General features: G+C 36.5%; 21 protein-coding genes, 1 long non-coding RNA gene and 4 other non-coding genes across 44 annotated transcripts; 11 read left to right on the top strand and 15 right to left on the bottom strand.

Annotated features, from left to right (window-relative positions):
• The first annotated feature begins 33188 nt into the window (after window positions 1-33188).
• si:dkey-181m9.8 (uncharacterized) lies at window positions 33189-45568 on the top strand. Of its 2 annotated transcripts, none has more exons than XM_052549197.1 (21): window positions 33189-33606; window positions 33993-34083; window positions 35125-35190; window positions 35322-35467; window positions 35550-35716; window positions 35845-35936; window positions 36592-36762; window positions 36864-36968; window positions 38750-38971; window positions 39071-39162; window positions 39258-39440; window positions 40027-40206; window positions 40291-40389; window positions 40496-40585; window positions 41345-41459; window positions 41550-41668; window positions 41745-41858; window positions 41957-42020; window positions 42164-42257; window positions 42354-42522; window positions 44268-45568. In XM_052549197.1, exons 1-21 carry the CDS (start codon window positions 33562-33564, stop codon window positions 44436-44438), a joined length of 2595 nt encoding a protein of 864 aa, XP_052405157.1. In that variant the 5' UTR covers window positions 33189-33561; the 3' UTR covers window positions 44439-45568. The 2 variants fall into 2 exon arrangements, with proteins under 2 accessions (XP_052405157.1, XP_052405155.1); XM_052549195.1 differs by having other exon boundaries at window positions 33190-33606; window positions 35301-35467.
• A 270-nt stretch (window positions 45569-45838) lies between these two features.
• On the bottom strand, window positions 45839-49394 carry impa1 (inositol monophosphatase 1). Its single transcript, XM_052549198.1, has 9 exons — window positions 49174-49394; window positions 48291-48379; window positions 48074-48207; window positions 47849-47953; window positions 47348-47393; window positions 47030-47138; window positions 46840-46948; window positions 46553-46704; window positions 45839-46204 (listed from the first exon to the last, which is right to left on the bottom strand). The coding sequence occupies exons 2-9, from the start codon at window positions 48351-48353 to the stop codon at window positions 46074-46076; spliced, it is 849 nt and encodes a 282-aa protein (XP_052405158.1). The 5' UTR covers window positions 48354-48379; window positions 49174-49394; the 3' UTR covers window positions 45839-46073.
• Window positions 49395-49588: 194 nt separating this feature from the next.
• On the bottom strand, window positions 49589-66412 carry LOC127950878 (probable serine/threonine-protein kinase kinX). 4 transcript variants are annotated; one of them, XM_052548239.1, is made up of 11 exons: window positions 62976-63188; window positions 61935-62090; window positions 61787-61831; window positions 60935-61003; window positions 55973-56044; window positions 54602-54670; window positions 54129-54439; window positions 53498-54089; window positions 52482-52526; window positions 52266-52310; window positions 49589-51770 (listed from the first exon to the last, which is right to left on the bottom strand). In XM_052548239.1, exons 1-11 carry the CDS (start codon window positions 63019-63021, stop codon window positions 51763-51765), a joined length of 1458 nt encoding a protein of 485 aa, XP_052404199.1. In that variant the 5' UTR covers window positions 63022-63188; the 3' UTR covers window positions 49589-51762. The 4 variants fall into 4 exon arrangements, with proteins under 4 accessions (XP_052404199.1, XP_052404198.1, XP_052404197.1 ...); XM_052548238.1 differs by lacking the exon at window positions 62976-63188 and adding an exon at window positions 66233-66412 and having other exon boundaries at window positions 53498-54439; XM_052548237.1 differs by having other exon boundaries at window positions 53498-54439; window positions 62976-63196.
• On the bottom strand, window positions 56264-58069 carry LOC127950879 (uncharacterized). Its single transcript, XM_052548241.1, has one exon. It carries the CDS (start codon window positions 57350-57352, stop codon window positions 56825-56827), a length of 528 nt encoding a protein of 175 aa, XP_052404201.1. The 5' UTR covers window positions 57353-58069; the 3' UTR covers window positions 56264-56824.
• A 2030-nt stretch (window positions 66413-68442) lies between the features above and the next one.
• On the bottom strand, window positions 68443-72543 carry ttpa (tocopherol (alpha) transfer protein). Of its 2 annotated transcripts, XM_052549680.1 has the most exons (5): window positions 72269-72540; window positions 70930-71083; window positions 70655-70848; window positions 70286-70396; window positions 68443-70200 (listed from the first exon to the last, which is right to left on the bottom strand). In XM_052549680.1, the coding sequence occupies exons 1-5, from the start codon at window positions 72461-72463 to the stop codon at window positions 69991-69993; spliced, it is 864 nt and encodes a 287-aa protein (XP_052405640.1). In that variant the 5' UTR covers window positions 72464-72540; the 3' UTR covers window positions 68443-69990. The 2 variants fall into 2 exon arrangements, with proteins under 2 accessions (XP_052405640.1, XP_052405639.1); XM_052549679.1 differs by having other exon boundaries at window positions 70655-71083; window positions 72269-72543.
• A 5603-nt stretch (window positions 72544-78146) lies between these two features.
• Window positions 78147-89109, top strand: u2surp (U2 snRNP-associated SURP domain containing). 3 transcript variants are annotated; one of them, XM_052549496.1, is made up of 26 exons: window positions 78147-78291; window positions 79132-79230; window positions 79403-79514; window positions 79962-80083; window positions 80174-80241; window positions 80327-80415; window positions 80623-80658; window positions 80779-80861; window positions 80959-81124; window positions 81544-81755; window positions 82334-82377; window positions 84037-84141; window positions 85075-85141; window positions 85228-85409; window positions 85536-85698; window positions 85789-85868; window positions 85960-86047; window positions 86131-86268; window positions 86395-86575; window positions 86738-86812; window positions 86925-86988; window positions 87233-87389; window positions 87863-87973; window positions 88069-88190; window positions 88270-88437; window positions 88596-89109. In XM_052549496.1, the coding sequence occupies exons 1-26, from the start codon at window positions 78247-78249 to the stop codon at window positions 88732-88734; spliced, it is 2916 nt and encodes a 971-aa protein (XP_052405456.1). In that variant the 5' UTR covers window positions 78147-78246; the 3' UTR covers window positions 88735-89109. The 3 variants fall into 3 exon arrangements, with proteins under 3 accessions (XP_052405456.1, XP_052405457.1, XP_052405458.1); XM_052549497.1 differs by lacking the exon at window positions 80623-80658 and having other exon boundaries at window positions 78148-78291; XM_052549498.1 differs by lacking the exons at window positions 78147-78291; window positions 79132-79230; window positions 79403-79514; ... (5 more) ...; window positions 80959-81124; window positions 82334-82377 and having other exon boundaries at window positions 81609-81755.
• Window positions 89110-89508: 399 nt separating this feature from the next.
• Window positions 89509-92400, top strand: tmem59 (transmembrane protein 59). The gene is made up of 8 exons (XM_052549505.1): window positions 89509-89745; window positions 89917-90022; window positions 90106-90200; window positions 90318-90470; window positions 90590-90662; window positions 91346-91478; window positions 91580-91697; window positions 91800-92400. The coding sequence occupies exons 1-8, from the start codon at window positions 89590-89592 to the stop codon at window positions 91953-91955; spliced, it is 990 nt and encodes a 329-aa protein (XP_052405465.1). The 5' UTR covers window positions 89509-89589; the 3' UTR covers window positions 91956-92400.
• An 825-nt stretch (window positions 92401-93225) lies between these two features.
• Window positions 93226-95701, bottom strand: lrrc42 (leucine rich repeat containing 42). The gene is made up of 7 exons (XM_052549503.1): window positions 95065-95701; window positions 94831-94962; window positions 94564-94682; window positions 94092-94177; window positions 93902-94015; window positions 93714-93792; window positions 93226-93595 (listed from the first exon to the last, which is right to left on the bottom strand). Exons 1-7 carry the CDS (start codon window positions 95496-95498, stop codon window positions 93321-93323), a joined length of 1239 nt encoding a protein of 412 aa, XP_052405463.1. The 5' UTR covers window positions 95499-95701; the 3' UTR covers window positions 93226-93320.
• Window positions 95702-95938: 237 nt separating this feature from the next.
• On the top strand, window positions 95939-100095 carry yipf1 (Yip1 domain family, member 1). 2 transcript variants are annotated; one of them, XM_052549507.1, is made up of 11 exons: window positions 95939-96047; window positions 96213-96267; window positions 96610-96659; window positions 96784-96914; window positions 97004-97084; window positions 97242-97329; window positions 97417-97533; window positions 97627-97793; window positions 97967-98149; window positions 99373-99489; window positions 99818-100095. In XM_052549507.1, exons 3-10 carry the CDS (start codon window positions 96626-96628, stop codon window positions 99457-99459), a joined length of 888 nt encoding a protein of 295 aa, XP_052405467.1. In that variant the 5' UTR covers window positions 95939-96047; window positions 96213-96267; window positions 96610-96625; the 3' UTR covers window positions 99460-99489; window positions 99818-100095. The 2 variants fall into 2 exon arrangements, with proteins under 2 accessions (XP_052405467.1, XP_052405466.1); XM_052549506.1 differs by having other exon boundaries at window positions 99373-100095.
• A 208-nt stretch (window positions 100096-100303) lies between these two features.
• zgc:113691 (uncharacterized protein LOC503529 homolog) lies at window positions 100304-102351 on the top strand. Its single transcript, XM_052549508.1, has one exon. It carries the CDS (start codon window positions 101077-101079, stop codon window positions 101824-101826), a length of 750 nt encoding a protein of 249 aa, XP_052405468.1. The 5' UTR covers window positions 100304-101076; the 3' UTR covers window positions 101827-102351.
• A 240-nt stretch (window positions 102352-102591) lies between these two features.
• On the top strand, window positions 102592-112614 carry ndc1 (NDC1 transmembrane nucleoporin). Of its 2 annotated transcripts, XM_052549499.1 has the most exons (18): window positions 102592-102758; window positions 103038-103158; window positions 104072-104173; window positions 104297-104471; window positions 106454-106583; window positions 107499-107607; window positions 107713-107764; window positions 107883-108015; window positions 108119-108211; window positions 108536-108617; window positions 108695-108859; window positions 108980-109240; window positions 109405-109523; window positions 109756-109806; window positions 111493-111556; window positions 111652-111752; window positions 111857-112017; window positions 112152-112614. In XM_052549499.1, the coding sequence occupies exons 1-18, from the start codon at window positions 102720-102722 to the stop codon at window positions 112213-112215; spliced, it is 2022 nt and encodes a 673-aa protein (XP_052405459.1). In that variant the 5' UTR covers window positions 102592-102719; the 3' UTR covers window positions 112216-112614. The 2 variants fall into 2 exon arrangements, with proteins under 2 accessions (XP_052405459.1, XP_052405460.1); XM_052549500.1 differs by lacking the exon at window positions 109756-109806.
• A 147-nt stretch (window positions 112615-112761) lies between these two features.
• Window positions 112762-141404, top strand: LOC127951553 (zinc finger protein GLIS1). 2 transcript variants are annotated; one of them, XM_052549502.1, is made up of 10 exons: window positions 112762-113313; window positions 122662-122770; window positions 122856-123902; window positions 128080-128241; window positions 131175-131285; window positions 132026-132170; window positions 134796-134910; window positions 139868-140007; window positions 140676-140783; window positions 140861-141404. In XM_052549502.1, exons 3-10 carry the CDS (start codon window positions 122961-122963, stop codon window positions 140965-140967), a joined length of 1830 nt encoding a protein of 609 aa, XP_052405462.1. In that variant the 5' UTR covers window positions 112762-113313; window positions 122662-122770; window positions 122856-122960; the 3' UTR covers window positions 140968-141404. The 2 variants fall into 2 exon arrangements, with proteins under 2 accessions (XP_052405462.1, XP_052405461.1); XM_052549501.1 differs by having other exon boundaries at window positions 122662-123902.
• An 890-nt stretch (window positions 141405-142294) lies between these two features.
• Window positions 142295-147435, top strand: si:ch211-106k21.5 (leucine-rich repeat and transmembrane domain-containing protein 2). Its single transcript, XM_052547575.1, has 2 exons — window positions 142295-142428; window positions 144923-147435. The coding sequence occupies exons 1-2, from the start codon at window positions 142416-142418 to the stop codon at window positions 146116-146118; spliced, it is 1209 nt and encodes a 402-aa protein (XP_052403535.1). The 5' UTR covers window positions 142295-142415; the 3' UTR covers window positions 146119-147435.
• A 2140-nt stretch (window positions 147436-149575) lies between these two features.
• best4 (bestrophin 4) lies at window positions 149576-153669 on the top strand. 3 transcript variants are annotated; one of them, XM_052549216.1, is made up of 10 exons: window positions 149576-149631; window positions 149723-149883; window positions 150231-150325; window positions 150417-150650; window positions 151680-151834; window positions 151918-151995; window positions 152073-152228; window positions 152310-152390; window positions 152493-152629; window positions 153248-153669. In XM_052549216.1, exons 2-10 carry the CDS (start codon window positions 149732-149734, stop codon window positions 153537-153539), a joined length of 1380 nt encoding a protein of 459 aa, XP_052405176.1. In that variant the 5' UTR covers window positions 149576-149631; window positions 149723-149731; the 3' UTR covers window positions 153540-153669. The 3 variants fall into 3 exon arrangements, with proteins under 3 accessions (XP_052405176.1, XP_052405178.1, XP_052405177.1); XM_052549217.1 differs by having other exon boundaries at window positions 149598-149631; window positions 149712-149883; XM_052549218.1 differs by lacking the exon at window positions 152073-152228.
• An 826-nt stretch (window positions 153670-154495) lies between these two features.
• On the bottom strand, window positions 154496-154596 carry LOC127951720 (small nucleolar RNA SNORA47). Its single transcript, XR_008152720.1, has one exon. It is a non-coding gene; the product is annotated as a small nucleolar RNA SNORA47 (small nucleolar RNA).
• Window positions 154597-154755: 159 nt separating this feature from the next.
• Window positions 154756-157172, bottom strand: rps8a (ribosomal protein S8a). Its single transcript, XM_052549219.1, has 6 exons — window positions 157113-157172; window positions 156108-156214; window positions 155784-155883; window positions 155429-155604; window positions 155095-155224; window positions 154756-154913 (listed from the first exon to the last, which is right to left on the bottom strand). Exons 1-6 carry the CDS (start codon window positions 157114-157116, stop codon window positions 154804-154806), a joined length of 627 nt encoding a protein of 208 aa, XP_052405179.1. The 5' UTR covers window positions 157117-157172; the 3' UTR covers window positions 154756-154803.
• On the bottom strand, window positions 155310-155379 carry LOC127951713 (small nucleolar RNA SNORD38). Its single transcript, XR_008152713.1, has one exon. It is a non-coding gene; the product is annotated as a small nucleolar RNA SNORD38 (small nucleolar RNA).
• LOC127951714 (small nucleolar RNA SNORD38) lies at window positions 155673-155743 on the bottom strand. Its single transcript, XR_008152714.1, has one exon. It is a non-coding gene; the product is annotated as a small nucleolar RNA SNORD38 (small nucleolar RNA).
• LOC127951715 (small nucleolar RNA SNORD46) lies at window positions 155954-156059 on the bottom strand. The gene has a single exon (XR_008152715.1). It is a non-coding gene; the product is annotated as a small nucleolar RNA SNORD46 (small nucleolar RNA).
• Window positions 157173-159729: 2557 nt separating the features above from the next.
• On the bottom strand, window positions 159730-171416 carry hectd3 (HECT domain containing 3). Its single transcript, XM_052549375.1, has 21 exons — window positions 169948-171416; window positions 169536-169696; window positions 168696-168788; window positions 168227-168362; window positions 168005-168123; window positions 167414-167527; window positions 165163-165245; window positions 164902-165067; window positions 164730-164811; window positions 164314-164496; window positions 163650-163702; window positions 163446-163510; window positions 163266-163369; window positions 163063-163176; window positions 162881-162970; window positions 161020-161226; window positions 160743-160872; window positions 160395-160469; window positions 160213-160294; window positions 160056-160127; window positions 159730-159956 (listed from the first exon to the last, which is right to left on the bottom strand). The coding sequence occupies exons 1-21, from the start codon at window positions 170275-170277 to the stop codon at window positions 159872-159874; spliced, it is 2544 nt and encodes an 847-aa protein (XP_052405335.1). The 5' UTR covers window positions 170278-171416; the 3' UTR covers window positions 159730-159871.
• A 1454-nt stretch (window positions 171417-172870) lies between these two features.
• On the top strand, window positions 172871-177240 carry acadm (acyl-CoA dehydrogenase medium chain). 2 transcript variants are annotated; one of them, XM_052549666.1, is made up of 13 exons: window positions 172871-172921; window positions 173221-173404; window positions 173912-174023; window positions 174112-174209; window positions 174304-174373; window positions 175315-175415; window positions 175522-175602; window positions 175709-175839; window positions 175915-176023; window positions 176140-176280; window positions 176358-176453; window positions 176550-176798; window positions 176883-177240. In XM_052549666.1, exons 2-13 carry the CDS (start codon window positions 173390-173392, stop codon window positions 176952-176954), a joined length of 1275 nt encoding a protein of 424 aa, XP_052405626.1. In that variant the 5' UTR covers window positions 172871-172921; window positions 173221-173389; the 3' UTR covers window positions 176955-177240. The 2 variants fall into 2 exon arrangements, with proteins under 2 accessions (XP_052405626.1, XP_052405624.1); XM_052549664.1 differs by lacking the exon at window positions 172871-172921 and having other exon boundaries at window positions 173000-173404.
• A 2571-nt stretch (window positions 177241-179811) lies between these two features.
• On the bottom strand, window positions 179812-181302 carry LOC127951689 (uncharacterized). The gene is made up of 6 exons (XR_008152707.1): window positions 181009-181302; window positions 180732-180908; window positions 180529-180569; window positions 180398-180458; window positions 180267-180317; window positions 179812-180195 (listed from the first exon to the last, which is right to left on the bottom strand). It is a non-coding gene; the product is annotated as an uncharacterized LOC127951689 (long non-coding RNA).
• A 36-nt stretch (window positions 181303-181338) lies between these two features.
• rabggtb (Rab geranylgeranyltransferase subunit beta) lies at window positions 181339-185417 on the top strand. Of its 3 annotated transcripts, none has more exons than XM_052549709.1 (9): window positions 181339-181536; window positions 182212-182319; window positions 182407-182604; window positions 182721-182826; window positions 182928-182980; window positions 183066-183176; window positions 183273-183398; window positions 184261-184410; window positions 184556-185417. In XM_052549709.1, exons 1-9 carry the CDS (start codon window positions 181474-181476, stop codon window positions 184694-184696), a joined length of 1056 nt encoding a protein of 351 aa, XP_052405669.1. In that variant the 5' UTR covers window positions 181339-181473; the 3' UTR covers window positions 184697-185417. The 3 variants fall into 3 exon arrangements, with proteins under 3 accessions (XP_052405669.1, XP_052405670.1, XP_052405671.1); XM_052549710.1 differs by having other exon boundaries at window positions 181472-181541; XM_052549711.1 differs by lacking the exon at window positions 181339-181536 and adding an exon at window positions 181782-181940.
• A 5689-nt stretch (window positions 185418-191106) lies between these two features.
• efna2a (ephrin-A2a) lies at window positions 191107-246991 on the bottom strand. The gene is made up of 4 exons (XM_052547653.1): window positions 246090-246991; window positions 199313-199605; window positions 193961-194026; window positions 191107-192426 (listed from the first exon to the last, which is right to left on the bottom strand). The coding sequence occupies exons 1-4, from the start codon at window positions 246197-246199 to the stop codon at window positions 192308-192310; spliced, it is 588 nt and encodes a 195-aa protein (XP_052403613.1). The 5' UTR covers window positions 246200-246991; the 3' UTR covers window positions 191107-192307.
• Window positions 246992-249990: 2999 nt separating this feature from the next.
• Window positions 249991-260083, bottom strand: ptbp1a (polypyrimidine tract binding protein 1a). Of its 2 annotated transcripts, none has more exons than XM_052548606.1 (16): window positions 260002-260083; window positions 259005-259058; window positions 257955-257985; window positions 256066-256132; window positions 255655-255827; window positions 255408-255554; window positions 255139-255294; window positions 254940-255050; window positions 254668-254848; window positions 254473-254553; window positions 254229-254389; window positions 253283-253316; window positions 252580-252672; window positions 252271-252487; window positions 252114-252191; window positions 249991-252019 (listed from the first exon to the last, which is right to left on the bottom strand). In XM_052548606.1, exons 1-16 carry the CDS (start codon window positions 260007-260009, stop codon window positions 251887-251889), a joined length of 1725 nt encoding a protein of 574 aa, XP_052404566.1. In that variant the 5' UTR covers window positions 260010-260083; the 3' UTR covers window positions 249991-251886. The 2 variants fall into 2 exon arrangements, with proteins under 2 accessions (XP_052404566.1, XP_052404567.1); XM_052548607.1 differs by having other exon boundaries at window positions 257955-257982; window positions 260002-260056.
• A 1466-nt stretch (window positions 260084-261549) lies between these two features.
• Window positions 261550-279380, bottom strand: palm1b (paralemmin 1b). Of its 3 annotated transcripts, none has more exons than XM_052549640.1 (7): window positions 278989-279380; window positions 271638-271683; window positions 269706-269786; window positions 264677-264798; window positions 264527-264584; window positions 264412-264433; window positions 261550-263205 (listed from the first exon to the last, which is right to left on the bottom strand). In XM_052549640.1, the coding sequence occupies exons 2-7, from the start codon at window positions 271680-271682 to the stop codon at window positions 262799-262801; spliced, it is 735 nt and encodes a 244-aa protein (XP_052405600.1). In that variant the 5' UTR covers window position 271683; window positions 278989-279380; the 3' UTR covers window positions 261550-262798. The 3 variants fall into 3 exon arrangements, with proteins under 3 accessions (XP_052405600.1, XP_052405602.1, XP_052405601.1); XM_052549642.1 differs by having other exon boundaries at window positions 261550-263202; window positions 278989-279374; XM_052549641.1 differs by having other exon boundaries at window positions 279008-279374.
• Between the last annotated feature and the right edge of the window lie 6790 nt (window positions 279381-286170).

Below are 286170 nucleotides of genomic sequence, written 5' to 3'. Positions count from 1 at the left end.
GACACAAACACAACAGAACCACTAGATTTAAATCAGCACAGTCAGCGAAGGATCGAAAGCAACTGTTTTGAACGAGTGCACCATTTTTTAACAACCAAAAAGTGGCTGTTTCATTGTCTGTTGAAGAAGTACAGACATTCCTCTCGTTGGTAGCAGAGGAGCGGATCCAGCGAAAGCTTGATATGGTGACGTGGAATGAAAAAGTTGTTCAAGAGTCACGGCAGTAGAGGTGCCGCAACTATAACAACATGTGAATAGCCCCGCCCACTCTAAAGCGCTACTAAACTGCAGTGGAAATGCAAGCGGAGCCATGCCATACTGTACTGAGCAATGCCGAGCCAAGTCATACCACGCAGTGGAAAATTGCCATTAATGAACCCAATGAAGAGACAGACATGAGTCTGTGCATCTCACATTGCACTTGTCTGTATAAATTAAGCTGTTAATAAATATTTTTGGTTATTTTCCAATTAATGTCTATGGAGCTCAAATGCAGCAGTTTTTGATTACCACAGACAATGAATCAAATTTGTTCTTCAGCTTGTGAAAACAAATGGCAAATATATCTACACTGCAGCAAGCATATATTTCAAAGCATGTTTTTGTTTTTTTGTGGGGTGGGGGGTTTCCTTCAGAACACATTGTAACGATACGAACTTCCTAATCATCGGGAAGGAGGCGGGAACCGGCGCACAATCAATAACACTTTAATAATTCAAAAATAAATACAAAACGGCGCACCAGCCCCTCACGGACGACTGGTGCGCATAAATAAAAAGCAAACACATAAAATAATGTCCCAGGCCTGGTCCTCTCTCGTCCTTCACGGTCGTCGCTCCAGTTTTATATCCTTCCATCTCCTACGTGGGACTCGATACTGGCGGTGGGGCGCAGGTGCAGCTCATCTTCAATCACTACACCTGGCCTCACTCCTCGTTCCCACGCCTCTCGGCCCCGCCCCACTCGCCACACACATATATTGTGTTCTGCAGAAGAAGAAAAAAGCAAATAGGTTTAGAATGACATGAGGGTGAATAAATAATGCTTTTCATTTTGAGGTGAAATATGCTTCATGCAAAACACTTCCTGGACATTTTGTCACAGAGGCTAATTAATTTGATTATTAAGAATAACTTTATCTTCATCCCCTTATCTTAAACTCAAGTGAACACATTTTTATCTGGCAAAGAATTATTGAACTATTGAGTTTAATAAAGAATATGCTCATATAACTTACTTAATTCAAGTGTAGAAAATTACAAATTCAAAAAAGTTTTTATGAAGCTTATCTACTACTACATGAATTACAATACAACACAATACAACTTTATTATCAACCATGGTTGAAATTTGTCTTTGACCACAGGAGCAATACCAGACACAAACAGAAATCACAAAACACAAATAAAAACCACCGTACAAAATCACATAACCATTGGTTTAATAAATTCAATCACACCAGGTACAAAATATATTTTGTAAATATCTCAAAAGACCCTTTGTAATCTGCTGAACGAATTATTTAGTAATTATTTTGTTTTCTAAATCCTTCTTTTGATCTATGACAAATTTTCTAGACAAGGAACAGTGAAAAGGCCTTTGTTATTTTAGTCTTGATATACATATAGCAACAATATAGAAAACTGAATGTTTATCATATCACAGTTTAACTTAATATATAGATTAGACTGGGAAATCGCCATTCTCCTGATTTCAAAGCCTGGTGTTTCAAAAGGATAGAAAACAATAATTCATATCTTCAACTGTTGGAGTATGTTTTGTGTTCTGACACTTACAGTATGTTTTAATTGCAGAGTGACTTTCATATGTGAAAGTATAAAGGACAATTTAATTCTCGTGTCATGGCCCCTTTAAAACATTTAAAAGAAAAAGATGAAAAATTAAGAAAAGCATGCAAATTGTTTCAAACACTGACATTGTGATAAAAGAAAAAAATATATATTTTGATGTAGGACTTTGTATAAGCAAATATGCCTCTTTATATTTCTAGTCTGGATATCTGAAAGCAGAATTATGAATTACTGAATTGTTTATCATTTCACAGTTCAAACTGACATTTTTTATCTACATTGCTTCTACTGTAAGTGTATTACTGTAAATGTATTTACTGTTTATTTCAGGTCAAAAAACATTTTATCTGACAAAATCGCACAGATGTCCTCAAATACTCTTTTAATGCTGCTTTTGAAACATGTTAAAGGCAGTGCGTGTAGATAATGATTTGAAGAGAGATTTCTGGTGGAGATAATGCATCATTCTCCTTGCAGCTTCTCCTCCTCTGCTTGGACCAAAAAGTTTGGTTCAGATCAAATAGGGCTTGGTCCCCAGTGTCTACCCCGTCTGCTCTTCTTCACAGAGGAAGGGAGGATCACCTGTCATCCCAGTGTGTGCACCTGCTCCCCATCTATCTCTCCATCCTCCACCTTCTTCATCAGATCCCCCGCTTCCCCTTCATCCTTTCCTTGTCTGCTTCAGTTTTTTCATGTTTTCATTCTGTCAAGCTTCCACTTGTCTTCCCGTTCTGCTTTGTGATCTAAAATGTTCAGAGGATGCATTCGTTGTTCTGAAAATTTGATCAACAAATGTTAAATACAGCATCTCAGAGCGCTGAGACAAACTGACTGTGCATCGATTTTATCTCGGACTTGCCTGGTCATGTAGAAATGTATGTTTCTGTTGCTATGCTTCTTTTGATCCTCCAGAAATGGCGTAAAGCATATGAGCCTTTCAGTTTTGCTCTTTAAATTTATGTATAAAAGGATAGGCCTTTATCAGATAGATTTTCAGAAATGTATTCAGGTCAAGCTTGTGCACTTTAACCCAATGAATTATCACTTGTTTATGAAATGAGAGAAATGGTTAATTTACAGGACATTTAACAAGACTGAAATGAAGAGCTAAAGTTAGCAATAGATCAGCAAGGAGCTCACATCTACATGGGGGGTTAACTTCAAGTTAATTATATATTTTTTTAAAATAATAATAATAAAAAATCAGTTGATATAGCCATATTAAGATCTGTAATTTCATCAGATAATATGGAACATTTTTCAGTAAGACAAACTTACACCACAACATATATATGTGTATGTGTGTGTGTGTGTGTGTGTGTGTGTGTTGCTTTACCACAAAAATCATGTAAGGAGGATGATGTCATCAAGGAACAGGCTTTTTTATCTAAAAAAAAATAAATATTAAAGATAAGACTGTAATATTGAGGACATAAAAAGAATGTGTAAAAAAAAATGTTAAAAGAAAGAATGAGCTAAAAATAATAAATAAATAAATATTTTTTTAGAAAAGGGAAAATTAAGAAACAACTGGAATATGTATGAACAAATAAAATGAAAAGTTTTATTAGAGGGAAACAGATGTGTGTGTAATTCCTATATTCCTATATATATATATATATATATATATATATATATATATATACATACATACATTGTTTTTTGTTTGAGGGGGTTTGGGGGGGGGGTAAATTATAAATACACAAAAATAAATGGTCCAATAAAAAGTTAATAAAAAAGGGGTATACTGTTGTATTTAAGTACTACTTTATCCTTTATTATATTATGGCACCCTATAACAGGGACATAAAATGCTACTGCAATACTGCATACTAGGAATGACCCAGTTACTGTATGTTTTTTCCACCTGAATGCAAGAAACGCAAGTAACTTATTCTTGCGGCTGATTTGTGACATTCACCAGGTCTGTTGCTCAGAAAGCCTGCTATTCCAGCAGCAGTTAACCGTGCTCTTATTTTTATACATCTGCTTTTTAAAAAGTTTACAATAGAATGACAGAGAGAACTGCAGAGAAAGACAAGAGAGAGAGAAACCATTCTTTGATGTTGTTTTGCACATGGCTGCACCACCCCATTATTTGAATATCACACGGCGCACAGTTTGAGCTTGGACACTTTCTTTCTCTCTCTTGATGTTTTTGTGCGAGCAATTAAAGCTTGTGCCACAAAGGGATGTGTTTGTTAATGACATCTAGCATTTAAAAAGCTGTCATTCCTTTGTCACCGCTGAGAATTTGTTTCTTGTGCTGCATATACTTTACATAAACTTAACCTAACAATGCAAATGATCTGAAGGGGAGGAGCTGTTTGTTTAGTTTGGGTTATTCTGAGCTAATCACCTCCACAATTAGGGCGATAAACAGGTCTGTGTGGGAAAAAACATATGCATATACTTTTTAGAAATTCTTTACCGAGATTTTTCATGCATCGCTAAAGTGGCTGAAATGTCTTGGCTGTATCAAATAACAGGTTCTTTGGTTGAGGGTAAAATAATGCATGCCATCCCTTTCACTGGCCACCAATTAAGCATAATCAAGCTATTTATAGCTATTCCAGCCATCCGCTTGTAATTACTGGCTGCACAATCAGTCTCAAGTTTTGAAGGGTGTAACTTTCAATAATTAGCCCCGACCCTTTCAGTGCTGAAAGTAGCCATCAGTCACATAATGGATCATTTCAGTGTAACAGTATGTTTCAGTACTCTCACTGAGTACATAAGAATTTGATGCCCACAAAATTCATCAAATTATTTATTTCTTTATTTTATTTTGTTTGTTTGTTTGTTTGTACTGTATGTGATTTTTAAGTTAAACAAACTAAATGAGAAGATTTATTTTTATAATAATATTCCTTTATATTTTATATTGCTGATACTATAGATTTTTCCTATATTTTTTATCTAATGCATAGTGATATGCACCACAGTGCATGGACAGATATTTGGAAGCCATTTTTAACTATTTAAGAAGTAACGTAATTTCCCAACCACAGTGAACCTCCAGATTGTTGTCTTTTTTAGGTGTTGTCTTTGTATCTTTTTTTTTTTTTTTTTTTGAGATATTACATAATATATTCAAATTGGTGGCAGGAAAAGAGCATGCACAACATTTTATTCTGTGACAGAAAATATATTTCTACAGTGGGCGTCATGCACCAAAAGAATAAAACTCTGCCTTTGGTCCTATATATACAGCAGGTAAAATAAGTATTGAACACGTCACCGTGTTTCTCAGTAAATGTATTTCTAAAGGTGTTGTCGACATGAAATGACATGAAATTTTCACCTGATGTCGGTTACAACCCAACGTATCCATACATTCAAAGAAAACCAAACAAATACATTCAAAAGTTAAGTTCTGTGTAATAAAATGGAATTACCCAGGGGAAAGTACTGAACACGCTTAAAATTAAATGCATTATTACTTTATTATTACCTTTGTATAAAAGCTTTTGTTATTAATGACAGCTTCAATACGTCTCCTGTGTGGAGAAACTTTCTCAGGTGTGATTTTGGCCCATTCTTCCAAACAAACAGTTTTCAGATCTTGAATGTTCTGTGGGCCTCTTCTGTGGACTCTGGCCTGTAGTTCTTTCCAGAGATTTTCTATTGGATTCAAGTTATGTGATTGGCTGGGCCATTCTAGCAGCTTTATTTTCTTTCTCTAAAACCAATTTAGAGTTTCCTTGGCTGTGATTGTAATCATTGTCAACTCTTGTTTCATCTTCATCATCCTGGTAGATGATAGCAGATTTTTATCAAGAATGTCTCTGTACATTTTTCCATTCATCCTTCATTTTGCCAGTGCCCTGATGTTTTTGGGTGAAGTGCAATGCCATTTGGCCTCTATGGTGCGAGAAGAATTTAAGAATTTAATTTTGGTCTCATCGAACCAGACTATATTCTCCCAGTATTTCACAGGCTTGTCTAAATGTGGTGCAGCAAATTTTAAACGAGCTTCAACATGCTTTTTCTTCAGCAATGGAGTCGTGCTTGGTGAGCTTGTAAACAGGCCACGACAGTAGAGTGCATTAATTATTGTTTTCTTTGAAACAGTTGTATCTGCTAATTCCAGGTCTTTCTGAAGATCTCCACAAGTGGTCCTTGCCTCTTAGAAAACTCTTCTGATAATTTTTTTTTTTTTCACAGCTCTGTCAGAAAACTTTCGAGGAGCACCTGGTCATGTCCAGTTTATGGTGAAATTATGTTCTTTCCACTTCCGGATTATGTCCTCAACAGTGCTCACTTGAACATTCAGAAGTTTAGAAATCCTTCTGTAACTAATGCCATCAGTATGTTTTGCAACAATAAGGTTTTGAAGGTCTTGAGAGAGCTCTCTGCTTTTACCCATCATGAAATGTTTCTTGTGTGACCCATTGGTAATGAGACACCTTTTTATAAGACCATCAGTTGTTACTAAACCAGCTAATATTAATTTCCACTGACTAGGGACAGGATAGCTTTCTAATTACTGATAGATTTCCGCTGGTGTCTTGGCTTTCCATGCCTTTTTGCACCTGCCTTTCTTCATGTGTTCAATACTTTTTCCCTGGGTCATTCCACTTTATTAAACAGAACTTAATTTCTGAACTTATTTGTTCTGTTTTGTTTGTGTGTATGGATAACTTGGGTTGTTACCAACATCTGGGGTATATTCCAGAAAGGATGTTAAACAAACTAAGAGTTAAAACTTGAAGTTGAGTTTTCGGTTTTAGAGCAGCTGAATTGTGTTAGTTCAATCTACTATAAGTATGTTGACTCTGAGCACGTGCTCCATGACTATGAAAAGCAATGATCAATGTAGCTCCAAAATTATGATTCACCATGGCAACAGCACCCGAATAAAAGACTTAAAGACGCAACTTTACTTCTTAATCACTGTTATAATATCAGAGGTGAAAACTGGCAGAACGGTAAATTATTGAACAAATCTTCATTTTCATGGTAGGCTATCCCACGGGCAAAAAAAGAAAGAAAGACATGGCAGCAGGAGAGAAATAAACATAAAAACTAGTGGTGGGCCGTTATCGCGTTAACGCAGCGCGTTAACGCGCTGCGTTAACGCAAGACTCTTATCGGGCGATAAAAAAAATACCGCCATTAATCTATTCTCAGAGTTGGGTTGGGAGCTGGGTCTATACTAAGCAAGCTATGATGACTTTCACCTTGACATTTTTTATAACCGACTGGTTGAGGCCAGCCTTACGGACAGCGACACTGAACCGAGCTCTCTTCTTCGAAGTTCTCCTCAAAGTCCCTCCTGCACCGGAACGAACAAATACAAATCGCAGTTTGAAACAAACAACAAGATGTGAAAGAGCCCGATTCAGTACCGCGATGTTCTGGTGTTCAGGGCTCACGCAGAGAAAGGCGTCTCGAGACGCGAAAAAAAAGTGTTTTCAAGTGTTTTGATCAAAACACTTGAACATCGAATTTGCTTATTTTTGCTCTGGTGCCGACAAATACATACGAAATATGTCAAAATATCCACCTTGGAAATTATGCTCGAAAAAAACAGTCAGTTATTTCTTAAGTGAAAGTAAACAGTTGAGGAAAAAAATGGGATGTGTATTATATTGGATGCGTTCATCGTCTCTTAAAGGGACCGCGCCTAATTTAGCTACTGGCTGCTGTAATGTTAATCCAAGAAAATGAAAATGAAAATCACTCACTGCTCTTGACTACTTTGTAGTTTTCAACAGTCAAACCAAAAATTATTCAGACACCAGGTATAATTTTTGATATATATAGCAAACTGTAATAATGTGAGAAATGTTGAAGGTGTCTGAATAAATGTAGGTTTCATTGTACATTTCATTTTTACATTGAAGACTATCCAGTGCTTTTTTACATTTAATTATTTAGTTTCTGTACCTTGACACCTACAAACTTGAAAAAACCTTAAACATTGTGTAAATTGCACAAATAAATAAAAATAAACTAACATACAAATTAGACAATTTAAAACAGGGCCCACTGGTACAACCTTCACCGGGTCCCCACTTGTGCAATGTGGAATTAGTTTACAGCTTTTTCAAGCAGTTTGTGATGCATTTTGGAAACAGGAGATATACATTTCTAATGCACCATCTAGCTTGATAAACCCCTTCTCAAAGGCTTACTGTTTGTCAGTTTTATTTGGGTAACACATATTCTGAATGCCGTCGGCAGAATTCGAATGAGCCATTTTAATCTAGATTAATCTAGATTAATTTCAAGATCACAGTGAGATTAATCTAGATTAAAAAATTAATCTATGCCCACCTCTAATAAAAACATAATTCAATCAGGTAAAGCTTCAAGTGTAAAAGGTTTGACATGACTTTTGACATATACTCACAAAATATCATCTCAATGTGCAGTGGCTTTTTCCACATAGTCTAATGCTCTTTTCAAACAAATAGGCTTAATGTTCTCTAATCCAACATACATTTCCTAATTAGTGTAATGAAATAAACATTTGACTTCTACTCAGCCAACAGCAAGGAGGCAGAGACTTGTAAAATGGAGGCAGAACCTGCATCAGCACCACAGACAGATGAAGAGAAGATGGCCACGATACCAATATTAAAAACCAACAGGAAAAGTAATAAATGTTGATTTCGTATATGCAGGAAATAAAGATGACCAAATTAATTGTGAACAATTTGTTTTAAATTAACAGCTGTGGTGGTGGTTATGGCATATAGCCTATCTCGCACTACCCATCCATCTGGCATCCTTCCATTCCATACAGTAATCAGCTTCATTTTCGGAAGGCGTGATGATAGGAATATGCATGTCATCAATGCACCTAACGGCACTGGAAGACTTACAGGAAATTCTTATTATTAGGTTACTTCCAGACAAGGCCGTTTCTAGCCAATTTGATGCTCTAGGCAAAATCCCTATTGGCACTCCTCTAGTTTATATATATATATATATATATATATATATATATATATATATATATATATATATTATTTTCAGACACTAGTTTCTTGTCACATTCAAATTGGTTGTCATAGTAACAACACTAATTTGTGGAGATTGTTAAATTATTTTACAATCCCTAGTAGCTAAGACATTGCACACAATTTGCACATAAATCACACATAAATTAATTTGATTATATATGAATTTGTATACATGTTTAGATATTATCATTGGCTACTTTTTGTATTTATCTGTTTTTTGTTCAATTGTTTTGTTGTTGTTGCTTGAAACATTGATTTAAAGTGTCAGTTATTGCATTATTATTTCAGTCAACCCTATAAAACCCTTTGTTACCCCAAACAACATATAAAAGCCTGATCAGTTGCATAAAAGTTTTCAATGCAGCTACTTAATCCTTTACTACTCACTAGTGGTTGAACTTCCTCTTTAAATAATGTGAGGCTCTGCCCTATATGTGAATGACGCTGATCCCATTAGGTACTTTTAGAAGTGATTTAATTGATTCAGCATTTTAACATCTCTGTAAGGATGCATTAAATGCAACAAAGCAGTTCAATAAAGGATGTATTGATCTTGTGAATTAGCGAATTTTACTATACCAATATTTTTTAATTGGCTGTTAAAGTTTATATGGGAATATTACATGACGCACTGATCCTTTAACAATGCATTGGCACAAAAACTTTTGGACAAATCAAATGATTTATCAACAGCCACAAATACTGCCTAAGCAAAATACTGATTTTGTGCACTATTTACTGCACCAGTGTTTTAAATTTGCCTTTGAACATAGCTTTATTGCATAGCAAAAAAATATAAAAAATTATCTAGCCCACTGATCTGATGGCGTTGATGAGTGCTCCAAATGCAAACTTTGCATGCTACAAGCAGGCAGCAATTGACAGCTTTGATCCAATGGCATACAGGCATCGTCAGTTTGACAGTACTCTAGCCCAATGATGTTGGAGGATGCAGTGAGGGCAGCAGTCATATTTCAGGGTGACCATGCCACTCTTTATCACAAATCTGCTAAAATGTAGCAATGTAGTGCCAGTATGGGCGCTCCTTCAGCTGGTGGCACCCCAGACAACCGCCTAGCTCGCCTATGCCAAAACAGCACTGCTTCCAGAGGTCACAGCAAAATGTTAATAAGTGAATGTCATTTAAAAGTGGTACCACTCAAATAAATATGCATGTGTATATGGCAAAATAAAATAAAGTAAAATAAATTCCTCTCCTGATGTGAATGTAACTCCACACAAATTAATGCTACCTCCTCATCTACAGGATCCCGTGTAAAAAGACATTCCATTTTCATCACATTTACAATGTCTGCATGAAGAAAATGAAAGTGGTGCGGTGAGAAAAATAATCTTGTTTCCATTTGCATTATGATTATCTTTCTTACCCCACTGCAGATAATTTTACTTGTTTCCCCCCAGGAAACAAGACAAAATATTGTATTGTATTTGATTTATTATAGAAAATGCATCTTGATTTAAGATTTGAGTTTTTAGATATTTGTACTTGAAATAAGGCAAACATCTAAGTAATAAAACCATTTTCCCTTTTTCTGGAGTTAACAAACTCTGAGTTTCCAACAAAACCCACTTTCAGGAACACACCCCATAAAATGTCATGTCAACAGCACCTTTAGAACTATATTTACTGAGAAAAATGGTGACGTGTTCAATACTTATTAATACCGCTGTATATTCTGCCTGATTTAGCATGTTTCATTAAAATTATTATATAATTTACCCTTGAATGGTTTTATTGATCAGAAATATTCATCAGTCTTCAGATTTTATCGTTTATTTCAGTGCTTACATCTGATATTTATTTATAATGGTCATATAAAAGTGTAAGCATGTTTACTGTGTACTGTATGAGTGCAAATATATGTGTGTATGACTGAGTTCAAGTGTGTGGTGGGGAGGGTGTGTGGGCTTTGTGTGTGTTTGTGTTAGTGCTCAAATGTGTATGACTAGCCCACAATCCCCACCTCCGATGCCCCACACACCCCTGCCCCATATAAACACATTTTTAGATTTTGTTTGTTACACGTAATGTTCTTATGTGTATCCATATCCATACCAATGGTTGTTGGTAAATGTTTTTTTTGTTTGTTTTGTTTTTTTCAGACCACTCAATGACGTCCATTGATGCATGGTGTCCACTACAGTGGACAGATATGTAACTTCCTCAAAATAAAATATGTTGGGGGGAAAATAGTTATTGGCATGATTTTTTAATTGTTTCAAAGTAAAAACAAACATTTAAAAATTACTTTGTGATAGTCATTTAATCAGTATTGGCCAATAATGGATATTTAATTGAGATTTATTACTGCACTGTAAACCCTGATAAGTTCACAGAACTCAAAACATATTTTGTAACAGATTACACAAAAACATTTAAGTGATGTTTTTAAATGTTTTAAGTTTACATAAACTTAAAAAATTTAATTCCAGTTGCCTTAAATTATCTCAGAGTTATCTTAAATAATTATATTTCTGAACTTATAATTAGGGAGTAATTCACTCATAATTGTATCTATTTTTCAACTCCTATAATGTGGGAAATACACTCAAAATTAGGCTTTTGCTGTCCATCCTCAGTCTAACCACTGGCTCTACTCTTCACCACAACGGTAACACTACAAATCCAACATAACATAAACCTTTGTAAAATCTAATATAACACAACATTTATGTATTAACTTATGTCCCTCTATGTTAATCTTGTGTAAAAACACACAAAATAACACTTAATTTCTAAATTTATTTTCCTTGTTTTCTGATGCAAAGCATGCTGGGAACTAGAAAACACAATCATTTTAAGTTCACCTCACTACAACAAATTTTTGAGTTAACAGAACTTATTTAAATTAAGTCCAATGAACTTTCGTTATTATTTGAGTGCAATTAACTAATTTCATTTGATTAATTTCACTGTTCGGTTTTACAGTGTGATGGAGTAAAATGGTAACAATTTAACAGTTAAATGTGAATACAAATCTCAAAACAATATAAATTTTTCATTCTGTACATCATCATTTTGTGATGCCAGTTTTCTGTTTTGTTTTTGATTGTATTTATGTCAAGTTGATTTAGCTTTCCCTACTGATCACAGTATTCTCGATATTCAGCTTGAGTCAGTTTAGCATTGATTCAAGTCATTTAAATAACTGTGAGTGTTCTGCCAAATTCATTTTATGAACAAATTCAATTCAACATTAAAGCAGATAACAAAAGTTTCATTGTTCAGACCCGTTTTGTGTTGGTTCTTTTTCAATTTCAATTAATGATAATGCTGAATATTATAGGGTTAGTTCACCTTGAGAACAAAAATAATGACTTTGTTCAACATCTTCTCTTTCATGTCTATCTTCGGTGTGTGTTCAGGAGAGTAACTCGATGCATGCGTGTGGTGCTACTGTTCCTGCTACGGCTCAGTCAGGTGACCAGTTCTCTTCTAGTCATTTATGTAGATTAATATCAGCCATTTATCAGATATCAGCAATTAAATGTATAAATAATTTTCTGTATTCTTGTTGGTATGATTTATGTATCAGTTCTCAGTATCTTACCATCAGGTTCGCTTTAAATCCTTTCAAATCTCTCCACCTCTGAAGAGCTAAGCCAATGTTGATTCAGGTTTTATTACAAACCTTCCTTGTTTTTTATATATATACAACAAGTGATTTGCCAGAAGTTTGGTCCATGGTCAGAATTTCTCACTTGCGAAAACAACCTTTCAACTTCACACACTTCTCACACCAAACACACCAGATTAGCCAAAGCTAACTTTCTCTATTTAAGGCCAGGACACACTAATAGCGGGCCAATGGTGAGCGACAGTCGGGCTAGTTTGTTTAGTGTGTTCCACTCGTCGGATCTCATCAGGCTCATATGTTGAATTGGCGTCAGCAATCGACTAGAGTGAGAGCTCTGATTGGATGTTCAGTTTAGCGAACAAGTCGCTGCCGAAAATTAAAGCGAAAGTGAAAAAACAAGCATCTGACTGAAGGTGGTACAGACAGAAGGCTGTTTTAAAGGTTAAGTGTTCTTTCCCAATCATTGTAATTTGCAAATGTTTTCATAACAACATGAGCCACTCAAAATGATTAAATTTATCAACCTTACTGATATTCAAAATGATAAGCAAGCGCTGCTTTGTTTATATTTCATATATCAGCATTTATCTTGTATATCTTTGTTTAATTTTCGCCTTTGAAATGATGAATATATACTATTGATAATTGCTGATATGGACATCTTGTTCCTCTCGCACATTTGCAGAATGCATATGATAGTTTGCCGTCGGCTGTAGTCTGTGCGGCGTGTTCGAGCTCAGCTTTTTGTTCTGACACTGCCGACGCAAGGCAACAACATTGTAATAAGATTAACTCCATAATCATCGGGAAGAAGGAGGCGGGAAGGAGAAAAGGAGATGGAAGGAGGAGCAACAGAGACGAGAGAGGGGAGAGAAAAAAAAATCTGGTTCCCAGACGCACTGCTGCTCGGCCCTCCACCAGCTAGGTGATCTCCTCCGCGGTGCCTGGTGGTGGCACTGGACAGCCCTCGGCGGACGGCACGACACTCCTCACTCCAGCCCACCGCCTCGAGCGTCCATGGCGGCACAGCAGCGCGTCCCTCCTTCTCCCGGGTTTCGGCACCACTGTAATAATATTAAAACCTCCATAATCATCGGGAAGAAGGAGGCGGGAACCGGCGCACAATCAAACATCATTTTAATATTCAAAATAAACACAAAACAGCGCACCAGCCCCTTTCGGCAACTGGTGCGCGCAAATAAAAACCAAAACATAAAATAAAGCCCAGGCCTGGTCCTCTCTCATCCTTCACTGTCGTCACTCCAGTTTTATATCCTTCCATCTCCTCTGTGGGACTCGAGACCGGTAGTGGGTCGCACGTGTCGTTCATTTCCCAATCACTCTACCGGCCTTGCTCGTTCCCACATCTCTCGGCCCCGCCCTCATTTGTCACAAACATCCTCTAATTTCCTCGCCGCTAGTTCTTTGAGGTCGGTTTGGTGTGTCCCTTAAAGGGTTAGTTCACCCAATAATCAAAACTTTGTTTAAAACGATTCAGTTCGATTTGGAGAACTGGTTCAAAAAGATTTGGTTACATCGAATGATTCGTTCGCGAACCGGATATCACAAACTGCTTTGTTTTGAACTCTCTCACGACAGACACGGAAGAGAAGACAATGATGAATAAAGTCATAGTTTTTGCTATTTTTGGACCAAAATGTATTTTCGATGCTTCAAAAAATTCTAAATGACCCTCTGATGTCACATGGACTACTTTGTTGATGTTTTTATTACCTTTCTGGACATGGACAGTAGACCGTACACACAGCTTCAATGGAGGGACTGAGAGCTCTCGGAATAAATCTAAAATATCTTAAACTGTGTTCCAAAGATAAACGGAGGTCTAACGGGTTTGAAACGACATAAGGGTGAGTTATTAATTACATAATTTTCATTATTGGGTGAACTAACCCTTTAAGGCTATTACCTGCATCTGCCCCGACCACAGAAGGTTTCTGGGAAATTTGGATGATGGTTTAGAAGATGGATTTTTTTTTTTTTTTTGTTCTTTTCTTTTTTTGCACACTCTCATTAATAATATATTTTTTTTGTATTGTTTTTTTAGTAGAAAGCTGCATAGTGTAGCAACTAAGTTCGTGATAAATATTTTTTTGTATATATTTTTTCATTATGTCAATCTTATCTGACATTGTAAGTTAAATCAAATAGTAATTTTAAATTCAGCATAATAACATGCAATCTCTAAACCTCCATCAAAAGTGCAGGTACAGTATGTATGGGGTGCTCTGTTGAAGGTCTAAAGTCAGGGAACAGGGCTGGAGTGCATTATCTTGGCATCTACTTGTCGCTTATGTGACTCACCCAAACAGCTAATTAGAGGCAACCAAGCTTGCTCTGTTACCAGGCAACAGCACCAGGGGGCATTGGTGAGATTAGCGAGTTGGCGAGCACCAGACTCTGGATCGGCTGGATCAGATTGTAGGTCCTCAGCACGAGTTTCTCTGAATCACACCTGCAAGGCTCTGCAGCTGAGCACTCCTGGGGTGAGCCAGGAACAAAGTCAAACACCCCCTACATCTTCTGATGGTGTTAGGGGCAAAGGAACTGTGTCTGTTTTCTATGTACAGGCTGTATATAGTAGGCTACTGCTGTATATAGAAAAAGACTAAATGTAGTCCTAAAGGTTCTTTATATGTTCTTTAATAAAAATAGATATGGGATATTAAAACATCATGCAACTGAACAAAACACTGAATGTGTTCATGTTGATGTATTTGAATAAAATAAAATAAAAACTCTAGAACCTTCTAAATAAATATTAGAACATAAAATACATCATTCTTACCATATGCTTACATTAAAGGATTGCTATAATAAAGGAACCACTTCAGCAAAGAATTTCTCTCAGTGCAGAGCATATGGTTTGGTATATTTTAACAATTGTCCATATGTAGCGATGAGGTCGGTGTAAAAATAACTTCTTTAATTTGCAACTATAAGCAAGCACATGTGTTTGCGTTGTAATTTTACATGCACGGACAGATCATTCACAATAAAACCAGTAACATGATAAGAATATGAATTGAGTCAATTTTGATTTAATGCAGACTGACGTTAATAAGACATAAAGAACATTGGACTAAATGTGCAGTCCAGAGAACTGAATACTTCTACAGTTATAGATGATTTAAAAAGTTTAGATGCTAATAAACATCAAACAAACAAACATCATTGCGCAGAGATAAAAACAATTTTCATTTCTCATAATTTCATCTATTCCTGTATATTTGTCTCTTCTGATTTGTTGTTTTCATGAGGAAGCTCAAATCGAGGTTGTTTTTAAAGCAATAAATTAGCCTCTCTCTGTGCACCTTATTCCCACAGCCAGAATATAAATTTTATTCATTAAGACAAAGAGTTTGAGAGAGAGTTTTTTTTTTCTTCATAAGAACAGTTATAATGATTAATACACCAGAATCAATGTGCTGCAATCATGCTTTTTAATCTTTTTTTATTAGCCTTAATTATATTGCCAAAAAACATTTCATAAAATTCTTTTTAAGAGAAAGTAATTATCATGCATTAATTAGGGTGAAAAAAAATATCTTCAAATAAGTGAGACATATGAACAAATAATTATAAATGAAAAACCTCACAAACTACATCTTGATATATAATTTGTGCTATTGAGTGAATTTTCCCAGTTTCACTCAACAGATCGATTTCCAACGGAATCCAGAAGGCTGTGCTTATCCTATTTAGGAAATTAGTTCCATCTCAACCTTGGATCTACTTGCTAATTGGTTTAAGATGTCGTTGGTGGGAAGGACTTTCATTCTAGACAACATCTGATTGGCCAAAAATCAGTGTAGAAAAATCAGAATATTCCAATATAACAAATCTGAGTGAATATTCCAGTATAACAAATCTAAGTGAATATTCCAATCACACAAACAATAAATGACCTCAAAGCAAAACCTAGACGTAAAGACACAAAACTCATTTTGATCACGTTTAAAGCTCTAAAGAATTACGCTGGACCTAAGGGATGAGGCCTCACCCCTGTTGCTCTCTTTCTCTCCTCTGCCCTCCTTTGCTTTTTGAGGCTAACTAAAGTGAAAAGCAGATTTATGGGTGGGCTCCCTCTTGTCACTTCATGTAGGCAGCCCCACTTGTGACATTCACCTTGAGAGATCTGTGCCTGTTAGTCACAAGTCCTCCCAGCAAATGACTCCCAACCGTTTGACAAACCACTCCAACCTGCTGCAGCGCTGTCAACCCCTGGAAGCTAAAAAAAAAAAAAAAGCCATCCCACCAGTGTGGACTTAACCCTGTCCTGCTCTTTACCCCTGACTGATCAAACGTAAACCCTCAACAAGCACCAATAGAATGCAAAGCAAAAAATAAATTAATGAGTTTATAAAGACAATAAGAAGAAAGTACAAGGAAAAGGCTAGATATGAGAAAAATGTGTTGTGAATATATTTAAGTAAATAAAATATGTCACTGTATTAGTCCTTATTTCCTTTCTTGTATGACCAGTGTTATTAATATAGCCTGCTATTATTGTGTTTTTTTCCATATAAAGGGAAGAAAAAAAAACATGGTGTAGTAAAAGTCATAATTATGACATAGAAATTGTGTTGTCTAAATTTGGAGATACTAAATTATAATTATGAGGAAGTCAACAGCATGTCATACTAAGTCATAAAAATTATGACATAAATCATGACGACATAAGTCATAACTATGACATCTCATAATTTCAACTTTTTATATCATAAGTTTGACTTGGTATGTCGAAACGTTGGCTTTTTATGTGATAATTCATGGTTTATCAAAGGAAGCTTTTTTATGCAGTGGAACTGCAAAATATATATATTACTCTTTTGAATTCACTTTTATTTTGTATTTTCAGATTTAAATTTAAATTTCAACTTAGGTTTTAGAAAAACATGTGCATTACAAGTATTTGTTTTTAAAATATCTCCATAAAGCTTTAATTTCAGCTTAATTTAAATTCACCCTAAATTCAGTTACTGAAATTCTTTTATAAAAGTTGTAGTTTTTAGTTAACAGTAACAATGGACATGACATAAGATGGATGATGAAAACTTGAAATGACCTGCCAACTAAGATAAAACCACTCAAAATATTCAGATTATATAGAATCAGGAAAAAAATAAAATGTGAGCACAGTTTTGTACTTGCGCTATTTTTCACTTCCAATCAAATAACTTTCTGCAGTGCACTTTTTTTAAAGATATTGTTAAAGCCAGTATACAGTGTCAACTGTTGACAGAGTTGAGTGCTTTCAATCCCCAAAGACAGTGGACCAACCTTCTCCTGCTCCCGAGGAACCCTGTGAGTGCAGGCGGTCTAGATGGATGAGACAATGGAGAGGTTTGACATGATGACTGACAGCCACAGGGAACAGATGTGAAATGTGTGTGTGTGTGTGTGTGTGTGTGTGTGTGTGTGTGTGTGTGTGTGTGTGTGTGTGTGTGAAATCTGTAGATGTTTGCATTTGCACATCTATCCATGTGTGTATGTGTGCGTGCACAATATGACAGCCTAGCTCCTGAAATGAGGTGACGATACGTGTGTTTGTGTGTGTGAAGGCAAATTTTTCGGCAGTATTCTTAAAGGCCTTTCCTCCCCTAAGATTCTCTTTTCACACTTTCCTGCACAACACATCTGCATCCAATGACCTGACTTAATGTCTCACTCAGGCAAACAAGATTGCAGAAGTGAAGAACAAAAGACCCATCACTCACAAAAAGGGACTCTTTTGGCTCAGAGTCATTTGACAGTATGTAACGGCATCCTCTGAGATAGTCTGGAGGTAATTGATTTTTTTTTCTCCTGTTTTTTCCCCCCATTTCACCCATTCTCCGTTGCCTACTAATAGAACTAAATCAGGCCAAACAGGGGAAGGGTCCTGTGGAGGTGTTGTCAAGGTGCAGTCATCAGCATGCATTAGCAGGCCCTGAGAGGTTTCTTTGCGCACGCCTCATCTACCGTCCTCCTTCAAGGGATTAACAGACAGACAGCAATAACCAGGGAGATTAACACAAAGGATGGTCACAATTAGCCGTCAAACTGTAAACATCTTATAACACAAAATGCGATTAGGGGCCTTTGCCGAACATGGAAGGCTTTACATGCTTCATTAATTGTGGATGTACTACTTCCGAAGTTGTTTGTGTCGTTTTCTTATTAGTTATTGTTTTTAATTTTGTGTGCTTGCTTGTTTTCGAAATCGCGCTATCACGGCTAATGCTGTAAAACATGTAGAAACTGCGAAAGTGATGCATTTATGATGAGGACGAGTAATTGATGGACGGTCCCTATGAAATTGTTTTAATAAACAAATCAGACACTAATAAATGTTCAAATAAAAGCTGAGGACTGTGACAGTTACCAGCATGACAAAACTCTGCACTGGACAAAAAGCGGTGAGCTTGTGGATTCCAACCTAAACACATCTGATTAGCCACTGATTTGTAGAAATCATCAAACATGTCTGTGATTGGCTACATTGCTCACACATCTGAATATCATTTGATGCTTTCCAAAGCAGAAAAGGCAGATAAACTGGATTGTTTGCCAAATCTATTTCATTATCCTATTATTACGAAGGAAACCAAGAGTTATGGGCAGCTTTTCCATCTAAAAGCAATCAGCTAGACTATTATACACGCTAAACTAGTCCGACTCTCCCCCTTGGTCTGAAGAGGGGGCACAGGGATGCCCGTGGGGGAAAAGAGCATGGCAAAAAGAGTCACTGAAAAATCCCCACCACTGTCACAGAACAAACTACACTGGAAAGTCGAATGACAAGCGGAATGATACAATCAGTGAAAAGTCCCAGTGTTGCTGAACTTTTCTGTAAACACTATATCATTATATAATTTTCACACATCATTTACTTGTAAAATGATTTGCATTACCTATTATTTTAATGACGTTAATGCAGCTGATACAGGTTTTGTTAAGAATTTTCATTCTAGGTTTGTTCAGAATGTTTTACCTTGTCAAACCTGGAGATGGAATGATGTCGGACATCAAAGGCTTATCCATCATTCCTCAAGTGATTAAAATAATGGGGTTTCTTGGAATCAATAACTGGGATCACTAAATCTTCTACTCATCAAATGTAAAAGATGAGAGAAAGCTGTATGATTTTTTGCTTGCCTGTTCAGAAAGATACCTCAAAGAGTTCCAGGACTCAGATTCACGTTTGAATTCATCCTTCTCATTACAGGTCCAGACATTTTCATCAATATACTTAAAAGATGTTTCACTTTTTTTTCTAATTTTGGAATGAAAGAAAATATAAGCTACAACTAAATCTGTTCGGTTCTGTTTTGAAACTAAAGGAGTACATAACATATTTAATTTTTGGCAAGAGAGAAAAGGAGAAAACTTGAGACTGACTGATTCAACATTCCGCACAGAAATGTATTGAATTATTTTAGCTAGAATCTGTTCTAATTTTAACTTATCATAATTAAGTCCAGTCTTGATTACCTGTTATTTCTGCTTTTCCATATCTTCACCTCATTTCTCCAACAATTTGTCAGCATTTATATAATACCTAATGAGAAATAAATATACTAAAATGTATTTGAGATTTTAAGTTTCCAGTTGATATAATTTCTGATGATTTCTAAAATGTGAAGTCTTTTTTTAAACATAGGTCAGAACTCCTGTTAAAATGTAGATTTTTGAGGGTGCACTCTTGTCATAAATGAATCTATTACTTTTCCTACATATTTTTTAACAAAAAACATTTGTCAAGATTAGATTAGATTTAATTGTAATATAGTGAAGTAAATGTATAGGCGTCTCATATACAGGACAGGGTGACAGTTTTAATATAAATTTTTGCAATTATACTTTTAGTATACTAAACTGGTACACTTAAAGTCTGCTTAATTGGAACAACTAAATTTTGTACTTAATGAACTTTAATTTTGTGGAAGTAGTGCTGAAGTGAAACTATTGCAAGTATACTTTAAATATCTTGCATTTGAAGACTGATATTATTCAAAGATCATACAATCCAAACAGTATATTCCAAATATAATTTGTTATATCAGTTAGTGTTGAGTGTCATTAAATATGTAAATAGAGTTGAGCTATGCTTCTGAAATAAATGTATTTTATATTTATGTAAATATATTTTTTTAGGGATATCTGCCACATCTTTTAAATCATGGCATAGAGTACATTACAGTCATTACAAATAATATGCAAACACTTTTTGAACTTATCCAACCTACTGTCTCCTGTTGGCTGCAATGCCTCAGAGTTTTTCAGTTTTTCAAAGACTGTTATTATCCAAAACCAACGCTATCTCACGGCCAATTCGTACGTATTTTACGAGGTGGCTTTTTCGCACGAATTTGTACGACCTCACTCGTACAATTTATACGATTTGTCTAAACACCAGTGACGGTTAGGTTTAGGGACGAGGTTAGGTGTAGGTCATTCGTACAAATTCATACGAATTGTGCAACTCGTAAACGATTTGACAACAAACATATGAATTTGTACGAGTGTGGTCGTACGAATTCATACGAATAAGTCACCTTGCGAAAAATGTACAAATTGCTGTGAGATCTGGTTGCCAAAACCTATAGTCTTCCTTTACATTCTCTGTTGTTGCTGTAAAAAAAAAATGCAAATAAAAAAGAGAGGGTTCACATAGCAATGTGTTCTATGCTAAGTCAGGACTATGGCTGAGGTAAGAGTTCTTTCATGGCCGTTTTTGAAAGAGGAGACAAAAGGAATCAATAAAAATCTCCTTGAATCTATCCCTCTTCACCAGAATCACATTCTTGACAGATGTGTTACCTCTTGTTATTCATCCGCTTTTTGTTTCACTCCATTCATCCCCCTTACAGAAGCAGAGCTACATGGCATGCGCCGGTTATTTTCAGACGTTAATATATGCATTTTAAAGACTTTGCCTTCATTTGAAGAATGCAACGGTTACACACACCAAGATATCAGAGAAACGTTTGAAGTGAGTGCTCTCCTGCCCGCCTTTGTGTTCTGGGCTTGTAATATGAATGAATAATGTATCAGGGATTAGAAATTCATAATGCTCTTGTTTTCACCTTCCATGAAGCTTCCCCCTCTCACATATCCCTGCGCTGGCCTGTGAGTAAAATCTCATTATGGCAGATTCCCTGAGGTGGGAAGGGCCAGGCCTCGGGAAACGGGCCGGACGGCAACGGGAGACTGTATGGATGACGGAAGAAAACTTTTAATCACCTTTCACCAAAACCACTCCACCAGGGAAGGTTGGGCTGGAAATTAAAAGCACAAAAAACAAACAAGCAGAGTTTGTTCCTCTCTTCTGATGCCTGTGGTGTTTAAAGCTTCTAGGAAGAAAAAAAATTCAATTCCGCTGAGCAAAAAAAAGGAAGATGACATCTGTGAGGCACATCACCATGAGCCGCTGTGAACATGTTTATAGAAAGTAAGAGTGCGGGTGACGGGAGCTTAACTGCACTAACAGCTTCTAGAAGGTGTTAGTGATCGGTTTACACCACGTTTTACAAACCAAGTAGAAACCCATGGGCAAGGCTTACAAAGATTTTTCACACGTAGAAATTAGGAACATGTCTCTCACAACATCTACAACACAGTTTTGCCTGGTAATGAAGAATATCCACAGGGCATTTCTTTCAGGATTGTTCATAGGATATGCTGATTAGAGGTGGGAAAGAAAGCCCTGTAGCTAATAGTCTCTGAGATCCCAATTTCACAAAATGCTAAGAAATCTGTGGCTGCATCATTCAAAGGAGATAGGTAAAATCTGTCAGTGGCAAATAGCATTAAATCTAGCAAACCGTTTTATGCTGACCACCTGCATTTTTATTTAATCATAATATTGTGAAATATCATTATAATTTAAAAATGACTGTTTTCTGTTTGAATATATTTTCAAATGGAATTTATTCTGTGATGACAAAGCTGAGTTTTCAGAAACCATTACTCCAGTCTTCACTGTCACATGAAGTCACACCTTTAGAAATTATGTCACACCTTTAGAGATTATTCCTATATGCTGATTTGCTGCTCAAGTATCACCATTTATTACTATTATTAAGACTGAAAACAGTTTAAAAAGAACCGCTTTATAAGAAATAAAAAAAATGTTCATTACATTATTAATGTCCCTTTTGATCAAATGAATGCATCCCTGCTGGATAAAAGTATTACGATCCAGAAAACACTTTGAGATGATCCAGAAAAAATCTCATTGATAGATTTTTAGATTGTCCTGGTATTCCATTAGCATCTACCTAATGGTTCTTTCCTTAATTTGCATGAATTTGAAATTGATTTTTTTCAGCACTTTATTGTGGCAATAAAATGACAATATACAAAGAAAGCTTTCTTAACCACACTTTATTCCTTTGGTCGTCTTTTGCATCTTCACTATTTCTCTACAGGAATACCTCCTCATCCTCCTCATAAACGTTTAGGTAAAGCTAAGGTTTTCGTTTGCAAGCATAAAACCCAGTAAGGAGCGATAACATACTGAGAGGAGTTCACGAGGTGGAGGAGATGAGCAAAACAGTGGGTTACAGATGTTTAGAGATTTATTATATTAATAAACTTTGCCCTCTCAGGATACAAGAGGGAAGTTATGATGTATTTATTTCATTCCTGTGGTTATTATTTTCCTAAAATACTGCTGCTATAAATGTATTAAAGGACAGAATACAGTGCCAGCTTGCCTTAGTTCAAGTAGGGCCAATGCTTGTACTTTGCAGAAGTTGCTGCCCAGTTTCTGTCATAGAGATCTGCAAGGAAGGAGGGTGGTAGGTCACCATGGAAACCCAAGATATTTCATGTCTGTAAGCCACCTAGGGATCAATGAAATATTAAACTCAAAGACCATTCAGCAAACTAAGGGTATTAATAGTACCCCAACTTCTAGCCAGTGTGGGCTACGGCTCCGATAATTTGTAGTTACACAAAAAGATAGAAAAGAGAAAGATACTTTATTGATCTCTGAGGGAAAACTGTGTAACTTGGTTATTCTGTTGATCATCCTACAAGATGGTTAGAAGACAAAATGTGAGTTTAAATCAGTGCAGTCACTCCCTTTTTAATATATCAAGACTTTGATTCTGATGTTGTATACATGTAATTTCATGCTGTGCTTTCTGTCATTTAAGAAACATAACAAAATGCCTTTCCGTTTTTCTAACAACTGCGAGGATGGAAAACTGAAGGAGAGAATATAGCTGGCTCACAGTGTACAAATACAACAAATCAGCTTAAATTAAAATAGATTACAAACAGTCAATCCATCCTTATTACCCGGACCAAAGAGAATAGATTGATTAGATCTAAATGAAGGAAGGAGGAGACGTCAACACCTATAAAATCTGGATTAACAAATACTGTGCATTTGCTGAAATCATTATCTAATGAGTTAGATTTTATTTCATCGTTGTAAAATGCATATGTAAAAATCATGTATAGCACTTTTAAAAATCATAAACACTTTAGAGTGCAAAGTGATTAAACCATGTTTTGATGCACTGTATGAAACTTCTGTTTATTTTTTATTTTTCCTCACCCACCTCAAATCATGGAACAGAATGACATTGTTTGATATCGTGTATGATAAAACTGCACTATAAATATTGATGCTTTTCTAAACAGCTGCATTCGACTTATGGGAAAGAATAGCAGTGGGTGCAAATTTTGCTGATTAAAATGTATTTTGTTTCAGTCCTGATCAGTTTCAGGGTTGCTGGACTGAAGCAAAGCATAGCAAAAAGGTACACTAGCTGATAAAGAGGTGATTTATCATTTAAATTGAGGCCATAGATAACTACTTGATCATGCTTTGAGAATGTGCATGCTGGAAAATATAAATGATAGCATTAATAACAATAATGCACAGATTTGATTTCTCAAGCATATTTCTTGTTTCTCAAAGTCAGTAGAATTCCAGCAGTGCTAATTTCTTCTCTATCTGCAGGATTAACGCACCGGGGGAGACATATGAAATTACTGACTGGATTAACATTCACATTGTCTGTTTTACCTTGGGAAAACCTTGATACTTTTGAAAATAATCTTCATAATAAATGCATTTAACAGTATTTTCATAAAAGTGTCTCCTCGCGTGCTAGCAGCTACTGTATACTCATAATAAAGATTGAGCAGAAACGTTCTCTTGCGATCCTACATGTTTTATGTTGGATGCATGTCACCCCTGCACTTACAAATAAATTGAGCCTTTCCATCACAAGATCTGAAAGATTCTGCCATTTTTATTCGTGGAACCTCCAAACTGCACTATGATTTATGATGTAGTCCAATGTAATCTCACTTATAGAGGAATGTGGACCAGCTTTAACAGCCTTTTCACGGTTTTCTACATACTAAATGTCATGAAATGACAGCTGTCTAATTTATAGCATCAGATGCATGCTTTTGCCAACTCAGCATTCATTGTGTTTGTACAGCACGAAGCTTGTTTATATTAACATTTATTTTATCATATCTTCTCAATATCTAGTAAAGTCATTTTTCTTGTTAGTTGATGCAAGTGCAATATGCAGACAATAAAAAATGGACAATAAAAATTGTTGATAAAATGTAATGAGTTTAATCAATCATTACAAAAGCAAATAAAAAATTTAATGTAGAAAGTAAAATGAATGAGATGTATCTCATTAATCACTAAAAAGAGAGGGATCTAGGTTGCCAAAGCATCTCAAGAGAAGAAGCCCAGTTACAAAATACTATATCATGCATTTGCATGGTAAATACATCATAAGCAATAGCAAAGGTGAACCTGAGAGTAACTAAGTGTTGTAACATATTAAAAATAAACATAAGACTTTGCTTACAAATGTTAAAGCATGAGTATGTACTGATACGTATATACATATGCATATGATGAAACGAAACAAACAATCAACATACAAACCTAACTAAAACACAAAGGCAATTATCAAGAAAGGCTAGTCATAGTCACACAAATTTCCTCATTCACAATCAGTAATAATAGCCTATTAAAGTTGCTGTCAGGTATGATGTTAAGCAACATTACAGCCTTGTAACATTAGCGTTTCCTTATTATCAGGGTGTTTTACAAACGTAATCAGCACAACAGACTGCATTCATAGTAAAGGCACTGGTGGAGCAGCAATTCACAATTCAGAACTCGGATTTATTTTTACTAGTGTATAATTAACCTAAATGACCTGAGGTCAAATCATGATTACAGTATTTTATCAAATGGTAGTGGTGCTGCTCGGCTTCATGTTTAAATGGTGCGTTATCTGTGTGAGAGCTTGCAGTAAAGCATGATGCAATATCATCTGTAGCCTAGTTTGGACAATATCTAGCGTATTTTATTTATTCAACTCTCAGGTGACTGTAGAAACCCACTTAGAGTCTGACTCCTCATACAAACCCTCAGACAACAAAAGAGTGGAGATATAGGCCTACCCACATGCACTGCCACATGGGATACAATAGTCCACTGCTATATTGAAAGCTTGATAACAATGTTTAGACTTGATGAGCAGCACTGGACAGCACAGTACCTTAAAGGTTTCTTGCATTGAAATGGCTTGTGATTGGCCAAAATGGTAGGCTTTATTATATGTATCCTTCTAATACTGTAGAACATGAAAGAAGTCTAGTGAGTATGAATTTTTTTTTTTTTTTTGTTCTGGCAATATTTTTCATCCTTCAGGCTAGTATGTTATGCACCAACTATATCTTTTTTATATATATTATTCCAAGGACTTTTTCAGTCAACAACTTTATAATTGGACCATATTTGCCCAACTGCATGACTATTTGAAGCAAATGCATTGACAACCATTGCAATTTGCTGTCATTCAGCGTTTGTTTCTCTACAAAAGAACAATAACAAGCACCTAAATCTCAGCACGTCCTTAGTTTTACAGTCTGTTCTATTTCTATTTTTGAGCTTTTGAAAGAAAATATGAAATCTGTCAGACTCTGTTCCATGTGTTCCCGTATGCCCATATTTGGTAGTTCCTGTTTCCTGTTTTATTAAGTTCCATTTGTCTCAGCTGTGTTCTTTTAGTTATCCTTGATTATTCCTCACCAGTTTCTGTTCTGCCTGATTGTGTTTCATGTGTTTATAAACCCTGTGTTGTGACGGTTCCATCATCTGGTTTGTGATATTGATGTTGTGTTTCATGTGAGTTGTGCACTGCCTTGTGTCACACCTTTGGATTGTTTATTAAAGACTGTTTATTTTTTAGTTTATCCTCATCTTTGTTTTGCCACAGAAGGCGATCATGACACTACCGTATGGTAGTATAATGGACACGCTCTCAAAGCACCAGTTGTAAATCTGGGAGTTCGAGGAACTTTTAAGTCTGGGTTAGGTTAATTATATACTACATAGAATTTAACAGGACAGTGTAACATTTTATGTTGTGTGTATTTTTGAGTGTATTTAAAAAAAAAAAAAAGGTTTTTAATCAGTTTATTCAACTGTTTCTTCTTACATGGAACTACTGAACATTGATATAGAAGGTAAAAATGTATATCTAAATGTGTACAGAACAAAGTTCTGTAACAAAGAAATGTGATCTGTAAATATGTGTAAGTAGAAATGTTTGGATATTGGTACGTTCCCAGTATCTTTGCTAACAAATATATGTTCCAAGACATTTTTTGCTAATGTTCCAATTTAATTATAAAAAGTTAATTCAGGACAAGACAAAAACACAGTTTGGAAAATGGATTCATTGTGTACTCGCTTATTATATACATTTTTCTACATTTTGAACACAAACAAAGTTACGGACCGCAGCTCTGATTGGTTATTTTTTACCGGGAGCGATGGAGTTTCTACAAATGGCAATAGGACCACTGGGAGGAGCCAGAGGAGCTTGATTTTTTCACAGATTATCTGTCTCATATTCTACTGTCAGGACATAATGACCGGTTTAATAAATATGTAAAAAATATTTTTTTACAAAAGTTCCCTACAGCACCTTTAATGTTCTATGAACATTCAAATCAAGTGTGTTTTTAAGTGTTTTCATTTAAAATTTTAAATATAATTTGTTTTGTGTAAAAGTTAATGGCACATTACATTTTATCATTTAGCAAACACAGGTACGTTAATTTTGAATGTTGAAATTTGAAAGTTAATTTAAAATAATTAATTCCCAAATAAAACATTTCAGGAAAAAAAAAGCTTTCCATGAATGACATAAATGATAAATATTTATATCATGATATATATGAATGATATAAATACTCTTTTTGTGCTAAGATTGAGTACATTAGTACAGGCCAGAGAGCTCTGAATGCACATTCCATTAACATTACTGGAAGAATGTTTGTTCATAACTAAGAGAAATTTGCCAGAACATTATCCAAAGTTCTAAGAATGTTCTTTGTTAGCTGAATATTTGATTCGGCATTGATTTAGTTGAATAAAACTCAGCTACTGTGTGTTGCTTGAAGATGCACAACGATATAATTCCATTTTAAATTTGCTAGAAGATATTTTCATCAATTAAACAAAAATAGACAAATCAATAGTAGCTCGTTTTTTATTGAGCTATTTACATTCAAAACAACAACCATTTATCCAAAGGTAAGACCCTGATGGAAAACTGAATAGTAGCAGTTAACAGGTGAGTTCATACATAATAGAGTACCTGTTCGTATCTAGTATAACTTACTGTTGTCCATCTGTTACGTGATGGTTTTTTTTAGGCAGTAGTCCTAATGTTACTCTGCTATCTGGTTTTCAGGCTGATTGCCATTTTTCTCTGACCTAATAACATAACTTGTGTTAAATGTGCACTTGTAAATGGTTAAAGAGTTAATGCAGGCGTGGATAGCTTTGGTGAGGTGCTGATGGTAAATGTGCTGTGGCAGGCTGAAGGGTTAACGGCCGACTGCTCTTTTCCAGTGGGGAGTTTCTCTCTTGCCATTTCCCTGTAGTAAAGCAAGCTGAGCACTGGTCAGGGATGCCCACTGGCTCTCATTAAGAGATGCCAAATCATTATGGATCCCTTCCCTTCCTGCAAAGCTCCCCTAAACCTCTGGCGGCTCACGGCTGTGAGCTATCATTAGCAGATGACAAACCCCATTAGAGTATCCCCTCTCTGGGCTGGCGTGGATCTGACAAGACCTCTTTAGCCTTCAACCAGTTCAAAAGCAAAAAAAAAAAAAAAAAGGCATAAAAATAATTTTTGGTAAATACACCCATACGGAAAGTCAACAGCACTGAGATATTTCCACACTATCATGTATGCACATAGCCTGGCTTATATAGCCACTTTATTTTAAAAAAAAGAAACATGTGTGTGGCAATTTGTACTTCTGGTCTTCTGCTTCCAGTTATTTTAGCAGTGAAAAAAAAAACCTGATATGCTGCTTGATATTGCAAACTAGTATTTCTTATCATATGGTTTTAATACATTATCATATTCAACAACACTTTATTTAAAGATGTCTTTGTTACACATGGTACATATTCTTAATACAGTATTAGCACAAAATTATGCATGCAATAACCCTAGCCAAACCCTAATCCTAAACCTAACCACAGTTAGTACATTTATAAATTAATATTACTCAGTACTATTATAATATTACTTAAATGTACAATTACACTCATATTCATAAACAGACTGGTTTGTGGTTCAAATAGTTTTACCTTTTACTGCTCTTATTATTCTAGTAGCAGAGCAACTAATGAATCAGAGGTCCTGTACATTCACAGAATACTTCCATGTTGCAAAATAATGTGGATACAGACATGCAGTACATAAGAACAAGTTGGCTTTTTTCTTTAATTCCTTATTTTTGGAACTAGCTTTCTAAGCTACTTTTCCACAGAAGCTGGTATGGCAAATGGTATAATCATTAGGTGTGTATTTTGAATTGTGAAACTGTCTTTGTACCGTATGTAAGAAATCAATGCATGGAACTCTCTCTGCCTGCTTTATTTTAAAGCTTGTAGATCGAAAACCTTGTTATGGGGAGTTTGTGGTCTTTTCCATTTGGAATGCTTTGACTTCACAGTCCCACCCTGACGGCCCTCCACCCGACACCAGGTTTTAATTAGAGCAATTTGGATGGGACCAGCAGCCTAGCTTTCTCAGTCCCCACAAAGTCTTGCACGCCTACTAATTTAAAGGGATCTTGATGCCTGCAGGACTTTTATATCCTTCCAGGCAGAAGTGTGCAACGCATGCCCACTTTCATGTGGAAAACTTCACATGTGACAAAGAGACTTAGCTGCTAGTAATGTCGCCATTATTGAACCTCAGAGAGGTTTTCAAATGGGCCTTCAGACAGCATTGGTCTGTTTGAGCCTGGCTTCAAGTGTGTGCAGCAGCTGTGTACAGTCTAACCCTGAACCAATAAAGACTGTGAAGCCTTGTGTGCACACTTTGTGGTTGTGTACGTGTATGTGATGAGAGAGGGGGACTTGCAAGCCTTAATGCACAGCTGGGGTAAATTTACTCCAGGGGCAATAGCGAAGAAGGCCTGCTGTTTCCAAAGAGCCTGTGCAATGAAGTGTGCTTCCATTGTCTGGAAGTAGGGCAGTGGCACAATGAGGCCTGGACCTGAGAGACCATCTCACCTTGGCTGGAGAAAGCTGTTATGCTACAACCAGGCGATTCGCACAAAAATAAAAAAACTGAAAAAAATAATTACCTTTTTGGCGTCCTAGAATGTTTTGCAAAAAGCAATCTTGTTAGTAGGTTCACTAGCATTTTTAATGTGCTGAAATATTCAATGGACAATGCACAGTCAGTTGATCATTGTCTCAAAATACACCATGATGCAAAGCCTGAAGGAATTTATTTGTTTTTCTTCTATTCTGCTAACAGTAGGAAATATTTGACTGCTGAAAGCTGCAACTGACCTATCAGAAAGAAGAAGGATTTTTCAGTGAGTATTGGGAACATAGAATTAACATTTTATATTGAAATTATACTGAAAATCAAAAGATAACAGCTATCAGAATGTCTATTCCCCCAGTGCATTGCCCCACTTTCAGAGGACTTGCTCATTCTCCCGGGGGTCACCTTCACACTATAGCATAATCACATATGGCAGGTAGACATTGTCATCAGTGGAAGCCAGGGTCATGCCATCACAAGTGAGTGACAACTACATTCGTTTCACTGCTTCTCTTATCTGTACCTCTCCATCATAAATCACTGTTTTTTTTCTGTGGCCTGTCTGTCCACCCACTCAGTCCTGTGTTCTGGTCACCTCATGGGTTCAGAAAAAAATTAACTTGGAGGATGGGAAATAAGTCCGAAAATTAGTCTGTGTTATCTCGGTAGGATAGCGCAAGATTGTTTTGGCCAGCTACATGGAGCTTAAATTCTAGATGCTGTCAGTCACTATAAAACCATGAGATGGCCAGTGAATAACACTTTTTCTTTCTCATAATGTTTGAACAGTTGTTTTATGAAGGAATAATTGTTTGGAAATACATTTACAAGGTTTTAGGAAGCATGATCTTTATTGATTTTGACATTGGGATGAAATGTTCTACTTTACCTGAACTTACCTGAACTTTACCTGAAGGCAAATGTACCATTTCATTACATTTTTACTTTATTTTGTCAAAATCCCATCACATTCACCCTCAAAACCCCCAAACCATATTTCATATAGATTTAAATATATGTTAAACTTTTAAATACCTGTGCATATAAATAAATATACAGGAGCATCTCAATAAATTAGAATGTTGTGGAAAACTCATTTATTTCCGTAATTCAACTCAAATTGTGAAACTTGTGTATTAAATAAATTCAAAGCAAACAGACTGAAGTATTTTAAGTCTTTGGTTCTTTTAATTATGATGATTTTGGCTCACATTTAACAAAAACCCACCTATTCACTATCTCAACAAATTAGAATCTTTCATAAGATCAATAAAAATAAAATAAACATAAAAACATTTTTAGTGAATTGTTGGCCTTTTGGAAAGTATGTTAATTGACTGTAAATGTACTCAATACTTGGTAGGGGCTCCTTTTGCTTTAATTATTGCCTCAATTCGGCGAGGCATGGAGGTAATCAGTGTGTGGCACTGCTGAGGTGGTATGGAAGCCCAGGTTTCTCTGACAATGGCCTTCAGCTCATCTAAATTTTTGGTCTCTTATTTCCCATTTTCCTCTTGACAATACCAGCTTTTTGAAGATGCTGATTTCATTTATGGGGTTCAGGTCTGGTGAGTTTGCTGGCCAGTCAACCAAACCAACACTATGGTCATTTAACCAGCTTTTGGAGCTTTTGGCAGTGTGGGCAGGTGCCAAATCCTGCTGGAAATTGAAATCAGCATCTTCAAAAAGCTGGTCAGCTGAAGGAAGCATGAAGTGCTCCAAAATTTCTTGGTAAATGGGTGCAGTGACTTTGGTTTTCAAAAAACACAATGGACCGACACCAGCAGATGACATTGCACCCCAAATCATCACAGACTGAAACTTAACTTAACTGAAACTTAAGTACTTTAAGCAACTTGGGCTATGAGCTTCTCCACCCTTCCTCCAGACTCTAGGACATTGGTTTCCAAATGAAATATAATATCTTGCTCGTCTGAAAAGAGGACTTTGGACCACTGGGAACAGTCCAGTTCTTCTTCTCCTTAGCTCAGGTAAGACACCTCTGACATTGTCAGTGGTTCAGAAGTGGCTTAACAAGAGGAATACGACAAGTGTAGCTGGTTGTGTGGTGGCTCTTGATGCCTTGACCCCAGCCTCAGTCCATTCCTTGTGAAGTTCACTCAAATTCTTGAATCGATTTTGCTTGACAATCCTCATAAGTCTGCAGTTCTCTCGGTTGGATCTTTTTCTTCCACACTTTTTCCTTCTTCTCAACTTTCTGTTAACATGCTTGGATACAGCACTCTGTGAACAGCCAGCTTCTTTGACAATTAATGTTTGTGGCTTATCCTCCTTGTGAAGAGTGTCAATGATTGTCTTCTGTCATTTTGCAACTGTCAGATCATTAGTCTTCCCCATGATTGTGTAGCCAAGTGAACCAAACTGAGAGACCATTTTGAAGGCTCAGGAAACCTTTGTCTTAAGTTGATTAGCTGATTGGTATGTCACCATATTCTAATTAGTTGAGATAGTGTTTTTTTTTTTTGTTAAATGTGAGCCAAAATCATCACAATTAAAAGAACCAAAGACTTAAACTACTTCAGTCTGTTTGCATTGAATTTATATAATACATTTACATTTACATTTAATACATATACATTTAATACATTTGAGTTGAATTACTTAAATTAACTTTTCCACAACATTCTAATTTATTGAAATGCACCTGTATTTTCAAGAAACATTAGTCATGACCTGACAGAAGCAAGTTATTAATTTAAAAATATACCTCTTTTGTGAAAACATTTTGTCAACATTTTCAGATAGGCCTTTTAAAGAAAAAAAAACAGGCTAATTTTAAATAATTCCTTATTACACAAGCTTTTGTGCTTTTCAACTTTGTAGCTTCATAATACATGTTTTGTCAGAATTGCACAATACATTGCAGTCTGCATTTTCCCCCTTCAAAACTTAATGTGGTAAAATGAATTAACAAGCAATTGGACTTTCCTTTTATTAAACGTTGACGTTGCTAAAAAGAACATTATTTTGTCTATTTGGTGTAATGTGATGTGTTTATGTGGTTTAAGGTAAAAAATTAAAGGTTCTTTCTCTGTGTCAGGAACGCCAGTGCAGTGATGGAGAGATTGTATGTGTAATACTGACATCCAGCGTTAGGCCTACTTCTACTACATCAGTCGACGTGTTTATGCCCATAGGCTCGACAATCAGGAAATATCGTTTTAATATGAGCTTGAGCTTTGCCTCCATCTCCGTGTCGTTATCTAGAACACAAATTCATTTAAGCTGAAAAACGGATTGCTTTTGAAAAACAAATACCGGAAAATAATAGACAAGAAAAATTCAAACAGCTAACTTCCTGCCACACTCAATATGGAAGACTTCTGCAACCACACTTGAACTTTCGGTATCAACGAGACGTAGTGACGTTCTTGGCAAAAGAAACCAAAACTGGCTTAATGACATATAAACTTAAGCGATGGAAGAAGCAACAGATATGATTTGCCGCTTTTATTGTAAAATTACTTGACGCTGAGTGCATGAGCGGTGCTCGTGCAGTTGGAGGATGTCGCGCGTTACAGCTGATCTGGAGTATCAAACACTTCTCGAGGTAGGTTTACTGTCAACACTAGCGAGGCATCTATGGTTTACAAGACTGTAATTGTTCATGAGATAATAAGCTAAGTACCTGTAACTACTTCAGTATTAAGGAGGACATACTGAACTAGATATTTTAATATAGTTGTCAGGTCTGAATTCATTATAAAGTCCCTTATATACAATATTGTTTCTCCTTTCAGAATCTTCTCTCATATTGTAAACATTGTTTTAGCAGTGATGATTAATACCATGTTACCACACTTTTGTTGAAAACACAATAGCTGTAGGCTAGTAACGATGGTGTAGGTCACCATGTTAAATTTGTCTTGTTGAGATAATGGTCTATCAGGATCATCTTGTTTACTGATGATGACCATCTCCATATTTCCTCAATAGTGTAATTACTGTTTCCCAAAAGAGGTGCTTGATGAAATCAAAGACGTGTCTGCAGATTTCCCACACCTGCAGCTATATGTGGACTGTTACCGTAAGTTTATCTTTGAAAGCACTCCAGAGGTCTGGCAACAGATATCTGTGAACCTGTGTAGTTTAATTAATTAGCAGTAGTTACATGGATTAGAGTGTGGCTGTCATTTCACTGTATGGGAATTAATAATTGGGGCTAGTTGTCATATTAGGAAAATTGTTACAAAGCTGTCCTAATAACTAGGTCAAATCAAATTTTTATTTAAAACTCAAACTAAATGTATAATGCTTGTGAATTCTGAACTAAAACTGAAACCTCAATACCATATCACATTTTTGCAATAGCAGTGAAGACAGCAAAACCACAAGGGCAGACGGTGCATGCAGAGAAAAGTCAAAAAACAATTTGAACAAAATTGATTTCAACTCTTTTGTTTCCCAAAACACTAGTTTCTATGTTACTTCTACATGTTTCTTTAAGAACAGCAAACATGGAACATGAAATGCCATGAATTTCTCTGTGTGTTATAATTACTGTTTATACATTATACATGGCTCTACATTGGTTTCTTTTTCTCTAAACTATGTTCAATACCATATTTGTTACCAAGTCATAATGCTTCTTTCAGAAATATTTTATGAAAAGAAAGTTTAAAGGAAGCATTTAATTAGAATCGATTATTTGATTACTTAGACAATGAATACATTTAATTATAAATGTCTCTAATGTCATTTGAGCAGTTTAATGGGTCCTTGCTGATTAAATATTTTATTTATTAATATTTCATTCAGTTGTGTGTTTAGTTATATTTTTTCTTTTATTTATCTGGCTCCAGAGTCCAAACTTTTGAATGGTAATGTAGTTATCGTTACAGTTTCGTTTCGTTGGTATGAAAGGGCCTAGTTTGTGCCTATACTGGAATAGATTTACACTGTACACTGTTAAATATTCATGGGTGTATGGACAGACAAGTCCCTGTCTCCTATATAATCCACAAATATTCTTTCAAAACAACTGTAACTGCTATGTAGACTTTTTGCTTACTGTGCACATTTTCTTGAATGTGTATTTCCTGAGTTTGTTTCTATTCTCTTTCTACAGTCTATCCCAATAAAGATAAAAAGAGGTTGGTTCATCTGGGTGGCACCGTTCCTGTAACATATGAAGGTAACTTGGATTCATTAGCTTTACTGTAACCTGTAATTAATCTCTTCCAGAGTCTGTAATTGCTTTCCACCAATTGAAACTCATTAAATATGTATAATGTTGTTACAAAGATGCTACGTACAACATTCCAGTTTGCATCTGGATCCATGAGACCCATCCCAAAAACCCACCCAGGTGTTTTGTCTGCCCTTCACCCTCCATGATCATCAATGCTAAAAGCAGCAGTGTTGATGCCAACGGTCGCGTTCTTCTCCACTGTCTTAGCAACTGGAAGATTGTAAGTGTAGTTATTGCACGTTGACTTATTTGAAGTTAATCATTTTAATATTTCACTCTGGATTTAAATGTTTGATTTCCAGGGCTGGTCAAACTTGTCGATAGTTTTGGAAGAGATGATTGCCGCCTTTCAACGTGAAACTCCTCTTTTTGCCACCTATCCAGTCCGAAACCCTCCAATACATCCTCAAGCAAAACACCTGCCAGCTGATCTTGTAGTTCAACCGAATCCTGTGTCATCCTGTGGCAGGTCAGTGCTTGTTTGAGTTTCAATTCAGTTATTCTTATCAAAAGCATTCGACACTAGTCTCTCAGTTAAGTATCTCTCAGGATACTTATGTAATCTTCAGTCTTTCTTTTTGTTTGTTTGTGCCGCAGCTGGCCTCATACAGGAAGCAGTTCAGTGCATAAAATGTCAACAGCTCAACATGGAGCATCCATCTCATCTGTGCCTCAGCATGCCAGCAACAGTAAACATTGATTTTCTGCTGAATAGTAGTCCTGCATGAATTGTTCACTAGATTTTCAGTTTTCTAAAAAAATAAATAAAAAAATTGCACTCTCTATATACCAATTTTAGTATCACTGAGATACTATTATCATTTTGAATATGTTGAATTAGTTTTTATTTTATTTTTATTAGTATTTAATTATTAGTTTTCCTTTAGGAAGTTTGTGTGTGTGTGTGTGTTTCTTTTTTTTTATGTCCATACAAATTTTGTTCAGTTATTTTAGTACATCCAGTTGAACTAAATGAAAATGAGAAATGTTGTGAAATATATATTATGTTTAAAAAAATGTTTTTTCAGTTTATATATTATATATATATATAATACAGTATTATTTTTAGATTTTATTTTACATATTAAGATTTATTTTATTTTAATTAATGAAAAATGTTATTTGCAGTAAATAGAAGGCATTTTGTGCCAAATGATCACCACAGCTGAGTGTGTCAGAGCATGTATGAATTTATGATCTTTAGTGGGTTGGTAGACCTAGCTGAAATCTCCATCTTGGAAGCAGAAAGCATGCTGATCTAATACAATGTTTACATTTATTGGTTTAAATAGTTTCAGACTTTCATTTTCTATTCCTGGCTAACCATAAGGTTTCTTTCCCTAGGCCTACCCAAGAGTACAAAGTCCCAGATGAAGCTGAATCGAGCCAGTGAAACAGAGATGAGCGGTGTAAGGAGATCATACACGCAAGAGCTGCTGGATTTCGGGATCACATTTGGTGCACAAGCTTTGGAGGCTAACCACCAAACAAACCCATTTATTTCTCCTGCCTCAGGTAATATGTTTTTTTTATTTTATTTATTATTATTCAGCTGTAATATTTTAAAACCCCCTTCTTAATTTTTTTTAATTAATTAAGGATTATCTCTGCTTCAGCTCCCACCAGCAATGCTTCTAATGTTGATGACATAGACGATCAGTTCAAAAGCCTTCAATTACAAAGAGTTGTCAACATGTACCAGTTGAGCACCAGGGAGAGAGGTAAATCACACATCATTTAGCAGTGTTTTTAAAGACTTCATGAAGTGAGTAAAAAATTGAAGTTTTGGGGAGACAAAATTAACTTCTTGCCGGTGTTTTAATTTATCTTTTTTCCATAAATGAGTAGAGGTGGGCGATATGACCAAAATCGTATATCACGATATGAGAAATTATATATCTCGATAACAATATATATCTTGATATACTTATTTTTTTCTTTTAATAAGGTTTTTTATGATATTTAATACCATAGATACAATTTTCATAATCCTTGTCACGAATTTCAATATCAATCTAATACAATAAAAAAAAAACTCAAGCTCACTGGAGATACATAAATAGTCAGTGATGAAATAAGAACAAGAAACTAATTACAAGCAACAGGACAAAAACTATGATAAATAAGAAGCACATTGGGTAAATGAATTAGTCTTCACTGTGTAAGTTATATCTATCTATCTATCTATCTATCTATCTATCTATATATATATATATATATATATATATATATATATATATATATATATATATATATAGTACAGACCAAAAGTTTGGAAACATTACTATTTTTATGTTTTTGAAAGAAGTTTCTTCCGCTCATCAAGCCTGCATTTATTTGATCAAAAATATAGAAAAAACCAGTAGTATTGTGAAATATTATTACAACTTAAAATAATAGTTTTCTATTTGAATATACTTTAAAAAAATGTATTCCTGTGATGCAAATCTGAATTTTCAAGCATCATTACTCCAGCCTTCAGTGTCACATGTAACATCCAGTCTATCACATGATCATTTAGAAATCTAATATTCTGATTTATTATGATTGTTGGAAACAGTTCTGCTGTCTAATATATTTGAAGAATAAAAGGTTAAAAAGAATTGCATTTATAAAAAAAAAAAAAAAAACTAATAATATATTTTCTTTACTATCACTTTTTATCAATTTAACACATCCTTGCTGAATAAAAGTATTGATTTTGTAAATAAAAAAAGAAAGAAAAAACAAATTACTGACCTCAAATTACTGACCAGTAGTGTATATTGTTATTACAAAATATTTATATTTTAAAAACATAGCTTTTTTATTTCATTTTTTTTTTAACTTTTTATTCATCAAAGTATCCTAAAAAAGTATCACGTGTTCTGAAAAAAATATTAAGCAGCAGAACTGTTTCCAACTTTGATAATGAATCATCATATTAGAATGATTTCTAAAGGATCATGTGATAAAGATCCTAAAAATGTAGCTTTGCATCACCAAAATAAATGATAATTTAAAGTATAATAAATGTAAAAACAATTATTTTAAATTGTTATAATATATCACAATGTTACATTTTTTTCTGTATTTTTGATCAAATAAATGCAGGCTTGATGAGCAGAAGAAACTTCTTATATATATATATATATACATACTCTTTGACAGTTTATAAGGCATAGTTAAAAATCAATGAAGAAAATAAATAGGATTTTACTTCCAGAACCCAACTGTTGCACACGAAAGCACTACAAAGTAGCAAATCAAGCAGCTTAAATATGTTCGACACACATCCTGATGTAGTCAGAAGTACATTAACACTGGAATCAGTTTCAGCGGATCTTTAAAGAAAATATAAATGAGCTTGACATCTAGTTGCTGGATGCTCTTTTCATTGTCTGAATTTAATATTTGTATTAGGCATATGTTCAGCATAATATGCAAGTGATTAAACTGTTTTTCCAGTTTGTACTGGGGCCTCTTACACTGAACTAATACAGACTTTGATCTTTTCATAAAGATGTGTGGCATGATTGGGGTGGTGGAGTTCATTCAGGGTTAGTGGATGAGCATCACAAGGTGGTGGTGAGCGGGCTTCCTGTGGGCGTCTCTCCCAGCAAGATGAAGAACAAGCTCACTATCTTCTTCCAGCGGAGGCAGAACGCGGGCGGAGAGGTTCTGGATGTCAAGTACCCTGCAGGACAGCCAGACCAGGCCTGGGTGCTCTTCAGACACAAAAGAGGTACTATGGGACATCACTAATAACCTCCACTAAAGAAAAAATTATTATTTCAATTAAATGTTTAGTGGTCTTTTTGGGTTTTTGTTTTTGTTTTTTCAGATGCAGAGCATGCTGTGAGGAATCCTGACAGGGTGATTACTATTAATGAGCAGCAATTTCCTATTCAACTGAAGAGGTTTAAAGATATAGAGGTAAGAGGGGGCAAAATCAGGATAGCCCTTCACCGTTTTTTTAACTCACTCATTTTGTACAGGATTGCACTACACAAAAAACCTCCTACTCTCAGATCCCAGGTGGAGTCCAAGGTGAGAAAGCTGAAATGTTTAGGAGCATCTTGAGTCTGGAAGGGTGCAGTTTCAGCTCCACAGATGTCCTGGAAGCAGTGCAGTCGTGCCGAGACCTCCCCTCAGCCCTTAAATATCTCTGCCATGATTGCCCTATATGCCAGGAGCAAGTGTCTTTCAACAGGGTGAGAATAAATGAATTGTGTTCTTGACCTAACAATATGGAGCCACATCTACCTCAGATTATTATGCATTATATGGTTTTATCATCATTAGATTTTTATAATTTTTATAATTTTTTTGAAATTAATACTTTTATTCAGCAATGGGTGCATTCATTTGATGAAAATGGTAACAGTAAATATTTGTAATGTCACAAAAAATATCACATTTTCCACAAAAAAATATTAAGCAGCATAACTAGTTTCAACATTGAAAATAAAGATGTTTCTTGAGCACCAAATTGGCACATTATAATGATTTCTGAAGACTGGAGTAATGGCTGCTGAAAATCTGGCTTTGCCATCACTGGAGTAAATTACATTTCAAAATATATAAAAATAGAAAGCAGATATTTTTAAGCTGTAGAAATATTTAACAGTAATAATTTCATTTTATAATGTATTTTAAATATAATATATGCAGCTTTAGTTCTCATGAGTGACTTTTAAAAATATTGTTTATTATCAAATTAAATTATTACAATATAATGAAACTATTGTGATAGTATTTAATATAAATCTCTCTCTCTCTCTCTCTCTCTTTCTTCAGATGGTTACCATGACACACTGCTCTTGCACATTCTGTGAGAGCTGTTTTAAGAAGTACTTCTCCTCTGTGATTATGGAGAAGAATATAGTTCATGCTGTGTGTCCCCTCTGTAATCTTCCTGATGTACAAAGAGGCCGCAGGGAGGAGTCTATGGAGTACTTCAGTTTACTCGACACACAGGTGTGGAGCACCAAACATGTTTTTTCGGACCATATGAAATTGAATATAGAATATTAATAACTGTAGATCATTCTGTATCTGTAGATCAGGTATTATTTGGAGCCCCAGATCCATGAGCTCTTCCAGAGGAAGCTCAGAGACCAGGCACTGCAGGAAATGCCCAACTTCCGTTGGTGTGCACATGTAAGTTCTGTTATTCGCAGATACTTTATACAGTATAATTTCAGGTCTGACCATGATAGTGATTTATGTCTGCTTATATTTTTGTAAAGTCATCCTTATTTTTTAGTGTTCCTTTGGGCTCCTTCATGAAGCAGACAGGCTGAGAATGGATTGCCCCAGCTGTAGGAAAAGCACATGCATTCAATGTAAAAAGCCGGTAGGTTTACATCATATGCCTTAGTCTTACAACATAAGTGTGTGATTTTTGTCTGTCATATAAAGTTCTGGGATGCAAGCTATTAAACTCAATATTCTGTATAAATATTAACTTAGCAATTAATGAAAACCAATATTTACACAACCGTTCAAAAGTTTGTGGCCAGTAAGATTTTATCAATAGTAAACTTTTGATTAAAAGTGATAGTAAAGACATTTATTTACTGTTTACATCTTTGATAATAATAAGAAATGCTTCTTGATTGTAATAGAATTTTACCATATTACTATTTTTGAATAAATAAATCCAGCCTTGTTATTTTAGAAATGTAAAAAAAAAATAATAATATTAATAATGTTTCCCAATATTACTGTGCTTTTGATGGCAGTGCATATATAAATGCGTTACTAAAAATAGTTTGTGGGACATTTAGACAGACATTCTAGAAATGTTATAATGTTCATGTGGCTCAGTGGTAGAGCATTGCGTTAGCAGCACAAAAGGTTGTGGGTTCGATTCCCAGGGAACACACATGCTGGTAATAAAATGTATAGCCTGAATGCACTGTAAGTCGCTTTGGATAAAAGAGTCTGCTAAATACATAAATGTAAATTAAATGTAGAATTTGGGTCTTTGAGTATGTCAGCCAGGCAAGTAAACTCCTGAACTAAACAATCCTTACTGTTGAGCCCCTGCATTGTGCTGGTGCTTGTAATCTCATATTTATGGAGGCTGTTGATCTGGATGTTTGTTGTCTAGTGGGCTCCACAGCATGAAGGAATCTCATGCGAGAAGTTCAAAGAGTGGGAGCAACTCAACAGCCCCGCATACCAAAACTCAAGGCTGGAGCAGCTTCTCAGCAGGAACAAAATAGGTCAAACAAAAAACACTCACTGAAGGTTCTTGGTTCAAAGTGTTTTTTTGGAACTTTCCCAGGTTGTAACGTTCTCCTTGCTCCTTTCAGACTGTCCAAAATGCAAATTTCGCTTCTTCCTGGCCAGAGGAGGCTGTTTGCATTTCAAATGCACTCAGTGCCAGCATGAGTTCTGTGGAGGCTGCAGTCAGCCATTTAAACAAGGCTCTGTAAGTTTAGTTCTCTCAGCAGTCGTCATTATAGTTACCACAGAGCTCTGTATCAGAGCATATGTTGTCCTTGCAGGCCTGTAATTTTTCTAACGAGTGCGGAGCTAAGGGGTTACATGCTCATCACCCTCGAAACTGCCTTTATCATCTGAGAGACTGGAGTGTCCCAAGATTACGGACCCTGCTGCAGGTGACACAAATCTTTACTGTGGTCTAGCATAAACAGGAAGCCCCCATTATACCCTGCCACAGTAAAACTGGCTAAACTACTCTTATTTATGTTTTCAGCACTATGGGGTATCACATCCCCTCATGTTCAGCCCCAAAAATACAGCGGGGAGATACTCTAAAGGTACATTTTTTGTTTTGACATGTGAATATAGTATGTTCAGATTAATTATGCACCAAAACGTTGGCCCAAACAATATTAATTTCACTGCATTTAGATATGTCACAGTACAGTTGAAATACAGTACGTTTATGTGTCTCTTGTAGGGATTTGTGGTGTAATGGAGGTCCAAGAATCAGGAGCTGTGAAGGAGGAGCCATGTGGACGCCCAGCACTCCCAGAGTACAGTGGTTACTGCACGTAAGGAATGCTCGTTCTTTATTATTCACCATACTGTGTTCTTGCATAAGTACACCAAACTCAAGAGATTTTCTCAAATGTTATGTTCACTTTTAGGGTACATTATAAAGAGTGTCTGGTGGAGCTAATAAACAACAATGCACTAGATCCTGTGGTGCTGTTAGATGGTGTAGAGTTGAGGGCAGAAATGGACCGCTGGAAAGTGCCAGTCCCAGACAAGCAGCCTTTAGAACCGGATCGACGGTACGAGGACAGACTTCGGCAGGTCAGTCTGTAAAAGTAAAGCATCATTTGCGCACTGTATTGTTAAACTGTCAAATCCTGTTATTTGAGATGATAACAGTTATTTCAATCAGAGCATAAACCATATCTTGTGTATTGCGTAAATGTAAGTTTTATAGAGCGGTCCACACAATTATTTGGGTGGTGGTGGTGGGGTGGGGGTGTTAACCACACCAAACTACTGAATGCACCATTAAAGTTGCCCCTATTATGCCATTTTTACAGTTCCTAATATTGTTTTGGGAGTCTTAAATAATAGGATTACATGCATGCAAGGTCCAAAAACACTTTATTTTTCTAAGAATATGCATTCATTATCACCTCATTTTCCAGCAATTCTCAAACAATTTGTTCAGAGCAGTTTAAAGATTCCGTCTCTCTAAACCCCTCCTTTACGTGAGCCTGCTCTGCTCTGATTGGTCAGATGGCCTAGTCTGTTGTGATTGGTCTACGGTGTACAGCTATGTCAGAAACCAGTGTTGTCATGTCTGCAGCTTCCCGCAGAATTGGGCGACTTTATCATTGTTGTAGCGTGTTGGTTTTCATCTCAGCGGGTCAAAGAGACCCTGATAACATTATATTTAATGCAAATTTTACCCTTTTACCCTGGAACGCGGTTTTTAATGGGGAGCCCCCGTCAAAATGCAATTTGGTTAGTTTTGAGCTAGTTTTGGGTAGCAATTAGGTGGGTTTTGTTGTGAACAACTTGCAACCCTTTCGGAAACAATGTGCGTATTTCAAAAGTTCTTTTGAGTAACAATAATTTAAAATAGTAATTTTCAATTCTCAATAGAAAACATAAACATCTATAAATTATCAGGTTATAAATTAACAGGATACTGATCCATCTTTTAACAGCAAGCATTTTGTGAATCCCGCATTGAACCCCCTGAGATTAGAGAAGCAGTCGGCAGTAATATTACGTGTTTGTGGGCGGGGTCAAGTTCACGGCCAGCCAACATAGAACATAGGCGCACATTATGCAAATGTGTTACCCTGTGACTTGTAGCCGTCACGGAAGTGGGATTCGAATTACTAATGACTCGTTTAGGTTATACTGAGTCCATTCTTTATTTTTCGGGAGGCAATAACTTTATTTATCGTGCATTTTTAGCCTTACAACTTTGCGGATAGTTTACATTCACATACAGCTGTATTAAACACTGCATAAAAGGCAGTGTTGGAAATGGCATAATAGGGGCACTTTAAAAAGATTACATATTAAAATATTAAATATTTTATATATTTGTAATTATTTTGAGATTTTAAATATTCTACCTAGCAATATTTGTTTAACAATCAATTCAATTCAATTAAAATCATACATACAATGCACATAGGTTAACACTGTTACATTGAAATGATGTGTATGACGATTAAGTCAGTAAAAGTGATGATGTGACTGCCATTCCCAAATAAAGTGTTTGTCCTCCCTTCTCTCCTTTAAAACCTTTTAAAATAAAAAATGTTCTTTGAATATAACTTCAGTTGTCGGTCTGTAAATTGTACCTTGTTATGGACATGTTTATCTGAATCACTTCTGTATCTCTAGCCTAACTTAGTAATATATAAGCAACCTCTATCTATTACTTGCAGCCTTAGTGTGTTTACTGTGCTTACATGTTGATGTTTATTTGGTTCTGTTCCTTAAACTTGACTTTGAAAAGTAACCTTGGGTGTTGAAAAGGTGCAATTTAAAAATGATTATTATTATCATTATCCTTTCAGATCTTAAAACAGAGGGTTAGTCTGTCCAGTGGGGCAGCTACTGGATTGACGGCAGCTGCTCCTCCCACACCGCCCCCCTCTTCTCCTCCTGCGGTTGGAGCTCCATGGTTCTCCATCTTAAACCGGGCAGTTCCTGAGGACTCCCAGCATCTACTGCTGCTGACTGATTGAAGGGTACATGGACTGAATGTGCAACCCTGCTGTCATTGTTAACACTAACATAGTGACCAAATTGTTTTTCCAATACATTATTATGAAAAAAGTAGGTCTTTCTTACCTCCACACAAATTTAATTGTAATGCCAGGGGGAAATCATGCTGAAGAATGAGCAGAGCAACCAGCAATGATGCAGGAATTTTATCAGTTTTTTACAATATGAGAATTAACGTTTCTGTATCATACTTAATAAATTTACAACACATAAGCTTGTGGCTTTCAGAACTACTCAAGTTCTCTAATTGTTGGCAGTGAGGATCTACTTGCTCTAACTGTTTGATATAGATTGTGTATTAAATCAGCTTTATACAGTATATGCATTATACTGGGCACAAGTTTGCACTTTTGGACCCTGTGAAACGGGTATTAGCATGATTCATAAGACGTGTGAGAGGTTATATTTTGCTGGTATGGTAATTTTACTGTGTGAATAACTGTGAATATAAACAACTATTTTCTCACAGTCTCAATTTTTCTGTTTACAAAAAGCCTGGCCATTAACACTTAGCCTGGCGATTGTGTGTGTATTTCCAGCCGCTTCGATTAATTGTGCTTTTGTTTTGCATTTCAATTTATTTGGTTGAGCTTTTTTCCAAGACAGTTGGCACTAGGAATGTAATTTTTTTGTAATATCTCTCAGTTTTAGTTGCTCCAGACACAAAATAGCGATTGTGTGTGTATTTCCAGCCGCTTCGAATAATTGTGCTTTTGTTTTGCATTTCAATTTATTTGGTTGAGCTTTTTTCCAAGACGGTTGGCACTAGGAATGTAATTTTTTTGTAATATCTCTCAGTTTTAGTTTAGTAGTTGCTCCAGACAGCCGTTCTTTGGCTCTTTTGTGCGGAGGAAGGTTATATTATGAGTGAGTCATTGATTCATTTACTCAGTTGATTTATTCACTGATTCGTTCAGGAACGACACTATTTTTCAGAATTTAGTGTTGCGAATATAGCAACTTTTTTTCTACAAAAATCAACTTCTTGATCTGGACAAAGCTTATCTGACACATCTGTACTGCCCTGCGAGCATGTTTTATAATCCAAGTGATCATTTCATATGTAAATATAGTCTTAATCATTCCATAAGCATGGTCTGTATCTGTTTTTTTATGGCGATTTTGTCACAGAATTATAATTTAGGATTTTAGTTCAGAGCCGATTGGAAGGAACAGCTTGTTTATTAGGAATTATGTTGTTTTTGAAAATATAGTAGCATGAGAACAAAGGAGAGAAGCAAACTAACGTTAAAAGCGGACACTATGCTGTTACGTAATGTAACGACGCCATAAATATGCAAATTATAAAACTATTCAAACTGTTTTCTTAGGCACAGAAAAAAAAAAGACAAATAATGTGTCAAGTTATTCATGATTAACTCCTTGTTTATTGAACTTGTGTATAAAATAAACAACATTACTATTAAAAGCTGTAAATACATACTAATGACAGTGAACATTGACTTACAGTAGCTCAACACGGGAAAATGTCTGTCATTTGTAATTTACCGTTTACACACAGCTTTAAACATAACTATGATGCATTTTTCAACACCAGACTTCGATAGCACAGAAGATTTTCTTCAAAACCAGGTTTATTTGGTAGGGTTTACAGGTGCATCATCTCTATCGGCTGAAAAAGCCTCAATCTCGTTAACGATTCTTTCTCCAATTGTGTTGTTATTAGCTGCCAAAACTCTTCTAGACATCAGATCCATCGGGCCACCTGAGGACAGTTTTGAAAAAGTTGATACACAAGAAATTAATACACAAGAATCATATTCAAACTCATTAAAACAACATAATTTCTTAAAGACAAAATTTTTAGAGATTATATCAGTATAAGAGTGTTATCCTTAACTAAATCTGAAATTATTAAAAAATTGTCATTTGAAATAAACCTGAAATGAAATCAAATATAAATATTAGGTGAAGAAAACCAAAAATTGACAACTAAAATAACAATAAATGAAAGGTTTTAATAAAAATTCTCAAAAATCTAAAAATAAAAGCTAACTAATAATGAAATATGATTAATAAAAATGACGTAACAACTTAAAAGAGCTGTCTTCACCTTCAACATCCATGAGAACTCCTCCTGCCTCTGAGACTATGACTGCTCCAGCCGCCACATCCCAACAGTGGATCCCAATCTCATAATAGGCCTCCACACAACCAGATGCTACCAAGCACATGTTGATGGCAGCAGATCCAGCGCCACGTATCCTTTAAAAGAAAATCAAATTAATAGGCAAGAGATATCAGTTGACGCACATTACAGTTTAATGGTAGAGTACATAGTTTTAGATAATATGACATCTGTTCCAGTGAGGCTGTGTGTGGAAGAAACCTGGCACATACCCATGAACTGGCAGGCATAAGATTTTCCTCATGCTAGAGAAAATCTTATCAACGGCATCAGGGTCTCTATTAGAGCCAAACTCTGTAGCGATGATTGACTGGTTAATCTCTGTTAATGATGGGGAAACAATCAGAGAGAATTACGATGATTGCCAACAAGCAAATGCCGAATGCTCAGAAGAACGACTACCTTTTTGGTCCGACACTTGCAGAGGCTGTCCATTGCAAAATGCACCCTTCCCTTTTCGAGCCGTGTACATCTTGTCTTCTATGCAGCTATAAACCACACCAAACTCTAACTGCAAGAGAAGAATGATGAGTCTGACAGACGCTCTACCCACTGGAGGAACTTCCAACTTTTCAAAAGCATGACAAATGAGCAAGAAAACAAAGTGGGAGCAGAGCAGCAGTTTCCGATTTCATCTCGCCACACAAACATCTATTACCAGTGCTGTCACTTTGTTATTCTAAAATAAAGAGGGTGCATTTGAAAGCAAATGATCCTTACCGTTTTGTTGACAGCAAAGCCAATGGATATAGCAACAAATGGATATCTGTACAAAAGAAAAGCATATTTATTTTTTATAGCTCATGCTAGAAAAGCAAAAAGTCTCAAAGTATGAAAATTAAACCGGTCACTTATTTAGTCATTTAACATTCCTGACATATGCCAGTGGAGTTCAAAAAATGTAAATCACATTAAATTCCAATTTAAACCAGAAAAAAGAAATATTATTATTAGTTTTACAAAATAATTACCAAAATAAAACTGTAAACATTAAAAGAGTTTTAGGGGAAAAAAGAACAAAATAAAGTTATGGGTGAAAATTAACTATAATTGTCAAGCTGTAAAATAATGTCACTAAAAATGTTTTATATTACATTATTTTTACATTATTATAGTTTTTTTATTATTGAATTTGTACTTTTTGCATTTATCTTTTACTTAATTTCATTAGTGTTTGAAGACATTTTGACTCCAGTGTATCAAATGTAAACAAAAAATTACCCATGCACAAAGTTAGTGGTCCCATCCACAGGGTCAACAATCCATGTTGGGTTTTCAGTCAAAACACAAGGTTCTCCTGCAGCCACTGACTCCTCACCAATGAAACTGAAACAAACAGGAGCAGTGCTGGTCTATTCCCTTTACTTCAGATTCAATATGCCCTATCTAGACATATAGGAAGGTTTAAAGCTCTTCTGATTCTGTGTTAGTATGAAGGACAAATACCTGTGTTCAGGAAACTTCTCCTTCACTGACGTAATAATAAGTTGCTCCACATTCTGGTCTGTTTTAGTGACCAGGTCGACAGAAGAGCTTTTGCACATGATCTTCATGTCATTCTGCAAAGCATCCCTTACAATCTGACCATAGAGATCATAAAAAGGTTTTAGTAAAAATGGCCACAAATTCAAAAAGCTATAAAAAAAAAAAGATGTTATCTCACCTTTCCTGCTTTCCTGGCCAGTGTCACAGCATGGTCCATGGCATCCTGCCAAAGGTCAGGCATTGTGCCTTTATGTGAGGACCCTTTTTCTGATCAGACATAAAAACCTATTACTGTCATCAATTTCTGACTGCAGCTACAGGAAAGCTTTAACAGGTTGCACTTGGTAAAAGCTGTGTCTAAAACCTTGTTTTTATTTGAGGGGCAGTTTATGTTTCTGATTAATTCCATATTTTTCCACTTTGCTGGCATTCCCTTAATCCCTGCACACACTCCTTATATGTCTCTGACTTCAGAGAACTCCTACCATAGCAAAAACTTACAATGGCAACTACAGTTTCAACCAAAATAGTAGTATAACCTGAATTATCTAATATCTATTTGTACCCGTATTACTAATACATATATATATATATATATATATATATATATATATATATATATATATATATATATATATATATAGGGCACTCCTAATGTTGTGCAGATCGATATAACATTATTTTATTTGATGGAAATGTACTCGAGAGTAGTGGGTTTAAATCAGCAGTCAACAGGAAACCCAGGAATATCTTGACGGTGACGTTGCTTAAGCATTTGAAGAAATGTAATAGTCCACGAATTAACTGTAACGTTAACGTCCATGTTTGACAATAGGGGTTCATCGCAAATAATAATATGACTAACGTTATGCACAATGATATGACAGATGAATTGCAGATAATCTTTATTGAAGATACCGTACAAATCGCCTTTTTTCATTACTTGACCATATAGTAACGTTAAACGTAAAATAAATGATACAAAGCATTATGATCACTGCACATATATACTGACATTTCAAAATTGAAATCTAGAAATGATAAAAACCTCAAATTCTTACCAATGCCCGGCGAAATGAAGTCACTGTCAGATTGTTGTTTCCGGGGTTTTGGAGGACCAAACGAGATTAACCCTAAACCGTCTGGTTATTTTCAGAAAACAATTAAATATTCCACTGCCCCTTTTTTAAAGTAGGTTACAAACACTATACAGGTCAATATTCTGTTTAGCACCTACAGGCTAATGTTACTTGAATAAAAATTATTTTGCGCATGCGTTGTGTGTACTTTCAGAATTCGTGGCAAAATAAAAGTTCATCAGTCGGTGTTTTTTTTGTTTTTTTTTTTGTAACAAATTAGTCTTAAAAAATAATTTTTCATTTATAAAAGAAACATGCAAGTCTTCTTGCTTCTTTTATTGTTGTATTATTTGTTGAAATGTATGTTTTCCTAAACTAAAAGAATAAGGATGAATACTTTGTTATCTCCTTGTACCCAACCTTTATTGCAGCACTCAAACAAAACATGTACAGCTGTTTACATTATCTGTGAAGTCACCCAAAACTCCCTAAAATTGCATTGCCTCAATAACTTAAAACGAGTTAGCCTATACAGCAGGATTTCATGTAAACCTCTGGATAGAAAGCCTCGAGTAAACCTGTTTATATCTGGATTTCACTAAGAAATGCTCCCTTCACACATGGTGTTATTGCTGGTTGTGAGCTATCTGTCTTTTGAAGCACAACCTGTACTAACGCTGCTATATCCAACCTTTCACATATGGCTTTTAGAAGTTAACACTTTCATTAAAAAAAAAAAAATCATTCCATTTAACTATAAAAATGTCAAATTCTAAATAAAAGAAATCCTTTAAAATCCTATAAAAGAAAAAAAAAAGTTATTTAGTTTGTAAAAATTAATACCACTTTAAAAATTCACATTGACTTCAAAAGTGTTAGGGGTCCAAAACACCCTCTAGTATTGTAGAAAAAGAAAAACAAACCCTAAAAACTACAATTCAGCCACCTGTATATGTTATGAAACCATTGTTTTAAAAGATTTCCTAAAACCTATCACAAAAACAAGATCTATTCTGGCAGGCCCCATAAAAACACAGTGTAACAACATTACAAAGAAAAGAAGAAGAAAAAAACATATTCCACAGCAAAACCATTCAGGAGCCAGGACTGGGTTTCCTTCAAAAGATCAAGCAAGGTTTTGATTTCATAACCAACTACTCCACAAAGGTGAAAGCTACATTGTGTTGTAATAAAAACCATGACAACATTAATAGTAAAAACAAACAACGTATGACTTGCTATGATAATAAAAGTTGCAAAATAACCAGTCATCTTTTTTTTTTTCTGAATGTACAACAAAGTGTATTGAATTATTACAGATGTGCCTGCAAAAACTGAAAGGCCCAGAATTAAATGCACTGTGAAGTCAATAGATGGGCAGTGCATGACAAAAATATACTTATTTGTGATGTCCCACAAAAAGCACTAGGTAAGATCATTACCCTGCTATAAAAACAAAACATTGTAGATGCCTCCATATTTATGTGGGCATCCTTCACCAGTTATTACATTAGACACCCTTTAAACATCACTGTTTGTCATAAACATACTGCACAGCAGCTGGAGTGTCTACCTGAAACAGAGCTTGTCAAATCATGAGCCTATGAAACAGGGCTTACTGTAAAAGGCAAAGGTGTAAAAAAAAAAAAAAATGGGATGGGGAGCGATTCTATGCCTCTGAGTTTAAAAATGTGAAGAAATGCAAAAAACAAGATCTCTGATCTCTAAGCATATCGGCTACAGTATTGAGGAAAATATCAAGAGAGGTACTAAAATGCTGACTGTACGCTGGAAAACACATAAGAAAACACCATGAAAACATACTAGTGAGAAAAATGGCTCAAATGATTGTTTTGCATAGTTAAACATTAATTTTCAAATAGACACACATACATGCACATGCACGCCCGTTCACTCCATACACAGTTCACATAGCAATTATCTTGGTTAACCTGCCAGCATAAACTTGTCCTTGATATGCAACATTGGAAATTTCGACTCAATACATATCGGTAGTACAAAACCTAAGGATAAAAATAGCGAAAGATCAGTGCAGCTTTGCATAGTACCTTCACATTTAAGCAAAACATCAGATTTGATGAAGAGAGAAACACTGAAGAATTCAGTGCCGAGTAGAATGTGAAGATCTCGGAGCTACAAAGCAACATGAAGGTGTTTGTACACACAGGATAAGAAACTTAAACCAAACTAGCATCCATGATCATTCACAAAATTCTAATTCACATCTATGTAAGAGAACAGGAAAAAAGCTTTGCCTGGAATTACAAAAAAAGGGATTCGCAAGGGGAAAAAGGGTCACACCACCAAACAAAAAAAAGTTGACAAAACATTCAAATAATTGTGTACTTGTACACAAAGAGACTACATTATCAATTAACAAACAGGCTTGAATATCACATAAAAAAAATAATAAAAAAAAATGAAAGGGAAATAGTAGCGTTCTCTTTTTTTTTTTTTTTTTACTCCATGGTGGGATTCGGCAGCTGAAGACTTCCAGTGGAATGCCATGTGGTGCTGGTCCTCTCCATATCTTACATACTGCCTAATGTTTTATGTTTCTGTAAAACACAAAATTATCCCCATTAAAGACACTTAACCAGGTGTATGATGTTTTGTTTTCAGATGAAGCAGATAGTGTATAAGGCAGAGACAGTCCATTCGTATATATTTGAATGCTTGCTACTCTTTTGCATTAACTGGATTATACTGATATACATTTGAGTTTAAGCACCATTTATGGTACCATATTGTTGTCAGATTTTGGTTAGGTTATGAATATGGCTACTAAGAGAACTAACAATTTTAGCATCTTTACGTACACATATGTAAAGATTTACATACAGAAAATAAAAAGACATGGCAATATAACCAAATCATTAATTAAAGATATAAGACAGTAAAGCAGTAACGCAAAAAAATATCTATAGATGCGTAGGGAGATACAATGCAAAACTAAGTAAAGAGATGAGAAGTGAACTGCATGAGGAAAAACATCCTTAATGAGAATTTCAACCATCAAACTAAATCAATATCAATGCACAATATTTGATTACCTGTGGGATCTGCTTCAATTTGTTCTTCTGTTTGGTTAATTTCCTCTGTTAAATGAATAAACAAATGTACAAGTTAATAAAAACAAAAGATAACCGACACTGAGCAAAAACAGACACTGAGTATAGAATGCACGACTCAACACAACTTTCTGTACAGATCAGAAAATCGTCCCATTCTTTATATCGTTTAAATAACCATAAAATTGAATTACCAACCTGCTTCGTCCTCCTCAGGCTGCTCTTCCTCAGCAGCTGCATCCTCTGTAACAAGACAGACACATTTCACAACAATGCAAACATAACTTCCTCTATTCTCTGTGTAGTATCTGATATTATCAGACAATATTGGCAACCACATTATTGTACTAAGTCTACTATTTTAAAAAAAGACATTTTGGGTATTATTTCTTGATGCTATATAATAACCATCTGAAGCCCCTTTCACACTGAGATTCCAGATAATACACAGGTAATGTGTGCCGGCAATTGTTCCTGGATCGTTAGATTTTGGTTCATTCATTTCCCGGAATCTGTGCATGCGTTCACACACAACCTGTAAAGGTCCCGTAATGACACATGACATCAGGATGTTACGTGTAATGTACGAGTCAAAAACGGGAAGGAGAAAAAGCAAAGCAAAAGTGTTTTCGTTGCTTTGTAAACATGGCAGCTGATCAGCTACTAGGGACTTTGTGGTTTAAGTATAAAGCCTCTTTCACACAGAAATTCTGGAAAATACATGGATAATGTGTCCCAGGATCGTTTGATTGTTGTTCATTCACACTGCCAGTGATTTTCCGGAATCTGTGTGTGCGTTCACACACGTCCCGTAAAGATCCCGTAAAGTCATGACATTATGATGCGAACGATCTTAGCTTCGGCGTGGATAGTGAGGAGCTTACTGATCTCTGCTTTATTACGGTTTATACATATTTTTCAGTTGAGAATGTCGATCTGCCTTCAAAACACCTGGTAAAAGAGTTGCACAATAATGTGCATCATTACTACGACGCACCCTTTACGGCATTGGTTCTGGCTTTTGTTCACACAGAGCTCGTTCCAGGACTGAAACTGGCAATGTTACTAGGTCCCCAACCCAGGATCGATCCCGGAATCAATCCTGGGATGTTTTTGCATTCAGACAGAATGCACTCTGGCAAATTTCCGTGACCAACGTGCAGTGTGAAAGGGACTAGAGTGAACATGTGAAAACAAAAACAAAAAAAACATACCCTCTTCTTCTTCCATATTCTCTTCCTCAAGCTCTGTTTCCTCCAATGTGGAGTCTTGTACTTCCTCATCATCCTGAACTGGCTCATCTGTGTCCTCTATAACATCTTCTTCTGTTTCAGTTTCTTCTACAGAGACTGATTCCTCAGCTGTCTCTTCGGGTGTTTCTACATCTTCCACTGGTTCTGTTGTTTCAGGTTCATCCACTTGTTCAGGTTCTTCTACTTCTTCTTCTACTGGTTCAAGCTCCTCAACTGCTTCTTCTACTGGTTCAAGCTCCTCATCTGCTTCTTCTACTTGTACAACCTCTTCCACAGCTTCTTCTGATGGTTCAAGCTCCTCAACTGCTTCTTCTACTGGTACAACCTCTTCCACAGCTTCTTCTGCTGGTTCAAGCTCCTCAACTGCTTCTTCTACCGGTATAAACTCCTCCACAGCTGCTTCTACTTGTGTAGCTTTCTCTATTATTTCTTCTACTGGTGCATTCTCTTCCTCCAACACTACCTCCGCTGCTTCTTCCACCTGTGCAGCCTCTTCAGCTACTTCTTCTACTGCCTCTTCCAGTGGTAAATCTTCAACTACTTCTTCTACTGCCTCTTCCAGTGGTAAATCTTCAACTACTTCTTCTACTGCCTCTTCCAGTGGTGAATCTTCTACTGCTGCAGCCTTTTCCTCCAACACTTCCTCAACCACTTCTTCAACAGGTATGACCTCCTCCTCTTTTGCAGGCTCTTCCACTGCTTCCTCAAAAGCCTCTTCCTCAACGGTCTCCGTAACCTCAGGCTCTTCTTCCACAATTTCTGGTTCTTCCTCAGGAACTTCTTGCTCCTCTTCAACATCTTGATCATCCTCAGCTAATTCATCTTCTACAGCGGTGGGCTCTTCGTCTACTTCCAGAGGTTCTTCTTCCAAAGGAACAGGCTCCTCTTCCACAGCCTCTGGTTCTGCAAACGAAAAAACTATTATAGTAAATATATTAAATTGACTATACTATGCCCTTATTGGTAGGTAGCAATATATGTGATGTGTAGAACTTTATGAATACACCTATTCAGCAGTTAGGTTATGTTACATTATACTGGATCTTTCTGTAGTATATACAGTACCCGGTGGTGGCTGAGCTGCTTCTTCAACTTTAGTGGCCTGGATTTCTTCCTCCACTATAGATTTAGGAGCTGATTAAGAAACAAAAGTAATAAACTTAGTTGAAAGGAAAACAGTCTGTTATTCTGGATTGAAAGCCAATTTCTAGGACAGATTATTTATTTGGCTTGTACAACGCTTGTACAAAAATGCTTTACTAAGATTTGAAGTTCAATTCAATAAGTCTTCTGTAACAGGTCAATGCGATAACTCTCATGTCATGTTATGCAAGAACTTTTGTGGTATGTGGTAAGGCAGTGATGAATGAGTATTTCAGTTATAAAAGTGTCCATCAGAATAATTTCTACATAGTACACAGGTGGTACACACACACACAGAACAACATAATTATGAACACTGCAAATATTTAATGATCCACTAGATAAAGGCCAACACCCCTGTAGGCCTGTCACGATAAATTTTTGTTGAGCGATATATTGCCCCAGAAATAACTGCGGTAATCGATATTATTGTCATTTTAAAGACCATATTATGCCACTGAACATATAATCATAATGTAACAGCATAATAATGCAAGAAGGCCTACACACTTCCAAATGACAACAAGCTTTTCATTTTTAAGAATATTCAGATCATGGAAATTAAGTATCAAAATATTAGATCAATATTACCTTAAACTTGAATAAATAGTAAAATTTTCTAGCAAAAAGTGCATATTAACAATGCACAAAGAAATGCCCAAAGAACTTGTATGAAGATTTTTCCTAGCCGCCTTTGCTCTATAAATTAATGGTGCACACTATTGCTGAAAAACACAATCCCTACTTAAGCAGTCAGATTTCCGTATGCAAAGGGGCACAGATCACTAGACAAGGCCGTCTCTGCAGATAAATCTTTTTTTTTGTAGAAGCATTTCTTAAATTTGAACTAGTACCTCATGACTACACCATATTATGTACGAGAAGCTGCAAAAGACACATGCTCAAGTGGAATGTACAAAACATGGTGACATTAACTTTTAATTAAATATAATTTTTCAAAATATATTGAGTCACCAAAAATTCTTGCAGTCATGTACTAAAATGTACTAAAAGTATAGGTTTGATAAAAAAAAAGCAAAACACACATACATATACATTTACATTTACATTTCAGGCAATTTTATCTTGTAACAATGGCAGTAACTTGTGCATTTACTTTCCTAACTTGCACATCACATTAAATGTCTGTTTGTGTTATAAAACCCTTTATCTTATTGACCTAAAAAAAATATATATATATATATATTTTTTTTTTTTTATTTCTATGCATCAACAAATTCTCACTGCGCCCTTATTTATTGCATAAAACTCCTGCATATGATTCTACTTTACCTTCTTCCACAGGTTCAGCAGGGGTTCCCTCAAATGATTCACTGGTCTCGATGGTGGATTTATCTTTCAGCCCTGAAGATTTTACATGTGGATGTGCATACATGAGGAAAGTGTAGAATACAGTCAAATGAAACAAGCCCTCTATGAAGAGCAGTACACTTTCAAAAAAGGATTTCAATAAAAACCTTATGACATTTGGTTTACTTTTGCACTAGAGCTTTTCTGTCCCTCGTTTTACATGCACAAAGGTATGTGATTGAGATTTGAAAAAGACCAATAGGAAAACAGAGGAGAAGTAAAAGGAAAAGTTTATAGATATTATTATTAGTGAACAGACATGTATTCTTGTCCAGTTTCAATACAACGGTTTGTTTTTGCTTGTATTAAATCAACACTGAAAAGAAAAACACTCAAGGCACTGATAAAACATATCAGGGGATTCATTTGGTTTATTGATAACACAAGAAAGTTCTCTCTTAGTAAAGTATAGCTACCTGTTGTGTTTATTATAAAATAAACAAAATCAGAGGAACATCCATGATGAAATTCACACTATAGCTAGTATTTTGTGAGAGTAAACCAAAATCCTACCTTCAAACAAAACAGACATTTTTAAGAGAAATAAAAGAGCTTCCACATAACAATCTTCTAGCACCTTGTTGTGGTTTTGCTTCTACTGATCTCAATGTTCTGATTAACATCACTGATTCTCTCTCATAGAGACAAAAGGTATTGGCTTCGGTCTACAAGGGGTGGTCTCTGGAGACTCACAATGGCCTGAGATCAAATTCAGCCAGATGTTAACAATTCACACAAAAGACAAAATGATCTAACAGTAGCTGATCTGCTGCCTTACGCTTTCTTTTTAGCAGCAGCCTTCTTGGATTCTTTGACTTTTCCATTTTTCTCGACCTTTTTAGCATCATCATCAACAACGGGTTTCTCATGAGATTTCTTTTCAGCCTCTGGCTTCTCCTTCACCTCATCCTTTTCCACCTTCTTAGTCTTCTTTGAGTCTTCAACTTCTGCCATTTTCTCCCTTTCCTGCTTCTCCTTTCTAATTCTTTCCATGGCCTTTTCCACATCCTCCTTCTCTATTCTCTCCCTCTCCTCTTTCAGACGAGCCTCAGCTCTCTCCCAGGCCTTGGCTTCAGACTCCTCCCTGATATGGTTCAAGGTCTTCTCTTCCTTCTCTTTGGCTAGGATGCTCCTCACTTCAGCCAGAGCCAATTTAGCTATCTTCCTAGCCTCCACTCTCTCGTGGATGATGGTGAGCTGCTGTTTCAAAGCTTCTCTTAGCTTCAACCCAACATCTTTGGCATTGGAAAGCTCTAGGGAGAGACTTTGTTTGATGATGTAATCATGGTAACTAAATCTCATCACTACACACCTCTCAAACCACAATGCAATTAGTATGTTTGTGATATCCTCCACACCGGTGGATCTCGACTGAACTCGATGGTTCCTTCCCAGTACAATACAGAATATTCGAAGGCCCACCACATAGGCTAAAATATTTCAAGTATTTCTGCTGTAATAATGGCAAAGTTGCTCATTGCTCAAATAAATAGAAAAAGAGCTGTAAAATTTTACAGAAAATGTTTTGATAAATTATTTGGCCAAAATGTATGTGATTGTTTTGTATGCTTCAACAAATCCTTGGCTTATGGAAAAAACTAAGAAGAAAAAAACTAAGCTCCCTAGGAAGTTTGCACTGGCTCCCTAAACAGCCCTGTCTCCCAGGTTGAGAATCACTACTGTACACATTATATTTGAAGATTACGTATGTAGGATGTTTATAACAAGTCCACAGCTCCCTAATATTATTTGCAAATAGCCTGGAAAATGTATACACAAACTTACATGTGCATGTGGTTCCTTGTCAAGTCATCATTGTCCATGCAGACTCATAAATGGCAAATAAAGAATGTGGTATTGTTAAACACTCCTTAGTTAAACAGAAAAATAGTATGTAGCTTAAAATATTGCATGTCAGATCAGTCATGCAAACAGAAACAAGTTAATCAAGTAAATGCCTTCCAAATGCAAACCACACTAGGAAGCTATTCTGCTGCATGCACTTAGACCAAGTGTGCAAAATACCTCCTTTTCTCCTGGAAACCTCTTTCTTTTCATCTAATTTAAATAAGACAGACAAACAAAGTCAGTGACTGCTACTTAAAACAGTTGTACAATGTAGGCCCAAGTCCTGCCTTTGAGGTCTTCTCCATACATCTCTTTGACACTAATGATATCAGAGAGTATGCAGCCCATTCACCCATGTCTGGTCTGATTCTATTGAGTCTCTAAAACACATGATGGCTGATGACTAATAATTCTGATAGAAAAAAAAAAATCTCTGTAAAAATGATTTTGGAAAAAAAGAAAAGTGTTACAAAATCACTATCTGCAAGCAGTGGCTTTTTGTACAACATTTGAGGATAAGCAATCTTATTAAAGCCAAACGAAACCAACAACTTAAACATATGGCAACAATTGCAAAATAATTAAATCAAAAGATCTGAATTGTTAACTTACCAAAATAAGCACAAACTGTACTTGAAATATTTGCAGGTATAATTGTGATAAGTGGTATCAAAGGGATAATGAATTATTCTTTTTTTTTTCCAATCTAAGCTAAATTCCTAATTTTACACTTAATTTTCACCAAATATACTTACAGACACAAAAGCAGCCATTTTGTAAATACCTCCTGCATACAGTACTTTTTGCATACAAACTATTTAACAATTCACATTCATAGCCCTCTCTCCTCCTAGTATTACAGGAGCCATGAATACTATTATTTATCAGGCACACAGTTTCTGGTGCTTTAGATTGGCAGGTAGGAACTGATTGTTGACGGTTACAGAACTCTGGGGTTCAGGAGACGTTTCCTACACACGCCACTGAACTAGTGCTTGGCTGATAACTAGGGGTGCTCCGATCACGATCGGCCGATCGTTATGCGCATCTCGTCAGTAAAGCCGGTTTTCTAATCAGCGGTTAATTCCATCAGGTGCCTGATTTCACATAGAGCAGCTGTTACTACACAGAGCCGTTGTTAACTGAGAAGAAGCACCAAAAAACGCTGAAAATGAAGTGGATTTGCGCATCTTCTCTATTAACAACGGCTCTGTGTAGTAACAGCTGCTCTATGTGAAATCAGGCACCTGATGGAATTAACCGCTGATTAGAAAACCGGCTTTACTGACGAGATGCGCATAACGATCGGCCGATCGTGATCGGAGCACCCCTACTGATAACCTGATGAAGTTCCTGAATTGACACCCATTGATTAAATGGATAGTTCACCCATTAATTACTCACCTTCATGTCGTTCCAAACCGTAAACGATCTTTATTCATCTTTATTAGCTCTCTGTCACTCTGTAGACAGCAATTATTTCGAAAATGAACGAAGGTCTTATAGTTTGGAACGACAAGTAATGAATGACAGAATTTTCATTTTTGGGTGAACTAACCCTTTAAATCAGCTACATATCCATTTAGACCATAGTACAAATTTCCACCCTGAATTTTGTTAACTGAGGTACTACTGCAAGAAGGGTGGGATATATTCATACTGTATATCTAAGCTATCATTATTCTATAAATATCTAATGGAGGAGAGCAAAGGCAAATGTCATAATGAAGAAACTAAAACAGCGTAACTGACAATGTCATATAAAACTGCCTATTCTGTATTGAGCAGTAAAAAAAAAAAAAAAAGTTTAAAAGGAAATATAAAACACAAGAAGATCCATCTCCGCTGAGTTGCAAATCATCCCAAAATGCAATTATTGTAATAATATTAAATGGCTGAAAATAAACTATTCAGATCCTTAAGACAAAGAGAAATGATAATCAGATTATAAAAAAGATGTCACATGTACAGTGTCAAATTGCAAGACTCAAATAGAAATACATACTCTTGTTCATGATATAAGGGAACTGAGGCATGCAGCAAAGGTGATATGTTCAACTTACAGCACTAAGGTCATATGCAAAAAGGTAAATAGAGTATTAGTAGCTGTTGCAAAAGAGCTGCAATGAAGCATAAACTACACAAGGTCAATATTTACAAATATATAAATGTTCATAATGACATCATCTTCAAGAGTTCACAGGTCCCAAAGTGACTGTTGGCGATCTTCCCAACAAAATGTTTCTTCAACTGTTAGGAACAGAATCAAGTCGTCAAAGGAGCAAGTCCCCCTTTAATAAAGTGCTTCTGTCACAAATGCGATAAAAACACGACTATTGATTTTGAAGGCCTAAAATAACGCACGTCTTTTGGCCCTGAACCCCTTCAGTCTGTGACGCGCCAGCAACATCCTCCGCTGCTGCCTCAGTTTCTTCATCCTCTAGCGTTTCAAAAGGACTCATAATGTCATAAAGGAAGGTGAAGAAACCTTGATACCAATCAGTGCCCTCTTCCGCTAAAATATCGAGGACTTCCTCAAGGGAGTCTGTGTTTTCTTTGCTGCCATCTTTGGTCAGCCCTACGTAAACGGGAGAATAAGGAAAAAGAGAAAGATAGGGAAAGAAAGAACAGTGGGAGAGCAAGAAAATAGAGAGAGGGTGGTGTTGGTTTGCAAGGTTTAGTAGATAAGGATTCAGTGCTATAAAAAAAAAGAGGGTAAAGTTGCTATTAAAGCGTAAGAAGTAGTAAAGGAGAAAGGGGTCATGCATGGGAAGGACTAATGGGGCTGTTTTTGATATGGCTCAGTTACTTGTGAAATCAGTTAAACTAAATGAGAAAGTAAAATCTCTTTATTTAACTTCATCACTTTTTCTCCGAAATGGTATGTCGTTTGAACAAAATGATGAAAGTACCATGCACGTGCATCTGTCTGATTTAATTCAAAACTGCACAAAAGTGAACCAAAGTCAGTCATGCAAAACATCTGGTAAAAAATAAATAAATCAATAAAAATTCATTAGAAATCACTGCACTTACCTAATAGTACTTTAGCATCTTCCACATCGAAGTCTCCATCACCGTCAGCATCATAAGACACGAGTTTACCTAGTAAAGTAAAGTGAATCTCATTTAGTCATTTGACATGGTTTGTGAATAATTCATTGAGCCATATATGAAACTAAAGGTCCTACAAGTAGCGCTGTGGAATTGCTTGTATTTGTCTTTGTTAAAATAAGATTAATGACAATACATTACAACATTGTACTATTTTATATAATTCTATAGAAAATAAACCTGCATGGTACAGATTATAACAACATTATAACAACTTTCCTTAAGAAGTGATCAACAAACATCATTAGATTACGATTTTATCAAATTTTAGAAAATTATTAGAAAATACACTACAGTCCAAAAGTTTTGGTGTCAGTGTCTCATTCACACAGAGGCTGAATTTAAAAGTTAATAAATAAGATATTAATAATAATAGCTTTCAATTGTACTGTTTTGACCATGTTAAATTACTGGTTTCCATTTCAATGTAATTTATTCCTGTAATAGCCAAGCAGAATTTTTTGCATCATTACTCTAGTCTTTAGTGTCACATGATCCTTCAGAAATCTAAAAATGTCTTTACGGTCACTTTTCAATTGAATGCATCTTTGCTGAATAAAACGAATCTCTTTCAAAACAAAATCTCACTGACCCCAAACTTTTAGAGTACATTTATATAAATGTAGTGTGTGTTTATATTAAAGTATGAAAAACTACACTAAAATAGATAGAAATAACGATCAAATTCCCTTCCCTACTTTGTAACTAAAGATGATAGGTTTGAAGAAATGAGGTTTATGGTAGTGATTCTATTGACTGGATCAGATTGCATACCTTGTAACACCTCTGAAAGATTATAGCGCAAGTCCTTTGCTTTGGCTGCATGCAAATTAAGGCCAGATATACAAAAAAATACATGTAACATTAATGTAATAAGTATTTTGAAAACTACAACACTGAATAATAGAAATCAAAGACTCACCAATTACACCTTGATAGTCAACAAGGTCAAAATACACCACAGCTACAGAGGTCCAGACGCCCAGGAGAGCCAAAACCATGAACCAGGTGAAAAACGAGGTTCCTCCTCCAACCTCTGCCTTCTTTCCATTTTTAAGTGCCTGCTGTGGCTTGGCATCTGAAGGATAAAAGAATAAGGTTATACAATATCAAAACATAAAAAGGTTTATGAATATAAAATGTTTTCAATTAACAAAATCAATCCAGCACACCAAAAGCCTCAAGTGAACGAGAATGCATGCTCAGACCTAAGACTTTGAAAATGAGATTAGTCCTTTAGTATTACGGTACACACAAATATTCACTGAGGGCCACTAGTTCAGAGACTATGTAACATTAGCATTGAAATGTAAAAAATACTGGAGACCAATCAATTCTTTCTATATTCAAATGCTGTATAAGATCCAAGAGATCTTTGGTTCTGATGAAAGATTCCCTGTAGGATGCTTAAATATTCCACATGAAATCCCATCTATAGTAATCACAAGGTGACAAAAGTCTAAAAGTGCAGTTGTTCTGAGGTCTGTTGACACTCCTCATGGAACTGTTGTATAAATACATCTGCATTCAGAGCTCTAGTAGGAAGAATGAACAGGTGTTTTGTCCGCTACGTTCTGCTAGGTCAAACCACACACTTGTTCGTGCGCACACGCAGGCTACAAACGTTAGTAACAGATATACAGAGAGCAATAACAACACTAATGTGTTACAACAAAAAAAAATTCGCTTTTTATAGTTTGCATAGGTGCATATATATAAACTGACTGCACAGTAAGACTTTATAACAATACATTTAAGACACATAAGCCATCTCTCCCATGCCCCCCCCCAAAAAAAATAGAAAAAATTTAAGTTTTTGCTGCTCATATACACAAAACTAAAAACAAAGTATTAAATAAGATTTCATATATAAATAATACATTTTCAAATGTTAAGGCTTTCTCTCACACCCCATGTCATCTCTCGTCATAAAACGCTATTCTAAATCATAAAAATACTATACCCGTTTCTTCGTTCACCACCTTGACCTCTGCATTCGGCTCCCCCATTCCTCCCAGAAACGTGGGGAAAAAGAGAGCGTCTTTCACCCTAATCCTAGCCCAAACCCCTGTACAACAGCAGGTCTCCTGCCTTTTTGTTCCTTGTGAATTGAGCCGGAACTTAATATGGAACTCGACCAGCAAATGGATTATTTTTAGAACGGTCCGCTCGAAAGCCAGAAAATCTCAAGCGCTCATACGAAAGGGTAGAGAGGCAAATCCCACTCCATCCTGCTGTTCTTGGTCCCATATGAAAACTGAAAAGGCAGGATGGTCATCCGAGTTACTATACTTAACAAAAGAGTTGCACACAGTGGAGGATACATTGCTTTACTACATAAATGTGTTTTAATGACATGCAAATCAAGCTCTGGAGGGCGTTTTCCAGCCTCCAGGCAGAGGAGCATTTAAATCCTGGCAAGTGACTCTCCTGCCACAGAGCTATTTATTTTCCATACAAGGACTGGTCTCCCGAGTTTCTTGATGTTCATATAACTCATTCATTTTAGCCATATAACTAAAACAGCAAAACCTGTATCACAAAGTAAAACTACCATGTCATGTACTTACGTAACCCTCTATCCTCATCAAGAATATCACATACTATATCATTTGTTTTACCAAAATATAGTCAAAACAGTTATATTGTGAAATTTCATTTCAGTTCAACATAACTGATGCTGTTTTAATATATTTAAAATTAAATGTATTCCTGTGATGAAAAAGCTCTGTTTTTTTACTCAGCTAAATATGCTGACTTGGTGCTCAGGAAACATTTATTTTATTTTCAATTATGAAAACAGTTGTGTTGCTTAATACTTTGACCAACATATTTGCTAAAAAAAAACATATACTTTCATATAGAAAAAAACATTAAATGCAATCCAAAACCCAAGATCTTTTACTTTTAATATTTGAAACTGCATTGATGTGGCTTTTAATCTTTTAGCTAGATCAAAGCTGCATGCAAAGTTTGGAGACAAGACACGCCCCTCTAGACAAACATACTTAACAAGTCTCTAAATCTACAGTCAAATGGCTGCCATTGTGACCTAATCATGTCTTCCCCTCCCCCATTTATACCTGCTATGAAAAACAGTGCTTTTTGTAAGTCTGGCAATGCTTTTGTTGTTGCTTCGACTATGCCTTTGTGGTACAAAATGTCCATCGTCTAGCTTGCATAACATCGTAGTGAAATGTGAGCATTGAATTACCCTCTCTTCTTCATATGTATCTACACACCCCACTGTGTAAAGCAAGCAGTTCCTATCTGGCCAGAGGAACAAACCCTGGACATTAACCCCTTATCAGCATGTACACCCTGACTGGAATCTTGAATGACCAGCAAGCTGACACTGCTTTAGAACAAGAGATCATATACTGGCTTAAAAGTACAGTTGGTTGTCTGATGCCACAACAAGAGTTCAAATGTTGTATTTATAAACATTATTGGCATTCATTAGAAAATCTGGACTAAACAGTGTTGCTTGTTAAACACACACAAATGCATTCCTTACTCTATGCACAAAACAGTACATTTGATATTGTGAGATGCACACTGCAAATATATTCTACACAACCACGTGTCAGAGAATTGCATTGGATTAAATGCCCTTGGAAAAACAAACATGCAAGATTATTTGAACAGAACAGTGGAATCAATGAAAAAATGCTCGAGAAAAAAAAAAACTAAATGCAAGCACGTCATGTCAGGCTATCATTTCTTTACCATTTCTGTGGCACTCAGCAAGTAATTCTGTGCAGCTGAAATGTTCCCTGAAAGCAATGATTTTGACAATTGATAAAAGAGGACATTGCATTACTTTTTGAAAAGCTGAGTTCACTTTACAAAGCAACGCATTATAAATGCATCAATCTAAGATTAGTGGTTTTGTAACAGTTATTTAGTAGATATTTAAATGGGCGTGGTTTTACATTATTATCATTACAGGAAAGGTTTTCCATAATGGATAAACACAATAAAATTTACCCTAATCGTTTATTGGAGAGAACTAGAACGCTTAACGCAAATAAGAAATAGTAGTTCAAGTGGCACCTCACGGACACCAACAACATAAAAATGTGATGGCATTTGATTCATGTATTCAGGTATACAGTTCATAACTGCATTTATTCAAGTCTGCTTGGTTTGCTTTACTGGCTCAAAATATAGAGTTAACCACCATAATAATTCAGGTTTTTTAAATAAGGCAGCCACAAGATGAATTAAGCTTTTCCATGAACAAAACAGTGTTCACCATGACCAGTAGCTAACAAACATAAATAGAAAGTGCACAGCGGCCTGGACAAACAGGGTAACACAAAATAAAAATATAACTGAAAACAGTTCTACAATATCACTAACTGCATGTAAATACATATTTATGATGATTTAACTCAATTTAACGGTATTTAAGGTAACATTTTACGCCGTTTTACGTTAAAATGAAACTTTTTAGAGTTTAAAGTCAGCACATAAATCTATACACCCTTGTCTAAAATCTCACTGTAAAGGTTTATATACTTTCAACAGTGCAATAGTTAATCTACCACTCTTACATAATAACTACGCAGATACTAAAGTCAATAATAATAGCTAGATAGCTAAACCCAACGTCAGGACGTTGTTAACCAGCAGTGGGCTCCTGCAGTGTGGCAGTGTTTGGGGACATGGGACCCCAGAGGCCACGTGTAACCCCTCCCACGCTCTCCCAATATTGACACGTGGGCATTTAAGAGCTCGCACTGGGGCAAACTCTGGCTCCAACGATGTGCAAACATTTATCTGAAAATGTAGGTCATTTGCTGCTGTTGGAATTAACAAACAGTAAGATAAACTAGGCCTTGTGGCGCTCGCGCAAGTAAATTACGACTAAAAGCATGCAGAAGTTCTGCAACCATTTCATCGAAATGTCCAAGGGGGGTTAATACACCCCTCTTTCGTACAGAAAAGTTCTTACTCGCTCATAATGTAGCTACGAATCAAAAACTGTTTGTTGTTACAGTGTAATGTAACTAATGTAACGTTAGTTAACATATCACGACTATAGCCGACACACTGCGTTGGTGTCGTTCGTATTATTTTACTTGTTTGTGACTTCTACACATGGCATTTACATTAGATAAACAAAAATCAATCTTGCCGCTCGATTAACGTGACTTTCAGGCCTTCACCGACATGTACGTATTTTTGACGACAACAACACGTAAACATACACACCTCTTTTGACCTGTCCCTTTGCATTTTTCTTAGCCATTGCAAATGAAAGTTCTTCGACGTTTCTTTTTCTGTAACAAATGAATCGACTGTTATTCCAGTCTCAGCTCTGGTACTGATGCCCTGCAAAAATCAAATCCCTATGCTTTCATACACCGAGGCCCATAGTAGCCCGTCCCCCTTTTGAGTGACTGAGCATTCGACCAATACTGTAGAGACAAAGCCATTTGGGCGGGGCAAATGGAAATGTCATCCAATCGCTGAGCAGTGCCTGATGACTTATTCAATCGTGTGGATACCTGTGAGTTAAAACCGCCCAGTTCTTTTACGGGTTTTTTTTTTCTAGCAGCACTGGAACGTGGCAAGATGGAAGGTTGGATTTATCGCGAGATCCATGTCCTTTCACACAGTGCTGGGAATGCAAAACAGTTCACAACGTTATCATAATTCTTATCGTTGCGTATTAACGGTCTAATGATGTGTGACCTAACATATAAGGCGATTTGCAAAATTACTGCAGTCTGGACTCTGGAAGTAAGAAACTAACCTGTAGAAAACACAATGAAGGAAACACAGTTTAATCGCACAATTACATTAGTTATTTTTTATATATATATTTTTTTTTTCTTATTCCACCGAGTTCGTAATAAAAAAATTGCTTTATACTGCGAGGGGTGAAATTAACAACGAGAACTGTACTTTTATCTTGGTACAAATTCTTCCATTGACTACACGTTGTGGCCCATCCCCTTTTCTGCTTTTTTCCACCTCATCCTAAAGTGAATGTAGTAAGTAGCGTGGAACTTTACCCTTATATGAGATTAAAAACTTGTTGTAAAACTCTAGAACAAAGCATAAGAATTTAAATTAAAAGTATTTTGTGATTACCCAGTTTAATACAAACAATCAAGTACTTTTTGTTTTACTGATGTAATTGTAATGTCTGTAAAAACACACCCAGATCCTGTTGGTCAAATAGGATAATTTCCTTAGAAAAGTGATTTTTTTTTTTAAGAATCACAATAAGTGTACTTTCATTTATTTGTAATTAAATGTTTTGTCAAAAGCATTTGTTGAAATTGAATTAGTCTAACCTCTGACAATGCTGCAATATATATGCATGTCAATCATAGTGAATGAAAAATGAGAAAGCAACATTAACTTGGACTTAATTAGATCAGTGTAACAGTAAAACCAATTTTTGTCCTTTCTAACAACCATCACCAGTTAAGTGATGAAACAGTTGAGGAATCATTTGTCCCGCATGTTAATGGCAAAAATTAAATAAAGGCAACTACAACATGAATTTACAGGCAGGGTTAAAGATTGCAGCTGTGTGCACAAAACTAACTGTTCCCTTTAGTAATGTAATTATTTAGTGCTACTCGATTATAAGCATGCCAAAATACTCTTGCTGTGTTGGCATGACACAATTCTTGGATGGGTGCTTGGATGAAAGAGGTGTATGGACCATATGGAATGAGTAAGTCGTGTCATTCATTGTAATTCACAGTGAAGTAAATCTTCAGGATACATTTGCCGATATAAATCCTAAACTCTGAAGTGGTAGTTGTCAACACATAATGTTTCACATAGCGCTTTGGATATTTTCCTGGTTAGTATGACGTTGTAAAAAAAAAAGAAAGAAACTGTGGTATTTTTACCAGCAGAGGGCGTGCAATTATTGCCTAAAACAATATTCTTAGAGTGTCTGTCTGAAAGAACTGGCGTAAAGTCGTCATTTCTTTGTATCAGTCTTCTTACCAGCTTTTTTAAAGTGTGATTTGCTAAGGTAATGTGCACAGAATGAATACAATAAAATGCATAGCAGTTGCACAGACAGTCCCCCTAGAAAAACATAGGATAATGGCTCAACAAAAGGAGAGATTGTTGTTTTAGGAAAATCTCGCTTCCCCCTGGAGACTGAACTTTCACGTTTTAAGAACAGACTACAAAACTGTGGTTTTAAATTATTTTTTAGTGACATGTTACTATTAATAATATATGCCCTTTTGTTTTAATCTTACAAATTTAATTGAATAAAAAGATAATGGGATACAAAAAGAATTTAAAAAAAATTAAAATAAAAAATAAAATAAAATAAAAATCAAGGAATGGAGTGCTCACCATAGCCAACCAATTGAATTTGGCAGATAATAATATTGATTTCAAAAATCAGTTGGGGAAAGACTTTCACGCAGTGACCTTTGCAATTGTTTTGCTGCCAAGTTTATTTAAGTTGCACATTGTGTATTAATATGTCTGTGTACTTTTTTATCATTATGATAATTTACGTAAAAAAAAAAAAACTGAATAGTCATAGTTTGATTACAAGTGAGGACAGCACAATTAAAAAATGTAAAACAGTAATTTTCTACTGTCTTTAGACACCATGTCTGACAGAAATAATGCAATAAACTGAACTAGATTATATACATGGTTTCAGAAATTCACATTTAAGGAAGTCTGTAAACATGAAGAGTTCCAGTAAGGTCATCGGCTTCTGTTTATATTTGTTTAAGAGTCAGAGCAAAAGGCATTAGACCAAAGTGCTATTTTATAGGCCCACTTGGTGCAGACTAAAATGTACATGTCTTCAGCTTTTTAAAAAGCAGCAAATGTTAATAAATTCTGCAGTTAACAATTACATTACAGATCATTTGACTTAAGAGCATCAATATAATGAAGCAGTCATGATGATTGCTATCAAACTTCCAGAAGCACAGAGACTTATGTAACATATCCTGAGCTATGTCCATTGTTAAGAAAATACAACAATAAAAGCATTGACAGTTCACAAGGAAAAGAAGAAAGGCACTTTGATATTTTGGGCATGCACAACATTGTACACTACTTGTGTTATTTAAAAGTAACCGTGGAATCATTCTTCTAAAGGCAAAAGAATATCTGAGCTATGATCCTCTATTGTATCTTCAGAGGTATATCGTGTTTGCAATGAATGTCTGTGACGTATAGAATTCAATAAAATTATTCAAAAATATTAATTTCCTATTTTTTTTATCCAGTCTGGAATGTTAGAAGAGCTGCAGACAATTTAAATTGCTGCACCATTAGTTCATGTGCAATATGAAAAAAAGATAAAGATAAAGTAAAAGTATATAAGTAAAACATACATGTTTACACTAATATGCTTTACAATTTAAAGGATTATTTCACCCAAAAAACAAAAATGAACTCACTCTCAGGCCATCCACCAAGAATTTGTTTTGTATTGTTTTGTACTTTTTTTACCTCTAAAAAGAGCTTAATCTGTGCATATTTCTCTCCTTATTCAGATTAAATTATTTTTCAATGGAGAATATTATAGTACTCTTATTTTAGCTGAAAGCAACAGTTTGACGTTTTTAGAAAAAAGATTTGATTAATTTGTTGCAAACATATAGATTTTTGCTTCCAAAGATGTTGATTGATGGAGTGGAGTCGCACGGATTACTTGTGGATTACATTGATGTTTTTAACATCTCTTTAAACTTTCATTCTTATGGCACCTATTCACTGTATTATTCACCTATTCACCTATTCACTGTATTAACTTGAAATGCTACATTTTCTCCAAATCTGTTCTAGTGGAGAATCTTGAATGGCCTGAGGGTGAATACATAAAAATACATTTTTGGTGAACTATTACTTTAAGTCAGCAAAATTATCCCGATTTTCAAAGAGAGTATGTAACCCGCCCACCAGAATGTGTTACATCATCTAGCACAAAGTGCACATGGTAGCAAATACCTTCATTTTAATCACTCATAGGCAGATGACTGAGAAGCATCCCCTCCACCTAAATCTATAGAGAGGCTATGGAGATAGTCTTCAGACTGCATGATGTACTCAGTCCAATCCTGGCACACTTCAGTTATGCTGGGTCCGGTTCCTCCATATTCAGGAGGGAGGATAGCCTTCGGAATGAAATTGCTGAGACTTCGGGCATAAGAACTCCCATGCATATGAATCTATAAATAAAAACACACTATGTATATTTAATCTTTTAAAGTGACACCTTAAAATTTCACATGTATGTACTTGAATGTTACTAACCCTTTGTTTGATTTTGTCTGGAAGAAATGGACGGATCATGGCAAAGACAGGACGGAAAAAAATAGGCTCATTTATCAAATGGATGCCACGTACTTTCAAAGGAAAGGAGTCCTTCAAAACAGATTTGATGTTTTGTTCAATGCATTAAATTAATCAATACTGTATGTACTTAATGTAATACTTAATGTACAGTTTTTTTTTTATTAAAACTAAAAGGTTGCTATAAGAAAAATATCTAAAAAAACAAAAAAAAACAAGACATTGATATGCAAGTATTTCCGGAGAAGTTAAAGTCAGATCTTCTACAGAAATCTGAATAAGTGATGTCTTTCTACATTTTTCAGGGAAAATGTTTTAATGGATACCTACTGTAAGCACAGAAGATATCTTTTTTGCCAAGGAAGGATTTATCTGCAGGGCATGTGCGAAGCACCAGTCTTGGAGATCAAAAATTGCTTTGAGTCCATTTCTTTGAGTCTCCCATTCTCTAACAATCAACTCTGAAGTAATGAGGCTCACACGGAAAACCTCATAAGCTGTGAATTCTTTGGGGTTCCACTGACCTAAAAACAACTGAATTTTGTGATATTCTCCATTATAATGAACAAAACAACAATTAAAAAATTGTTTGTGCATGTACTTGCCAATCCGATAGATAAGAATGCGACTTCCTGCATCATCCCGTGATCTCAAAACTCCATGGTAATTGTTCTGAAGAAGTCCTATGACGGATGATGGCTTCAGGTCGGCTGTTATTTCTGGACATTCTTGTCTCCATTTATGATAGTTAATCAAAAGCTTTGGATGAAAAAAAAATTCAACATCAATAATTTGCCATTGCTACGTTTTTTTAATTTAGAATATTATTTGGGACAAATCTTAAAGGGATACTCCACCCCAAAATGAAAATGTTGTCATTAATCACTTACCACCATGTCGTTTCAAACCCGTTAAAGCTTCGTTCATCTTCGGAACGCAATTTAAGATATTGTGGATGAAAACCGGGAGGCTTGTGACTGTTCCATTGACTGCCAAGGTAATTACACTGTCAAGGTCCAGAAAAGTTTGAAAGACATCGTCAGAATAGTCCATCTGCCATCAGCGGTTCAACTTAGTTATGAAGCAACGAGAATACTCTTTGTACAGGAAGAATACAAAAATAACGACTTTATTCAACAATTCCTCTCGACACAAGGATACATTTTCTATGTGTGTTCTACTACGCTTTGATTTGAATAAAACCAGTGCATCCGTGAAGCGTTCCTGGTACAGAAGAGTGTACGCTGCCTGCGTTTAGCGGATATTCTCCAAAATGGCGCTACAGTGATGCAGAGAGACACAGAGGAGACAAATTGTTGAATAAAGTCGTTATTTTTGTTTTCTCCCATACAAATAGTATTTTCATTGCTTCATAACATTACGGTTGAACCACTAATGGCAGATGGACTATTCTGACGATGTCTTTCATACTTTTCTGGACCTTGACAGTGCAATTTATTTGCCCGTTAATGTGCCAGCTCAGTGCTCTTTTATTTTCTTTTTTATTTGTAATAAACAGCTCATGACACACCCTCTATTGTTTTCTTTGTTTAATCAGCCACATAATATAACTGTAGGTGCACTTTTTTATTATTATTTTTTTATTATTTCATATAAACTGCCTCATCTGTAAATTTAAAATGAATCCCTAACTGAGATTTAAATCTGAGTTTAAAGTTATGGAGCAAAAAAGTTAATCAATCTTAATTATCAATTAAATTCAGGATTAATATGATGGTTTAAATGTAAACCTACTTATTTTTAAACAAGGTTTGAAGTTTGGTGCAACATAAATATTAGATAAACCTTGATATAATCTAGATGTAAGATTATTGATAATCTTATTGGTGTAACCCACCCTAAATGTAATTCGTCACTTTCCACCTCTGTTTACAAGTTAATATCATGTCGAGTTCGATCATCGTTTAAAGAAGTGCTACAAACCTTGAACGCCAGTACCACATCAAAGTCTCTCGCCTGCAGAAACCGTATCAAAAAAGTTTCCGTCAAATTCAAGTGTCGAATGCTAACTTCTGCTGCTGCTTTTTGTTTCAGTTCAGACAAATACGGTGCAATTCGAATAGAATCAACAGGCAAACTGTTTAATTCTTCGATGGTGTCAACTTCTTCAGACTTCATAACTGCGCGAGTCCATCGAATGTCATCGGGGTCTCTGAGCAGAGGTAGGCTATTACGTAAAAGGGGGGCAGGGAATGAGCCCGAATGAGCCCCTCACATCACAGTGACAACTATCGGCTAATGTTTTTTTCGCCTTTGTACAGGTCAAGTTTCGTCAAACATTAAACCGACAACTTAGACTGAATTGTCTCTCGACAGATTAAATGGAAGATACATTATTCAGAATCCCTAACAAAGAAACCAGAATGTAAATTGATTTAATCATCTTGTTGTCCATTTTCAACGCTATTATTTAGAAAATAATTTTAACACAATAGTGGGTCATGTTGTCACATTTTAGTCCGTTACAGTAAAACACAATATTTTTTTAATATTTTTTTCTTTTTTAGCATTTTGCACTGTGTTGCACATATGTATGGGAAATTGTACATTTAAATACAGAAATACATTGCATTTTACATATTGCATTGTCATTTTGCATATTACAGTTATGGCCAAATGTTTTGGCAGTGACATAAATGTTGTGTTTTGCTGTTTGCAGTTTCAGTATTTGTAGAATTTTTTTCCACATGTTTCTATGGTATACTGAAAAACAATGATAAGCATATCATATATTTTAAAGACTTTTATTGGCAAAAAAAAAAATTATAATGAGTCAATATTTACAATGTTGTTCTTCATAACCTCTGCAGTTTGCTCTGGCATGCTGGATATTAGCTTCTGGGCCAAATCCTGACTGATGGTGATCCATTCTTGCCTTATGAGCTCTCAGAATTGACCATCAATTTGTGGGCTTCTGCTTGTCCACTCGCCTTTTGAGGACTGACCACAGGTTCTCTATGGGATTGATATCTGGGGAGTTGCCTGGCCACAGATCCAAAATGTCAATGTAATGATCTTTGAGCCACTTCCTTATGACTTGCTTTGTGACATGGTGCTCTATCAGGCTGAAAAAATGTGTACGGATCATCACCAAATTGCTCATGGATTGTCGGAAGAAATCACTCTTGCAGGACATTTTGATACCATTCTTTATTCATGGCAGTGTTTTTGGGCAGAATTATGAGGGAGCCCACTCCCTTGGTCGAAAAGCAACCCCGCACACATGCATGGTCTCGGGATGCTTCACTGTTGGCACAAAACTCACTGTAGCATTCCCCTTTTGTTCTGCAAACAATAGATTTTCCTGATGTCCCAAACAGTCCGAAGGGAGCTTCATCAGAGAAAATCTCTGTTTATCAGTTTGCACTAGCTACCAATAACTGCTCACATAAAATTCAAGGCATTAATATTTGCCTACAAAACCACTACATGCTCTGCACCCCTTAACATAAATTGCATTACTTCAGTGTTATGTGCCCTCTAGAAGCTTGCGTTCTGCAAGTGAACGTTGCTTTAGTGTCAATGGTCCATTTGAGAGAAAGGCTACATTCAGACATTGCCGTGAATCAGAGGTAAAAACCAATATAAATACTGTTCAGTTTCGTGCACAGACCAATCATTTGTGTCTTTACACATCAATGTATTATCACAAGCCGCAGGGATGCATTTGGTTTTGTTTGTGTATGTTTTTTTGACTCTCAAAGCCGTGATTCCCGTTCACTTCCATTATATGACTGCCAGACTGCAACAGTTTGAGTTAAACAATCTTTGTTTGTGTTCTACTGAAGAAACAAAGTCACCTACATCTTGGATGCCCTGTGGGTAAGCAGATAAACATCAAATTTCCATTTTGGGGTGAACTATCCCTTTACCTGACTGGTATTCATTCACACTTTCACATGTGCTGGTGATGTGCTGGTCATTTTGTGTCAGGATAAACATTTTTAATTTTATTTATTTATTATTATTTTTTTATTTATTTTATTTTTTTGCCAGTTAAGCTTTTAGCAATTATGTAATTTGGAATTTGTATTTATTTTTTCCTTAGTAGTCTTTGTCTTTATAAATGTCATTACATATTTCTATAACTAAGTGAAGACCCTGTTGTGCACAAATAAAATAAAGAAATGGCAAAATTACTTTCAAGAATGATTTATTTACATTTTAATTATTGTTGCAACTGCCCCTGGACTTTCCCTGCACATTTTTGTATTTGTGCTAAATTCTATGACAACATTACTGTGGATGTCAAAATGTAACTATTTCAAATGTAATAACTTGTACAACCTCTAATGTCCCAACAGCTACTTTTTTTAATGAATGAAAAAAATAAGACATACTAGCTATTGGCCTACCATTATTGTCATTTAAGGGTTATAATCAAACAATCGTTTGTTGGCTAACATAGCCTATAGCTAAACTCAAGCACGCAGGGATTGAACATCTGTCTGCATGGTGACGTCACGCGTCCCTTTGCAATGTAGCACTCGGCGCAGTTTCCATATTTATATGTCGTTGGCTCGTCATTTATTTGAAAGTCCGCTTTAATATTAAGCAGCGATATGAACAGGTGTGCGTGGCTCCACGGAGGTACGTACATGAACTAAATCGTAAAATAAACGTAGATAATAAATAAGGCTCATCCACCCTTGTGGGATGATGCAGTGATGATGCAGGGTATTAACACGGATGCTGGCCGCCGACTGCAGTGGGATTTAACAAGTACTTTATGAATGTGGCACGATTTATTTAGTGGATATCGTTATCAATAATACGTTTTTCTATTAATGTTGAATATGAGGTATGTATTTGGGGATGTATTTGCGTTTGTTGTCCAATGTTCGACGTTAGTCTGTATATTGCAAGTCGAATAGGCCTGGTTGCCATCATAATTAAACTGTTATGATTTTGATGTTTTATAGGTTACAGGGATAGAAGGCTGCATTTGATGCACTGGATGTGCAGGCATTCTGAATGCACTGCCCGTGGCTGTGTGCTCTGTCCATCAGTGTGGCTCAACAGATAAGGAAACATTCAGTGTTATCTAACCAGGATGAGATTAATATCTAAATAGGCCTTGAGTAAGGCTTTTGATTTAATACACTTTTTGGCAGAATATGATTTCAATCTGGCCTGCGGTGTGTTGATTATCAAGATGATGTACATCCTCCTAAATCTATGATTCAGATTTTCATCAGGCCCAGATGAATCTCTCATGGCACTTCAGGCTCTCGCTGTACGTGTTCACAGTGGACCTTGATTTAATGTATTTCAATTAAGGCACGCGGTGAATGCCAAGAGCGAAGTCACATATCCTTCAACAAATGTAAAGCTGCCTGTTTATTACTATTCTAGTGTTGTTTTAATTTGGGTTGAAAATACATTCATGTTATACTCATATAGTACTCTATTCAATTGAATTCAAGTTTATTGGTATAGCTCTTTTCACGATTTGTTGCAAAGCAGCTTTACAGAAAATTAAGTTTGTACAATATATTTACTAGTAGCTTGTCAGTGGTGACAAATTGATGTAGATATGGCAGAAATGTACAGTAAAATTCAGTTAATGACATACAGTAACAACAATGATTACAGTATTGTTGCAGCCAAACTTTGTTAGTTTATGTTGTTTCAGGGTTGGCATCATCTGAGGTCCTCTGGCTCTGAAGGGCTTCCATCATCTCTTCTCAGGTGTTCGGTCATCTCAGGTATTTGTAAGGGCTGGATTCAGACTGAAGCTTGTGTAATTCCTAGTTATCACAGTATGTCCAGAGGAAGATGCTCTTCAGTCATCTGGTTGTTATAATAGACAGCAACTTGTCTTTTGAAAATCATATTTCCTATGTCTTTCTTTTTACAAACCAGTCTGCATAACGCTATCAAGGGGAGTAAAATTTGTGAAATTTCAAACAAAATACATAATTTGAGTTAGTTTTTAATGCTTATAGATCAATTTAAACAGATCGGTTAAAGGTCAACCTTTTAATTTTTTTGTATTTGGTTAGTGAGAGGGATGTTTTTGAGTTTTGTAATAATAAAATCAATTGAAAATATGTTGAAATTTGAATTCTACTGTTTTGTTTTTGTTTTTTTTCACATGTGCAATGTTTTTTTTGACACGTGTCTCAAGCTCCCGCAAGGTTATCATGAAGTAGTATTGTAAAAATATGTCAGCAACCTCAACTACATGATACTGTAAATCTGAAACTTCTGTTAAAATTTTTATAACAAATAAAATATTTGCATGAATATTAAAAGAGGGTACTGTTTAAATATTGAAACTGGGTAAATTAAACACAGAATATATTTTTGTTGTCTCACTGTCAGCTAATATGATCAGCTTTATTGGATTTCTTATGGGCTATAATGCTTTACTAATGTGTAATACTACATAAAGAGTGATTTGTAAGCTATTCAACCTATACTCATTCAAGGGATTGAAAGGTCCTTTTTGCTGCCTATTATCAGTTTTCTTAAACAGTTTTCCTTTCATTTGTACAACAACACCTACCTCACTGTCTACATAAATTATATATTTACATGTATTTTGTGAATTGAAATTGTTCATATTTTTTAATTACCATTTGCACAGAAGCTGCATTTGTAATTTTGTGTATATATTTCAGTGCTGTAAAATGGATTAATTTTTTTTATAATATATATATAACATATTTACATTTATAAATACACCATCATATGTATATATTTAAGAAATACATAAATATTTAGATATAAATCATACGTGATTTTAAAAGTAAGACACGTTCCTGGATCAACATCTTCTGATGATCCTGGATCAACATTGTCCCAAAATATAGAATTAATCCAATCCCTGAACCTAACCCCTACCCATAATTTATTCCTAAAATCAGTGGGAAATGATATCTGATTAACAAGGGTGTAGAAACACCTAACTCTGGTTGTAAGCCTAAAAAAGATATTTTCTGAAAAGTTATATCTCAATTCTGATTGGTTGATTGGAATGTTGTTTTAGGATCAACAAGGATGTTGATCCCGGAACATGTTGCACTTGGTGAAATCACGCTCACGGTACATACACATATATTGTGCAAACACAAACTTTTATGTTGGATGCGATTACTCATTTGACAACACTAATGTACTTTAAAAAGGTGCATAGATTGATAAATTTATGCAGGACTACTGCTGCACATATATTGTAATGAAAATAACATTTTGTATTGAAAATTATAAATATAGAAACATGAAATGAGTAAATATATGAAAACTGTACATCAATTAATGTCATGACAACTGTGAAGGCTAATGTGTAATTTCCTTTACAGAGAGGCAAATCTTCTGGTGGGTCAGATCTGCCATATTTTAGTAGTCCCTACTACGTTTATGCAGCATTACATCTTTAAACAGAATCTGAAGCTACAAGTCACTGAAAGTTCCAATAGGCCTAAGAATATTAGTATATTGAAAATGAATTTACAGTGGCAAAATAATTATTTGGACTGGCTTGAATGCCATGTCCTGTTGCAAATCAATCAGCACAGGAGGTGCGTAAATGTAAACCAGTCCCAGAGCCCGCATGCGTTGTACAAACCAATTCTTTTAAAAGGACATTCTGAAATCCAGTAGGGATATCTTGTTCATCAATAACAGTTCACATAACTATACCAGTTCACTACACAGACTGCTCAAAAGACAAGACCATCCCTGCGTCCCAATGTGCACATTCTCCACCCTATCTGACCTAAGTAACATTAACTATGACTACTATGATCACATAGAATTTGGGATGGATAGTATACACACTGGGACGCAGGCCATACAGACTGATTCAGATCAGAGCGGTCTTCAGTAATAGACTCGTTCACTGTTGGGAGTCAGAGCGTGAACGCGCCTCATGCGCTTTCACAGAGTTTGGCAAAATGGCGGACAAAACGCCAGGTGGGGCGCAGAAAGCCAACTCTAAGGTATTTTTTTTATTTTTCTACTTTATATCAGTATATTAAAACAGATCTTTCTTGTTGATGACTATAAGAGCGGAATAATATTGAGTTTTAATCGGTAGTGTGTCGCTTTGTGATATGAGAAAGGTCTATTGAGCTGGTCGGTTGTGATGCTAACTCGCTAGCAGTGCAGTTAGCTCGACAACCGGCGGCTGCACAGATTTCGTTTCTGAAATACACATGAACAGACTCAAATCTGTTGGCCGTATATGCTGCATTTGATTTCATTATATTATGTTTGATTACAACCTTTACACCACCACAGAACTTGCCTTTTTATTGTTTGCTGACATGGCTAACACGAGCGTAGTCTGCAAATATTACTGTATTACACTGATTTCTGGACGTTATGCTCCTGTAGAGAGGAGATGGATTGGTTTATTAGCGTTGTTAGTGTCTTTATTGCGCATATTTGTATGCTAACATGATCACACTCGTTACTAGACACGTGAACGTATCAACAGAAATGGAAACACAGCTGATATGTAGCCTACATGGTTGTTCTGATGGTTTATTCTCCAGTACAGCTCATCTGTCCTGATGTGCTCCGTGATACTATCCTGGAAAGTGCACTTCTTTATTCACGGCAAACAGTTACATCTTTAACTAGTAGAACCTAAACAAACCATTACCAAATATGGATGCATTCATTATTTTTTACTACATCTTGTTTTCAATTTTGTGCATTTTGGACTGTATATAAATGCATCAATATTTATTTTCTTCCAAGAAACTAAAGGTCTCTGTGATAAGAGGAAAGTTATGGATCATCTCTGATTTGCATAATTAATCATTTTCATGCAGGCTTTATTGGAAAGTAAGTTAAAGGCCTTCAGTATCGGCAAGATGGCAGTTGCAAAAAGAACACTAAGTAAGAAAGAGCAAGATGAACTCAAGAAGAAGGTAAGAATATTAGGTCTAAAGACTGGAATTCATGTGAATATAGAATGTTGGATATTTTCTTTTTTTTTTTAGAACACATTGTTTTCATTTTGTCCTGTCTACTAGCTTGACAGTACAAGTTTAATATTATTCCACTACAATAAATGTCTGCCACGATCTGTGATTTTCACAGGAGGATGAAAGGGCAGCAGCGGAGATCTATGAGGAATTCCTCGCTGCGTTTGAGGGAGGTGAAGGAAAGGTCAAGACCTTTGTACGTGGTGGGATTGCTAATGCTACTAAAGGTAGGATTATCATGTGAATGTTACAGATTGATCTTTTTATCCGAGATCAATGTTTGTTTTTTGAGTTCCAACATAAAACAATGTAAATGCATAAATATTGCATAATATTTTTTTGGAAACGTGACACTTTTTTCCCCAGGATGAATTAAAAAAAAGCAGCATTTATTTCAATTTGAACTTTTCATGTTTTCATTTTGTAACATTATACACTCTTTACAGTCACTTTTCATTAATTTAATGCATCTTTGCAGAATAAAAGTGTGATGAATGAATTTCACCAAATTAATTGATCTTACAGACTGACAATAGATTAATGTTTCTTTGACCTTTCTTTTAAATGATGCAAATATTTGTATTATATGATTTATTATATGATATTTATTATATGATATAATAATGATATGATTATTGTATGTGCTTTGATTCTTTGTTACGTGTCTGTTACAGAGGAAGCGGCAGCTGATGACAAAAAAGGAAAGCTCTACAAACCAAAATCAAGGATTATGGAGGCTAAAAGTTTTTTACCTTTGGAAACTCCACCACAGTTTTTATCATTAGATAAACGCAATGTGAGTCTTTTGTCACTTATTTTTATCTGATCTTCTTTTAAAGCATATATTTTGTCATATAACCCATTATTTTTCTATTATATTGGCTAGGCATCCAAGAAGGGAGACAAAGAAAAGAAAAAGAGCAACCTTGAACTCTTCAAAGAAGAACTTAAACAGTAGATGTTCTTTAAATTCTTAATCAACAAATGACAGCACCTTTAAAATGATGACTTCCAGTGTAACCTGCTGTTGTTTTTTTAGGATACAGGAGGAGCGTGATGAACGGCACCGGTTGAAGGGCCGAGTCAGTCGTTTTGAGCCTCTTCCCACAATGGAAGGAAAGCGATCCTGTAAGTTCTTTATTGATGGTATTTTTTTTTTGTTTTGTTGTTTTTTTTTCTTCTCACCAAAACAGTCAGCTTCCCCCTACGTTCGCTCTTGGACCCAGTGAAGTTTGTGCCCCTCCCACATGTTTTGGCCACTGCCAAAAATTCAGCAGCCTATACGCTTTTTAAATTCAGGAAACAAAATTCACACTGCTTTTCTTCTGCTTTTAGCGGATGGTTCTTCACGAAGAAACCGTCCGTCCAGTGGTAATTTTGTTTTATATACTGTGTAATGCAATGACCATTTTGCTGTTTATGTATCCCATCATGGAAGAAGAGCTGGTAAAAACGTCAGTTGTTATTCAGAGCTGTTATGTTGCTTTTCAGTTTTGGACGATTGTGCTCCTGGCTCACACGATGTTGGTGATCCGACAACTACGAATCTCTATTTGGGGAACATAAATCCTCAGGTAATTGGTGTTTTTTATTTTTTTTCTCCTGAGAATTGTTGTTGGGTAATGTCTGTAACCAGTTTCTCATGCTAAAACACACTCTCTCACGCTCCAGATGAATGAGGAGATGCTCTGTCAGGAATTCGGTCGCTATGGACCATTAGCCAGTGTGAAAATTATGTGGCCCAGGACTGATGAGGAAAGGGCCAGAGAACGGAATTGTGGTTTTGTAGCCTTCATGACGAGGAGAGATGCTGAACGTGCACTTAAACATTTAAATGGTAAATATATTTCTTGTTCATGATGATGTAATGCAATATATCAAACAATATTCAGCATTTTTTATCACAAGTTATTCATTTTTGCAGATAGGAGTCAGAAGTTTAAATTCTATGCCTATACTACACCTATATTACAATTTTTCATATTGATGATTATTAACTTCTTTATTTGTGATAAAAACAATAAGAAGATTACAGAATCAAGTTGCGATCTAAATTTAATTTAATTTTCCATTTTAATTTTAAGGGGTCTTTTTTTTTTTTTTTTAGCAAATATTAAATATAAATTGACTTGTAGAAATTATGCCTGTTTTGAAATAGTATGATATCATATAGGCCTATATGAGCTTTCTTTTGCCCATTGGCCATCCTGTTCTCACAAAACCATTGAAGAATTTGCCAAATGCTGTCCATTTCAGGCAAAATGATAATGAATTTTGAAATGAAACTGGGATGGGGCAAAGGTGTACCAATTCCTCCTCACCCCATTTACATTCCACCTTCAATGATGGAGCACACCCTCCCGCCTCCACCCTCTGGACTGCCCTTCAATGCCCAGCCAAGAGAGAGGCTGAAGAATCCCAGCGCTCCTATGCCTCCCCCTCCAAAGTGCAAAGAGGAGTTTGAGAAGGTAACTTGGCATACGTGGGACAAAACAATTTCGGTTAGCATGGTCATAAAAGTAGTTAGGAGAAATGAATTGTTTATATAAATGTATTTTGCTGGTGTGAAAGAGGTACAGACCTTTTTTTGGTTTGATCTTCTTTGTGAAAAAATATTTTGCCCATAGAATCATGAACATTTTCTTAATTAGCAATTAGCATTTTTTGTAAATAGATCAATCATATAAATTACAAGTGTACCATGCTGATTGTACCGGTAAGTCTTTTGGAGTGTAGATTATTCATTGCACAAGACATTTTATTGGTTTTGGCTGGAAGTTAGGATGAAGCTGTACACGTTTGATATTGTCTGTTTGAAGAAATGTAAAGAGATTTTTAATAATTATATATATATTACGGATGCAGATGATGTATGTATTTCACTGCATTTTTTTAAGGAATGTGTTCAGTCAAGTTTTAAAACTGACCAAGTAGAACACATTTGTTGTTGTTGGAGTATATGTTGCATTTAGTGTTATGCCTGTTTCTTTTTTAACAATACTCACATATATTCTATGTTTATTATCTGATGTGACTTCATATCCAGACTCTGTCGCAAGCCATAGTCAAAGTGGTTATCCCAACAGAAAGGTACATGTTTTTCTTTTTTTCCAAATTCTTATGAAATGTAGAGAACTTATCCCATCTCTCTAGTTTGAAAGATTGGCCATATCCATGCTACCAGAGGCTGGTTTGAGTGAGCAATAGTTGAGGCCTTGCATGAAAATAAGGAGAAGCGACTAACAATAAAAAGCACACACATGCATTGCATTTCCCTTTTAAGGTTTTGCATCATACCATTCAGACAGGTCAAGTTCATATTAGTAGAGAGAGTTCTGTGATTTTTATTTCATTTATTTTCCTTATTGTTTTTGTTGTTATGTGCTACTACCATTCAAAAGTTTGGGGTCAGTAAGATTTTTTCAAAGATATTAACACATTTATCCAGCAAGTATTCATTAAATTGCAAATATTTCTATTTTAATTAAATGTTTTTTTTTTACTGAAGACAGTATATCAGAGTTTGTACAAAAATAATCATGACAACTGTTTTCGGCATCTATAATGTTTTTTTATCACCAAATTACCATATTAGAATGATTTCTGAAACACTGAGTAATGGCTACCAAATATTTAAATTTTGCCATTATTATCAATATCAGTATTTAATAATATCAAACTGTATTAAAACAGGAAAAGAGATTTTAATTGTGGTGATATTTCACTATATAACTTTTTAAAATCAAATTTAGCTTTGGAGCATTAGAGGCTTATTTTGAAAACATCTTACCAGCCCCCAACTTCAGGCAGTAGTGCACATTATGATTGAATTCTGTCTGATGTTTGTAAGTAGGATGTTTGCTTTTCATTTGGACAGAATATAATTATCAGATATCAATGTTACAGCATGCTTGACAGGTCGTTCCACTAGTTTGGGTGTTTTTGAGAGAATTGTTCAGATTTGATCAGACTGCATCAGATGTGATTCATGACACTACTAATTTAGCAACTAAAACACTACACAACATGCATTCACCTAGTGTCAGTTTTACAAAACCATCCCTCTGGCTATTGCTCACTTCAACTGCCCCAGTAGCATGGCACAAAAGCGACACCCAATCCGCATAGTCTCAGTGACCTTTGACATTGGCCTTGGTGAGCAGCACAAGTTGAACTGTCTGCAGCAGCGAGGGACCAGAAAAGCGTCACAGGATGGATTGGGGAAAGTATACAGAATGATTACCTGACATTGGTATGATCGGCTCCAATACTTGTGATTTGTGTTTCAGTACATTTGAAAAACATCATCTGTTGATTTTATCGGCCACTTCACGAGCCAGTCAGGAAGCCAGTTGTTTTCCCTATCCCTTAACTGACTCTAGAAGTGCTTACATGATTTTGTCCCTCTCCATCCACACTTGTCTATTGTCAAAAAGCAAGAAAGATCACTATCACTCTGCCTCACATTTAGTATTTCAGTAGCACGTTTAATAAGTTACAAGGGCAGAATGCTATGGCTGAGACTCAGATGTAGATGTAGTTTATGGAATTAAATGTTTTGTTTGTTACAGCTGTCACACTGCCAGTCAGTTTTAAATCTTATAAGCTCAAACATGTTTATTGACTCATGGATAGTAAGTGCAAGGATGTTGCATTTCATCAGATCTCATATTGTAGCAATAGCAGTTGTCTAGGTGTGGCTGGTGATGGCGCTGAATCTGTTTTGCTTTAACTGTGTTTTTCTCGTAGGAATTTGCTCTCTCTCATCCATCGAATGATCGAATTTGTGGTGCGTGAAGGTCCAATGTTTGAAGCCATGATCATGAACCGGGAGATCAACAATCCACTCTACAGGTGAGTGCATTTTAAACACTTTTGTTTGACTCCAAGCCTTTATAGTCATTATGAAAATAAAATTCCCCAAATCTGCATGTTTAAAAAGAATGAATCAATCATTTAGTTATTTGCCCCATTTTGCCTGCAATTTCACATTTAGATCTGCTTCCATCCCATCAACAAACACTGGATAGAACCAAGTCCCATGTCTAATAGTCCAAAAGAAGTCCAATAAGGTGCATACATCTAAAATATGTGTTTCAAACGGCTCCGGTTGGAGAATAAAGGCCCCCTTCAGTGAATCGATGCATTTTTCTATGAAAAACATACATATTTAAGACGTTATAAAACTGTTGAACACATATTCATGAGAGAGTGCCTTTCTGGCGGATGACGTAGTATGTCGCTGTAGCATGATTAGTGACAAACTAAAATAAATTAATTCGAAGTACAAACGAGGATTTGTCGAGAAAAATGTCGGAGCATTTCGATATAAGACAAGAGGAGACTGGTTTTCCTTTACTAAAGGAAACTTTGCTTTCTTTGCTCCTGTAAACAAACTTTGGTTCTTGCAAGACTAGCATATTCTCATTGGAGCTAATGCTACACTGACGTCCTATGCCATCTGCCCAGGACGGCTTGCACAAACGACAGTTTATAACCCTTTATAACATCTTAAATATGGATATTTTTCTTACAAAAATGCATTGATTCACTAAAGGAGGCTTTTATTCACCCCTCGGAGTCATGTGAGGCCCTTTTTAGTATGGATGGATGCAGTTCATTGCACTTCTTTTAGTCTGTTGTACAGTAACACTGTCATTATGAAGCTTGGAAGAGCAAGGACATTTTTTTAATATAACTCCAATTGCATTCGTGTGATTTTTAGAGTTGACTTGTATACTGATAATGTCCTTAAATCAATCCTTGTTTTTTGTTAAAATTCAACAGGTTTTTATTTGAAAATCAAAGTCCTGCTCATGTTTATTACCGGTGGAAGTTATACACCATATTACAGGTTAGCCTTTTTTATTTTTATTCTCTTGTCAGAATCTCATTGAAATGTGTTCAGCTGTAAAATATTAAAAATATCTCCACTCCCAGGGCGATTCTCCAACAAAATGGAAAACAGAAGACTTCAGAATATTTAAGAACGGATCTTTCTGGCGACCGCCACCTCTCAACCCATATTTGCATGGCACGCCTGAAGACGAGGAGCGTGATGATGATGATGATGATGATGATGAAGATGATGAAATCAGCAAGAAGGGCGCTTTGAAAGACAAGTATGTCTATCTATCAAAATCAGGATTTTTATGGAGATTTCCAGTCCTTCTATTATGGATCTAATAGGCTTTTGGTTGTAGCCAATATTGTTGGTTATGTGTACTCAATATTCTCCTCTTCTGCAGCGAGAGGGATAAATTGGAGGAGTTACTCCGAGGTCTCACGCCAAGAAAGAGCGACATAGCTGACGCCATGTTTTTCTGCCTCACACATGCTGACGCAGCCGAAGAGATTGTGGAATGCATTGCTGAGTCTCTCTCCATACTTAAAACACCTCTGCCAAAGAAGGTCACTCTTACATAGCAGAATTACGATTAAGAAAGTATTTTGTATGGGTCTCATGACTTTTGCTTACGTGGTCATTTCTGTCCCCCTCAGATTGCAAGGTTATATTTGGTGTCAGATGTGCTGTATAACTCATCTGCAAAAGTTGCTAATGCTTCCTATTACAGAAAATTGTAAGTCTCAGAAATATTTTTGAGTGCACAATCAAATATTTATTTTTGTTTGTTGGTTTATTCATTGTGTTTTGTTCTGATTCTTTTACAGCTTTGAAACAAAACTCTGCCAGGTATTTTCTGACCTAAACGCCACATATAAGACAATACAGGGCCATTTACAATCCGAGAATTTCAAGGTGCGCCATTTTGCTCTTTTAACACACAATAGTTTTCTGTTTTAAAGATTGAAGTTGATGTTTTTACATTTTGGTCCTCACAGCAACGAGTAATGTCCTGTTTCCGTGCATGGGAAGACTGGGCAGTGTATCCCGATCCATTCCTGATTAAACTTCAGAACATCTTCCTGGGCCTCGTCAGTCTCGATCCTGAAAAGGAGACTGTAGACGTGTTACCTGAGGTTAGCTCCATAGAGATTGACTGATTGAGTGATGATTCATAGATTTGCAATGGTCAGTTTTGAGTTGAGTCACAGTTCAACTAGACATGAACTGACAGATTGGATGTTTATTTCGTTTTTACTCAGCAACCAGAAAGGTCGGAGGACGTTGATGGTGCTTCTATTGTGGAGGAGGAGCTGGATGGTGCTCCTTTGGATGATGTTGACGGCATGCCCATAGATGGAGCGCCAATTGATGGTGCACCACTTGATGACCTGGATGGAATGCCCATCAAGGGGACAGATGATGATCTAGATGGCGTTCCTTGTAAGAATGCTGACAACATTGATTCTATTTTATTTAACTTTCATACACTTGGTAAACTGGACATATAAATAAAAAATAAGTAAGAATTACAATTGCCGAATGCCATGGGAAATCTTTTAAAAGAAATGAGTTTTTCAGTGCCCTTTTTCTTTTCTTTTTCAGTGGATCAAAAACCAGGCTTTAAGGTGGCCCCGTCAAAATGGGAGGAAGTGGATGGTACTGCTTTGGAGGCTCAAGGTAAGTCTAGATGCCATTTATGACATCATCTAATGTTTAATTTTCTCTTGGGATATGCATTATAAAGTTTTGAGAATTTTGAAATCAAACCATGATTTTTCTCTGTTTTTAGCTGTAACCACATCCAAATGGGAAATCTTTGATCTACCCGATGAACCTGAGAAAGGCAAAACAAGGCAAGTTTTACTAGTTCTACTTGGTTTGTAAAACTCGTGGACTTTGAATCATGGAAAGGTCATAGGAATGCCTTGCTAATTTCATAGTCATAAATTAAAATAATTAGATCCCTAGAAATTGCTGGTATGAGTGCACTCTCTATAAAAGGATTTCAGAAATTTCTTATAGGTGGGGGAGTCCTAATTTTTGGGTTTTGTAGGATGAAATTCATGTTTTTAACCCCTTCTCACATTCTTGTTATAGTGCAACACGAGAAACTGAGAGTAAAGACTCTCTCAAGAGCTCCAGCACTGCAGACCAGCAGTCCTACAGTAATCCTGTTAGAGAAGAATACGATTTAAAGTCTGCTAAGTTTTCTGAGATGAGCGAGGAGAAACGTGCCAAACTACGAGAAATCGAGGTATACCTAAATGCTAAATGTACTAATAGGAGTGGAACGGTTCAACTTTTTCTCGGTTCGGTTTGTTTCCCGGTTTTGGTATGTGCTATGTTTATGGACAAACTATACTTAAAAAAACTAAATAAATTCTAACTACGAACAACAGCACAAATAAATACAATAGAGTAAAGATACAAATAAAATAAACAGTGATTATTATTTTTTTTTTACTTTTTTTTTTTTAATGCATTAGATTGAATAGAAATTGAATAAAGCAATCAAATGTAAAACAGAAACACATATTTGACTATATAAATTAAAGATTTAAGTTGAACCGCTGTCCCAGCGTGTTCTGAACCATGTGTGGTGAACCGAACAGTTCGTTTTTTTTTTTTTTTTCAGCGAACCTTGCCATCCCTATGTACTAAACATTATTCTTCACATTCTTGAAAGCTGTTAAGAGATCTCAAGTCATTTTTCTTTGTCTGTTGTAGCTGAAAGTCATGAAGTTTCAAGATGAGCTTGAATCTGGAAAACGCCCAAAAAAATCTGGACCGAGTATTCAAGAACAAGTAGAGCTTTACCGGGACAAGTTACTACAGCGGGTTAGTACAAACATTTTTTTTTTTTTGCTTGTATTGTTTTTAGTATTACTTTGTTACTATTTTGTTGGAAACCTCTATTTTTGAAAATTTTTCAGGAGAAGGAGAAAGAGACAGAGAAAGACAAAGAGAAAGAAAAAGAGAGAAAAGACAAAGAAAAATCTGATGTGTCCCACAAAGAGAAGGACAAAGATGACTCCACCCCGGGCAGAAAAGAAAAGTAAGATACCGCAACATTACTTCATTTTTTAATACATTGTTCTTGTGTTTGTTTTTAAACAATTTTATTTCCTTCTCAGAAAACGGAGGCATAGTCCCTCCCCTAGTCCCACCCGAAGTAGCAGCAGTAGGCGCGGCAGGTCACCCTCACCTCGATCAGAGCGCTCCGATAGATCCTATACAAAAGACAGCTCTCGGTCGTCTTATAAAGACTCTCCAAGAGAAAGTAACCGCAAGTCATCTAAAAGGTAAACTTACAGTATCCTCTCTAATATTTATTGTCGCAGCTTAAAACTCAATCCTGTGGCTTGTCTTTTCTTGTCTTTTGTCTGTCAGTACATGCATGGTTATGGATCAATAAATTATTAAATTAATAAACCATCTCATTTTTTAAAAATAATTTCAGGTCTCCTTCACCCCCAAGAACGCCTAAGAGGTCACGGAGGTCCAGATCGAGAACACCCAAAAAATCCTCAAAGAAATCCAGATCTCGGTCACGATCTCCTCACCGTTCTCACAAGAAATCCAAAAAAAGCAAACACTGAGACTTCTGGGAAGATGCCTGGGTTGTCTTTTGTGCCTCAGATTTGTCCGGTAAATCAGTGTGAAGGACATTCCCTCTTTCACCCCTCCTTTTTGAACCTCACTCACATTGGCACAAGAACAGTGTTCAAGGGTCATCTATAGGGTGTTTTATAATGTCATTTAGGAGCTTCCTTTGATGTTCAAAGTGTCCAAAAAGAAAATAACTGCAGTGGTTGGTGCAATCCTCCAACAACATGAAAACTATTGTCTTACAATTTTTTTTTTTTTTTTTTTTTTGGTCATTGTTTTTAGATCCCTTGAAACTGACTTAAATTAAACTAGTGTAAGTTTCAGTTGTATAGATGTTTGCTTTTCAATAAAGACGATTTATGTGACTTTTCTTTGAAATGGCTTCGTTTTTGTGAATACATCCCAAATAAACATGTGTATTAAATAGCCAACTTATTTTATAAAAGTTGCATTATAGGCCAGGGGTTTTTAATGTTTTAAATGCCATGAACACCCAAATATGTTCATCCTAAAATTAAATGCATTAAAGAAATAATATTTAATTTATACATTTGGAAAATGGTTAGTATTCACTATAGTACTATTAGATGTATTGTTTAAACTAGTTTTTGTGAATTCATTTTGTACCAAATTATTTAGTTTAAATGTATTTTTGTTTTTACCCACCTAAACATTTTGAGGGACCCTTGTCTGAAAAGCCCTGTTAAAACTACTCGTGCAGCATTATGCGATGACTTCACGGCGCTTGCGCAGTATAGGAAGTGCGTAGACCTCGATCTCACGACATTTCCGCGAGCACACAAACAAGGAAGAATCGTTTAGTCCATGTTTGATCGTTCTCAAAAATGAGTGCAATAAAGTCCTGCGGGATTTTGATGAGTTTTTGCTGCATACTCACGAGCACATATGCATCTCCCGACGTCTTCGATGGTGTTTTGGGGGAAACGGCGTCTTGTCATAAAACATGTCAGATGACTTACAGTTTGCACACTTATCCGCGGGTGAGTGCGAGACATTCAACCAGCTACGGCTGTTTACTAACAAAGAAACGCTATTGAGATGTTTAGTCTGTATTTAGTTTGCTGTTTTTAGGAGCTTGTGCGTTGTAATGTTAGAACAATAACAACGAGAAAAACGCCTTTCTTTATTTGGCCTGTTGTTTGTGTGATTAGGAGGAGGCGCTGTACGCCTGTCAGAGAGGATGTCGTCTCTTCTCCATCTGTCAGTTCGTGGGTGACAGCAAGGATCTCAACGAAACCAACGCTGAATGCGAGTCAGGTAATACTCAAGTATTGTCTGTCTGAGTCTCTCCAGCATTCACTCATCCTTGTGTTGATAACCGTGTGTTTGACTTCCTGCAGCTTGTCGTGAAGCCTACACCCAGTCCGAGGAGCAGTACGCATGCAGTCTAGGATGCCAGAGTCAACAGCCATTTGCAGAGCAAAGAATGGAGCAGGTGTGGAAAACATTTGAATAATTGCTTTACATGTTTACTGTTTTCAATCGTCAGCTACTTGAATTTCACAAGTGTGCTATTTGAAGTCACTCATTGTTTGTTTGTTTTGGTGGGAAGTTGTTGACCATGATGCCCCGGATCCATCTCTTGTACCCACTGACCTTGGTGAGGGGTTTCTGGGAAGACATGATGAGCCAAGCTCACAGCTTCATCACCTCATCCTGGACATTTTACCTCCAGGCAGATGATGGCAAAGTGGTCATTTTCCAGGTAATGTCATGATGATGTATTTTGGCCCTTCGTAGTAAAACACTTCTTGTGCAAAGTAAGAAGTAAAACTTATTTTTAAAGTGCCATTGATCAAGATTGTTGCTTTATCTCATTTCTAGTCCGAGCCGCAAGTTCAGTTTATCCCTCAGTTTGAATTCCAGAGGGACGAGACTGAGGAGTCACCGAGCACTTGTGAGCACTTCACATAACACACACAATGTTTTCCTCTATGATTATTTAGCAAGCTTTGGAAAGTGTCACACTTCATGACTGTTTTACATGTTTCCAGACTTTAATAATCATAATATCATTTGTTAAAATGGTTGTTCGGTCGTTCATTGCATGGAAGTGGATCTGAACACAAAGCTGAGGTTGATTGTAGGAGAGGGGTGGGATTTATGCAGATTAAATGATGGAAAAATGTAACCAGATGATCCAGTTATTACATTTTGATAAAAAATTGTGAGCTCCAAATGTTATGTTAACAAAAACATATATATAAGCGTGCATGGATGCATGGATGAACCATTCACAATAAGGTCAATAACATATGTTTAGAGAACCGAAAACAGGTCAATTTTAATCTCTTGATGACATTTGAAGTTGAGCATGTAATATCTGTGCCATTAGTAAGACCTTGTAGTTTTGAGCCAAGTCTACCTTTTATTTTGAGAAAGTGTGTTTTGCTGCTGCTAGTGGCGAGTAGTTTTAAGATGACATGTTATGATGTCTAAATATGTAATAACAATCATGATTGGTCAGCAAAGGCTGACTTAACTGTGTCACTTTCCACAACATCATCTTTGCATCATTCTCTTAACAGAAGTATTATCAAGATCTCAACACTGATATTGGACCTCTTGTATTATTAACAGTTGTAAATCAGGAAATGAAAAACCCAGTTTATAAAGACTCCCCAAGAAGATACATTCAAGAAAGAGACCGAGACATGTTCATCGATCGAAGCAACTCTGAGGACGATTACAACCTCTTCAGCTGTCTCTCGAGGTCGGTCACATGTCGATCTGGATCTGAATCTCTAATGAGATGTTGCAGTCTGTTGATCGTGTTTAATATAAAGCAACGTGTTTTCTTTTTGGTACCGGTAGGAACCCGTGGCTGCCCGGCTGGATCCTGACCACCACTCTGGTTCTGTCTGTCTTGGTTCTGATCTGGATTTGTTGTGCCACAGTGTCCACTGCTGTTGAGCAGTACGTCCCTGCTGAGGTAAACCACTTCACATTCACTCGTCTGCTTGTTGTTTAGCCAATTATTGGTTAGTTGGTTTTGTTTAACGAACTGATCCACATGTTCTCCTGCTTTTAACAGAAGCTAAGCATATATGGGGATATGGAGTGCATGAAGGATCAGAAGCTGACCCCGTATCTGCAGTCCTCTCTGGTGATCATCAGATCTCCGGGTGTGGAGGAGCAGGAAGCTGGACCTCTTCCATCAAAGGTCAATCTGGATCAGTCTAACATTTAACCAGTCTAACATCTAAAGAAATGGGTCGAGCTTTTGGTTTTCTCTTTCAGAGGTGTGGTTATAGCTTCAAACGCATTGACTATGGGTTTCTTGGTTCTCCTTTTGTTAACATTTGAGAAGCGTGTACTGTGGGGGATATATTCTGTTGATGTTTTGGCACTTTAAAAGGCATTAGTTATCAGACTAAAAGCTCTGTAGGATCTGAGGTTTTCTGTTTACTGCCTATTTGCAGAGGCAAAGTCTTCTTGTTTCTCTTATTTGTTTTTGAGTGTTCCCAGTGTGATCAGTAGCAGCTTGTGATTTGAGGTACAACGTGTTGCACAATGACATTAACGTTTAGATTTTTGCTCTAGTACAAGATATCTCTGCTGCAGTGAGTGGAAATTGTTTTGCGACCGCTCCGATCTTTCTTCTAAATATTAATAAACAAACCAACTAAAAAGTGTTCTGTTCTCATGTTTTGTTTTTCATTTAAATAGATAAGTGTTAGTGCAGGGTTTTAATGTGTCATTTGTTTGGACTAGTCAAACCTGACGTGATTGTGTCTGTGTGGGAATGTCAATGCTGACAACAAAGATTTTATGTGCTGATGTTGTTAAAAAGTTAGCATCTTGTAACACTCTTCTGACCATTTATTTAGGCTTCTGAAGACTGTTTCTGAATAACAGATGTAAGAATTGCACACTGGCATTTTTTGAAGTAAATACATAAAAAGAAAAAAAAAATACCAACAGCACTCAACCTTGAGTAAGGAAATTAGGTTATATAAGTCTTTAATGAATAATTGAATAAGGAATATTATCTATTTTTCTGTGTTGTTTGAGAGTCATTTTTTCCAAGCAGCGACAGTTTGGTATACCAACATTAGAGAGGACTGAAACAGAAAAGAAAGGTAAGATGCACTTCTCTGAGAGTTCCTTTCCATTCCATTCTGGACAGAAACATTATCAGTGACTATATCAAAGCCAAATACTTTTTAATGTTATTATGAACGTTGTTACATAGGACATCATTAATAAGTTTGAAGTCATTCATGCTAATTGCCTATAAAGTCAGAACTAGTGTTCAGATTTGACCTGACTTCTTCCACAGAAATGTACATACTGTAAGTCTGGTAGTGTGTGATCCTCAGTCATTTAGTGACATTTCTGTAACTGTTTTGCTATGTTTTAAAATCTGTTTCAGCCTTAATGATGTGTAATTTGTGTAAACATGCTCATGTTTTGCAGCCAGTCTATTTGTAATATGAAAAAACACTAGAGTACAAAAATAAAAAAATAAGCCGTTTTTAATTGTAAAGAATCCAAACTAAAAGCATTTCAGAGTCATGTTCCTCACAGAGGAATGTCACATGTCTGTGTCCACTCAATAACTGTTTAAAAGATCTAAGTCCTCCGCAGACAGAGACTGGCGCTTTGACAGAGGAGCTGAACTTTGGTCTTCCTCTGTTGATAGTCTCCTCTTCTTGCCCTTCTGAACAGCTGCCACTGTTGACGAAAGTGAGTTGTGCTCTGCTGTTGAGCTCGTGCCACAGAGATCAACCTTAGAAAAGTGAATCGGCACAACTTTGTCTTTCTTTGTGTTGTCACTCGTCCCAGAGCAGGAGTTTAGTGTCTCTCGGACAAACTTTTCTCTTCCATCTAAAGAACAAAATGAAAATAATCCAAATTCAGATCATTATAACAATAACAAAAATGCTTAGTAGTAATATAATATTTTGTGATAAAGTGAACATGTAGATAAAATGAATATACTCACAGAAACGCAGAGCATTTGTTCTCGGTTTGGGGTCTTTCTTTGGTACTTCAGAAGCTGTAATTTCCCACTGGTTTATTACCTAATTCAAATTTGAATAGTGAGAGAATTTAAATCAGAGATGCTTCCATTATAAAACATTTAAACATCAGCATTGCATTCATAATTAGATATAAAACCTTCCCTGTTACCTGTTCAGCCCAGCCTTCAGTCTTACAATCAGAGTGTCCAAACTCCTTCAAAGGGGTTTCTGATAAGACCATTCTCATATTCTTTCTGAAGAACCCTTTCAAAGACACGTTCACCTAAAAGAGATTCCTAATATTATACAAGACCTCAATAAAAACATACTCATTGGTGTTAACTTTTTAATTGTGTTACCGTCACATTTGTCCCAGATATGTCCAGTTTCTGAAGCATTTTAAAGCATGTTATATATCCAAGACCTTTCTCAGTAATGGGATTCTCTGTTAAAAAAAAATTGAAATGGCAAGAGTATACATTACCATAAACATCACATTCATCGTGGTTATGTATAAAAAGCAATTGAAAATATTTATGTAAAGATGATTTATTCTGTTTTTTTTTTTTTTTTTGCTCACCAAGGCTGCATTTATTAAAAAAATCAATGTTAGAAACAGTTATATTCTAGGGGAAAACCATGTTTTTTTTTCAGGATTCCTTGATAAACAGAAAATTCGAAAGAAAAGCATTTATTTCTTTATTAGAAAAATAAAATCTTTTGTAACATTATAAATGTCAGTAAAGGCATCCTTGCCAAATAAAACATATTTATACTGATCTCAAACATTTGAATAGTAAGTTATCTGACTATACAAATTGATTAAGTTACCAGAGAGTTCCAAAAGTTGCAGATTTTCTAGACCTTTCTTCATCACCCTCACCGGCGCGGTCAGTCTCTGCAGTCCTGCATCAGAAAGGCAGTTTGCACCTAGGAAAAGCTTCACAAGACTACAGAAAAAAGGGAAATTTTAGGAAGAGGAAAGTGACTTCCCTCTTTATCACAAAGTAAAACAAACTGTACACCCAATAAACCATCTGAAATGTTATTATTATTTCTGCAACTGTGCCAATGAATGAGACGACGACGTTTCCATACCTAGCCAGGGTTTCAGAGGTTATGTATTTGAAAACCTGGTGGTTGTCACCCAATCTACATCCATAGAGGTCCAGGCTCTCCAGATTCTGAAACTGTCTGATCTCGTCCAACCTCTCGCATATCAAAAGATTCCTGAAAACACAATAACACTGATGTAAATGCACTGGTTTCTAAATTAAGCAGGGTAAAAGGCCTACCTAGGCAGACACCCATGAGATTGTGTTTACTTCTGACCTGTTTCTCAAACACAGGGATCTCAGGACTAGCTCTCCGTAGGCCTCACAGAAGACCTGCAGTGCTCTGGGTGCAGTGTGTGGCTCGGTGAATTTGTGTCTCTCTTCAGCGGCCGAGAACAACTTATCAGCCATTTGCTCAGGAAAACCGACCAGTGAGTCCACATGCTCGATATGATCAGCGATGAACTGTAAAGATATGTCAAATAAAGACTTCACCGTGTAACGCAGACTGCCCTCTTTGTTGTATGTAAATATGAAGTGGTCTCTTCTCTTTGAGCGGCTCGCAGCTGGTAAAGTGTCGATGCAGAGTTGAAAGGAGAAGTCTCTGGTGAAGAGTCTGTGCTGCGGAGAATGATTTCTGTCTGCAGTGACACACCGCAGTTCTCCTTTCTCCCTGACATACACTGCTCCACAGCCCTCACTCACATACATCCTCACCAGATCTTTAACGGTACACAAACGAATCGGTTAGTGTACAAAATATTCTACTGTCGTTTGAAAATCAAGGGTATACTGACGGAAACACCGAGGAGTCTGTAAAATGTAAAAAGATTTAAAAACGACGGGCTCTTGGAGTGGCATCCCTCCTGTAAGTCGAGTTTCAAGCACATTCCAAAATAAAAGTCTTTACTGAAATCTGCACTAAACTAAAAAAAACACACACACATACACACACTTCAAAAACTATTACCGGTGTACCTGCCGCCCCCCATATTTTTTATTTCACCATATTAGTTATTTCCATTGTTTGTTTGTTTTCTATTTTTTTAATTGGTCTCCATGTTTTATTTAATTCTAATATTTAATTTATTTACTTACTGCATAATTTTACCACAAGTTGCAAAAAAACTGGTGAAAATTGTGGACAAGTGAAGACTTTTATTTTGCTACGCATCACTATCACTGCTCATTTCCGCGTTTCCATTTTCGCACCTTGAAAACAAAGTTTACAATTCTGAAACATTCAAGAAGCTTTTACTGGTGAGTTGATTAACATGACGAAAACATTAGCGGTCCTATTTTGCTATGGAAAGCCGATGCAAAATCATCTGAGAGAATGCATATTCTTAAAACAAAAAATTGTTACGTTGTAACTGCACTTTTCTGCTTGATGTATAATATCCGCATACGTCTGAATGTCAACAGATTGTGTACAGTGTCACTCCCGCTATACATGCGATCAGACACTTCAGTTACTGTGGTAAGTCAGCCATGGTTGGTAAAACTTAATGCTTTAAAGGATAGTTGACCCTAAATTGAACTTTTGTCATCATTTACTTCCTTGAAACTTAAAAGACAATATTAGGAAGATCGGCAGACTCAGTTATTCTTCACATTCACTGAATGGGAAGAAGATACAGTGAATCTGAATGGTGACTGAATCTGCCAGTCCCTCACATTCTGCCTAATGTATCTTTCTGTGTTCCGATTTTGGAAAAACATTTTAATTTTGGATGAAATATACCTTTAACAACCTACAATATCAATAACATTTACTAATCTTGTCTGCTTATATGTCTTCTATTGATGCCTTCATTCACAGAGCACAAAGATCTGTGATGGCCAATACTGATTTTCATTTCCAGTTTCAAGGTGAGTCTGTTACAAAGCTTAATTGAAAGGCAAACAGTTCCTTTTAATAATAAAGAAACAGATCATGGAATCTGCTTATTGGTCTTGGAAAAAAATATTTTCTATATTGTGCTATTATTTGAAGATGAGCAAGGATTCACAGAAAATAATCAAGGTGCCACAACAGTGACAATCGATGACCCCATCAAATCTAGAAAACAGCGAAAAGCTACTGGAACTGCTTTTGAAGAAGAGGACGATGATGACAAAACTGAGGTCCGTGGGACACAATCTCTAGATAATCTGTTATCTTCATTCCTTCAAAAGGAGCGCTGATTCAAAATCCATGTTTCTTTGTCAAGCAGCTTCTGTCAGGTCAAAGAAAAAGTGCGCCCTTCTGGACGTTTGAGTATTACCAGACATTATTTGATGTGGACAGTCATCAGGTCAGCCACCTTTACTGCAGGATTCAGCCCTCACACTACAATGATTATCATTTCAAAGAGTTAAAAAGTCCTTATAGTGTATTTCAGAAATACATTTGAAGGGTTTTCTAATTCTTTGTAAATACAAAATATAAATTGCTGCTGTTTTCATTTATAGGTAAAGAACAGAATAGTTGGTTCAATTCTGCCTTGGCCTGGGAAAAACTTTATCGAGGTCTATTTACGGAGTAACCCAGACCTGTATGGTAAGCTCAATGAAACGAAAATTGTTTAGAGCCAAAAAGAAAGCTGTTTATAAAAAGTTAATATGAGTATATGGTTTACATTTGTAGGACCTTTCTGGATCTGTGCAACTCTTGTTTTTGCCATCGCTGTTAGTGGAAACATCTCCAGTTTTCTTGTGCACCAGGGTCAGCCCAAGTTCAGATATGTGCCAGACTTCAGCAAAGGTTAGAGAGATGTTGTTTGAAATACACCAAACAAAATAGACCCTCTGGCCTCAACCTAAAAAAATGACACTTGCTCTTTTAATTGTTTTCCAGTTACTATGGCCGCCACAGCAATCTACAGTTATGCATGGTTAGTGCCTTTAGCGCTGTGGGGTTTTCTCACCTGGCGAAACAGGAAGATCACAAGCCTGGTGTCCTACTCCTTCTTACAGATAGTTTGTGTCTATGGTTACTCACTCTCCATCTACATCCCTGCTGTGGTGAGTCAAACAATATATACATAAATATAATGTGCATTATTTTGTGCATAATTACCACAACTGGGTGTGATAAACACATTTGATAGATTATTTTCAAGCATTCTCTATTATTATTATTATTATTTTGCAGATACAGTTTATTTACTTGTTTGTGTGCATTTGTGTTAAAACAGATATTGTGGATAATACCAAATGAAGGGTTGAGGTGGTGCTCCATCGTGGTGGCTTTGTGTCTCTCAGGATCTGTGCTGGTATTGACGTTCTGGCCAGCCATTAGAGACGATAAACCAAGGATTACCACTGCGATCATATCCACAATCGTCATTCTTCACGTCCTGCTTGCAGTTGGTTGCAAGGTATGTTTTTAAGAATCTTTATAGATTAGAAATGAATGGGATTCACGTGATCTCGTATGAACAAAATACACAAAACATATTCAGGATCAATATTGCTCTATATTTGTTACAGAATGAATTAATCAGTTTCAGTCTATACTTGATATATCAGTCAATATTGGATATTTGTGACTCTGGACCACAAAACCAAAAGTCTTGTGTCGCTGGGGTATATTTTTAGGAATAGGCAACGCTGTATGGGTCAAAATTATAGATTTTTCTTTTATGGCAAAAATTATTAGGATATTAAGTAAAGATCATGTTCCATGAACATATTTTGTTAATTTACTACTGTAAATATATCAAAACTTAATTTTTTAGTAGTAATATGCATTGCTAAGAACTCAATTTGGGTCAACTATAAAGGTGATTTTCTCATTATTTAGGTTCCAGATATTCATGTAGTTGTATCCTGGCCAAATATTGTCTGATTCTAACAAACCCTACATCAATGGAGAGCTTATTTATTTAGATGCTGTATAAATCTTAAAGGTTTTGTGGTCCAGGGTCACATTTAATTGTGCATGCTTATTTGTCCTTATATTAACATTTAAATTAGCTTCGCTGGAACCTAATGCACACTTCAGATTTGTTTTATTTTTTATTTAACCAACAAAATAATAACACTGTTAAATATTAAGATCTTTTTCAAATCTCAAAATGAATATAATTTTTTTTTATACTGTACATTATAATGTTGTTATGATTAGTTTGACGGGTAGCATTTAAAATGATTTGTTTTAGTTTGTAGTATTTTATATGACAAACTAATTTATTATCGTATAAAAACATTTAACTGGCTTATCTGTATTGTAATATCATTGCATCCTAATATGTATGCATAATATTATACACAATACAAGCCAAACATATTAGATGAAACTGTCTAAAATGTTGCGTAGCTGTACTAGCAACTCCGCGTCAGCATTTTAGCACTGCTTCTTGCAGAGTTACAGGATCAAACAGGTCGGTGTCAAATATGTTCCTCTGGTTGAAGGGTAAGTTCTTGGAAACACTAGCAATAGTCAGTGACTGGCTTGGAAACATGCCAGTTTGTGAGCAGAACCATGTCCTTATGGCTATCATGTGCCGTCAATTACATTCATTTAATTAGGTAATGCAGTGTTTAGAGGACAAAAGTGCTGTCAGAGTCTGCAAGATTTGTGCCCTCTCTCTTTTTTCAGGCATGTTTCTTCAGTACATATGAGATGGATCCATCAAAGTATCACAATGAGCCGTCGACAGCGACCAACACTTCATCCACAAATTAGAGCCTTGGGGAAATACAGGACTTCAGCGAGGTGACAGTGGCACTCTCTCATCTGCTTTTTAAAAAAATGATGAAATGGCATAGAAATGCCAGCACTTTAAGACTTTTACATGAGTGTCATTTAATTGCAGCTGCTGTTGGGAAAATAAGACATTTGCATTTGATGAGGTGTTAACATGAGACAGGACTTCCTGTACATAATCTGCGCTCCTCGAGAGACCGTTATTCTTCTGTAATTGCAGCTTCTCCTCTTGCCTTATTAGAGAGAATCGGGTATCTTTAAAATGAGATTGTGGGCTGTCTGGATTTCTTCATCTTATAGTCTGTGAAGGTAAATTTTGGTATGTTTATGTTTGTAGGTGAGCAGCAAACCTGGAGATAATCATCTACAACATGTTTGATGTTTTCTGATTTGAGGTTCAGACACGTGTTACTGTTACAAAGCAGAGGACATGTATATTCGGTGTAGCTGTGGTTTAAATATTTATGTGATAATTGAGCTTGAGATGGTTTTCAAAGGGTCACTCTCCTGTTTCTACCACTTTGGAACGTGTACATGTCCTTAAAATATTTTAACACTTTATAAAACTACAGGTCTAGCTGAAAAAGGGATGGGAAAAATAAAATATGAGTTGAATTGCACATAAACAGAAACTGATTTTTGAAGTTGAAAATCAAAGCTTATTTAAATATTTTACAAATGTTCAGTGGTAAGCATTGATACATACACACACAAACATATATGTATATGCATGCTGTTGTTTACACTGTACATTTTTTAGATTTGTAACTAGATCTATGCCTTTTCTTTCAACAAGATACTAGCTTAGACCATAAAATGCCTTGAACAATTAACTGTATTCCAAGACGTCACACTAATATATATTTAGCAGCTTTTTCCCCCATTTAAAATGACATGCAAACAAATACAGACCAAAATTATGAGCATATACTGAGCGTATAAAGTCTTTTATTTTCATTTATAATGTCTCAATGATTGATGATGATACTGATAGCCGAGTGGTTTTGAAGCTCAGCATCATTAAGATTCACAAACAAAGGTTATCGTCATAGATAAAATCTATCTTGTCTTTGATGCCAGTATCTGATACAGTGTAAAGTTTTGTGTTTCTCCGAGCACCATCAGCAGTGCACTTTTAACCTTTATTCATCACAGTCATTAGATTAATTAGATAATTTTTTTTTAAGTTGGCACAGGCGTTATGAAAGGGCTCAGCCAAATTTTCCAAATTAACAAAATAGAAAATTTGTGTCATTTGAAACTGTGCAAATGTGTGCTGTGTCCTAATTAATGGTCATTCTAGCCTTAGCTTAGAGTTACACTGAAGCTGTCTCCCAAACCTACAACCTTTGTGAAGGAATGTCAGCTTCACAAGTCACAGTTTCCCTTTACACAGGGGATTAAAAATAAGGAGGCTTTATTTGTGGATAATTGAATTCACAGGTAGCTCCTGACATCGCTATTTTAATGACCTGCAAATGGAAAACCTATTTAAAATTTTGGTTTAGGGTTTCATGACTCTTTAAAGAAGATTTGACCCGACGACATGTATCAAGGAACATGTCCCTTCAATATTGCTTATAAAACTACAAATGAATGATGGCTGGGAAAGTGGAAAAGGTGTCCAAATACGAAACTTTAAAGCTTTTGGAAAAGTGCCGGAAGGAAAGAGACGATGCTTTGCACCGCGAGAATATGATGAGGGAGAAAATGAGACAATACGAGTCTCGAATGAGATCAACCGAAGCGCTCAAACAGAAATTAAAGCAATTGACTTTGGACAACAAGGAGCTGCGGAAACAAGTGAAGGTCTTGCGGGCTGAAATTGGTTTAGAGGCAAGTCCTAAATTTAACGGGAAAACCACCAAGGATATAATCAACGACCTGCACGAGAAGGAGCGCGAGTGCAATTCACTTGTTGAAAAAGCGGGTAAATTAAGTTTGACGATTGATGAACTAACATCTGAGCTGGCCAACACCGTGACCTCGAAGACTCTGCTGGAGGACCAGGTCCAGTCCCTGCAACAGAACCTGAAGGACATGACCAACAACCAGCGGCGTCTCCTGAAGCTCTGGGAGGACAAGAAGGGTCAGAGGGAGCAGCTGTCCCTGCCCGCCATACCGCAGAGACCCGGACAGAAACCGCTGGTGCATAAAGGCGTCCAGACGGAGATGTCCATCAGTTCAACCCAGATATTACCCACTAACGCATTCGAGACCAAGACCCGCCGAGAGATGGATAAAAGCAGAACCAGTCTGGAACGACGCAGCATCACTTTAGCGAATGGCTCTCATCGAGAGAAAAACGCTTTAATTCAGAATGAAGCGAAAGGAATACACAACTGACAATTATTATTTCACGAAACTTTTTTTGTCTGCCTACGCGTCATGCTGCTCAATGCCTCAACTTACTGCATTTACTTTAAAATAAATATATAGATGAGTATGTTTCAAATTATATAGCAACAACCTGATTGAAACAACCGAAACACTGGGTTGAGGACTATGTTACTGTACAATAATTATTTCTCTACTATTGACCCATTCTTACAGTTTTGACTGATGTTTGATGTACGTTAATGCCCACAAAAAATTGTGTATAATGAAATTCTTTTAACATTAAATATATATATGTAATTTATTCTGTTTTATTCTGATTTCCTCTGTTTAATTCGGATAATTTTGTAATTTGGTGATGCAGTTAATTATTTAATATTTTTAATGTTGAATAATCTGTCTCATTATCTTTTGAATTTCATAAATTTGCGCAGAATTCACATTTCTGGATGGGCCATTTCTTAAATGGGATAGCTCACCCAAAATGTAAATGCAGTCAACATTTACTCATCATAAATTCTTTCCAAACCATAATGACTTTTCTGAAATCGTTACTCTACAGAACACAGAGAAAAAAAAATCGAATGTTGATAACTAAACCTTTTAACGTTACATTTGATTTCCATAGTATTTCATTACACACATTTCTCAAAGTATCTTCTTTTTATGTCCAGCAGAATAAAGAAAGTCACATGCAGATGAGTAAATAATGGCGCATTTTTTTAAATAATGGAGTGAGCAGCTATCTATTAAAGGGTGATTGTATTCAGGCAGTAAATCAGACACACTCGCAGGGGTCCTTATGAGGTCCTTCGAATGTGTGGCGCGGGTAATCTTCACACTTTTTCCATGTTGATATGGATTTTGTTCTAGTGATGCTGGACTGAAACGAGAATGATAAAATGTTTTCGCTGAAACAGAACTCTTGGTTTATAAGAAAGGTAAGGACTGGTTAAATGTAAGTCGTGTTTAAATAACTGAAAGGCACCTAACCAATTAGGAAGTCAGTGTTTGGTCTGCAGTGTATGTAACGTTAAAATACTTCTGGACATCATCATGTACAGTTACAGTGACATGTTTAGTGTCTTCTGATGTCTGTTTGAAGAAGGTTAAATGAAATGGAATGAATGTTTAAAGTTATAATCGTAGAAAGATTGTGTTTGAGGCTGAAGAGATGTATGAAATGTGCCTATGCTAGACCAAATTTAATCTCATTTCAGGTTGTGATCTGGAGGGCTGTGGCGAGTATTGCATGGTCTGTGCTTCTCCTGCCAGTGACAACTGCAGTCTTTGTTCTCTTGAGTAGATTCAGCCTGTTTCACCCCATCCAATGGATATCAGGTGAGGAAACGAGTAAGTTACTAGTGCCTAACAAAATACAGAATTACAATACGTTAACTTGAGGACAGAGAACCCTTTAAAACCGTATTAATGAAATCATAGTTAGAAAAAGTTTAGTTCTTGATTGCTTTAGACAATAAATATTTTGTAAAAAAGTTTGCTTATGTTTTTTTTTTGTTTCGTATCATATTTAATTAATCTGGATTTTATGATTCTTATAATACAATGACATTTTTAGCTTGTGATGTAAATCAAAAAGTCTTTGTAACAGTATAACAAGCTACATAAACTGCAATCTGTAACCCAAAATATGTCATGGTTTTATGTAAATGCTTAGTTTTATTATATATAGCTCTGTATTTTTGTGTGTGTGTGTGGTGCAAAACATGCAATGACACAATATGATACAATAATGACTTTGAGATGTACAAATAAATGTTCCTCCAAAGCCTGATGTATCATATTTGGTATTCGCATGTAACATGTGATTTGTTTTTATTAAATGTGAATCATCAAGTGAACCCAAATTATTCAATCCAATCCAAACAAAAAAAAGGTTCACTTTATATAAACAGGTCAATATATCCCAGCAAAGAGATGGGTACCACAACCTGAAGGGGAAATTTAGATTTTACTTGCTTAAAAACGTATAAACTATCAATCAAGAGTCAAGAGGCATTTATTTGTCATTTGCTTAGTTAACGCTGGGGAAAACTGGTCACTTTTTTAAGTTTATTCTTAAAGTATAAACTATCAATCATACACGTTTTAAGATAATCCGCAACATGTTTTTAAGCAAAGTTTTGATCAGGTTGATTTTAATTGGGAAATTCACATCACATATAATACTGAATGCTTTACATGATTAATATCTGAATTGTATGTAAGTCAGCATCTCAAACATTGGTTCCAGATTGCACAAGTCTTCTTACGGCTTCAAGCACCATCTTTTCCCTTGTGGTGCTGTGTGGGGTGGTTCTGATCACTGGCTTTTTTAACTTGGAGTTCTACACTTGTGAGTAAATTTGATCTTTTTTTTTTTTTTTGATGTGCAAAATCATTACATTTGCAATTATTGCATTGTAATATAAAATGTATACAGATTATTTATTTATGTCACTCTTTGTGTATCCTTAAGTGGTTCCCTCTATTCCATGTTCACGCATGGCTCTCCTGGGGACGGTGCTCCACCCTCGACAGTGTGTTCATTCTTTGGTCTACTGCACCATGGGCATGCTGGTAATGTGGTGCGCTTCTGTTACCATCGGTGGACGTTACAGCACTCTAGGAACTCCCTGCAGGCAAAGCGAGAGGTGGGTTATGACCCGATTCTGTTTGACCCACATACAGTGATCTGTCATTTAGGGTTGTGCCGATAGATGAAAGTATCGTGTATCGACGATAGTCAGAGTTATCGACATAAATAGATTTCTCTGCCTATAATCAAGACGATATTAGGCTCATTTTCCTATTAATGTATTCGATAATAATAATAATAATAATAACAATTGATTTTATTAGGCTGCTTATTATAATTCGGCTATCAAACTTCCCAGCAATTTCACTTCAGCGCCGCATTTCTCTCTCTCTCTCTCTGTCTCTCTCACACACACACACACACACACACACACACACCATGAGCGCAGGAGCATTAGAGCCTGTAGTTGCTAAAGTTGTCCGCTTTGACTTGGATAACTCGTTAAATACATGAAATGAAAGAGATAGAAAATGACGAGCTGGTGTCCCACACATTTAATGGCTGGTACAAGGCAATGTGCTCTTCTCATACACGAGAGATTAACTCTTTCTTGGCGTTACAAATAAAGACAAAATAATAACAAGACGGCAGAGTTAACTTATCATAGTGGTTCTCATGACATGAGAACTACTATGGATAAGTTCGTTCTGCCGCCTTGTTATTATTTTCATGCACACTGCACTATAATGTGATTCATGCAGTTTTGGCCGTTGCAAAGTCTCCATCCACAGACAGACAGACAGACATCGTCTGCAGATAGAAGGTATTTCATTGCACTTTAACAAGTAATCTGAACGGCCTATATTATATATGTGCTATATTTTAAAGAGCCCTCACAAACTGAGTTTAATGCCACGGTTATGTTAGAACGCATCTCATTCTTGTTTCTGTGGTGGTGCGTCGGTTATTTCATGAAGAGCTCTGTATGACTGATGCAGCAGTTCAATTCAACTTTACTCATAATATATGAACTTAGCTGTTTTAAATACTTTATATTTAACATGTTCGTTTATGCCCATTTATAGTGTTAAACTGCTGGACTTTAAATGAAATCGATTATTGATTTTCACCGTAGACTGATTTTGCAGAACATTTGACTGATAACTTCTGAGCGCAGATGCAGTAAATTTGTCACAGGACACGCGATATGACCGTTGCGCCTGACTATGTATGAACTATCTGTTTTAAATACAGTATTTTTATATTTAACGTTAGTTTATCAGTATGTTTGAAAGTATTTTTTTTTTTTGATTACTGGTGATACCATAGGCTCTCTCTCGCGCACCTGCACAGTTTAAAACACCAAATAGTTCTGCTATGACAAGAACAAATACTCTTTCTCTTGCTCCACCCATGCATGATAATATCGTGTATTGTCGATCTCACGGCCGGACGATATGATGATTTGAAAAATGACCATATCGCCCAACACTACTGTCATTGCTCAGAGGATCAGGTTTCATTAATTGCATTCTCATCGGAGAAGCATTCTAGCAGTGATGGCGGCAAATAAATATCAAATCATTTAAAACTACAAAAGGAGACAAAAATGGAACAGGAGATTGTCATTTTTTACATCTTCACAAGGACTTGTACCACGGCAGATCAACATTGTTTGTTGCGGACAACTACTGATGCATAATGCTATGTAATATAATAAATAAGACTTTTCTTTGTCTTTAAGTACACATAAACACACACAAAACTGTAGCACATACAGTGGGAGGCATTCTAGCAGACCAATCACAGTGCTTGCAGTCCGCGTTGAATTCCCAATGCTGTTCTTTTTTTTTTTTTTTTTTTTTTTTTTGGAGAGGTGCACGTCAGGCTACGGCATAAGGGAGTGCGTCTATATACATGTACGGTGTAGGTCTGACGCAGAAGTATAAATCGGCCTTTACCCTAATACAGGCCAGAGGACCTCCAAAATAAAGATGAAATGTTGTCTCTGTGTTTGTTTTTAATGACATACTTTGCATTTTGAAAACTAACAATATGTGAATAATAACTGTCTTTATTTTATGTTTGCTCCTGTAGTGGTGAAGTAGCGACCTGTCTGAATGAGTATCATCTTTTTCTTCTCTTGGCTGGGGCCTTCATGGGATACAGTCATAGTTTCTTGGGAGTGGTTCAAAATATGTACTATGTGTCCTTTCAACCCATACAAGTAAGTATTTGGCTATTGAATTCAGATTAGTTTCTAAATGTTACATTTAGTGGTTAATATGAATATCATTTTATGGCTGATACCAGTATCTTTGAGAGCTGGCCGATGGCCGATATGATATATACACTGTATGATTTCACGCTGTTTAATTTAAAGGGATAGTTCACCCAAAAGTGAAAATTACCCCATGATTTACTCGCTGTCAAGGCATCCTTGGTGTATATGACTTTCTTCTTTCAGACAAATACACTCCGAGTTATATTAAATAATGCCCTGGCTCTTCCAAACTTTATAATGGCAGTCAATGAGGGTTAAGATTTTGAAGGCCAAAAACATGCATCCATCCATCATAAAGTGCTCCACATCACCCTGGCGTGTTAATAAAGGCCTTTTGAAGTGATGTGCTTAAGGAAAATATCCATATTGCTTTATAACTTTATAAACCATAATCTCTAGCTTCTGCCAACTGTCAATTGCGTGTTCATTTCAGATCTGGTGAGAAGTGACACCAGTCCCTTTAGGGACAGTATATGCACATACATAGATTGCTGCATGTAATTTAGATTTACTTTGCCTGAAATTTAGTCAAATAAATAGAAATATAAATATTTAGAAAATTAAATCTGCTTGAGAAAAGTAATTAGGAAAACCAGAATCATGAGGTTCACCCTTCAGAAGGGTGGAAGGTTCACAATTCTGTCAAAAAAATAAAAAGTTGTGCTTATCAGCCCATCATGGGTCATTTAATATGGCTAATATTTTCACCATGACAATGTATCACTAAACCACTAGTCTATACTGTTAATACAGTTTTTATTTGTAAAATGTTTTGTAGTATGATTGAATGAGAAATAGCTCAATCATTAATGCTTTCATGAATAATTTATCATTGCAAATCTCTTTTGTCCCTCCCAGCAATACAAATATCCACGGTTCAAGGGCTGTCTGCTGATGGTGGTGAAGTGCAGTGTTATTCAGGCCTTATATTCAGCCAGAAATTTTGCTGCTCTCTATTTCTTTTTTGGTAAGTTGATGACATTGATGATCGGATATGCATCATATAATGATTGTCTGTTCTCCTGATAGATTCTCTTGAAATGTTGTTTTATTTTTAAATGTTGTTTCTTAGGGTATATTCCTAAGACCTGGATCTCCAGCACACTTAATCTACAGATAGACAGGTCAGATTTGGAACTAAAGTCTACCAAGATCTGAGTGTTTACCTAATGTGAACGAAAGCACCATAAACCCATATTCAAGAATACTTGTAACTCTTATGTTCCTTTTGTAACTTTATAGTTCTCTTCAGTCGCTGGATTCATTGACTGGACTACTAGACTTCTCCCTCCTTTACCACCTGTCAATCAGTGGCACTTTTCTGTACCTAACCTGGTATCTCACTGTGCTTCTCTTCAGGATTTATGTCACAGAGGTACTTTAATGTGAAGGTTTCACTGTGGGATGTATCAAAGCAGCAGACATTTGTGTAGTACCTGTTTAGAAAATGATCCTGATGGCTGGTTGTGCGTCTTCAGGCCTACAGTTTTCCAGTGCAGTCCACATTTACTGAGGATGCGGAGCAGTGTCTTCCCAAAGTTTTGACTGAGAAGACCACTTTAGTCATGAAGGTTAGGGATTTTTCCTTTACTTTTCAGATTTTTTTTTTTTTTATTATTATTATTATTATTATCTCTAAGCTTATGGAAATAATGAAATCGTAAGTTATGGAAATTTCTATAAGGAATATACATTAAGTTAAACTTACCTATTAAATACTGCTTTAAGCAGAGCAGCTTATTGTGAGTGCGACCTCTAAAATGTATTATAAAAAAGATGAAGTCATGAAATCATAGTTAAAAGTGTGCTGAAACCCTGAAAACGGATCCTAAATGTCATTGCTTCCTGTTTAAAGATATTCTAGTTCCTTAACTGATTAACTGATTGTTTTACAGTTTTTGGCTCTACAAGACCTGGCTCTGTTATCACAACATTCTCTCTCACGCAGACTAGAAGTCTTCAGTCTGAGTCAGCCAGGTACCAACGAAATACTCTCAGAGAACTCTAAACTCATTACTTTTATACTGCTAAACCAATGGAACCTGCATATGTAGGTGGTCACCCTCATAACTGGAACGCCATCAGTGGGGAATGTCTGTCTTTGCTGAGTGAGCTGACACAGAGACTGGTGGCTCATCAGGATGCGGTCGCCTCCAACGGCCGAGTCAAGTCTCCGTCTGCCAGCAGTGACACCAGATCAGCCTCTTCAAGCAGCTCAGGTAACGTCCAACAAAAGGGCAAATCTGAACACAAGTCTGGTACTGCCCTTGATAACCTACAAGAGGAATCATATTGCTCCAGAGAGAGAGAGATTTTATTTTTTCCTGTTTTATCTGTAGTGGTGTCAGGAACAGAGGGCATTGCTGAGACCCCTCGACCCAGTGTCCCGCTAAGGACCCCTGGTTCGGTCTTCAAGTCATCAGTGGGGGGAGCAAACAGCGCTTTGACGGCTCCTTTCACCCCAGATGTGAACAGCCCTTTCTCTTCCCCTGCTCTTCGACGTCTGGTTGGCCAACAGGATCCCCAGTCTCCCTGGTCTGGTGCAGTACAAAGCCCCCATATCATGAGGAGAGGGCCCAAACTGTGGAGTGCCTCCACAGGTGAGAAAGCAATACTAAATACTTTTTTTGTTTTAGTTTTTTGGTTTTATAAATACATTTTTATGGTATCCCTCTGTTTGTAAATTTTTGTGAGAAGCATGTACACATTTGTTAACAATAATTTATACTGTGATATCTAGTTTATTTCTTTGTTCTCATTTCAGAGTCACAATCCAATGGCAGTCCTCTTGCCTCCCCTGCCCCTGCCTCTGTTCCTAGTCCTCCTGCAGCCAATCAGAAACCCAGCTTCCTGGCCCAGTGGCTACAGAACAGGAGAGAGCAGGTAAGCTTTTCATCTTGTCACACCTGGCCTGTAAATGAATCATTTATTTTTTCATAGTGTTTTCTTGGTTTCCAAGCATGTGTATCCATAGGAACCAAAACGGACAAGCTTTTGAGTGTCCAGTTCGGTTGCTGGGGGAAAGGGCAGTTCACGTTTCAGTGTGATATCATTACATGGCCTAGAGACACCTGTTAACTCATGTTCCTGTCATACTCTCAATTGTTCTGCTCAGGTTAAAAGCTTTTTGGCAAAGCGGGTGCTGATAGTGTATTTATTTAACAAGGTAAGGTTAAGCATGCATTATTTGAATGAAGGATTTGTTGATTTTTAGTTACAGAAATCATTAATGCATGCGTCTAGATTCTTCCCATGTTTAAATTCACACCAACATCATTAGTTTACCGTTCCTCTGGTTTTTCTTTCTGTCTAAGGTTGTGTGTTTAGATATTAATAATATTGGGGGAGCTGTAGATAAACTGGGTCTGTAACTACATAATTTTCTTTTTTTTTTTTCTCTCTCTGGGCTTTCGGGGGTGAATGGCTTTTGAAATACATCTGTATGTGTGTGTGTGTCTAAAATATATATAATATAAATTTTATTTCCTATATTTCAAGCTCACTGCTTCATCTGAAGCACAGTACAAAAAAACTTAAATGAGGTATTTTGAATAAGAACTCTGATCAAAATTAGAGAACATTTACAGATTTAACTCCAAGGTTTATGTTTACACTCATTAAGACAGTTGCATGAGAGGACAGGATAATGCAGAAAGTCAATTAGAAATTGGTTCAACACTGCAGCTGGAATTGCTTGCCAGTTCAGCGCTGAACAGGGTAAGGATCGGTCTCGGCATACAGAGTCTCAATGTTTAAGAGAAGATGAACTGAAAGCCCGTCCTGTAGTGACGAAGCCTCTCATTAGCAGACCGTCAAAAAGCTAAGCTCGGCGGAGCATGTTGTGTGAAGTGGAGAACTGGTACGAACTTCACTTTAGTGAGGAGAGCAAGTTTAATTTGTTTGGGTCTGATAGGAGACTTTTGTTCAAGATTAAACTGAGGAAAGATTAAACTGAGGAAAGACTAAACCCAAAGTGTGTTAAGAAGTCTGAAAGGTGGCGGAGGAAGTGTCATGGTTTGGGGGATGTTGTCTGCAGCAGGACTTGGGCCTCTTCTACAGCTAGATTGCAGGGTGATTGCAAATGTTTATCAGAACCTCCTTCAGCAACATGTGGTTCCTTCCATCTGTTTATCGCCCAATCAGCCAGCAATTTTAATGTAAGACAATGCCACGGTCACACTGCAAAACGGGTAAAGCAATTCCTTAAAGCTAAGAACACTGAAATAATGAAACGGCTGAGGCACTTTGCAGGACAGTGTGTCTGTCCTCAGGAGCAGGGTTGAACACCTATACACTACAGTCACAGAACTGTGGAAGAGACTGGAAGAAGAGTGGACCTTGATCGCACCAGTGTAGTGTGGGAAACGAACATATCCTGCGGCCACAGATGTGCTGAAGTCATTCGAAGCTGGGGCCTCTACACTCCCTACTAATTTCTGACAGCTGTAACCGTTCAGAATTTTAGTTGTAATCTTTCGTGCTACACTGTTTACGGTTCTCTAAATTTGATCAATGTTTTCCCCAAAATAAAGGTTTTTGTTGAAATGCCTGGGTTTTGTCAAACACGTTAGTATAACCATGGTATACCTGCAGCTAATATTCATTTATTCTTTGAGCGATGAAAATGTACTATTTCTGAAAAAATCAAAAATTAATAGATTATCTTTATGATCTCCACTGCATCTTCTTGCATGTGTCAAATCACAGTATTCTTACATTAGAAAGTGCATTTCAGTTATGTGAAAAGAACTTTCAGTAACTTTTATAATTTATATACATTTCTTTATCTTTTATACCCAATGTCTGAAGTTTTTTTTCCCCTCATAGTGAAATATTTTTATCTAATGTACAGCTTCCAGAAGCCTCTAGCCAAGCTCTGTTTGCTGACAGCCAGGCTCATATCTGGGCTCTCCAAGGTCAGAAAAGAGTAACTTAACTTTTCAGAAATGCCATCTCGCATGTATATTTGTTTGAATAATTAATTGTGCCTTTTGTTACTTCTGTTTTTAAGGACTGTCTCATCTGGTGGCAGCCTCTTTCTCTGAAGATCAGTTTGGAGTTGTGCAGACCACATTGCCCAATATTCTTAGCAGCTTGGTAGTCTTGCTAGAGGTAAAAGAAGTCATTTTCCACAAGTGTTAAAACTGATAAACTAGGGATCCAAATGAAGACAAGAAGTTGATTAATTTGGTTAATCTTACATTTTTAAATTGTAGGCTGTTGACAGACACTTCAAACTGCCACATGCCTCCAGCAAACCTGTGAGGACCATCTGCAGTATGGGAGACTCCACTTACAAGACTCTAAGGTTTGCTCTGAGGGCTGCGCTGAAGACCGCCATCTACAAGATAACTACCACTTTTGGAGAGCACTTGAAGTAAGTCCCGTCGTTATTTGCAGTAATTTCTTTCTGAGAAAAAATAAAGTGGATGAATTTGTTTTGGGAACCTGCTGTATTCAATAAGATACATGTTTATCCTCAATCATGTTGTTCATTTTCTTTGTTTACAGTGCGGTGAATATTTCAACAGAACATAGGAAAAGGCTTCAGCAGTTCTTGGAATTCAAGGAATAGAGCAGCACACAAAATCATCTTCTCAGTGTGTGTGTGTGTGTGCGTGCGTGTGTGCGGTTGTGTGTGAGTGAGGAGACCCAAAGACGATATGCTTTTTCTTCGAAAGGTCTGATATATGGGGGATTCGTGCTGTATGTCACTCAAGGCCTTACTTTACAGCCAAGTGCTGCACTTTATTTCCCACTGAAATCCATCCTCAGTATATTTAAATTTCATTATGCCCCCAATAACAAAAAATGGGGGTCAGCCCCCACCCTTTTGAATCTTGCATCATTGATTATGTGGTTACCATAAACACATTTGGTGTATTTGTTTGCCAAAAGAGAATACATAGTGTTAGTCAAATGTTATATTTTGGAAACCTTAATACGTTTAAATAAACTTTTTTGTAAAATGGCATGTCAGTGGCTGCAGACAAAGTTTGGTGTGCATTTCCTCTGATGAACGGCAGGTGTCGCTGTTTGTGTTCTGCTCTTCACAGCAGTTTGCGATTGCACATTTGACTAAATATTTAATATTAAAGTGTGGTTAATTTCAAATGGGATTTTATCACTGAATATCGTATAAACTCATGTGTATAGAAAAATCATATTAAAAGAGACATTTTGTGATATACTATTAATATTATTTAGGCCTGTATTTCCAACTAAATCCCCACAAGCTCGTTTGTAATACTGATGGCTGAACCAAAGGTGGTTTGTTAAATATTTACTAGGAAAGAATGAATAAAAGTTTGACTTTATAGTTTAGTAGTTTTGTGCTGGAATATGAATCACTGTCTATTAACGCTGATTTAATGAATCAAGGTTCATTAAATCAATAGTAGGCTACGTTGACACAACACAACGCCGGTTTCCTTCCAAAGACGAGCGTGTTTAATTTTTGGCGGTTTTATCTAACGTCATTACATTAACGTTACCGGTTTACTCGCGTTAAGGACGAGAAGGCGGTTATGTTTCACTTTCAGTCGCTTTTTAAGAGGGAAGAGATGGAGCAGTTTCTGGGTTATGGGGCTGGTCTTCACACTGAGGGAAGGATGGATGAGTTTTACTCTCCTGTCGTTTTTGCAGCTGTGGACTAACAGTGATTGAACCACGGGTAAGTTTACTGCACTTTTACCACAGTAGCCTACATAACACTTATTTATTATACGACATCCGTATCAAACCATCATCTTTTGGGATCAGCTCGATCGGATGATGAATATTTTCAGTTAATTTGTTGAATGCTAATCTTACATGATTAATGAATACGTTGACATTACACGCTGAAGATGAGCATGTATTTTTCCTTTGCGGTTTATTCTGTCCATGTGGTATCTGCTAGAAAAATAATACCTTTCCTTTCTTATTTCCTCTATATTTAGATAAACCCATTATATTTGATACAGCAAGTCCAGCCTTGGGATTATGAAATATGTGGCTTTGTTGCAGGTCCTTGAAAAATCATTCCCAAGGTATTTCTTTTTTTAAATTTATTTATTTTTATTTTTTTAAGCAAGACTTAATTTCACTTTTAATCATATATTTCAGATAATTTATGTTCAGGTTTCTAGAAACGTATCCTATTAAAGAGAAAGTCTACCCCAAAATGGGAAATAATACGTTTATAACAACATGAAAGTGACTAAATGACACAATTTGAATTATTGGGAAATTAAGTCCATTATTAAATACTTTTAGATTTTATGGTCAATCATAAAAGACAGACAGACGAGAGACCCTCTGGAGTTGTCTATGGGGAAATTAAAATATAAGGTTATGGTGAACATATTTTGATGTCCAGTTGAAGACTGTTTTGAATTTAACAGGCAATTCAGAAAAACTGCTGCAATTCATCCGCTGCCCTCGGCTATTTTGGTTTGGTTGAGATGTTAATACATGATGAAATTGTTTAGGATTAATACTTTTCGGTCTCTCTCAAGGGGCATTATTTCTCATGGTTTGACTGACCAAAACATTCTTGCTTGTTTCCTTCTTGTGTAATACTTTGCATTTTTATGAAAACTTCAGTTCATCTTTTCTAGTCCTTGTCTGTCTTTAATTTATCAGTTTAGATTCATGTAAACTGAACCAAAAATTTATCCATAAAGGATTTGAAATGATACTGTACATTTGATTTTGCTAAAAACCTCTGTAAACAGAATAAAAACTCGCTTGGCTTACATTTTTCTAAAATATAAACTATTCATGCATTTTTCTGCACATGGGGGTGTTAGGTAATCTCTACTTTTTATGTTTTGTTTAAGGATTGAAAGAAAACTTTTTTCATGCACTATTGGCTTTTACAACATGGTCAATGGTTAAGTTTGTGTTTAACTATCAGAGTTGGCCAGAAATCCCAGAAGAAAAAAATCAGTCCGTTTACAGTGAAAGCCAATTCATAACCTCACATTATAACTGTGTTATGCGTCAAGCAGAGGATCATTTCATTACTTTTGTTTTGCTTTGGGGTGCACTAAAGATATTAAGCATGAATGGCAAGCTAAAGGTTCTACATTTACCAGAAACTGGAAAAATCTGAAGTTCTTTCCACAAATGCTGTATTAATGGTGCCAGATTTTGTGATTATAATCATGGGCTGTAAGTGGTCTTTTACCCTTTAAAAAGCTCTGTCATCAAATTTGTCAATCAAGTTTGTTTTTCCAGCTTGTATGTTTGTGGTATTTAAAACTACATGAAGCAGAACTAAATATAGGTTGATATGATGCTTTTGGCCTTTCGTTTTCCCTGTTCTTCTAACACTGTCTAAAGAAGTTTGGGTTTGATTTGCTATTCTGAGTGAATATTAACTGTTTTGTTCATGGGCTAATTTAATTGCTCATTACATGAATGAACAAATGATCGCAGAGACTCCATTCACACAAGTAAACAAATAAAATAAAAGAATTGACTTGAGACTTAAATTAGAGACTTATGAACAGTTAAGTGAATAAGTATGGGGAAATATTTTAATTTTATTTTTTTGCTTCTATATAATAAAGCATTCCTGTTAGTCAAACAGTAGAGCGTCTTTCAGTGAGAATTATTTGAGACTTTATATAGACTAAAGTCTTGAGTGTAAACTTGTATGCACTTGTATTGACAAAAATATAAATTCTCCTTTAACAACAAGATGTGAGATATCCAGTATGTACAGTCTAAATCTCTTAACAATCCTTATTGTTTCTGTGTTAAATTTACATAAACTGCTGAACTCAGCATTCATACATCCATTCACAGGTGTCTCTCGATTCTCTGTGATGATTTTGGGCTGCTCCAGTTTATATTACCAGCATTGTTGCAGTGCTGTAAATCACTACAGTGACAAGTTATTTTTATTGGCCATTTAATACTCCAAAAGTTCCTTTAAACAAACGCTTCAGTGACTGTCAAATTCATTTTCATGTCCATGTAAATGTCTTGAAAGCATACCTCTCATGCTATATGTATTGCTGTGGTTTAGGTCAGCTCTTAAAGTTAATTGAATGTGATGATGATCGTGTTGACGGGAACTGTCAAATAGAACTTTAAGGTTCCGGTTGACTCCATTTAAAAAGAACCGACCTCACATATTGGGCCTTCATGCGTTAAAGCCAAGATTCCATAAACTTTTATGGAATGCTGGGAAATATGATCTGAGACCAACAAGAACACTGTGGGGGATCATCAGATATTTTCACTGCAACAAGCCCAAAAACACTGTTTTGAACAGTTTTATTTCTGTGCTGTGCTTTATAGGTGAAACTTAGATTTGTCTTTTTTTTTAGCTTCTCGTTCTACAAATCTCTGAGAAACCATGGATTTACATGTTGAGCTATGGAAATCTGATTGGAAATGCAGGAGGACAGTTTTCTTTTTTAATATGGCTTTTAACAGATGTTCAAGGCTACTGTTATATTAAAAGGACATGATAGGTTAAAGACTGGTCATTATACAACTTCTTTAAATAAAACAAATTAAGTTTGGAATTTCAAGAAAGCAAACATTTATAGGAAAACCTGTTTACCGTAGGTTAATCAATCATCACATTGACATATTACTGCAAAATAATGTAACCTCTAATGAATTATATGACACAAATATGCCGCCCCATCTGAAAAATTGTGACCAAATTTTTTTTTTTTTTTACTGTTTTTAATGATAAATCTAACAGGATATTTTTTACAAAGCACTTGCATTATAAATGCATTATAAAAGACTGCAACTTCGAATTTTTTTTTTTTTTTACTTTACATGAAATAAAAATCAACAAATGATATTTTTATGGAATGTTGCTGTGTTGATTTGTGCACGCCAGTGTGTGTGTGTTTGGTCAGAATTGGTAATATGATAAATGTAGGGTGTGTAAATCTGTATTGTTAATCCTTTTGATCCTTTTTTTTTTATCCGCAAAAATCTTTCATTGGAGGATAATAATTTAAAATGTGAGGAAATATCATTATGAAAGTTTTTTTTTTTTTTTTTTTTTTTTTTTAAATACACGTTGGACACAATTACTGGTACCACCTAGAAAATCTTATGAGGAAAATATATCTGAAATATATTCCTATTCATATTCACAATTTTGCGCACACCAGGGTGATTATGAACATGAAATTATCCAGCCATGGCTTCCTGTTCCACAGAAATATAAAGAGGAGGGAAAACAAAGGCCAAATTCTCTCAATCATCTATCACAATGAGAAAAATCAAAGAATATATTTCTGATGTGCAGCAAAAGATAATTGAGCTTCACAAATTAGTGAAGTAAAATTAGTTTTAAGAATAAGAGGTAGAGCAGCGAAAAATTCCATTTATCATCAGGGCAATAATTAAGAATTTCCAATCAACAGAAAATGTTATGAATCTGTCTGGAAGAGGAAGTTTATCTATATTGTGGTAATGCACGGTGAGGAGGAGAGTTTGAGTGGCCCAAAACTCTTCAAGGATCACAGCTGGAGAACTGCAGAAAAAGGTTGTGTTTCAGATTCAGAAAACCTTATCAAACAGCACCTACTCCACCACATGTTGTTTGGGAGGGCTTCAAGAAAAAAAAAACAAGAAAAGAAAATACTTTCACCAAAAAACAATCTCCAGCATATGCAGTTGTCGGACACAACTGGAACTTCAAACAGGACTAGCTTCTATGGACAGATGTGACTGAAACATTTGCTTTTTAGCAGCAAACACTCGAGACGGGTTTGGGTGAACACAGAGATAAAAAGGACTCCATGTGCACAATTAAATATACTGCTGTATTTTTTTATGTTGTTGTCATGCTTTACTGCTGGAGGTCCTGGACATCTTGTTTAGACACATGGCATCATTGATTCTATCGAATACCAACAGTTTAAAAAAAATTGTGACTGAAAAAAGTGACTGACTCTGTCAGAAATCTTGGATCTTCCAACCAGACAATAATCTAAAAACAAACCTTAAAAACAACGAAAAAATGGGCCGCTGGGCGCAAAACCAAGCTTCTGCTATATGGCCATTCCAGTTCCCTGACCTCCACGGGGTGAATTGAGGAGAAGTACCAGCATGGAGCTGGGAATCTGAATGATCTGGAGTGATTCTGGATGAAGGAATGGTCTCTGATCTCATCAGGTGTTCTCTAACCTCATCAGGCATTATAGGAGAAATCTCCTATACTATGTTGGCAAATGGAGGTTTCAAAAAGTATTGAATAAAAGGGTACCGTTAATTGTGTCCAATGTTAATAGAGAAAAACATGTATTTCATAATGATATTTTCCCCCATTTTACATTTCTATTCTTCATTCAAAGTTTAGATTTTTGTGAATATTTTTAAATAAGAGATCAAAAGGATTAACAGTGCGGATTTGTTTTCATAGCCTTCTTTGGTCATTTACCAAGGGTAACAACAATTTTGATCGTGTATATAGATAGATAGATAGATCTAGATCTATAGATGTATGATGTACAGTATATAATGTCTGCCGTATGCTGGCTCAATGGCTGAGCAATAAGATTGTTCAGAGGCCAGAATAGTCCTTTGATTTAGATATTTTTTTCTGACTAAAAAAAGAGTAACAATTCAAAATGATTTTGTTTTTATCAGCATTATGCTATACCTCAAATGCAAACTGGTTTAGCATAACTTGTGTTTCACCCAGAGTATTGCATTACATTTACATTTAATCAGTTTTCACCAGTTGGCCTTCATCCTTGTAAATCTGTAATCATAGACATTTACTCGACCAGAACCAGAATAGATGTCGTGAAATATGGAATACAAGTTGAAACCAATTAACCGTGTGTAATTTAAAGAGGTCTCGTCTCCTCAAACGCCATGCTGTTGGCAGACATGTGGAGTGTGTAAGTACTGGCTCCACGTACCGTCCGTCCGCCCACCGTGTTCAGTAGAGAAGCTCTGTCCATGTCTGGTGGTTTGGATTCAACCACTGTCATTTCAGTGGAATTTCCTGGCTCCGGAGTTCAGCTGAGTTTTCTCACAGATTTGCACTTGCTTGTAAATGTTCGGACTGACGGGGTGGCAGTGCGGTCAGCTTTAGTTCTTCAGTGATGCATCCTTCCGTCGGTGCTTTAATAACAGTCGGTAATGTGAGACACCCAGTGTTCCCAGTGAGACACAAGTCCACGTATCCAGACGTCTTCCATCACTAAATACAAAAAAAAAAAAAAAAGATTGGACTGGCGCCACAATATGACCAGTGGACCACTGTGGAGCTCCCACATACCCATTTATACTGTGTGTCCTTATGAAGTTACTCAAGTTATGGCTCTATAGTTGATTTCTCAGAACTCCTGATCCATTGATTTTTTTATATATGTTTTTAGAAAACATGTTACTTCACAATAAGGTTCAATTCATAAACATAGTCAGTATATTAAGAATAATTCACTAATAAATCGCAGCACTAATGACCAGTAGTGGGTGTTTATATGATATTGCAGCTACATAAAATAACAAAAATTACATTTTGATAAATGTATTTATTAAAATAATCACACATTAATATGAATGTTTTTACCTTACTTTAAATGTAGCCAAAGACTATAGATGTGTAACTTCTGTTTTTACAAAACAAAACGCATTCACAGAGCCTCATCAACTGACAATTAATCAGCTTGACTTTATGCAATGATGGCAATTTCCAGAGTTAATTATGGTGGATGTGTACGAAGGTAGAGTACAGTAATTTATCTCTACAGTATCTTGTATTGTTTTTTCTGTAGTAGATACTATTAGTGAGGTGTTTGAACTCCTGCACTCTTTCAGTTTTCTAATTTCTTCTGCACTAGCTTTGTTTCTGTCAATACTACTCCGCTTGAGTGTGTTATTAGCTCTTGTATGATAAACTAGTACTGTTTTTTCCTCATTTGTAAGTCTCTTTGAAGAAATGACTAAATGTGGTAAAGGATATTATTCCTCTTTTCAAGGCTGTGTGTCTCGTCATTCATTGTGTTATGTTTAGTAAGAAGAGATGGATAGTCCTGCTAGTTTAGCTTGAATCCAGTCTTTGAATGTACTTCAAAGATGTCTGGCTTGTTGAAAGTGGCAGGGTTGAAAATGACACAAACCTTAACATCATGGTTAATTATGTCTTTTCCCTCTGCTCAGTTAACAGCTGCCAAGCACCTGCTCCAAAGTAATAAATCAGAGTAATTACAAAGCAGATTCATTTATGTCACCTTTAATGCCCATTCTGGAGACAATAAACATGCCAGCCACACGTTTAGCCAACAAGTACAGAGTATGATATAAAAAAAAAAAAATATATATGAAAACATAATTTTCATTTGTGTAATAAATCTTAATAGTGTCGTGCCATGGTGCATTTTATAACATATGTTTGTCCTAAAATAGAAGTGCTCTGAAAATGAAGACAGAAGTATTTATTGCTAAATAAGTACTCATTTCCCAGTCAGATTACACAGCTGTGTTTAGCAATCTGCGGTGATATTAAAATGAAAGAATTCCTTAAATGGAATCATATGGTTTTCTTATGCATTTGTTCCAATTTCATCAGCAATTTGCCTTAAAACTCAGCTTTTTAAAGGCAATAATAGGTTATTTCATTCAGCATAATTCTGAAAATTGCTGAAGGCAATTTACAGAGAATTTACCCCAAAATGTATATGGTTTATTTTTCATCATATACTCTTTTGTCGTTCTTTCTTATGTTTATTCATAAAATCTGATATTTTGAATAATGCTGGTAATCAAACAGTTAATGGTGCCCATTGACTTACATTGTATTATTGGGTACCAAAAACTGTGTTCAGTTCTTCAAAATCATCTTTTGTGTTCAAAAACAAACTTATACAGGTTTGCCATGACATGAGGGTGAGTAAATGATTACAAAGTGTTCATTTTTGGGTGAACCATTCCTTTAAAGGTGTACATTTTCATCTTGTATAAAACAGAAATTAGCTGAGGTGTTTAATATATCCACAATTCGAGTGGAAGGAATTTTAAAGACCTCTGGTAAAGTCTGAACGGTATTGAATAACTTCAAGAGTGGCATATGGTGTTTCTCCATTAAGTTCTTTAGGTGTGAAAGCATAATGGACAGGACAACAACACTTTAGTGAACCACTATTGAGAAAACAGTCTGATAAAGGTTCATTGAGTGCAAAAGGTAAAGATTCTGCATGGCCAGAGAATCTTATTATACCAGTTACACCGAATCAATCCATTAGTCATGCCATGCTGTAACTCATGTGTTCCCATGAGTATGTAGAGATTTCTTATTATTTTAATATGCTCGTTTGTTTTCCTTATTTTCGGTGGGTAACCAAACGCATTTGTTTAATGAACCTTGAAACTTTACAGCAATGTAAGAGGCATTTGCAAAATAGATGTCATCAACATTTAATTTTAATTGTGCTTTTGTGTGTGTGAGTGTGTGTTTAATTGGTCATAAATTTGGGTTCTGATTTGTGGTTTTCAGAGTTATGCATGATATATTTTTGATATTCTGTCAGACATTTAGTCATTATAATTTGTTCATTAGATTCCTCGCCACTTATTCTGCAAGAGAAAACCACAGTGACCCATTACTAAATATGTTTCTGTTTAAATAACACATTTACTGTAAGGAGGCATGGCCATCAACTTAAAAAAAGAAAAGACAAAAATGCTACACTTTATCTTCTGTGATTATAAACTTAGATTGAATCTTATTTACAGTAGTGTTATACACATACAATGTGGGAAGAGGATTTGACATATTAAGCCCTGTTGATGCATGTAGTCAAAGCACTCTCGCTTTAACTTGCCAGCTCAATCATGGCAGCACATCACTGGATCACTTGAGCGAATGTGTGCAGAGTGTTAAAGCGCGCATGAATTTAGCACAGTAGTGTGAGTGTTGGACAGGAGAGACCTCTTGAAGACTCTTCCCCACTGTTCCAGGCCTGCTTCTCATTAGCTGAGGGATGTGGTACATTAGAGTCTCGGTTTTGGTACCAGATATCTGCATCCTGGTTCCAAGCAATCTGTCTGTCAGGGCACAAATGTCTCTCTGTTAATCTTTACCAAGTCTGAACATTGCTACCTGCACCCTCAAAGAGAAGAAAAACACACACCCTAATCATGTCCAATTCATGAGAGGACTGACAGAGTTTTTATTGAACCATATTGGCTCCTAGTGCAGCGATTCCGACCTCGGCGGTCTGCTGGCTTTCAGCGGCTGTGGATGTCACCCTTGAGGAGTTTGGTTTGGTGGTACAGTCTGTTAAGAAGAGGAACTGCAGTAACACAGGCGTTCTTGTACAGTTAAGTCTATGGTTTAAAGGGAAGTTAATGCAGACTGAGATTCACTGCGACAAATGGTTTATTGTTTTGTTTTCTATTTGAGACCAGACAGGACACCTACTGGAAACAAGGAAATGAAGACTGGTCTCTGCAAATTTAATCACTGTCACAGTGCGAATGCAGCTATTTTGATGAACAAGCAGTACAATATTAGTATGACTCAAATCTGTTAATTGGGAATATGCATTTTTTTAGTATTTCCAACAGACATAGTCATATAATAAAGATAATCTCTCCCCACTTTTTCTGTAATGAGAAGCCACTGTTATGGTGCATATTTTTAAATATTTGAAAACATTTTATTTATTGCTGTTATGGCAAAGCATCATTACTCCAGTCTTCAGTCACATGTTCCTTCAGAAATCATTCTGAAATGCTGTTTCTGAAATCAATGTTGAAAACAGGTGTGCTGCTTAATATTTCTGACGCATGTTTTTTCAGGATTCTTTAATAAATAGAAAGACCAAAACAGAATTTATTTGAAATAGAAATCTGTTGTAAAATTATAATAATCTTTTACAGTCTATTTTGATTGTTTGAATACATTCTTGATTACCAAAAGTTAAAATTTTCTAATAACCCCAAACTTTTGAACATTGATGATGAGGTTTTTCATTGTTCTTTTTTTACAGTAATCGTTACATTGATACTAATTTTTACCCTTTATTTTTTCCCTTTGCAGTAAAAAGTGACTGGTAAAAGGACTGAACAGAGCTTTGCATTCTGAAACCGTTAAGATGATGGAAAAACCAAACACCATTCAGCCTCAACATGCACCAGTTTATCCTGAGGTCTTCTACCAACACACTTGACCTGATATTTCTGATTGGAATTGACTGCATAAATTCATCCATTTATTCCTGACGTTCCTTCCAGGTACCTTGTGAATCATCACAGGTGTGTCACTGCTAACATTTGCGACCCCTGAATAATTTCTACAGTTTGATTCACATCCAGAGGGAAGCTAACTGGAGGAACGTCATGAGGCCTACAGGTCTAAGTCCAGCGGTTGCACAGCTGGACCAGTGTGGCCTTGTGAACAATGATGAAAAATACCTGTCTTCTTTAAACCAAGCTGTTCACATGGAAGCTCTGAAGATGTGGAGCTTGTCTGAGTCGCCTGTGTCGATAACAACAGATGATTTCGATTTGGTCTGTTCCACAGAAAGAACCATTGTGTCCTATATCAGCAGCGCAAAGAGTGACACGTCGGTTGTAGATAACCTATCGCACGTGAGTGACACATTGTCCCCTTCCTTATTCTGCTCCTCCCTGTCCACGTCATCTTTCAGTGCCTTCTCTCCATCCTTCTCCTCTCCTTCCTCAAGCCACTCATCTGGCTCAATGTCAGAGCTGTGTTTGACTTCTCCATCTCTTTCGACTCTCTGCGGTCCACCTGAGGCCCAGGACCTTCTCTACAGTTGCACACCACAGAAACCTCCAGAAGGATGTTTATATCCCAAGTCTCCTAAACAAGAACCTGTTGCTGAATTCCATCTTTGTAACGAGAAGCTTCTGCACAAGGAAGATCTCCTTCAGTATCTCTGCACTGACACAGACGCAGCCAAAGAACAAAGCCAGCATCTTAACCTTCACAATACTCAGACAGAAGTGTCAGAAAAGCTTCCTACACTGCAGCAGTTGAAGAATGATCTGGGACTAAGTGGGCTTCCTGGGGCTGAGGGAATGAATGAACACCTGAGTGAAGAACAGCCGTGCAGATGGATGGATTGTAGGGCTACCTATGGGCTGAAAGAAGAACTGGTGAGACATATAGAGAAGGTTCACATAGATCAGCGAAAAGGCGAGGAATTTACCTGCTTCTGGGCAGGATGTGTCCGTCGGCACAAGCCCTTCAATGCTCGATACAAACTGCTCATTCATATGAGAGTCCATTCTGGTGAAAAGCCCAACAAATGCATGGTGAGTTCAGTTTTTATTTTCAATCAGGTGAATTTACAATAATATTAAACATTACAGCATAGAATAGGACATACTGAAAAAAAAAAAGTAAAAATTCCGAACTTGTGACACCCAGAGAGTGACATAATTTGACCTAAATTTCAGGAAAAGAGTTTTTAGACATGCTGAAAAAAAAAAACTTAAACAGATATTTTTCTTTAATGCGAAATCTGAATTTATTAGTAACAACAACTTAACATTTAGTCTAAAACTACATTTTAAATCTTTTAAATATTGGACCTTCTGGTAATGATTATTGTATATTTTATTTATTATAATTTTATATCATTTTCTGGTGTGTCAGGCCCTGGTTTGCCACTGATTATACACTCTGTCACATCTACATTACCATTCTGAAGTTCGGCTCGAGATTATAGAAATAAACACTTCTATTCAGCAAGGACACATTAAGTTAATCAGAATTGACACTAAAGACATCTATAATGTTACAAAAGTTTTCTTCATTCAAATAAAATAAATAATTCAAATAAATGCTGTTATTTTTTAATTTCCATTCATCAAAGACTGCTAAAAAAAATGCATTAACAGAAATATATTATTTAAATATTTATAATGTTAAAATATTATAAATAAGCATATTAGAATGATTTGATGATTCAACATTAAAAATAAAATATATTAAAAGAGATAACATTGATTTTAACTGAAAAACCTTGGTGTGCTTCAGAGACTTTCTTTGGGTAGTGTATATCACAATATTGTGCCAGACACTGAACACAGGTGTTGTTTTACTAATACATATCATTTGTATCAATCAGTAAAAACTCAAGACATTTTTATTTCAATCCATGCCAGTTCTTTGAAGTAAGAGTTTGTAATTGAGAAAGACTGACATGTGGACTCAATCTTTCTTCACCTCCAAAGATGGATGCATTGCAGCTTTTAAAGATTTAGACATTTTAGAATTGTTTATAGTTCACTTAAAAATTGCAATCGTGAAAATTGCCTAGAGACTGATATTTCGCAATCATCGATTCAGTCAACTCCTTCCAGGACGACTTTGAAGAAGGATTTTAAGATTAAGTTTTGCAGTATTCATTGCCTGATTGTTTTTTAAGGAATTCAACAATGACACTTGTAAGTGTCCTCATGCATTGTTAGGGAACAGCAAAATGTTCTTTCATTCTGTTACCTGATATTGAATAATCATAACCAGAACTTAAGGTTCATCTCTTATTTTTGAGATCTGCGTAGATATATATTACATAGAATATAATAATAGATGGATACAGTCAAGCTCAAAGATATTACTTCAAGCAGTGTCCTAAACCTATAATAATTTAATACTTTGATGAAGCTGTGTTTCATTTCCTTCACCGTGAGCTACATAGGAAATGTGTTTCTTTTTAATGATGCAAGATAGCCGTGGGATATTATTTCATCTATTTGTTTTATTTTTCTCTTTAAACTGTGGTGGCCAGAGGACTATCATTTGGGAAACATTTTGTCCTGAACGATAATAGGTTTTTACAAATAAATGTAGTTCGATTAGTGGTTTGATCATAATTTGTAACTGATTTTTAATGTAAACAGCACGGCTAATAAGATTAAAACCATTCATGCTTTTATGTATTGTTATCAGTTTTAAACATAATTTAAATCTGAGAGAGTACATTATACAGAATTCTGAATTTGTCTGCTTTAAAGGGGTCATATGATGCTTTTTAAATATCATTATTGTGTATTTGGTGTAACAGAATATGCTGACATGCTTTAATGTTCAAAAAAGTAAAATAATTTTCAAAAAACTAAAATAATTTTTCAAATACTGTACATTATTGTATGTCCTCTATGCTCCGCCTCTCTCAAATGCGTCATTTTCTACAAAGTCCCTCCTTCTGACAAGAGCAGTCTGTTCTGATTGGCCAACTGACCCTGTGCATTGTGATTGGCCGAACACTGCAAACACCTTTCCATAATCGTGAGCTTTATCTTTCAAAATAAATGTAGAGACAGTTAATAATGTCCTTAGATTTACCATCATTTTAAGCCTGAAAGGGGAACAGAGTGACGTGACAGACATAGTGATGAAGCTCGCATTTGTGTGCAGTACACAAGCTACAGATGTTTAAGACAGCTCTCTCCACTGTGTGACCCTGTCTCTCTCTCCTTCTCTTTCTCTTTCTCTCTCTCTCACATACACACACAAGCACGCACATACTCACGCGCAATGCTCAAAACTCATTTGAACATTCAAAAGCAAATACTTAAACTAATAACAAAACATACTTACAGTAACTGATTCAGAATCGCCAGATTGTCGTAGCAAAGTCAGAATGACCTCCTCTTCTAGGTTCAAAAAACAGTCGTCCATATGTTGTAAGTAATTTTAAAGATTCCTAAATGCATCTACTGTACTTTCAGAAGGCCAAAAAAGTGCTTTTGCTTTCGCCTAGATACACACAGCATCTCCCTGACATGGCTGCTTCAACTCTAACTGCGGTTACTGAAACCACGCCTTCTTACTTTGCGTCAACGTTTGGGCGGCATTACGCAAATATTTCCACATAGTGATGTAGACATGTGGGCGTGTTTGAATAAGCCATTTTAGAGGGGCGTGGCAGAGTCTTAACTTTGATTAAGAATATCTTTTTGGATTTGAGACTTTAGTCTTTGCAACTTTATAAATCTTCTTTATGCACCAAAAGCTTTTAACAGTCCAAAGATAAAGGAAAAATTATAATCGCATCATATGACCCCTTTAACACACTTGAGATGGTTTTTGTTTTTTATTTATTTATTTGTATTCACATTCATAACCCATTTTTTGGTGTACTTCAATGAAAGTGTATTTGATTTGGATAAATGTGTCTCCTAAATGAATAAAACATCGAAACGTCAACTTGGTTAATTAAAATGTTATAGCCATAAATGCATAAATGTAAAGATGCTCAATGAAACCCTATTTATTTTTCATATAACCTCATCATGACATCACACCTGTGACCGCCAAAATGTGTTTTATAATTTTGCAGAATTGCTCCAACCAAAAGTCTGCATGACTGCGGCTGCCACCTTGAATCAGCTGGGCTTATTACTGACCCCCTCGCTGGCTTCTCTCCAACTCAAACATCTTAGCAGAGCCTTGTTCTAACAGGAACCAGCTTTGAACATATCTCTTTAATAAACTTGGGATAGTGGCATGTGTGTCTGTGTGCGGATCTTCAGAACAAGCCTCATAAATGTGCATGAACTGACAACATGAATAGCATTTATAGACAATTATTTACAACCATATGAGCACTTGACATTTATGTGGCTTAATAGCTATAATTTCCCAACATCATTTTGAGCTTAAGGCACTAACTTGCACTCATGTCTTTCAAAACCTGTATGACTTTCTTTCTACTCCAATTAAAGCAATTAATGATAACCGAACATACAGTCTGCTGTTTTCCATACAATGAAAGTGAAAGTTGACCACCTCTCAGCTGTCATGCAAGATTTTGAATTAATAATAATTTGAGTGTTTATCTTTTCATAAGTAACTTGGGATGTATAGTACATAGACTTTATTTATGATGCTATTATTGTGCTTTTTTTGTCTCTTTTGAGCTTGATGTCCCCTGGTCTCCATCCACTTTCATTGCACAGTATGAAGCAGCTTGAACATTCTTCAGAGGTTCTTCTTTTGTGTTCTATGGAAGAAAAAATGTAATATGGGTTTGTAACAACATGAGGAGTTGATGGCAATATTTTCATTTTTTGGATGAACTACTGTTCATTTTAAGAAAATTCTGTTTTTAACATCTTTGCATTACATAACTGTGCACTGTGGCAAAAACATTTCCTGTTCCAAAACTGGTATCATTTTGAGCTTTAAAAAAGACCCATGGAAAACATTTCATGCCACCACTTTCTCACTTGTCTATCAAGCATAACTTGGTATCAGACAAGACATGTCTTCTAGTTGTTTTTGTTTAGAGATTGAATGGCAAAAAAAAAGTTTCTGTTTCATATCATCTTCTAATCAATTGCATATATTAATCCCTGCTTACATACAAATCATGCATGTACTCTCTTCCACTAAAGCATGTCATAATTTGCATGCACATGTACATGCATGATTTTTTGCTTTTTCCCTCATATGGATATATGCTTGGGTATTTTCTTGTAGTTTGAAGGCTGCAATAAGGCATTTTCCCGTCTGGAGAACTTGAAGATCCACCTGCGCAGCCACACCGGAGAGAAGCCCTACATTTGCCAGCATCCCGGCTGTCTCAAGGCCTTCAGCAACTCCAGTGATCGAGCCAAACATCAGCGCACACATCTCGACACGGTATGACCATTCTTATGACTCTATCAGGTGTAAACACAAAAACACGTTAAAAATGCACTGCGGAAAATCGTACAGTTGGATCTTAAAGTCTCGGAAGAAAACAATATTTATATGCACACATTTATTTAGTTCACTTTTCTCCATTTTAGGTCAGTAATTAAACAAAGACATTCTAAAAGTTCCTTTAACTAATTATAAATATGCAAAATATGATTTTTACTAGTGGTTCTTGGACCCCACTGTTTAACCTATATAGCTGTGAATTTACATTTATACCTAGTCTGCAGAAGGTGTACACCACTAATGAAAACAAACAAGCGAGGGAAGCTTACTTGTCACTTTTTCCAGACAAAGTAGTCGTAATAACAGGGTTATATTTACACTAAATTCAGAGTAAGGAATTATAGTCTGGAACACTGGTGAGATCTCCTTTCACTTTAATGGCTGAAGAAAAAAAGAGAGCCACTTCAGCGACTACCAGCTCTGGCTGCACATCTCTCTCCGCAGCTCTCCCACTGCGGCTCTCATGCCAGTCTGTAAAGCTGTGTAACAACCAGCCTGCGAGTGATATCTGTTTCCTCAGTACACTTAAGTCAACAGAGCTGATTTATTCAAAGCAGGGTGGTTTCGTTCACTGCTGTCAGTAAGCTTCTGATGGCAGCCGTTGCACTTCTAATTGGAGACGTTCTAACCATGCAAATGTCCTGATTCATCATATAGATGAGTGGAGCACATCTCTGGAAGTGATTTTTCAGAGCTGTTAGAATTATGTCACTGTTTGTTATCAATGCAGACTTTGGGAATGTTATCCAACAAAGCATTTACTTTTCCTTCGCAACCTCCATCGGACTCTCTAGCACAGCTGAAATGTTTAATGTAACAGACACAACATTATTGATTAGTCAGTGCCGTTTTAAGAATTTGTGTAGGGTGAAGTGCGGTTAATATTTGAAGTGGACAGATGCGGCGAATTCATAATATTTACTGAATCTTTTTGTGTGTGTATCACACTGCACCTGTGTAATATCCTGTGGAGGGTTTGTTTCATGTAGCCGTGTGAAGCATCTGAAAACCTTTGTTTTTGTTGTTTTTTGGGGAGAAAATTCATGAAGCGTCCTATACTTTGAAAGAGTGTATAAAGTATTTATTTCATATATTTTGATACAAAATTTGCAGCATAAAGTCAAAAACAAGTGCTACAACTGTTAATATAATAAAGAAAGGTCATTTTGTAATGTTTTTTAAAAAAAAAAGTTATATTGTAAAGTATTAAAATTACTGTTTTATATTTGAATCTGTTTTAAAATGTTATTTATTCCTGTGATGGAATTTTCAGCAGTCATTACTCCAGCATCACATAATTCTTCAGAAATCACTCTGATATGCTAATTTGGTGCTCAAGAAACATTTCTTATTATTATCAATGTTGAAAACATTTGTTGCACTGCTTAAAGGGTTAGTTCACCCAAAAATGAAAAGGCTGTGTTTTACTCACCCCCGAGGCATCCTAGGTGTATATGACTTTCTTCTTTCAGATGAATCCAGTCGGAGTTATAAAAAATTGTATTTGATCTTCCAAGCTGTTTAATGGCACTTAGCGGGTGTTGCATGCATCAGTCCAAAGGAAGTTAAATAAAAAGCACCCGTCCATAAAAAAAAGTTTTTCACACACCTCCGGGGCGTGAATAATGGCATCCTGTGGTGTGTCAATGCGTTTTTGTAAAAAAAATCCATATTTAAAACATAACTATTTTAATGTAACTCTTGTTCACTGTTGTACACGGAAACAGTTCCGGGCGGGTGACGTATGAGGTCAGCGTTGAAGTTATGAACGCAGAATCGCAGGGGAGAGATCAAAACAAAACAATGGTCACTAATTAGAAGTACAAAACGAGGATTTGTAAAGAAGAATTTTGGAGGATTTCGATATAACCCAAGAAGAGACTGGTTTTCCTTTGCTAAAGTAAGGAAACTTTCCTTCCTTTGCTCCTGTTAACAATGAGACTTTGGTTTTCATGAGACTCTCCTTAGCCCTTGCGCAACACTGACCTCATACGTCATCCACCCAGAGCTGCTTCCATGTACAACAGTGAGTGCAAGCGATTATTACATCGGTTCACTAGAGGAGGCCTTTGTTCACCCCCCGGAGCTGTGTGAGACACTTTTTTTTAAAGGACTAGTGCTTTTTATTTAACTTCTTTTGGTCTGATGCATGCACCACTCACTGAGTGAAATTAAACAGCTTGAAAGATCTATTTTTAAAATAACTCAGACTGAATTCTTCTAAAAGAATAAAGTCATATACATCTAGGATGACTCTGGGGTGAGTAAAATACAGCCTAATTTTCATGTTTGGGTGAACTAACTCTTTAATGTTTTTGTGGAGTCGTTTGTTACATTATAGATGTCTTAATTTAATGTATCCTTGATTAAATGTATTAACTTCTTTCAACAAAAAAATCTTATTGACCACAAACCTTTGAAAAGTGGTATATTTTTGTTTGTTTAAAGCAGAGAAGCAGTTTAAAAAAATATTAATAATATTTGAATTATTTTCACTGAATCAAAATCATATGATGCAACCAAAATCCAGAAAAAAAGCATATATACATAAAACGATATATCATAGACGAAATAAAAAAAATGAAATTATATCATAGAGTGGACCCTTGCAGAAGTCTCTTTAATATATCAGATAATTTGGCCTCCTTATGACAAGGCAAAGTTAGTTCAGATTGTAAAGCGTCATTGGGTTTGACCACACTCAAAAACTGGAATGATATTTATTTATAAATATTTAAATATATGCATTATATGCATTATATGTACATTCTTCCTCAGTTCATTGTTCATTGCACATGTAAATGACTCATTAATCTTTGTCTCCTCTGCTGTGCCTCTTGCTTCATTATTTTATGTGGCACTTCTTGTAGAAACCGTATGCATGTCAGCTCCCAGGGTGCACCAAACGTTACACCGACCCCAGCTCATTGCGCAAACACGTCAAGGTCCACTCCAGTAAAGCCCTGCAGGCACAGGAAAAGGTAACAATTTCAAGTGTTTGTTAGTTTTGTATCAAGAGACTCTTACAACAACCAACAACAGCCTCACATTCCATAACTTAATAACCCAAAACAAAGATACATGCACACGCAACATGCAGCTAATTAGATGATCTTAATGACCTGAGAAATGAAGTCACATCGTTTAATGCATTAACTTCATCAGTAATCTTCATCCCAGAGATCTTTGATGAAAATGCCTATTGTTTTATGGGCTGTTCCTGCTTTCCAAACAAAGGAGAATGAAGGAGATCTTTGTGTATTCCCATGGCTTTGGCCTTCTAAGCAAGAACACATGTGTTCCCGTAACACAGTTAATAAGCAGAGCAGCACTATTCCTCAAGAGGCCAGATGTGACATGCAAATAGCAAACATGCTCAGCAGCTCCAATGAAGGCTCAAATGAATCAACAACAAAAAGTTGTTTCAGCCTCAGTAAGATTTTGCCGCTCTCACAGCCAAGCAGTACATCCTCGCGGTACTTTTCTACAAAGGCAAAATGCAGTACATGTGCCCACACTCGAACTGAGAAAAAGGCTTTTCTTTAAGTTGAATTTCATTGATTTCACATCAGTTTTCACACTCTAGTTCTGTTTTTGACTTTTGGCCAAAATCCATCAGTCACAGATCATAGTCTAAAATGTAGACCCCAGATTCTATGCTTTATCAGCATAGAAAATCAGTGCTGTACATTTTATGCATATGTAATCTGTTTCTTGACAGGTCCAGCTATATAATAAGGTGGAGCAGGAAGTTGGGGATGTGTGCCTTGGCTTGCAGCATCTTCATGGCTCCGCTCCTTCAGTACAGAGTCCAGACCATAGGCGTCCTGCTTCCCTCAGTGAGATTCATCAGGAGGGTTTTACTGGTAGGTGCATAGCTTATGGTCTATAATGAAAACTTTGGAAGGCCTGCAAGATATTTTGCCTGCTGTAAAACTGAAGGAATAGAAATGACCAGCATATTGTGTTTTTGATGATGGCCCTGGCATCCTCTTGACAGCTTTTCTCAGAAAGACTCCAGCATCTGGTTGGACATTCATGCTGGCCTTAGCTGGTCTTTTCAGCTTGGAAAGCACATATATTTTGCAGAAGGCCCTATGGTTTGTTTGTAGTCTTAATGTGTTTCTGGAAAATGACAAAAAAGACTTTGAAAAAGAATTTTCGACGTGGCATTTAATAAAATTTATTTGTATGGATTATTTAATTGTTTTTGTATGTGTGTGTTGTACTACAGTTCTCTGACAATTTTTTGGGCCAAAATTCAAAGTTTGAGCATTGCTGTGAAACACAGAACTTTAAACTTTGGTCTAGTTTTTGGACAATTTGTATTTCTTTTTTCAATCAAATCAGAACAAAAAAATAATAATTCAAATTTATATCTGCCAAAAAAAAAAAAAAAAATATATATATATATATATATATATATATATATATATATATATATATATATATATACATTTTATCAAAACACAAAAACCAAATTTATTTGTAATGTATTTCTAGCTCAGCATTAAACGAAACATCGTTTTTGTCATGATAGTTTAGCTAAAGATAGTGTAATATGCAGTACAATGCAATAGTTTAGAAATTGAGATATAACCGTAAATTAGCATTAAAGTGTAAATTTAATGATGGAATAAAAAACACCTGAAAGTATGTATGTAATGAGATACAATACTCTTCAAAAGTATAGAGTCGGTAATATTTTGTAATCTTTTTGAAAGAAATCTCTTATGCTAATCCAGGCTACATTTATTTGATCAAAATGCTGTAAAAATATATAATGAAATTATGTAATATTATATTTTATAAAAGGATTTATAATTCTTTGTTGAACATAACTTATTTGAAAAAGAAATCTTCTCTAACAATATAAATGTCTTTAGATTGTTTTAATGCATTTTTGCTGAATACAAGTATTAATTTCTTCCAAAAAAATAAATAAAAAATCATACTGACCCCAAAGTTTTAAACGGTAGTGTAAAGGAACCTAATGCTAGTGAAAGATGACATTGTATAACCCTGCACACAAGAAGTCTGTATAATTCCAGCCGCTATCCATTTTTAACCAGTGCACTGAAAAAAATATTGTTTATATGAGCATGCCATTTAGCATTACAGATGTGTCCAGGGGAGAATGTGCTCAGACCAGTGAGCCCCGTCCACTCCCTTCCTCATTTCCCTTTACCCATCATTTACACTACGCACTATTTCTGACATCAGCTGTTCCGACCAGCTCAAAAGAGCAGTGTTTGCGCAGTCACTGGGCACCCACCGTGGGCAAGCGGCCACCCCACGCATGTCTCTAACACTCCAGAACCTTTTCCATTCCAGCCGCTTTTCCTTCAGATGCTTGAGACCGAGTCAAGAAGCTGTCAGACAGCGCAGGGCTCCTTTAGTCAACACCTGAAGTGAAAATCCATGAGGGCAGTCCGCACTAATCGCCTCAGACTGCTTGCGATTTTTCTAAGCGATGTAGAAGGCAGACAGAAGCCACAGATATTTCTGTCGTCTGATTCTGACGAAAAATAAACAACTACAGTATGTGTTTCAGATGAAGAATAACTATGAGAGATGTTTCACATGAGCAAGCCAAGGTGAAAGCATTATTCATTCTGACCTTGATCAATCAGGAAGAATAAGAGAAATTAAACAGAAATGTTATGACATTGACTTCTTGATCGGTTTTAACATTTTAAAACAGGTTGTAATTCTCTCAGTGAACCCAGATTATAATAATGAGCGAGACTTTACACAGTTTTACAACACATCATGTGATATGGGTTTTAAAGTGCTATCCAGTCATACAATATTTATCGTGTACTATCATGTCTCTTTTTTCGTTCTCAATAAAATGTTGTACTTTTTTAGAAACATATTGAAGTTTTTGGTATGTTTCATCATCTCCTAAAATCCCTTGGTAGACTGCAACAAATAAACATTATAGAAATATAAAATTGATAACTTCAATAGATAACTTGATCTTAGATGTACAGGACCATTTAAAAGTTTAGGTTTAATAAATTAATTTAATTAGGTTCCATTAGTTCATGTAGTAACTAACATTAATAAGCAATGATCAGTATTTGTTGCAACATTCTTTTATCCTTGTTAGTGTTAGTTATAAAAATATAACTGTTCATTGTTCATGTTTGCTTAGGTCCATGAAATAATGTTAACTGATGCATTTGGTTTTAATAAAGTATTAGTAAATGTTGAAAATAACATTGGGTAAGATTAATAAATGTTTCCAAAGTATTTTTTCTTGTTGACTAATGCATCTAACTAATGTTAACAAAGATAACCTGAATGTAAAGTGTTACCAACATTACCATCAATGTTGTTTGAGTTTATATCGAAATCTTTTACTTGATTGCAAGAGGCTTAATCAAAGTATCCTTTTGCTTTCCATTTAATTGCATTGCTGTCTAGGAGAAGTAACTGTGATGTAATGATAAACAGATCTCTCTTTTTTCCCTGTGGGTTTACAGTCTACCCTGAGGAAGATGAATCCTGTAGCAGAGCCTTATCTCTGGAGCAGCCTCGCAGACACGGCAGCATCAGCCTCCACAACCATCTGCACAACAACAAGCTCAGTCAGCCGAGGTGAGGATCGCCAGTCACAATACATGACCAGGAACATCAGGATACTGTATAGGGCTTTTCACACCACACTTACCCCGAGCAGTGCTGGATAGTTTACTTACAAATTACCAATTACAGATTACATGATAAAAATTGCAGTTAGTAATGTAATCTAAGTTACTGATTTTTGTTAATTTATTCAGACTACTTTTTAGATTACTTTTTTTTAATGTTGAAATAAATTAATACTTTTATTCAGCAAGGGTGTTAAATTGTTAAGAAGTGATAGCAAAGATTTATATGGCTAGAAAAGATTAATATTTTCAATATTATTTTGAATAAATTCTTTTGAATTTTTATATTCATCAAAGCATCCTGAAAAAGTAGATTAAATCAGCATATTAGAATGATTTCTGAAGGATCATGTGACACTCTCCTGGAGTGATGGCTGATGGAAATTCAGAGTTGCGTCACAAAAATAAATCATATTTTAAAGGATATTAAAATAGAAACCATTATTTTATACTGTGACAACATTTTGCAAGATTACTGTTCCCATTGCTTTTGTGAAAAAAGGGATATTTAAAGGGATAGTTATTCCCAAAAATTCATTCATAACTTACCTCATGTTGCTCCACAACCATAAGACCTTCGTTCAACTTCGAAAATAAAGATATTTTATTTATTTTTATTTGTGTTCTCGCAGCTTCATAACATTACGATTGAACCTCTGATGTCACATGGATGATTTTACCGAAATCCTTACTATGCTTTCTGGGCCTGGGAACATTTTAGTTGCATTGCTGTCTATTCAGGGTCTGAAAGCTCTTAGAATTCTTAAAAATATCTTGCATTGTGTTCCAAAGATCTTACGGGTCTGGAACGACATAAGGGTGAGTAATTAATTACAGAATTTTTATTTTTAGGTGAACTATCCCTTTAAGTGCACTGCTTTGTACTGGGATGGTAATGCACTTTAAGTTCAAATGTCAATTTATTATTTAATTTTTCTTCTTATTGACCAAATATAGAATGTCAAATATACATTTTAGCAAACATACAGCATGGAAACATCTAGTTTTCTTCTTTGATACACATGGGAGCAATTTTATGTGGGTCTAATTGGCTATTTGTCACTGACTGAAGGACTCCATCTGCGGTGCATATATGTGCGTCAACCACAGCAGTTAGCAACATGTGCTTATGAAGTGAAACATGAAAACAGCCCAGCCGATGCGATGGGAGCAAATCGTCCCTGCCCTCAGAATGAAGACATTATGAAGTGTGGCAACACGTGTTTCTTCAGTAGAAAAATATTATCATTATGCATTCGGATGAGTCTTTTACAGCACACAGTTAACCCATGACCCGTTCTCTCAGTCTTACTGTTGCGCTGTCACGCAAATATGTGCCGATTGTGTAGGGATTCGATCTGATCTGGATGTCTTGCATTAAGATGTTTGTACAATCTCTTACCATATGGACAATTCAGAGATCATAAGGATTTCTTTTGCGATTGTGGTCACTATAATTCAGTCGTTAGGAACGGCGGTAATGATTCTTCTCATTATTTCATTTTTTTATTGCCGTTGTTAAAGAAGCGTACTGTTATGCTGTCACTCACCACAAACAGGCAATGTTTGTTTCTGAACGTTTGCTTATCCAGATGCGTCCGGAAAAGAGAAACATGCCATGACTGGATTTGTGTAAACAACAATTACTCTTGAGGTGATGTGACAAAAAAAACAGCGCAGCAAGCTCTGTGGCTGTAAACAGGAAATCTGTTTTATCAAATAACAAAACATCTCACCAGAACCTACTTAACACTTCACGCACACTCTCGATTGCCAGCTATCCTGCGCTTGACTGTGGGACAGAAACACTGAAGGCTTAGCTTTGTGGTCCCACAACAGAAAACTAGATTTTTTCCCCCCAAATGGATTTTAAATGATATTATACATTTTATAACTAAATTAGTCTTTCCTAACTCCTGCCATCAAAATCTGATCCCATTGCAAAATTTGTTTCGTTTGGCAGAAAGTAAGCATTTAGGAGACTTTGCTTACTGAGTATTGTTGCTATTTCAAATCCCTGTTATGAAATGTGAGATTTTGACCGATGTGCGGTTTATTTTTGTGTAAATGTGCGTGGATGCTGACGGACTTTCTTTTAAAGCAGTTATCAGATGTTATCATTTGGTCTTTTATCAGTTATTAGCCATTAGATTTTCTTGACAAAAGAATCATTCTGTTTGATATGTATGAGACATGCACAAGCTGATTTTAGCAATAATATGCATGCAGTTTTAATAATAATTATTATATCATATCACCACTTAAAATGAACCACTGAAAACTAAAAAAGTTGCTTGGGTTCAGCAAAATTGTTTTAAAGAAATGTTTATTTCATTTAAAACAATTATTTAGCAAGAACACATTCAGTTGACAATAAAACATTTACAATGTTACAAAAAATATATATTTCAAATAAATGTATCACAGTTTTTGCAAATATAGTAAGCAGCACAGCTGTTTTCAACCTTGATAAATGATAGGAAATGTTAAGACGGTTGAAAATTCAGCTTTGCCATCCCAGGAATGAATTAGACTTTAAAATACTGTATATTCAAATAGAAAACAGTAGTAATTTTTCACAATATTACTGTTTTTACTGTATTTTTAATCAAATAATAAAAAAAGCTTCTTTATGAAGCATAAAATCTTCTTTCAAGAAAGTAACTCTATATTTAACCTATTAAAACATTAAATCTTGATATTTATTAATGTAAAAATGCTCATGGACAAGTATTAAATCTAAAAATGATCATTGGCGAGTTGGCAATATATTTTTCCTGCCCATGCAGTTCACTTAAACATTAGTGTACCTGCTGTTTTTATATAAAGTATGATGACTTGATGCATTAGAGTGATTTTGGAGCTGCTTAAGTAGTAGCAGTAATAACTTTTCATTCACCTGTGAGTTTAAAAGGAGGACTGTTGGATCCATAAAATCTTTTCCAAGATGAAAGTTCCTGCCCTGTAAAGTTGAGTCATTTCATTCACTTATTTAATGAGCTCCTCAAACATGACAGGATACCTTCCCCAAACGTCTTTAAGCAGGTCTTTCACTGCAGTGTGTTAGCTGAAAATAACACGCTGTCAACCGAGAGGAAGATCAGTGTGATGGGTAAATTGGGATTTTTAAACGCTGCATGAAAGATTCCTCTCATTCCAGCCTTAGGGTGCGTACAGGCAGCTGGCTGTGATTAGTGTGTATAGAGAGGCTCGCTGTAAAAATATGAAGAGTGGAGCTGTTTTCTGAGTTTTGTGCTGACAGCCGCCCTATTGGGACACAGCCCTCTGCTCCACACACATGGCAGCGCTGCAGGGCTCTCCCACACTCACACACACACACACACACACTACACTACACTTATCTGCCTCACTTATGCTGTGAAGCCCTGTGATAGGACACAGCACTACCAAACACAAGTGGATTTTCTGTTCTTTTCGCAAGTTTTATTAATACCTTTTTTTGGGAGGTAAAAATATTGTTCAAAATATTATATTCAAAATATTTAAGTAAAAATATTATGTTCAAAAACATCACGTCCCATATTCTGAGTATAAAGAAAACAAAATTAAACAGAAATGTATTTTCCCTGAAGAAAACATTGTCTTGGACTCCTGGTCCTGTACACATCTACAAAAAAATGTCAAAATCAATAAATGAATAAGACTAGTAAAATCAATTAGATAGATAAAACAAAAGAAAAAAAAAGTAATACAATCAACAGTATTAACATTCACATAAACAAAATAACATGATTAAATATAATGAGACAAAAAAGATTACAAAATATAAATAGTAATGTAAACAATTAAACAAATATTAAATAATAATAATACCTTACAATAATAATTATTACACATATGGACAAACCCATAAATTACCTTCCACAAATGGGAATATATCTCATGAAATGTCAACTTTACATAAAATTTCATAAAGAAATTAAATTTTCTATAAATGTTAAACAAAGTGCAGATGTAAACTTATATTTTTTGGAGTACCACAACTCATCAGCAGTATTATATCATTTATATTATCAATGTTGTGCATATATTGTATATTGAATGTGTAATGAAATATTGCAGCTCTTCCATATTTTCATACTTCTAAGTTTTCTTAGGTTTCCTTTTCTCTGAGATTTAATAAACACTCTTTTAAAGCATATATGAATGAGGGAGGGAGTGAGTGAGTGGGTGAGTGAATGCTTTTCTCAATTTGATTTTCTCAATTTACTTACATCACTGTAAGGTATCTACACCATAGTACAATATTTAAAGAGGAGGTGATAACATTTTGTTGAAGAATTGTCCTAATTTTAAAGACAACTATTTTTCTCTGAATGTGTAAAAATGACTGCTTAGTTATCACTGGGCTGTAGCTCAGTTTAAGCAGATATGAGTTATTTTGACAAAAGCATCTCCAATGCTGATGAATAACACAAAAGGGCCTCTCTGTAAGGGACCACGTCATTTAAATGAACACTGTGAGCCTCATAGAGTGCATCATGATACTTCATTGCTGGCTAGTTACAGCCAATACTGGGCTCTCAAGAGGAATGAGTTATCATTTTTTCACTGCTTACTGATCTCTACATAGCTGGAGTAATATATTAGTCATGACCACAACTTTTAGGTACAGTTTGTTTGCGAACTGTTTGTTTTTGTGTTGTGTGAGGCAATCTTTTCTGAGGTTTTTACATAATCATTTAGCAGTTCTTGAATTTGACATACACAAGAATGTATAGAATAGAAGGTAGTAAATATTAAAATAAAATATAGATAGCTTTGTAATTGTATAAATTGTTGTAGAGTATAAAATACCATTAAATAAATAATTTAAGGGAAGTTTAGTGCATGATTATGGACATGAATGCATGAATTGAAAAGCATCTGCTGGGTTATTTCAGACTTTCTCCACTGGTTTGTGGAATCAACCTGGTCAGTGGTACCAATGAGGTTCAGTCTGTCTCTGACAAACACAGCTCCTTCCCAAACCCACATCAAAAACTCAACCAGATGTTTCATGAAGTACCAGTAAATCACCATGGTAAGAAAGCTATTCAGTGTTACCTTCATTAATGTAAAATAAATGAAAAAAAATGGTGCAAGGCATTCTTCACTCTGCTGCTTTATACTCCCAATATTTCCGCAAACTGACAACTTGTTGGCACTAATGCTGGAATATGCATTAACTTTACAAAACACAGCAGCGTTAGTCAGCAAAGTAAGTCTGGGACAAATACCTCCTTCAACTGATTTTACAGCCTGTTTCAGGAAGGCCTTCATTTACGGGAACAGAGCATTTCATGAAGAGGCTCATTGTTGCTGTTAAAGATTTATAGTTGCATTTGCTTGTTCCCCATTGTCTACGTGGTTAGTTTATAATAACAAGTGGTAATGATTTAAATCTGGCTCTGTTAAATCAGTGTTCGACGACAGCTCGAAAACCACTAAATTAGATCATTTAATCAGATCCATGTGCATCTTAACCGGGTCTAAGCAGAAAAAAAGATGATTAGACCCATTTGTAAACAAAATGTGCATTTTTTTTTTTTTGATGTCCTTTTAATTAAATCCTTTAAATATTGAGGTGATTTAATTTTAAAAAGATGTTTGTTCTTTTTTTTTTTATTGGGGGAATATAAACTAATATGAAGTATAAAACAGCAATAAAATGTGTTTAGCTAATTCTGCACTTTCTGTGTTTGTGTCTAGTTTTCCAGGCCACTTTTAATCGAGTTGAGCCGATTTACTGCAATGGAAGAGATGATCTGCATAATTTTGACCAAAATGGATTTCCTTTTACGTGTGTGAACTCTTCTGGTAAGTGTCCGCTTATGTCAGTCAGCTCTTTGCTTCTATCTCTGGTTCAATTCTGCAAGCTGTCTCTATGTTGGCAGGCTACAGTCTATCCCAGGACATACAGTCGGGGGGTAATCGCCTCACTCCCTGTCCCGTTCCAGTTGGGATCTATGAGCGCTGCCTCAGTCAGATCTGTTCTCTCTAGACTTCAGACACACCTTCGGTCCACTCACTGCACCTGAGAGCAGCAGCACAGGAACAACAGGAAAGCATGGGCCTTTGAGGAAGTGCAGTTGTGAATGAAGACTCTTTAAAGAGAACTGTATGAGGCAATATCCTCTGAGAGTTTCCTCGAGCAGTGAATTAACAATCAGAGAAACTCCTCAGATCGGACACTAATGATGATGTTACAGCCTTGTGTTTTAATGTTAAATAGACACTGTAATTTTCTCTTTAAGTGTGCACAGAGAATGTGGAGGAGAGATGCTGTTTACATTGAGTTGGTAGCATGACATTTCTTGGTTTTGGTGTATTTTTTAAGCATTATATTCTATCTCATAATATGTGATGTTAGTGTCACCTCATACGATGTAACATTTTGCTTTCTTTCTCAATTAAATTAGAGACAATTTAAGAAAAAAAGTGTTTTCATGTCTGTGCCGGTTTTTCCAGGTGTTTGACCTTGAAATGATCGTCTGCAGGCTAAATGAAGAAATGACTAGAAGAATGCTGCCATCTTGTGCTTAACTCGAATACAACGCCTGAAAAGTTTGCCCTTTTTTTTTAAACCATCGTTAGTTTAGGTTTACTTTTGGCAAAAAAGAAAAGAAAAAAAACTCTAATTGTTATTATTATATTATTCTTAAGTTGTTAAGTTGTTTTTCAGCTCTTGGTGCGATTTTTAAGAACTATCAATTAGATTTACTTTCTCACTGGGGGCTTTAAAACTTCCAGGCTAAGCGCGATTTTCTGTAAAGTTGCTATGAAACAACAAAAGATGATAAAAAAGTACTATACAAGTAAATTTACAAATTTCAGTGCCGTGAACAAGTAGCTAAACGTCAGGTCTCTTAAAGTGGTAAATAACATACAAAAATCTTGACTATTTGCGATTGGAAAATCAACTAAAGTGATAAATACTCACAATTTAAATACGGGTGTTGTTGCTCTGCGAGTGTCTCTAGCGAAGTGGTTTGTGGACTTTTATCTAACTTTTGGGTTAACTGGAACGTTGTTTAAAAATGCTGTTGAAATTAATATACTGTATAGTTATATATAAAATAAATATACAGTTTTAAGACTCTCCCCTCCGTAACATTCAAGTCATTAATACGGGGATCAGACCCCACAGTAGGCCTGAGATGTAGCCTTAATGAAGGAGATCTGCCTTGCCAGGTAAGTTTATTTCCCTCGCTGTATACACACACACACACACACTGTCCCTCTGCATCTCACACACACAGGAAGCAGAATTTGCACATTCCAGCCGGTGTTGAGTTGATCAAGACACACCCAGCGCGCGCACGCACGCACACACACACACACACACACACACACACACTGTGTACAGTAGAGAGCGATGGGATTGCTGCTCTAAGCGCTTTGTGTTGCGGTGATCTGAATGAATGACAGCTCCACCGACAGCTCACAATAATGACACCTGAAGGTAAGCGGCACTTTTAACACTTCACTGTTTCTCTGGAACGATTGCACCCATATTATTAATTTTAGTAAACTTAAAGTTGCTTCGGTAAAAACTTTGTACATGAAGAGGGCTGCTTTAGTCCTTCGTTTATGAATAATAAATGTGTTGACCGTTTCTGCTTTGCAGTCATAATCGGACTGTGTTTTGTATTAATTTATTTTTGTTTTAAGTTACTAAGCAGACGCACTGAGAAGTTTCGCTCGGGTAAAATAAAATATCCGCTATCTGAGAGGAAACTGCTGGAACTGGGTGTAACAGTGCACATTGTTCTGCCATGAGATCATGTAGGATAGGTTTGATCATACCCATCGCTTTAAAACATTAGAAAAAAACTTGTAGGCTATTTAGGAGGCCTATGCATATCATATAACATCCCCCCACTATCAATACCGTTTAGTTGGAACAAACGTTGCTCCAATTGTTATTGTACCCTTTAACCTCAAAGAATCGATCTTCCTTGCAGAATATGGACTATGGATAACTCAATCTGCCAAAATGACTGTCATGGTTTGAATTTTTTTTCTTTATTCCACAGAACTAATTTTTATGGGCCCCAATTTTTTTGTAATTTCTCTTTTTTATGCAAACTCGTGTTTTCAGGAATAGTCCAGTTGCATCTATAAATACATTTTTGAATCCCTCAGCTCCTCTCTCCTCACAAAGACTGGAATTGTTTCATTAATATTTCGTTTTTTAAAAAAGTACACTGTAATAGCTGAAAGGATCTAGTTGTTTGTTTGGGTCAAGGTTTCTGTGATGGCCTGGTTTAGGCTTACAGGATAGAAAATATAATTGGCTCATTATAAAACAATAGAAGATGATGAAACTTTTCAATCGTGTTTAAAAAAACAAACCTGTTTGGGTGTAAGAGAGATCAAAATGTAGGTGATTATATTGTTAGGGCTTGCTTGCTGAACATTGTTTCTCCCAGTCACAGAAAATCTTGAGACCGGTGTTGGGTAAACAAATAGCAGTTGATGACATCAGAACTTAAAATGAGTTTCAGCAGTACTGAATGCAAGGCTGGATTGGCCTGGTTCCTCTTCCCTCGTTCCTGATGTGGATAGTCTGTGTTGTCAGGGGGTTTGCACATTCCTCTCTCATTGTTTACATCAGGAAAGTCTGATGCCAGGCCTATACTTGCGGGGGAACGAAAACATGCACAGTCCTCTCAGCAGGCGAAAAGATATTGGAGCAAAGTTCTCTTCAAGATAACAGAAGAAACATTCACCTTTTTGGGAAACTAATCATAAAAAAAATGTTTACCAGTAGTCTAAAAGTATCATTTTTACTGATGAATGTAAAACATAAGCAATAGTTTTTAAGGATATATTGTTGTACGTGCAGGCAGTGAACACTGTCGCTAATCTGTGCATGCATTTGTGTTTCCATAGCTTTAGAAATTAAATTACACATTACTCATGAAGCCAATCAAAGGATGTGAGTGATAGCCTATATTTGTTCAGTTCCCAACCAGCCGTGAGCTGCATGCTTGCCAGATAAGATGTTTCTCTGTGAGGTGTGGACTCCTGATCCCTGACTCCCCTCATCACCATGCCAACTCTCACACAAGTGACAACAGTGCAGAAGCCCCAGCCGTGTTGCTATGCTGCTCAACCTGAGCGAGCAGATCCCTGGAGGTCAAGCTACAACAGAACAGAAAGAGAGAGAGGATATGATAAGAGTGCATGTGATATTTCACTCTTAAGATGTAGAATCGGATAGTCATTTTTTGGTTGACAGCGTAAGCGCTGTTTTTCTGTAGCATTTTGTGTTTGTTTTATTGGTCCGACTTGTCAGCATCTCTTATCATCTTTGATATACCTTGAAACATTCAATGTTATGACAGTATCAATATAACTTACAACCTTTTGAGTCCTCCACCGTAAACCAAGTTTTAGTCAAATATTGTTTTACATATTTATTGTATATTTATAAGATACAGGAGATAACCCATCCCCTTATATTTGTAGACTTAAAAGAAATCACTTAATATGGAATTTCAGATGTTAGATTAGGACTCTATATTTTAATACAGTAATTTATTTGTGAAAAAATATATATTATAGTTATCATACAATAGTTTATATAAAAAAAACAGCTGTCCCACTGCAAACAAAATAAAATGTAAAAATGATTAAATCATATTTAAAAATGAAAATAAAATTGAAGGGAACCAAGATTTCACATAAAACATTATAATATCAAATTATTTAAATGCACTAAGTTAATGTGATGACACACATAAAAATACAATACAATCATCTTATTAGTTCTGTATTATGAGGATTTGTAAACATTTGTTTTAATACATAGTTTTAATAAATTGATGTTTCAGTGGGGGGTTTTTTCATGAGTGTTTTGTCATTCCGTTTGGTGCCACTCATGATCATGCCACACTTCACTGTTTAAATATGTTAAGTGTGACGTTATTTCTAATCCTTGTTTGTTACAGGCCTCGTCTTTTTCTGCTGGGTTTGGATTCTCCTAATGCTGCATGTGACTGAAGGAAGCTCTAAGGAATGTGAGTGTCCATCTGCCAGAATTTTGTCTCACTTTCCATCTGAATTACCCAGTGACACTTGCTGCTTGAACTACTCAGGATCCACATTTAACCAGGTTCCCTGGGCGGCTTTTTTGAGACATACACACCTGCAGGTTTTGGACCTGAGTAACTGTAATATCAGTCACATTGATCACAGTCAGGTCGGTGATGCTGTCAGTTCACTGAGGGAGCTGAATCTCAGCCAGAACAGACTGACATCTCTGCCAGATGACTTCCTAGCTAAAGCCTATAGTTTGGAAGAGCTGGATCTGGGAGAAAATCATCTGAAACATCTGCCCAAGCAGTTTCTCCAGAGCTCGGACAAACTACGAGCCTTGATTCTGGGATGGAACCAGCTGAGCGCTCTACCTCATTCAGTGCTTAAGCCTTCGCTAGAGCACCTGGAGCTCATCGGAAACCCCTGGGCCTGCACATGCTCGCTGTTGGAGGGCCTTCAAGGTTGTCCACACACCAATTCCAGCAGCCTTCAGGACCTCGTAGGTAATCTGACCTGTGCCTCTCCTCAGAATCTCGAAGGACGGTCTGTTTGGTCTTTGCAGAAAACTGACGTGTGCCATTTGGCCAACCTGACCGCTCTCTTCATCCTGCTTCCCCTGTTCCTCCTCCTCAGTTTGGTGCTCTGCTGGTGCTGTGGGAGTGAGAAGAAGAGGAAAGACAGCTCATCGTTCAGCCCGACTCGCAAAAGATCCAACAATTCCCATTGCAATGGACGGTGGCCACATGCCAAACTGCCAGCTGGGGAGTCAGCAGTGTCTGTAGACAGTGGAAAGGAGGTCATATTGAAGAACCAGCTGATGCTTCAGCCCTCGTCCAACTTGTTGGGCAGCACTCGGGATATTTATGAGGAGGTGGAGATCAAACTGGGCTCTGTGGACACACTGGCCCCTCTGCCGTCCACTTGCCCCACAGAAGGGACCGCGGGAAAGCAGGACCTGGACACGGTGAGTGTGAGCGATGTGATGAAGGACTCAGCCGATCGGGAGAAGGCGTACCTGACCCAGTCCACTGAATACTACAGCCTGGTTCCAGGGATTGAAATCGAGGACTCCGATCATGGAGAGTATGAGAGTGTGGACCTCTCCTAACACTACAGGAAATGGTGCGTTTGACTGAGATACTCAAAGAAGTTTGGGGAGGTCTGAAGATGAGGTCACATTTACCATGTTCTTGGTCAAATTTCATGGGTGAATCCAGTCATTTCAACAAGAATCCGCAAAGAAGATTCTGAATGCTCAAATCCGCAAAGAAGATTTCCGACTGCTCATGTTGATCACAAATTGCCAACACAAAGCTTCTTGGTTTGAAAGCGACGTTTGTGTGAGCAGATTTTTGCGCAAAAAATTGACTGCACCTTCAGTTAGGATGTTTCCCCTTCAGTTGCAAATGCACAGTGAACGTTGCTGTTAAAGGAAGTCACTGCACCGTGTGAAGCCATCACTTTTGCATACAACGTGAATGAATTACTGTTCTGGTAAAGTATCAAATGAAGCTGTTTGCAGACCCGGTCTGTTGCCAAGATAAGCTATCATATAGCTGTCCCCTGGATGTTTTCATTATATTGAGATTTTTATATCTTCGTCCTCTACTGTAATTTAGATAGGAAGTTTTATTATTGTAATATTACTTTGTGTTTCACATTCAGTTACAGTGTTTTTGGTGTCACATATAACTTTATATATTGTCATGAAGAGGAAAAGTAACAGTAGAGAACAAGAGGACTTTAAACAGAACTACATTTCAGCGTCTGGTCTTTATCTTGAGTAATCAAATCTGTCCAAATTTGATGTATGATGGACTAACATTTCTCTCCTACACAGAACTTTGGAGGGTTACTGTTTATGTAACTATGTAAATGTTGAAAACAGAGATTATTTAGTCAATACTATCTAGCCTGTTTCGACAGATGACCTCAGCTGATGTAATCATCATTTTGGCATTGTTAATAATTAATGTATTTTAGCGAGTTTTATAAACTTTTATAATCAAATAAACATAAATAGCAGTACTAGTCAAATGAAGTGGCTTTTAGATAAGATCAGACTGACTCAGCAAGTCAAATTTAACAGAAGCAGATTTCAGTGGAAAGCCTAAATTAAGCAGGAGAAGTTATGTACACCATTCAGAACAAGTAACGCTCAACTTTTACCTACAAAATGACTTATAACTGTGTTTTCGTTAATTGAAATAAAGCTGAAATTAACTCAAATATAAATATTAGATGAAAAGTGAAAACTTAAATGAAAATGAGAGATGTTGCACTGGCATAATGAAATATAACAGGTTTAAGCTGAAGTACTAAATTTAGTAAAACTAAAATTAAAAGAAAATCAAACTAAAACATAAATAAAGATGACAGAAGTACATGATCAACTCAAATTAAAATGAAAATGAAAATGTAAATATATATATATATATATATATATATATATATATATATATATATATATATATATATATATATATATATATATATATATAAGAAAATATAAAAATGAAGGCAAATTCAAAATAATAATAAATACTATAACCATAGTCCATGTCTATGTCTATCAACAAACCTAGTACAATATCTAAGGTCGGCAACAAAAAGGTCAGAAAAGAGTGATGGTCAAACAACACTGAACTAAACACAGTTTTTGTAATCTTGGGTGCACATAAGTTACACTGGACTACCTGTATGAATCTATTATGATAACTTGTGACATCATCAAACAATCCTAAAAATTATAAATTATATTTCCTTGTTGGTTTCAAATAAATGCTTTTTCACATAATTGTTGTTTTGCATGTTTTTGAGACTGATTTTGAATGTTTAGGTGTTAGGACTACAGACTCTAATCATTGGTTGTTTAATTGAAATTGCGAAAGCATTTTTTTAAATTACACTCAATCCTGAGGAACCAAGTATGAAATGAATATAGCTGTTCCAGAGTCTCACACTAGCCTTCACAAAATCTGCTTCTGTGTCCCCATAATGACCCAGCCCATTCATTAGAGGCTGAAATCCCTCAGCGGTAATAGAAAGCTAGCTCTGATTCCTCCTGTGTGGGAGTTTGTAATTATAGCATTGTGTTCCTCCGTCCAGTGAAACCTGCAGCGCTGTAATGGCCTCACAGGCATCTCTACCTGCCTGCTGTGGAAATGAGTGGTATATTTTGGGCTCTGTGGGCACTTTACAGTTGTGAAATTTCTATTGTTAAAGCTTGCCTGAAGAGACACAATTACAACTGAGAACAAACACTTGTTCTTTTAGAACAATGTAATTATTTAAACAATGACTGCAATTATGAACATGCCCTTATAACATATCCATTGTCAAAGCTTTGCCATTTTTAGCAAAATTATGTTTCCTTAAAAACCCTCAAGCCTCTCAACAGAGATTATATTTTAATTTTTTAAATGACAATTTGTTCTTTTAAGAGAAAAAAGTGGTCATATATTATTGCTTTTTACTGATTTGTGTGCAAATGTTTAAATAAATTATAAATGTTTAACTATTGTCTTGATGTGTTTTATATGTATGATTCTTCTTACCTAATTGAATTAATCTGGAAGACAAGATATGTAAACCATGTCTCAAGGGGGAAGTCTGGGTAAAAAAAAAAAGTGATCAAGCTTTTGCTTTATTTAACAATGGAGGGAAGGGGTATTCAGCTTGTTTGAAGTGAATTGAAGTTCTGTAATGGGCCTCCAAAGCTGGAGTAAATCCATACTTTCTTTTCCTTGTAGTGTCTTCTGCCCCCTAAGGTTTTCTGAAAATTTTTAGCTAGATAAAAATGATTGTAGATAGATATATTCAGTAAAACAACGATCTCTTTTACCTTAATTACACTGTTTGGTTGGATATAATGCATCTCTAGTTGTAAAATGACTTGTTTTGGGGTTTTTTGTCAATGAGAAATTCACATGTGAATGGTTTATGCCTGTGATTTCGAAGAGGATTTATAACATAGCTATTTACCAGTTATGTAACTATGTTTGCACTTGATATCATCTACTATTATAATTAATTATGGCCTTCGTGAAATTCATGTTTTATTGCATATGCTGTATCTTATAATTCCTAAATCCTTTTAATGCTTGTTGTTATTTAATATTCATATTAACATGCATCACACTCTTAAAAATAAAGGTTATTTTTAGTGGCATCTATGGTTCCATGAAGAACCTTTACCATCCGTGGAACCTTTCCATTACACAAAATCATTTTTCACACTAGGATCAAAAGTGGTTCTTTTAAGAACTGTTCACTAAAGGTTCTCTGGGGAACCAAAAATGGTTAGGGAATCACTGCAAAAAGAGAAAAATAGTTTTTTATTATTATTATTTTAAACAAAGAACTTAAAAGACAATTTGCAAAATGCACAGTCAAGTGATAAATACCTTGTCATAAATTATAACTATAGCACACAGTAATCATTCATAACGATGAGACCTGTGTGAAACTGACATTGACCATGAACATGTTTTTTTTAAACTGGGTTCCCAAACTATAAATCACAGGATGGATTGATAGCTCCACGTTAAAGACAGATATATAAAGGAGAAAACAAGAGGTGTGTTTTCTCTCTAAGAGAAGACAAGGTTGAAGCACTAAGGTAAGAACAACAATTAAAAGTCTATTCTATTTGACAAATGTGTCACAGAATTGTGCAAACTTAATTCTTAATTCTTTGAGTGGTTTTCTAGTATTCCACCATGACGGTCTCCTACACGCTCAAGGTGGCCAATGCTAAGTTTGGAGGCTTCACAAAGTTACTCTTCCGATGGAAAGGAAGCATTTACAAGCTTCTATACAGAGAGTTCCTGGTCTTCTGTTTACTGTACGGCTTCATCAGTATTCTATACAGGTATCATGACATTAAAAACATTAAAAATTCACATTTTCTTTTTACAATTTCACGCTTTTTTATTCAGATTTTTATCCACAGCAAACTATAAGCGAGCAATGTTTTGAGTGCCAAGTCATAAGAAGATGCCACTTTTTTTTTATGCCAATATAGTTTATACTGAAAGGCCAAGTTTTAAGGTTAGTTAGAAAACTAATTGGTTTTCTATTTAGAGTTCTGATATTTAAAAAGATTTCTTTTTAAATAACAGTTTGATAGACATAGATATGGCCTTGGTTATTTAAGTGCACACATGAAGAACAGTTGTCCCTTCATAATAGAAAATCAATCCATGTTGCATCTTACAGGTGTGTCCTCAATAACGAACAACAAGAGGTGTTTGAGCGACTAGCACGCCATTGCAACAAGTTTGCTAAACTCATCCCTATGTCATTTGTTCTTGGTGAGAATGAATGTTCTTACCATAGCAACATGCTATTACTAACTCTCTGGGTTGCTTGTACTAACTGAAACTTGTCTGTGCTGCTGGTTAGGGTTCTATGTCACCCAGGCGTTTCAGCGTTGGTGGGGTCAGTATACAAGCTTTCCCCTGCCAGATAACCTGATGATGGTCGTTTCTGGAAATGTCCATGGTACAGATGAAAGAGGCCGTCTTCTGAGGAGAACTCTGATGAGATATGCAAACCTGTCGTCGGTCCTCATCCTGCGCTCCATCAGTACACGAGTACGCAAGAGATTCCCAGCTCTGGAGGACATTGTGGAGGCAGGTGAGAACTTCACATCTGAAAATGTTTGGGAGGAATAGAAGAACTGGATTAATTTCCAAGGCTTTTAACAAATCTCTAATAAAGTATGGAACCTTTGCATTGTTTTCTACAGAATTGCTATTATTTTGGTAATGTTAATTACACAAAACCTGCTTCATACTGGCACAGAAAGTAGCTATAACTTGCAGTTCAGTGAGTTGGACAATCATTCATTAGCTGTTATGATGTATTTAATTCAAAACCTAATTTGGATTTATGATATATTCACTAAAAGAACCAGCCCATAAGAGACATCTGATCCTGAGTCAGTCCTCCTTTAGGAAAGTATGTTTCTGATTCACTAAAAAGAACTGGCCCATGAGAGCCATTTGTAGGAGAACTTTACCTCATATTATCCTGTGACTGAAGCAGACTACTGGTGTTTTTTTTAATAACAGGCTCACAAGTCACTCAGAACGTTATGAAACCATGTATATAATGTTCTCTGTTGGCTAGCCAGGCAAGTCTTCTTTACAATAATCCAAAAAACCCTTTTAGTTTGGAGAACATTTCCCAGAATGCTCTTATTTGATTCCCCAAAGGGGAACATTAGGATAAGGTTCTTTGGTGGTATTTGTGAATCTGCCGAGTCTGGTCACTATGAAGTGGCTCATAAGAATCTTTTAATTGTGATAGCGGACTAATCTAGTTGTGTGGTATGTTTTTGATTCACTAAAAACAAATCAGTTGATAAGAATCATTCATTTGTAAATCAGACTACTCTGGTCATGTATGTTTTTGCAAGGAAAACTCAATAAATAGACATTTTTCGCCATTACATTAAATGCAGACTAAGGAAAAATATGAATTCTTTTGACTTGGAGGTGAAGTGGAGCAGGAAATACTGAGCCACTGTTATGAGCCATTCAGATTAACTTGATTGCGAAGAATATATCTATCAAAGCATGTCATTGTCTTATTCAAAATCAGTGAATTTGTCAGAATTACACTCTGGAAAGCATTTAATTGACGTATCATTATTACTTGCAGGATTCATGACCACAGACGAGCTTAAAAAACTAAACCATCTGTACTCTGACTTCAACAAATACTGGATGCCACTTGCATGGTTTGCAAATCTGGCATCACAAGCGAGGAAAGAAGGGCGTGTGAAAGATGACATAGCTTTGCGACTGCTCATGGATGTAAGTGTTTAAACATGTCAAGATGATGCATGTGTGCCATAAAACCACATGCAATAATTCCTTCCTTTCTTCCTCTTTGTCAGGAGCTGAATAACTATAGATCAAAATGCAGCATGCTCTTCCACTATGACTGGATCAGCATTCCCTTGGTGTACACACAGGTGAAGCTCATCTAGATTTTTCATGGGTATAGCTCACCATATGAACTTCTGCTCATCTCACTTCTGTTTGGATGCAGGTAGTGACTGTGGCTGTGTACTCCTTTTTTATGTTCTGCCTAATTGGGAGGCAGTTTGTAAAACCAGAAAAACCCGATGAAGACAAAATTCATCTGGATCTTTATGTCCCCATTTTCACTCTACTTGAGTTCTTCTTTTACGCTGGTTGGTTAAAGGTGTGATTGCTAGTATAAGAGCATATTTTGTACATAATTGGTTTGATTTCTCTATAATGAAGGGTAAACATGTTCTTAAAGGTAGGGGAACTTATTATCAACCCATTCGGAGAAGATGACGATGATTTTGAGACCAACCAACTCATAGATCGCAACATTCAGGTTAGTAAATCAGTACACTCATGAATCGATAACTAAATCTATTTCTAAGGAAGCACATGTTGTATCATAACAACTTGTGGCAATGCTTTTCATTTAATCTAGGTTTCCATGCTAGCTGTAGATGACATGCATCAAAATCTTCCTCTCCTTGAGAAGGACAAATACTGGGTGGATAAGGGTCTTTCATATCCTTCAGCTACTATGAAGCCTGTCTTCATGGGTTCCACACATGACATGAGGTACAATGACAGACTGTAACACCTATCCATAATTCAACCAAAAAAGATATGTAATAATAATAACACCAACATTCAATAGACCGTAGGCTATATCATTATCCCAGTCATGTAAGATGGCTGGTAACTTAACTTTAACAAATAAGCTAACGTATGGGCCAAGTATTCAGTATATGATTATATATGTTTAACTGCAAATGTTATCTGTTATCAAATACAATTACTTAATGATTTCCTTAATGAGGAAACTGAGATTTGAAACTTGTAAGTTGTGATTTACTCTCTTGAAAGGTTAATTAACCCCAAAATAGAAATTCTGTCATTAATTATTAACCTTCATGTCCTTCTAAAACCATAAGACCTTTGTTCATCTTTGGAACACAAATTAAGATCTATTTGATGAAATCCAAGAACTTTTTATCCCTCCGTAGACAGCAACACATCTCTCAGGTTTGATAAAAAATTATCTTAATTTGTGTTGCAAAGATGAACGAAGGACTCATGGGTTTGGAACAAAATGTGGGTGAGTAATTAATGACAGAATTGTAATTTTCAGGCAGAACTATTCTTAGATTTTGAACTATTCATTAATTATTGACATTGGTATTCTGTATTTATTAGGATACTTGAGGATGATGACGAGGAACATTTACCAACCCCCAAGACTCAAATGCTTGCCATCAACGTGTGGCCAACTACACACAAAATAAAAAAGCAGAAGAACAAGAGCATGCAACAGTTATGTCTTTGCTGCAGATCTAAATGTAAGGACGAGAGCTCGAGGCTTGAACAGTCATCCAAGAGCAGCGTCCCATCACCACTGCAGCAACAACACATGGCTATTCAACACATCTGCCATGATAAACTCTTGGGGTCACCTGAAACTACGGGACAAGCAAACCAAGAGCCATAGATAAATGTAACTCCCCAGTCAGGGTTTGCTTTACTATTTTTTTTAGGGACAGTCAAGGATGAGAGGATATTTTCTGCAATATTTGAACCCTCATCACTGCTTACGCTTTCAAAATTGTTTTATTCATTAAAGATGCATCAAATTGTTCATGTGACACCTTTATTTTAAAGTGTCCTTGTTACTGTGCATTTATAGATTTTTAGTATGGAGTAAAATTAACGAAACAACTTACTATCTGGTTAGGATTAGGGTTTTATGCATAATTTATTTCTTATAATAGTAAGTACTTGTAACATGCAACAAGGACACCTTAAAATAGTTACCAATAAATTGAGAATTTTTAATGTTGTTCTTTTAAAGAATCTTTAAAAAAAAAAAAACATCAATGTTTCCACAAAAATAAAGACCTGCAAAACTGTTGACATTATAGATAAGAAATGTTCCTTGAGCAGGAAATCAGCATATTAGAATGATTTCTATATATATATTGTGAAGACTGAGGAATGATAGCTAAATAATCAGTTTTTCTGTCAGGAAAACGAAATATTTTTTTCCTTTCAGTTAAGTTTACTTTCAAGTTAACTAAATAAAGGTAAATAGTATACTTGACTCATCCAGCAAAGAATGAACAACATTAATCTGTTCATTTGCAAATATACTCTTGTTCCATTTACCTCATTCGTTTACACAGCTTCAAATGTTAAAACATAAGTTGATATTAAACTATAGAATGCGGTTATTGATTTAATCATACTTGATAACCAATTCCTTCAAACCACATAAACCAAAGACTATAGATACTTTGTAGTTATTACAGAGTTTTGGGGATTTTCATTTATTTTGAAGCCATTACTTTCCATGGTTTACCCTTCAAAATAAAACCTGTAAAATAATACATGCAGTGATGTGCAATTGATTTAAATGTACACAAGTATTGCAATGACTACTTCATACAGAAAATGTAAAGCAGTTTAGCACTTGTTTTTTTTTTTTCTCTGGGAGGTTATAACCAGTTAATGCAGAACAAATGCAGCTGCTTAACTTTCTCAATCCTCCTTTCAATAAAATGTGCACCATAGAAAACAACCAGTGCACACCAGAAACAATTACTGCAAGATGTCATTAAGTCTCTTTTCAGCTAATCCAACTTTCTAATCAAAAGCTTTTTGCAAAACAACTGAACACGGTGTTGTACAAAATGAGAACAGCAAAGACATGAGTTGGGGTATTTTCTTTAATGGTTGTATCAAAGAGAGCTGTACATTTATTTGCCTTTCTTGGCTTTAATCTTCCTCAGGTAAAACTCCAGTTCTTTGCCCTCAAGGACATAGCCATCAGCCCTGCCACACTGTCCTGGTCTGGAGGCAATGCAGGCTGAGAAACACAAAACCGTAGATTAAGAACACAAACTGAAGAGCAGTGTCACTGTAGGCAGCATTTCAGTGGTTATCAGAAATGGTATAACTTCAGCACTATTGTGTCAGTAGCAGAACTGGTTAAAGTTTCATCACGATCACATCAATGTCACATTAAGACCCTGTGTAACATGACTTACCAAGAAGCTTCCCCTGCAGGAACTGCTCCTCCAACAGAGGACTGATCTTGCTCTTCTTTCTGCGCTCATCAAACTTCTTTTGGACCTTTTTGGACCTCTTCTTGTTCAAGATTTCCTCTTCCTCAGGGGTCTGGTTTTTCCAACAAATGATTTATTAGCCATATTCATGATCACGGTGCATGTTTTCGGTATTGACAAAGTTGTAAGTTATAAGCCTTCCTCAGAGTCTTAAACTGCATCACTTTCATTCAGTAGCAGAACTGGACAATGTTATCATCAAAGAAAGACCACTATTAAAAGACCAAACGATTGAAAGAAAACTGACTGAACTCACCAGCTTGGCACCCTTCTTCCTGCCAAGTGGAAGAGCGTAGTGAGACTCATACCACTGTCTGTAAGGAGTGCTGTCCACAAGGACAATGCAGTTCTTCACCAGGGTCTTGGTTCTCACCAGCTCATTGTTAGAGGCATTGTAGACTACATCAATGATCCTGGTCTTACGGGTACAGCCTGAAATAAAACCACCTCTAATGAAACATCCAATTAAATGCAATAAAGATCAGGTTGAATTGTGTCTTTCTCAGAAAACTAAATTATATCCATCAAGCACATTCAGTAGCAGAACTGGACAGATTTATCATCATTGAAAGAGCTACACATAAGTAGCACAAAACATTTCAGAAACGTACATTCTGAGCCCCATGAGAAGTTGCCCACGTCGAGCCTCAGGGCACGGTATTTCTTGTTTCCACCACGTACTCTTACTGTGTGGATGCGGCGAGGTCCAATCTATAGAGAGAGTCATAAATATTAGTTTATATAATGTGACACACCAATGAAGATATATTTTGAGCTCGGCCATGTGTCAGTGTAACTATGACTAATCCTAACATTGGGAGGTCAAAGGTTTCGACCAAAACGGCCAAAAATGACCAACCTAAGGACGTGTTTTCATCACCCACATTGTCGCAAAAAGGTTTCTGATGACTTAGATGCATTCAAGTTAGATTTACCTTGGTGTTTGCGGGAGGACGCCCGAGCTCATATTTCCTTTTCTTGTGGACGGGCTTGCGTTTGCCACCAGTCTTGCGGCGTTTGTGCCAGTTGTCCCTTGAGATACCTTTAGTGTAAACAGATCGAGGTGCATTAGAAACCAGTGTGAATGTATGCAAGTCAAATGTTTTCACCGCATACTTGAGTGTTCAGTTCTCCAAGGTGTTTATCCGCATGGGAATTTGGGTTCCGCAATTGGATTCATCATGCACACTCAAGCGCATACATTTAACCAAACATTATTTACTTGCCCTCATGTTGTTGCACACATGTACAACTTCCTCACTGAAAGAACACAAACCTCAGTCATCTTCCCTAAAAACTAACCTTTAGTACATTATGTAAGAGAATCATCCAGGAGTGGAGCGATTAAGAATAGTAAAAAGGAATTGTTTTTAAAAGATTACATTAGCAATAAGCTAACAATGTAGACGTTATTAGGTCAAACAACACATTGGCAAAGTTAGTTGAAATAGTCTGCGTCGAGAAATATGAAGCAAACGATGTTGGAAAACATTTACAAGCTAACGTTATCCAATGCTAATATTGAGCTCGTTAGCTGGCCATGCAGCCTCCAGTGGTCGAGATACTCTACTACCCGTTTAGCCTCGGGTGCTTACTAGATTCTTATCCAAATTACACTTCTCAACCACAAAATAATATATCTACAAATAAATCCGTATTGTACACATCTCGGAGTACATCTACTAGCCTTTTTAGTAATCTTAACACTGTTTGAGAGTATAGTACCCCGTGCGCGCAGCCATCTTGAGCAACATCTCCAGCCACTTTCCCCATCTCTTCTCGTAAAAACGTTTTTAAAGACATCGAATCGTCCAATTTGTTACTATATTGCTTGAAATCTATCTTTGTGATATAGCACTGAGTGAGTTTAATTAACAGCATAACTGGATAAAGCAGATGAAGACGGATTGTTCCAGCGACCAGAATCTAAAAACACGTACCCATTCTCAGGCGCCGGCTAGAAAGAGGGCTCGCAAAGGCTCATGGGCGGGTTTCAAGAAACCACATATCGCGAGAATACCGCGAGAGAGTAGTTCTTCTTGCTCAGAGGCAAAACACTTCATTGCCACCACGCGTTTAGTAGTTTATAATGCCGAGCTTTTCCAGTGTTTGTGTTTTCTAGTATAGAGTAGTAAGTGTACTGTAAATCGATTTAAAGCATCGACTAAATTAATAATTAATAATAATTAATTGTTTTATTGTTGTTTTATTTATTTTTATTGAACATTTTGTACAAAACAAACTTTGCAACAAGAATATATTTTTGCAACAGTTGATTTAGGTGCATAACAGAAAAGGGCAGGAGCTTTTAAATCATATTCTTCTATAATGGCAAGACATTTTATCGGATTGTTTTTTGTTTGTTTGCTTTTTTTTTTCTAATCATTTTGTAGACATTCGTAAAATACACAAAACTTCACTCTCAGGTATAGCCTACTTAGTTTTGTGTATATGAAATTTTACCAGAAAGTCTTCTTTGATGTTGCTCATAACAATAAGGCCATGAACAATGTACAACATTTCTTTACTACAGCTCTCATCTTTAACAAAGTCCATCATTTATTTGAATTATACTGAATTTGGCTTGTTAGATACAGAGAGAGCATGAGCTAACTGAATAGAATATTTTTTGTCATTTTACAATAACATTTATTTTGAAATCTCCAATTTGATAGTAAAATAATTTAAAATTGCAACATAAATTTATCAACTATAAAAGGTTTGCAGGAGTATTAATATAGTGGAAATAGCTCAGATGTGCAATGTGCAACAGTTGAAACAGAAAACAATATAATAAATGGTAGGGGTGAATTTATTATTCCATGTTCTTTTGAGGTTAATGTGCGTACTGGGCTACTTTGTAGTTACAGCAGCTATCACTGTGTTGTTATGAGGTCAGTTGTGCAGACAATTTTGGAGGCAGAGACAGATTTTGGGGGGCACTAAAAGGAAAAAACTTAAACTGCTGGAGTTTTAAAGAGTTAGTGATGGAAAACTTGCAGGTCAATGGGCATCAATGTTTAATGTCGGTAAACACTTAGCATTAGCATGTGTTATTCAGCTGTCAGAGTTGTGCAGAATTGAAGGAAGAAACCTCAAAGACAGTGTCTGAATGATGCTTGAAAGGGGAAAGCCTACAAAGCATGCAACATTAATCAAACACTGTGGTGTTAATACTCAATAAATTACAATGCAAATCAGAAATGTAAAAAAAATAATTTCTTTACTGGTCATTTTGAAATGTTAAACTTTGTCCGAAATTGTTAACCACCTTGATCTGTATTATATATTAAGGTTTTATACAGATTCTAATGTAACATAAGAATGACTGTCACAATTAAAGTAAAATAATGTCAAATAGCTTTTCTTGTGCTTTTTTTATTTTTATTTGGCAGATGCTGTGATGAACCAACTTCCTGGCAGCAACAGAGATGGACTTGAGGAATGCAGTTGGGAAGCATTTTAAACAAAAAATAAAACTAACAATAAATAATTTCCTTTAGGTGCACTGTTGGTTGTTTTATTTGTTAAAAAAAGTAAACCAACAAAAGGGTAATTTTTTATTTTATTTTGCCCTTTATTGCTAATGTTTTTTATGTAAGGTGTGATAACATGCTCTTGATTTGTATTAGATTTTTTTTTCCTTTTAAATATCTTAAGTTATTTCAAATATTTAATTATTTCATTTTTGTATTTTTATTAACAACCTGTAATAAGAAATTGTCCTGAGCGATCTCAGACTTAAAGCTGCAGTATGTAACTTTTGTAAAAATATATTTTTTACATATTTGTTAAACCTGTCATTATGTCCTGACAGTAGAATATGAGACAGATAATCTGTGAAAAAATCAAGCTCCTCTGGCTCCTCCCAGTGGTCCTATTGCCATTTGAAAGTGAAAGTGACGTGTCCTTCAGCCAAGTATGGTGACCCATACTCAGAATTTGTGCTCTGCATTTAACCCATCCGAAGTGCGCACACACAGAGCAGTGAACACACACACACACACACACACCCGGAGCAGTGGGCAGCCATTTATGCTGCGGCGCCCGGGGAGCAGTTGGGGGTTCAATGCCTTGCTCAAGGGCATCTAAGTCGTGGTATTGAAAGTGGAGAGAGCACTGTACATGCACTCCCCCCACCCACAATTCCTGCTGGCCCGGTAATTGAACTCACAACCTTTCAATTGGGCCATGACTGAAATTCATCCGCTCCGGATAAGAAACAACCAATCAGAGCTGCGGTCCGTAACTTTGTTTGTGTTCAAAATGTAAAAAAATGTATATAATAAGCGAGTACACCATGAATCCATTTTCCAAACCGTGTTTTTAGCTTGTCCTGAATCACTAGGGTGCACATATAATAAGTGTTTATATTCGGACTATTTTAGATTGCTCCGTGGGTACCGCGGCGGAGTAACCCAGTACCGTTGTGATTCTTCATAGACATAAACAGAGAGAAGTAGTTCCGGCTACGATGTTCTTCCGCAAGACACAAGCAGTTCTGTTTATTAACCACTAGTTAATTGATTTATAAGCTTGAAAGAATTGCAAACCAGGTATTGTTTATAACATATTTATTTATACTGTACAGATGTAATTGGCAATAGTGTAGGCATGGTCATCTGCACAGTGCTGAAGGCTACAATTAATTTATGCTGTAATCCCAGTGTGTAAAATTTGTAAACATGGCAAAATCTGGTCACTCCTCCCAAGGGCTCATGTCTGTATCGATGGCCACACAGTTATATGCAGCATAGCGAAGCTTCTCTTCACAAACTTTAGCACTGCGGATTACAAAGCAGTAAGAAAGGGACATTTTAATGAGTTATTAAGCATTAGGAAAGACTAACTGCTCACAAAAATATTATATTACATAAACAGACCTTGAGTATTTGGGTAGATAAAGGGTGCTGGAACATGTGGAAGATTGAGGAAGTGCATCTGTGGTTTCAGATCTAAACAAAAATGCATTGGTTCAATGCTTATTCAGACCACATCCTAAATGAATGTGGTCTCAGTGTTATTTTCTCCATAACTCACCCTTGTTTGTCTGGGAAGACATAAATCGGAGCAGGAAGACGACTTCTCCCAGTCACAAACCTCAAAAACCTGCTGCGATCCTCTGGTAAATATGTAAATAAATCAAAAAAGGAAAATGAAGTACTTTCTTTTGCAAATGACTAGAAACAGTCGTTTCATGTAGACAAAGGATCCTAACTAACCATTGGTGAAGTTCATCAGGGCTTCCCAGAAGTACTGCACTCTGACATCCGTTTGTTCCAAGTCTTCAAAGCGTGCTGATAGAAAGGAAAAAAAGCATTACATTACATTGCATTCCATTAGCAAACACTGAAAAAAAAAATCCTAGCAAAACACACAATTTTGGTAATCTGCCACTTGAAATCCAATTAATATTTGGGACCTAAAGTAAAACAAGTTGAGAATGACTGCTTTCCAGAGCTGTAATATTTTCAGTTTCATCCACTATTCGGTTCAGTGCCTTGAAGAATTGATGCTGAGGCAGAGAATATCAATTATTTAATGCTCATGTCAGCTGCTGTATGACTCACTGAGGCGTTTAATGGCCTCCACTGAGATCTCTGGGTCTCCACACACTTTCTTCTCCACTTCCTGCCATGTCAGGAGATCAAGCACAGCTTGTGGCACTACTTTCACCAGTCCTCCCTTCATGGCAGCAATCTGTGGTGCAGAAACACAGCACAGAATTTTACAGACTGATCAAAAAATAAAATAACTATATGCTTTGTAAAAAAATAAAAATAAAAAAACATTTTTCTGTTGATACCATTTGTAATAGTCTCAATATACTTTGTAATGTAATCTTACCTGTTCACTACTCTCTTCAAGTCTGGATTTCTGTACCAGGCGTATGTACTCCATGCGGTCTTCATATCGGACCACCACTCCACTGCCTCCTGGGATCAGCTCCACCATCCGCCCGTCACTCAGGAGTGTGGTGTACACCAACTCCTGGCCAAACTTAAAATCAAATGTGTCCTTGTCCATATGCTCCATAGCCTCCAACAACTTCACCTAAGGAATCATGTTTGTTGGTTAAATCAAGTCACATTTAGTTCTCCGTTCAGTAAAAATAATTTTGATTCAGGTATAAAGCAGCTCTACTGAAGTTCAAGTTTTGCTCTCATCTTATAGTGTCAGAGCAGTCAAATTGATAATTCAACCGTATAATAATTGTTAGGGATGCACAATGTTGGACTTTTGCCGATGTGCCAATATTTTTAGACTTATTTTGGCCGATACGGATACAGACATATTTCCTTTCATTTAGAAACAAAACCAAGTCTCTCCTGTGCAGAAATTATAAGCAAAAAGGCATTGAAAACCAAGACACCAGCGGAAATCTATCAGTAATTAGAAAGCAATCCTGCTCTTAGTCAGTGGAAATTAATATTTGCTGGTTTAGTCCCAACAGATGGTCTATAAAAAGATAGAAGAAACATTTCATGATGGGTAAAAGCTAAGAGCAACCTTACTGTTGCAAAACATACTGATGGCATTAGTTATAGAAGGATTTCTAAACTTCTGAATGTTCCAGTAAACACTGTTGAGGACATAATCCGGAAGTGGAAAGAACATTATCTCACAATTAACCGGACATGACCAGGTGCTGCTCGAAATATTTCTGACAGACCAGTGAAAAAAAAAAAAACTATCAGAAGAGTTTTCTAAGAGCCAAGGACCACTTGTGGAGATCTTCAGAAAGACCTGGAATTAGCAGATACAACTGTTTCAAAGAAAACAATAAGTAATGCACAATAACTAAAGTTACTTTAGTTATTAAAGTTACTTTAACTAATAGCTGACTTAAGATGTGCTGCATCACATTTAGACAAGCCTGTGAAATACTAAATACTAAACATTGAATTTTAATGTGGCCTAAAGCACTACGCCTCGTTAAAGTTTCACTTTCACCATCACTAAGCTGGTAAATGTGATGTTTACACATTAAATAGAATCGTAATATGAGTTTACATTATGGTGCAAACCTAGAGTCTCCGCTGGGATACATCAGAAGGAAAGCGTTAAAACGAGCATCTTCCATCTGAAGACTTGTGCTGCATTTTGAGGCAAAGCAAAAAACAACTATATAAAATGTGGCTACATATTAAGTGGTTATTCTACAATTAATTGTACAATAAATTGTACTACGATTGAAAAAATACTGTAAATTGATAAACTGTCGGGCGTGATGACTTTAAAGTATCTTGAACTTGTGTGAACCACGGACCTTATTTCAAGGAATTTGACCAATCTCCCATTCAAAAGATCCATTGACTCAGGGATGATGGAACAGGAAGTGACAAAATGCTTACTCGCTTCCGGGTTTTTGGGTTTCTCTTACCAGCAAGACATCAGCATAATTTTTCATATCAGCAAATGCCGATATTTACATTTAAAGCCATTATCGGCCGATTCCGATATAAATATAATAGATATATTTAATATGAAAGATAATATGCATACAATGTGCATCACTAATAATTGTCTTTTAATCCCTAACTAAACAACCCAAAGAACCCAAACTCCATTAGGTGACAGAAATAGAGGGAAAAAAAACCTTTGGAGAAACCAGGCTCAATAGAATGACCAGTTCCTCTCTGACCAAGGACTAGTCAGCACCTAGATGCACAGACTGGACTGAGGGGGAGATGTTTGGGCTTCTTACCAGCACAGCATCTACTGCAGGAAAGTCTTTAGTCCAGCTGACTGCTTCTCCAATCAGCTGCTTCCACACCAGCCCTGGTAAAGCCAGAACCTAAAGAATAAATATTATGAAATCTCATTCACTACAGACCGTTCAATTAACACAAAAATCCCAATGCAATTACACAAAAGACCAGCACTCACCAGAAAGTCTTTTCCGCGAAGAGCGGCACCCATTAGTTGCCCAATCCTCTCAAACTTGAGGAATTCTCGGCATGAAGGATTTGGTACATAGAAGTCTCTGGCCTCTCCAGCTCCCTGATCCAAAAACAGTTTAATAAATATATAATGACAAGCTAATAACTACCTTGTCGATTACATTAGAGTGAAGTCAAGTTAGTTGTTACCTGGTTAGAAGTTCGTGTGAAGAAAGGAAGTGGAATGGGGCACTCGGAGGAGCTGGGACAAAGCTCTTCAGACATGTCTGCCAGGCTGTCTCGAAAACCACCACCTATAAGACAGAAATCTCAGGTGAGGATACGGTGTTTTATTGCAGACATGAGAATTATTGTGTATCTCTTTATGACCTTGATCGATGATGCCTTCTGAAATGAATTTACACTCCCACCATTGGTCATGTCGTCCTGGCCACCTGTGAGAAAGAGAAAAATATTTGTGTATAAGTATAATAAAGTAATAGTATCAATCATAACTAATGTTGTTATTACGCTTTTTGACTATTTAAAAACAGCAAGTACTATAAAACAACTCCTGGAATTATAAAAAACTACCTGTAGTCCAGAGTCTTTTCATACTTGTCAGATGGCTTCAGACCCTCATACACCTGCATAAACAAAGAATATTCACTTCCTTCAAATGTTTGTGGTCGAGAGCATTTTCAAAAGGTTTTTAAAAATGTCTTAGGCTCACCATGGCTGTATTTATGTTAAACAATACAGTAAAAACAGTAATATTGTGAAATATTATTATAATTTTAAATAACTTAAAGTATATTATTAAATATATATAAAATGTTATTTATTCCTGATGAAAAAGCTGAATATTCAGCAGTGATTACTCCAGTCAAGTGTCACATGATCCTTTATGATATGATTGTAATATACTGGTCAAGAAACATTTCCTATTATCAACGATGTTGAAAAGAGTTGAAAGAGCTGCTTAATATTTTGGGGGAAATTTTTCAGGATTTTATGATGAATAGAGAAAAAACAGCATTTATTTGAAATATTTAATATTACTTTAGTAATATTTAAAATGTCTTCACTACCACTTCTGTTCTATTTATTTTGTTCTTGCTGAACAATACAGCCTTTATTTCTTAAAAAAACAAAACTTTGTGAATTGTGACACCAACTTTTGAACAGTACAGTGTGTTTCATGTAACCACAGAACAATGGATTTAGTAATCGTATTGACACTTGTTTCGTGGACTACCTGAGTGAAGACAGCATTTTTACATGTGGGGTCCAGAGTGGGATTGTCACGGTGCTCCATGGCAAGGTGACGGTTGATGTAAAGGCGGGGCAGGAAGTTAGGCTTAGTGGTCTCAGAGTCCTTCAGGCACTGGGAGATGAGGGCAGAGCGACGCTTGGACAACAGCAGGAACTGCTTTATGCTCTAAGAGCAGCACAACATTTGAGGAAACAAAAAAAAAAAACGGTTTGGCACATAAATTACTGATAGCAATGGAAGACAAGGGAAGAGGTGGGGCAGATAGTACAAATTCCACATTGATAATTTTAATAACTGATGTGAAAGATGAAGAACAATATGTACACATATACACAAACTATTTACTGAAGGTGTAGAGAATGGCACAAGAGAAATTTGCTGTAGACAAGAGTACTAACTTTGATCTGGTTGAATGTTCCAAGGCTGTAGTCCCATGCAGGCACAATATGAGGCAACAGACCGTCCAGGAGTGTGATGAACCTACAGATGCAGAAAAAAAACAAAAAAACAAAGAGAGCTGATAAAAGCTCACATATAAGGCTTATTAAGCCACATATTGCTGGGCATTACCTCTGAATGACTAAGACGCGGCGATAGAGGACATCAGGGGGTGTGCCCTCCAACCTCGGGAAGCGCACTAATTTGAGAGACTGGAATATGTCTGCATTCAGGCCCAAGTTACGCTCGCAAGATGATTTTATCTTTAGACCCCTGATCCGTACATCCGTTCCCTCATCTACAGCAAAATATAATTACAGAAAATAAACATAAATCAGTATGACTGGTCAGGAGTCTGGCTTTCCCTTTCAGATGACAGCGCATGAATCTTACCTCTGAATTCCTCAATCCTTATCTCTATGACAGGCAAATATGATGTCATGTCCTCCAGAACACAAACATCTCCAATTAAGTTGCTGTGATAGAAATAAAGCCATAGTGTTGCAATATTCAGAATCTCGGTCTCTCTTTTTTTTTCAAAGGGAAAATATATGCAGAGATCAGGACATCATTTCTCAGAAAGAAAGAATAAAAACGCATACATGTACACATTAAAGGGTACGTAACATACATAGTTTCACCTAATCTCATGTTAATCTTGAATACCTACAGAGTAGTACTGCATCCTTCATATCTCCAAAAAAGTATTTCATTTTATCATATTTCTAAAAGAAAAATACAGCTTTCCGATTCTCTCCGGAAAAAGCCAAGCTCCTGGAGGCGTGCCGTCACTGAAATGACGAGAACAAACAAACGCACTTGCTACACTCCACTGCTGCCCCGGAAAAACAAACTGCATCCACTGTTCGTGTAACGCTGGGTCCTTTGGAAAGCTGAACGCAATAAACTTTTCCTCACATTCAAAAACACACTTATTTGGATACATTCTCGACCGAATCCTATGTAGCGCTTCGCGATTTCCCGATGAATCATTTCACACGTACAGGGTGAGCAGGGCACAAACGCAGGGTTAATTGAAACACTACAAGATTTAAACATTTCCACATAACAAAATTTACAAAAGTGCGCAATATTTCCTTGATGTATCATCTCAATTTAGAGAAAATTTGCCAAAGTTCAGAAATCTTTTGAAGATATTGCTGAACATTTAACCATTGCAAAAATAAATTTCTGCCTGAACTTAATGTCATCCAGTTTTTTTGTTTTTGTTTGTTTATTTAAAACGAGACACTTATAATTTTTTACCAATTTCACAATTATTTTAATATCCAAACGGTTTTAGATAGTTCTGCTTTGCTTCTTATGCTTTTCTAAAAAAAATGTCGGATTGTGCTCCGTTCTCACCGACAAACACTGGAGGATCATGAATGCATTTTCTGCAACAAAACACAGCAGCGCTTGTTTCATGTTTTTATGGACATTTCATATTTTAACATCTGTAAACAAAAATTTAAACTTAAATACTAGTAGTGAAATTTTTCAGTTGTACTCTAAAATGAAATGGTTATTTTTCTTAAATACTTAATTTCTGTCATCAAAGTTTTAAGTAAGATTAGGCTTAATGTAATGTCAACTGTTTTTTTTTTTCTCTCTCAAACATTTTGGTGATCATTTTTTTGTAATTACTTCTTTACTAGGATTTTGTCCTTGTTGAAAAATGTGTAATCATTTGAAATTATTACACATCTTAGCCTAGATTTGAAATTGGTCATCTATTCTGTTTGGGATAAAATCAGTATCAAAAGGCACACAATCTTAATATTTTTGATGCATCTTCCAAACAACCCATTTTCTTTGCTTGATGCTAAATATTTTATAATAAATTGATCCATGGGTTTGTTTCCTCAATCATTCTACTTCTTAGCTTGTTATCAGCAATAAGGGGAGATAATGGAGACTCTTTCTATTTCAATCTAGTCTCGCATAGCCAGACCTTTAGACTGACGACTGAAGGTCTGAAATCCATGGCAGCTTTCCTTGGCCAAGGCATTACACGTCAAAAACCACAGTTCATTTCATTCAGCGTCACGTCTTGAGGCGTGGAAAAGTCGCCACAATAACAGACCAGTGTGTAAAATTCTCTGAAATATTTTAAAGATTCTACGCCACAAACTTTTAAAATCCAGCATTTAGTTGATCCTGATAATTGCTCATCCTCACAGTTGTAACGTTATGTCTTTCTTCTTTCATAAGGGGGTTTGCCATCACATATCTTTGTTACAGGTGAAACGATAAAGAATGCTACACACGTCTCCCGGAAATCCTGTATAATTCAACCAATCCAATGATCACTTCGACAATCCTGAAATGTTTCCATATGTGTCCCTTATGCATCAGAAGTTTAGCCAACGGTCCATGGGCGTGACATCTGAGGCTGAGACTAATTTCAATCCATCTTGCTGAATATACCGTACCGGACTACTCCAGATGACTAATGGCCTTAACTGGGCTTTTATAGACTTTTAAACCACACTTGCATCATGAATGTTATCACGCTAGATAACAACATATCATTGTGACATGTATTTTAAAATAAAATATCCCAAGCACACTTTGCAAACAAAATATTGCACAAAAATGTTTGTAAGGCTTTAAATAATAATAAAAATAAAAATTTACTTACTCATCTATTGGCACATCACTGTATTTCTTGAGATTATCTTCCTCTCCACCATATACAGTCACTCGTTTGGGCATGTAGTTATAATCTGTTGAGTCCACTGTTAATATCAGTTTGCTAAATGAAGAGAAAATAAAATCATTTGTTTTGTTCCCAATCAGCTTTTTTAATCTGAATGAAATCTGGCACTGCTTTCCGCAGTCTAATTAGCAAAAAAAAAAAAAAAAAAAAACCATAAGGTTTGAAATTAAAATTAACATCTAACCAGCTTTCTAATCTTTTTGTATGCTATCGGTTTTCTTTTCATTTATTATACAATAAAAAAAAAGAAAAGACATCTAACACTAGCTTGCTTTATTCTTTTTCTATTCTATCGGTTTTCTTTTTATTTATTATATTATTTAAAAGCCCTTGCTATGTGTACTGCATTTAAGCTAACTGAGACTTGTTCTAGCACTTGCGTATCATTGCTCTTTTGTTTATTTTGATTGCTTCCATTGTCCTCATTTGTAAGTCACTTTGGATAAAATGTAAATGTTAATGTAAATGATCAGTTCTGATTTCAAAGGTGACTAGCAGAAGAGCTGCCCTTACTTGACCACATAGCCTCTCTTCATGTGTAGCCGGATCCAGTGCTGTGTCTGCGAGCCATCGCTCTCCCAGAAGGTCTCAGTGTCTCCATCGGTCAGGCAGCTTGCGCCAGCATTGGGGTCCTCAATCAAACAGAAAAACACACTTACTATTCTAGAACACCTGATATGTTCCTGGCTCTCTGCTCTTCAGTATAATGTAGAATAATACTAAGCCCTCACATACCGAACTAGAAGACACATCAATGTTGGTCAAGCATTGCTTCACGCTGCTAAGGTTTTCCTCTTCTTTCCCAATGTGGTCATAGAAGTAGTGTACTAGGTCCTCATCACATTCAAACGTCCATGAAGGAGGAACATACCTGGAAGACATAGTTTGCATACAATCAGGATCAGGCAGATCTGGGTCAATAACATCATGGACATTTTTTTTAAAATATCTTATTCATTCATTCATTAAAAAAGTGCATTGCTATGAGAAGCATATTTTACATTTTCTTTCAAGAACAAAAACACCTCATAAAAAGAAATAAACTTAGTTTGGAATAATATTTTGTTATTACCATTATCACTTACACAACTGCATCTTAATATAAGATTATATAAGTTTGACTCTTGTTTACCAATCAAAAGCCATGTGGTGCAAACATGCAGATTTTTTTCCTTTACATTTGTGTGCCAGAGGATCCACTCACCTCAGTTTGCGCACAGCGTCCTCGTCCGGCTCTGCCACCTTGGGTTTGGCACCCACGTGCAAGGAGTTTTCCACATCCACCACCTGCTCCCACCTACAGAAGCATTCAGGAATAATGTTGCTACATTCACTGAATTGTCAGCATACAGTTATTTACAATCGACAGTTTAATCTCTTCTGAATATACATTTCACACAGACTGGGAATTCAAGTACTAAGCTGAACATGTCAGACCGCCCTTTTATATTTCAGTGGCAGATTATATTTAAAATTGAGGTGCTACCAAAGACTGCAAAACCATTGTCTGCTATAATAAAGCAAATAATAATGTTTAAATATTTGTGGTCTATAGTTTTTTTTTTTTTAAAGCCTTCTATGCTCACCAAGCCTGTATTAACCAATCGATAAAAAATTGAGTAAAACAGTAAAGATGTCAAATATTATTAGATTTAAAAACAGCTGTAATCTATTTTAACATATTTTCTACGCCATATTGGGAGTGCAATTTATATATATATATATATATATATATATATATATATATATATATATATTATCGATATTGAAAACGGTTACATATTTTCATAGAAACCATGATCCTTTTCCATTTGAAAGTTAAAAAGAATAGCATTCATTTGAAACAGAAGTCTTAAGTAAGATCATAAGTGTCTTTAATGCCACTATTGATCATTTGTTCAATCCTTACTGAATAAAAAATAATTAAAAAAGACCACAGACTTTTGAACGTTTGGCTCCCAATATGTTGATCACAATTTTATATTTCAATAAACTGATGTTATGTACATCATAGATCAGTGAATTGGCCATTAGTGAAACAAACCTGCTACACGCCCTATGGTCATAACCAAATAGCTGCTGCTGGCGGCTGACAGTGTCAGGAGATTCCACCGGCACAAGCCTGTCTCCACCTTCAGTGTGTTTACACAACAGGACCCAGCCCTCCTGTATGTCCACACCAGCACAATACTCCTCCAGCTGCTCCTGGGATGGACAGAACAATCAAACAACCACAGTGACAAACAAAACAGGCTGACTCACATTTGAATGTCCATTGATCAGAAGAGTGGAAAATTTCTGAGAGCCACATACACACACACACACGCACACAAAACACTCAGTGACGTCACAGACCAGGAAGTCCTGTGTATTCAGAGAGCAATAATGATACAGCATTTAAGTCAAAGTACCCTCAGACACCAGTTCCCGAAAATAGCCCATACAATAGTAAATACCTTGCTTATTTTGACCCACAGGCCGTGGCTGTTGCAGTACTCTTCCCCTGTTGTCCGTATACAGGTGCCTTTTTTGGGCTCGATGTTATACTTGGATAATTTCTTGTGTGGAACCTGATGTGGGCTTTCCCACACCGACACCACACTTTTGCCTCCTGAGATGAAAGCTGTTGAGCCCGACGACGAGTCCTTACATATTTTGTAGCAAACCTCTTTCGGCACGTAACACAGGGACTCCGGCAGAGCTTCACTTTCTCGGAAACATTCAATGCACTTGTTTAAAAACCGTATCCTCCCCAGGAGGATGTGAGGGGTGTCGTCTGGAGACATCTCCTCCTCAAGTTTGAGAGTGCGCTAGCCGAGAGCTTCCTGATGATGTGTCATCAACAACAACACTGAGCAGTTCGTGGGTCAGCGAGCATTACTCTCACTTTCCCTTTCTTTCCCGGTGTCTCCGCTTTTATTGAGATCCAGTGTAATACACGGACCTTAACGACAAAGGTCTAGATACAGTTGAGCATAGTTTCTCCCGCGAGAGCTTTCTCACGGATACTGGCATCTGTCAAGACAGCTATGTATCTCAACAGGTGTTTCGAGATTTTCTGTTTCACTGGGCGGGGCATACATTAATATTCATTAGGATCCCGGTTTCCCGGACTTGCGCGTAGAACTGAGAATTTGAGCCTAAACTACATTTGGTTCATCATTTCATAACAGTTTATAATGTTTTTATGAGTTTGCAGTGAACATTTTTGTTCACACAAACTTTTGTGCAGCCGGTGTTACAATTCAGTTCCTGAAACCGCGAAATGTTTGGTTCCACTGGGTGGCGCTTACTTGAATATTAATCGGGATCCCCATAGTGGGCGGGGCCACAGGCACAGGCGAGTGGAACAGAAATCATTAGCGTGAGCGAGTTTTGTTTTAAGGATTATTTCAAGCAGGTATTAAAATTGAACGAATATAAACTTAAATTAAACATATGGCTGTTCACATTTTGTAAATAAGTAATTGTTTCTGTTACACGTTTCTCTCAGTACTCTGTTTACGTTACGTTACCTGAAAGATTACAGAACTGATCACTATTTTAAGAGAGGTTTACACTACAGGTTTTGGCTGGATATTGCTGTCGTGGACTGATTTCCACAGTCTGCGACAAATACCCCGGATCGTGCCCAAATCGGTGCTCGTTTCGGTCGACGAAGCTCGTTAATTATGAGCAGGTCAGCAACGTGATTCGAGCCTGTCTCGAGCTATTACAGACCACTGATCTTACAGGAACACTTTACCCCTGTATATGCCGGAATGGCAGTGTGAAAGGGGCTTAAGTGTTACAGTCACAGACGCTACATTTTCAAACCTGTTTGACATAATCGCCACGTGATCTTGTAATGTAAGCGACACATTACCTGGGTCCCCAATGTCCATACTATTCATCCTAAATGATACGCGAGATTAGGATTAGTGTGTCGCAAAGCATAGTATATTGAAAAGAGTATGTCAGAAGTCCCCGGATGGTCAACTTTTTCAGGTCTAATGGCTAATAAAACCCAGATTACCCACAATCCAATGAGCTGATTCGGTTGAGAACTACAAACACGAATAAAAAGTTTACAATAAAAAGTTTCTTTTTCTTTCTTTCTTTCTTTCTTTTTTTTTTTTTTTTACAGAAATTTCATTAACAATGTGACATTTAAAAAAATACATTGAAAAATTGTAATGTACCCATTTTTTTGTCCACTCTTTTCTCTTGGCTAATAAATAATGTATTTGTTAAGCATTCTCTCTCCCTTCTCTCTTGTGCTCTTCTCTCCTCTGACTCTCTGTAGTTTGATCTCCTCCCTGAGTAGCTCCACCAGCTTCCACTCACTCCTTCACTTGTTTCAGGACACTTGCAATCCTAAGGCAGACTAAATAAACCATGTCTGTTAACAACAACAGCACAATGAATTTAAGCAAAAAATGTGTGTATTACCTTGTTTACTTTGTATTTCTTAAGTCTTTCCCCAGCAGGCTCCTTTTCTCCAAAATAGTCCTAAACCTAGAGAAAATGAATACACTAATGGAAAAAATATATATGAAGACAGGTTTGCAATTTTAACATTAGAAAATATAACACAGCAGGACATGCATACAAAATACTGAAGTGCTAAAGTTTGGTTAAAACATGTGTAGACATTGTTTTAAAAAAATTTGGCTTTTAACACTTGTTTTGCAAGTGCAAGACAAAAAAAAAATTCAGCGGATTGACTTGCACAGTTTAATTGTTCACATCAAAACTAGCAATGTGCGCTAGAACAGTAAATAAAGTCAAATTTAAATTTGAATAAAACTACATTTTAAAATGTTTATTTTTTTGGCTTATTTGTATTATTAACATTATACATTATACTAATGTACATGATATAGCCTATATCGAATTTCTTAGTATTTGGTATTTTATTAAAAATCATGAGGTTTATTTTATAAATCCTACCTTTTACATCAGTAAGGATTTTTTAAATATGTTTTTAAATAACATTCGATGGGGTCTCGGATTTTTCAAGCCCTCTATAATAGGCAAGCTTATAAAGAAATATTTGTCAAGTTTATAAATAAATTCTTTAATTAATTTATAGCATTAATGAATAAGTATTACTTTCTTTAAATTAATTGCTCATTTCATTTCTATTTAGTGGGCTGTTTACCGGCAAAACAGAAAAGAACGTTGAAGCAAGCATTTTTTTTTAACCAAATAAAAATTTGTTCAGCAAAGATACGATTTTCTGTAATTTGACAAATGTTCTTCATCTTTTTGAAGTAAATATGGATATCCAGATGTATTTTGTATCATCTTCGACGTTGTATAATAAAAGTAGGTCAAAAGTCACTAGATCGACGGTTCTTTATCACGTGATAAAACAGAGGCCGATGATTGGTCAGTACTTCATTTTTTTCTGGGTGAACATTGTAAGGGCACTGAAGGATCTTAGAGGTAGGCACTTCTTTTCTATACAACCTGAAGTGAGGAATAGATGGTTAAATACTTAACCGTCTCGTAGGGATCCAGTTAAACTGTGTAGACTGATGTCAGAGCACTGTTGGCTAAATATTTATTTTATGTATGGTAGGAAAACATGTCTCTGGATTGTGTTTAATGTGGGAGTCCTGAGACAGTAGGACATGTTGTCCTAGAATGTAGAAAGTATAGGGGTGAAATTAAAGAACTTTATGTTAAACTGACAGAATTATGAGTTAGAGTTTTATTTCTATTTTATCTTTGCTTGTATACAGTGACAAACATCAACTGACCTCTGAAGCAGTTCTTCAGTTCTTCCATGATACAGAATTCAATTTAAATATTGACCTGTGGAGGGCAGTAATACGCCTAGACGTGTCTACACTGCCGGAAATATAAAGAAAAAGAAGAAGGATCTGCCCATCGTCTGTAAAAGAAATAACGATGATTTTTAATAAGGTAAGCACGTATTTCTGTTGATCTTATAGTTAAAAAGTTTTTATTTCGCACATACTTGCAATTTTATTAATCTCAAATTAATAGAATGCTAGCCTAGCGCGTGGAAAGCTGAAAATTAGCTGAAATTCCAACAGCTCTTCTACGCTTTCTTCTAGTGAGAAAATCATTGCATCTGGAATTAACTTATGCAGTTTTCCTTTTTGTGATGAATTAATTGGTGAAGTTAATTTCACTTTGACTTTTATAACCGTGTCTACAAACAACAGTGCTTCACATTATCTTGTCAGACTGTATGTAAATATATATAGTGTAACATACTCATTCTACATGCGATTTTATACAATTTAAATAAAATAAAAGGGATTAAGTGCAATAATGATGTAAATAGGTAGGTTTGTCTATTATTTGAATCATTTCCTTGTTAACTGTAGGGACATTCTGTTCACCTTTAAATAGTTAAAACTGTTGTGACAGTGCTTAAATGTGCATTTAATCATTGTCCAACAGGTTTTGAGGGCAGGTTTTCAGGCTGGACTTAGGTTTCAGAGTACTGGACCTCAAGCTAGCGCCAGAGCAGCTACTGCTGCGGTGAAAGAATCTCTTGGAGGCTTCAGCTTTGGTATGTTTTATCACCTCTGTTCACTGTGTAAAAAAAAAAACCAAGGCATTGTTAGATCAACCAAATACATTATTCCTCAATTTAACAGAACTAACTGACCAGCAGAAAGAGTTCCAGGAGGTGGCAAGAAAGTTTGCACGGGAGGAGATTGTCCCAGCTGCCCCGTCATATGACAGAAGTGGTGAAGTAGGTTTTTTTTAAATCCACGTGTCCACAATTTCCAATTTACATATCTTAGAATTGAGGGGAAAAAAGTAAACTCTTGATATGCTCTTTGCAGTATCCATTTCCTCTCATTAAGAGAGCATGGGAGTTGGGTCTAATGAATGGACATATTCCAGAAGAGTGTGGTAGGTAGACTGATGCCCAAAAATGATTATTCTGTCATCATTTCTTCACCTTCATGCAATTCTAAAACCTGTCTGACTTACTTTCTTTCATGGAGCGTAAAATGATACATTAGAATAATGTACTACTAATTCCTTGTTTCTATGCAATTATACCATAAAAGCACCATAACAGTATCATAAAAGTAGGCCACATGACTTTTACTTTACACAATCATATCTGAAACTATAAGAAAGCTTGAGAACAAACTGACATTTATGGTGTTAATAGATTAAATTAGACACAAAATCATACAAAACCCTTTTATGGTGTATTTTATGGCGTTGTAGAGCTTGGAACAGTCTAGTACCACATAGCAAGACCTTTAGACTGATGGCAGAAGCTCTGGACCCCATTGCACTTTTCATTGGCCGTCTGACTGACATTCACAATCAGCGTTTTTTTCTGTTCAGAGTCATGTTTAGTTGATGTCCCTAGAATACAATACCGGCATGCAACCAAACATTAATCAAGAATGTCGTCTTCAGTGGTCAAGAGACTATGCTTTGAACTCCACATCCAGGTTTTAATTCCTCCTGACAAGCGCTCACTGTCATAGTTGTAAACACATGTGAGGCGGTTCGACCTCAAGGCTTTGTTTCCAGATGGGCTGTCAAAGGATGAGACTCACACATCTCCCGGAAGTCCTGTAGAATCAAACAATCAGAAGACAACTTCAAAATTCCCAAAGTGTTTGCTATTTTGTGTGCCTAATGCATCAGATGCTCAACCAACAGTAAATAGGTGTATTCAAATGCTTTTCATTGTAGTGAAAAGCGTACCCAAGATACACTTCACAAATGTACATTTTGTGTTTACTGGATGAAAGTAAGTCTTAAGAGTTTGGTACAACATGAAGACAACAATTCCTTTAATTCTGACCATGTTGTATTTTATGTTTTAGGTGGAATGGGTCTGGGCATATTTGATGCCTGTCTCATCACAGAAGAACTGGCCTTTGGCTGCACTGGGGTACAGACAGCCATTGAGGCAAACTCTCTGGGAGTAAGTGCAGTTTTATGAAAGTGTGCATCATTTCATATTTAAATGAAATGGGAATTTGTGCATGCTTGGATTTATTGTTGTAATTTTTTTTATTTTTTCCATGCAGCAAATGCCCGTCATTATTGCTGGTAATGATGCCCAGAAGAAGAAATATTTGGGCAGAATGACAGAAGAACCACTAATGTGTGTAAGTGTGTCATTGTTTTTCCCATCATTAATATTTTAGTATTTATGAAGCATTTCCTTTAGCAGTACATAGACATCCACATGTGCTTATCAAAATGTGTCGACAGGCGTACTGTGTGACCGAGCCGGGAGCAGGCTCTGATGTGGCTGGGATAAAGACCCGGGCTGTTAAGAAAGGAGACGAGTATGTGATCAATGGTCAGAAAATGTGGATCACCAATGGAGGAAAAGCCAACTGGTAGGTAAACCACTTATTCCGTTACGCATAACTGTGTTTTGGATCTATTACAAATCCTTCTGTTTGCATTTATAGGTACTTCCTGCTGGCCCGCACAGATCCTGATCCCAAATCCTCTGCTAGCAGGGCTTTCACAGGCTTCATTGTTGAAGCTGACACCCCAGGAGTCCAGCCTGGCAGAAAGGTACAAGCTGCTGACAACTGCAGTCTGATGCACTCAGATAATACTTGTACACTTACATTAATTACACTACGAGATTCTGCACAGTTAGCTTATGTCTACATTCTTTTGTCCAACAGGAACTGAACATGGGCCAGAGATGCTCAGACACCAGGGGCATCACGTTTGAGGATGTAAGAATCCCGAAGGAGAATGTTTTGATTGGAGAAGGAGCTGGCTTCAAGATTGCCATGGGTGCATTCGACAAGACTAGACCACCTGTAAGTGCTCTTTTGCAGTTATTATTGCTAACAAATTCTCCATGCTATTTTATAAATAATCTCTTGATGTTTTTCAGGTGGCTGCAGGTGCCACAGGACTTGCACAGAGAGCACTGGAAGAGGCCACGAAGTATGCTTTGGAAAGAAAGACTTTTGGCAAGTTTATTGCAGAGGTAGGTGTCTATTTCAATGGACACATTTTAAAACCCAATCTGGTAACATGAGGTTAATAAGACCGTAATCGGACTGTGTTTGTTTTCTGACCCCAGCACCAGGCTGTGTCATTCCTTCTGGCTGAAATGGCCATGAAAGTTGAGCTTGCCAGAATGGCCTATCAGAGAGCAGCCTGGGAAGTGGATCAGGGCCGCAGGAACACCTACTACGCCTCGATCGCTAAGGCCTTTGCTGGAGACATTGCTAACCAGTGTGCCTCTGATGCCGTCCAGATCTTTGGTGGGAATGGTTTCAATAGTGAATATCCTGTGGAGAAGCTGATGAGAGACGCTAAGATTTACCAGGTAAGGATTGTAGACCCAACCTGGTTTATTTGAATTGATAAAGATCCTTTAATGTGACTAATGTCCTAATGTCTGCATCCACAGATTTATGAAGGGACTGCACAAATACAGAGGCTCATCATCTCAAGAGAACACCTTGGAAAATTCAAACAATGAACATGTAAACCCAGGACTTCCATGCCTTAAAAAAACAGTGTCTTTTTTACATGACAATGTGTTTTTTTTTTTTTGATCAATAGTTCTCAGGATTGTATCTCACAGATTGTAAATTGCCTACACTAGTCTCCAGATGCATTATGTCTTATCAGCATGACTTGCCGTCTTTGTGTTTAACAAAGTTGCTTAAATCTGAACAAAGTAACATCGTTACACAGCTCTTCCTCAGATTCTTTTTGTAAATGATTATGTCCTCAAAGCAAAAATAAATAATCTCCTTTAAAAACACTTGTAATTTTATTGCCCAAATATCTATACCAACCTGTTAATTAATATCAATTACCCTATAAAATGCAATGTTTAGCTTTGGCATACATTTTGAGTGTAACCCTGCGAGTGCGACTTACTGATTTCCACCAGAAACTTTATTTGGACCTACACCATGTTGGGTAGACACAAGTGCTTATTTTATTGTAATCACTTTCTATTTTTTACACTGATTATGTTAACTGCATTTAAGCTCAACCATTCAACTCAATTACCAAATTTATGGAAAAATAATTGACAAACAAATATTAATATTTAATTTATAATATGTTTTTTGGTAACCAAACCAACATTTGGTCCCAAACTACAGTAGTTTACTGAGTGAGGGCTTTAATTTGGAAAAAATAATAATTTGTATAATACTGATGGATTTTTATTTAATTTTATGTTCATATACTGAAAAACAAATCACACAAATCATGATTTTAAATTGTATTTAAAATGTCGCAAATTTCAAACTAATTTAGCATTATATATAATTAGTCAACTCCGTACTGCAAGCCCTATGATGGATGGCCTGAAGATAACTACCGTACAGTAGAAGAACATGTTCAATTTGAATGGACTATTCCATTAATACTGATATATATATTTTCAGATTATACTTTTTAAAAGACAATTTCTTAACTTCTGAAATAACTATTTGATGACCTGATTGAACCGAAACCTGGAAAAATTTTAAAGTTGCTGATTCTAAGTTTGAAAAATTTCAGATAACCTTTCAGATAAACTTCAGAGTTCAGATAAACAACAATTTTACAATTTCGTCGTCACAGAGAAGAGCGGGGGGCTGTTCCATAAACCAAGATTAGAGTATAAGCCAGGTTTATTTCGGTTAGTCAGGCTTATTTTTGGTAGATTCGGTTTCATAAATCAAACTTAAAAAAGTTCAAACTCAGTTCCCCAGGCAACTTATGCTGGCAAATTAACCTGGTCCGGGGCAGGCTAACTGTCAGGCTAAGTCTGAGTTCAGATTTAACGAGCATACCATTTATACTCAACTGCTGGTATTTCGATGTCATTTTATTTTACTTAACCACTATTAATATTTTTTTTAAAAATATAAATAAATAAATAAGGAAATGTACTTTACTAATAAATGTAAGAAATTATAAGGTATAAATACACTAAGAAATGTTCAAAACTTGTGTGTTTAATTGGTGAGTTTGGTAATTAATTAAAAGTATATAAATAGGGAGCTGAACTCGTCTCCAAACTTAATCATGGCATGTCCTTTAATAGAAGAGGTGGTGGATGAGGGAGCTATAGTCTTGCGGAGGGCATTTCAAAGAGAGAGAACTTTCAGAGATAGGTCAGACCCATTGGCTTTTAATGACAGCTACCTGTATGAGCGATATAGGTTCTCAAGAGATGGGATTGCATATATTTGTAGATTACTAAGCCCATACATTGCAAATAATACACGCCGCAACAGAGCGCTCACAGTCCCACAGATGGTGTGCATTGCACTTTGCTTTTTTGCCAGTGGAACATTTTTGTACACAGTTGGAGATGCAGAGAATATCAGCAAAGCATCAGTTTGCCGCTCTGTACGAACTGTGTACCTTTCTTTAAAAAGACTACTCAATGTGTTCATCACATTCCCTGGCCACAAAGCTATTCATACCGTTAAACATGCCTTTTATGGAATAGCTGGTAAGTTCAAATAACTATAAAACATGGAAATATTTCTTGACTGTTGATTTTACATGGGAAAATTTAAAAAAATAATTTTCCTAGGTTTCCCAAATGTTATCGGTGCATTGGACTGCACCCATGTGCGTATTAAGTGTCCGTCTGGTCCACATGAAGCGGACTTTGTGAATAGGAGATCAGTACACCGCATCAATGTACAGGTACGGTCCCACTGAGATGATATTGAAGGCTATGCTCTAGCACTGAGTGTTCTGTACTAAGCTGGGCACCAGTGTTTAGTTCATTGCAATTAAAATGTAGTGACCTACAGGTTTAAATTTATTTTAGATGATTAGTGATGCAGATTGCATCATCACAAATGTAGAGGCCAAATGGCCAGGCTCTGTGCATGACTCCAGAATCTTTAGAGCCTCATCTCTCTACCAGCAACTAGCAAGAGGTATGCTAGTAATCACTTAAAATCGCAAAAAGTCTTAGAAAAAGAAAAAAAAAAAAACATTATATATCTATATATTCATTCTGTCTATGCAGGAGAATTCTCAGGAGTTTTGCTGGGAGACAAGGGATACCCATGCCTGCCTTACCTCTTGACTCCCTATCAGGAGCCCCAGACAGAGGCACAGCACCACTACAACATTGCCCATGCACACACAAGAGGTCGTATAGAGATGGCATTTGGGCTGATAAAGTCAAGGTTTCAGTGCCTGAAGCACCTCAGAGTGACTCCACCTAGGGCATGTGACATTGTAGTTGCTTGTGTAGTGCTCCATGACATTGCTTGTCTGAGGAGAGAGAGGCAACCAAGGATTGCTGAAGAGGAAGACTGGGGCAATGAGGCAGTATTGGAAGAAAACGAAACCGGCAGACTTATACGAGACACATATGCAAATAATTATTTTGCTTAATATGATCTAAACCATGTGTAGCCTTTAAAATGTTCCACTGGCCCCTCAACTTTCTCCTTAGTTGAACAAACACACAGAAGTCAAAGTATATAATGTGATTTGTCTTTATTCAGATTGAATCTGCCTGTTAGGGGTGAAAACACACAAATAAATGTTGTGGAAAGTGATCAAAAAGGGCTTTTTTTTTCTTTTCCTTTTTTAAAAATGGTAGTTCTACTTGCATTTTTCTGTAGCTGTTGAATTTCCAGCTCCAACTTCCTCATCTTCAGTTTTTTATACTGGATGTCGATATCAATCACTTCCATTTGTTTAAGGAGGTAGCGTTTATACACTCCTTTTATGTTTTCTGGGTTCTGTAGCAACATAGATTTAAGTTATTTCATTGAATACTCTTGTCACATTGTTTTCATTTCTTAATACTCACTTTGTCACATGTTGTCCCAGACTGAGAGGGCTCTAGAACAGTGTCAGCATCCTGAAAACACATTATGATCATTTTATCACACAAGTACACTTTTTATATTCAATAAAGTATCACATGGAACCTGTGACTACCTCAGGCCTCCTTGAACATACAGACAGTCTCCTCATCCTCCTCAACTCCCATCACTTCTCCCTGTGACCACGGATTAAACTCAGTTAAAATCATTAGCTTACATGTCTTATTGAAAAGGTCTCATACTCACAGGCAACATGATGTCTGGTGGATCCATACAGCATACAGAATCTTGATAGAAAAAAAATATATTTTTTTTACCAAAATGCACCATTACAGTAGCACAAGTACTTCTACGTGACATTACTGCTATGATGTACTTAGGTTTACAATGCCTAAGGAAGGAGGAAATCAGTTAGTCAGGAAGGAATAATGCTAATAAAACACACACACCTTTTATATACTCACTACTTATACTACGTGATATAATTTTAGATGATGTCCCCCCCTCTATTCCCTCAAGGACGGGCCTCCCTTTATTAATTTCCAAAGCCAGCTCCTCTGCAGGAGTGAAGCTGGCTGGTGGTGGCCCTCCCCCAGTGCCAGCAACCTCAGTCTTCTTTTTGGTCGCTGCAATTAAAAAAAAAATACATAAAAAAAAAAAACCCTGAATAGTTGTAACTTCAAGCTGGCATTGATTACATATATACATCCCATTAGATTTACTTACCATTCTGAACTATATTTTTATATTTTATTTTCACCTGCTGCCAGGTTCTTTTTGCTTCACTTAAGTTGCTGCTGCATGAAAGCAATTAACATTACTGTTATTCACACACAAACTTTGCAATGTATTGTGACACACATTCAATGTTGATAAATTATTTTAAATAGCTTACACCGCTACTTACGCATTGAGAAGATCAGCAATTTCCTGCCAACCTTTCTCTCTTGCTTTATTTATTGCCGCTGTATTGCCTTTTTTGGTGATGACATCTTTAAATTCTTCATATGTTTCCAATAGCAAACGCTGTTCCGTTGCCGTGAACATCGCTGCTCTATCTTTTCCTTTTGTTGCCATGGTAGCCCACAGTAAATCGATTGACCCATGCTCGACTTTTCAGGACTTTTAAACAATGGCGTGCACGCGCAATTATCTAGACTATTTAAACCTGACTCAAATTAGTAAAATCACATGATCCTCAACTTACTGTTATGGAACCAATTTAAGCGCGGATGTTTAGCTCGGCTCATTCAAGTCAGGTTTTGGACTTTAATCCCCGCTTTTCTAAGCTGCTTTTATGGAACAGCCCCCGGGAATACAAAGAACGTTAACAGAGTTGTTTGTTTGTTTTGCTTACTAAAAATACTTTAATAAATCAAAACAGGCGTAAAATACGTGGAACCTTTTAATAAAACGTAAATTCGACCACACTTATTATTGGGCAAGTGTGTTTAAGAAAAGTTTTTCATGGGACAATGTACCGATGTTTAGATGCGATTTGCAGAATCATCTTTAGCTTTCTATTATGTGTAATAACGTCGACGTTAAATGAGTTTTGTCCTTTACTGGCACCCGTAGAAATGACATGTGATGATGTAATATGTGTGTGACTGGTGGAGTCAGCCTGTAGTTCTCTATCTTGCTTCTCCGTCAGGATGGTAATGTAAAACACACTACTTTTCTTTTATGGTAAACGTAATTAATAGTGTATGATGTCGTGTTCAACTCATAATGAAAGAGCATGCGGTTTACTGCGAATGTGAAGAAAATTAGCGCACACTAAAAGATGAGAACAAGAGCAGCAGAAACATGTCATGTCATCCGCCCAGTCGGCTCAGCACAATTTATAGTCTGGGTTCAAATGAATGCGTCAAACTGTAGTTTTTGAACTTATTGGCAGAAAGTGATGGCCACAACTTTATTTTGCAGGGGACCCAGGTTAAAGACGTGATCATTAAACCTGATGCTCCAAACACGCTCCTCTTAGACAAGCATGCAGACTATATTGCAGCCTATGGCTCCAAGAAGGATGACTATGTAAGTTGATGGCTTACAAAAATGCAAAAAAAAAAAAAAGGTTTTCCTTCAAAAAGTAATAAATATATTGTGCACCATCTCCTGCAGGAGTACACGCTGTCAGAGTACTTAAGAATGAGTGGCATCTATTGGGGTCTGACAGTGATGGACCTGATGGGTCAGCTGTCTCGAATGAATTGCGAGGAGATCATAGAGTTCATCAAGTCCTGCCAGCATGACTGTGGAGGCATCAGCGCCAGCATCGGCCACGACCCTCATCTCCTCTACACCCTCAGTGCTGTACAGGTCAGCAGGAATCTGCTAAATCTAGAAGGCAATCATAATAATGAATTAATGATTGGTTCTAGAAATTACTACACAAAAGTGGGAATCCATGAAAAGATGTGTGTTACTTCCTTTAGATCCTGTCGTTGTATGATAGCATTAATGTAATTGATGTGGACAAAGTGGTGGACTATGTTAAAGGACTGCAGCAGGAGGATGGCTCGTTCGCAGGAGACAAATGGGGTGCATTCATTCATTCATTAATTTATTAATTCATTACTGGAATAAACAATTTTAAGTATTATATGTAAATAAATATAAATGCTCACTTTTTTCATTAACAGGAGAAATAGATACACGGTTTTCCTTTTGTGCGGTTGCGACGTTGGCACTACTGGTCTGAATTCTTTTGTATTCAATTATTATATTTAACTGCATTTTTAAGTGTTTCTTGCAGCTTTTCAAGGTTTTTTTCTGTGCAGGGCAAGTTGGATGAGATCAATGTGGACAAGGCCGTTGAGTTTGTGCTGTCCTGTATGAACTTTGATGGTGGGTTTGGTTGTAGGCCTGATTCAGAGTCCCATGCTGGTCAGGTGAGTTGTCTGAGGTATTTCATGCCCACCTTGACTTTAAACCATTTTAGTGTATTCATGCATTGTAATCATATGTTCTTCTCATCCTGTCTCTAGATTTACTGCTGCACGGGTTTCTTGTCTATCACCGGTAGGCTTCATCAAGTAAATGCGGATCTGTTGGGTTGGTGGCTCTGTGAAAGACAGTTACCATCAGGAGGCTTAAATGGGAGACCAGAGAAGGTAAGATGTACTTTAGACTGACGATGCTTTTCATACTTGTCTGGACCTTGACAGTGTAACTTACTTTGCAGTCAATGGGACAGTCTCAAGCCTCAACTAACACGGTCAATATAAACATTTTTTAAACGACCAAATATATTTACTTGCACATATTTCAGAATCGGAATATCAGATGTTTCATAATATATTGAGCATGTTTGTGAATATTTTGAATAAAACAGGAAAATCTAAATAAAAGCGATCCATGTGTCATACGGATCTATTGTGGCTAAGTTGTGTCACATGACAAGCATCGCAATGGAAACAATAAGGAAATATGATCTAAAATAACAGTCGCCTAAAAAAAACCTCACGCTGGGGGCTAAGCAAGAATATTTTAAACTTATGTATGAAAGAATTGAAAGGATAGTTCACCCAAAAATGAAAATTCTGTCATTAGTAATTCACCCTCATGTCATTCTAAACCCGTAAGTCTTTCGAATATCTTTGGAACACAAATTTTTCGATGAAATCCGAGAGCTTTCTGACCCTCCATAGACATCAACACAACTGAAACGTTCAAGGCCATGAAAGGTACTAAGTACTTGTTACGTCAGTTGTTCAACCATAATGTTATGAAGAATAATTTTTTGTGCAAAGAAAACACAATAAAAAAAATAGTAATTAAATATATAGATTCAATTAAAACTGTTTGGGAACCATAAAACATATTAAACCCAAATTAAAATTGACCATAAATAATAAGCACAAATGAAATTCAATTTATTTAATGTTTATAAAACTTAATTTTAGATTATATCATACATTCATTTATTACAAGCTGATTGACCAAACACAATGATGTTTTTTCCTCTGATTTCAGCTGCCTGATGTCTGCTATTCCTGGTGGGTTCTTGCCTCTTTGAAGATCATTGGCAGAATTCACTGGATTGACAAAGCAAAACTGCGCAGTTTTATTCTTGCTTGCCAGGATGAAGAGACTGGAGGCTTCGCTGACAGGCCCGGAGACATGGTAAGCTCTCTTTGGAGTTCGTCACACAAAAGTTTGCATATGCATAAATATTCTGCATGTTGTTTCTCTAGGTCTTTCCATTCTTTAAACAGAGCTTATCAGTCTCTGCAGTACATTCTTACCAGTGTTCTCTATTTCCATCCAGGTGGATCCTTTCCACACTCTGTTTGGTGTGGCTGGTCTGTCTTTGCTGGGAGATGAGCAGATCAAACCAGTGAACCCTGTGTTTTGCATGCCTGAGGATGTGCTTCAGAGAGCTGGCCTCCAACCAGACTTGCTGAGCTGAGTTGAAATTTTCCTGAGTTGAAACCCCTGCACAGCCAGCCGTTTCGAAACGGGCAAACCAGCAAAGCGTGGAAAGCTGTCATCTTCAACTAATGATCTGTGCGCCGTTTAGAGGGACCAAGAACTTTAGAAAGGCCCTTAACATTGTGTGCTTTTTATGGAAAATTGTTCTCATCATTGTGTAGGCACAGTATTAACATGCTTACTTTTGTTAGTGGGCTTTCTCTATATAAAGATCAACAAGGTTCAAAGAGGGATATCTGCTATTTACAGCTTTCACTGTGTATTATTTATTTATGAGTAATTCAGCAGGTCACTTTTTGGTGTCAACCAAAAGTGTTTATTCAATGAGGGGAGAGGTCGCTCACTCATCACTGATGGCTTTTCCAAAGCGAGTATATAAAACTAATACATTTACATGTCACATCAGACTTTGAGCACCATAAACGTGGATTTTATGCATGTGATTAAATTTGATGTCCACTTACTGTAGTTTGTTCACATCAATAGTCAAGGTTTTGTAGGTCCTCACATCTTTCAGGCATTTATTGTGCAACCATTTTAGTAAAAGTCACGTTTGCTTTGCAACTGCTGTTATATCTAAGGTTTGGGAGAGTTTTGCTTTTGTGGTATGAATTATTTCTCTCACTCTGGGATTGATGCCAGTGTGTGAAGATGTCTGTTGTTTGGGATCGAATAAATGTGACTTTAATATGAAAAAACTCAGTGTTGGATTATTCATTGTCAGGTGGGAAACTGTTGGAGTTCTCCACAAGGAATCAAGTGTTCATCACCCCTAGAGCATCTGACACTGATTATGATAAAACTTTGTTGGCCTGCTGTTACGTGATGTTCCTGAGTAGTGCTTGTACATTTCTTAGCTCGGTGTAGGTTAGAAATGTTTGTGTCATTAAAAAAAACAACCTTCAATTGAATTGATTACCAGTTTTAGTCAATCAAGCTTTGAATGTCGCAAATTATCTTATGAGGTTGTGTTTACTAAAAATCACTCTTTCACACTATGCTTTTAAATTTATATTCATATTGCTAGTTAAAAACAAAGCTGCAAAACTTTCAAGTATATGAGCACTGAGTTGGAAAAGTGAAGAGGCAATCAACTCGGAGTGTGTGAATTCATCAAGAGAGCAGCAATCTACAGACTACTGATAGATTTGCAGAAACAAACACGAGGGTTGTTAGGCTACGATGAAACCCCACTGGTTCTCATTACAAGCTGTTCAGAGTGTGGGAGATGTGCCACATGTCACCACAGTCTCCTGGCACTTATGTTTTTGTTAGATCACCTCACATGCACAGATACACACAACCTCTGTCTCTGTTAGTTTCATTAAGACATGATGGGTTTTATAACTAAATATGCCGTCACATTTATTTTAACTGTAAACTGAAAAGTTCTTTGGGAAATCTAATATTGTTCTTCTTGATTGCCAACCCTCTCTTTTGGAACCTTTATTTTTAAGAGTGTATAGTGGAAAATGTTTTTTTTTAGATTATTAAATGGTTTTTCACACTAAGAAAATTGGTTCTTTTAAGAACTGTTTAGTGAAAAGTTATTTAGGGAACCAAAATGCTGCTTCTATGGCTACGCCATCACTAAAAATTCCTTTTTTTGGAACCATTATTTTTAAAAGGGTAGGTAGAAAGCCCTTTTAAAAAAAGGTTGAGAATCACTGGTGTGTGACAGGGCTACAAAGATGTGTTTAAAAAGCATTAGCCAAGATTTCATCTGTTTGGTTTCTCTGCTGAGGAAAGTTTGCACTTCATGTAATTCACAGCTAATGTTTACTCACCTGTAAAATGTTTAGCTTGCATTTATATCTATGTGAGATTTACTTGATTGCGAGTTGTGAAATCAGTACAATCATTAGCTTTGTCTACACTGAATTTATTCTTATCTTCAAACATGCTTTATAAATTCATTTTATTAATCTGCTGTTCAAACCATTACAAAAAAAAAAAAAAAAAAACACCTGTAAGGCATGTGGAAAGGCATCCCATTAGCAGCAGCAGCATCTCTCTGACTAACACTTTGTTCAAGTTGGTAAAACAAGTACATATTTTCAAGAAAGAGCATCTGTGCTTCTTTTCCAAGCCTGGAAACATTTGCAGAATGGTATTGATGCCTCTATTGATGAACTGAATGTAGGGCATTATGTCTGGCCGTGCATGAAATGTGGATCAGACAGAAAGGAATTGAATCCCTTAGAGGATGATGGGTTTCATATAATAGTATACAGAAAGCTTTACAAATCGATTGCTTATAAAGTTCAAGAACCCATAGCCCATGAAACAAGGGATGGATTATTCTAATTTACTTCAGGATGATGGTTTTCATTGTTATCTGACATGTTCTGAGGATCCTCTGTAAAATATAAGGTCAAATGTGTGTTTATTTAAAGTGCAAACAGAAGAACATCACACATCACATCTGAACTCTTAAATGCTCTGATACTTTTTGAGAACAACTGATGTGCAGCTCAAGACCATATGGCTGCCTTCGATATGTGACTTCTGCCATTGTTCATGCTGTCTTGGTTTTGTAAGTATCTTGACAACATCTTGCCATGGTTTTGCTGCTGTGTACTCATATAATAAGAACCACCTTGCTCACATAAGGGGTTCCTCGGTACATGAGGCATATGAAGAGCAACTTTTTGTTGTCTTTGAGGCGTTTGTTTTGCTCTTCTGTGAAGGGGGAAATGTGTAGGAGGCGAGGAGATCTGCTTTTGCGATATGTGAAAAGGGCTCTTCTGAGGACGTCCATCACTTTTATCCTAATCTTTTTCATTGCATTCACTTGAGGATAACTCTGAATGAGACAATGAGGCTTTGAAATAATCATCCTGGCGGTTTTTTGAAATGTAGGTATTAGTGCTGCATCATGTTTTATAGGTCTCTGAAGTCAGCTGTTTGAGTTCTGACAGATCCCTCTCACAATCACCAGAGGTTTCATCAACCAAACCGTCATGCTTCTGGCCAAACATGTGGTTAGACTTCATAGAGTTACCGCTTTCAACATTCAAATCAATATTACCACATTTCTTTGCTTTCTTGGATTCTTCACAAGTTGAAAAGGCAGTACTTACTGATCTCAGATGTGCAGCGTAGGCTTTATGACAATATCCGCTTATCAGGTTTATGTCTGTCAAGGTCTTTTGTCTTTCTTTGTTGATCAAAAACATTGATCTCCTGTGATCTCTCCGCAGAATTTCCCGCTCTTCCCACAAACCTTTTCATTTCATAATAGCTTTTGAAGTGTGCTCTCTGTAGATGTTCGACTCTAAATGTGTTTGGATGCGTTTTTATTGCTTTCAAAAAGCTCATGTCTCCAACAGATTCAACATGTACTGACTTTTCAGGAGCCTTGAGACGTGAGTGTTTGTGTTTTACCTCAGGGAACTGTGGAAGGCAGAATGTAGCACACAGACAGAAGATACTACTGGTTAATGGGAAACAGTCACCTGTAATTTTTTCACCCTTATATGAGTAAATGATGACACATATCTGTCAGTCAATGGGAACCAAAACTGTTTGGTAAGCAACATTCTTTAAAATGTCTTCTTTTGAGTTCAGCAGAAGAAAGGAATGCATACAGATTTGGAACGACATGAGGTCGAGTAAATGATGACTGAGTTTTCATTTTTCGGTGAACTATCTCTTTATATATTTTACATATGTATCAAAAGTAAAGAGTTTATATGATATTAGCTCTATATGCTTTTTATATAGGTTTGACATTAGAAGTATGGACAAAATACTCAACAAACCAAGCATGCTAAAAGTTCTCATTCACAAGGGGGCAGCAAACATCTGTTGTTCACTGGTAAATCAGCATACAACACACGCGCTGTTACTTATATTGAGTCTACTACATTAAAATTATGTCAAATTATATTTACAAATGACAGCATAAGGCACATCATGCTGTGACACTGACTGAAGATGTAAGGCATACATCTTTTACTCCCTTTTTATCACCTGTAATGATCATCCTTATTGTCACTAATATCCTGCTCTAACTGGCTGTTTGGTTTGCATCTGCAGTGCCATCTCCAAGTCTCCTACACTGGTGCTTTCCTAGTGCATGTATTTTTTATCATAGTCTACATTGCATGAAATATTCAGATAGGACATTCACTTTTCTAAGCCTAGCCAGGCTACTGATCCCTCACCTAATAGTTGGATGAGCATCCAGGCCAAAGCCCAGAGCTGATGTCAGCAGACACTCGCCTGAATGTCAAGTCATGTATGACCATGACTCATTTCAGCCGTCTCGCATCCGAAACCACAACATTAAATGGCAATCATATCTTAAATGCCGCTGTAAAAATAATTTATAGAACTGCTGCTAAAGTATTAAACATGTTAGATTTCATCACATTTTACATGGTAGGCAAGTAGGAGATTTCTGGGGGTTAGTACTATTTCAGGACAATGGATGAAAAAATTCAAAATACGTTGTGCATACCAGCACTAAGGAAAATATTTTCTTACCTCAAAGTGCAAAAAAAATATTTTTTATAAATGTATAAAATCTGTGTAAAACATTTTTTTTTAAATGTGTTGTTTTTCTCATGTAGATGTACTGTGAATGGAGCTACACTGGCACTTGCTATAGTGGGAGGCCTTTATGATCATAGGCTAAATATAGGGGCAATAATACTGTTATGAAAAAATATTATATATATATATATATATATATATATATATATATATATATATATATATGACACACACAACTTTATTAGGTACACCTTGCTAGTACCAAGTTGGACCCACTTTTGCTTTTCTGACTAAATTCTTCTTGGCATAGATTTAACAAGGTGTTGGAAACATTTCTTAGAGATTTTGGTCCATATTAACTTGATAACATCACACAGTTGCTGCAGATTTGTCTGCTGCACATCCATTATGCGAATCTCCTGTTCCACCACATCCCTGGATTGTTGGATTGGATTGAGATCTGGGAAGTGTGGAGGCCATTTGAGTAAAGTGAACTCATTGTCATGTTCAAGAAACCAGTCTGAGATGATTTGAGCTTTGTGACATGGTGCATTATCCTGCTGGAAGAAGCCATCAGAAGATGGGTAAGCTGTAGTCATAAAGGGATGGGCATGATCAAGTTCTGTATCTTACATTTGAATGTCGCAGCAGAAATCAAGACTCATCAGACCAGACAACGTTTTTCCAGTCTTCTAACTTTGGTGAGCGTGTGCCAATTTTGTAGCCTCTGTTTCCTGTTCCTAGCTGACAGGAGTGGCACTAGGTGTGGTCTTCTGCCGCTGTAGCTCACTGGATATTTTTTTTTTCGGACCATTCTCAGTAAACCCTAGAGATGGTTGTGTCTGACAATCCCAGTATATCAGCAGTTTTTGAAATACTCAAGACAAGCCCATCTGGTACCAAAACATTCCACGTTCAAAGTCACTTAAATGCCCTTTCTTCCCCATTCTGATGCTCGGTTTGAACTTCAGCAAGTTGTCTTCACCACATCTAGACGCCTAAATGCATTGAGTTGCTGCCATGTGATTGGCTGATTATCAATTTGTGTTACCAAGCAATTGAACAGGTGTACCTAATAAAGTGGCTGGTGAGTGTGTATACTATTAGTATTGCTAGTTATAATGGTTGTACAAATTCTATTTTATTTTAGCATATATTTGTATAAATAAATGGCTAAAATACCAAAGATAAAAATAAATGTGGGATATTTTTTTAAATAACCGTTTTCTACTTTAAATATATTTTAAAATATAATATATTCCTGTGCTGTGCTTTTCCAGCATGCATTACTCCATTTTCCAATGTCACACCATCCTTCTAATAAGCTTCTAATAAGAAATCATTCTAATAAGCTGGTTTGTTTGTTGAAGTTACATTTCTTATTAACATCAATGTTGAAAACAGTTGAGCTGATTAATCTTTTTTGGGAACTATGTCACATTTTCAAGATTCTTTGATGAAGAGAAAGCTAAAAATACAGCATTTATTTAAAAGTGAATGTCTTTAATGTCTCTTTTTATTAATTTGATTAATCAGGTTCTTACCAGAGGGTAATAAATTATCATGAGTTTTTTTTTTGGACTTTTCAAAATTTTTATAAATGTTATAAATGATATAAAATGACTTAAAAATCATCAGCCTTTAGACATTGTATTCAATGAACTTTACAGATCAGGAAATTCAAGCATTTTGTGCACAGCAAAATACAAAAGTGTTTAGAGCTTAGCTGTTTAGAGTTTTGAGAAGGGCAAAAAATCAAAAGGCCTTTAGCACGGATGTCTGCATCTCGTTCCAAATATTTTATGTTTTTGCATCTATGCTATACAAACATGAGCCAAAATGTCAGTTGTCAGCTTCAGACAATGCTTCTTTTCTTACATCAGTGCATCTCGTAGACAAAAATGCTTTATTTTAGATTTTTCCATTTCAGCATGTTTCTTCAGTTCGACAGAACATGTTGACTGTACAAAACGTCACATGAAAAAGAGGACACAATCAAATCAGATGGAAAGAAATGCGTTCTGTCTCTTTAAATACTGAATACAGTTTGACAAGACCACAATAACAACAGTAAGAGTGAGAGAGTGGGCCCTTCTGAATACATCCGACTGCTGACTCACACACTGTATCGCCACTCAAGACCGTTCCTCGTATCACATGAATAATTGATGTTGCTTTTAAATGCTACAAAAATAACATGAAATAGAATACAAAAAATCCATTTCCTTCTCAGCCATGCCTGCAGTGTGTGCATCGGTGAATTAAAAGTGGCTAGATCCTCACTGCCTTCCATTGCTTGTCTGTCCCACAGAGCTGGAAAGAAAAACCAATGCAGAGTCTTATTAAGCGGCATTTGGGTTTGCACCAAAGCGATCTCAGAGATTGGGAGTCCTTGTCCCACCAGCAAACACACAGTTTTGAGTGAGCACTGACATTTGGCTGCGTCTGATCCCAACTCCACAAGCTGAGCTTTACACCAGAAGAGTGGCTAGAATCAGGTCTACGTTTGTCTGGTTTTTGCTAATAAAAATATATCGTCGCTATTGTAAGAAGGTCAGTTTTTCCTCTGTTTCACAGTGTTTCACATGCATGTGAATGTCTAACACTAAGTCCCTAGCTGCTGGCTACCACAAAACACATTTCTTCTCTCCCTTCAAACAGAAAATAAAACTAAACCTCTGAAGAGAGTCCTTTGGTGTCATTTGTTATTAGGAGGAGAAAATCCTCTTTATTTCTGGGCTGAGTATGGTTGTAAAGACTATGTGGGGGGGCATTATAGCTATCCAAATAAGTGTCTGAAATCTTTTGTAAACCGCGATGCCCTGAAATGTGACTAAATGGCAAATGAATACAAGCCTCGATTACATGACAGCATATATATAAAAGGTCACATTCCACGACAGACTCCGGGTGTTCAGCTTTACATCAGCCGCTAAAGCAGGGCGAACGTCTCTTGTCCTCAGATCAGTGGCGAGGAGCTCGTTCGGTTAAAAAGAAGTCTGCAGCCGAGGGTCTGGATGAGAGGGCTTCCCTGAGGGAGTATAGATGGAGGGAGAGCGGTAGGCTGTCTGGGCAGCGGCGGAGCTTCTTAAACGCGGGCCAGCAGAAAGGCCAGCAGCAACATCAGCGCAGCTAGGCACGGGCCGTCTGCCCTGCAGCGCTGGCTCTGATCAGTCAGGAACGGCTCTGGAGACTCGTAGCCCGAACCATCTGAAACACACAAACACAGAGAGACAGCACGCCGAGAGGAAGCACCAGGAAATGCATACCTTTACTCAAAGCAGCACGGGCCCACAGCACTGACCTAATTAGAGTTTAATTACTGAGGCGGAGGATCTGGTTCACATTTCACACAGCGTTTTCATAGATTACACAGACCTGACGTATCTGTGCTGATCAATTTATAATAAACACTGGATTTCTACTTGGAGCGATGTTGTTTTAGACAAAGGGACCAGAATACTATTAAAAAACTTGGGGTTGTTCGTTTTTTCCATTTCTTTTGAAAGAAGTCTTACCAAGAAGGAATTTATTATCAAACATATAGTAAAACCTATAATATTGTGAAATATTTTTACAATTTAAAAAAGTGGTTTATTTTTTTATTTATCCCTGTGATGAAAAAAATTATCTTCAGTCTTCAGTGTCACATGATCCTTCAGAAATCATTCTAATAGGCTCTTGCTGCTTATCAAGAATTTAATATTATTATGGTATTATTATCAGTGTTCAAAACAGTACTGCAGCTTATTATGTTGTTTTTTTATATGGAAACTGATACATTTTTGTACGATTCTTTAACAAATAAAGTTCCAAAGAACATTTATTTGAAACTGATTTTTTCTTTACTTTCATTTTTTGATCAGTATCAATTCATTTTTATTTTAAAAACTTACTGACCCTAAACTTATGAACAGTGTATGATTTGGGAATAAAGCAGAATTTACATATCATATGTTCAAAAGAAGAAATTGGCACACAGTAAAAAACTAAACAAACACAAATATTTTTCATTTTCTTCTCTGAGTGAGTTATTCAGCCAATTGTTCAGTATTTTCCAATATAAGGATTTAAGTCAAATTGTTTCTATTGTAATTTATTAACTTGTTTTCTTACAAGATAAAACATTTATCCACAACACAACTGTATTGTAAACAGTAGCTGGGTAGAAATCCCAATTAGCAACTGAGCACCAGAGATTACATCATTGGCATAATGAATAACCCTGTGACAAGTAAAATTTCTTTTTCTGCACCGTTATTTTTAAAATGTGTAAAACAAGAAGGGATGTAACTATGAATATAACTTATAATAATATTACCTGACACCCTTTTCAAATTTGACTTTCCTCAACAATTTAAGAGATAGTTCACGTTGTCATCGTTCATACAGGTTTAACTCAATTAAGGGTGTGAGTAAATTATGACAGAAATGTCTTTTTGGGTGAACTATCCCTTTAGGTTTCCATTGGTGAGTGATGAAGGTAAATTTAAATAATCCACACTAGTTCTCAAAGTTCCCGTTAGACCTCAGCTGCTGGTTTGATGGATGTAGACTGCATTTGAACACATTCCCACGGCTAAAAAATAAATATGATATCTCATTAACAAAATGTTCCTGGAAAATGTGTCAAACACTGCTTATTTGCATTCCTGTTATGTCTAACAGAAGGTTGGCATGTAGACATGCGAGGATATTATTTTCTGCGCCGGCAGGGCAAAACAGTTAGAGTATGACTTACTTGTAGGCTTCACGTACACCTTCAGCTTTAAACACGGCTTGCCAGCGTGGTTAGGATGAGGGGAGGCTGTTGAAAAGGAAGTTGAAGAGAAATAATGAGCTTGTGACAAACAGAATCGTTCAACAAGCCAATGAATCAATCTGATTAAGATCCTCTTGGTAGTTAGTTTGACCCCTTGACAACCAAATCAGGAACAAAGTCTGAGATTTTCTTCATTCGGAGGAAATTGCTCTGACCTTCACAAGCTTGGTGCCGTCACATACAATGGTCTGCGACACAGTGTTCCCATGGCAAATTACCCCACATAGCACTCAGTGACCTGAGAGCAAAGAGTCACTATTGAGTCGCCTCCACCAGAACATCAGCAACACCGTTCATCTCTGCTCCCCAGACACCAGCTTTCTGACAGATTACTTCATTCATCTGTGCTCTACAGACACAACAACTCTACTGCTTATTTCCTTATAAGGGTCTGGTGAGAAGGAAGGGGAGACCTGACTGCAGTCAAATGTCCACAAAGAAACATTTCAATGTCCCTCTCAAGCTTTTTGCAGTGGGACTGGTCAAGAACAGAGGGCTTCATTTTATGCTGGCAAAGACCCCCTCTATCTTCCTCATCTCCATATTATTTTATCTGAATAAAGGCTTGAAAGTTCTATACATAAAACCAATATAAGTTTTCTATAAAGTTAAATATATTAAACAGGTTTGGGGTAAGTAAGACTTTTTTAATTTAATAATTTTATTCAGCTATGATGCATTAAATTGAACAAAAGTGACAATATATGTTATTTACAATTTAAAAACTTTCTATTCATAAATTATCCTGACTAATAAGTATCATGGTTTAAACAAAAATATTAAGACAACCATTTTCAATGTTGATAATAATAAGAAATGTTTCTTGAGCAGTAAATCAGCATATTATATTGATTTCTGAACAATCATGTGACACTAATGAGTAATGATGCTGAAAATTCAGCTTTGCCATCACAGGAACACATTTAAAAATATATATTCGAAAACATTGTACATACAATTGTAATTAAATAAAAATAAATAAAAAAATCTGTATTTTGTGCAAATAAAGGCATCCTTGGTGATAGACTTCTTTTAAAAACTAAATTAAAAAAACTTACTAACCCCAAACTTTTATGTTTGTATCTTTACAATATTGTAAAAAAAAAAAAAAAAAAAAAAAAAAAAAAAAAATATATATATATATATATATATATATATATATATATATATATATATATATATATATATATATATATATATATATATATATATATATATATATATATATATATATAAGAATAAATATAAAATAGATATATAAATATGTGTGATAGAAAGAAAATAAACTACTGACTTTTATACAGAGTGCATTTTTTTTGTTATATCACAGCGAAAATGTAATTAAAATGTGTAAATAAATAAATATATATATATATATATATATATATATATATATATAAATCCAACTCTTGTCTAGAGTTTGTCATTGTCAACCTGAACAACCCTCCCCCAGCGCCCCAGCACCCCAGCACCCATCCCAGGTCATTGTGTATTCTTGTGGCATGTTCAACACACCGGATCCTGGGTTCATTGGAGAGCACCCAACCTCAACCGCCGGCTGCTGTGTAGAAGACGCCTGTCAAGATGTCATCACAGCTGATCAATACAAGCGGAGAGATGGAAGTCCGGGGGTTAAGTCTGACCAGGTCTGATGGACGTGTTCTTTTACCAGCAGACAATTGAGATCAGCCCCCACTTCCCAGTGATAACCTTTCAGATCCATCTCTCATCGCTGACCCCACCGACCCTGTCGAAAAGGCATCAATCCCCTTAGGGACCGTGTCGCCCATAGAGCGGCCGGTATCCAAACAATCCTCTCAGGGAGTGGCTGGGGGTCTGAATAGAGTCGGGGGGTGTCCGAAGGCCTTTTCCAGCCTTGAAACAAAAGCCTTCACAATGCAGGACCAGGCTGGGAGCTTGCATAAAAATCAGTTTGGGAGGACAGGAGCAGAAACACAGAGTTGAAGAGTATCTTTGAACTTTTTTCTGCTCTCTTTGGCATCTCTCGCTCTTTCTCTCTCTCTCTCTCCTGTGTGCGGAGACAACACTGCGTCGTGTATGATAAGCAGCGCTACGCCCTGCTGATTTAGGGGGGTTTGGGTGGAGGGGATGTTGACTCAGAACAACACCCCCTCCGTGCCTGGTTCGCTCCCTTTCAGTCTGAGCTGTCAATCAGGGAATAATCAGCAGTCAAATGAAAACCATGTAGGATCTCTGGCAATCTCCATGGGAGAAAGGAAGGCCCATCCGGCCACTGTGCAGATGGGGGATGGCTGCTGATGGACAGTGCATCTCTGCGACACAAAGCCAGCGAGAGCTCAAAGTCACCGGGCTCTCTGTACTGTACACAGGTGGCTCTCGGCTCAGCCACATCTGCCCACGCCACAGCCGCCCATGTCAGGAATTCTAATTACCATATAAATTATTGATTTGCTTGCCTCTCCCTGTTTTCTCCCAGCATCTTCCTGATACAAGTCTTTCATGTTATCTTATTTAAACAGCTAGGCGCTTGACATGAAAAAAAGAGATGCTTTTTGTTTAATGTCTATTTTTAATTTGGTTTAGCCACACCAAATTGTCTTCACTGGAGGACAGTAGGACAAACGCTTGAAGGACAAGTTTCCCATTTGAACCCACCAGTTTAAAGCTTTGTGAGGTTAATGGGAATGAGTTGTTGGATGTTTCTCATTTAGGAAATGCTAAAGCTTTTGAGATTAACACAAACTATTTTTGGGGCGTTTTGTTTGAGGATGCAAGAAAGAAATTCAAATGGCAGAAGGAGCAAAACAAATAGTACGAAATAGAAGCTAAAACTGTGCGTAAGGTCTCATTTTTCTGAGGTCCATCAGCGGAGGAAGTTTCAGAGTGAGGCAGCGTCTCTTTTGCTTTCCTGGAGCTCATTGTGCTCTCAGAGATCCTGAACGTGGAGTCTGAAAAGTCACAGAAAGTCTCTGTGATTGGCTGCTTGACCCTGTCAGTGTGATAATGCCTGTCTGTCATGTTCACAGCCGGTCCACAAATCCACTTGAATGGGTCAATCTGGTGGAAATGAACTAATTACAAAGTAAACAACTCATGTGCTAATCAAAATGAAATTGTAATTACGTATAGCAATCAATTAGATTGATTTAATTAAAGATGTACCTCTGTTTCTGTGACTGTCATTAATCCTGTTTACCAAGTATTTGCTGACTAGTGGTCCAAAAAAGGTGACTATAAATGAATAGCAGCTAGTTGTAGCCAATAATTACTACACAAAATATGCCTATGTTTTCTTGTAGTAATTAACTTTAATTCATAACCTACAATCAATATCAAGTAAAGTTTATAATAGCATAACATTAAACATAGAATGAAGTTCAATATCCCTTTGACTTCAGAACTGAGTTTACATCAAATGAAGCTTGAATTTATTGTTGAAAAAACATCAACCTTCAGAACAGTGATACTCAGCAGAGTTCAGGGGCACTCCAAGCCTCCAAGCGGGCCAGAAGATGACTAAATAATAATAATAATAATAATAATAATAATAATAACAGTTTTTTCTTTAAAGAACCAGTGTTCCCACTGTAATGAAAAACATGAAAATATGTGGCAGTGTTGTTATAATTAAATAAAATTAAAACTATATATTTTTTTTAGAAATGTAACTAAATGAAATAAAATAAATATTGAATTAAAACAAAAGTATTTATAAAAGTATGAAATAACTAAAACTGAAATAAAGTAAATAACATGTATTTAAAACTATTTGGAAATGTCAAAAACTCGTAAGCTTATAAGAAAGTAACTTAAAAATGTAATTAAAAACGAAAAATATAAAAACTGAAAAAATGAAAACAATGATAATATATACTAATATTAAAATAATTATACATAATTTTGAATAATATAAAAAATACAAAAAATATTGGGGTAGTAGGGGATATGAAAAAACATTAGCGATCATTCATGATCCAGCTTCACCAACAGAAGAAGTGAATGTAAGGTTTTATTTAATGAATATTTGCAAATGTCCTTTAATAATGTGCTAATTAGCAAGTTTCATGCTGAATGCAGCTTAAGTAAATAGTCCCCCAGAGAGCGGCTGGAAGAGAGGGGCGGGGTCAGCAGAGCTCATTAACATTTAAAGAAAAATGCTACAAAACTGCTTGCTCTGAAAAGAGCTGTTTTTGACAGGGTAAAAAAATGTTTTTTTTAGGGCCGGGACTTTAACGCGTTAATTGAGATTAATTAATTACACAAAAAATAACGCGTTAACTAAGATTAATTAATTACAGAAAAAAAAATTCCCGCATTTTTTATAACTTATTTTTGCACCGTGGAACGTTTCTCACTGGATGCGTTTCGGCGGACCGATTATACTGAAGCACCAACTAGCGTTCGCATATCACTGCAGCAGCACATCGAGCCTCAAGGATCACCTCAGCGCAAAACATATAGCAGCTAGCGTGGACTTTACACTTTATGTTGAACTATGTATTATTTTGTTGGTGCAACAGTTTATGTTGGAATCTTTATTGTTTTGGCCAAGGTTATTGAGAGTTGGACTTAGTATGTTATGGCCTCTGAAGCAACAGAGAGATGTTTTCTAATAATCAGTGTTTCCAATTTCCTGAATGTAATTGACAGTATTGTGTTTTACTTAAAAAAAAAAAAAAAAAAAAAAACACTTTACAGAAGGTTCCAGCACCTATAAGCTTCCTGAATTTCTGAAATTTTCTATTTCTAAATTGTTTCTAAATATGCTATTGCTACACTTCATGGCAAAAATTGCACTGGTCTGCTAGACTTGGTTGAACAATAATAAACTATTTTGTTGCTTAAGCTTATGTATTCAGTCATTATTCAATGGTATACTATAAATCCATGTGAAAAAAATTACTTCTCACTGTTCTCAGGTCAAATATTTTTATGCGATTAAAATGCGATTAATTTCGATTAATTAATTACAAAGCCTCTAATTAATTAGATTAATTTTTTTAATCGAGTCCCGGCCCTAGTTTTTTTTACACTACCACTGAGAAATTTGAACCAAACTATGTTACAGACTTTTCATTAAGACCCTAAAGAATCAAATAAACTTGTGGAAAATAGGCATCCTATGACCCCTTTAAAAGTCACATAAATGTATCCATTTAAAAAAGTGGTATCAGTGAACAACATTCAGTTCTTTAAATTTCAGTAAACCTGAAACTAGAAACTAGACATATCTGGCTGCTCATTTCAAAAGTTCACCACTTCACTGCTAAAACAGCACTAAACACTTACATATATAATAGTACTCGTGTCCAGGTCGAAACTCAAAACCAAGCGAGAAGGGGGTGAAGAGCTGAAACTTCTCAGAGAAGCGCAGGGGTCCATCAGGACTCTGGGGCCGGTTACACTCCCACCGCTTGAAGCCCCTCATGCGGTGCTCACAGCTGAGGTAACCATCATGGTTGACCATGAAGAGGATGTAGCGCTCCATGCGGCTGTGAGGCTGGGGCGTCTCATAGTACGGACAGTACACGTCCAGATAGTCGTTGATGCTTACGGCCACCGTATATTCACCCTGCCAGAACCTGCAAAGGAGATTCAGAGCATTAGACCACCGAAGCCGAACATTAGGATGACTGACATAACAACTTCTGTAGACAGACAATTGAAATATACTGTAGTTTAGCTTTTTATTTGGCCTCCATTCAAACCGTACAGCAGCAAAGAGGAAAGTTTAACACACAAAGGCTAAATCTGTTAGGCAGAAAATCACAGGGAAACAACAGAATAAGCTGGAATGAATAACCACAATGCATATTTTCTATCTAGGTCACCATTATGCAGAGAAAGAATGGCAAACCAGAACACACAGAAAACCAAACACTCGCTGTAATACTGTACTGAGAAGGGAGAAATATCTTTGACTAGGGCTTAAAATAGACCTCTTTAAAACAACTTTGTATGCCTTTATTCATTTCTCTGAGTTAGTGCAAAAGCAACAGTTGTCAATAAAAGTGTTGATTATGTTCACAAAAAGTGCAAATTTAGTCAGCGAGTTAATTCCTTATAAATCATAAACTTCATATAAAATTGCACCCTTAATCCAAGCTTTGAACCACAGTGGCACCATAAAAGAATTTTTCATGCTTCACATTTGATTTTCTCTCTACATAGTATGCGTTTCATGAGAATGCGGCTTTCAGGAGCATAAGAAAAGAGAGAGAGAGAGAGAGAGAGAGAGAGAGAGAGAGAGAGAGGCAAAAGATAGCATGAGTGAATCAGTTTGAAAGTCAGTGTGACCTACAGAGGCTGTGAATGTGTGACAGTACTGTGATGTCAGAGTCCTGTGAGTATATGCCTTTGACTGCAAAACACATGGCGGCTGACGAAATAAAAAAATTAATAAATGCATTGAGGTGTCTATACTTGTAACAAATGCGCCAAAGCATAAAGTTGACACTTTTTAAAGATATATTTTCTGAAAACAAGTCTCACTGCCTTACAGCAATTTTTTTTTGTTCGGCGAATTTATGAGTGAATCTCAGAAAGCCTGTCAATGACATGTCAGGTTCATCTTTCATTTACAAAAATGAAAGAAGAAAATAAGAAAGTTCAGTTTGTGCAATAAAAATGAAACACCATTTTGTACTATCAAAGATTATTGCATTGTGACATTTTACATTATTGTAACACAAAATATAATTTATATTGTAGTGTTTATACAACACAGTAGCATTTTATGTATTGTTTGTAAGAGAGTTTTCATGTCAGTATTAATGTGAATTATAATATACATTAATATATATTCACATTAATACTGACATTATATATATATATTAGGGATGTCAACGATTAATCGATGATCGATTAATTGTCGATAAGAGATGCAATCGATTAAGGCTACCGATGGTCGGTTAACCGATTCAATGTTGGGCTGCGTGCGGCTCATGCGCACTCAACACGTGCGAGCGGCTGTGAGTGCAGTGACGATATATAAAAGCATCATCATTCATTCACAATGTACAAATTAAGCTTTTAATGTGATTTAAACTTTAAAGTACATTAAAATAGAAACAACATAAAAGTTCTTCAACATTAAATGCAATAGAAATGTAGTTATTAATCATTTCATCAGATAACCGTTTTATATCGTGCGCTTTGCAGGGCTGCGGGACACAGTGACAGGACAGGTAGTCTATTCATTCCTACAACTTGTTAATTCATTCCTACGAATTATAAATGTGGCAATTGTCCATGTTTCATTAATTTTGTTCCCTAAATAACCCATGATTTAAGTGAAATAAGGGAACAAATTAATAAATCGAACGAATTCTTAATTCATGAAATCTTTAATTTCCCTTCCCATGTTTACCACAGTAAGAGATGCGAAAACAGTTATTAAAAGCGAAAGATAATAAAATAAACCTGGGAAATTAGAGGGTTAGACTATGAAGATTTAGGAAAAGAAACAATGCCTAAATATACTGAATTTGTGGAAATTCGTGACCAACCGGCAAACCAGAACAAAGCCGCGTAAATGAAGACTATGGGGTCCAAAAGCATGGTCGCGATCTAACATTTTCCAGTTAACCTATTATTCCTCTAATAAACAAAGCTTTTATACCACACTTGTCATAATCAGATCTTATAATTTCTAAATAAATAATTGCTGGATTCAAAACAGCGATTAATAGGCGCTGTGACCGACACTTTCCTGGAGCATTCACTGCTGTCACTAAACGGTGACGCCGAGCATCGTTCACAAGTTTCTGCATGGACCTGACTAGGGCACAGGTTCTAAGCCCTGGGACAAAATGGGATGCTTTAAGGAAAATTTATAGCCTACTTAGTAATAGGCCCAACATAAAAATAACAATTTGTTTTCATGTTTTTTTTTTTTTTTTTTAAATAGGCTATGCGAAATATATCCGACTTAAATAATTAAGATTAACGGATTTAAAACAGAAGTGTGGGCGCTCCATAAGTTCACAAAAAAACAAAACAAAAAGGATGACAACGCATTCTGTTTGTTTGCTTTATTTTACAAGAGCACAAATCTTCTGTTTTTATTGTGAGTGTGCACAAATGAAAGTAAACAATTTTGCGGAAAATATATATATTTTTCTTCTGTCTCAGCTGTTTCGATCGCGCTGGAGCCTGCTGCACACGTATATTCTAGCGATTCAAACTTACATCGCAGTCTGTTCATTATCAAAATAAAATAGTCAACTAAACATTTAAAAGGTTACACTGGTCAGTTTAAATAGACCGTAGTATACCGGTCCTCTCTGCTGTTCCAAGGATGTTTTTGCTCATATGAAGAGGATCATCTTTTCCGTCGATATGCGAATGCGTGTTAAGTACAAGCCTAGTTTACATTATAAATAATAGTTTAACATTCAAATACATTGCGAATATGGAAACATTTTGATTTGTGCCGAATGAGACATGAGCAATAACCTCCAAATAAATCTAGCCAAAGCCGCGCTCGCTCATCCTCGTCTGCACGCATGCACTGTCACGATCTAATGCGCTGTATGCCGGATTTTTAAAAATCTGACATTTTCTAGGACAGAATCCAGCAGGATCAAATTAATGTGAGCAACTGTGTTTTGGTGCAGCAGCGCCGATGTAGTTCACTTAATGTGCGGCGCAGTCACACGCGCTCCACATTTCGGATAATTTTATTTTAAATACAATAATGTCAGTTGAAAACATTGCAATTGTGCTTTAAAATACAACAACCAGCACCACAAAACCATTTAAAGAGGCGCGTTCAGCGTTCTCCGTGCGGGATTGGAAACTGTCAACAAAGTAAAATGACCTCAAAAGTATGGCGCGCTCTCTTCATTTTATCAAATGATCATAATCGCATCTATTCATTTTATAATCCTGCTACTAGCATTTTATTCAGACTAAAACTTCTTTAATTCAAGTGAGAAAGCGTTTTGTGTGTGGCTTTTGCACATCCTGTCATACCGCTGACTGCGTGCCTGCAATAGACGCATTTTGCAGTATTATGGTTAACGATTAATCGATTAATTGATCGTTAATTTAAACGACGATCGATCATGGAAATAATCGAAATTTGACATCCCTAATATATATATATATATATATATATATATATATATATATATATATATATGAATTTTTTTTTTTTTAAATATATTACTTTAATTCAGCAAGGATGCATTAACAGATCAAAAGTGACTTCTAGAAATCCAGCTTTGCCATCAAAGCAATAGATTATAAATAATGTGTGAGAGTATATATATATATATATATATATATATATATATATACATATATATATATATATATATATATATATATATATATATATATATATATATACACACACACACATATGTATGTGTGTGTGTGTGTGTCTGTGTGTGTGTGTCTGTGTGCAACAGTACTGTTGGTATACTAAACTAAGTCTGCTAAATTGGAACAACTAATTTTGTGCTTAATGCACAATAATTGTGCAGCAGTAGTGTTATAGTCCAACTAAAGATATACTGAAGTATATTTGATTGTGTTAAAGTGGAACTATTGTAAGTATACCTCAGGTACACTTGGAATGGTTTTGTGAGGTGCATCCATCCAACCAATAACCAAAATTTAACCAAGAGCACAATATTTTCTAAAAGTGTCCTTGTGTCATATGTGAACTCCATAAACCTTCCTTTTACATGTATCTAAGTGAAAACAGCAGAAAGCACTCACACCTCTGTAAGCGAGGAAGCACCTTCAGGCACTGGTCCATTTGCCTTCAGTGTTCAGATGAAGGTCCTGTCCTCTCATTTAGACAAGCTGCCCTCTCCAGCACCTGCCTGTCTGTCCTTTAACAAGACAAACTATTGGCACGGTGATCTCCTCACAGCACAACCCACATCAAGCCCTTTCTTAAAGGCTGCTTGTTTTGCCCTCAGTTAATGGCTTTTTCAAATGTCTGCACTCTGATTCACACACACACAAACACTTCTTGAGCATAAAACGTGCCGTAAATTACTTCCATGCAGCGGAACATCTCTGGATATGTTACTGTAATTCGGCTCTCACAGTCTAAATCAGGTCCACCTGTTGTAGATTAGCCACACTCCCAAACTGTTACCTCAATCCCATCTCTCCACAGCCACGTTTACATTAAGCGGACAAATGTATTTTAGGTCCTTTCAAACAAGTCCAATTGACTTGTTTGTCTAATCACTTGTTTATACTATCAAAAGGAATAAATCTCCTGAAAGTTTGGAGCTCCTGACCTTCAACGTAAACGCTGCGGAGATATTTCTTTCTAATCAAGCATGAACAGATTACCGAGGGGACATATATCAGTTTGAGCAGAACATCCCAGCATATGTTGAGGGATCACAACTGTGTGTGCGTGCGTGCAACCCATCCTTCACTATCTTTCCAGGAACACATTTCTCCTGTTGCGTTTGACCTTCTCAAACTCTCCTGAAGCACATCAGGAACTTGTTTATGGTTCATGGTGAAATATCGATCTATGAATTTACAGTGGCTTCCATAACCTCATTAAAAATAACCGGCGATTAGATCCATCACCAAACACAAGATTGCACAATAAATTGATTTTTTTATTCAGGCGGGTGGCGGTGCGAGTGTTAACAGACATGATGAGGAGACAGCTGAATCATAAATAGACTTACGCTCGTGCTCTGAAATATCAAAAAGATCTCTCTCTCATGTACATACGTGTGCGCGAACACACACACACCTTCCTGCTTTCCCAAATAGGCGGAGCATCATTGAAATCTAAACAAACACACTTCAGTTCCTCACAGCACGCCGCTCCTCATTCACCTGCTGTCGTATTTCCCCTTATCTCTTAAAACTTTGATATTCAGAAGATCTTCACATTCAAATATCTGAAGCTGCCTTTAGGCAAAGACCTTGACAGATCTAAACTGGAGAAAATATGCAACAATAGGAGGAGCTGAACAGTGATATTCTGGTAAACATCATTTGAGAAAATTTGAAATGTTGCTCACACACTAAAGCTTTGTGAAGGATATAAAAAACGCTGGTAAAAAAACAAAAAAAAAACAAGAATAAAACTATTTACCCTCAGATGCATTAATAATTCAATCCCAAAGGAGAAAACATCTTCATGTTTCTTTTTATTTCAGAACAAGAAAATAAATCTTCCCAATTTTCTTCTTCTTTTATCAAAGTAATGGGTTTTGAGAGTTCACTGCACTAGATTTCAGAAAATATTAAAGAGGTACTCATGTTGATGTTCTAAATGAAAAACACACTGATAATAAAGAAGACAGACGTATAAAGATAAAGGTAAGGGTCAGAGGTCATCATCTATGAGGGTCTGCATGTAACTCCGGAACATCAATGGTTTAAAAATGGTAAACACCATGCATCAGTGGGTTAAAGTAATATATTTCTGTGTAAACCACTTTTGACAATTCAAAATGACTTTGTTTGGAAAAATAAAGCAAAATAAAGCAATGCAAAACAAAACAAAAAACCCCAGAAAAAACACATTTCTATAAACATTTCATACATGCATATACACACACGCACACACACACACACAAAAGCAAGTAGATTTTTCCTGTGGCAGAGTTCAGTGAATTTGCAGATTTTGCTATTAATAGTCGAGACGGCAGCATGTGAGCATTTCTTTAAGCCTCACAGGAAGTCTTACATACTTTTTTCACCGAGACTTTGTACCAAAGGATCACTTGAGGCACATGCACACACAAACACACACACACACTGCTGTAAATCCAAAGGTGGTGGATCTGAATCTCTGGCATTGCACACACTCACGTTACACATTATGGTGAGGCATTGCCGCGGCTCGGTACGATGTGATTCTGGAGGCTTTCCAGTCCCATTTATTGTGTTCTTGCCACAAGCAGGCCTTTTGCCATCATGCCAGCCCTGCTAGACACTGGGGGCTTTTAATGATATGGAAAAGCAAAGGGCTGCCACAATGTTGTGAATGCAAAGCTCCAAGGCAAAGCTCTTCCATGCGAGATAAAAGAGAGGAGAAAAGCCACTTATCGCTGGGGCTATCTGCTGCCCGCATCTGATGCGGGGGCTTGGGAACCGGACCTTGTTATGTCAAGAGGAGCGAGGATGTACTGATGCTGCCAAAGGAGAAAGAGAAAGGGACAGCGAGAGAGAGAGTGCTGCCATTCTAAACAAGTTTCCCCAAATGACAGCCATGCTGGATGAGAGAGCCAAATCTAGCCTTCATGATGTCACCGCCGCTGCTGTTTCAAGGGCACTTCAAAAGGCTGAAACATCGTTCTAAATCAGCGCATTCAAAATTCACACATGCACTGACTATAATTCACATCTGATATGATGAGCGTTACAGTTCACTTCTCTAAAAAAAATGATGCTTTTTTTTAAAATGAAAAGCATGTGGTGCAATCAGCATACAGAAACATTCATTAAAAAAAAAGAAAGAAAAAAACCCCAAAATGATACAGACAGGAACCCTGCAGACTTTCATGACTGTGCGTCAAAGTCGAAGTTAAAATATATAACATTTTTATATTTAATGAAAAGGCAAGACAAATCACTTAAACACAAAACACTCCAAACACTTAATGATATAAAGAATAATTAATTAATAATATTTGTAAAAAATAAAAATACAACCTGTTATCATACACATTTTATTTTTTTATATATATATATATATATATATATATAGTATACACACACACACACATTTTTTTTTATCATTATATGATCAAATTATTATATGAATATTCAATGTGTAACTTTTTACTTGATCTCACCACATGACTTTTAAATAAAAAGTTAACCCAAAAATGAAAATATTGTCCTAATTTACTCACCTCATGTTATTAACCTAATTAGAAATAGGTTTCTTTCTTATGTTGAACACAAAAGAAGATATTCTGAAGAATTTTGAAGAACCAAACCATTGTTGGTAGTTTAGTTGTTGGTAGGGAAAGAAATAATATGGAAGTCAATGGGGACCTGTTTGATTACAAGCATTCTTCAAAATATCTTCTCTTATATTCAACAGAAAGAAATTCATACTAGTTTGACATGACATAAGGGTGAATAAATGATGACAAATATAAAAAATTTTGGGCGAACTATCCCTTTAAGTCATTAGAAACTTGAAACTTTTTTTGAAGATGGCATGAAAGCTTTTCAAAAGCATATGAAACCAACACGAATACAAGGAGTCCATTTCGAAGAACTTGGCAGGGGTGTTTAAAGATTTTTCATTTAATTTATCATAATATATATCATTGACCCAATTACTGGATTTTTCCAGCAGGTTTCTCAATGAGTTTGCATCACACACCACAGCGAGTGACTGAATTCAGGCACGGTGCAATCTAATCTATTATGTGGCATTGATGGAGGGCGTAAAAAAATAAAATAAAGCCCTAATATCCAGACTCAATCAGTCCTCCTATAGCAATGCTCAGCCGAAGTGATTAATCAGAGCCATTGACTGCTTTAGCAGGCTGCTGTATGATAGATGGCGTCTGGATCGTAACTTTGCCTCTGGTCACAATGGCAGAGATCCTGGGCTCCTGGGCTCTGGAGGGAGCGACCCATCCTGATGATGAAGGCTGTCCTCAGCCTCCTCGCAGCATACAGCTGGTCTCATTATTCCCCTCCGCTTAGACAGGAACACAGCAGGGATACTGCAGCATCTCCATGGGAAGAAATAATACTTTTGGATACAATTACCGGATCGGGAGTGTGGCATCTAATATCGGACTCATTGTTAGGCAGCTCAGTTTGCACGGCTGGCTACAGCACAGAATAGGGAGCGATATGCCTGTGGGGAGTCTGTGCAGCCTCGCAGGGGCCGTAATCATTTTAAACGTGAAATTATGAGCTTTCACGTACGGAAGTCTCAACGAGGAGATTTGTCCGCTCTTTTGCATGATACTGGAGGCAGGACCCAAAGCTTTGGCTCCTGTGTGACTTATTATAGAGGGCAGGACATGAAAAACACATCATTTTCTTATTCTTTTCTCATGGAATGAATCTTAGAGCGTCAAGTCAAACAGTAGCAGTTGAAAAGTGTCTAATTGTTAGGCTACAAAATGGATTATGACACAAAGAGTAACAATTAGAGTACTTTTTGTCTGTAAATTGTCAAGAGCCATGTGGGTCACTGATAAATCCTTTAAGAGGGGACAGTAATAATGGATAAGAAAGTCCATCAACGGAAAAAAGAACAAAGCAAATTATTGCTTTAGTAAAAACCTAAAGCTATGTCTTATGTACACTATACCATTCATTCATCTGGGGTCAGAATGATTTTTGTTTTGAAAGAAACTAACACTTTTTTCAGCAAGGATGCATTAAAATTATGAAAAGCGACAGTAAAGACATAATAAGAGATTTCTATTTCAGATACTTTCAAATACAGCTCTTTTGAACGTTCTATTCATCAAAGACTCCTGAGGGGGGGAAAATATAATAAGAAATGTTTTTAAACACCAAAATCAGCATATTAAAATGATTCCTTAAGGATCAGAAATCTAAAAACTGAAAACTTACACTGGAAAGTGGAATAATGACTACTAAAAATGCAGATTGCCATCACAGGGATAATAACATTTTAAAGTATAAACAAATAGAAATGCATATCTTAAATTCTTAATATTATTTCACAGGATTACTGCTTTTGCTGCATTTTTTTTATCAATTTATTATAAATGTTATTATTACTAATAACTAAATAATTAAGTCATTTAGGCTTAATTGTGTTTAAAAACATTAATCGTGTTTGCAATCCCAATTCTAAATCAATGTTTACAAACCTGATCCAATATGTGGTTTGAAATCTGATTTGCTTTTTCAATCTGATTCCAAATATCTCAGTCTCAACGGTCATATCAAGTGTCAGGCAGTTGTTTTTTTTTCTTATTCGATACATGATGTGCATGTAACAAAATACAAAGTACGGACTTCTGGAGCTCGAATACACTCTTTTGCTCACTATTTCATCATATATCGACTGTATGACATTCATTATGCAGTGAATAGTGAATGAGCAATAGAGTCAGCAGTTTTGGCCACACTATATGCATAAAACACTTCTATCGCTTATGTTGTCTGAAGTGCCATGTGCGTTCAGCTCGGCAGCGAGATATCATGATGGACATGAGCAGAGGTATAATTTCCAGTTTTATGTCCTCTCCTTTCTCACTGGCAGTTACCCCAGTTGTTTAACTGCAAGTCTCTTAGATTTGTGCTGACGCTTACATACTGTAGCAACAGATATAGACACAGTGGATACTGACTACATGCTCTGAACAAACGGATCCGATTTTATCACATGCACAACGATGGTGCCGACGGATCAGTCTGGATTTGAAAACCAAATCTGATTTGTGTGCAGTGTGAACAAAGGCTTTCTACTGAAGGGAACGGAGAGGTTTTGAGTCTCTCTCGTCTCGCTTCACCTGGCAGAGGTGAGGGACAGTGGACACGTGTCTCCCCGATGGAGGAAACCTAATGATGCCGGACAGCTGTCCACAGAGGAGACTCTCAGCCTCTGCGTGAGAGTCCTACAGATGAAGTCACCTAAGAAACAAGGCTCAGAGCTGTTGTGGAGTGGATTTTACACTCGTGTCTGAAACGAGACAAGACTCTTGAATTCCCACACTGAAAGGGCCTCTTCTCTCCACTGACAGGACTCCAATGAGGCCGTGCCCCCACGCACAGCTCACCCCGACAGCCATCATCACCCACTTTACAACACATGATTGTGACTTGGCGCAGAAGGAGAGAGAGTGACTATCTTGATTGCCTCTACACTCAGAAGACTAGCACGGTGAAGGTGACTGCTGAATAGTCTGTGCAGGTCCACACAGATGAGCTGAAGGCCGAACATGGCCTATAAACGAGACACCGTGACTCGACTCAACCGCTGCGGTCAAATTTGAAGATTAAATCTGAAATTGCTACATTTCTAAAGATAAACCTAGATGTAGAGACGCAGGGATGGGAACTGTAAAGGAATATAAAGTGACAGTTGAGTTTAGGGACCAATTCTCATTAGAGATAATCGATTCTTATTAGCATGAATATTACTAGAACATTGGCTGTGTATTAGTAATTATAAAGAATTTGTGAATGCCTTATTCTGCATGACAATATTTTAGATCCATAATCCTACTCCATACCTAAACTACAACCTTACTGACTATTAATAAGCAACAGTTGAAGAGTTTAATTAGGTAAAAGTCATGTCTCCAAACTAAATTGTGACAAATATCATAATCCTTACCAATTCTCATTTAATTTTGAGGTGTTTGTAAAACAATTCTTAAAATTATGAAATAATCTCAGATTTCAACAGCATACAGTATAGCCTAAGTAATATATCTGAAAGTAAGTTCTATAAGACTTCCTGTATCTAGCTTTTTTTTTTCTGAAACAGTTGGGGAATTTTTTTTTGATTTCCAACCCTGCTAACAGAAGTCTCACATTATCATTTTCCCTTTCTCTTACTTCAAACACCTCACCATTCTTCCACTGACTACTTTCCAGCATTCTTCTATATTAACCGAGTGACTAAAGAAATGTGTAAAATCGTTGGAGTGACTTCTGTCAACGTAGAATGTTGAGATTGGTGCACAGTTCACAAAAATTCTGGTTTAATACCATATATGGAAGTGGACTTAATTAGTAGTGAAAATATAAGATTCTATGTGGTTTGTGCTTTTCAAAAAAAAAACTTCTGACTGCAGTCTGAAAGTAGCCATAAACTGAATCAAAGATAAAGTGAAGATGTGCATTCACACACCAATTTATGTTTAATTGAAAAATAACAAACACCTTTTTTTTCTCATGTTGCTCCCCCCACCTACAATCCCTGCCGGACCTGAGACTCGAACCCGCAACATTTGCGTTACAACTCCGACTCTCTAACCATTAGGTCAGGACTGCCCCAAAACAAACTAAAATTCGACACAAACCTTAAATTCTACATGCAAAGCTTCCAGAAACTAACCTTTGCAGACCAGAGTACTTTGAGATTGGAGCAAGTTTATGTGCCAGGTGAAACTGTGATTGTATAAAGCAGCAATATATTCCAGATGAACTGCCTTGCGCCTTAACTAGAAAACATTAAATTTATATGGACAGAAAACCCTTTTAAAGGTGAGATTATATGAGATATTTGCTACAGCAGACCTTTATCACTCTCATGAGGTAAATATAAATACATTGATATGCAACCCGTATGCCACCGATGATAAATAAATTAAAACTATTTGAAATGAAGGTCGAGGTAGGTTGATTGATTTTGTAATTGCACTGACAGATGCAAAACATTACCATCTGTTGCCTTTTTTAAAGAATTAATCAACAAATACAGCATGTGTTCAGCAGTCCTGCCAGTTAGACACAATTCACCGCTTTCCCCGTTTCTCTTTCGTGTTTCATAAACATAGCTGAAAAATCGGTTTCAGACCAGAGCTCATGGGAGATCCATCTCTTGCGAGGCAAGTGACCCGGCCAGCCCCCCTTCTGCTGCAAATGAAAGTGTGCTGAACACGGGCCGGCTGCACACATAAAAGAGCGACCATACGGCACGGTCTGAACAGCCTCAAAAAATTTCCAGATGAATGTGTGTACGCTCTAAACAGTACTTTGCTCTGCTTTCACCCTCCATCGACTCTCCTTTGACTGGCTCTAATCAGGAGGGCTCCTGTGGAAAGCTGTCCTCACTACTGAAATGCATGACTGGTCTGAGACAGAACGGTCAATTTAACACAGAGGCACAAGGCTTCAAACTTGAGAGGTGGTATAGAAAGTGATCGGAATGCCGAGTGCTTTAAGGACTTAACCAGCTAAATTAAATCTATAGAGTTCCTCAATAGCTGCAGCAACAATAGAAACAAGCACACACTAAAAAATCATATAAATCACTGTTGACAAATATAACAGGCATATAATATAATATAATATAATATAATATAATATAATATAATATAATATAATATAATATAATATAATATAATATAATATAATATAATATAACACATTGCAGATTTGTTATCTAAATACATTTTTATAAATATATTAATTAAGCTTAAATAGTCCTGTGGTGTAACAAATAAACTCCATGGTGTAAATAAATACTTCACGTATTGTCTCAGATTATACGGGGGGGGGAAATACTGTTTAAAATAGATTCAGATGAAGTATAGCATGTCAAACTGTAGGAATCTGCCGTAAACGTGTCATGTCAACCACCCTATTAAAGCGTGAATAATTTTGCTAGTTATCTCTGTTCATTGTAGAAGGGGACTCTGTCTCTGGAGTGTTGGAGCTATAACTACAGCAGTTTGTGGGAGGTTTGGCTAATCTGTAAATTGCAAGTGCAATTTGGCAGTGGCAGTGGCAGTTGCTCTTGTTTAAACGAGGACGCTATTTTTCTCCTCCGCTGACCAAACCTTGACCCTCGTAGAGCTCTTGAAATAGGTACATACTCCGGGGAGAAACAGCTCCTGCAACAGTCTAATTTTAAAGCAAATGAATAAATCGCTGCCTTGAGACTCCAGATGGTATTTTTTCTTTTGTACTCCTTATACATGCAGAATACAAAAACTACATTCCTGATATTTCAGCATAACATAAGGTAAAATAACTTGACACAACACAACATCATTTTCCAAGTTGAAGGGTTATTGTTACAAAACATAACATAATATACCACAAAAAATATGAAATGTATCTACAGATCTAAGATAATCTAAGCATAAAGGTGCTAAAGCACTGAAAGTTCAGAGCTGGAGTACTGAATTTAGGGGAAATGTTTATCTTATGTTATGTTTGTGTACTATGTTATGTTACATAATATAACAAATCATCTTATATGTAGATAAATTCTTTGGTGATGAATATTCCATTGCCCTAATCTTCTCTCCATCTTCACTTCCCTCAACGATGTAATGCCAGTCATTCACTTCATAGTTTCATTGAATAACTTCACCTCAGTCACCTAAACAGTGGCTCTACTAGCGTCCTCTTAACTTACATTAAAGGGCCAATGCTTTGTTTCCTTTTGTTTGAATGTGAGGGCTGCTTACTGAAATCCAGAAGTACAGAATGAAGGGGCTATGTCTTGGGGCATCAGCTTAAAATAAAAGAGTCCTTTTACAAACATCCATTTTTGATGTTTCCCACGCAAGCACAGGGGAATAACTGTCAAAGAGGTGACTCAACAACAAAAGAAGCCACTGACTTTTATTTCTAGTTCTATCAAGGTCAACGAAAGACTTGACAAACATAATTTCATATTAGTTAGCACATAGTAGGTGACTTTCGAGCATTAGCTGGTGTGAATTTCAATTTCGCTACCAACAGTTTAGCCATTGGTCAGGGAGTGTTGCTTGATGCTAGGCTAACTGTTGAATAGCTACTGAGCCCCTCGGGCTAACAACAATGCAGACACAAAGCCTAGTGGTGTATATTGCTCCCCTTTTTTACCTAAAAATAAAAAATTGGGCACCAGGGTAAGCTCGTCTCCTAAATTATTCACTTAATCAAACTGTTGCTCCTGGTCTTACTCACTTTTTAATATTTTCTTTTGAAGTTCATTAATTAGCTCTGCTAGCTCTGCTGTTTTCTTCATCCTATTTTCCTTCCTTTAGCCCCTCGCTCCCTTGTTCTGTGCCATTAGCTAATTAGACTCGAAAAGGGTCGATCCTTCTCCTCTCGTTTAACAGCCCTTAAAGAGAAGCGTAAAAAGACAGGATGCTTGGCATGCGGTGACAGTAGCGTCGCAACCAATTTGTGATATCCGCATATCTGTGAGAGTAGCCCTGTTAGCAGCTTCAGTGTACAGTGTGGATTAGCCGTAGCAAACATATGTAATGTTTGGCACTATATGCGCAACTCTAAATGTAAACTGTCAGAGTCTTTGTTGTTTTTTAATTAAATGGTTGACTTGGTTTGTGAATGTGCTATTGTATCTAAAACTGCATATGTAATGGGCCCTCAGCAAACAAAGCAGGAATTATTTTCAAGCAACAAACATTTGACTCTGTAGGGATGAGCCGTGAGGGTGACATGTCAGGAATTATCTTCTTCAATGAAGCATTCAATCAGTTCGCAGCAACTCATGCCTGACTAACACTCTGCAGTATGAACTGAGTCCTTCCAGATCCTTTTCATGATCACAGCGAGGACAGTCAGGTGACAGACAGGCTTGCAAAGATACAGACACGGTTTTTCACTTACCGTCAGACTACATCGTAGGTGTGGAAGCTGTTTGATTGGCCCTTAATGAGTTTGCGGTGTCAGGGGACGGGATGGACCACCAGGGCCTGGCCTATAAATACCCCTGATAAAAGCAGCACTGTCATGTTGCATTGATCACAGCAGGATAACTGTGAGGGGAAACATCTGAATTAAGTGGTGTCCTGCTATCTACTAACGCACACCTGTGAGGAAGAAGTGCTGCTGTGAGCTACTTGAAAACAGGACATTGACAGATAGGTGTAAGAGCTTAGCAAAGGAGGATGGAGAATACTGTATCGCTGATACTTGCTCGGGTCTGGCCTCTGAAGGATAGCTGAATAGCATTAAATAATGCTGATTTAATTACGGCACACTCTGTTAATGCCCACTGAGCTCGTTTCCTTTTCCTTCACTCTTCATTTCTTCTGTCACTCAATGGATAGATGACAGAGACACACTGTGGTTTTGGTTTGAGAGAACGTCAGAACTCAATGGTATGTCCCGCTACATTAGAGGCAAGGAACACAGGATGCTAGGGCTTTACAAAATAAAAAATACAGTGGTGGTATGATGTGCCATGGTATTGTTTCTAAAAAACGACAATTACACAGCACCCTGCCCAAAATATCATTATAATGGCATGGATTCAAGACATACACAATGGTAAAATGTCTAATACTATGGTGCATGTTCAAAAAAGTACCAAAAGGGACTATGTTTATGTTTACAAAAACTATTTAGTTTTTTAGACACAGTAACATTTGGAGATGTACTATGGTATGAATTTTAGTAACAGGATATTTATAGTATTGTCATCCGATACCATCATTGTAAAACATTAATGCACAGTATATTTTCATAAAGACACATAAAAACAAAACAAAACAAAAAACAAGGTAATACTTTGGTAAAATCTCTTGAAACCATAATACCAGAGCATGCTCAAAATACTATGGTAATTGCATGGCACAGACACAGACAAAACATTTTAAAACCATGATAACATGTCACAATAATACAACAGTACCATTCCCAAAATACCATGGTACCACACTTACAGAAAAGTACCAAAAAAAGTCTATGCTTTTTGAAAACACAGTTGGCACAGTCCACAAATAATGCTAATGATATCTCGCCCAAGTCTCTGAGATCAATGTCCCTCGGCAGGTGGTTTCAAAGGAGTAAGACTCTCCTAAACAGATGGCAAGCAGTTTGTCACATCGATTGATTTTCCAGGTCCCTGGCGCTGTGCTGTGTCTGAGGTTTGGTCTGTGTCCAGCAAATGATCGAGCTCTGGGATAAGTATTGCACTTTGAGCCACTTATTTTCATCCCACTATGGCACTTTTCAGAAACACTCTCCTCACTTCAGGATTTCTTTTTGTTACAGGTGATTTAGAAGATAACGAGAGTCACACCCGTACACATAATCCACAAGTCATATACTAAATCAGAGCTAATAGTGTATGGCTGCACACAGTCTGTATCCACCCCCCCCCCCCCCCACCACACACAAATCTCTAAATATTTATTAAACTAAGAATATATAGAAATATCACTTCTGGCTGCAAATAGCCTCCCCACTCAATAATTTCCTCAAGGTTTTCATAAAAGATGTATGACACAATTTCTACATCCATAAATACAGCCAGAAACTTCCATATTAAAAACACAACATAAAATATTACTGCTGAAAACCCTGGTAACAAGCTCATATTATGTTTTGGACACTCGGATGCTGGTTTATCCGACAGGGTCTATAATACCAAGAGAAAGCTAGCCTATCTATCTGTTGCTACTCCCATTCATCTTAATGGCAGTTTCTCGGCTTGTACTGAGACCACTGGTGTATGTGATTTAAAATGTGCAATTTTTTGACCCTGGGCCATTAAAAAGCCTAAAATATTAATAATTTAAATGTTGCTTGCAAATAAAATATATATATATTGTCACAACTAGGGCTGTCAATTTAATGTGTTAATTAATTCTGAAAAAATTACACTATTAAAATATTTTAATGCAGTTAAGGCACTGATGCAGACTTGTACATATTTTATACAGCTGACTGCTGATAAATATGACACAGGACAACAACTCCATAAATGCAGTTATGCCTTATAATTCAAGAAAAAAATGCCCCTGTATGAGTTTTTCATCATATTTATATCATAGAAGCAGGGAGAGCAATATTACACGAGTGACAATTTTTTTTTTACATTTTTTATAACAGTTCAGAAAATAAGAAATTGATATTGTGTTATATTTTAAACACAATATTATATTTTTGCTCAATTTGGCAGAGAACATTATCTTTTAAAGCCACAGCTGAACTGTTGTGTGTCTCCGAGCAACACTGTTTAGTTTCTGAATTAATCCAAGTTTTGAACGAATCATGTGAATCAATGATTCAAAGCCCCATTGTTAAAGAGAGCCGTTTACTTCATTCCGCCTCCTGCTGACTGATTTAGTTTCTTATTTAGGATATCATTTCATTAATTTTCTTTATAAAAATACAAAACCTTAAAGGGATAGTTCACCCCCCCCCCCCCCCCCAAAAAAAGAAAAAAAATCTGTCATCATTTACATTTACTCATTGTCATTTAAAAACCTCTCTTCCTTGGAACACAAAAGAAGTCATTTTGAAGACTGTTGACTTTTAAAAGGCCTTCAATAGAGAAAGAAGAAAAATGCACCGGCAAAAAACTACTATAATAACAAAAAATACAATCAAATTAAATGTTGCTTGAAATAAAATAAAAGAATAAAATAAATAGTGCACTACCAATATTTTATTTTATTTTATTTCACGGGCTATCCTAACCAAACAAACCCTGACCAACCGCAAATCGTCACTGGCTACTTTTATCAACCACCAATGTCCAACACCAAACGAGCACAAACCAACTTGTACCCATGTGTAAATGAATGCTGCTCAGCGCTGGTCTTCCAGAGCAATCAATGAAGCAAGGGTTGATTGCGCAAGTATCCGACCGCACCAGTAATCAGACTATGTATATGAAATATTTAAATCAAATTTAATTAGATGTGCTACTAAACTTCAATCAGCTGTGCAAGATGAGATTCCTCTCTAACTTTCCAAATCAGCATGCACAACTTGGTATGCGCTTTAGTATTCGAGTCAGGAAAGAGAAACAAAGAGAATATTTACTGGGGTTACGTAATGCAAATGGAGGTACTTAAGTGAGTTTGACCTTGAGCGGATAGAAGCTCCTGTTCGGGTAAACAAATAAAGCAAAAGCAAAAGCAAACTGCGAAATGAGGAAAAAAGTACAGTACATTATTGAGCACTTGGATGGAGCAATTCATACAGTGAGGAAGTAAAAGGCAAAAAGAGAATAAGGGGGTTGTGGAGGGGTCCGGCCAAATCGTCTGTGGGAATCTTCCCTCTCCCTTTCCATCCCCAACAGCCCCCCTCCCCCATTTATCTCTCGCTCTCTTCCATCCTCCACCTTTCTCCCCCTCTTTAAAATTCCCTGAGTGGATAATGTATTCCCGGGTTCTCCCACCACCTCCTAGTGCCCATGGCTAAGCGGAGATCAGACACTGAGATCTATCGGTCCTCTCCTGGCAGCACTGGCACGCTGCCTCTCATTGGCTCCCAGCGCTCTGCGTTATGTAAACATACTCTGCGATGGGGAAGGAGAAAAAAAAAAAAAGCGACCTACGCTCATTTCCACATCAAAGCAGCCAGAGATGCTAGTCATCATAAGGAAAGTGGCATGTTAATTATTGTGTAGGATAAACTTGCTGATAAAAGAGACAGAAGGGTTAGTCTCCTCAAAATGAGATGCCTGACTGCTCTGCGCTTTTTAAAGCACGTTAGGCTAACTGAAGCTGATGTTGAACCAAGCTTTGATTTTATTCCCCTGTGAGGCTTGTCAGATGATCTTAGCCAACCTTCAGGAAGTTCCTCCAGCTTGACAATATTGCTCATTTCCTCCTCCTCTCCCAGCTTTTAACAACTTTACACTCTACCTCTGGCACATAAATGATCTTAAAAAAAGTTAAAAAAGGCAAATTGATTTTGTTGACTATCTCCCCAAAATCGATGCTCCAGCGAGAAGCTCATTCTCTTTTTCTGTTAAAGCCTGTTTCAGCCTGTTTTCACAACACATTAGCATCGTGTATGTATTTTAGCACCCATATTAACAGGTCGAAGTCTTCACACTGTACACGTAAGCTGCGCAACTCTGCATTGCTAAAAACCCTGGAGAAAACACACTGAAAATGCACTAATTATAACACAACATTATTGATGAGATTATTATTTTTATGACATGACAACAAACTCATTATCTGGGTAAGCAGAATGAAATGAAATGAAATTAAATTAAAATTCCAAAACTTTGTTAAAATATACTAAATACATGTAATGTAAAACATTTTGGAGGTCTTTAAGACTTTTAATGTCTCTGAAAAAGTCTCTCATACTCACAATGATAATAAAAAAGCTTTCTATTGTAATATTTACAAACATAATTTCTATGATGACAAAGCTGAAATTTTAGCAGCTTCTTCTACAGTCTTCAGTGTCCTATGATCTGAAAAAATATAGATATTTTAAAGAATTGACTTCCACAGTATGGAAACAAAATATTATGGAAGTCAATAGAAACGTTACCCAATTATTATAAATATTTTCCTTTGTGTTCAGCAGAAGAAAAATTCATACAGGTTTGGAACAGCCTGAGGGTGAGCAAATGATGATGATTACCATTTTTTTGTATACTAACAATTTAAATGCTTAACATTTCTGGTCATTAACTTTTAGTGAGTAATATCGACATTTAACCAGACTGGTTCCATTGAATATGTACCATATATATGCTTAGATTTCATAATCTAATCACTTTTCAGAAATCATTTTCTTTCCTGTATAAAGCCACAGCTGTCATGCCGCAGAGACGTTGTTAGTCAGGCTGCAGCTTTGCTTACGCACTGCTTATGTATGCAGAGCGAAACAGGCCTCATTTATGACAGCAGCACACGCTATTCATAACTCATACTCATCCTATTAAGTGGCATCATGATAAACTATGGCCAGTGAAATCTCAAACTAATCAGCAGAGCAAACAACACTGGCTGAAGCCAAAAACTCCTCCACCTACGATCCACCTCTCAGCCATCATAATCACATCACACACACACAGTCATTAACAAGCACTTGGGATATGAGTGAATCTGTAATCGTGATCGATCCTCCCCTCTCATTCTCACTGATCAGTCCACAACTCTTCCATAAAGTGCTCTACAGCTCCCACACTCCTCCACTGCTGACATAACTATTCACCTGGGGCCAATTAGGTGTCTGCACTGTCCCTCAAGAATTGCCACCCTCCCACACCTGACCAGCCTGTCAACAACACAGAGGAGAACAACACAACCGCAGCATTTTTCTACCCAAAATTCACCCTGCTGCTGCTCAGAAGTGGTTACTGGTGCAGTAGAGAAAGGTGGAGTCATCTGAGATAGCCTGTGGCTGAATGAGTGTAGTCAGTTTGTGTCGAGGACAATTTGAAATATCAATGCCTGTCGGCCTTCCACTCTTTCCAGATGCTTTTTCTCTCCCATTGTTTGGGAACAACAAAAGCTTGTTCATGTGTTAATGGAGAATGAATGGATTCATTGTAGTAATTAGCCCTTGGGTTAACAGCGCATCAAACGGTGCTTGAAAATAAATGAACCCATATGAAATCAATATGCATCATGAACTTTGCTGAATGAATTCAAATTAAAAAAGGGAAGGCACATTTTCTATTTGATACATATATATATATATATATATATATATATATATATATCCAATAGACGTGCACGTATCTCAGAGTTAATTTTACCATCATTCTGCCAAACTGTTGCAAGCTAAAGTATACATTTCAATAGGAATCCAATGCGTTTTTCAAGTTTTTCCAAAATTTCAAGTGAGGTTGAAATTTTTTCCCACAAAACCGGTTTGACCAGCAGAAAGCTGCTTGGTGTGAAAGTGACTTCTTTGTAAGCAATGTTTTAAATATCGAAAATATGTCATTTTTGTATGTAATATGTAGCTAAAATTTTATATATTATTCAAAATCTAATTTAAACCTATTACAGATGGTCAGATGTTCTGCAACATTCGCAAAGCATGCTAGGATAAAACTGTTTTGCAGTTAATGCAATTTGAGCGATGCTGTCATTAAAGCAGAAATATCATAATACAATACCATTTTTCAATTCAATTTTCTGCTCAAATTATGTTGATAATACTTTTTTGAACACCAATGCGTTTGCAATGTTGTTTTCTGCTTCATTCTGCTGTTTATCTATAACTGTAAATGATCATAATGATGAGACAAAATCTGTATAAATTAAGAAAATGTTTCTTCTTTATTACCCTGCTCTCAGTGTGAAGAATAACATTAATGGCAACTAATGATCATGCCACGGTATTTTCAGTGCATCAAGCGCATATATCTCTAGTTGTTGGCATACGACTGTCAAAGTTTCTCATGAGTGTGTCACATAGCTCGGGGATCAGATGATGAAACTAATTGTTATTGAGAGCCCCTCTGGAGCTTATTAGCATTGATGAGACTTACTGTAATATATCTCTACCCCTACAGACCATTATGCTTGGGGGATCAGTCCCATTACTGTTGTGTGAGTGTAGTGTTATTACTGGCAACAACTGTCAAAAGTTCACACTCATAAGTGCTAGGGGCAAAGAGCTCCACATTAGCACATACACAAAATCTGTCATCCTGATCTAAGACACTATTTTGTGCCCCACTCTATAATGGTCTAATGGTTCTGTTGGGCAAAAGGTACATTGGCCTACCAGAATTTAAATTATAGGCAAAATGTTAAACTATGCATGGCTCAGTGCCCTTAAACTTTTCCTTTTCAGAATGCTAATGAATGTACTAATCCACGAGAGGCTATACATTAGTGATTTTACAGTATAGGTAAGACGAGAACACAGCTGCAGCATATAGAATATGTCTGAATCAACCTATGTGTCTGCTATGCTGCTCCTGGATCAAGCTGTGTCTACTATGCAACCTACAAAAACGTACTTATATTTAGACCTTATGAAGCTCCGCGCCTTTTGAGCTCTGCTCTCTTTGTTTTCTGTCTTCCATTTGCATTTCCACAGTGTGAATTTATGAGTGAACTGCACACTTTAAGATCTTCCAGGTATACTGACATTTGTTATGATATCCACTTTGAACATTACAATACACATGTAACGTCCGTTAACTCTACAATAGGTAAATCCACACATCCAGTTCAAAGACAAAATTCTAAAAATGTCTGCACACTTGATTCTTTGACACACAAGATCTAGACAATTCCCTGCAGTTTCCAGCTGAAATAAACACTAGAGGAAGTAAAATGTCCACAATCGTTATTCCTTTTCACAAAAATTATAAATGACTTATTGATCAATAAAGACTTACTTCCACTCTGTAAACGAATACATTTGCATGACATAACCAGCTCCATGACTTTTTTTCAAACAGTAAACTTGCTCAGTAGCTCACCTGGTACAGCACTGCACTTGAGATAGGTGTATTTAGATACGAATATGCATACCAAACATTTTCAGTACTGGGCTTTTGGTTTGGTACGCTTAAGCATACACCAAAATCACAAACTGGCTCTGCACCCTTTTATCCAAATTCATTACTACATTACATTATTTCATTACTTTATAATATATATATATATATATATATATATATATATATATATATATATATATATATATATATATATATATATATATTTTATACAATTAACAAAAAGCATTTAATAATAATAATAATAATCATAATTAATAATAATAATAATATTTTTTTACAAAAATAATAGCTTGCTCTATTCTATTTTTTTATTTATTATATAATAATAATAATAAAACTAGCTACGTGTACTGCGCTAGGCTAACTGAGACTTGCTATAGCACTTTCATATTATTGCTCTCTGTTGATTTTGATCGTCCTCATTTGTAAGTCACTTTGGATAAAAGTGTCTATAAAATGACTAAAACTTAATGGAATAACTTTTAAGTACAAAGTTAACTTAGCAGGCACTAATGTATGCTGGTACAAAATCTCCACCTGCAAGTTCAAACTCATTTCACCTGCATGTGGCATTGTGTCTTAAACAAACATTTACCCACACAACATAATGTGCAATGTGATTCACTGACTCTTACTGAGTCATTAGGGACTCGACTGCCTTACATAACTGCTGTAGGGCAACTTTAGTGACTCTGCTAGACTTTGTGTAAGCATTTATAGGATTCTTGCAAATGAAATCCTAGCTTTTTAAATGTCACTTGTAATAAATTGCATGAGAGAAGTCACACTGAATTCCCCATGTGATCCAGTCAAACAGATGGACAATTACACTGCTGAATGCAGGAGAGCATATGTGATACACAGAAACAGAAAGAGAGTGAACAATTCAGAGGAAATGGCCAGACGGGAAACACTCCGGTAAATGTATTTCATTTTTTTCCCACAAGAATCTGGGGACACACTGAGTTTGCATACCAGCTAGATAAATGTCAACATACTATTCATGCTCAATACGTAGAATTCCTTAGAACCTATAAAAGTTTAAATATATTATATGTACAGTGATGTATGCATAAATAGAAAAAACATACAGTACTCACACTTGAAACACTGGTAAAAAATACTGTAGATATCAGATTTGTATTTTCACATTTACTCTGTAAAACTGATTCTATGCAAGTACCAGATGGATCAAAGCTATTATTTGATGAACCTGGGATAGCACAATGACTTTAACATAACCAGCTTTCCCATGAGCTCTTGACTCTCCTTCATACAGAATTATCTCAGCCCTTTTATGTTTTTAGACCTTTATATTCTTAATGATGTCTAACAAGTTGCCTTTATGTCGAGGGAATTTGCCGGACGGTTCTCTCTTCTGCCTTTGTAGAGTAGTTTTATGCTCTTTTTGTGCGCTCTGCTAGTGATTCAGCTCTCAAAAAGTAATCCACCGTGTTAAATGTGTGACAGCCGATTCTGAGTATTTTAGGTAATAGATGTTGTACTATGTCATTTCATAAGACATGAATTTATGTTTAGCACAGACTGTGTCTGACAAGTACAATATTTGCGCATTTACACTTTACACTGGATCCACCTCCACCAGCTCTGTGATCCGTCTGCAAGAAAGACTCACAAAGCAAGGATTTACCATTAGAGTCATTCTGACGAGTCCTTAAACGAATGAACTTACTGAACCCATTATAGTGGCTGCTAAATCAACATCAAGTTATCAAGTTATTGGTAATGAATTGAAATTGGAATATAGTATGACAAGAGCTTGTGAATCAGAACATAATAAAATCAAAACTCATTGATCTTTTGACATGTAAGATGTCATTGTGCTATAAAAACATCCTGTAAGTTTCAGAACTCAAAACTTTCTCATTAGGTCTAAAAACAGCTTATATTGAAGCTAGTCTGCCAAAACAACAGGTTTTGGAATTTGCCATGTTATGATGTAACAGTGTGACTAAACTGTGCCTCCGCAGAAGATGATCAACACCAGCTTATCACTGCCTGTTTAGCCCTGCCCTTTGATTTGTGCATGTGGCAGGTGAATAGATGCAAACACAGGTCTATGCAGGAACCAAACAATAAAGATGGCTCTGAAGACAACAACATGCTGTGCAGTGCCAAGTTGTGGAAAAACACAGTCTTTGCATTGCCTTCCTTATGATCCAAATATTATGAAAGAGTGGATGAATTTTATTTCTAGACCATGTCAGTAAGAACTTTGTCCTTGCCACTTTTCTGGCATTTTGCCTTTACTAAGATAGGATAGGGTAGAGTAGATAGGAAGCGAAATGGGAGAGTAAAAGGTGGCTGGGATCAGGAGAAGCCTTCAAGTTGGGATTCGAACCCGCAAAGCATCCACATTATTTGTCAGTGCACTGTCCACTAGGCTATCTGCGCCAACTTTTTACTATATTTTATTGTGGATCCATTTACAAACCAGGCACAACTTGAAGCAGGATTTTCAGAAAGACTTCAGAAAGCAACTGTTTTTAATACATGAACACTATTGCTTTGTCAGATCATTTGATATGCGTTGAGTATCAAAAAATACTAAAAACTGCAAACCTGTTAGCCAATCATAGTTTACAATTAGCCACACCTATTCAAATGCAGCGTTCCGATGAGGGGGGTCAAAACAGAAAGAAAATAGCCTATGCAAAAAGCTTGATAACATTACAAGTGGACCTCAGAGAAAGGCAAAACAAAGACAGTTCATGACCCTTCCAATGAAAGTGAAAGGGACAACAAAACACTAAAAAGGACATCAAAATCTATATTAAAAACTACTTTTAAAGTGGGGGGGGGGGGGGGGTGAAATGCTCATTTTCACTCAATCTCCTGTTAATCTTGAGTACCTATAGAGTAGTACTGCATCCTTCATATCTCCAAAAAGCCTTTAGTTTTATTATATTTATAAGAGAAAAATAGACGATTTATTTCGGAAAAACACGAGCCGCTGGAGGCGTGACGTGTGGGCGGAGCTAAAGAATCACGAGCGTGAGTAGGCTTTTGCATTGGAAGCTGTGACATTTCCGTGAGGAAAAAAAAAAACATAATCCAAAACAAACCATGGCTAACAGTCAGATTCAGCCGTTTATTTATGATCCAGAATCAGATCCCGAGGCTGAAACTGAACAAGAGCAGCAGCAGCAACGACTACAACAGCGTCTCTATGTGGTATGTATTGAAACTGTATATATTTGCTTATGTAACCCCTCTCTCCAGGGTCCTTTCTGACGCTCCGAGCGGGGCTCGAACTCGGGTCTCCTCTAACAAGGAGGCTAAATGACTACAGCCACTAGCGTCTGTTGCTAGTGCGTCTCTTGAGATCGGGGAGGTTTACCTGCACAGCACTACTCGCTGGCCTCTGTTACACTTAGCGGTTTTGGAAAATGACTAAGTTCCACTTTATGTCGTCTTTTTTTTTTTCTTTAAAGGTCTACAAAGGTTTACTTGATGTGCTTATGCACCAATAGCTAAGTTAACAACACAGAGATATTTGAAGCAGTTTTACTCACCGCCTGCGGTTCCAACACACGATCGTGACCCTTTTTCGTTGGGACTGCATTATCCTTAAGAAATAAACGCTACGCAAATCCGGCGTAAAAATGGGCCTTGTTTGAAAAACAAGCATCTTCGAAATGCAGGGAACAAACAAAAACACTTGCACAACTCCGTTGATGCTCTGTAAAAATAAACTCCGTCCACTGGTCCCTTGATGTTTTTTTTTCTGGTAATCTGTGCAGGGTTGTCTTGCCCTCGCAACCAAAAACACACTTCTTTTGTGACATTTCGCTCTCGCTCTGGTCAGTGAATGTCTCTGCTCTGCTATACGGGAGCGCGCACTCTTCCGGCAGAAGTGCCTTAGGACCCATATAAGGAAATTCCGCTCCATCTAACGTCACACAGACCCATACTCGAAAAAAATTTCAGAAACTTGTGACTTACATTTTTGAAACTTTGTCCATGTTTAGCATGGGAATCCAACTCTTTAACGGTGTAAAAAACTCAGTATGCATGAAATAGCATTTCACCCCCCCCCTTTAAAGATGCTTTTTTGGGGTCATTTTAGGAGTCTGACAAATCCAGTCTCTCCATTTACTTTCATTATTTGAAAAGCAGCATTAAAATTCTTTAAAAATAATTGTTATATTCCATACTGGTTTGTAACAACTTAATGGTGATTAAATGCCTGGGCAAAAGTTCATTACTTTAACAGGTTTTCCATAAAGCATATCATCACGAGAAAGCAGAACAAATCCATCACCGCCACGAACAATGATTTCCCACATGCACGAATTCCACATTTACACATAAGAACTAAAGCACTGACAGCAGGATGCTACCAGTAACTAATGATTTACAAGCAGAGCTGTTGTGCGGTCTGGAGGGGTCCTGAAGAGCTCTTTGGGCAGCCTTCTGTATGCCTGTTCATTAATCATCTCTCAGATGAGAGACTCTCACCAGCTGGGGCTCAGAACACTCAAGGGAACAAAACAACGCAGAGAGAGAGAGAGAGAGAGAGAGAGAAAAAAAAAACTCCAAACAGGTGTCACTGTACCAACTGCATCTCATAAGTAGGATGCTGTCAACAGCAGAAGCTGAACAGGGCTCTGATTGCTGCGCTATGGCATGCTGGAATAACATATTGAGCACTGACCTCTTTTCCTTTACCAGATCAGTGTATCAGTTCCTGTGTTGTTTGTCTTTACACTTGGATGGATGAAATAATGGAATAGCAATAAAGTGACACCCCACTCATTTAATGCACTAATGGTATTGGAATAAATGTGACAAAACAGCATTGAGAGGGAGCTTGTGTTATTGACAGAACTGTTTGAATCTTACTGGCACTTTGTTCTTTATGTTTGAAAGGCCTCAGGAAAGATTGCTGTTTGCTCCCATAGAGCTTTACGGGGCTACTGCCAATTCCCTAACCTTCACAACAAAATGGATGGGAGTGTAATGGCGAGATAAAAATCAGTGAGAGACATGGTAACTCATGTGAGGTATTCAGCATTCTGTCAGAATTCATGTCCTGATACAGAAGACCACTGCGCCAATGCCCTCGACAGAACATTAAATATCTGGTAGGAAGATTCTGACAGTCCCTCAAATAAATGCAGATGGAATCACACAAGAAGTGATGTGTTGCATGCAAAAAAATCAATATGCCATTTTGGTTATCTGGTCAAAAACGTAATTTTTTTTGCCGACCTTGACACCATTTTTTTTTTTTGAGTGTAAAAGTCCAGTAGATGGTTGGGAAAAAAAAAAAAAAAAAGCAAAAAGAATCTTTGGTCGATAAACACTGTAGTTCAACTGATGGCAACACTGTGCAAGAGACATGTCTCTGCCTGCAGGCTCACTGCCATGTGAATCAAGTATTTCTGCTACATCATATAACAGTCTTAAGGTTTAAGCCTGGCAATGTATGTCAAAAAGGTTAAAAAAACAAAAAACTAAACAAACAAACAACAGGCAGTGCCTATTTGTGCCATGTTGAAGCAGCTGACCTTGCTGCCAAAGGCAATTTTTTATCCAAGTTGCCTGACACAGCTCAGACTATTTAGGCTTAGTAAAAAGTATTATTTATGTCTACACTAAATGTTAAATAGCTTAAAAAAATATAGGTTTTCAGACTTTTTTTTCAAAAAGTATATTTACCATATCTCCATAAACAACTTTATTTTCAAGCCTTGTTCCCTGAGGCTTTTCCTTTTGATTGGTTATATTTCAATGTCGAGTCTCTCAATAGTTTCCATTTATGCTAGAAGATGTGCCATTTGATCGCATAATAAATAGCTGTTATATAAGGGATAATGTATAGCAAGCTGGTCATTATCGCAAAACAAACCCTGACAGGGTGATCATGACCCTGACACAAAGCGGAGAGTCTTGTATCATCCTGAAGTGGTTTATTTTGAGATCATGACAAGCTAAATGTACATTATCGCATTTATTGCATGTCTACTTACCAAATAAATAAATAAATAAATGGACATGACATATTGATTTGAGTTTCAATTACTTCATCATATGAGAAGAGGCAGTGGAGTGATACAAGACACATGAAACTAGCACAGCGTAGGAAATTTCATGGTTGCCAGAGATAATGGTCCAATATACAATTTACCGGTCATTATTTAATAACATTTGACCACAGAATGCAATAACTGACCAATACTGCTATTATTACCTTCATACTTTTAAAATAGCACGCAAATACTATACATATATCAATATAATTGTCATGTTTTGCTCCCTAAAATTTTTTTTTTTGCACTTTGTTTCTCCATTTAATTTCAATTCATGCTAAAAAATGTGCCATAAATAGTATTTTTTAATATTTAAAGTGTCCAGACAACATTTTGTTAATGCTATTCACAAAACAAAGCAAACTTTATGGCTTAAAGAGTATTGCATCTCAACGCCAAGGTCATAGGTTTGATTCCCAGGGAATGCATGGACCATTAAAATCTATACCTTCAATGCAATTTACCATTTTTCACTTTGGATAAAAGTATCTTTCAACTGCATAAAAAATATATATATTTATATATATAATCTTAATCTTAAAATCTTGGCAACTGTAGTCTTATAACCCTTTTATAACAAGTCAAAATATATCCATTGCATCATGTTGCATGATTTTGTCACATTTTATGTGTCGTGTAAAGGGCCGCTGTTTTTTGTGTGTGTTTTAAAGCAGCAGTGCATCACTCTATCCACGTTGAGCTCTCTGATCTATGGTTCAATAAGCACAAGAACGTCTACAGAGACAGTGTCCACAGAGAGAAGCTGGTGGGAAATCTACAAAAGCAGCTCATTTAATCCAAAGCAAGGACAATTATGGCCAAAACTTCTAGTAGTTTCTCCCTGCATGCATCACGCGTAATTTTTAAACCTCCTGGAGACATCAGCAGAACACAGAGATTAAATCTCCTAAATCATTTCCCCTGCTTTAACACAGACCTCGTTTAAGACATAGCTCCAACTATTTCTGGTTCGACAATCATCATTATTACTAGTATTTTTAACGCTGAGAATGACGGTTAAACAGTGTGGGAGGCCTGAAGGGATGCCGGTGTTATCTTTACAGCAGAGTATGCCACTAAGCTGACAGTACAAGTAAACATCAACAAATTATTTTATTTTATTTTAATAGTGCAACTCATTTGACATGCAAAGGTCTCTAAAAGCTCATCATGCAAATTGAGTGCACGCCTCATGGGAGTGAAGTTCAGCAAAATGTTATCAGAGATTTACAAGCTCATCTCTCCCCCGGGAGGTCAAAGAAAATGACAAAACAAACGCTCTTACAATAAATGTAAGTGATTCCAATAAGCGAACTGACATGCATTTGGCATTCATGCTCGTTTCTCATTCTCCAGAGAAACAAGTATAAACAGGAACACAAAATGGTGACTTTACGCCTCATGAATTATTCATTGCCATCTTCTATTGCTATTTTTCAATTTTTAGCATTAGCTTCTGTGTTTCATTGCCTCTGTAAAAGCAGAGAGGGAGATTTGAGAGGATTTCATTTATTTGCACTTAATGAACACCCCTGCATGCTGCTGAAATCAAACGGAAAAGGCTCAAAGGGTGGATCATTTGTTATATCTGTTGTTTTGCTCTCAGACTGCATTAGCTCAAGCTCGCTTAACTTCAAAGTTTTAAAGGAACTTTTTATTGGAATTCTGCAGTCTGCCATCGTTTCTCCATCACTCCTGCCTCGACTCGTGCAAACTCTTCTAATAGCCAATAAAATCTTGTTCTGTGCCCGTTTGTTTCTGTGTTAGTGAATGAGTGGACTGAAATGAGCGTCTCTCGTCTGCTTTCCACACTATGGCTCTGAGAATTGGTGGAGGTCCATACTCAGCAGGGAGCGAGAAGGCAGAAACAAAAAGTGCAGATTGTGTACGTTTTCTCTCAGTGCTGCTCTAACGCACATTACAAGTAGAAGGAGCGAGAGAGCTAGGAATTGTCCAGTGTAATCCCAGATCCCCATCTCATTCAGCATCTGACAGACATGCATCAGAACTGAACCCTAAAGCCTCTTTCCCCCAGCCCTTTGTGACCTCATGGATTGTGATGTTGCCAGGGGAAACAAGGACCACTCAGAGAGTAAAGCCATCCTTGTAGGATCTGAGGAGGGGCCCTCGTTCCTGCTTTGGAGCCATGAATATATTCGTCCACACAATGCACCAGTGGGCCATCAGCATGCTCTCTGATCCCACACGTGCCTGCTTCAAGGAGGTGTGTTTACTATTGCGCCCCCTGCTTTGAAGGAAAAATCTCTCTGTCCACAAATAATAATAACTGTTTGTCTTTCCGCAGCTTACTTGGGTGTCACTTAACTTTGGGAAACACAAGTGGCACAAAGCAGCTCTTTATAACCACTAGGGTCATCATTAATGAGGCATGTAGACTATGTTTGGTATGCTACAGCAAAAACATTTATTAGCAATTGTATACTTTTATTTTTTTTGCTGCACAGAAATGTTTTGTTGTTACATAACCTTGAATGAATGCCAATTGCCTGATTATTTTTTTTTGTGAATTAAATAGTGTACAAAATGAAGGGGCACTCCATCTCATTAGCCTTTTTTTTTCTTTTTGGATGGATGCAAAATAGGTCTGGCATCAGGGCAAAAACAGCTGCACTTTATGTAACATTTAAAATTCTCCAAATCGTAACACATTACAAATTTGATTAAAAGAGCCATGCTTGAAAAACTTTTACAAAAACACATAAACACACCTGTGACTGCATAGCATTAAAGGGTTAGTTCACCCGAGAATGAAAATTCATCCATCTTCTACACACTCTCGTAGCATCCTAGGTGTGTTTGTTTGTAAGCGGGTGTTTGTTGTCAACAGCAGATGTTAGGAAAAAAGTGTTTATTACATTTGAAATCTGGATATTTGTCTTACAAAAACGCATGGATTCGCTACAGGGGGCCTTTGTTCACCCCCCGGAGCCGTGTGAGGGACGTTTTATTACAGATGCGCTCACTTTATTTCACATCTTCTGAACTGTTGACAACAAATACCTGCTTACCCCCACTGAAAGGCTTGAAAGAGCAAGGACAATTTTTTTATAACTTCGATTGGATTATTCTGAAAGTAGAAAGTCACATATACATAGGATGCTACGAGGGTGATTTTCGGGTGAACTAAACTTTTAAATACAATGCTCTAAAGCTGTAACTGTTTTAACACAATGTTTGTGAAAAAAAATAGTTTGTCTTTTCTATTTTTATTGTACTGAATGCAAAACAAATTAAATTATTAAAATATTATATGGAAAAAAATGCCTTATTAATAAGCTTATACTATACAGTACATACACTATTATTAAAAAATATGGGGTTAGTTTTTAACTTTTTTTTAAGTCTCTTTTTTTAAATAATTTCTTCCTTTAATGGCAAAGCTGAATTTTGAGTAGCCAATACTCCATTCTTCAGTGTCACATGATCCTTCACAAATCAGTCTAATGTGCTGATGTGGGGCTTAAGAAACATTCTGTTTTTTAATATTTTGAAAAACTTTTTTCATTTTTCTGTTGCTTTATATTTTTGTAGAAACTACAAAAAAAAAAAAATTCTGGATTATCTGAATGGATTGAAAATTACAATTCAAAGGTACAATTCTTGCTATTAACACTATCCCATTTTCTCCATGCTTTATACTGGACACAGACTGAAAGTGAAACCTAAATCACTCCCATTTTAATCAAAAAAGCGTTTTAATGTTTGAAGCGTTCACTCGACACTTTGCACAATACAATACACATGGTTCAGCACAATCTCTGCCACCTGACACATTTCTACCATTCCTTATAATGTCATGCGCCCTGCCCACGCTGCTTATTACTTTGCTAAGACGACATGTTTGTGATTGTTGCTGTTGAGGTTGCCACCTTGATCACATCAAGCGAGCACCAAAGAAAAGACTCGAGGGCACCATGTTGAGTCGCGCTGTCTTGCTCCACACAGCACGTTGCTGTAAAGCGAGTCAGTCTGACATTTACTAAAACAACACAGAAATTCAGCATCTACCTGTGCAGCAAGGCTCGAATCCTGGTTAAAATAACTCATCTTCAAGGCCGCGTCAGAAAAGCGATATTGTGAGGCGTTAGCCAATTTTTCTGGTCCAACCCTTTAATCGATACATTTACAGTTCTATTAATAATACAGAAGTGCCACTGGTCAGCATGTTGCTAGATGTTCCAAAAGGAAAGAATGGAGATATTTATCAGTTTTTTACCCCACAAATCAGCTCCACTATATTCTGAGTATTTAATCTATATTCCAGCACAGCAAGATATGCTTTATACGTATGAAAACTCTGCAAGATTAAATGAGGCTGAAGATCATTCAATCGTGTTTACTTTATCTTAGAAAAAAAGATACTAGAGTGCGTTAAGGTTGGTGTCAGTGATACACTAAGCCGTGATGGACAGATGATTCCAATCCAATACAATAAACGGAGGAGTGAGAGCGATGAGAGGGCTGAAGGCAGTGTTAAATCGGCCTTTCTCGTCCTCATCACATTTCTCATGCTCTGCTTATTGATATTGATTCAAGAAGCTCATTACAGTGGCTGACTGATGAATGCCATGAATCAGCACAAACACTGTGGTCTGAAATCTTCTCAGATCATTTTGACAAACTTGGGGAACGTGCTCCGTTTGCGAAGGGCGCTCAGAGGATTTAATAAGGTTCATGACAAACAGCCTTTCTGTCAAAAGACATCCAGAACGCTGTATAAACACAAATCCTGATTGGCTGAAATGACAGATGTTGCGAGCCCTCTCGTGTTTAATCAGTCTGGCTGAATGCATAGCAAATAGAGAGTGATTACTTTCCTTTTCATAACAAAAAGATCAGTGGAAGAGCAGGAAGAGAACTTTCAATCTTCAACTGAAATACACACTCCTTAAAGATCGCTCTTCAACGCTTCTTGACCATACTTGACTCCTGTAATCTGCTGACTAGAGCGCTTTCTCCAAGTCAGAAGAGTCAATACTTATTTTCAGAAGAAATGGCAATGGATTGATTTTGTTAAGGTGGTGAAAAAAAACCTTAAATCCTTGAAGACAGGATGGTTAGTCCACAAGCACTTTGTTAGCTCCAATGCCCAGAGGTCTCATCAATCACTGTCCATCCACAGATATATGGAGGACTAGAAGTGCCGCATACAAATAAAATGAATAAATCAGTTATCAATGTTTGAATTTCATAAAAGAATGCAAATAAAACACCAAATAAATATGGAGTATTTAAAACTGCTAATTTCATTCATGTTAACATTTTTGGTTAAAATAAAATTTTATTGTTAAATACTTATATTTTATGGCTAAAATGTCTGTATATTTGTCAATTTGTATATATATTTTTTTCATTATCTTACCATACAATCATACAGTTCAAAAGCTTTTAAATCTTTTTAAAAGAAGTCTCTTATGCTCAACAAGGCTGTGTTTATTTTCTCACTCAAAAATTCAGTTCAAAAGTAATATTGTAAAATATTATTACAATTTAAGCTATAAAAACTCTTTTCTTTTTAATATATTTTAAATATGATTTATTATCGTGGCAAATATTTTCAGCAGCAATTAATAAGTCTTCACAGTTATTTTTGTTTTGGAAACTCATACTTTTTTTAGCATTGAATAGAAAGTTAAAAGAACAGGATTTATATGAAACAGAAAAATTTTGTAACAAAATAAATGTCCTTCCTGAACAAAACTATTCATCTCTTACAAAAAAAAAAGTAAAAAAAAAAAGTTACTAAATAGAAACTTCAACCTGAAGGTTAGTGTATTTGTCAGTTTGAAACTTCATATTTTTCTTAAAAATTAAATTAAAATAAAGGAATTTATTTATTTTAGAAGTGACACTTCTAGTCTTCTACACAGTCTTAAACAGAAACATCAAAAGAAACAAACAGAACACAGAAAACAGTCAAATCAATCTATGTCTATGTCAGTAATCAAGATGAATGTTTCAGCTCTGTAAAACTTCAAGGTGACTAACAGAACAACCAAGTTCTTACAATAACCTCTGTATACAAGACGTCCCGACGCACACAGAGACCACCGGCATCATCGCTTGAGAAAACAGTGCCATGTCATTTAGCAGCTTCCAAATCTGAATTTGGAAATGTGAGCTTGAGCAGTCATGGAAACTATATCCTGTGGCCCAGCGGTCCACCCACACTCCCTGCCAGACTCCTGAATGTCAATGGTGAGGGAAGAACCTGAGAAAAAAAGTGCGCACGTTGTGTTCCCACTCAAGCCTTGTTTACCGGCAGAAGTTTTTGCAAGTCACCTCTAAGCCTGCATAATAACCCATATCATAAATGGGGCTGAAATTGCAGGGGAGAGCATTGTGTGCATGAAAACATTAAACTGGGGGTGAGTGGAAGGGAAACAGCCCTCTAAGGGGACTGGGTGGTGCAGGATTGGGCCTGGACATAATGCTTTGCTATCACTGTGCTGCATCAATGTCCTCTGTGGCAGAGATTAACACTGAGGAAATCTATCCAACACAAATAGACCATAACGAGACAGTAATTTTGTGGGTTCAAGGGGAAAAACGCTTTTCTTCCAGCCTCACGGACTGCAGGGGCTGTTAGAGGTGGTGTCTGGGGAAGATGTCTGGTTAAAAAGTCACAGGCTGTAAACCGCACACTGTTCCCTCTACACAATGCACTGCTTTTTTTTTTTTTCAATGTCCATGCTTATGCCAAAGCAATTTTTGGGAAAGAGGCTTCTCAATGACACTTATCGTTTAAAAGCAATCACAGCTAATGTGAATCAAGTCATAGCAGAGGCCATCTGTGCACATTCAGTAAAATGTCCCACTTACAGTTTTGTATTACTATGTTTTCACATGGTGAACATACAGACTCGATTACATATGACTAAATCATTCTTCAATGCATAGGTATAATGCAGTTTGGGACAACACTGATTATCTTTATAGCAGTGGTTGTCAAAATGTTACTTCAGGATCCAGATTTTACTTTGAAACTCAAGTGAGAAGCCAACAGTATCATAAACACCATGCTGTTCAACAGTTTGGAATGGTACGATTTTGTTTTAAATAGTTTTTCGAAGAAGACTATTATGCTCATTTATTTAGTCCAAAATATAGTAAAAACCGCAATGTTGTTAAATATAATTACAATTTAAAATAACTGTTTTCTATTTAAATATATATTAAAATAAAATAAAAAACTTGTAGGATTTACTTTGCACTAACACATTTTAAGTCAAATTTACTGCTACTGCTCTGTACAGTTTACCTGTTATTGTCAAGTAAAATCTACTTATTGAACTTAACATTCATAAAGAAATTAAATATTACAGAATTATATTAAATTTTACATATAGAATTAAGTAAAATATACATACCTAATTTAATAAAATTAACAAAGAAAATAAGTAACTTTAGCTAGGCCTGTAAAAGTATTTTTTTTTTTTCTATTCGAAGCTTACCTGGAAATAGTTTAATTTTTCTCTGTATGACACCAAATTAATCCATGCTTTTAAAGCGTATGTTTTACTCTGAATCATCTAAGTAAATAATACAATATCCACATCATTTGTGATGCAGAAGTAACCCAAACAAAAACTTCAATGCTTGGTACACAACACACAATGACATTCTGTGGATTGTTTTGTAGGAGTATAAATTTGTCATTTCGAGTAGAAAATGAACTCCAGATGTAACAAAATCACAAGTAAACCTAACAACAAAAGCAACGATAAAACATTAAGAAATAGAACTGTAAAACAGCAAAAAATAAATTATTAAATATTCATGCCCCAGTGCATGATGGGAACACCAGTAAAAGAAAAAAATAACTTTATAAAGTTGATATTTATGCTTTAATTTCTTCAAGCTTGAATTTAATACCAATATAGAATATACTTTGTTTTAGTTTTTTTCAATTATTGCCTGAACTAACTTTTTCATGTAGAAATTACATTTGTTTTCCAGTAGTATTTACTTCATAACAGAATAATTTTTATTAGTGTACCTGTGATGGAAAAGCTGAATTTTCAGAAGCCATTTACCCAGAATTCAGTATTACACGATCCTTTGGAAATCATTATTATCAGTGTTAAAAACAGGACAATGTGATGGTTTCTTATTTAGCATTTATGTAAAAAAGAAAAAGAAAACGCTTTGTAATATTATTAATATCACTATGCACTACAAAGGTCCAAATACATGCATACTGGCATATACTGAAAAACTGAAACGTTATGAATGAATAAACAACAGCAAAGGTGTGTTTTCCTATGAAACCATATTTAATGTAGTCCAAGTCAATCTTTATTTTTATTTTATTTTTTACCTTAGATCAAAGGGAGAGTGAATGTCAAGCAGTCTTCTAATTAGCTGGCTATCAAATAAATTTGCACCAGAATAATGAGGAGTTTGAATTAGATGCATGATGTTAAAAGCAAAGACAAAGAAAGCAATTTCCCCTTTTTTTAAACGTAAATAACTCTATTGGTTTTGTCCACCTAACTAATATTTGGTTAGTTGCATTTTATTATTTGCATTTAACAGAATTATTTTTCCTGACAAGAACAGAACATTACAAACCTGCAATCCATTTTAACTTTGTGACCCACCAGCAGAGCAGCACTTCTTTAACCAGTCTTAGAACAGAGAGAATACAGACACTATTACATATCCCTGCAAGCAGATTTCAATGGAACACAATTTCAAAAAGAGACCTTTTACATTTCCCAAAGAGGGAATGGAGGTATTGAACAGTTCTTCTGCAGGTACTCTACTAACTGAGCTCTCTGTGGAAGAGATTTCAGGTTTAGGTGAAAAAGAGGTGGACTAAACCTTACAAGCAGGTATGAGATGACATATATAGACCTGGGCGACGCTAGTGTTGGCTTCATTCCATAGAGGAAAAGTGTGCCAGTCTTCCTTCTCTTGGCAGATGCTTTTATCCAAAGTGAGTTGCAGTGCATTCGAGGCACACATTTGATCAGTATGTAGGTTTCCAGAGAACCAAACCCTTGACCTGGGTCTTTTATAGCTACAACCTGAGTGACAGGAACACCTACAAAACCGCTCAACATATCAAAGGAGCATTCGAACAATAAAGATCTAACCTGTGGAAATAACTGTGTCTGGAGGAAAACAGAAAAAAAACAAAAAAAAAAAAAACATCTGCCTGAAGTAATCTGACATTTCTGTCAAATACACTTTAAATTCAACTATTGAACTATGTCTCTGTTAAATAAATACAGCTGAAAAATGTTTTCCTGAAGAAATAATTCAACGAAAATAAAACATTTTCATCAATTACTCATCCTCATGTTGTTCCAAACCCGTCTTTTGTCTTCCGTCTGTATTTTTGTCTGTACATTGAGTCAGTGGGGTTTAAATCCAGTCATACATACGCTCCCATACATGGGAAAGATGACTGATTTCCATTTTTGTGTGAATTATCAATGCAAGTAAATTGTGTAGTGTTTGCAAGGCTATTCGTGAAACTGAAAGTTTCCCTCACATTTTTAATGCAACATTTTCGGCTGACCAAACCAGACAGAGTTGAGAGCAGCAGTGCTATTTCTGACAACATTAACTTGACGGCTCCTTAAAGGTCAACGCGCCATTTCACATTCTTCAAAAGTGGGTTTCTAAAACATTCACTAGCGACCTGTGCGCAAATGTTGTAAGGCTCTGATGATTTCATGCGTCAAAGTATTTGAGTGTTTGATCGCTCTTGGCTCCGGAAAAAACAATCTGCACACTGCTGATATGTGGAACAAAGACAATGTGTAAACAAAGAAAACACGTACAGAGCAAGGGAAAGGGGGAAAAGGGTAGAGAGAAAGCAGGAGGAGAGGAAAAAATTACTGCCAACCCCTGTTTCTACTTTTTTTGTAACCTTCTTGCAATTCCCCAAAAAGCCTCCCCTGCAGACTGGCAGTAACACTTGTACCACATGCAGAAATAAGGCTAGCAAAGGGGAAATGAATTATTTATACGGGCCTGCCTTTTAGAATTAAAGTGAGCACCATGAGACTCCCCCAACGTGAGCTGCAGGGGACAGGGGAGCTCAGAGCAAACACACTGTGAGCGACAAACACAGGTACACACACATAAACACACACAAAATTGATGCAAAACACAAAGCGAGATGCATTTTTGATAGCCGACATGATTCAGGTCATTGAAGATGGGGAAAAAAATGACAGGAACTCTTTATTTACCCAATGCTGTTGACTAATTGCTTACCCTTTGAGGCTAGTTAATATGTTTTCTCTGCACTTAACTACTGATAATGTAAAACATTCTACTAAAACAACACAATCTGCATCCTACATTTAAACTGTACACCAGAAACCAATGAGTGGATGTTGCTTTGGGTTTAGGTTCATGTGTCATTTGTCTAAAAAAAAATATCTTACTCTAAAGCCTGCAATTCTGGAAATACTCAAGTTGTGATTTGCATCCAATGCAACTCCAAGTGCACGTGCTTCTTCCTACAACAAATGTATGCCTACATCCCATCTTATTAGAAAACAGAACCGAGATAAGTACGATTTCAGAAAATTAATTAGTTCTCTGGGGGAGTGTAGACACACGCTTAGTGGAGGGAAACTTAAAAAATGGCTGCAGAATTGTTGCTATGTATTGCTAGAGAAATGTTTAAAACAGTCTGGCAAAAGGTGAATAAATTATTACTTGGTCACTGAGTGCATTGCGGGAACCAGCTCTTATGGTCCATTAGAGAACATCGCTGCCATTAATCTGAGCGGGCAAAGATGTCCCGTGGGTAAGAATACGTCTGGCACCTTGTGTGGCATTGGGGTCCTTGCCTGCAGGCGAAAGAACCTTCTAGTCCACTCAGTTTACAGCAAAATGCATTATTTCTGACCACAGGCTAACGCTGGAGATCTATCTGGTTCCTCAACCACTGAGACTTGTGAAAATAAATATGAAACTCAAATTAGAATGTTATTTCTTCATAAATATTGACAAACAGACACATGAACATACACATGAACATACATATGAATTGGGTGTTTCGGAGAAACCTCAGCACTGTCGTGTTTAATGTGCATCCAATCAATCAAATACTATGCAGCTCTTTCTGATATGATGCAGAAAATATTCCTCAGGGCGTTAAAAATTAGCGATGCCATTCCTCTCTCTCCGGCATCCACTTCATTGATATTCTTAGCAGTACATTTGGCATTAAAACCAGAAAGAGCATGACATAGTAAAGAGATGCAAAAGGGGCCAAGAACTGTCCCTCTCTAATGACTGAGATCTCACTGGAGTGCTATAGTTGAGGACAACATTTATTCTATCATAAAATACACAATCATGTATTCCTCAATCAATAACATAATAAGTAAACAAATTAAAATGGTAACTATGAGACAAAACTAAATATATGACAGAACTCTCTATATTTGCTCTCGTCAAAATCTGGCTTTATTCTGTGCAAAAAAAATATATATATTCTTACATTTAAATTACATTCTTGCTAATTTGATCCAATAAAAACACAACTATATGATTGTTTTGTACAAGGAACAGAATTAAATGTAAATCATTCTTTCCTGTAAATAACATAATCATAAAATATTCATCATAAATGAGTTATCATATGGCTCCAGAAAGCATACAGAAATAAACATAATAAATATGCATAAGCAAATAAATACTTGCACAAGATATGAAGAGTTCGTTTGCAAACATGGGTAACAATTTTAAAAAATTGTCATGTTTTTTCAGTGTGCGTTCCAATTAATCTCAAACAAACTACTGCAGTTGGGTTATTTTGATTGGGTTAAAAAAAAAGCTAACTAACACAATTAAAAACTAATTAAAGAACTTAAAAAAAAAGCTTGCAAATAAACTCTTCATATATGGACCTTTTAGGACAATTTTACTCAAAAGTGTTCCAAGGCGCTAATCATTAAGGTGATCTGGGGTTAGCTGAGGTCTCAAACACAAATGTTAAATGATATCTTATCTCACACTAGCATAATATCCTAATCATATGTGAGACCAAGCCTCAGGGAGGGATTTTACGCCACATCTTGGAATCTAGGCCTAAGGACTGCAAACAGGTTTAGTATCTGGCTTTTATCTGAGTTAATATCTTAAAATGCATTTACACACAGCTCAGCTGCGGTCTGTGTGTTTAATGTATTTAAGAATTATGCTACAACCCGTTTTAATCCTCAGTTAGAAGACACTGATAAATAGCCAAACATAACCGAAATATAGCACACAAAATGGCTTTGGAGAATAATGGTGGAGTTAAACATGCAGTACCTACTGCTCGTGTGTAATAGCTGCCGCTGGCAAAAAGTCATGGGGGATTTGGAGATTGTTGCCAAGAAAGGAAGTTCAATCAATAACCAATCTGTTGAAGTTTTATTCTGTGACAACATTCTTAATTAAGAGCCACTGTGGGCATGTCTGCGAGGGGCTGAGAAACACAGACAGCGATGGGCTTGATATAGGACAACCACTTCCTAGTGCTGAGCACAATAGAGAGTTATAGCTTGGTTTAAGGCAACAGAAATGAGAACTTCACGCTGCCTAACTCACAGCGGATCATCTATGTCAGGATACTCTAAATCACAAATGTTCTTGGGCGAAAACGGCACTGTAACCTTGTTTTTTGTGCCTTAATACATGTAAAGTAGCACACTGGCCGGCTAAAAGAACACATCCCGCATTGAGTGCAGAAGTGCCTGAGAGATATATCGACTCTTCATTATATGATGCCGATAACGCGAAGTGCCGTTGAGATGTTATTAATCAGCGAGGGCTGATGAGCTGCAAACACTCAGTCCTTGATTCAGTGATTGGGTCCCTTATCATGAATCCCACTCTTCACCTAAAACGAGGTGAAGGACATTATGACAATTTATTGAGCGCACTTAATTAGCTGGGAATGCAAAGAGACTGATCCTGTTCAGCTCGAAGCTAAATGATCGTCTAGAGGTGTCTTTAAACACTTTTGTCCTTCTTCTAAACCTGCATGACTTTCTTTTTTCCATGGAACAAAAAAGTGCATTTCTGAGGAAAGGTCTTGCTGCTTTTTTATATGATAAAGGGGACCTGGACTCTCAAGCGTTAAACCACCATAATAGTCATAAAAGTGGTTCATCTGACGTCAAACATGATGGAGTTTATCTAATGGTTTAAGTCAATGACAATTTATTTTACGGTTTTTGAACCTTCTCACTAAGGCTGCATTATTTGAAAAGTACAGTAAAACAGTATTGCGCAATATAATAATTTAAATAAACGTTTCCATTTTAATATATTTTCTAATGTAATTTATGCATTTTCAGCATTCATTATGCCAGGCATCAGTGGCACAAGATCCATTGGAAATCATACTTATATGCTGATTTGGTGCTTTTGTGTATTTGTGTGAAAACCATGACACATTATTTTCAGGATTCTTTGAATAGGAAAATACAACAACAACAACAACAACAACAAAAAACATTTATTTGAATTAGAAAGCTTTTGTAACATTATAAAGGCCTTTACTGTCACTTTTGATAAACTGAATGCATACTCGCTAAAAGAAACCGTAATCTTACTGAATCCAAACTTTTATGTGCTTCTTTGGTCATTTTTGTGTTTGACAACCTCAGTCACTTTTACTTTCAAAATATGAAAAAATGTCATAAAAATAAAACAGAAAAATATCACACTATTTCACACAATCATGTTTAAATTGTTTTTTAATTACATTTTTATTTTACTATTTAAGTCATAATTTCATATTTTTGAAAAACATTAATTTCATAATATTAATATATCTGCTGTGCAAATGCATTCATGCTTCCTTTGTTCAGAATTAGAATGTATCAATGCACCGTCTGTTGTGTGCATCACCTCTTCGAACTATTGTGCTCTGCGGTGTGGAGGCGACATAACAGAAGTGATAATTAACAGAAATAAATCACAAAAGAAGAAATCTCTCTCCAACAGCACAGAAATCTTCCAATCTCATTTTCACATTTCACATCCAATTGGTCTATTCAATACTGCTGAACAAGCATGTGTCACGTCTGAAACTGCACACCCTAAAACAATGCCGAGCTTCTGTTCCACCGTGCCGCGAGTGTTTTCCGACAGCTTGAAAAATTCCTTGAGTTGTATCCCCAAGACAGACACAGCTTACTGTGCAAGCAGCGAAGGCAAGATATACAGCAAAAGCAACATTCACAACCCTAGCTATGTATTTAAAGAGAAAAATTTATGATTTAAGTTTATGGAAAAAGAATAGTCTTTTTTTTCCCCAAAGATTGCTTATGGAAAGTGGAAAAAATGTGCATTAATGTTGCTTGTGGAAGGGGAAAAGTGTGCATTAATGTAGTGGTTTGCCACAGGTCTTACTGCAGCCCCAGGGTTAAGGCTGCACCTTGTGCTATTTTTAAACCTTTAAGAGCATCACTTTTATGTAACAGCTACATTTAGACCATGTCGATCTCAAAGAACATGTTCTATTCTGTTTTCCTCAGATAAACATCCACTGTTGCTCCACATGCTGAAATGTTTAAGCCTTGGGATAACCATGAAACTACATTAAAACACAACAGATACTGAGATGTAAGTAGGGTCTAACAGGGCTTGAAAAACGTAAGCACTGAAACACTTTCACTATGCAAAAATAAATTACTACCACTAATATGACACAATCAGGACTAAAACTAAAAACAGAACGGAGCACTCGGTTACAACGAAATGATAAAACCAAAAGGGATGAATCTTTAACCGGTGAACCTACATATTTCAAGACGTATTCCCATGTGACAATGAGTCATGGTGAAGCACCTGGAGAGTGCAGTAAAATCAAAAAGAGACGTTCAAACAGAAAAAGAAAGGAGAAAACTTAACTAACAACCATTGCAGTTTACAAAAGCCTCCCGTTTCCTGACAGGATTGTGCCGTGTTTTGAAAACGTAATTCATCTGGTGAAAGATTTCAGCGCTGTGGCCTCATACCGGGACCGCCTCTGCAAAGACAGCTGGGTGAAACATCTTGAAAAGACATTTTTTTTTAAGCCTCAAAGGTTGAGACAGGAATGACAAATCAGAACACGAGTATCAAACCCATTTACTGTGCAAACGGCTACTTGAGCTTCTACCTGCTTTGCCTGACATGAGGAAATGTGATAGCGCTCAGATACTCACTCACTAAGGACAAACGAGCATGAAGAAATAAATGAGTTTCATTTCAAAAATTTAATTCCACTTGGAAATGACTGAGGTACATGACTAGACCCGAGTCGAGAGTATCGTATAAATCTGAGCCGCAGTGCTCAAGATTCTCCCCATTGTAAAGAGCTCAAAGTCGGGTATTTCAAAGTCATTACATCATCAACACAGCTGTGGGTCGTCAAATCATTAGACATGGTTTTGCAATTCCATCTGACAGCAAACAATCAGATGACAGGTTATGTTTAATTAAACTCAATTCCGAATACTAATAAGCCGATATTATGGCTGGCCCCGTCGATAATGCATTGTGTGTTGCCCAGGCAATTTATTTAAGATATTCATAGCTTTCTCAGAACCAACGCTATTCGTGGCTTTCATCTAGACCTTTTCACATATTCATTGTTTCCATAATAGTAACAATTTAGAGATGAACCTGCATGCAAATAACCCTCTGTTGCTTTACAGTGCCAGGACTTCAACATAAAGCACTACTGCAGAGCATCTCAGAAAAAAAGCAGTGTGAGCTGTCAAGGGAATAATGACAGCAGCCATCTCTGAATCACTGTGAGCACTGGATTCCTCAGCTCCACTTGTTTTTTTTCTTGTTCTTCGTTCCAACTTGAGCGAAGGGCTGTGAGCAGGGACTTCTGTTAAGAAGCTCAAAGCTTTCAAGAATATAGTGCCTTTTGAAGGATAAACCACAGGATTAGATTAGTCCATCCTCTTAGGTTACAGAGCTGGGCATCGTCCCTTTTTTTTTTTTTTTTATCTGGACTCCCCAAAAGGCCGGCCATATTGGCATCGAGGGGATGTCCATCTTCTTTTCAGCGTGGGCTTCAATAGAAAACCCCTGACAGGGAGCTTAAGAAAGAGAAAATATGATTCATGGCAAGCTTTTAATGCTCAAGGTGAATTGCCCTGCAAAAGGTTCACTTCAGTTGTGTCTACAATACTGTGAGAGGACTAGAAGAGAGGTCAGGACGGTATGAAAAGTAAAGTTGACCCCTGGGCGTTCTTTTTTGGATTGTTTCTCACACAATCCCTTGGTGGGGCACAAATGCGGCTCTCTTTGATAGAGTCGCTGGAAAATAATAGAAATACATGTTCTTTGTGAATGCAGGCAATAGGGTTACAGGCTAAGAAATACATTTGGAGAAGTTTCTCTGAAAACTACTGCAGCGTATACATTTATTAAAAACCTAATGTAAGCAAAACCTATCAATTAAAATGGATTTGGGACTCTAAAACTGCATATTTATCTTCCTAAGAGTGGAGAATGGTAGACTTTCCTGCTAAATAAGGATTAATGCAGATTGAATGCATCAGGGTGGCTTATACAATGCAAAAAATTCTAATCCAGCCCTACATTTTATTGAGGTGGAAGAGCATGCACCCAGCTCGAGAAGAATTCTTCCTCTGAGCCTCTTTAATATTTTAAACCTCAGCAGACTACTGATGTACTGCAAGACAGCTACTCTTAACTTTGTTAATTCAGCCGTGAGAGCACCTTCGCCGTGTTTATTTATCTAGCCAACCTCTACCTGAGGAGCTGCATGTCAAAAGCCATTAGGCTGACATCCCCTGAGCAAACCCTCCAAGCCAGCAAGAGAACGATGCTTACAGATACCCTTGAAATAAGGAGGAATGAGCAATGTCAAGAACTTCACACAGAACTTATGATTTCGAAACCTGTCAGCCTGTGAAAGAGTCACCATGAATCTCCTGATAGACAAAAACACATCAAGATAATAAGCTGAAATTCTTGATTCAGTTCATGCAAAGCTTCTGAAATATACCATTATATTCAGCTCCAGCTGTGTGCGTGGAGCATTATGATGTATTTCTGGCATCTCCACACTGAAAGGATTAAACTGAAGTGTTGCTATTGTTATTATTAATTTAGAAAATATTACAGTGCCAAGCTCTGACAGCATCAGCAAGAGTGAACAAATCCTGGCAAATATGATCTCTGCTGGCTTTTTCTCAACCCTGAGTAATTTCTAAGAGTATAAGAAGTGCTAAACCATACTCAGAGTCAGTCACAGATCTTTGACGAATTACGCAATTTCTACAATCCACACTAATGTTTAACTTACACCTCCTCATTTATAAATGTAACACTTTGCAAACACAAGAAAGGCCAATTTCAATCATCTGTGCATAGAGCAGTGATAATACATGGCCTGAGGTTTGAGAGTATGGCAAGCCAATTTAACATGTATTCCTTAAAACTCTATTGTTTATTTTAATTTATTAGCACTTATTTTGATTGATAGTGACAAGTCCCTATTAATTTAATCACTAGTATAATTTTTTTCCCTAGTGGTCAACTGCTTCAAGTCAGTATCCCAATAGTACTGGTCACTGCAATTTTTTTTGCCAATTAATTGCAAAAAAAAAAAAATAATAATAATAATAATAAAATAAATAAAGAATTCAACTATGCCCATTAACTAGTGTGTATTCAAATAGTTGCTTGCACTCAATTTTTGACTAATAATTATTAAGGTACTCAAACATTTTAGTTAGGTACTTATTCTATTAGTTAGCTACTAACTGTTCAACAACTTATATTCTATTTCTGGTGACAATTATACTAGTAAAAAACTTTCTAGTAAGACTAAAGTAGCCATTCTGACCAGTTCTTACATGTGTCAAATAAAAAAGCAAGAGAGAATAGAGAGAAATGTCACAGTAAACATCAAGATCACGTCTCAAAAATGTATTATTTAATAATTTATTGGACACTTCCACAAGTTCTTTACTAGCAAAACCCAGTAACAGCAACTGGACTAGCCATAAATTAATATATGAAACACAAATACAGACTAGACATATGTAGCCGATGAATAATAACTAACACATGATGTGAAGGAAATTGTAAGAATAGCAGTCAGTTTTTAGCAGTGAATATTAAAAGAGCCTGCCATAGAGCAGGCTCCACTCACCTGGAGTTTGAACTGTTCCAGTAGACCGCGTGTCTGTCTGAGATGATCCGGTCGTCCGACCATACGGAGACCCAACACACTACCGTAAAAACCACCAGCGGCAACTCCATTTGAGTTGGTATACTAGTCCTCACCTCCAAAACGAAAATTCACGGTCCTTTATTTCAGTGACAACTTTTCAAAGAACTGCTTGCTTGAGTGAATGTATATGCGCAGTTTTGGACATCATATCAAGACATGCAGCTAATCCGGAGCGATTTTCATTCCTTTCGAGCGAATTACTTTCTGTAGCTTACTTCATAAAACTGCATACATTTGATGTTCTTTTGAGGGGGAAATCCATTACACTTGTTTCTTATGCTGCAAAAGCCATCCAATGCGGTCCAGGGTAATTTTCTAGCGCTCTGCCAGAAATCCGTCCATCATCTGAACGCGGGACAGTGCGACGCGCGTCTCGAGCCTCCTACAGTGATGCTCCCCGTTTGCAGCGCTGCAACTTCCAGATACCTCTACCCCATGTGGTCTGCACGAGAAGCACACATGAAACACATCCCCGTCTGTAACGCACGCCTTTCTGATTCGCGTTTCCTCAGCGCTCCATCTTATTCGCACAAGTTGCGTGTTAGTTATTGGTGGAATCGTATTGTTTCTGGCTTGCTCCAGTTGATAAGCAGATATCCTACGCACATCTCAAGCCGTTTGCACGAGTCATCTCTGTCCTGGAGGAACAAAGGCGATTTTGCCCCATTCTGCCTTTGCTCACTCTTTGGATCAGCTTTGCGGGATCAGCTAAATGTTCAGCTTGGATCGACTAAATCGTGTAAGCTTTCTAAGGCATCTGACTGGCGCACTTCTTCATAATTCATCAGTTCATCCTGAATCTGATTCGTGTGCGACAGACAGTTATCATCAGCGGTGTACCTTCAGGAGGGGGCGGGGCCTGAACGAGCTCTCTTCAAACTCACCTCTGCAATTTACTTTGTCATCTCAAGATTACGCATATGCGTCTTTAAATTGCTTTCTTGAGCATGTTTGCGCCTTCTTTTTACAGCAGTTATCAACTGTTGCCCACAATAACATTTAAAATCCCTCATTTATGCAGGCTACCTGGTACTTCAGCTTTGAAGCTGCTTTTTTTCAAACTTTTTTATTAACAAAAAAAAAAAAGAGATTAACAAAATTGACCACATTTCTGTGAAGGATTGGTTCAATAAATATAAAATAAGAAATTACTATTTATATGTTGTACATTTTGATTATTGCTCTCTCCCATTTTAAAGTAAAAGTTCCCCCCAAAATTAAGAAATTGCTGAAAATGTCCTCGCCCTCAGGCCTTCAAAATGTAGCAGAGTTTTTTATTCATCAGAAAGATTTGGAAAAACATAGCATTACACCACCTGCTCACCAAAGGATCCTCTACAGTGAATGGGTGCCATCAGAATGAGAGTCCAAACAGCTGACAATAATCCACAAATAGTCCACATGACTCCAGTCCATCAATTCATGTCTTGTGATGTGAAAAATAAATAAATAAATAACAATGTTTGTAACAAACAAATCCATATGCAAATCCATGATCTATGCATATTACTCTCCTGATTCAGACAAGATGGCTTGCTTTTTAATTAGAGCAAGAATTAACATGGATAAAGGACATGTATTTTAGCCAGAAGCAGCAGTTTGAAGTTAAAAAAAAAAACATCTGGATGGTTTTATTACAAACATCTTTTTGCTACACAAGTTTTTAATTGATGCGCTGGAGTTCTGATGGTACCTACTCACTACAGAGGATCCGTTGGTAGGTAATGTAACCCCCCCCCCCCCCCCCCCCAAAAAAAACCATACTTTTCTTGGATAGCCTCAGAGTGAGTACATTTTCAGCAAGCTTTCATTTTTCTTAAATAATTTATAAAAAATGAAGATATAAGTAATCCTTCAGTTTTCTTGAAAGTTTGCTGGACGAACTACTGCTCTGTTCATATTTAAATGGCTCAAAAGGTTCAATGAAATACATTTCCCTTTGCTTAACTACCTTACCAATTTACTGAAATGTCAAGCAGCAAATAGCATTGGTGGCACTTTATTTAAATATCTGAAAAACTGAGTCTGGTATAGGGCTAGTAGATAACTTTCTCAATAATATGGTTTGGCACCTCTTTAAATGAGTTCCTTCACCTGATCCAATAATGAATTTCTATCAACCGTGAAAAATGGTTGGCACAGTGCCATGCCTCTCAATTCTATAAACGCACCTTAACTATTTTATTCCTATGACTCTCTACCATTTAGGTCCCCAGTATATATATTATATATGTATACATGTATTTATACGTGTTTGTAGGTAGACAGATACAGTAGTAACTGATTACATATACTCTGGATTACGTAATCTGATTCCAAAAATTAAGTACTTGTAATTAGGGAATTTTTTTATGATTTTAAAATGTACTGATTCACCCCAATTCTCATGCTCTAATGTAGTGTTTAATGTATTAAAGCATGTTGATGACAAAGCATGGAACACATTTTCTTTTTTTATTGTTTTATAAATATGGTGCACAATCATATTCAAGTGTGTGATAAATGGATTAGATCAAAAGTAATCTAAAAGCAATCAAAAGGTAGTCAGACTACATTAATGTAATTCATATGATGTTTCAAAATGTATATGACTAGTTTTTGTCATGTATTTTTATTTTATTTTATTCTCCAAGTAATGGACTACATTTTGTAAGCAATCTACACAGCACTGCACACTACACATACAAAACTTTTTTTTTTTGGGGGGGGGGGGGGGCAATCCACTTCCTGTCTGTTACAGTTCTGATGCCTCAATGATCTTAATCGGGTGGACATCTGAATTTTGGATCTGAATTTATTTATTTGGCTATGAAATCCATTTGCATATTTTATGTTTATCATTTTGATTGCAGGGATGTGCAACAGCGGCACATCAAGGATTCTGACCCTGAGAAAAGCAAGCAATACTTTTAGAAAATGAGAAAGAGATGAGGGAAGAGATTGGCAAGAAAAAGCTGTAAGAAAAAAAAAAAAAAAAAAATCAAGCCAAAGCCAGACCATGTGAGTGAGTCTATTCCACTGACCTCAAGGGGAGTAGATTTTTTCCTTCAACAAATTTAAATCTCAACTCGAACCAAAATCTTACATGTACCACCTGAACTAGTTATGCAGTGACTTTATTTTTTCCAAAGGCTCTTGAAGACCGACGAACGGATTAATTTTGTTGTTGGCAATGCAATCTTAAATCCTCCAACATGCTGCACACTGTGATTATAATCCTGGCAAAAGGTATGTAAGCTTTGAGTTGAGTTATGGTTGTGTTTAAATGCCACAACCCTTCTAAATGTTGTGAAATGTAAATGTTATTGTATTACACAACTGGTCGACACTGAACATAGAACTTGACAAATGATTTTTTAAAACATTTTACAAGCTCCTCTATAATAAAACAGACTGAGAAACTCATTTTCCACAAGTATCAAAGCCCAAAAGGCACTGACATGAAGGAACGACCCAGTTTTGAATCTTAAGCAAGTGCGCCATCTGCTGTTCAAGGTGGTCCATATAACATTAAGAGATCTTCATTCATATATTATACAAAATAACAGTGTAGACTTGGGTATTTGCCCCTCTATATACACACTTTTCACTGTAAAAGTGCAAATATAGGAAAGTCAAAAAGAGAGGTTGTTAACCACATGACTGAAAGAGCATACAGATGTAGAATGTAAAAAGGTCAGGATGTTTAATAACTTCAGAAATTAAATCAAAAAGAGTAAAAGCAAGAAATGGAAAGATTTATTGAAGACAGGAAAAGTATGAGAATCTATAATCAAAAGGTTAAGCTCTCAAGAGGGCAATTACATGTTCAGACACAATGTGTTGGAATCTCTTTTAATATTGTGTAATAAAAAAAAAGGAAGGCTCTACAATGAGCTGAATGTCTGCTATAATAACCTTATCAAAATATACATGTTTGACACAGAAATTGTTGATTTTCAATTACTTGTACAAAACAAAGATTATATACAGTAGCCCTCACCCACTCTGTTTCTCAACATTATATCCACACTGGGAAAAACAAGGAAGTTTAACTAACGCAGTAATAAGGGAGCCCTGTTGCTACTTTAAGACTGGTTTGGTTCTGTTCTCTGATAACAGAAATAATCATTTGATACATAAGGCAAAAAAAGCCTGCAACGTTTTCTATAATTTGTAATATTTTCTTTAAGATCTTGTGTTGCTTCTTGTAAAGAAAGGCAATAATAATAATAATAATAATAATACACAAACCTTCAATTTTTTCACCCTCTGCCCAATGAAATCAAAGCGGTTGATAAAACAATGTCACTGCACAGTAAAGATACAAGAGATCAAAAACTGGCTGGCAGGACAGGGAAGATGCTTTGGTCCATCATGCTACTATTCAAAAAAAGAAAAGAATGAATACCCACCCAAACAAGCTCAACACCTGTCAGTAACACCAATATTCTGCTAAATTACAAAGGATAAAAGAAAGTAAGAATTTCCCCCATAGCACAAGCTGAAAAGTAAAAGGGAATGTCAGCGCATCAAGTCTCATGTCACAATTAACATGAAATGGATGCATCAGAAAGAACAAGGCCTTAATATTTCCTCCCCACACGAAGAAGTGCTAAAAACAGTCTGAAGCATCATCACAGGTCTCTCGGTTCACACAAAACTCACAGAGGAGATCAAGACACTGTAATGCTAATATTCTTTAACACAAAAGGCAAGTGACAAATGGACACAGTAGAAACGGGAGTTCTGGAAGTTCATTATAACACTCATGAACTAGACTTCCTTTGCCACACTCAGCATAAACAAAATGTGATGTAATCAACAAAACCTTTAATAAGCAACAGGGAGAAGGGTGTGTTGGGTGGGGGGCTTTTGGTGGTTAAGTGTCCCACTCCAAACTAAATGAAAAATATGATTGTATAGACAGAGCGCAGTGGGCCAATGCCCAAAAAGATGATACAGTATACAAGTGTAAATAATATGGAATGAAACTAAACAAATATAGAATATTCTGAAAATGGTACATACAGAGTAGAACCACATATATAAAATAACTATATGTAAAACGAGCTGTGACAGTCAGGTACAAAACCGAAGCCTGTAAGGAACTATGATCTAGTTGCTGCCTTTCACAGGAAAACATTCCTGTGCTTTCACTGGTCAAATTTAAACAGAGACCACCTGGGACATCAGGCAGTCTTTTTTGTATGTCTGAGGTTAATGGTTTCTGCAAAGAAGCCAAAAACATCAAGACATTACTAAGGCCATTAAGATATACTTTAAGCACCATGTAAGGCACAGTTGCTTTTTTTGGGAAGGTAAATAGGGAATAGCTTTGAGAGAGGAAAAAAAGAAAAAGAAAAAAAAAAAAAACCTTAATTAAAGGCTCACCAAACCAAACAAGGCTTTGCATGTGCAACCTGAAAGGCTGCGGCTTTCCGCAGAGGCACAAGTGTAAACTATGCAGCATCTATGATCCAAAACCGATGTGTGCCAATGATGAACTAAATCATGAGACAAACCGTCTGAGAAAAGGTACTATTAAAACCCAAGTCACGTTGGGTTCAAAGTGGAATTACAAATAGACATACATATTTGAATATAGATATAATAAAGGAATGATGAAGTGTGTGTTGTGGAAAACATCTGTCCACAGTGATATAAATTGTGGAAGGCTTAAAGTTTGGTCTAAAGTGACAGTCCTTTCACCTTCTCGAAATCAAAACAGCCTCTATCAGATGGTGGACTTGGAGAAAGACACTCTGAGGTGATGGTTCTCTCCCAGGTCATGATTGTGAAATTTGATCAGAGACTCGATTGCTTCATCCACAGAGCCCAACTGGATAAGGGCCATTTTTCGGTCTTTCCTGAAAAAAAAAAAAAAAGACACCATTTTAAGACTTATGCAAATATCATGGCAACATCTGTAGAGCTCAATGTTTTAGAATTAGAATGTCTTACTGGAAAAACTTGAAGGCCTTAACCACAGATCCTGAACTTAGAAACAAGCCTCTGAGATGATCTTCAGTGATAGAAGGTCTGCAAAGGGAAGACATTGTTGTTTAATAAGTCAATGCTAAAGACTGCCAAACAGATTGGTTTAGTTTAGTGGACTCACGGTATATTGGAAAGATGGAGAGTAGAGGAAGGAGGGAAGATGTTGGAGTAGTTCTTGGAGCCTGGCTTTTTGAAGCGGTGAAGAGGAGAGTTGCTGTAGTCCTTGGTGAGCCCCTGATCCTCATGGCCTTCACGTGGCAGTTGCACAGTGGTGTGTTTGGAGAGAGTGACCCGCAAAGCCTTACCATACAGTTTCTGTCCATTCAAGTGGCTCATGGCTAAAAGGACAAGACATGTTAGTGTTACATAAAATCAAGTTTCTTAGAAAAATGTAACTTAAAAGTTGAAATATGAAGAGCATTATGAATACCTAGCTGGGCTTGGGTTCCATCAGACATCTGCACCAAAGCATTCTCTTTCTTGTTGAATAGGATCTTCACTCTCATGACGTCACCATACACGCCTTCAAAAAAAACCCCAAAAACAACGATATCTACATAAAGACGTGATTACTTTGAGCGGATAATTACAACCAAAAAATAATTCGTTTTTACTTCATCTAAAAATCAAGTAATTTTATATTTAAATTAAGGCATGCAATACTGTTGGTAAGAGACTACATTTACTACTTAAAATTCTATTAAAACAAACATGGATCAACACTTTTGGAAAGATGTACTCCAAAAGTAATCTTGAATGGTTTTAATACTACATTTGGGACTGGGGGGAAATATATACTTTTAACTCTAAATATTGACAAAACATTAGAGCATGGCATTCACAATAGGTAAAAAGCTGCAGCAAAAGGCTTTAAAACTGGATATAACAGCAAGAAGGATTAGTTCAAATTAAGCAACTAATATGAACATTTTATAAAACCACATGATATATAGCTGTTGGCAACATATTTGGCATCTGCCAAATAAAGGAGCCTAAAAACCTCCAGCTGATATGCCATTTCTCTAAAAAAACCCCATATTTCACATATACAAACCAAAGTACACATCTTAGATGAAGTTAAAATATGAAACAAAAAGAAGGTAATAAAAAAGGAGATGCCAATGATAACATACCGAAAAGAATAAAGAGGCATTGGGGCGTAACGCTCTTAAGACAGCAGAGGAAGGCAGCGTAGGGAGGAAGGGACAGGAAAAGATCGGAGGCAGGACAGTGGAGGTTGAACATGTCCACAGCGAGGCAGTTCCACAGGAATGGCGAAAAACGGTGGTAGGATCATGAAGGTGGGTGATATTGTTCATGATGGAAAGATGGGGGAAGGGTAGAGGTAACGGAGGAGGATATCCAACAACATGGTGGTGGTGGGTTGGGGATGTTGTTGTGTGTTTGTTGTACAACAGAAAAACAAATTGTATATGTATCCAATATTGGCATGAATTGGGAACCATATTGTTTGAGAAGGTGGGGAGTTTAAAATATGAATAAAAAATAAAAAGTGGCGCAGTCAGTTGGCAAAAGATTCCAGGTCAAGGTATAAAAATAATAAAAGGGGGAAGGGGAATGGGGAGTGAGAGAAACAAGAAAAAGGAAGTAAAAAAAACAAGGTCAGTACACACAAAGAAAAATGTAGTGTTCCATTCAGCAGAACTTGCTAAATTAAATGCATTTCACTATAGGAACAATCAGGAAATAAAAAGAAAAGGAGAGAAACAAATTAAACACAGGAAAGATAGAGACTATATATACTCATAGCTCTAAAGAGACACTAGAAATGAAATGTTTTAGATGGCTTCAGACAAGATCAACAAATAAAGAAACGGTTGACATGCATGTTTGTATAATAGAAAATGAGTACTAAATACACAGTATATGATTTGAAGAGCTCTAGAATTAAATTCTTAACTAGATGCCATCTAATTATATCCCACAAACACTTTTTCTCTGTTTTTGTCTATGAACTGTACCAGTTTTAACCAAAATCATGTCTGGCTTATTGAAACAAACCAAAGCCTAATAAACTAACAGCTAAGTGAATCTAAACTAGTTCAAAAAGGGACTAACCTCAGGGTTAAGGTTGCTGACCAGCAGGACACTGTTTCCTCCAGCAGCGAGACCAGAAAGACTCAGACGTCCTGCTGCAGCTGCTGCAGCAGCAGCGGCGGCGGCACCGGGGACACCGAGCGATGCAAGAGCCCCAGCAGGCACACCCTGCAGAGACAAACCTGTGGGAAGGACCGCTTTCAGTATACAGCATGGATGATACGCTTGCAATCCACAGAGATCCATTAGAAAGGCTGTGACCAACCTGCTGCCTGCTGAATGGCAAATGTTGGTGGGAAACCATGAGCCCCAGCATATGGTGATGCAGAGATAAGACCAGGAGCAGCTGAAAGGGAAAAAAAATATAAAAATTCCGGTTTGTGATTTTTTTTTTTTTTTTTTTTTTACATGAAAATGACATTTAGTAAATACAGCAATGAAGTAGTAGATTAAGTTTTACTCAAGGCAGCTGCAGCCATCGTCTGTGCATTGAGGGAGGGATGACTGTCTCCTGTAGGCAAGTCAGGGCGAGTGTAGTCTCTGCTCTTATCATTGTTGTACTTAACATTCAAACTGGTGAGCTTCGAGAAACTGACGCGAAGGGTACAGCAGGCATTGTAGATGTTCTGTCCATCTAAAGACTGTTGAAAGTTAAGCCAAATGATTACAGGGTTCAGAAGGGATTTAGCCACCCATTCATCCATTACGATATTGATCCACTGTGCCACTTACCAGTTTTGCATGCTGAGCAGTCATTCCGTCCGAGTACTGGACCAGTGCTTGGAACTGGTTGTTTTTGGTAAAGGTTATAATCTTCAAAACTGTGCCAAACTTTGAGAAAATCTAAATGGGGGAGGGTAAAAAAAAATTAGCATTTGGAAGTGCTTTGACATTCCCCCCCCCCCCATTTATTTTGAAAAAGAGTTAGCACCTGGTGAAGAACATCAAGAGTAACAGGGTAGAAGAGGTTTTCAACGATGACTCTCAGTACAGGGCTTTGGCTGCCCATGCCTGCTCCGTCAACAGTGCTCAAAGACATGCTTCCTGTCTGGACCGCATTCACCGCCTGCAGTGCTGCCTGTGCTCTCTATGGGAAAGGAGGGGGTAGAGAACAAGTATACATTATCAGTCTTGAACAACCCATTTATATTGCGTAATGGCCCTTGATTGAATGCCTAATGTGATGTAATTTGTACTCACAACTTGGTTGGGTGAGTTGTCAGTCTTTAGCTCCTTGTGATTGGAATACTGCATGTAGATCGGGTGATTGCGGATGACAGGGGTGACCGAGGAGTAGTAGCTGACCATGGTCTGTGCGGACTCCTCCGTGTTCATCTCCAGGAAGGCCTGTGAGGAGATAACACAATAAGACCAGGCACAATGTTGCACGTCAAAGCAGGGTAATCATATTTTGTGGGAAATGAAAGGAAAGGTTTTTTTTCCTCACCTGGTTCTTTCCTTTCAGCATCAGAAGGTTGGTCACTTTGCCAAAAGGAAGCCCCAAAGAAATAACTTCTGCTTCATTTATGTCATTTGGCAGTTTGCGTACATGAATGACTCGTGAAGGAATGCCTTGGCTCCTGATGTCCCCTTTGAACTTCTTGCTGTCATTACCATTTGCTGACAGGAAGAGACGTCAATAGTAAAAAGTTTGTGGTTGGTAAGAATTAGTAATTTATTAAAGTTATGCAACATTATTCATGTGAAATCTAATATGTTGATTCAATGCTTAAAATTATTATAATAGCAAGAAATGTTCTTAAGTTTTTTTTTCAGGATTCTCTGAAGAACAAAGTTAAAGAGAACAGCATTTGTATGAAATCAATTTGATCTACTTTTGATAGTCAACAATTCCTACCTGCTCCAGAGCTCATTATATAAGGTCCGTTAGAGATGCAGGAGGAAAAGAGTTCGTCAGATCCCCTCTGAAAGGACAAGGGAAGTTGTTCATCAAGCAGGAATGATTTTTCAAAGGTTGCAAAATATAGGACACTCAAACCACCACATTGCAATACAATTAGATGTAAACCACCTGAATTTTTTTTTAAATAAGGTAACTTTAAAGAAAAAGGAGCCATGCCTCCAAGGGTTAAAATATCATCTGACACAGAATTATAGAAAGTCATGTGACAAAGATTAGCATCCGCCTAACCATCATCTGATTACACAATCATTAAGATGACGCAATTGGAAAACATTTACAAAATGAAAAAAAAAAGTAGCATTTTCTTTGCCTAGGATTACAACTTTTCATGGGCCAGGCATTTCTATACACAAGAGCACTACACAGATTACTGCGGCTAAACGCAGAACAAAGAAAAAGAGAAAGGCAAACAGAGGCAGCTGTGTCCTGCCATAACACTAATACAAAGTCTCTCTCTCAAGGCCAAGCTGGAGCCACTTGAGCACTGGAGCAATGAGCAAATCATTCAGCATCCCTCTCTTAATAAACCACTTCAAATGGCTAGTCTCTGCTGAAGTGGTCACATGCGTTGGATAACCCAAAGCCTTTACACTATTACCACAATGCATGTTCTGTTCCAGCCCAAAGGAAAGTATTGTTACCAAAGCTGAACGCTTGGTCCTCAGGCTGATTTTACCCCACAGTCTTCATCAAACAGCCTCAGGGGCACTTTACCACACCCTGGATAAAGTTTACCTAAAACATAGCCCCAAAGGCTCAATAAGCAGCCTTCAACATAAACACAGTCAATAATACGGTGCAAAAACAACAACAACAACAACAACAGGATAGAGATTGTGGAATGGCATTTCCTCAAAAAAAGAAAAAAAGGACACTACATTCCTCCCAGCTAAAACCTGCAGAAGTCAGGTTTCAACATCTTTCACAAAGCAGTCATGATAGGAAGGGCTTCTCTGGCTGAACCATCCATTGTTTTCGACTGAGACATCCACCCAACTCCAGCACTTCCTTTCTTTATTTTTAACTGCAGGGCATTGCAGCTTGAGCACTCGCTTAGGATAGGAAAAAAAAAAAAAAAAATGAAGCAGAGAACCATGACTCCCACACTGGTGTCTAGGAGCTCAAGACTTGCAGGTGCCAACATGTTTACATCAATTGACAAAGTGCAAGCCTCCTGGGTGAGAGCACAGTCTTGAATGGTGTTGAATAAGGGGGTCAGGGAGACAGGAATTCAACCACAGCATTCCAGCAACAGTATTAGTGCTCAGACTCCGACAGGGCTGACTCAATTTACTACATCTCTACTCTTCCTCACATATGTGAAAGACATCAGGGGGAACAACAGCGGGCAGTCTCGAAGGACAAACACATACAAATAAGTGTGAAAAAAGCAATACTGTAAACAAATATCTGTAGAGCAAAAATACAAGTAACTAAATATAACAAGTAAATTACCCAAGCCACCATTTACAAATGGTCAACAAAACTATTACAAGACTTCAAAGTAGGCTACCTCTTTCACCTTTGGGTCACTTATCACAGTGACTGTTTAAACAGCAGATGACCTTTGACTAGAGTAATTACAGTCCCAGGATCAAATGCAGATGGGACAAGAATTTCAGGCTCAGCATTAAGAGCGGTTTCCTTTGTCTCAGCATTTCAGGATAAGAGGAAGCAGGAAGGTACAACCTCTAAAACCAGATATACAGCCAAAACTACTATTGTTACTTAACACCTGCAAACAAACAATTGGCGAAAATGTATACATAAAAAAATATAATAATAAAAAAAAGTTAAAATGAAAAAAAAATTAAATGACATACCTTTGTGCCGACTGTTATATCATGGACACTGCTACAAAGAACAAAAAAAAAAGTTAAACAATATTAGAAAATACATGTCTTGATGCTACAGTTAATTTGACGGTAATTCTGCAAAAGACAGGCCTATGCAATATTTTAAGTTGTGATGCAATAATAGCAGAGACAATGGTTTCTTCCATATTGTGATGTAAACCTGAGTGAAACTGAATATTGAAAAAGCAGGATGTGCACTTGGTTCTTCCCATTAGTTTTTGATTGGACAGAGGCAAATTTGAATAAATGTAGAAAGGGGTGGGGTTTAAGTGTACTAAAAGACTGAAGTGAAGTGACATTCAGCCAAGTATGGTGACCCATACTCAGAATTTGTGCTCTGCATTTAACCCATCCGAAATGCACACACACAGAGCAGTGAACACACACACACACACTGTGAGCACACACCCGGAGCAGTGGGCAGCCATTTATGCTGCGGCGCCCGGGGAGCAGTTGGGGGTTCGATGCCTTGCTCAAGGGCACCTTAGTCGTTTTATTGAAGGTGGAGAGAGAGCTGTACATGCACTCCCCCCACCCACAATTCCGTCCGGCCCGAGACTAGAACCCACAACCCTTCGATTGGGAGTCCAACCCTCTAACCATTAGGCCACGACTAAGTAGAAAGACATCAAGATTTTAATTGAGGTTTAAAAAAAAAAAAAAATTGAGTGAGGGCTCAAGATGCCTACGGACACAAAAATGTCAAATGCTAATATAGATTTATAGTAGGTTATATATATTAAACGATTTATATTAGATGGAATATGGGTCAGGGAGGAACAACAGACAGCTATTCAAAAGAAAAGTTACATTTTAAAAGCTGCACTTTCTAGGCAGTAACCTGATCCACAGGACAAACAGTAAAACAACTCAGGCCTGTTAAGCCACTCTTTCATATCAACAATATCGAGGTTTTCACTCTTTTCTTGAAAATATATTTTGAATTCTTCGTTTTAGGCCAACTCAGGTGATAATGCAAGTACAACCAGGGAATGTTTATAGAAATGCAAAACTTACTCTATTTCAGTGACGTAACTGGATCCCAGAGGATACAGATCAGTCTCTAAACGGCTGCAGAAAAAAAAAGAAAAAACATTATTTTTCATGTTTTAAACCTGTATGTTTTTCTCATTTGCACTGAATACAAAAGTAAATGTTATGCTCAATGACAGGTCTCGGTCACTATTAACTTTAATTGTAGACTGAAGAAGACTGTCATTCTGCCTAACATCTCGGTTTAGGTTCCATTAAAGAAATTAATTTAAGGTTTAAACATGATGAGTAACGTGACAAAATTTACATTTTAAGAAGATACAACGTTTACCCTTTATAATCAGCACAAACATGTACGTTCTTTTAAATATCGATTTTTCGACCTACACGCAAACAAAACGTTATTATTGAAACCCTTAAATCAAGATTATTTCTGGAGGACCAGTGACATCTTCACCGCGTCATTATGTAAAACAGCGACTTTAAAATGGACTTTCACGCGTTTATCAAATGTACTTAATAATGATTTAAAAATAAGTAACGTGCATCGACAATACAAACGAGACAAGCAAGAATAAAGTTGAACTTGCACCGGTTTAGCAGGCTAGCAGTCAATGAGCTAGCCACCCAACAACAATGCGGAAACTGAGACACGTTGGTTGCCAAATAGCGGCTGTTCTTTCGTTTCTGCTCGTTACAAGCATCGTTTGATCTTTTCCGCTTAGTCTTGAGGTAAATGAAATCCTGTAGTTTTATTTGGCTTGTGTTTCACGAAGCCGTCTCAACTATACGACCTGCAACAGGTCGCTGGTCAGTTTGGTCTAACTTTTGGGCTCTTCCGGCTCGAGAGACATGAAGAGCGGCAGAGGCAAATCAAAAATCACCATTTCCACTTCACTCTACGTCATTTAACACATTTTAAACGCGGATACTGACTAAGCCACAGCTATGTATAAAATATTAAAATACAAAAACGTGTTTAAGGGGTAACACATTTGGAATGAGGGTGTTTTCAACTTACCCGTCCATGGCACTAACAAAACTACAGGTTGTCGCAGACGGGAGGTAGACCTGCTAGTATTTCTTATATTAACTTACAAAATGGCGGAGGGGGGATTGGCGCTTTCTGATTGGTCCATCGACCCTGGAGCGCCGAGTGTGGGAGGGACTTCAGATGTTCTTCGACAGCGGGATTGCACAGAAGGGCTGTCAGTCTGTAAAGGCGGTCGAAAAAAGTTTGCGAAAACTTTTCCTGGTTTCCACCATGAGATGAAGAGGAGTGAACTGTGCTTGAACCCATTGTCAGCATCGACGAGGACGAGGCTGTTCATTAAGAGATAAAAACAATTTAACATGAAGCTTTGCTAAGGTATTAAATTAGCTAATAACAGTAAGGTTCTAATGATATTTGAAAGAAAATATGGATTTGGGTGGCATAAAAAGACACGAATTAGCTGATATTTAGATTATTAATTAAATATGACTTTAGACTCTAGAAAACCTAAAGACTGAGCAATTTAATGTTTCAATTTCACCATTAACCACTTAGCACATTTAATTGTGCTACACTTTGTCTATGTGTAAATTTTTCACCCAAAAATTAAAATTCTGTCATCAGACTTTTTCAGTGTTCCAAGTAACACAAAAGGAGATACTTTGAGGAACTTCAGAGTTTTGTCTGCATAATTTTCAGTGATTAGTTTTGTTAACAGCATTCCTCAAATAAATCTTCTTTTGTGCTTCCACACAAGAAACAAAGGTTAGAAAGTGTTTGACACTTGAATTGGAACAACACAGGATGAGTAAATGATGACAGAACTTTCATTTTTGCGTGAATTGTTACTTTAACTTAAACCATTTTGTCATTGAGATGAATGGCAAATGATAGCATCATTTACTTTACTTCTCCAAATTGTTACTGCCTGTGTACTCAGATTCAATATCTTTGTGGAATGCTAATATAATCAGCATTGTCACTAGTATTTATGTGCCTGGGAAAAGGTTTAATGGGTGGGCGGGCCTCCCCTTCTTCAGTGACTAGGCTATACCGTAGAGGACCACAATGGGCCCTACTCATCACAGGGTCCGGGACAATGTTCTGGCTGTTCCCCCTGACACCAGTCTTAAATATGACATGACAGTAGTTGAGTAGCATCACATTAGCCTACAAACTGCTGCTACACAAGGTAACCAAATTAGATTTTAGCCTGCAGATGGCAACCTTTACACACTCCAAATGTTTTTTGAGGCTCCCTTTAAAATGTGTATTTTGGAAGGATATCTGTCTTTTGATATTCTGTGACAATGAATTCAATTTGATATTGATGCTGAAGTCATTACACCTGAAGCAAAAACAGTAATTGCAGAGTAAATATTTGAACTAAATGAGTTCACAGAATCTCTTTCTCTGGATACACAATACCATCATCAAACATGAAGTGTGCTAACATTTTGTCTCTAGGGAAATCAACAATTCATTTTCCAAACGACTGCCATTTGTAACTGTGTCAGACCTTGTCGACTGCAGGTGAGTGAAAATATAATTACAAAAGAATTACCAATACATGACTGTAAACAAACATTGTTTTGTTTATTGTCATTATTCCTGATTTAAACACTTGGACCACAACAGGCATTGGCCATACCAATAAAGCACCTATAACTCATGACATTATTTGATAGCCACAACATATACTGTCTTACACAAAATGAAATAATTCATTAAATTGAAATATCAGAAAGACGGCAAAACTACATTTACAAAGCTGTGGACTCAGAATGAGAAACATGTTTTAGACCCCACACTATTTACCTTGACTTAACACTAATGAATGATTTATCATTGTGAATGATCTGCCTGGACATTGAAACGTGAATGGTGAACTCTTGTTTTCTTACAGCAACCCAATTAACACCAAAAACCCTCAATTTCACACATTTCTTTTTTTTTTTAATGATATGATATATTTAGCAAACTGTATGAATGCTTTTTAATAATATGGGATACATGTAATATGAGGCATTGCAATGTTACTAAAAAAAAAATTAATTGATTACAATTACATCTAACAATGTTATCTATCATTCAAAAGGGTTTAAAACGTGTTATCTTGTAAAAAGTGATGTACTTGTTAAACAGATATCTGCTGTGGTTATTATTGGGATCTGGGGTAATTACAGCAGCCTATTTAAAAAAAAAAAACATGATTACATTTATTCTATTCTAGCATGAACAGTCATAAATAATTGCATCATATTTACAAACATATTGGCCTACTATGAGGTGTAATGCAGAATGTGTGATCGTGGACAAAGACGACACTCCATGTACCAGTGTTCACAGTGGTCTGAGATGATTTGGCAACAAAAAATAAACAAAACAAAAGGCTGAAAATATATATTAAAAGCATAACTTTGTAATATCAATATAGGCATTTCTTCTCAGTTATAAAGTAATATCTTAGAAACACAAATGTATATGGGGGATAAACAACTAGTTCATATATATCGAGACGTTCATCTTATTTTACTTAAAACAAAATAAGGACGAGGGCCACAAAAAAGTTCTTTTAACCATGTTGTTGTCTAAAGTGGAATCTGTTGTGGTCCTCATTTTTCCGTTCTTCAACAAGATTACATAATGAAAATATATGTATATATAGATATATAAATGTCAAGACAGAAATATAGAAAAATATTAATAGAAATAAAAAAAGAAATACATACTAGACAACAAAAGTTAATTCTAAGTATACGGGGTATACTCATTCATTGTTGTGTTATGGTCAGGGGGTCAGTTTCAGGGCGAGCGGTCGCCCTCACATGACTGTGCAGCATTTGCACGGCTGCTTTTCTTTCGAATTGACTTCTTCTTTCGATTCCTCCTTCTTGGCTTCATCCTGAGCTTTCTCGGGACTGGAGGCGCTGCCGTTAGGTGGGGCCTGATCCTCTTTGGCCCCGTCATTTCCAGCTTTGCTCTCGCCATCCTCAATGACCACAAATTCAGCTTTCACGGTCTCCTCTATGCCCAGTGCCTTCTTGGTCTCAGCCTCATCCTCTACATTCTTGTAGCCCATGAACACCATGGTGACGGGATGCTCCGCGCTGGCATTCTCAATGGCTACATCAGGGTTGGTGCACTGCAGTTTGGCCTCAATGCCTGTGATCTGTTTCTTGCTGTTTTGATCTGCGTTAGGGCTGGGCTGCTGTATGCCATTCTCAACTACTGGGGACAGAGAAAGAGACTCATTTAACTTGCACTACTGCTTAAGCCAAATGGAATAATCACTTAATGATTTTAAATGAAGCTGCTATTCAGCATTTATTAATAAGACTATAATATGAACATTCATTCATTCCGTTGGCTCTTTCACATGACAACAGTGAAATTACACAGTGGCTATTATTGCAATCAAACTGATAACAAGGTAATCCTTTCTGTTACATTTATACAGAGATGATGGAGAACTGAAAACTTTACTTTACTTTATACTTTATTGTCAGACTGTGTCTGAAATTTTTCTTGCATAACAGTATTTATGTTTACAACATTTAACATACATTCTACATTGACATTCACTCTAGCACGTACAATTATACATTTCATACAACATTTATACATCCGCAACACCGTCCCAATACTCTTGATCTCTGATTAGGTGTTTTTGTTCAGTGCAAGGATTGCCTGGTGCACAAAAGAATTTTTCAGCTTCCCTTTTTAAATTTGGGAACTCTATACCTCCGTTGTGACGGTAATAATTCAAAGTCTTTATGCAGTATATGCGTAGGATTAGAGACTATATTGTTAGCAAGCCTAAGCATCTTCTTATAATAGGATGAATCGTAAAGCTTCTCAAGCGGCTGACCTACTATCTTTGAACAGATTTTTAATTGATTAAAAACCTTGTTTTTTAGCGCAACAGATAAACTTTTATACCAAATAGAGTTGCAGTATTGCAGTAAGCTCATTATCACAGACCTATAGAACAACAAAAGAATCTGCCTTCTTACTCCAAATGACCTAAGACGGCGAAGAAAATAGATTCTCTGCTTTGTTTTTTTACATAGAGTATCAATGTGATCTTTCCATGACAACATATCATCTATAATTACTCCCAAATATTTATAGGTCTTAACAAATCTAATTGTCTCGTTATGAATAAAAACAGGAGTTATATCCGCCATAGACCCGAATACAATCTCCTCAGTTTTACTTGTATTAATGATAAGGGCATTATTGTCACACCACTCTATCAACTTAGTTACACCTTGTTGATGAACCTCAGAACTATCCGAGTCATTCAACACAGATATTAAGACAGTGTCATCAGAGTACTTCAGAATATACTGATTAAACATGTCCGTTCTACAGTCGTCAGTATAGATGACTGACATTAAAACATTAAAATATACAGCATATTTTTACACTCACCCTTCACTGGACCATCAGGTTCCTAGTAGAAAAGACATATGACAGGAAGTCATAATTATTATCAGAATTGAAACCTTTACTAAAGCAACAACAACAACAAATCTTAATAGCTTACATTTTCTCCTTTATTCAAAGGCACTCCACTCTCAAGCTGATCAATCTCCTGTTCTAGTCTGTTAGTGGAAAAGATAAGTGAATGTGAGCAATGTTAGAATTTTGTCTGGGACTAAGGAGGGTATCAAGTGACTAAATGACTGGTTTTAACCTTAGGATGTTCTGCTCCAGTAGTTTGGTCTTTTCTTCATCCTCTTGTAGTTGTTTCTGTGCCTCGTCCTCTCCACTGGATGGCGCTCCGTCCAACAGCCATCGCTCTCTCAATGCCTTTGACTGTTAAAACAAACCGATGGCTTAGAGATTTCTTTTTAGAGGCGATAACACTTCAACAGCATAAACCTCTTGCAAATACTATACAGTAATATCATGAAATATTACAATTTAAAATAATGTTTCTGTATTTAAATATATTTTATATAGTAAATTATTCACAAACTGCAAAGTGAAATTTTCAGCTTCAGTGTCACATGATCCTTCAGAAATCTAATATGTGACCCAAGACCACAAAACCAGTCTTTAGTGTTTAATTGTTCAAAATTAAGATTTCTACATCACCTGAAAGCTGAATAAATAAGCTTTCCATTGATTTATGGTTTATCAGGATTGGACAGTATTTAGCCGAGATACAACTATTTGAAAATCTTGAATCTAAGGGTGCAAAAAATCTAAATACTGAAAGAATATTGCCTTTGAAGATGTCCAAATGTTCATGGAACATGATCTTTACCTAATATCCTTGTGATTCTTGGCATTAAAGAAAAATCAATATTTTTTAAAGACTTAAAGGAACACTTCTCTTTTTATTAAAATAGGCTCATTTTCCAACTACCCTATTTTACTGTTTTCGAATACATTCAGCCAATCTCAAAATCTGGTGGTAGCACTTTTATCTTAGCTTAGCATAGATCATTGAATCTGATTAAACAGTTAGCATGCAGCAGGTGCAATGATATTACGCAGCGTTTGTGTAGTTGCAGCGCTGGGGACTATATTCAGGCACTGTGTAATATCATTGTGCTGCTGCACCCATGGTACGGCAGGAAAGTTCCTTGATTACTACGCCAAAATTAAAGTATAGTTCCTAGCCATATCGGCCTAGAAATCACAACTTTTCATTTCCCGTCGGTCTTGGTACATGGTGTAACTACAGAAGAGTCAAGATTTCGACTTTCTTTTGTCATTTGACTTAAAACGCAATTGTTTAACTCTAGGGGAGTTGGAAAATGAGCCTTTTTTTTTTCTTCTTTTAAGTGGAGTGTTCATTTAAGATTGTTTTTTTTGGTCCAGGGTCACATATGGTGCTAATTTTTGTAGAAACCGTGATATATATATATATATTTTTTTTTCAGTATTTTATTGATGAATAGAAAGTTAAAAAGAACAGCATTTACATTATAAATGTCTGTACTGTAACTTTTGACCAGGGTAATGTATTCTTGATGGGGAAGTGTGTGTAAATGGTCCCTATATCATGGTCACTAATTGCATGATATTGACTAAATGATTGCTTGAAAAATTAGTTAATGTCAGTTGGATTCATTGTGCTGATGTAAACAAATCCACACCATTAAGGTTAGTGTAGCACATAACCATTTAGCTGTCCATTAGTTTTTCACTTTAAGGCATTCTCCATGGCTGCTAATGCACACTACACACATTTCTGGATAGTGAAACATATTGACAGGCGCCTGCTCGAACATAGCTTCCTGCCAGAGCAGGGTTCGACTGGCAGGACCAGAGTGAACCACTGCTGTCTGAAGAGAATTCTGACATCTGTCTGGCACAGGGATGGAAGATATTTCGGGTACAAGCATAGGTGACACTAGAGGTGGCAATGCACTGCAATTAGAAATGCAAGGCATCCTGGCACACTGGATATTAGGTACAGGTCCTTCTCAAATAATTAGCATATTGTGATAAAAGTTCAATATTTTCCATAATGTAATGATAAAAATTTTCATATATTTTAGATTCATTGCACACCAACTGAAATATTTCAGGTCTTTCATTGTTTTAATACTGATGATTTTGGCATACAGCTCATGAAAACCCAAAATTCCTTGTGTATGTGATGAGATCTCGTGGCACGAGATCTCGCGAGATCCGATGTGTCTCACGAGGTTTGACTGGTCTCGCGAGAACGTAACGATATGCAAAACAATTTGCAGTGTTTACATTACAGCTGCACAATTGATGGTTTAAAATGGCAATCTCAATTCAAACACCCACACGATCTTATTCCTGAATGACAACGGTTCAGCCACGTCTATCAAGACTGTTTCACATCGCGAGTGTCAGTGTTGTGTGAGAAGCAAGTTCTGTCACTGCTCATGTTAATGAATCATTCATGCAGCTGCTGATCCAGAAAGTGCAACACAATCAGTCTTTTCAACCACACAGCATTATTTCTTTTTTTTTTTTTTTTTTTTTTACATACATTTAAATAACAGAATTACTTGGATAAAAGTTTATAGTATAAACACTTATTCTCTCCACAGTAGCGATCAAAACGAAAGTATCTTGTATGTACTGTAACGCTTTATCTTCTTCCGCCACGAGGTGGCGACAACTACCCGTTTAAAAAAGCTATTTGTCATTGAATCGTTCATTCAAAAGATAACTGACTCTGTCGTTTCATTTTTTTTTTTGTTAAAATTAATTCATATATTAATTATATACTTTTTTCCCCACAGAATATCCTGTTTCATTCATTTGTCACATTATGAGACAAAAGCAAAAAGAGCACTAGTGATTAATGGCATAAGCTTTTTTTTATGACAAACACATTTATCATTACAAACTGCTGCTGCCACCAGTGCTGTTTCCATTCTAGTGCAACAGAGACAGAAGAGACTGTTCAACCTGCAGCAGATGGAAACAAACATCTGCTGAACATCAAACAGTGAACATAAGACCCATGAAAAGACAAAACAGAAGAGAAACATCACAGAGCTTTTGATAACACCTGTTGTTCCATAAAGAGCTTAAAACTTGCACAAAAAAGAAGCTAAGATGTAGGTGATGACATTATTTGAGAATTAAATGAAAAACTAAATACAAACTTTGAGAATGTTATACAGTTGCTTTCAGGTTGGATGCCTTTTTTTCCATTCATTCTTACAGTTTATACAGTACAGACAGTGGCGTCTGAGCTCTGCAAGGCTGACATCTGAAAGATTAATTCAGACAGGCCTCTAGAGAAGAAAATGAAAATAAAAAAAAAACTAAGAAAGTGGGATGGAAGGAGGAAAGGAAAGGTGAGGTGAAAACCATGAAGACGAAGGTCAATGGACAAACAACGGACCTCATCTGCTAAACTAGAAAGAAGAGTATGGTAAAAAAAAAAAAAAAAAGATGAAGACTGCAGAGGCGTTTAGTAATAATAAACCATAAAAGCAGTGCAGCATGCATCGCTGCATTGTAAATCTGATGTCTGAGGATGTCTTTTCTTATAGCAAGTCCACTCTTAATCATTTTATAACAACTATTCTCCCTAGTTGCTAAAAATGTGTGTGTGATTAGTTTTTTTAAAGGAAATTGAACTCAATTATATTACTGAATAGACAAAAAATCTCACCATGACAAGAAAAAAACAACGATTCGCAGAATGTTAAAAAGAGTCATTCATGGAAAAAGCACAGTCACATGAACTAAAAAACACTGAGGCAATTACTGACATTTTTTGTGAGGTCTGAAAATGATTAAATGGAAAAACATGAGATCTTACGTTTTGCCTTTTTAAAATGTCTTACCTACTCCCTATTCCTATGAAACTGGGTCAGTATCAGACGTAATCCTTCACATAGAATTAGCAACAAGTTACTTCATTTTGTATAATTACTTGTGACTTCCAAATTCATAACAGTCCAAAATGACCCTCTACTGCTCCCTTTCTCGTCCCTCAGCCTACTCCCTCAGTTTTGGCTTTGTGACCGCAAATTCTGGCATGGTGACAGATAGGCTGACATCACCACATGCACACGATACACAATCCCAGCACAGAGGGAGGACAAAGGATCGGAGTCTGGCTCAGTAGGAAACTAAGGCCAGCTCCATTGTTCCCTATTGAGCAAAATCCCTTATGCACAAAAAACAATGGCAGGTATAAAACTAACAAACAAAAAATATCACGTTGTGACAGATGACAGAAGGGAAACAATCGCCTTGCCGGATACTTGGGAGATGAGGATAGGCACGCATGCAAGTTATTTTTGACCACGGATCCTCTGCAGCAGACTTGGGATCTTTAGGATTTGCATAAATTTAGCAGTTTTTGTATTTTGGCTTGAATTATGAAAATAACTGAGGTAATAATTTCTGCAGGCATCCAGAGATCATAAAAATGACAATATATACAGTTCATTAATGAACAGTTTTTATAACACCTAATCGTTTGGATGCAGTCAAATAATGAAATAACATAATTTATTATTGCACACGTGTAAAATATTTATGACTATGATTAAATATGCATGAGCGTGTCTGTGAAAAGTAAGGTTCTGCTCTGTTAAAAGTCAGGACAGTTACATTTATAAACTTTAAAGATTCAGTGTTTATTATTATTATCATTTGTTAAAAAAACTTTCTTCTATTCAGGCCTAATTTGCAGATACCACAAAAAATGTGGGTTGTTTTCTCTTGAAAGTGCAGACAGAAGGGGAGAAAGGGCAAATTTGTGCTTTAGAAATCCATTTAAAATGTTCTACCGAAGTGTACCATGCATGAAGAAAGTGGTTACATTTAAATAAAGTAAAAAAGGCCATTAAAATTAAACGGCTCTCATGATTTCCATAAAATGTAAATGAGCTTTCTAAAAAAGAAAATATGTGAGACGGCCTGACTTATCATAACAAGGCAGAACTTAAAGGGAGGATACAGATTTCTTCCCTTGTCCCCTTAAACAGGAAACTGCTGTTAAAACTTCCCCTTCTCATTTCAGCAACTTCAAAATCCTGAAAAATCATTCTCACATTATGAATTTCAACACTAGGGCTTTAAATAGAAATCTGAAGTGTTGGACCAGACAGACAATAAATTATATAAGGAAGACACACCACAGCGCTCTGACTCTTAACCTCTGGGTAGAAACCTCTGACAGCCGTCTGAATGATGACCACGGCAAACACCTGCTCAATTTTATAAAACATATCCACAACCTATTAGCTGTTATGTCTTGATACCTTGAGATGCTGGAGTTGTCTGCGGTCATCCTCAAGTTGTCTTCTTTTGTTCTCAATCTCAGCCTCCCTCTTTCGCTTCTCCTGAAAAGACAAGATATTAAACTCAGGTGAAAGATGCTGAACCTCCCAGTTCACAAAATCAAATAGCCTCTGCACAAATCTCAGTTAACAAAAAGGATTTAAAGAAATGGTACAAATTCATTATTATTATTAGACAGTATTCACAATCTGTTTTTGACAATGCTGAATGTCAGTGTAAATGTATACATTTAACTAAATATTTATAAAAAATAATTTATATTTTTTATATATATTTAATAACAGGTGTGACCTGTTCTGTTCATACAGCAGCTTACAGGAGAGGACTGAATAAAATCTGTATGAACTAATAATTAAAAAGCCTTTTCTATTTCCAAAGCAACACTGGTAACCATAGTGACAAGTGACTGAAGTAAATATCAAAGCTGAATTACATAACACCCAAAAGTTATATCTCATTTGAAACACTGTTTAATAAACAAGTCCAGTCAAGGCCCTAGATCATCTGTCAAATCTTAATTAACCAACAGTGGCCTTGAAATATATATATATATATATATATATATATATATATATATATATATATGTATGTGTGTGTGTGTGTTTATACTGTATATATATATATATGTATATATATATATATATATACATATATATATATATATATATTCTTTTTTCTTTTTTTTGAATGTATAATGCCGCATCTGAGTGATGCCCAGGCCACAAAACTAATTCTGATCTGAAGTGATGGGATTTAAAACCTTCTAATGACATAAAGGCGTATTTGGCTCTTGAACCGGACTGACAGGCGTAATCTGCTTCTGTGTGAACATGTTAGCCAGAGTTTCTTTAAACGGAAACGGACAACTCCCAATAAAACTCTTGATTATGCACATCCTGGAAGTCTTCACTTCTCAGAAGATGGATAAACGTGAGTTAAAGGCAACATTAGTCTGGTTGTTCACAAAACAATGCTAAGCCCCATCAATAATTGAACACACAGAAGTGCTTTAGTGCTGATGGCTGGACATACATTAGCAGGTATAGATGGTCATTGACATATGGTAGGAGCATGATGCCTCGTGAGGCTAAGATCATTTAGGCCTTCTGTGCATCTGATCTGTATCCTGACATCTGTCCTCATGCAATGCGTAATGAGAAATTTAGTTGGCAAAAGTTCTAAAAGTTCTAATCATATATGCTAAGGCTTATTTATTTGTTTTATGATTACTTTTAAAATTGATTTGTCGATCATTTATTTAATTACTCGGTCACACTTTTTTTTTTTAAAGATCCAAATATTAACAAACCACTAACTACAACTTTTGCCTCAATAAACTATTAATTTGCTGCTTATTAACAGTCAGGGAGTTGTTAAGTTTAGATATTGGATAAGATTAGGAATGTAGAATATAGTCATGCATAATATGTGCTTTATAAGCACTAATAAACAGCCAATATCTTATTAATTGGCATGCTAATAAGCAATTAGTTAATAGTGAGAACTGGTCCCTATGCTACAGTGTTACCAACTACTCATATATAAATACAAGTTTTATTTTAATTACACACTACTGTTTAAATAATTGGGGTTGGTGAGATATTTTTATGTCTTATGCATTTATTTGATGAAAAAGTTAATAAAACGGTAATACTGTGAAACATAATTTGTGTTGGTAAAATTGAATTTCATTTATTTTTGATGAATAGGAGTTTCAAAAGAACAGCACTTATTTGAATCCGAAATCTTTTGTAACATTAAAAATGTCTATACTAAATAATGCATCATTGCTGATTTAAACTATTTGGATTCATTAATTATTTTTATTATCAATTATTTTTGATAAGTTGTGGAATATAAATACATTTAAATCAGTGTAATTATTTACTTACAGCAATGGCCCGAAGTCTCTCTTGCTGTGACAAAGCTTCCGACATCCTGCAAAAAAAAAAAAAAAAAATTCACCCAACAGAAGTAATAGAGTAATAATCTTCACTTTTCATTTACCTTAAAGTACAGCATTCAGTATTGCAATTTTGTTTCATAATGCATGTCCAGATCCCTGCCTGATCTTTAGACACACATCATTTCCTCTTAAAGACCTTGTACGTTCTTCTACCTGCAAATCTGAACTAACGTCTTGTTCACTTCCACAATGCATTATAGATGGACCCTATTTTATGTCTCCACATGCTTAGCTCCTATAAAATATGAGCTCAGCCTGTCAAGAGTGTTTTGCACTTCTCTCCTTTGAGGCAAAACAGATCGATGAGAATCGATAAAAGAGGTAGGCAGCTGTTTTTCTCTTCTCAGAAATCAAACTCCAGATATGAATCGCAAACACCAGTCCAACAGCGATGGAGGGAGAAGTTATGAATGGTATGCAAATTTCAAGACTGTTAACAGTCCTTTGCATTCCAACCTAAATTGATTCCAGAGCTCCAACATAAAGCCCAGTCCAAGGGAAGGCCAACGTTACTTGCTCCAATAGTTCTGTATGACTTTGATATGGTAATAAATACTGTAAGAGGAACCAAACTTCCACCTCTTTGCAGTCAAGACATGGTTAATGTTAATACAAGCAGTCCAAACATTTGTGGTTACATGCTTGTTTGGCTACATTCATAAGCATCCTGTGAGAAGGAGGCAAAATACAATGCATTAATTGAGGAAAATGTAAACAAAATATCAAAGGAGAAGGGACATATGGATAAAAAAGAGGTCAACCATGAAATGGGAACATGGGAAGTGGAAAGCCATGTTGAACCTGGTACAAAGACATCTTTTGTCAAAGCCTGTTTTACTGCAGGCTTCTGCACTGGTCCACAGAAAAAGAGCTTCTCTCCTGAAAATGGCTGCAGGGGAGAGTAATCCAGCTGATTGGTGATCTCAGTGGCCCAACCGAGCACATCCAATCACATGTTCACTCTCTCACAGGGAATGTTTGTTGATATGTTATCTCTCTCTGATTTCAGAGCTAAAAATCTCTCACAATGGAACTGATCATGCAAGATGAAATCTAAGCAAGAACTTAAGTGATTTGCTTCTGTACATTCAGACCAAAGTATTAACTGTTGACCGATAGAATAACTGTTGAACTCAAACCCAGACCCTCTCCTTGGTGCAAAACCACTCAATGTTACATTAGCACCTGTATTTTAAACCACTAGTGCAGATAGTCACAAATGCAGCACATGAGATCACGCCAAGAATGATTCATGAAGCAAGCCCACTCATGAAAAGTGGTGCAACACCGACGTTAACAAAAGTGATAAGCAAATGTTTCAGAGGGATAATAGTCGACAAAACATGCATAACTATTTACTCAAGGCCTAACAGGGTTACCACGCTAGTTGACCAGTGAAATTCCATTGTTTTCATGGTTTTTATAGTGCCTTGCAAATTTTTTGTTTTGTTGCTGCGTTATGTTAAGGTGCTTTAATTTTTTCACACAAGTCTACACTCCATACACCATACTGACAAAGCAAAAAAATGTATAATAAAAAAACCCCCTGAAATTAGTACATTGCATAAGTATTCACACCCTTAACTAAATATAGGAGGAAGTCGTGGCCTAATGGTTAGAGTGTTGGACTTGCAATCCAAGGGTTGTGGGTTCAGGTCTCGGGCCGGCTGGAATTGTAGGTGGGGGGAGTGCATGTACAGCACTCTCTCCACCTTCAATACCATGAATGAGGCGCCCTCGAGCAAGGCACCGAACCCCCAACTGCTCCCTGGGCGCCACAGCATTAATGGCTGCCCACTGCTCCGGGTGTGTGTTCACACACCATACTTGGCTGTATGTCACGTCACTATTTAGCTGAAGCACCTTTACAGCCTCAAGTCTTTTTTGTTTGATGCGACAAGCTTTGCTCATCAGCATTTGGCAATTATCTGCCATTCTTCACCTCACCTCTTGACCTCAATCTCTGTCAGGTTGGATGGGGGCAGACGCAAATTTTCAGGTTTCTCCAGAAATATTCAATTTGGTTCAAGCTCAGGCTCTGTCTGGGCCACTCAAGGACATTCACAGACTTGTCGATAAGCCACTCTTGCTGTACGTTTAGGTCTATTGTCCTATTGGAAGGTAAACCTCCTGACCAGTCTGAGGTTCAGAATGCTCTGGACTGGGTTTTCATTAAAGGTGAGGTATGTATTTTTTCAAAGACGCTTTAGAAAACTGAGTCAGGCCAAGTACCAAAACAAACTTTTAGCCAATCAACAGTAACGGGCGTGTCTACTCATGATGGGGACGAGAGAGCCCTCAGTACACAGGATGGAAATGACAGATGAGTGATGACAGAAATAAAAAGATGGTGGATAAAAAACAAAAGAGGAAAACGTCCACGGAATAAAATAAGGCTTACGATAAGGCAAAAAGTAGGACCCGTTTAAATATCGGATAAGTAACATTGTTTTTGCTTTGTTTCACATAACTAATATGCTGTTAAAACACATATATGCATTTTAAAACACACAGTGCCAAACACAATCCCACTACCAAAACACATTCAAGATGTATTACCATAGTAACACACATTGCTTTTAGTTACTGATGACATCATACCTTTGGCCGGCTGGCACAGCAGATTGCCCCATAATCGTTGCCTAGGTTGTGTACGTATGAGTGGGGTGGAGCTATCAAAATAGGGGCGAGACCCTTTTGGGGCAAGAGGCGTGTTTGTTTTGGTGATTTGAAATATCAGCTTTGCCTACCAGAAATCACTTACCTCTCAATAAGTGTACCTCAGTTATCTTCAGCTGGGATGTCCCGTGACAACGCAGCATAGTGTCCGTTAGCTGATGTCACTGTTTTACTGGCATATATGTGTTTTTATTATTGTGAGCATAACTGCTGCAAATAAATATACATTTTATATTTTAAAATGTTTTTAAATGTGCAATTTGATATATGAAAACTTATATACATATATATTTTTTAAATATAATATGTATATGTATATATGTACATGTATATATGTATACGGACACGATCACAGGAACATCCCAGCTGAAGAAAATGAGGAAATTACGTCGCTTCCTTTGCCAAGTGCATTCCAAATAACTACATAATGGCACACACGTGCCCTGCTCACTCCAGAGTCCACACTCCAGGGGCTCTGCCCTTCAAAATCATTACTTCCATTTGGAATTTGCCCTGTAAAACGTACAGTAAGAATTCATGTATCGTTACACCCCTAATAAATAAATTATATATATTTTTTTTTCATCCTGCAAGTCAAAATTAAAAAATGTATTGACACTTCCTGATTTCTAGAAACCAACAGTCTGAGTGACACCAAACTTTACTGTATAACCTCTAGCTATCAGACACATTTGGACTTTTTAAACTGTTTTTAAATTGTATGGTCACATCCGATTATTATCATGAAAGGATAAAAGTGTGTTAGTATTATTTCATTGGGCTTTCAGAAAGCCGCTAGCCTATATAAAATAAACATTACTAATAGCAATAATAATATTAAACCTCTTCATTTCAATAGCATGCATGTAATCTTACCAGTTATTGGGTTTATTCAACTAATCTGCAATACATTTTACTAGCTCTAAAACTCCATGCAAATTAGTACATCACTGCATCAGTGGTTTAGGAATGGAGGAACGAGGAGGAACTCTTTGAAAAGTTTCAACACCATGCAGCCATTTCCTTTCGCCACATCTCATTGACAGCATTGGAAAAGCACTTGGAAGTCCAGGAAAAACACAACACTGGCCAGCTTTATCCAATCTGTGAAGTCTCCAGTGTGGGTGCACTTATCTTACAGCTTGTTTCCCCTCGCTAGTCCACTGCTGGGCAACACACTGAAGCCATGCTGTGACCTTTTCACTGGTTCACTCTCTGGCCAACAAAAGTGTTTAAAATGCCAAAAGTGACAAAGAGCAGCCAATAGATAATCATGGCCAGATTTCAATAGAGAAAATTGAATGCATGAAAAAACACGCCACAACATCAACCAAAGGCTTCTTTTTGTGTATATGGAATAACCTTTGGAGTGACAAAAATGTCTGGTCCTATTTATGCACTGGGTTCCAATTACAAATTACAATGACAGTTACAACAAAGCAGGTCCATCCTCATGGTGATTTAAACTCCTGGTATATTTTAATGGCTCGTAGGATATGTAACTAAATTTTAAGCCCAGCTACATTACATCTGAAGGGATTATTGTTTCTGCGAACTGCAGATGTTCAATCAGTTAATTTGTAGTGAAACTGCAAAAAATCCAGACTAATCTTAACAGCTTTCTGGTGGTGGTTAAGAAAAAAATTAGGGGACATTTGACACTTACAAAATATGCATGTTCACAAAATCAAAACTTGTCCTCTTTGAGCTAAAAGGCCACCCAAAGTAACATACTAAGTGCTGTTTGATTGCAAGGAATGTGGGAGGGAGACTTGAGAAACTTCCACATTGGGATTTTGAGAAGGGCCAGCTTGACTGGTAAAGGACTGTACCAATAGTTTCATGCACTCCCTTTTTTCTGAGACATGCAATGAGCCAGGTCTCAACCAGCATGGGGAGACGAAAAGGAAGGGAGGAATACTAACCTCCAAAAGTTGTTAGACCATGAGTGCATACATATATTTCAAACATGGAATGTGTGTCATCTTTTAGCTGGTACACTTCAATAACCCGTCAATAGTTTTCTCTAGCTGGAACCTTCTTCTCAGAGCTAGAATTTTAGAGATGACTGTCTTACAATTCATAAAATTCAAGTGGATTTTCCACCCTAAGCAAACGTAGTCCATAACCACTTTCCACAACATTTAAATGGACATTAGCTGTGCTGAAAAGTCTCCTCTAAATTGACCATTTGTGAAAAAAATAAATGAGTCATTAAGTGTGCACTCCTGTTTTGTAGCAGTCATTAAGATATTTTCATAAGGGTTGGAGTGAGCAGGAAGGGCTTGAGTAAATGAGGAGAGTCTGTTATGGGCTATTATCTGCTACAGAGTTCTGATATGAGAATGGAAGATATATAGGTGAAAGGTTAAAACATCAGTGACAGTCCAGAGCTGTTCAATTTTAACCGTGTCAAATCACAGCAGCTGTCAGGAGTCCTTGCTGCTGGATGGCAACACCCATGAAGTGACAGACCCCATGTGACCACATGACTACTTGCGTAATACCAGACGTTGTATTTAATCAACGGTTTAAAATATATGAATGCACTCCTCTCAAAGAGTATATATCGAAGGGGAATTCTTACATTTAATTCTAATTTTAAAAAAAAAACTAAATGAATTAGAGACTTTCTGTTACATCATGCATCTCAGCAAGGAATGTGGGCTGGGGACCCTGGCAGATAAGGGTTGCTGTGTTGGAAAAATAGCATAGATATTCTTTGGGTCCTTATTGGAAGCTTGTTGATTGAAAAAAAAACATTTTGTTTAATATTTGTAAGCACATTTCAGTAGCTATTAGCATATTCATTCAAAAATATAGCAGCTTGACAGTTTCACAATTTCATGGTTGTTAAAGACTACACGCAATACAGCCTGTAGTATTCCAAATAAAGTATATAGTGGCAAAACACCTGTTTATCATATCACTGCGCAGCATAGATTATTATTGTTGTTGCATAGCAACACTGTGTGACTACAGTATGTCTTATAGGGAAGCAATGAAATGGAAGAAGCTAGAAAACTTTTCTTCCATATTGTGACATACATCCAAGTATAATGGATTAGAGCTGGACTAAATTGAATTAATTGGTTTTTGGTTGGATTTTGAGATTGCACTCCAAAGTGGAGGCAGATAAAAGCGCGCTTGCAGGAGTGGGGTTTAAGCAGCCAAAATTAAATTATTTATCTGTCACCACACCAGAAATAAGTCTTCAACATTTGCAATGGAAGGTCAAAAATTAGGTAAAAAAAATTAAACAATGCATTATCTAATTGTTCACAACAAGACCTGTAACAATTAAACAGAAAACAAAGCAAATTGTTCACAACTAGGTCTGTAACAGTTGAATCAACAAAGCGGTGGATCTTCATCTTATGCCAACTTAATATCTTTTCTATGCATTAAGTGTACGTTTCAAGGGGTCCTTTATCAATACCTCTCAAACCTAATTGCTTAAACAAAAATGCATTTTCAAGTAGGCTAATATTAACCGCAGGCCTTGTTTTAAATATAAATGTAAATATTTTAAATTTAAAATATTCAAAATATTTAATATTTAGAAATGCCCAAGGGTTTCTAATTCTAAAGCTGAATTAAATTAAGAAATCCTTTCCCAGAGCTTCTGTGGTTCTTCTTTATGAACTACTGGCATACCCTATAGGCTATAACATTTACACAATTCATAATATAATGCATCAGAACTTCTAGAGCACCAACCCTAATTCCTAATTTACTTAGGAACCTGCTTTGGTGGGTCCAATGACCTAGTGCCTCAAATGTTCATGGGAGCGTAAACTTGACAGACAAGCTTTGGCACTGGATGTGCACCAGGGTTGATATGACTGCCCAATTCCCTCTTCATGCGCCTTTCGTTATTTCCACACAAAACGATACATTTCACAGCTATTACAATTAAACTTTTTTACGCAATGTGTATAACACAAAACACATCACGGTCCCACTTGCCCTTGGCGAAAATAAACCTTTTCCATCTGGGGAATGAACGCACCATGGACGCGGTGGGTGTGGAGAAGATTTGACAGAGAGAAAAAAACCCCGCATCAGAACACAGTCAGACGTGAAGCGTATCTGATTCCACGCGCGGGGAAATTATGTCAGATTCGAACTGTTAAATGGCCCAAATCCAAATGACCACGAAAACATTTTACATCATATGCTGCTAAATCCAGGTCTACACGGCCATATTGGATCATCCCACCCAGTTTCATCAGTATATTGCTAGATGTGCTTCTCCCACACCCGAGCACACACTGCTGGAAAAAAGCGCACCAGCGTGTTATTGGGCCACAGAAGATACTTCAGTTTATATAAACATATGATAAAAGACATAACCTTTGCATAGCTTATTAACCCCTCTGTACTCTCTGCGAAAAGGTAAATGTAACTTATCTCGCATTGTTACATTGCAATCCTGTTATTTCGCGGTTGATGCAATGTATTCAAGACATTCAGACGATTTAAAGCGCCATCGCAATGCATGCCCTCAGCATAACAACAATCCAAAGAGATGTCAGTAAACGAAAAGACAATTAAACCCGCAGGAAAATAACAATTGTTCAGAAATGAATACTTACTCAGTGGTCAGACCGTTACCTTTTGATAGCGAATGTTTCTCTTGCGTCCGCTCAGAAAAAAAACAAACCCCCGCTCAGAGGCGTAAACGACACAGGCGATCAATATGACTGGGCTACTACTATCTACTGATGGGCACTAATTCGGTTATTCTCTCGGGTTGCAAATGCAGCTCTTGGCGGGGACGTGTGCTCTCTGTTTTCCGGGGAGCGGCGCTCAACCCGACGGTCAATGTGTTCTGGCGTCCTTTTGCAGAAGCAAATCTCTCACATGGCTTTAGGATGGAGCGCGCGACTGTTGACTTCACAGCAGTGGAGCCTTTGTTTCTCGCGCGACAGTTATTACGCGAGCGTGTTAAGGGCAATGTCTGGCATCTCCTCCTCCTGGTGAGAGTGAAAGTGAGAGGAGATGCTTGGATACGCCTCCCTCCGGGCACTTGAGGGGCTGTATAAACGATGTAAACACAACACCAAACACATTCATTGTAGTATTACAACTATTAATAGCATTAATGTTGTGTTATTGTTTGTGTATACATGTTACCACATACAGCGGTTCATTAAACAATTCTCATTAACTCCTTATATCTAAAGAATCATTTTACACATTTTGTTTTAGGTTAATATTGTTTAAATTGGAAATTAAGGCTCTCTGTTCAGTATTTCCTAGTCTTATACAACAATAAAAAAGAATCAAGTTGGAAAAAATGCACACTCATATTTTAGTTGTAGCCTAAATCTGCACAATAAGGATTCATTTGTTAACATTAGTTAACTATATTAGCTACTAAATATGAACTAACAATGACTTAATATGAACTAACAAGTCAAATATTTCTAAAGCTTAATCTTAATCTTAATTTCAACATTAAGCCATCTAATATATTATTAAAAAAATATAATTTATAATTTTGTGTATTTGGTGTGATATAATGTGTTTATGCAGTTTAAGTAAAAAATATATATATATATTTTCCACATACTGTTGATAACTGTTGCTCCTCTATATCCCGCCTTTCTGAAACACATCGATATTTACAAAGCTCATCCTTCTGAAAAGCAAGGTGTACGCTGATTGGCCAGCTATCCAGTGCATTGTATCTGGCTGAATACCTCAAGCGTGTGATGGTAAGGTTACGCTGCTTAACATACTGTGATGCCATCTCCGGGCACGGCGAGACTAACCCAATAAAACCCATTATACAAGCATATGTTGCATCCAGTGGGGACATAATTACTGATTATAATGATTTATAATGTGTTTTTATACTTTGCATTGCATATCAAGCAGCGTAACCATAAAACCATGCCTGTATTGACGAATTTAGCATTCAAACTATAAAACTTTCATGGACTTTTTCTTTAACTGTTCCCTCCTGGTGGATGCCCAGCTCAATCCAAGCAGCTGTGTCCTTAATCATTTTCAAGAAATGGCTGAAAATACATCTCTTTCATCTTCATTTGACCCTCTAACTGTAGCACTCTCTATTATGTTTCTATTCTAACCACTTGCTAAATTTAAAAAGAAAAGAGCCTTTAAAGCCTTTCTACTATTTGCTTTTTATTTATAATAAATAATGTTATTCAAAAAAAGCATTATCTGTTATTTTTCTGTTCTATTGATTGTTTTATTTTTTATTTAAAATAAACCTCGAACACTAGCATTCCAAACTATTTTTTTCTGTTCTATCTACTTGTTTTCTTTTTATTTATTTATTCAAAAAAAAAAAAAAAAAACTTGCTATATATACGTTACCTATACCATGTTAGGCGAAACCCCATCCCTGTCTCTGCCCACAGCCCGCCCCCACTGTCTTCTTTTTGGAAAACTAAAATATGGTCACCCTAGTAAAAGATAGAGTTTGTGAGTAAAACATATAGCCTACAGCATAGCCTAAAGTGGTGACTGAGCAAAGTGTAAGGAATATTTGGGGTCATTCACAGTTTAAAGTGATCATATCACGAGGAATCAATCAAAACCCAGATACTGTTGGTTCTGAACAGCAGAAGAGATAATGATAAGAATAAAAGTTTAACAAACCTTGTAGTTTTCCTGGCTGCAAGTAGTTCTGCTGGTCTCTGCCTTTACGTATCCTTCTGAAGATTCCAACGAAGAAACAAACAGATAAAAATCCAAAATCATTTCAGACCAACATTAACTGTTTCAGCACAAACTATTTTAAATCTAAAAACAATCCTATAGCCAAGTAAAGTGTATTCAACAGTAAATGTGTTAAAAAAAAGTGTTCATCTTCAGTTCTCTCTTCACAGCAGTTCAGTCAGTGTACTGTTTGAGTAAATTATTACTCCGGGATATTGGTTAGTTTGAACTCAGAGGGAGTGTCATCCACATTAAAAAAGTTAACAGCTTAACTCATTTGTGGATTAATGCCTATTGGAGACGCGAACCGTTTAAAACGATTCAGTTCGATTTGGTGAACTGGTTCAAAAAGATCCAGTTACATCGAATGATTCGTTTACGAACCGGATATCAAAAACTGCTTTGTTTTGAACTGTCCCACAACAGACACGGAAGAGAAGACAATGATGAATAATGTTGTAGTTTTCGCTGTTTTTGGACCAAAATGTATTTTCGATGCTTCAACAAATTCTAACTGACCCTCTGATGTCACATGGACTACTTTGATGATGTTTTTTTTACCTTTCTGGACATGGACAGTATACCGTACACACAGTTTCAATGGAGGGACTGAGAGCTCTCAGACTAAATCTAAAATATCTTAAACTGTGTTCCGAAGATAAAAGGAGGTCTTACGAGTTTGGAACGACATGAGGGTGAGTTATTCATGACATAATTTAGATTTTTCGATGAACTAACCCTTAAATGTCAGTTTGTCTGGTGAGCTTGTTCCCTTTAGCCTCTGCTGGAATCTGCTGGAACTACACGGTGGTGGCAAAAAGCATTTTGTTTCTCAACTGACATATATTCAGTTGTGTTTTAAATAAGTACATTTCAATGTACTAACTTAGCAACTGCCACAGAGATTTACTAAAATGCTATGGGACAGATTTCTCTAAGTATTATAGATATCCTTGAGCAGACCTGAACCCAAAGTGACTGCAAGCACAGAAAGCCTTTCTATAGGGTTCTGACTGGCCAAAATGTGTGTGGATTTCCAATTTACATGAATGGTTAAAAACAGAAACCTTCAAACCTGCTGGTCAAGAAGATTAAGTTCACATATTAAGTTCAACATATTTTAAATAAAACCTGACAAAAATGTGCTTCTTAGTTTAAAACACATATTATCAGGCATGTCATGCTAATGTACATTCACAGTTGAATTTTAGTTGAATGGGACTCAAAAGTGCTGATTTATGTTTCTGCTGTAGTGGTTCCAAAACTGCGGTTTTTCAGGGTTTATGTTTTAGTTCTTTTGCTTTCCCTCTTCAATGCAGCTGTTGTCTTTAAACTTATTACTTGACATTGTCAACTAATGACAGAGAATGCTGGTTTTAAGTTTAAATACAAAATACAAAATACAAAGGCAAATTCTATTAGTGGGGCATTGTGTGTATTACAACCCAATGTGACATCCACCAATCAGACGGCTTCCCAGACGATTTTTTTGTTTGGTTAAAATTAATGGGGAATATATTGTGATTTTCCATGGTCGCTTGTTCACTGAAATCTATGGTGGGCCTGCATATTTAGCCTTACAATTTCTTCCATATATATCCAAGTGTCCAATGCCATTTTTACCCTGAATATACATGGCTTCTGGTGTGAGCCACTTCCAATTATTTTATATGTACAAAAACAGTCCATTACACTGCTTGATGTTCCAAACTGGTATACATTATATTTTTTACTAATTTTTGTAATTCTGTTTTTATTAAGCACAAATAATTTTAGCATTTCCTGCACTTTCTTCTATCCTTACTTATTGCACATTCACAGGAAATAGCTTACTTCCTTGTTGAAATATAATGTGGATATGAGTCATCCATTTCTGTTGTAATGTTTCTGATCAAGTGTTTATTTAATTCAGAATACTTTAAATCTCAGGCAATCACTGATGCACATTTGAAGTCACATTCTAAGTATGCGCCCTAAATAGATGCAACACAATAAAGAAAGTAGTGACAAAAGTTTGTAAAAATTTTGTCAAAACTATGAAAAAAAATTATAATGCCACATTTTGTAAGTCACTTTTTTAACAACTTTGCACAAGGAAAACTATGATAAGGATGTCATCTGTTGCAGCATCATGGAAGTTAAGGTGTGCTTAATTATATTATGGGTTAAATATACACTTCATTAAAGACATAACAGCAGAGATGGGTCACTCATATCCACATTATATTTTAACAAGGAAGCCTATTTCCTGTGAAATTTCCGATTTCCTATTTTTCCGTTGATTGTATCTGCCCTTTACAAGTTCTAGTACCTAGCCTAATATGTCTATTACAGGGATAATTCACCCAAAATTTAAATTCTGTCATCATTTACCCACCCTCAAGTTGTTCCAAACCGGACTGGATGGATCTAGAACACTGAGTTCCATAGTATGAAAAATAAAATATGGAAGTAAGTGTACACTGGAAACTGTTTAGTTACTCATATTCTTTCAGTTGAAATGAAGAGGCAGACATTCTTTTACAAAATATCCACTTCTATATCCAGCAGAAGAAACAAACTCATAGAGGTTTGAGACAGCTTCAGGGTAAAAGAAGATTTTAATTTTTGGGTGAACTATCCCATTAAGTTTGTGTGTTTATGCTGCATAAAATAGGACACAATCAACAAAGAATACGAATATGTACATTTTGTATAGTCCGTAAATTTTGTCCTGTGATTTAGTGGTTTTACATTTAAATATACATTTTACATTCTACATTAAATATCACATTTTCTTTCTGTACTGTATATATGCCTCAAAATGATCTTGAATTAGAGATATATTTAAACCCTTCTAAAGCACAGAACACTTGAAAAAAACTGCAAATGTCATTAACTGGCAATGACTCAGTCTCCTGTAGAGGGCGTAAAGGCTCCATTCATGAAACCCATACTTTCTCAACTGCAAGACCAAGGGTGCAGAAATTCACATAGGCCTTTGTGTACCCTGCGTTATAAATAGGAGTTGCATGCATTTCCTCATATTTAATATTTATTTTAATTGAGCGTTGTGTTTGCTGTGCTTTGTGTTTTCATCAAGATACTGAACATGCTGGTGCAGATTTTAAATCCTAATATGTCCTATGCATGAACTGCACCTTACATGTGTTCTCTGTGACTCATAAAGGCTGTTGCAACCCACAGTTGTCTAGTTCTGCGTGCATATTTGTGTTTATGAGCCAGCATGAATGTGAGGAAGTAAAGATGTTAGTTATCTCTCTCATAACTTTAATATGAACCAGTCTGTTTCTGACATTTGAAGGTCAGCGCTCAAGCTCCACAGTACAAGACAATTCATTTAGTCTCCCGTTCTACAAGGGGAGGGGTTGAGGTAGAAGAAAAAAGAACTGAAGATTCAATCTCAAGCCTGTTAGTACTGCAGCAGCAGGAGTTTGCCATGGGGCTATCACACCTAAAGATCAAACAAGTGGTGTATCTGCTCACACTGAAGACTTATTCTGGGATAAATTGAGTTTACTCTAATGCTCAAGGTTTTTATTTATTTATTATTTATTTTTTAAGATATGAGAGAACTGTGTCAATTGATATAGCATTGCTATATCAAGCGCAAGGTTGGGGGTTCAATTCCCTGGGAACACATGATAGGTAAAAATTGATAGCCTGAATGCACTTGGATAAAAAGCATCTGCTAAATGCACACATTAATTTAATTTTTAATTTAGCATAAGCTTACAGTCTTCCCACTTATCTGTTGTAAGAACAGTATAAGTGTGTCAGCGTGTCAGCCTGCAGGACATGCTCACAGTGATGTTACTGTTTGCAATCTTCATGCATCTGCAAGCAAATTCAAATCAATTCACTCATGCTCAAATCAACCTCCGGACGCCTACACTGCTTATTATAAATGTGAGATGCAGTAGGAACACGCATGTAAATGAGAGTAGACCAAGAAACTGCATTTTCCAAAACACTGTAATTTCAGTCTTTTATGTTGTATACTCCTTACTCTTAAATAAAATCTATTCACTATTTATTCTGAATAGAAATTCAGATACTTAAATAGCAAGATAACACATTGTGATGTTTATAACCACTACGTTCAGCACACACTTGCTGAACAGGCAGTTGATATGCTTTGAGAATTTAAGCTTTAGCTTAGATGCTTCCTTCAGCAGTGAATTGTGATACTTTTGTTACTGAAGCAAAATGAGGAACAATTAAACTTTAAGCCAATTAGAGTTTGTCCTTGCTTTTCCATCTGTGGTCTTGTAATGTTTGCCAGCTTCTCCATTTGTGGCTTAATATGTTCGATTAAGAAGTCTAGGTTCTTCATATCCCTTTTGTTTTCATTTCATGGTTAATGCTGAACCTGCTATACTTAAAGAACATCTTCAAGATCACAGAGATGCTCTAAGACTCTGCCCTTGTGAAAAAGTGTGCTTCATTTAAAAGTGTACTTGTGTCTTTCCAATCTTAAAAGTATACTTTTTTTAAAAGCGTCTTTGCAGATATCATATTTTAAATTAAAGGCCACTTAAGTGTACTTAAAGAGATTACACTTTAAAATCACAATAGGTCTTAACATACTTAAGTGCACTTTATAAAAATGCATTTTATAATATCTAATTAAGTATTACTTAAACATACATTTTACATGATTATGCTATTGTATTTTAAGTACAATTATTTTTTTATTTATCAAATGTAAAGCACTAGTAAAATAATTGATTTTAATTTCAACTTAAGTGTGATCTCCAAAATTACAGTTCTTAATGCAATTTTAAATGTATTACTATTAAGACTTTAGCCTACTATGTGCATTAATGAAATTAAAAGTAAACTTCAGTACCCTTTCTTAGACCGTATACTCCAATAAAATTTTGAATTGTTGAAATTTTCAAATCACCAGCTCCTGCTGGTGTCTAGTAGTTAGACTACAAACCAACACTTTTTGACCGGACAGCAAAAAGCAAAGTATGGCATCCCGTAGTTGAAGTTGTCCTTCAATTTTAACACTTCCAAGTTACTGGATGCACATTAGAAGCAGTGAACACACCCATTGCAGTTTGCAACCAGTCACT

Source organism: Carassius gibelio, chromosome B2 (genome assembly GCF_023724105.1).
Source record: "Carassius gibelio isolate Cgi1373 ecotype wild population from Czech Republic chromosome B2, carGib1.2-hapl.c, whole genome shotgun sequence".
Taxonomy (NCBI): domain Eukaryota; kingdom Metazoa; phylum Chordata; class Actinopteri; order Cypriniformes; family Cyprinidae; genus Carassius; species Carassius gibelio.
The sequence above is the reverse complement of the archived record's forward strand: the minus strand, read 5'-3'. Positions and strand labels throughout refer to the sequence as shown.

Coding starts and splice junctions, on each gene's coding strand:
- si:dkey-181m9.8 (XM_052549195.1), top strand. CDS start 33,562: ATGTCGCGCGTTACAGCTGATCTGGAGTATCAAACACTTCTCGAG. Junction 34,084..35,124: donor GCTATATGTGGACTGTTACC/GTAAGTTTATCT, acceptor CTCTTTCTACAG/TCTATCCCAATAAAGATAAA. Junction 36,969..38,749: donor GTTGAGCACCAGGGAGAGAG/GTAAATCACACA, acceptor CTTTTCATAAAG/ATGTGTGGCATGATTGGGGT.
- impa1 (XM_052549198.1), bottom strand. CDS start 48,353: ATGCCTGACCTTTGGCAGGATGCCATGGACCATGCTGTGACACTGGCC. Junction 47,139..47,347: donor GCTTTGCTGTCAACAAAACG/GTAAGGATCATT, acceptor CTTCTCTTGCAG/TTAGAGTTTGGTGTGGTTTA. Junction 46,705..46,839: donor TTATGCCTGCCAGTTCATGG/GTATGTGCCAGG, acceptor TTTCTTTTAAAG/GATACGTGGCGCTGGATCTG.
- LOC127950879 (XM_052548241.1), bottom strand. CDS start 57,352: ATGAGATTTAGTTACCATGATTACATCATCAAACAAAGTCTCTCCCTA.
- LOC127950878 (XM_052548237.1), bottom strand. CDS start 63,021: ATGGGGGAGCCGAATGCAGAGGTCAAGGTGGTGAACGAAGAAACGG. Junction 61,004..61,786: donor TCTTTCAGAGGTGTTACAAG/GTATGCAATCTG, acceptor TTACTTTACTAG/GTAAACTCGTGTCTTATGAT. Junction 54,440..54,601: donor AGCAGCTCAGCCACCACCGG/GTACTGTATATA, acceptor TTTCGTTTGCAG/AACCAGAGGCTGTGGAAGAG.
- ttpa (XM_052549679.1), bottom strand. CDS start 72,463: ATGAAGTCTGAAGAAGTTGACACCATCGAAGAATTAAACAGTTTGCCT. Junction 71,084..72,268: donor ATGTGGTACTGGCGTTCAAG/GTTTGTAGCACT, acceptor TTTCATCCAAAG/CTTTTGATTAACTATCATAA. Junction 70,201..70,285: donor CAGACAAAATCAAACAAAGG/GTTAGTAACATT, acceptor TTTTATTTATAG/ATTCATATGCATGGGAGTTC.
- u2surp (XM_052549496.1), top strand. CDS start 78,247: ATGGCGGACAAAACGCCAGGTGGGGCGCAGAAAGCCAACTCTAAG. Junction 78,292..79,131: donor CGCAGAAAGCCAACTCTAAG/GTATTTTTTTTA, acceptor ATTTTCATGCAG/GCTTTATTGGAAAGTAAGTT. Junction 81,756..82,333: donor GCAAAGAGGAGTTTGAGAAG/GTAACTTGGCAT, acceptor CTTCATATCCAG/ACTCTGTCGCAAGCCATAGT.
- tmem59 (XM_052549505.1), top strand. CDS start 89,590: ATGAGTGCAATAAAGTCCTGCGGGATTTTGATGAGTTTTTGCTGCATA. Junction 90,201..90,317: donor CAGAGCAAAGAATGGAGCAG/GTGTGGAAAACA, acceptor TTTGGTGGGAAG/TTGTTGACCATGATGCCCCG. Junction 91,479..91,579: donor CTCTTCAGCTGTCTCTCGAG/GTCGGTCACATG, acceptor TGGTACCGGTAG/GAACCCGTGGCTGCCCGGCT.
- lrrc42 (XM_052549503.1), bottom strand. CDS start 95,498: ATGTATGTGAGTGAGGGCTGTGGAGCAGTGTATGTCAGGGAGAAAGGA. Junction 94,963..95,064: donor TCCCTGTGTTTGAGAAACAG/GTCAGAAGTAAA, acceptor TTGTGTTTTCAG/GAATCTTTTGATATGCGAGA. Junction 93,793..93,901: donor CTGAAGGCTGGGCTGAACAG/GTAACAGGGAAG, acceptor AATTTGAATTAG/GTAATAAACCAGTGGGAAAT.
- yipf1 (XM_052549507.1), top strand. CDS start 96,626: ATGGCCAATACTGATTTTCATTTCCAGTTTCAAG. Junction 96,915..97,003: donor ACGATGATGACAAAACTGAG/GTCCGTGGGACA, acceptor TTTGTCAAGCAG/CTTCTGTCAGGTCAAAGAAA. Junction 97,534..97,626: donor TGTGCCAGACTTCAGCAAAG/GTTAGAGAGATG, acceptor ATTGTTTTCCAG/TTACTATGGCCGCCACAGCA.
- zgc:113691 (XM_052549508.1), top strand. CDS start 101,077: ATGATGGCTGGGAAAGTGGAAAAGGTGTCCAAATACGAAACTTTAAAG.
- ndc1 (XM_052549499.1), top strand. CDS start 102,720: ATGTTTTCGCTGAAACAGAACTCTTGGTTTATAAGAAAG. Junction 108,860..108,979: donor AGCCTCTTCAAGCAGCTCAG/GTAACGTCCAAC, acceptor TTTTATCTGTAG/TGGTGTCAGGAACAGAGGGC. Junction 111,753..111,856: donor GCTTGGTAGTCTTGCTAGAG/GTAAAAGAAGTC, acceptor TTTAAATTGTAG/GCTGTTGACAGACACTTCAA.
- LOC127951553 (XM_052549502.1), top strand. CDS start 122,961: ATGAGGCCTACAGGTCTAAGTCCAGCGGTTGCACAGCTGGACCAGTGT. Junction 123,903..128,079: donor AAAAGCCCAACAAATGCATG/GTGAGTTCAGTT, acceptor ATTTTCTTGTAG/TTTGAAGGCTGCAATAAGGC. Junction 140,784..140,860: donor TACGTGTGTGAACTCTTCTG/GTAAGTGTCCGC, acceptor CTATGTTGGCAG/GCTACAGTCTATCCCAGGAC.
- best4 (XM_052549216.1), top strand. CDS start 149,732: ATGACGGTCTCCTACACGCTCAAGGTGGCCAATGCTAAGTTTGGAGGC. Junction 152,229..152,309: donor TTTACGCTGGTTGGTTAAAG/GTGTGATTGCTA, acceptor ATGTTCTTAAAG/GTAGGGGAACTTATTATCAA. Junction 152,391..152,492: donor TCATAGATCGCAACATTCAG/GTTAGTAAATCA, acceptor CATTTAATCTAG/GTTTCCATGCTAGCTGTAGA.
- rps8a (XM_052549219.1), bottom strand. Junction 155,605..155,783: donor CTTCTCATGGGGCTCAGAAT/GTACGTTTCTGA, acceptor GTTTTATTTCAG/GCTGTACCCGTAAGACCAGG. Junction 154,914..155,094: donor CCTGCAGGGGAAGCTTCTTG/GTAAGTCATGTT, acceptor TGTGTTTCTCAG/CCTGCATTGCCTCCAGACCA.
- hectd3 (XM_052549375.1), bottom strand. CDS start 170,277: ATGTCTCCAGACGACACCCCTCACATCCTCCTGGGGAGGATACGGTTT. Junction 168,789..169,535: donor GACCATAGGGCGTGTAGCAG/GTTTGTTTCACT, acceptor ATGCTTCTGTAG/GTGGGAGCAGGTGGTGGATG. Junction 162,971..163,062: donor TTCGCGGAAAAGACTTTCTG/GTGAGTGCTGGT, acceptor TTTATTCTTTAG/GTTCTGGCTTTACCAGGGCT.
- acadm (XM_052549666.1), top strand. Junction 175,840..175,914: donor AATGGAGGAAAAGCCAACTG/GTAGGTAAACCA, acceptor TTGCATTTATAG/GTACTTCCTGCTGGCCCGCA. Junction 176,281..176,357: donor TCGACAAGACTAGACCACCT/GTAAGTGCTCTT, acceptor GATGTTTTTCAG/GTGGCTGCAGGTGCCACAGG.
- rabggtb (XM_052549709.1), top strand. CDS start 181,474: ATGATCCTCAACTTACTGTTATGGAACCAATTTAAGCGCGGATGTTTA. Junction 181,537..182,211: donor GTTTAGCTCGGCTCATTCAA/GTCAGGTTTTGG, acceptor TTTATTTTGCAG/GGGACCCAGGTTAAAGACGT. Junction 182,320..182,406: donor GCTCCAAGAAGGATGACTAT/GTAAGTTGATGG, acceptor CATCTCCTGCAG/GAGTACACGCTGTCAGAGTA.
- efna2a (XM_052547653.1), bottom strand. CDS start 246,199: ATGGAGTTGCCGCTGGTGGTTTTTACGGTAGTGTGTTGGGTCTCCGTA. Junction 199,606..246,089: donor TGGAACAGTTCAAACTCCAG/GTGAGTGGAGCC, acceptor TCTCCTTTGCAG/GTTCTGGCAGGGTGAATATA. Junction 192,427..193,960: donor GGTGTACGTGAAGCCTACAA/GTAAGTCATACT, acceptor GTGTTTCAGATG/GTTCGGGCTACGAGTCTCCA.
- ptbp1a (XM_052548606.1), bottom strand. Junction 255,295..255,407: donor ACAACTCACCCAACCAAGTT/GTGAGTACAAAT, acceptor CCTTTCCCATAG/AGAGCACAGGCAGCACTGCA. Junction 254,849..254,939: donor CTGCTCAGCATGCAAAACTG/GTAAGTGGCACA, acceptor AACTTTCAACAG/TCTTTAGATGGACAGAACAT.
- palm1b (XM_052549640.1), bottom strand. CDS start 271,682: ATGTCGGAAGCTTTGTCACAGCAAGAGAGACTTCGGGCCATTGCT. Junction 264,799..269,705: donor GACAACTCCAGCATCTCAAG/GTATCAAGACAT, acceptor TTGTTTTAACAG/TCAAAGGCATTGAGAGAGCG. Junction 263,206..264,411: donor ACCTGATGGTCCAGTGAAGG/GTGAGTGTAAAA, acceptor CTCTGTCCCCAG/TAGTTGAGAATGGCATACAG.